At 37.6% G+C, this 288,358-nt stretch overlaps 3 protein-coding genes across 7 annotated transcripts in view; all 3 read left to right on the top strand.

Annotated features, from left to right (window-relative positions):
- Window positions 1-47,531: 47,531 nt before the first annotated feature.
- On the top strand, window positions 47,532-67,856 carry SCCRO3 (defective in cullin neddylation 1 domain containing SCCRO3). 2 transcript variants are annotated; one of them, XM_083125386.1, is made up of 3 exons: window positions 47,532-47,728; window positions 54,310-54,491; window positions 65,273-67,855. In XM_083125386.1, the coding sequence occupies exons 2-3, from the start codon at window positions 54,401-54,403 to the stop codon at window positions 66,115-66,117; spliced, it is 936 nt and encodes a 311-aa protein (XP_082981512.1). In that variant the 5' UTR covers window positions 47,532-47,728; window positions 54,310-54,400; the 3' UTR covers window positions 66,118-67,855. The 2 variants fall into 2 exon arrangements, with proteins under 2 accessions (XP_082981512.1, XP_082981513.1); XM_083125387.1 differs by lacking the exon at window positions 47,532-47,728 and adding an exon at window positions 47,737-48,035 and having other exon boundaries at window positions 65,273-67,856.
- An 8,306-nt stretch (window positions 67,857-76,162) lies between these two features.
- On the top strand, window positions 76,163-260,430 carry snama (something that sticks like glue). Of its 4 annotated transcripts, XM_083125381.1 has the most exons (22): window positions 76,163-76,294; window positions 83,184-83,450; window positions 128,110-128,200; window positions 138,493-138,538; window positions 139,968-140,021; window positions 141,132-141,220; window positions 143,019-143,127; window positions 144,810-144,934; window positions 147,915-148,081; window positions 153,351-154,283; window positions 160,716-160,944; window positions 162,198-162,400; window positions 165,325-165,385; window positions 173,438-173,566; window positions 180,456-180,562; window positions 181,628-181,696; window positions 182,247-182,334; window positions 195,454-195,723; window positions 197,240-197,314; window positions 198,285-198,386; window positions 200,491-200,631; window positions 256,570-260,430. In XM_083125381.1, exons 2-22 carry the CDS (start codon window positions 83,285-83,287, stop codon window positions 259,757-259,759), a joined length of 6,444 nt encoding a protein of 2,147 aa, XP_082981507.1. In that variant the 5' UTR covers window positions 76,163-76,294; window positions 83,184-83,284; the 3' UTR covers window positions 259,760-260,430. The 4 variants fall into 4 exon arrangements, with proteins under 4 accessions (XP_082981507.1, XP_082981509.1, XP_082981508.1 ...); XM_083125383.1 differs by lacking the exon at window positions 173,438-173,566; XM_083125382.1 differs by lacking the exon at window positions 197,240-197,314.
- A 12,860-nt stretch (window positions 260,431-273,290) lies between these two features.
- The window catches only part of LOC145989895 (uncharacterized), a 198,026-nt gene continuing 182,958 nt past the window's right edge, over window positions 273,291-288,358 (top strand). Inside the window, exon 1 of the mRNA XM_083125380.1 lies at window positions 273,291-273,472. Coding sequence (XP_082981506.1) covers window positions 273,424-273,472 — 49 coding nt within the window. The 5' untranslated portion in view covers window positions 273,291-273,423. The remainder of the gene's footprint in view (window positions 273,473-288,358) is intronic.

Below are 288,358 nucleotides of genomic sequence, written 5' to 3'. Positions count from 1 at the left end.
TCAGAAGCAAAAAAAGCGAAATCTTATATTTGTTCTTTTTATATCTCTGAAACCACCTATAGCTACTATAGAACTACATTTAATTAATTTTGCAGTCTTCCTGTTCGATCTGTTAAATAATCCAGTCAATAAAAATATACTTACATAGAAAAATCTGTTTTTCAGATACTTTAATCGGGTAATCTGCTCTTGCGTACTTCCTCAGAAATATACACAATCATAGTTCTTTATAAATTTAGCACCTGATATAGAATAAATCGAAGTCTAGTTAGATTTGGCCTGTAAGTGCTTCTGGTACATGTAGTTACTTGAAAAAGCAAATATTTGGTGCATAAAAAGTAGCATTCTTGTGAAACAGTAAAAAATCAACCTCATTTCCTCGTAGCATTAGCTGTAAATGATTCTTGCAGGTTAACAAAGCTCTGGCGTCTGGTACTACGTCACCTACAATCCTTTGTAAGGTTCGTGTTGTCCTATAAATTGTCGATATACATACTAAATCCCTAGTTACAGCCTAAGCTTTAAGTTTCAATCAGAGGATTTCAGTGTCCAGATAGTGATTGTAGCCTCGTATAATAAACCAAATAGAAATAACCCAAGTGTTGATGCACCCAAAAAACCAGTAATACTTCAAAAATACCTTGAAAAAGGCTATAAGGCTAAATTATTCTTCTAGCATAGAAAAAAGTTTAGCAAGTGGGCCTATGGTCCATATAGTCAGTCGTCTGTGAACTTCGTCTTGTCCTGTGAATTGAGAATATATTGATAAATGGTTATATATATATTTTTTAAAAAAGGAACAATGTTGGTAAGCGTTCAGTTATGGACCCATCGGTAAAAAGATTTCAGTCTTTATAGACACACAATAATTTTCGTTACACTAAAAAATTGGCCTCGTATAAAAGTAAATAGTCGAAATGATAAACATTTCGTGTACTTTATCCAGTAAGCCTTAGCTAGAAATACAATAACAGCGTTACAGACATAAAAATTAAGCAAGCTTTGATATTCTAGTGGCACATAATAAATATAAAATATCCTTTAAAATACTCTGACAAATAGTTGTGGGTTATCTGAGATCAAAATTTTCAAGCCCCCTCTCCTGCATAAATAGGCTCTAGAATTCACTAAGCCTCAAAATAATATTGGGTACATAAAATAAAAAGCAGATGGAGAGTGATGCTGATCGCATCATCTCCAAACAGCAAAAACAAAAGTATATGGATGGAGCCCTACCTGATATATTTAGAAAACTTTACCTAGTATAAAAGTAACAAAATACTCAGCAAACTCTAAAATAAACAAACTTTCCTACGTAGCACGCGTAACCTGACCTAAATAAATACATATAGAAATACAGAACCAAAAATAGCATAGTGGAAATCAGTAAACCTTAATAATAATAATAATAATAATAATAATATATTCTGTGGCTTACATTTTAGCTAAAAGTACTTTTTCTTTAGTGTTTTTGAAAAGATTTAAATAAATACTAAACTCTAAGTTAAAAATTTGTAAATGTATATATGATACAAAACAAAATAAATACAAATTAATACATACCCTGCAAAAAATCAGTAAAAAAGTTGAAAACATCTCTTTGTGCATCCAAAATATAATAACAAATCCTTCCTGACTGGATTAAATTGTGTTATTTGAGTAATATTAAGCCTAAACTTGTAAAATAAAAGGGTAAAACTTGACGAAACACACTTCATGTGTACAAAATTTAATTCAAAACACATCTAAATTGTGTTATTTGAGAAAACTAGAGAATAATCCTGTAAACTTGGAAAATATATCTGTGTGTGTGTGGATGTGTGTGTGTGAGTGCGTGTGTGTCCAAAATGTAATAAAAAAACACGTTCAAATCGTGTTATTTGAGTAAATATTAGGCTAAACTTGTGAAATAAACAAATAAAAGTTGAGAACACACACTTTGTGTGTCGAAAATATAACTAAAAATCTTTCCTGAACAGATTGAATTGTGTTATTTTGGTAATAATAAGCCTAAACTTGTGAAATAAACAGATAGAAGTTGAGAACACACACTTTGTGTGTCGAAAATATAATAAAAAATGTTGCCTGAATAGTATAAATAGTGTTATTTTGGTAAAAATTAACATAAAGTTGTAAAATAATTAGTTAAAAGTTGAAAAAATACCTTTGTGAGTCCAAAATTTAATAAAAAATGTTGCCTGAATAGTATAAATAGTGTTATTTTGATAAAAAATTAACATAAAATTGTAAAATAATAAGTTAAATTTGAAAAAAAATGTCTTTGTGAATCCAAAATTTAATGAAAAAATGTTGCCTGAATAGTATAAATAGTGTTATTTTGGTAAAAATTAACATAAAAATTGTAAAATAATAAGTTAAAAGTTGAAAAAAATGTATTTGTGAATCCAAAATTAAATGAAAAAATGTTGCCTGAATAGTATAAATAGTGTTATTTTGGTAAAAATTAACATAAAATTGTAAAATAATAAGTTAAAAGTTGAAAAAAATGTCTTTGTGAATCCAAAATTAATAAAAAATGTTGCCTGAATAGTACAAATAGTGTTATTTTTGTAAAAAATTAATATCAAGTTGTAAAATAATAAGTTAAAAGTTGAAAAATTGTCTTTGTGAGTCCAAGATTTAATAAAAAATGTTGCCTGAATAGTATAAATAGTGTTATTTTGTAAAAATAAGGATAAGCTGTGAAAATGTTCGACATAAAGTCAAAGTTTGGTAAAAAATAAACTCAAAATTAAGTTAAATAGCACACAGTAACATACATTTACTACCTAAATCAATAATCAAAGGGTCCTAGGTTTGTTACCCCGTGATAAAAGCAAATGGTGAAAACTGTAGGCCCCGTCCCTGATAGCTCTCCCTTCTTCATAGTACAGATAAAAAAAAACCTGCGCTAAAGCGTCCTGTGCCTTGAAGGCAAACCTGAGCGGAATATTAATTGGCGGCGGAAACCAGTTCTACAAGCGACGCATAGCTTCAGAGATTTGACCCTTGCTGCGCATTCGCAGACATCCTTTGTTGTCTGGATCAATCCCTCCCCTGCCCTACAGTATTGCATATCTTTCCCCTGTTCTTGCGTACTGGTTAACCTTGAAAAAAAAACCGGTTCTGAAAACCTACCGACGCGTTCTCTGATTGGTCAATCGGGTTCCTTCTTTGTCCTGGCGTTGTGACGTCATTTGACCTTGAACGCACACTCCCCAAATTCCTTTCTCGTCTACCTGCGCTGAATATTAATTCTTTCTCTCTGTCTGGCATCAGAGCGGAGTTGAGATTCGGAGACCTTATTCTGTCTAGCGTGTGAAACCATCGTGTTTCATAACGTAATGCAATTATTACATAGTACTAATTAAATATTACATATCGCGGGTTCGAATACCGGGACCGTCCCCAATCGTAATTGGACCTGTACCTACACCCATTACCACCGTTCATAGCGGTTCATAAACCATAAACTCTTATTTTCAATATTATAAACATTAATATTAACATTTTATACATTACATACTTTGTAGTAATGAATATAAAACCATATGCATAGCGTTTAGTACCTCTAATTACCTTCTATATACATATTTTTCATAAAATAAATAATTATATATTCATAAAAAGTTATAAACATGCAAATACATAAATGTAAAGTACTCTAAGTACATGCAAATGAATTCTAAATACATGCGAATTAATTAAAACCCGTGCAAATTAGTTCTAAGTACGTGCAAATTAAAGACCACCCACGCAGCGACCGTCCTTGGCGCGTTCCTCTTCTACTGACACCTAATGAAAATATCTATTCTATGTCCATCTCAAATTTACCAGCAGTAATGTTGTCACCTTGTAATAAAAATGCCTGGCTGAATACCCGGTGGGAACACATATTGTCCGGACCCACAAGGTCTTTGGAGATGTGTGGGGAGAAAGTTCTCGGAATTGTAAGATTTGGGCGTAAAGTCTTGGAAGTTCACAACAGTCAAACTTGATAAATGTGTGTAAATTAAGAAGAGAGATTCCATAAATAATAGAAGTGGTTAACACATTTAATCTACGTGAATATGGAAAAGGTAAAATAATTGAGAGAATTATTTTTTTTGTTTTTCGCAAGTTGTAGTTGTAATGTTGTTAACATGCAATGATGCAAATAATATACTTATAATACCGTTTAACACAAATGTTCAAGGTTCCAAGGATGGAAACATGGTGGAGACACCAGTCTACGGTCGAACCAGGGACTCTTGAAGACAAATTTAAAAGGTTCAAAGGTTGCTGGTTAGATACCCGATGTAGGTACCATCACTCCAATTCACATTGTTGTAATGAGAGAAAAGTGGCAGGAATGCGACAGTAAAGAAATTAAGATAATCAAGCAGTGACATTATGATCAAGGGGTCCCAGAATCGATACCCGATGACGATACACCAATTTCAAAGTTGCATCTTATGCCTTGATATTTTAACAGAGCTGTGTTCGAGTTCGAGTTCTTGTGATAAATACGTCCAACAGATGTGTTATTTTATCGCGTTTTCTGCAAATGAACCGATTCGTACAACGGAACTAACATTTTCTGATTTTGCATATTAAGACAAAACCGGTGTCAAGCGGAATAATAGCATGCAGGGAGAAAAGAGAGATGAAGATAAAGAGAGGGAGAAGAAATAGAAAGAATAACTATTTTTCTCTTGTTTTTTCCATGTGCGGCTGTGAAAAAGGAAAGAAAGAAACAGAGAAAGAGTCAAAGAGATAGAGGAACAAAGCAGAAAATAAAAAGATATACAAATTCCCTCCTTTTGTTTTCTTTCTTTTTTATCGTAACTCGGAAGGAGAGAAAAATAAATAAAATACAAAGAGTGATAAAAACAAACCGAAAGAAACATGAGAGAAAAAAACACTCCCTCCCTTTTGTTTTCTCTCTCTTTAGATTCACACAGAGCTGCGACAAAGCAATAAAACACAATACCAATCATTTGTCGAGCAGATAACTGAACAGTAAACTGACTCTCGAAGACAAATTTGAAAAGTCAAAGTGTCCCTGGTTCGAGACTCGATGGAGCATTCGCCTACGAACATCTCAAATTCACCTCATATACCTATTTCATATTTTGATAAGAAAAACCGTTGGAACAATTTGTGGGTGGTTTTTTAAGTGTGGTAGGGGGAAAATGTTGAGAATGGAACAGAGTAAAGGAGTGGTGAGGGTTGGAATTGAACATTGAACAAACGTTTTACAAGGTTGAGAATTAAATAGTATCCAAGAATGTTCCAGGGTGTATTAGAATTTTGGAAATCTCTTAGATTATACCCTTCACTGCACTGTTGCTTTTTTCCCAATACATTCACACAGATCTGATATAAAGCAATTAAACACAACACAACACAAAACCTTTGACTAGCAGAAAACTGAACAGTAAACTGACTCTTGACGACAAGTTTGAAAATATTAAAGGGGGTTCCTGGTTCGATACTCGATGACATTCGTCTACGGACACCTTATATTCCTTTTATATGCTTTTTCTTGTATCTTGATAACAAAAACCGTTGGAACAATCTGAAGGATTTAATGGCGATAAGGAAAAACAGTTGGGAGTGAAGGGAAGTAAAAAATGGGCGTGTGTTGGATTTGATCAGAGAACAAACTTTTTTACAACATTGAGCATGAATTATTATCCGAAAATGTTCTAGGACGTATTATTTTTTTTAAAATTGAACAGTTTCTACACGTCATGCGATATATTACTTACTACAAATGGGATGATTTGTAATTGAAAAATGTGTCAAGACGGATTTGTTATCACCTAAGTAATATTTGGTGGAAGCAATACCCGGTGGAAGCACATAGTGGTTCGGATCCCACTTTAAACGGTAGGTCCAGTCTCGATTGGCCTTACTGTGCATAAAGTGGACTTAAACACCAACTCAATCAATCTTTACCACTATTCCTTTACCTTCACCATTATCAAAAGGTGGTAAAACATAGATCACATGACATCACAAAATATACCTTATCTAAAACTTCATATGCGCCCTTTTGCAATTTCTTTCCCAGTTTGGCATTCCAATACTCAATTTTGCACCAAATATTACTTAGGTGATAACAAATCCGTCTTGACACATTTTTCAATTACAAATCATCCCATTTGTAGTAAGTAATATATCGCATGACGTGTAGAAACTGTTCAATTTAAAAAAAAAATAATACGTCCTAGAACATTTTCGGATAATAATTCATGCTCAATGTTGTAAAAAAGTTTGTTCTCTGATCAAATCCAACACACGCCCATTTTTTACTTCCCTTCACTCCCAACTGTTTTTCCTTATCGCCATTAAATCCTTCAGATTGTTCCAACGGTTTTTGTTATCAAGATACAAGAAAAAGCATATAAAAGGAATATAAGGTGTCCGTAGACGAATGTCATCGAGTATCGAATCAGGAACCCCCTTTAATATTTTCAAACTTGTCGTCAAGAGTCAGTTTACTGTTCAGTTTTCTGCTAGTCAAAGGTTTTGTGTTGTGTTGTGTTTAATTGCTTTATATCAGATCTGTGTGAATGTATTGGGAAAAAAGCAACAGTGCAGTGAAGGGTATAATCTAAGAGATTTCCAAAATTCTAATACACCCTGGAACATTCTTGGATACTATTTAATTCTCAACCTTGTAAAACGTTTGTTCAATGTTCAATTCCAACCCTCACCACTCCTTTACTCTGTTCCATTCTCAACATTTTTCCCCTACCACACTTAAAAAACCACCCACAAATTGTTCCAACGGTTTTTCTTATCAAAATATGAAATAGGTATATGAGGTGAATTTGAGATGTTCGTAGGCGAATGCTCCATCGAGTCTCGAACCAGGGACACTTTGACTTTTCAAATTTGTCTTCGAGAGTCAGTTTACTGTTCAGTTATCTGCTCGACAAATGATTGGTATTGTGTTTTATTGCTTTGTCGCAGCTCTGTGTGAATCTAAAGAGAGAGAAAACAAAAGGGAGGGAGTGTTTTTTTCTCTCATGTTTCTTTCGGTTTGTTTTTATCACTCTTTGTATTTTATTTATTTTTCTCTCCTTCCGAGTTACGATAAAAAAGAAAGAAAACAAAAGGAGGGAATTTGTATATCTTTTTATTTTCTGCTTTGTTCCTCTATCTCTTTGACTCTTTCTCTGTTTCTTTCTTTCCTTTTTCACAGCCGCACATGGAAAAAACAAGAGAAAAATAGTTATTCTTTCTATTTCTTCTCCCTCTCTTTATCTTCATCTCTCTTTTCTCCCTGCATGCTATTATTCCGCTTGACACCGGTTTTGTCTTAATATGCAAAATCAGAAAATGTTAGTTCCGTTGTACGAATCGGTTCATTTGCAGAAAACGCGATAAAATAACACATCTGTTGGACGTATTTATCACAAGAACTCGAACTCGAACACAGCTCTGTTAAAATATCAAGGCATAAGATGCAACTTTGAAATTGGTGTATCGTCATCGGGTATCGATTCTGGGACCCCTTGATCATAATGTCACTGCTTGATTATCTTAATTTCTTTACTGTCGCATTCCTGCCACTTTTCTCTCATTACAACAATGTGAATTGGAGTGATGGTACCTACATCGGGTATCTAACCAGCAACCTTTGAACCTTTTAAATTTGTCTTCAAGAGTCCCTGGTTCGACCGTAGACTGGTGTCTCCACCATGTTTCCATCCTTGGAACCTTGAACATTTGTGTTAAACGGTATTATAAGTATATTATTTGCATCATTGCATGTTAACAACATTACAACTACAACTTGCGAAAAACAAAAAAAATAATTCTCTCAATTATTTTACCTTTTCCATATTCACGTAGATTAAATGTGTTAACCACTTCTATTATTTATGGAATCTCTCTTCTTAATTTACACACATTTATCAAGTTTGACTGTTGTGAACTTCCAAGACTTTACGCCCAAATCTTACAATTCCGAGAACTTTCTCCCCACACATCTCCAAAGACCTTGTGGGTCCGGACAATATGTGTTCCCACCGGGTATTCAGCCAGGCATTTTTATTACAAGGTGACAACATTACTGCTGGTAAATTTGAGATGGACATAGAATAGATATTTTCATTAGGTGTCAGTAGAAGAGGAACGCGCCAAGGACGGTCGCTGCGTGGGTGGTCTTTAATTTGCACGTACTTAGAACTAATTTGCACGGGTTTTAATTAATTCGCATGTATTTAGAATTCATTTGCATGTACTTAGAGTACTTTACATTTATGTATTTGCATGTTTATAACTTTTTATGAATATATAATTATTTATTTTATGAAAAATATGTATATAGAAGGTAATTAGAGGTACTAAACGCTATGCATATGGTTTTATATTCATTACTACAAAGTATGTAATGTATAAAATGTTAATATTAATGTTTATAATATTGAAAATAAGAGTTTATGGTTTATGAACCGCTATGAACGGTGGTAATGGGTGTAGGTACAGGTCCAATTACGATTGGGGACGGTCCCGGTATTCGAACCCGCGATATGTAATATTATTAATTAGTACTATGTAATAATTGCATTACGTTATGAAACACGATGGTTTCACACGCTAGACAGAATAAGGTCTCCGAATCTCAACTCCGCTCTGATGCCAGACAGAGAGAAAGAATTAATATTCAGCGCAGGTAGACGAGAAAGGAATTTGGGGAGTGTGCGTTCAAGGTCAAATGACGTCACAACGCCAGGACAAAGAAGGAACCCGATTGACCAATCAGAGAACGCGTCGGTAGGTTTTCAGAACCGGTTTTTTTTTCAAGGTTAACCAGTACCCAAGAACAGGGGAAAGATATGCAATACTGTAGGGCAGGGGAGGGATTGATCCAGACAACAAAGGATGTCTGCGAATGCGCAGCAAGGGTCAAATCTCTGAAGCTATGCGTCGCTTGTAGAACTGGTTTCCGCCGCCAATTAATATTCCGCTCAGGTTTGCCTTCAAGGCACAGGACGCTTTAGCGCAGGGTTTTTTTTATCTGTACTATGAAGAAGGGAGAGCTATCAGGGACGGGGCCTACAGTTTTCACCATTTGCTTTTATCACGGGGTAACAAACCTAGGACCCTTTGATTATTGATTTAGGTAGTAAATGTATGTTACTGTGTGCTATTTAACTTAATTTTGAGTTTATTTTTTACCAAACTTTGACTTTATGTCGAACATTTTCACAGCTTATCCTTATTTTTACAAAATAACACTATTTATACTATTCAGGCAACATTTTTTATTAAATCTTGGACTCACAAAGACAATTTTTCAACTTTTAACTTATTATTTTACAACTTGATATTAATTTTTTACAAAAATAACACTATTTGTACTATTCAGGCAACATTTTTTATTAATTTTGGATTCACAAAGACATTTTTTTCAACTTTTAACTTATTATTTTACAATTTTATGTTAATTTTTACCAAAATAACACTATTTATACTATTCAGGCAACATTTTTTCATTTAATTTTGGATTCACAAATACATTTTTTTCAACTTTTAACTTATTATTTTACAATTTTTATGTTAATTTTTACCAAAATAACACTATTTATACTATTCAGGCAACATTTTTTCATTAAATTTTGGATTCACAAAGACATTTTTTTCAAATTTAACTTATTATTTTACAATTTTATGTTAATTTTTTATCAAAATAACACTATTTATACTATTCAGGCAACATTTTTTATTAAATTTTGGACTCACAAAGATATTTTTTCAACTTTTAACTAATTATTTTACAACTTTATGTTAATTTTTACCAAAATAACACTATTTATACTATTCAGGCAACATTTTTTATTATATTTTCGACACACAAAGTGTGTGTTCTCAACTTCTATCTGTTTATTTCACAAGTTTAGGCTTATTATTACCAAAATAACACAATTCAATCTGTTCAGGAAAGATTTTTAGTTATATTTTCGACACACAAAGTGTGTGTTCTCAACTTTTATTTGTTTATTTCACAAGTTTAGCCTAATATTTACTCAAATAACACGATTTGAACGTGTTTTTTTATTACATTTTGGACACACACGCACTCACACACACACATCCACACACACACAGATATATTTTCCAAGTTTACAGGATTATTCTCTAGTTTACTCAAATAACACAATTTAGATGTGTTTTGAATTAAATTTTGTACACATGAAGTGTGTTTCGTCAAGTTTTACCCTTTTATTTTACAAGTTTAGGCTTAATATTACTCAAATAACACAATTTAATCCAGTCAGGAAGGATTTGTTATTATATTTTGGATGCACAAAGAGATGTTTTCAACTTTTTTACTGATTTTTTGCAGGGTATGTATTAATTTGTATTTATTTTGTTTTGTATCATATATACATTTACAAATTTTTAACTTAGAGTTTAGTATTTATTTAAATCTTTTCAAAAACACTAAAGAAAAAGTACTTTTAGCTAAAATGTAAGCCACAGAATATATTATTATTATTATTATTATTATTAAGGTTTACTGATTTCCACTATGCTATTTTTGGTTCTGTATTTCTATATGTATTTATTTAGGTCAGGTTACGCGTGCTACGTAGGAAAGTTTGTTTATTTTAGAGTTTGCTGAGTATTTTGTTACTTTTATACTAGGTAAAGTTTTCTAAATATATCAGGTAGGGCTCCATCCATATACTTTTGTTTTTGCTGTTTGGAGATGATGCGATCAGCATCACTCTCCATCTGCTTTTTATTTTATGTACCCAATATTATTTTGAGGCTTAGTGAATTCTAGAGCCTATTTATGCAGGAGAGGGGGCTTGAAAATTTTGATCTCAGATAACCCACAACTATTTGTCAGAGTATTTTAAAGGATATTTTATATTTATTATGTGCCACTAGAATATCAAAGCTTGCTTAATTTTTATGTCTGTAACGCTGTTATTGTATTTCTAGCTAAGGCTTACTGGATAAAGTACACGAAATGTTTATCATTTCGACTATTTACTTTTATACGAGGCCAATTTTTTAGTGTAACGAAAATTATTGTGTGTCTATAAAGACTGAAATCTTTTTACCGATGGGTCCATAACTGAACGCTTACCAACATTGTTCCTTTTTTAAAAAATATATATATAACCATTTATCAATATATTCTCAATTCACAGGACAAGACGAAGTTCACAGACGACTGACTATATGGACCATAGGCCCACTTGCTAAACTTTTTTCTATGCTAGAAGAATAATTTAGCCTTATAGCCTTTTTCAAGGTATTTTTGAAGTATTACTGGTTTTTTGGGTGCATCAACACTTGGGTTATTTCTATTTGGTTTATTATACGAGGCTACAATCACTATCTGGACACTGAAATCCTCTGATTGAAACTTAAAGCTTAGGCTGTAACTAGGGATTTAGTATGTATATCGACAATTTATAGGACAACACGAACCTTACAAAGGATTGTAGGTGACGTAGTACCAGACGCCAGAGCTTTGTTAACCTGCAAGAATCATTTACAGCTAATGCTACGAGGAAATGAGGTTGATTTTTTACTGTTTCACAAGAATGCTACTTTTTATGCACCAAATATTTGCTTTTTCAAGTAACTACATGTACCAGAAGCACTTACAGGCCAAATCTAACTAGACTTCGATTTATTCTATATCAGGTGCTAAATTTATAAAGAACTATGATTGTGTATATTTCTGAGGAAGTACGCAAGAGCAGATTACCCGATTAAAGTATCTGAAAAACAGATTTTTCTATGTAAGTATATTTTTATTGACTGGATTATTTAACAGATCGAACAGGAAGACTGCAAAATTAATTAAATGTAGTTCTATAGTAGCTATAGGTGGTTTCAGAGATATAAAAAGAACAAATATAAGATTTCGCTTTTTTTGCTTCTGAGGCTAATTGCGACGCTAAGGGTAAATGGCCAGGAAATGTAACGGAGGAGAAACAGTCCCAAAAGTTATGGGCTGCATGTAAGTTAATACCACAGAGATATTACAGTAGGTGTAGATTCTACCACTAGAACATTTCTATCATAATAATACTGGTTATGCTGTACTGTTAGCTAAAGATGCTGATATTTGAGAAACTTAAAAGCTTATTTGCAAAATTTTAGATAAATAATAATCTGTTAGACTGTAAACATATTTTATATCCATTCTGCAAAAGATCCGATGACAAAATTTAAAAATTGTTATCGCCCAGACAGAGACTCGAACCCTGGACAGATAGGTTAAAAGCCTAACGCTATACCAACTAAGCTATCTGGTCACAAGGTATTTTTTTCTTGAAAAGTTAGTTATGTTAAGAAATATATTGAAACACTTGAGAACACTGTTGGTCTGGTTCGACAGAGGAGACAACATTTCCAAATTTTTACAGACGGGGTGTATTTTTCCACTATAGAGGCCTTCACTAATTCGAAACGCTAAAGTTCAGCTAGCTTCCAAAATTGAGGTAAAGATTGTGTTTGGCGAGATTAACAAGTTACAATTATATCCAGATAAAACTCTCAGATTTACTGTACTAGCCAAGGTTTAGTAACATTTTCTTCACTTTAGTACAAATACCAAAGAAATAGGTATATTTTATTTATAATTTGACAAAATGTACTAGTATTTAATTCACAAAGTTAGGTAAAAAGCAGTATTTTTAAAAATATTGTTACTGCCTTCAAACTTTATGTTATTTAGCCACTAACAACTGGTTTACACTGTTTGGCATCCTTTAAATAGGAAAAGAAGGAATTATTTGTTTAGTATTTTTACTACTTTATATTTATTTAAGAAAACAATTCTACAGTTTAACTTAATTTTAACAAATTGTTACTAATTTATATATCAAAGTTATGTTATTTAGAGTGTATGAAGGCGTATAAAGTTAATATTTGTACTTATCAGTTCAACTAACAATTATATTTTACACACAAAAGATAATGTTTACAGTTAAATTACTTGAATCAGAGAATAATATTTTACAGTAATTGATTCATTCAGCACTAGTCAGTACTTTTATGCATCAGAAAGTTTTCTTAATTTTCTATTACGCATGCTATTTTGGGTTATTCTTAAAATGTATTTCTAGGGCAAACTGGTTTAATTTTCTGCTTATAATGCAAAGTTGACAGTTTTCGCACAATGCATTGCACATTTGTTATATTCTCTACTTACAATCCAAATATTATGCTTATTTAATGTATAACTAACTAACTCTCTAGCCTTCTTAAACCCGAATGTTCATGGCTGCAGCAACTCATGCCTTTCATCTGTCCCTGTCCTGAGCAAGATCTATATACTTCTTTCCTTCCCTACCAATTTCCTTTAGGTCCACCTCTACATTATCCCTTCATCTTTGTTTTGGTCTTCCTATTGGTCTTTTACCATCAGGTTTCCCAACAAGAATCCTGTATACTCTTCTTTCCTCTCCCATTCGTACCACATGATCTACACACCTAAGTCTTCTTGATTTAATCATTCTAATACTATCTGGACATGAATACAAATTATGTACTTCTAAATTATGTAACCTTCTCCACTCATCTGTCTCCTCATCTGTTTTAGGCCCAAGTATTTTCCTAAGGATTTTATTTTCAAATATTCTCAATTTATGTTCCTTTCTCAATGTAAGGGACCAAGTTTATTTACTGTATTTAACTTTTATTTTTTTGTAATTAACAAAAATTAAAAGCTTATACTGTAGTTATTATATCTTTTTCTATCAGCTTATTTTGAAATCAATATTATTAGATATAGTCTTTGATTTATAACTATATTGCTTTTTTTATCAATTTATCTAAGAGTACACACAGACAAACACATCTGTTCACACTTTTATGTACATAGATATGCCTTTTTTCAATATTTTAGTATCAAGATTGCACTTTAGCTATTTAAGCAAGTGTAGGAAAGGTAGGATTTCTGAGAATTTCTTGCAGGATTTTGTTGTCCAAGTATAGATGAGAACTGAGCTGGGAGACTGTTTTGAACCTTTTCATGAGAGTTTGCATGTGAACTGTATGCAAATTGAGCACTATTGACTGTGCATGCTTCTAAGTTTTGATGTTATTTCACATCAACCCTGTGAGACTGTAGAGAGTTTTCCCTTTTCAAGTAGTTTTTACTGATTGTATTTGTATATGTTTTGGGGAGTTAGCAGTTTTATGTTATGAGGCAGTTTATTGTAGAATATTTTTACCTGATGGTATGATATATTGAGTGTCTGCTGTTTTACTTGTAATTATTTTTCTTTTTGTGTTGTGTATTTGACTATATTTTGTCCAAGTTCGTAGTATTTAGAATAACTGTTATTGACTTGTAGATGTAGGGAGTAATAATCCTTTGCAAGATGCCCTATACTTTAGTCTGAACATTATTCTTACTGTTCACTTTTGAAGCCTTAGTATTCTGGGAGTATTATTAATGTAGAGGTAAATTAGGCTAAAATGTAGGCATTTTTCTGATAAATTATACTCACTTAGTTGTTTCAGCAGGTAGACGTTGCATGATGGTTTACTGCTGATGATGTTAATTTGCTCTTCTTATGTACTACGTATGACGTAGCTTACTTGAGTAATTGGAATTTTCTACTGAAAAAAAGGATTGCTTGTCTATTTTATTCCTATGTTGTTAAGTTCGTCCATAAGCAAGCCATGTTTTTACTCTATCCTATGCCTTGGAAGAATCTAGATATATTGTGTTTGCAGTTTTATGTTTCTCTAAGGTTTCAGCTATGTAGTTTTTTAAACTGTGCTAGGGGTGTGACTATTGATTTCTCTTTCTGGATGCCATGTTGGTTTCTGTGTATTCCTCTTGCTGCTTGAATTTGACAATTTTGATAAGTACAAATATTAACTTTATACGCCTTCATACACTCTAAATAACATAACTTTGATATATAAATTAGTAACAATTTGTTAAAATTAAGTTAAACTGTAGAATTGTTTTCTTAAATAAATATAAAGTAGTAAAAATACTAAACAAATAATTCCTTCTTTTCCTATTTAAAGGATGCCAAACAGTGTAAACCAGTTGTTAGTGGCTAAATAACATAAAGTTTGAAGGCAGTAACAATATTTTTAAAAATACTGCTTTTTACCTAACTTTGTGAATTAAATACTAGTACATTATGTCAAATTATAAATAAAATATACCTATTTCTTTGGTATTTGTACTAAAGTGAAGAAAATGTTACTAAACCTTGGCTAGTACAGTAAATCTGAGAGTTTTATCTGGATATAATTGTAACTTGTTAATCTCGCCAAACACAATCTTTACCTCAATTTTGGAAGCTAGCTGAACTTTAGCGTTTCGAATTAGTGAAGGCCTCTATAGTGGAAAAATACACCCCGTCTGTAAAAATTTGGAAATGTTGTCTCCTCTGTCGAACCAGACCAACAGTGTTCTCAAGTGTTTCAATATATTTCTTAACATAACTAACTTTTCAAGAAAAAAATACCTTGTGACCAGATAGCTTAGTTGGTATAGCGTTAGGCTTTTAACCTATCTGTCCAGGGTTCGAGTCTCTGTCTGGGCGATAACAATTTTTAAATTTTGTCATCGGATCTTTTGCAGAATGGATATAAAATATGTTTACAGTCTAACAGATTATTATTTATCTAAAATTTTGCAAATAAGCTTTTAAGTTTCTCAAATATCAGCATCTTTAGCTAACAGTACAGCATAACCAGTATTATTATGATAGAAATGTTCTAGTGGTAGAATCTACACCTACTGTAATATCTCTGTGGTATTAACTTACATGCAGCCCATAACTTTTGGGACTGTTTCTCCTCCGTTACATTTCCTGGCCATTTACCCTTAGCGTCGCAATTAGCCTCAGAAGCAAAAAAAGCGAAATCTTATATTTGTTCTTTTTATATCTCTGAAACCACCTATAGCTACTATAGAACTACATTTAATTAATTTTGCAGTCTTCCTGTTCGATCTGTTAAATAATCCAGTCAATAAAAATATACTTACATAGAAAAATCTGTTTTTCAGATACTTTAATCGGGTAATCTGCTCTTGCGTACTTCCTCAGAAATATACACAATCATAGTTCTTTATAAATTTAGCACCTGATATAGAATAAATCGAAGTCTAGTTAGATTTGGCCTGTAAGTGCTTCTGGTACATGTAGTTACTTGAAAAAGCAAATATTTGGTGCATAAAAAGTAGCATTCTTGTGAAACAGTAAAAAATCAACCTCATTTCCTCGTAGCATTAGCTGTAAATGATTCTTGCAGGTTAACAAAGCTCTGGCGTCTGGTACTACGTCACCTACAATCCTTTGTAAGGTTCGTGTTGTCCTATAAATTGTCGATATACATACTAAATCCCTAGTTACAGCCTAAGCTTTAAGTTTCAATCAGAGGATTTCAGTGTCCAGATAGTGATTGTAGCCTCGTATAATAAACCAAATAGAAATAACCCAAGTGTTGATGCACCCAAAAAACCAGTAATACTTCAAAAATACCTTGAAAAAGGCTATAAGGCTAAATTATTCTTCTAGCATAGAAAAAAGTTTAGCAAGTGGGCCTATGGTCCATATAGTCAGTCGTCTGTGAACTTCGTCTTGTCCTGTGAATTGAGAATATATTGATAAATGGTTATATATATATTTTTTAAAAAAGGAACAATGTTGGTAAGCGTTCAGTTATGGACCCATCGGTAAAAAGATTTCAGTCTTTATAGACACACAATAATTTTCGTTACACTAAAAAATTGGCCTCGTATAAAAGTAAATAGTCGAAATGATAAACATTTCGTGTACTTTATCCAGTAAGCCTTAGCTAGAAATACAATAACAGCGTTACAGACATAAAAATTAAGCAAGCTTTGATATTCTAGTGGCACATAATAAATATAAAATATCCTTTAAAATACTCTGACAAATAGTTGTGGGTTATCTGAGATCAAAATTTTCAAGCCCCCTCTCCTGCATAAATAGGCTCTAGAATTCACTAAGCCTCAAAATAATATTGGGTACATAAAATAAAAAGCAGATGGAGAGTGATGCTGATCGCATCATCTCCAAACAGCAAAAACAAAAGTATATGGATGGAGCCCTACCTGATATATTTAGAAAACTTTACCTAGTATAAAAGTAACAAAATACTCAGCAAACTCTAAAATAAACAAACTTTCCTACGTAGCACGCGTAACCTGACCTAAATAAATACATATAGAAATACAGAACCAAAAATAGCATAGTGGAAATCAGTAAACCTTAATAATAATAATAATAATAATAATAATATATTCTGTGGCTTACATTTTAGCTAAAAGTACTTTTTCTTTAGTGTTTTTGAAAAGATTTAAATAAATACTAAACTCTAAGTTAAAAATTTGTAAATGTATATATGATACAAAACAAAATAAATACAAATTAATACATACCCTGCAAAAAATCAGTAAAAAAGTTGAAAACATCTCTTTGTGCATCCAAAATATAATAACAAATCCTTCCTGACTGGATTAAATTGTGTTATTTGAGTAATATTAAGCCTAAACTTGTAAAATAAAAGGGTAAAACTTGACGAAACACACTTCATGTGTACAAAATTTAATTCAAAACACATCTAAATTGTGTTATTTGAGTAAACTAGAGAATAATCCTGTAAACTTGGAAAATATATCTGTGTGTGTGTGGATGTGTGTGTGTGAGTGCGTGTGTGTCCAAAATGTAATAAAAAAACACGTTCAAATCGTGTTATTTGAGTAAATATTAGGCTAAACTTGTGAAATAAACAAATAAAAGTTGAGAACACACACTTTGTGTGTCGAAAATATAACTAAAAATCTTTCCTGAACAGATTGAATTGTGTTATTTTGGTAATAATAAGCCTAAACTTGTGAAATAAACAGATAGAAGTTGAGAACACACACTTTGTGTGTCGAAAATATAATAAAAAATGTTGCCTGAATAGTATAAATAGTGTTATTTTGGTAAAAATTAACATAAAGTTGTAAAATAATTAGTTAAAAGTTGAAAAAATATCTTTGTGAGTCCAAAATTTAATAAAAAATGTTGCCTGAATAGTATAAATAGTGTTATTTTGATAAAAAATTAACATAAAATTGTAAAATAATAAGTTAAATTTGAAAAAAAATGTCTTTGTGAATCCAAAATTTAATGAAAAAATGTTGCCTGAATAGTATAAATAGTGTTATTTTGGTAAAAATTAACATAAAAATTGTAAAATAATAAGTTAAAAGTTGAAAAAAATGTATTTGTGAATCCAAAATTAAATGAAAAAATGTTGCCTGAATAGTATAAATAGTGTTATTTTGGTAAAAATTAACATAAAATTGTAAAATAATAAGTTAAAAGTTGAAAAAAATGTCTTTGTGAATCCAAAATTAATAAAAAATGTTGCCTGAATAGTACAAATAGTGTTATTTTTGTAAAAAATTAATATCAAGTTGTAAAATAATAAGTTAAAAGTTGAAAAATTGTCTTTGTGAGTCCAAGATTTAATAAAAAATGTTGCCTGAATAGTATAAATAGTGTTATTTTGTAAAAATAAGGATAAGCTGTGAAAATGTTTGACATAAAGTCAAAGTTTGGTAAAAAAAAAACTCAAAATTAAGTTAAATAGCACACAGTAACATACATTTACTACCTAAATCAATAATCAAAGGGTCCTAGGTTTGTTACCCCGTGATAAAAGCAAATGGTGAAAACTGTAGGCCCCGTCCCTGATAGCTCTCCCTTCTTCATAGTACAGATAAAAAAAAACCTGCGCTAAAGCGTCCTGTGCCTTGAAGGCAAACCTGAGCGGAATATTAATTGGCGGCGGAAACCAGTTCTACAAGCGACGCATAGCTTCAGAGATTTGACCCTTGCTGCGCATTCGCAGACATCCTTTGTTGTCTGGATCAATCCCTCCCCTGCCCTACAGTATTGCATATCTTTCCCCTGTTCTTGCGTACTGGTTAACCTTGAAAAAAAAACCGGTTCTGAAAACCTACCGACGCGTTCTCTGATTGGTCAATCGGGTTCCTTCTTTGTCCTGGCGTTGTGACGTCATTTGACCTTGAACGCACACTCCCCAAATTCCTTTCTCGTCTACCTGCGCTGAATATTAATTCTTTCTCTCTGTCTGGCATCAGAGCGGAGTTGAGATTCGGAGACCTTATTCTGTCTAGCGTGTGAAACCATCGTGTTTCATAACGTAATGCAATTATTACATAGTACTAATTAATAATATTACATATCGCGGGTTCGAATACCGGGACCGTCCCCAATCGTAATTGGACCTGTACCTACACCCATTACCACCGTTCATAGCGGTTCATAAACCATAAACTCTTATTTTCAATATTATAAACATTAATATTAACATTTTATACATTACATACTTTGTAGTAATGAATATAAAACCATATGCATAGCGTTTAGTACCTCTAATTACCTTCTATATACATATTTTTCATAAAATAAATAATTATATATTCATAAAAAGTTATAAACATGCAAATACATAAATGTAAAGTACTCTAAGTACATGCAAATGAATTCTAAATACATGCGAATTAATTAAAACCCGTGCAAATTAGTTCTAAGTACGTGCAAATTAAAGACCACCCACGCAGCGACCGTCCTTGGCGCGTTCCTCTTCTACTGACACCTAATGAAAATATCTATTCTATGTCCATCTCAAATTTACCAGCAGTAATGTTGTCACCTTGTAATAAAAATGCCTGGCTGAATACCCGGTGGGAACACATATTGTCCGGACCCACAAGGTCTTTGGAGATGTGTGGGGAGAAAGTTCTCGGAATTGTAAGATTTGGGCGTAAAGTCTTGGAAGTTCACAACAGTCAAACTTGATAAATGTGTGTAAATTAAGAAGAGAGATTCCATAAATAATAGAAGTGGTTAACACATTTAATCTACGTGAATATGGAAAAGGTAAAATAATTGAGAGAATTATTTTTTTTGTTTTTCGCAAGTTGTAGTTGTAATGTTGTTAACATGCAATGATGCAAATAATATACTTATAATACCGTTTAACACAAATGTTCAAGGTTCCAAGGATGGAAACATGGTGGAGACACCAGTCTACGGTCGAACCAGGGACTCTTGAAGACAAATTTAAAAGGTTCAAAGGTTGCTGGTTAGATACCCGATGTAGGTACCATCACTCCAATTCACATTGTTGTAATGAGAGAAAAGTGGCAGGAATGCGACAGTAAAGAAATTAAGATAATCAAGCAGTGACATTATGATCAAGGGGTCCCAGAATCGATACCCGATGACGATACACCAATTTCAAAGTTGCATCTTATGCCTTGATATTTTAACAGAGCTGTGTTCGAGTTCGAGTTCTTGTGATAAATACGTCCAACAGATGTGTTATTTTATCGCGTTTTCTGCAAATGAACCGATTCGTACAACGGAACTAACATTTTCTGATTTTGCATATTAAGACAAAACCGGTGTCAAGCGGAATAATAGCATGCAGGGAGAAAAGAGAGATGAAGATAAAGAGAGGGAGAAGAAATAGAAAGAATAACTATTTTTCTCTTGTTTTTTCCATGTGCGGCTGTGAAAAAGGAAAGAAAGAAACAGAGAAAGAGTCAAAGAGATAGAGGAACAAAGCAGAAAATAAAAAGATATACAAATTCCCTCCTTTTGTTTTCTTTCTTTTTTATCGTAACTCGGAAGGAGAGAAAAATAAATAAAATACAAAGAGTGATAAAAACAAACCGAAAGAAACATGAGAGAAAAAAACACTCCCTCCCTTTTGTTTTCTCTCTCTTTAGATTCACACAGAGCTGCGACAAAGCAATAAAACACAATACCAATCATTTGTCGAGCAGATAACTGAACAGTAAACTGACTCTCGAAGACAAATTTGAAAAGTCAAAGTGTCCCTGGTTCGAGACTCGATGGAGCATTCGCCTACGAACATCTCAAATTCACCTCATATACCTATTTCATATTTTGATAAGAAAAACCGTTGGAACAATTTGTGGGTGGTTTTTTAAGTGTGGTAGGGGGAAAATGTTGAGAATGGAACAGAGTAAAGGAGTGGTGAGGGTTGGAATTGAACATTGAACAAACGTTTTACAAGGTTGAGAATTAAATAGTATCCAAGAATGTTCCAGGGTGTATTAGAATTTTGGAAATCTCTTAGATTATACCCTTCACTGCACTGTTGCTTTTTTCCCAATACATTCACACAGATCTGATATAAAGCAATTAAACACAACACAACACAAAACCTTTGACTAGCAGAAAACTGAACAGTAAACTGACTCTTGACGACAAGTTTGAAAATATTAAAGGGGGTTCCTGGTTCGATACTCGATGACATTCGTCTACGGACACCTTATATTCCTTTTATATGCTTTTTCTTGTATCTTGATAACAAAAACCGTTGGAACAATCTGAAGGATTTAATGGCGATAAGGAAAAACAGTTGGGAGTGAAGGGAAGTAAAAAATGGGCGTGTGTTGGATTTGATCAGAGAACAAACTTTTTTACAACATTGAGCATGAATTATTATCCGAAAATGTTCTAGGACGTATTATTTTTTTTTTAAATTGAACAGTTTCTACACGTCATGCGATATATTACTTACTACAAATGGGATGATTTGTAATTGAAAAATGTGTCAAGACGGATTTGTTATCACCTAAGTAATATTTGGTGCAAAATTGAGTATTGGAATGCCAAACTGGGAAAGAAATTGCAAAAGGGCGCATATGAAGTTTTAGATAAGGTATATTTTGTGATGTCATGTGATCTATGTTTTACCACCTTTTGATAATGGTGAAGGTAAAGGAATAGTGGTAAAGATTGATTGAGTTGGTGTTTAAGTCCACTTTATGCACAGTAAGGCCAATCGAGACTGGACCTACCGTTTAAAGTGGGATCCGAACCACTATGTGCTTCCACCGGGTATTGCTTCCACCAAATATTACTTAGGTGATAACAAATCCGTCTTGACACATTTTTCAATTACAAATCATCCCATTTGTAGTAAGTAATATATCGCATGACGTGTAGAAACTGTTCAATTTAAAAAAAAAATAATACGTCCTAGAACATTTTCGGATAATAATTCATGCTCAATGTTGTAAAAAAGTTTGTTCTCTGATCAAATCCAACACACGCCCATTTTTTACTTCCCTTCACTCCCAACTGTTTTTCCTTATCGCCATTAAATCCTTCAGATTGTTCCAACGGTTTTTGTTATCAAGATACAAGAAAAAGCGTATAAAAGGAATATAAGGTGTCCGTAGACGAATGTCATCGAGTATCGAACCAGGAACCCCCTTTAATATTTTCAAACTTGTCGTCAAGAGTCAGTTTACTGTTCAGTTTTCTGCTAGTCAAAGGTTTTGTGTTGTGTTGTGTTTAATTGCTTTATATCAGATCTGTGTGAATGTATTGGGAAAAAAGCAACAGTGCAGTGAAGGGTATAATCTAAGAGATTTCCAAAATTCTAATACACCCTGGAACATTCTTGGATACTATTTAATTCTCAACCTTGTAAAACGTTTGTTCAATGTTCAATTCCAACCCTCACCACTCCTTTACTCTGTTCCATTCTCAACATTTTCCCCCTACCACACTTAAAAAACCACCCACAAATTGTTCCAACGGTTTTTCTTATCAAAATATGAAATAGGTATATGAGGTGAATTTGAGATGTTCGTAGGCGAATGCTCCATCGAGTCTCGAACCAGGGACACTTTGACTTTTCAAATTTGTCTTCGAGAGTCAGTTTACTGTTCAGTTATCTGCTCGACAAATGATTGGTATTGTGTTTTATTGCTTTGTCGCAGCTCTGTGTGAATCTAAAGAGAGAGAAAACAAAAGGGAGGGAGTGTTTTTTTCTCTCATGTTTCTTTCGGTTTGTTTTTATCACTCTTTGTATTTTATTTATTTTTCTCTCCTTCCGAGTTACGATAAAAAAGAAAGAAAACAAAAGGAGGGAATTTGTATATCTTTTTATTTTCTGCTTTGTTCCTCTATCTCTTTGACTCTTTCTCTGTTTCTTTCTTTCCTTTTTCACAGCCGCACATGGAAAAAACAAGAGAAAAATAGTTATTCTTTCTATTTCTTCTCCCTCTCTTTATCTTCATCTCTCTTTTCTCCCTGCATGCTATTATTCCGCTTGACACCGGTTTTGTCTTAATATGCAAAATCAGAAAATGTTAGTTCCGTTGTACGAATCGGTTCATTTGCAGAAAACGCGATAAAATAACACATCTGTTGGACGTATTTATCACAAGAACTCGAACTCGAACACAGCTCTGTTAAAATATCAAGGCATAAGATGCAACTTTGAAATTGGTGTATCGTCATCGGGTATCGATTCTGGGACCCCTTGATCATAATGTCACTGCTTGATTATCTTAATTTCTTTACTGTCGCATTCCTGCCACTTTTCTCTCATTACAACAATGTGAATTGGAGTGATGGTACCTACATCGGGTATCTAACCAGCAACCTTTGAACCTTTTAAATTTGTCTTCAAGAGTCCCTGGTTCGACCGTAGACTGGTGTCTCCACCATGTTTCCATCCTTGGAACCTTGAACATTTGTGTTAAACGGTATTATAAGTATATTATTTGCATCATTGCATGTTAACAACATTACAACTACAACTTGCGAAAAACAAAAAAAATAATTCTCTCAATTATTTTACCTTTTCCATATTCACGTAGATTAAATGTGTTAACCACTTCTATTATTTATGGAATCTCTCTTCTTAATTTACACACATTTATCAAGTTTGACTGTTGTGAACTTCCAAGACTTTACGCCCAAATCTTACAATTCCGAGAACTTTCTCCCCACACATCTCCAAAGACCTTGTGGGTCCGGACAATATGTGTTCCCACCGGGTATTCAGCCAGGCATTTTTATTACAAGGTGACAACATTACTGCTGGTAAATTTGAGATGGACATAGAATAGATATTTTCATTAGGTGTCAAACTCAGAACAGTTAAATACAAGACAATAAAATAGGTTACCATTACATCATTAGTTCATTAAGTTAATTAATTTAAAGTCGAATTCCAACCACTCTGAGTTAATAGTTTCAGTATGTTTTTACATCCATTTCATTCACAAAGTGACTAATCAGGATAGGACCTACAGTTTGAAAAGTGAAATCCAAACCACCATGCACTCTATCTTATTACATATTGCATACATTTATATACATCACCATTCATTTCATTGTAAATAATTTATATATGCACCAATTATGTACTTCAAAAATTGTAACTAAACATTCATAAACTTTAAACATATTTCATTTCTTGTAATCATTACAATAAAAAACAGTATAATTTCCAAACATTTAATTGCATGAGCGTTTACATTTTCACATTTGGCATGTTCTCTATACTTAACACATTTTTACTTTTCATAATACCACGGTATTTTTCAACAGCGTGAAAGAACGCTTCACACTATCCACTTGTGGACATTCAAGTTCATATGACAAACATTTTCTCTAACAATAACTTGTCCACCCATTTTTACTTTTTTTGGAGGGGGGGGTAGAAAGAGCAGTGGACCAACAGTTTTAAACAAAACCTATACTTCACTCACATTAACGGTAGAAAAGGCGACATTAAATTACAAAAGTTACATTTTAAGAATGCTGGCGCGCCAAAAAGGTCCCTTGTTCGAATCCCGAATTAGGTCAAAATGTTATTTGTAAGTATCCCTTCATCACATCGTCACTCATCGTCGCGTTTAGCCAAAAATGGTAGAAAAAAATAGCATAAAATAAAAAAAAATCTTGGCGCACATCAAAATCAAAAGTCTTAGGTTCGAATCGTAAATGCGCCAGCACCATTTTCTTCAAATTTCTCTGTTTTGCTAAATACAAACATCTATCTCTTTCAAGTAACGCTAGGTTCTTGGGTAGTAAAGAAAAATCCTCACGGTAATACAAACTATTCTATTGTGAATATAATTAACACATTTCATCTTCCACCGCCCCTCAATACGCTTAGTAGTAAACTCCGAAGCAACATCACTAGTTTTCATAGTAATAAAATAATTATTTGCGCTACACTGTAACTGAAACTATTAAAAATAAAACAAAAAAATATTGTTCTTGTTTAAAAATTATCACTTATCTATACAAAACATCCTATCTCGCCATCTGGTCGCACCATATGTCCGCTCATTCTCTGCAATGCATAGCACCAGTTCTTTCAACAGTGAAGACATCTCACAAAGAGTGCAAAGGGTATTGTAGAATACCTGCTCATCTCCTAGCGGATCTCCCTTGAATTCAGGGTGGCTCCGTTGATAGAACTGAAATACATGTAACGTATTCTCTGGTTCCTGGAAATACTGCCTCACACTTCTTATCTTGCTCCATATGCACCGATGACATTCAGATTCTACACCTTTGCCGCCGCATTTCAAGAAATGGTACATCTCACAAAAATGTCCATCCTGATTATCCAAACATTAGTAACATCCATTGCAAATCACAGCGTAATCTGGAGTGTAACGCTTCAATGAGTTCCAGAGACAGTACACGTCGACATAATCGTGCGAACATGTACAGAACGTTAAAATTTCCGTAACAATATCATTGTCTACTTCGATGGTGTTCTTCCCTGCCATCATGAATACTCGACTGTGAAAACATGGGTAATATCCTCGGTCGTTTCATACACACACTACGTCCACTTCCATGGGGTTCACAATTACCATGTTTGCGTCGATGGTCATTTCGCTGAAAAATAAAATCTGGATAAGTCTCAAGGTAGTTATTTTTTAATTTTATAAATTTATTACATATAATACAATTGCTATCAATCATTTCCTCTTCGATATTTCCGTGAAAGTACATACTTTTACATAGTTGACACAATATTATATTCCAATACACATAACTTTATGTCAGAAGACCAGATTCCCAAATATCATACCGTTTGGTTGTTGGCTGATTGATTGATTTGGTATTTTAGGTCCATTTTATGCACAGTAAGGTTAATTGGGACTGGACCTACAATTTAAAATGGGATAAAAAATTGAAACCACATCGCCACACACGCTTAGAAAAAACTCACAAAAATTTCCGCAGAGGGGCGCCCTTTTCGAAATTACCGTGAAGATACATACATTTACATGGTTGACACAATATTATATTCCGATGCACATAACTTTATGCCAAAAAAAAAAACATATTCCGAAATATCCTACCGCTTGGTGAAGTGGTTAGCACAGCACCAGAGATCCTAGGTTCGATTCCTGTTTGTTTTTTTGTTTTTTTTGCATTGGTGTTTTTTCTTTGTGTTCTTTCATCAATTTCATCATATCATCACTTATCCTCACCGTCGCGGTTACGGATCGGTAGAAAAGGCTACATTAAATTACAAAAGTTATATTTTAAGAATGCTGGCGCGCCAAAGGGGTCCCTTGTTCAAATCCCGAATTAGACAAAGATGTTATTTGTAAGTATCCCTTCATCACATGATCACTCATCGTCGCGTTTAGCCAAAAGTGGTAGAAAAAAATAACATAAAATAAAAATAGAAAATCTTGGTGCACATCAAAATCAAAAGTCTTAGGTTCGAATCGTAAATGCGCCAGCACCATTTTCTTCAAATTTCTCTGTTTTTCTAAATACAAATATCTATCTCTTTCAAATACTTCTTGGGTAGTAAAAAAAAATCCTTTTTCAAATAACGCTAGCTTCTTGGGTAGTTAAAAAAATCCTCACTGTAATACAAACTGTTCTATTGTGAATGTAATTAACACACTTCATCTTCCACCGCCCCCTCAATAGTTAACTCCGAAGCAACATCACTCGTTTTCATAGTAATGAAATAATTATATGCACTACACTGTAACCCCCTCAATAGTAAACTCCGAAGCAACATCACTCGTTTTCATAGTAATGAAATAATTATATGCACTACACTGTAACTGAATCTATTAAAAATAAAACAAAAAATATTGTTCTTGTTTAAAAATTACTTACCGCTTCGTATTATCAAATACACTTCAAACAAAATAGAAAAAATGATCCGCACGAATAACCTGAAAAGAAAAAAAAATGATATTAGTGTTTTCCGTACATTGTTCAATTAATTAAAATTCTAATAAATTTAAACAGATTATCGTATGCAACAAATTTTATTTGAAAATTATTTGCATGCATTGCTACCATTCTTCCAGTCGGTGAATTTAGCTAGAATTCAAGATCGTTAAATGTCGGACCCCGTGGCCGAGTGGTTAGCATCGCGCTCCGACGCAAGACGTCCCGTCCCGCTTGGGCATAAATGTTTGTGAGTGTCCATTCATCAATTTCCATCCCCATCATCGCAAATTAGCCAAAAAGCACAAAATAAAATAAAGCAAATCAATCAATCAATGAAAATCAAAATCGTTAAAAATTGTTTGCATCCTATAATGCCAAAAAAACCTAAGTTCGAATCCTATTTTATGTTTGACTCTTGATACTCGATGATACAGTAATAGTTGTGATGTGTCTTGGCGTAGAAACATTGCACACTAGTTATAATCTGCATTTAAAATATATAGATCCAGTCATCCAGTCAAAATTAACCTATGCGAGCATAAAATAACCTTAATAAAACAGTTTTCATCTTCTCAACATTCAGTCTCATCGTCGCGATGTATTCAAGGAAATCTTGGCCTAGAAAGATATTGCACACTGACTCGTTTTTTCAAGTTAGCAATAACCAATGCATAGAAATAATATCAATATATTCACTGCAATATTCACTGAATCGTTAATTTAAAAAATAATGTTCTTTTAAAATTTACTTACCGATTTTTTTATTTTCAAATATGCTTCACACAAAGTAGAAGGGCGATTCTGCAGTGTTAATCTGAAAAGAAAAAAGTAATATTAGTGTTTTCGGCAGATTTTTCAATTCATCTTTGCTCTAAACTAAAATCACAACAAATTTTATTTTGAAAGACATTCAGATGTCTTACTACCATTCTCCGAGACAGTAGCTACAAAGCAAAAAGTTAAGAATCGTAGCGGTTGGTTAACATCCTAGAGTGCCAAAAAATTTTCTAAGTTCGCATCTTTGTGGCGTTTCCCACTCGTGAACCCTCACTGCGACTGATGTATTAAAATATCGGTCTAGAAACACCGAGCACTGGTTCGGATCTTAATTTAAAATATATACCCAGTCCTGATTAACCTATCCGAGCATAAAATAAACTCTAGAAGCCATTTTTAATTTTGTCATCATCATCATCGCAATTAGTCTAATAAAAAGTTAACAAAATGCACAAAATTCGCATTAAACTTTTATCTCAAATTCACAATGCAATATTAATCAGTAAAATTATAACAACTTACTACAGTCTTACCTGGTATTAATTTACAGATACAAGTCGGCAAATACAGCTAGCGTCTTCTTGAGCTTCTTTCGGAAATGTGACAGCTGGCGACAATCATCTAATTTTATACTGTTGTCGATACAGTAACTACTTCAACGTCATCGGTGCACAAAATTTTCCGCAAACACATTGTGCTTGTTTGTCTCCATTTTTAATGCGACGACACCAAATCGGAGGAAGTCAATCTTCCGAAATAGTGCGTCTCCCGTTAACACTTCAGGGTATTAACAGACAATCGACATCAAAATAGAAAATACACTTCCTGCCGATGAACGGTCATAGATCCAAGAAAGTGTGCCATTACAGTACCTTTGAAACACCTTCCTGTTGGAAATCAGTACATGTGCTGGAGAAAGGGTGTCACAGTTCCATTCTAGGATTTTCAAAACAACTTCGGAAATTTCATTACTTTCAAAAATTCAGCACAAGACAACAGTTCCACGGATGATCAGCAATGCCATTCTTCCTATATTCTCAATCAGCTCAGATTTCGTTCTCGCCTTCAAACTCACCACTGGGTTCGACTCCCAAAGAAAGCATGACTGTTTTGTGTGAGTATTCTTCCATCAATTAGGCTACTATTTTATTCATTTCTCCCTCTCTCTCTCTCTCTCTCCCTCTTTCTCATTTTCATTTTCTCTTTCTCCCTCTTATCCTTTCTCTTTCCATTTCTATCTCTGTGTATTTCGGTTTCTCTCTCTCTCTCTCTCTCTCTCTCTGTCTCTCTCTCTCTCATCTTTATCCCTTTTTTCTTATGTTCTTATTCTTTGAGTGGTAACAGGCAATCAGAATAAATACCAAAGAACACCTTTCTATCCCCTTTTTTCAACTCTCTCCCTTTCTCAGGTTCGCCACCTATAATCTTTCGCCTCTTTATTCCCTCTTTCTCTCTTTAACCACTTTCTATCGTCTCTTTTATTCTTTGAGGGTTAAATCTCAAAACAAACGCCTAAAAACACTTTTCTACCCTTTTTTCAACCCTTTCTCTCTCCATCTCTCTCTGTATCTCGGTTTATCTCTCACTCTCTCTCTCTCTCTCTCTGTCTCTGTCTTTCTCTGTGTGTGTGTGTGTGTGTTCTATCTTTCTCATTTCCTCTTTCTCTCTCTCTCTCTCTCTCTCTCTCTCTCTCAGTGTGTGTGTGTGTGTGTGTGTATGTGTGCTCTTTCTGTATCTCGGTTTCTCTCTCTCTCTCTCTCTCTCTCTCTCTCTCTCTCTCTCTTGTGTCTCCCTTTCTCTCTCTCTCTCTCTCTTCCATCTTTATCACTTCTTCTCTGTGCTTTGAGTGTTAAAGGGCAATTCTTTGAGTGTTAACGCTTTGAGTGTTAAATGACAATTTTTTGAGTGCTAATGTAAAATTTACGTGCTATTTCTCCCTCTCTCTCTCTCTCTCTCTCTCTTCCTCTCTCTCTCTCTCTCTCTCTGTGTGTTTTCTCTTTCTCATGTCCTCTTTCTCTCTCTCTCTCTCTGTCTCTCTCTCTCTCTCTCTCCCTATCTCTGTCTATCTCCGTCTATTTCGCTCTCTTCCTCTTTCTCTCTCTGTGTGTGTGTGTTTTCTCTTTCTCATATCCTCTTTATATATATATATATATATATATCCACTTCTTTTTTTCTCCTGTTAATCATCTATGATCTCTCACTGTCTTTATCCTCTCTATCTCTCTATATTCCCCCCTCTTTTATCGCTCTCTCTCTCTCTCTCTCTCTGTGTGTTCTCTCTTTCTTATGTCCTCTTTCTCCCTCTCTCTCTCTCTCTCTTCCTATCTCTGTCTATCTCCGTCTATTTCTCTCTCTCTCTCTCTCCCTCTTCCTCTTTCTCTCTCTCTCTCCCTCTTTCCCTCTCTCTCTCTCTCTCTCTCTGTGTGTGTGTGTGTGTGTGTTCTCTCTTTCTCATATCCTCTTTCTCTCTCTCTCTCTCTCTCTCTCTCTCTCTCTCTTCCCATCTCTATCTCCGTCTATTTCTCTCTCTTCCTCTTTCTTATTTTTCTCTTTCTCTCTCTCTCTCTCTCTCTCTCTCTCTCTCTCTCTCTCTCTCTCTTTTCTTTCTTTGAGTGGCTGGTGTCAAATCTCTACTAATGGGGTGTCAATATTTCCTTAAGATCCCGAGATATTTTGTCTTTTCCAGCTTCTCTTTTGGCACGTTTGGGGTCGAAAACGTGTACTACATACAATATCGCTAAATACAGTCTCCAAAATTTAATGTTCGAACTCTCTCTCCACTACAGAAATCTCTCGACAATCTAAGGTTTAACACTTTATCAAGAGCTTCCTATTTCCTCCTTTAAATTTAATACAATACACCAAAATTTCCATGCTAGTTTTAGACAGCATTGCTTCCTCCAAAAAATTAATTCTCAGTCTCCACACCAGAATTTCCGCAACAGTCTAAGACAATAGTAATACACAAGAATTGGGTACCCCCTCAATTTAATGTTCAATCCCTCTCTAACTAAAATACCAGCTATAATGTAAGACCTAGAGTTGGATACTGCCCCCCACGTTTAAATCAGAATCCCCCCCAGAACCCCGGTGTCAATTAAGGCCTAATATGTAAGAGTTGGATATTTCTCCCCCCCCCCTTTCGATAATACCCTTAAACACTTCCTTTCTAATCTTTATCTGTATTTATTTTCTCTTTCCATATTCTTTAATTTTGTTTCCCTTTCTTTTTATTTTTTCCTTACAATTTCCTACTGCAAAGAGCACCGCTCCCTTTGTTAACCGCTGGGGATATAATGAGCGCGCGGACTTTAACCTCAGGGCGATAACATAACAGGGTTCCTCTTTCAAAGAACTCACCCCCACCCCTCGTTTTCCTGGGGTTAATATAATTATTTTAGTAACAAACCATAATCCATAAGTAGTAGTCAATATGTACCTTCTAGGCCAACCCTGATTTTTTGACCTCTAAGAAAATCGCACCAAAACCTCAAAAACTCACTTTCTCTCCACGTTCCGCGCCTCATTTATTGCGCTGACGATGTTTCACAGCGAAGAAAAGCAGGTACGAAAAAATACACTTCTCGTACTTCAAGTACGAATGCACCTTATCGTAATTTTCTAAGTCCGGCCATGTTTATATATCGTGACCTTTGTAAACCTCGGAACGATGTGATATTTCTGCCACACACGTGCGCGCGCCTCTCATTATTTCCGTATTGTGACGTGTTTTTTTTTTCAAGCAAACAAACAAATAACAATTGCTTTTTTTAGGATTCCTGGCCCCTAACCCCGCCAGGGTGCGTGGTGCCCAACCAAAAAAAAGGTTCTAACGGCTGCGATTAGATAACCACACCTCTGTAGAGTTTCACGTTTTTTTTTTCTCAAAAACTTCCATGAAACTCTACAGAGGACCTCCGTAATGCATGCAACGTGTACTAACGACTCTAGTGTTATTTGATGTTGTATTTTGATATAGAGTTTATTATGAGATAGATAAAAATTATGTTTATTATAATATTTTCTTGATGAAGATGGAGAATGTGTTACAAACAAAAAAATTGCATGCTTTTTTTTCTAGTGTGTATGTGCATGTGTTTTGATGTTCGACAGCATCTGAAACGATAAAGTAAAAAAAAGAATTTCATTGTTAATTTTCTCATGTAAAAAAAAACAACAAATTTTGTGCAAATTCTGATTGTAACTGATAGTGCAAAACCTGGTAAAAAAATGCTCATTGTAACTGATAGGATGAAAAAGATATTGTAACTGATAGTGCAAACTGGTGAAATTTGTATTGTGCATATTATCATTGTAACTGATTGTGCTAGTACAAATTCTTATTGTAACTGATTGTGCAAGTGCAAGAAAAAATGTTAAACTTGTTAAAACTGCTCTGTGACCCTCTCGTTCTTCACGTCATGGATGAAGGACTTCTCTGCGACCACGATGACGCTGCACACGGTGTCCTCGGGCAGCGCGTCGTGGAACTCGCAGACGACCTTGATGTTGGTGCGATCGTTGACCACCACATGCTTCCGCTTCGTCGTGTTCATGACGAACATCGGCCTGTGGGTTTTGAATTCGCTGGGCGTGTAGTACATGTCCACGTTTCCCTCGGTCACGCGCTTGTAAGCAGAGTACGCTTCGTAAAGTTTTAGATAATCATCTTTGGTCATGTCGAGGTTGTAATTTTCGCGCGGGAACACTTCGTTCCTGCCATTCTTGAGATAAACGTGAGCATGGAGAGACAGAGATGACCGCAGTTCACGTCTCCGAAATTTTGAATGCGTTCGTCGTTGTAGTATAGGTTGTTCGTTTTCAGATAATGAACTAAATTTGTAGGTGGAACACCTCCGAAAGAATCGAAAACAAATGCTTTGTTGTTATTTGCATTTTTGTGGTAACATATCCAATGCGTGCCTGGATTTTCTTGACTGTCCAAGTTGACTACTCCACATTCTCTATTTTTAACGGTTGAAGGTAACGAATCGGACATGAAAACTCCTCTGAAGTGTTTGATTTGTAATGGTTTGATCAGAGATTCAATGTCTCGGTTGGTGATTGCTGTTTCTTTTTTAAACTTCCTCATGACCCCCTTCCCCTTCTTCTCCATGGCCAGATTGTGACGTTTCTGTTCTTCCAATTCCGCCTTGTTCTTCTTCGAGTCGATGACGGTTTTCTCGATGGCGGCGCTACCCCCAGCCAAACTTCCAACGGCCCCCAATGCTGCCAGGATGGCCGGGATGCTGAATATGAAACCTCCGATTTTTGCTGTTTCCGCGAACGCTGCAACCTTCTCAATTGAGGTGTGCTGAGAAGTAATTTCATTCCGTGACCTTTGGACAGGCAAGAACGTTTCTTCTCGCGTTGTTTCTTGGTAAGTAACCCATCCAGGGCACCTAGATTTTTAGATTGGAGTATGGTATTTGGTACACTTCGCCCTTGGGTTTCATTTTTTTTTGATGCTATGTTATCTGGGAAAGAGAACAACTTTTTTTTCCGCTAGGTTTACCGGTGTGTTATTTATATCGTCTCACTCAACACAACTGAGAATAGGTGGCGGTGTGTTATTTATATATATGTATTCTGGGAAAGAAAAAAGTTTTTGCTTCGCCTAATGCTATCATGTGGTTTACAAGATCGTCAGTTTCAATGTTCGACGCGTACCAGTCTTCGGTAAATATTCTTCTCCCCTGCCTCCACTCCTGCAGCTCGTCTAACCTATCGTCAATTTTTTTGTCTGCAGCTCGAAAGAGAGTCTCGGGATCGGAATATTGTTTCATTCCGCTTATTTTTCGGAGGTGATCCATTAAAATCATTTTGCACGGTGAACGAAACTCTGGCGTTACTTTACACAAGTCTATGAGTTTAGTTACATCCCCGTCGAACGTGAACGTAAATATTTTGTGCAACACTTCGGGAGGAAGTTGATTTATACAAGTTGTCATTTTTCATGGTATGTTATTTATATATATATTCCGGGGGTGGGTGTCTGTGATTAAACAAATTCTATTACGTGCTTCGTTTTCTTACCAAGAAGTTCCTTTGTCCCCTTGTACACGATTTGAGTTTTGTTCTCGATTAAAATAGCTAGCTTCTCGTCGGATAACATGATAGCGTATCGATCTGGTAAAAAAAAGACTGTATTGTCCGTTGAGCAACAGACGCACCTTGGGACCATACTGGGTAGAAACAATTGAACCGGAAGTTATCGTGTAAGGTTTGTCCACTTCCAATTCCTGAATTTTTACATATTCGACTGATGAATTTAGCATTTGTTTTAATGCTTGGGCGTCTAGTGATTGTTTACTCATTTTTTTTATAAGATGACAAACACAACTGGAGTTTTTTTCACGTAGTGTTATTTATATACCGAAGAAAATTTTTTTCACGGTTCGAGAATTTTTTTATTTCTACACTCCCCATCCAAATTTTTGTTTCGTGTTCATGGCGATGGTGGTGCCCAATGCTGCAACTTTTTCTCCCAAAGAAGCGTCTCTGCTGACGAATCTTTCGAAAGCGGCATGTTCCAATTTCTTGTCTGCTTCGTGACGTGCATCCAGATCGGTGCGAGTGTTGTAAGGGATGTCGTGATCTTTACATGCAGCGTCCAACGGATTCACACCCTTGTCTCCTCTCTCCAATCTTTTCTCGAGTTTGGTACCCGGTCCGCAGTACTGGTAGCCAGGTAAATGCATCTCGAAAGGTAACTTGTTGATGATGTCGTTCACGAGTCCCTTTCCTTCGGCCACGTTCCAGAATCTCGGAGGCAGCGTGTTGATAATTTTGATCAGGTAACCTATGCCCTTGTCGTCGTTCACGATGAAGTTGGAAAGTTTCATGCTGATCATGTCCACGATGCCAACCTTCTCGTTGCAGAAATTACGATTGCCTGTATTCTCTTCACCGGCTATCACTAACAATTTGTCGATGAGTTTTCTCACGTCGTCCACCCAAACGAATTCTTTGGGTAACGTGTTGTAGCGTTTGACGCCGCTTCCACTTTTCACCTCGTTCCAAATCGGTTTGATGAGATTCCTGTACTTCTCACCGCTGCTCGATTTCTCCCTATTCTGCGTGGTATCGTTGTTCTGGTACATGGCATCCGTCATGGTTAGAATTTCTCTGTAACTCTGGTAATCTTCGTCGGTGTAATGTTTCGGATATTTTTTGGCAACGAGTTCCCACAGTCCCACCGTACCTGGATACCTGGTCCAACTATTCTTATCGCCTAAATTAACTTTAATGTCGTTGCCTGCGAAGGTGACTTTCGATTTTCCAATCTTCCACACGACGCCTTCGTTGGTTTCCATGCTCGGATACAATCCAAACACTTCATCCTTGTCGAATTTCCCCGTGCTCAGGTAGTCTCGTGCCAAAGGTCCCAACTCGATCTTATCCGAAGACGACGTGCTACCTATGGCTTGACGTCGCGCCGGTACTTCCTTCAGTTCGAACGGCGTCGAAGGAATGCTTGAAATGGGCGTGGGTACAGTGTAACTTTTAGCTGCAAGTGGTACGAGTTCGTTGATCAAATTTTTATTTTGTTCCGTGACACTTTTAATTTCTTTACCTAGACCGCTGATGGCATCGATCACAGGTTGATCCTGACGTTTCTTCTCTTCGTACAAACCACGATTCTCGGATTTCCAACCTTTGAATCGCCTCACTAGATATTCACGAAACTTGAGATTGTCCTCTTCTTGAAATTGACGTTTTGACATTTTTCTATATACGTCGGAACGTTTCTGAAACGTCGAATTCTCAGCCTATACGTTCGGTTCTCGTAGTTTTCTTACCGTCGCCCGCTTGAGACTATCAACTTTTCTAACACTCACTTTTTGTTATAATGGTTATTTTATATATGCTTGAGACGTTTGAAAAAAAAATAACGTTTTTTTTTTCAAATTTTATTTTTTTGACTGTTTAGGTTCTCGACCGTTGATTTTTTTTGGATTTTTTTCTTCTAGTTGCAAATCTGAAATTGTCCTCTTGTTAGCCTCTGAGACGTCTAGATAAACGTTTATTTTATTCCTATACTTTCCATGGTTTGCTTTTCGAGTCATGTCAATGGTCACGAGTCCGAAATCACCTTGATTCCAACAGTGGGAGCAGAATTTAGAAAATAGATTGTAATTCATGTCAGCCCCTACGTAATCATCATGTGCGTGTTTTAAATTGGTGTGGTCTTGTCGAAACAAGCAAATAAAATTAGCATTATCACGTAGCAGTTGTTTCGGAACCTTGGAAAAATTTGTGCCAGGTAGAAACAATCTAATCCTTTGTGACGACCTCGAGTGAAAAAATTACGAATCTCGTTTTCATTTTCCAAGATCATTTCGTCGAACACCACAACGGAATTCTCGAGACAATCGTCCAGTGGAATGATTTCAGATGCGAAAGTTGCAATGTCCAGTTACTCGTACAGTTTCATAAGTTGCTGGTATTTTGCTTGTTCGAGACTTTTCGAAAATACGTAGAGGTGTCTGTTTTCCCAGTCTAACCAATTGGGTGCGAGGATAAAATTATCAATGAGCAGTGTCGTCTTTCCGCACCCTGAAGGTCCTACGATTAGACACCGTATGCTATCGGGGAGCAATTCGCCGTTCCTTTTTTTCGTTTGACTTTCCGAATCAGGTAAACGTTTCACAACATTCCACGTACTCATAGAATCACATCGTTCGAGTCGATCCAACTTGTCCCCGGAAGTCCCAGCCATTTCACCAAAAGTTTGTCACCTCTCTTACGCAAATCTTTTTCGATAAGGTACGTGTCGGGGTATTTAGTTTTAGAGAGTTCCTCCTCGTAGAAGCGCCCCAATAAAATTTCACCGCCACTGTCCTTTATTATATACGTGTGACGGTTCCCGGGTAAAACTCGAACTACGGTAAAATGTTCCGTGCTCCAGTTTCTGGTGAAACCCTTGTCGAACGTTCGCTTCAATTTACTGATCCTCACCTGGTCTCCAATTTTGTATTTAGGTCTTTTCGTCGTGGGTGTGTACTTTGGGCAGTAAACGGTATAAATTAAACGCTGCTCGTCGGACTTCGTAACGTCAGCTGGCTTCATGCCTATCGTTCTGTGCAATGTGTGATTATAGTCGTTAACGAGTTCCGGAAGAATGGTGACCCACTTGTAGCTTCCCTGAAGCGTAAAGCGTGACCACATGCGCGATTTCAGAGTCCGATTGAATCTTTCCACGATGCTGGCTTTGACGTCACTGAAGGTCGAGTAATGTTGAACGTCGTGTTTCCGAATAAACTGCCTGAACGTGGCATTGTAGAATTCCTTCCCGTTGTCCGTGTGCAGAAACCGAGGTCGTCTGCCGCTTTCGCGAAAAATTAATTTGAATGCTTCCGTGACGCATGTTCCCGTTTTGGCTTTCAAAGGTACTGCCCATGCGAATTTCGAAAATGTGTCTATGACGGTGAGGAGATACTTGTTGCCCTTGTTCAATTTATGTACATTTTTTAAATTGCCGCTGCTCATCTCCACGAGGTCACTTTCCCAGAGGTCATCGATGCCCTTGGCTACCACCGCCAAACGTTCTTAGTTGCGGCGTGCAGGTTTGTGCAATTCTTCGACGATGGCATGCCTAGACATTTTTAGAGATTACGTTTGAAGAGAAGCACGAGCGTGATGGGATTCAAAGAGGGTGACACCACACTTGTGTTTTGAATGATCAGCTTATCACCGGCACTCACGTCGAAAACAGTAAGATCTTCGTCTTCGTGTATTTCATATATGTTGTGCGTTTCGTTCCAACGTGCCAGAGGAATGTTTCCTGCTTTCTGGACACCACGATTCGATATCAAGGTCATGGTGGGAACGCTACCTTTTCTGCCGTGAGACCAGTACGAAAATTCGTTTATCTGAATCGTGCCATCGAGGAGAAACTTGTAATACGGATGATAAGGATGTAACATGTACAATCTGTTACCTTCGACGAACGTGGAGATTCTCTGTTGATTGGGTACGCTGTTGATTTCGATGGCTTGCAAGGTGAACAATTTGGCGATTTTAGTATCGACGCTGAGCAGATTACTGTGAACGTGTCCAAGTTTATTTTCAATGGGCAACAAATGCTCGACTATGGTATCAGTTATGGCAGAAAATGACGGTTTGATTTTCACTTCCATGTTCAACTGCTTGTAGTTTTCGTTCAGTTCTTGCAACTTGGCACCGAAAGAGGCCAGCGTCGATTCCTGCGTGAAGGTTCTCAACTTGGTTCAATTTCGAACTTTTCTCGGTAAGATCGTTCACGATGCTTCGCATCTCGGTAAACTGCGTGTGAAGATCCGTGACGCTCTGCGAAGTGGGCAACGTCGACACCAGCGAAGTAATTTCATCTCGAATCTGTTCCACGTTTGTCGTTTCCGTTTCTAGTCGTTTCAGCATTCGCGATATGTTCCTTTTCAAAGCGTGTAATTCTTTGGAGGTGGGGAGATTGGCCACCGTACTTTCGAGATCGCTCAATGAACTTTTGATGTCACTCGATTCGGATAATGCCGTCACTGCCGTTTTCAATTTTTCCAAATCTTCCTTCGAAGGCACACTCGTCTGTAACGATTCCAAGTCACCCTGTATGTTGTCCAGTACGTGATGAAAATGAGCAAGGTTCGATTCGACGTTCAAATTTTCTAAATATTCGATCTTCTGCTGAACCGTGTTTAACGTGTCTTGAATACTCGTCAACGCGCTTGCTTGAACGTGAATATTTTTAATTTCTTCGTTGATCAACTCCAAAGACGCCTGAAGCGTAGCGATGGTGGTTTGAATGTGTTCGAAATCTTGATAAGCCTCCAATTGAATTTTTATGTTCGCAACGCTTTTACTGATGACCTGCAGTTCGTCTGACGATGGTAGGTTTGTCATTCTATCTTCCAAATTCTGTAACTTGGATTTAATTTCTTCCAACGTGCTGGTGAATTCTTCTTGTAATTTAGAAACGACGACATGCAAGCGTTCTACATCGATATCATTCACAACGGTTAGAAGTTCAGAGAAATTCTTTTCTATTGCGGAAGTTCGTTCTTCGATTTCGAGTTTCAATTTTTCCAAATATTTCGATTGAAATTGCTGTAATTTGGTCAAATCATTTTGAAGCGAATCCACGCTCAACTGTATATTTTGAATGTTATCGTAAGAAGGTACATCAACATAATTTTTTATGAGTGTTTTCAGTTCGGAATCGATTTTCAGAATAGGATCGAGACATTGCGTTTGAAGCGTAGCGATTTCCGATTGTAAACTATTGTTTAAGGTCTGCAAAGCAATCAAATCGCTCCTCAACTTTTTAACTCGAACGTCGAGCATGAGAATCTCTTCTGCGTGGTCTACACGCTTGGTGTGGCTGAAAATGTCGTTAGGCATTATGGTTATTTATTATAGGATAGGTGACTCGTAATTCTACGAAGAGAGGCATGAGTTTGTCGTAATCTCCAAGGAGTTGAACGTAAAGATAATCGCCTGCTGAAACATCGTGTTAGAAAGCACGTTGTCGTGCTTCATTCGAAAAATGTTCTTGCCGGTAGAAATTTTGATTTAACCTGCGTTCTCCGGATTCACGGTGATCCGAAGTTTCCCGTCGATCGGAATCTCGTAGAAATTTAAATTGTTGTTAAAGACGTAAAAAATCTTGCCCACCTCGTCGTCCAATTTCGTCCAAATGCTGTTCAGGTGAACGATCAACAGGCCGTTGAGTTTGGATAACACGGAAGGTAGAAATTCATGATCTGTCGTGCGGTGTACAGTTTCCATTGTTTGCTTTCGGAAACCAAAGAGATTCATTGTCCTTGCTAGTTATTTAAATAAAATTTCTATGGTATGCCACATTTTTCCCCTTGTAGATCGAATAAAAAAAAAATATTTCATCAGAAGGTTTTCTCTGCAGCGATGCAATTCAAAAGACTCGAACATGTAATTATGTCATTAGATCATGTTGAAGAAAAAAAAGGTAAGAATTGAATTTAATGAGCCTCGTTAGAGCGAGCGTAACGACTTCCACTTTTCATCGCCTGAGGCTTTCCTCTTTTCCTCTCTATGTTTTTGGAGAAGGCAAGACGGAAAAGGACAGCGAACTTCATGGCTATGAGGTTAGAGTACACATACGTCACGTTTGTCGCTTCCATTGCAGTGGCCCCACTCTCTTGTGTGGATTTGACAATCAAGAACACGTAACTTGTTGTCTCTGGCATCCAATGCTACCTTGGTTACGCGCGTCATGTACAGTTCGTGTAATGTATTCGCAATGCGATGATCGGTGCTGAGTTTTCTTTTACCTTGAAACAGGAATTCTTTGTAGTCTTCCATGGTGAATTTACCAGTGCTTGTTTTTCCCACCCCCTTCGCTTTCCTGATCTCTTTCTTATCTGCAATCTTGACGCAGTACATTTTGGCACGAAGCCCCGCAAATTCGCTGATGTACTTCCCGCCAACTTCATCTTTGTATTTTCCAATCGTCATTTTATTTTCTGTCGAATGCAAGTGATGGCCTGATGGTAAATTACTAAAATCAAAAAGATGCTTCATCGAATTCAGATCATGTTGTAGGTTTGGTGATTGGATTAGAAAAACGAAGCTATCCGTGTCAATGTAACATATTTCAATGTTATCTCCATAAAAGGGTTGAAACTGATCGTAGTAGGATTGGTACATGTGCAATTTAGAGAGTTCAAGGACGGTGGCACCTATGGCAATCGGCTTGTTGAGCATCACTTGCTTCTTGTTCTTCTCGATGAATATCAGATTCTCGTCGAAAATGGTGAAGTTTTTGAAGTAGGGGGACGCGACAATCTTCTCGAATTTCTTTTCGTCTGTGACCAACGTTGCGTCGATGTAATTGCGCACGTTCTCCATCGTCTTGCCGTAGATGGCGTTGTTGAATAGTTTGTACAGATCCTTGTCTGCAGGGGATGTTGATTGCACTCTGCGTTGTGTGTTCTCGGCTATGTACGGTTCCAGCCACTTACTCTGTACAAACTTCAATCCTCTATGTATTTTCTTCAGCTGCAACCCGTGACTCATGTAGAATTGAAGGAGTCTATAGTGTAAAATATAATTCCGCTTGTTCTCCACGATTAGTATTAGTTTTGGCTCCGATCCTCCAGGTGGCTTCTCTTTGGTGGGGGCCAGGGCCAATCCGTGATGTTTCTCGTGAAGCGTTTCGGGATAATCGAGATCCAATTCCAAGAAACAGCCCCATTCGTTATTTTCGGTCCAGTTGAGAAAATCCTCGGAGGAGAGTTGCTCTTCGTTCATCCATTCGTAGCCGCCGATGGGAAGACACTGCGACATGGAATGACCATACAAGTTGTTGACATCCCAGTAGACAATGTAGGTGTTGGGCTTCGATGCATCGTAACCAGGCGTATGAGGATTGTTTGCGAGAGCATGGCGTCAGGGACATTGGACAATACCACCGCGTATCGCACTCTCCATGAAAGCATACTGTTCTTTCTCTGCGATGAGCCCCAGTTCTACGTTGGTGTATTTCATCATAGATTCCCAAGTCAATCCCGGCGTTGTGAAGAAATACTCAGGATCCAACTTGTAGATCGCGATGCATCTCTTGCGAAACGACTCGAAAATGTCCATGAGAAGGGTCACATCCAATTTCAGATACAGGTCGTGATAGTCGCGAAAAGTTTGGCAATTGAAGACCGTCCACACACTACGAGCGTGTTCGTAGTCCTCTTCGGAACAGACGTCCTCCGTGAGATGAGAATAAAATGCCTCCCGGGGTGGAAGTTCTGTCTCGTCAAATTTGTTGAAATCATTGACGTACTCGTAGGGGTAGACGCCCTTGCGACGCAACAGATTCAAATTCTCATCCCCGAAGCATTGCTTGGTGGCCACAAGATCTTCGTCGCCAAGTTGAGTTGCAAGGGTGGCGAGGCTGGAGGACAGGAAATTGTAAGAGTCCAGGATTCTAACATCCACACTTCCTCCTTCTTCAAGAGGGATCCACACTCTTACTGCAATATACTTCTCGCTCGTTCTAGGGATGATGCTGATTCGAGTCGTGATATTGTACAACTCTTTGATGAACAGATGCGTATCATATTTTTCTGTGTAATGCAGATACACGGCAACAAAATGCGACTCCTTAATTTTAAGATTACAGGAATTACAGATGGTGTTCAGGAAAAATCCATTCTGATGGTTATGGTGTACGACCTTGTGATTTTCGGGGGGTGAAAGCCTGGTTACACTCCGCACATCTTGTCGCCGTGTCATGTCTTCGTTGTTGTTCCGTTGTGAGAGGAGGTGGAGAAACGTAAGGGCCTTTCAGGCTGGGTGCAAGTTCTCTTGCACATTCTGCTATCTTCTTAACAAAATTTTTTGCCGCATCGGGTCCGCAATACAAGATGACATCATTTAATTTTTCTCCGTAAATGGAGAAACTGCAAGGTTCGTGGTGAAAATTTTGTATTGTGCTTGAGGTAGAGGGATCAGGGTTGCAAGACGTCATGGGAACTTGGAAGCTTTCAAAGTCGGCATAAAGGACAACGGGATGGTGGAGAAGAGCCTGGTGTTTCTGAAATTTCATCTTGGTTCTGGGTTCCGGCATAACATCTTCGGGTTCTGCATTCACGGAGCCAAAACACTTGTGCTGTTCTTTCATCTTCTTTCCCCGCGAAAAATTCTCAAACACCGATCGCAAATTTCAAACTTATCGTGATGCTTGCTGATCTGTCTTCCGACTAGGCGAGAAAAATTGCGAATCAAACTGTAACGGCCATCTACAAGCAAGAGTCGAATTACATTATTCTGGCTTCTCGCAGGTCTTAACACACAAATGTCGCCGCAATCGTCAACCCCGAAAACAGAAATATCGACATCTTCTCTTTTTTCCTCTCTATAGTTTTTTAAAAATTGATTGATCTTATTCAGGGGCACAGGATAGGAAATTCCTTTCATTACATTCTTGTATCTCCTCTCGTATCGGGTGTAATTGGACAGACGACGGGGTTTATCATTATTAGCGGGGTGAAATGAGGCGATGACAGACCATAAGAAACTCTTCGCATCATTACTTTCTATGTTTAACACGGCTTTTTTTTTAATGTCTGGTGCAACATTTTTTTATTTTTTTTGAGCGCTGCGTAACGGTTTGAAGTTGCACACTCGAAGCTGTAACATGTGGCTGCGACCGCAAAGACTCCATCCACTTCTGCGACCTTCAAACGCTTCTTGTTTTTGTCCCAGATGCTCAAATAGCCGTCTCACAATTTCGTCAAGATCGTCGTGATTGCCCTCATGTAAGCCTTCGCACCCTACGTAAAAGCTGAAAGTGCTTGTCTTGTCCGAGACAACTTTCTCATACAGCAGGGTCAAGACGAGATGAATTTTAACTGCAACATTAATGAGGCAATCCCGTAATTTATCAACTACCAGAGATTTCACATTGTCGAGGAACGTGGTCGAGTCACACTTTTCGTCACTTCCAGATTTATACGTCATGATGCGTGCACTTTTATTCAAAGCACCGCCTTCATGCGCATCAATGCGAGATTTCTTTGCCGGGGGGACATCATGTTCCGGTAGACGACATTTTTTCAAATGCTTCGAGATGTTCGCTTTAGAAATCAACTTCCCACAGTTGCGACATGCCATTTTCCCGCAAAAACCGCAGAGGCCTGGTTGGGGTTCCATTTCTCTGTGTATATATATACTCTGTTATTTATATACGCGAATTTTTTTTGGGGGGGTGGTAGGGGAAAGCGCACTGAAACAGAAGGTAAAAAAATAGAATCAAAAAAAGCTGAAAAGTGCTAGACATTTTTTTTCCTTCCACAAGTGTATATATATATATATATTAGACGCGAACAGTGTGTGTGTGTGTGCACTGTTGTAGGAGGTAAAAAAAAGAAAAAAAATGTGCGACATGTGTGTGTGTCAATTTTTTTATGACTCCTCTGAATATGTGTGTGTCAGACGCAAAACAAAATAAATATATCATGAAGAAATAAAACACACTTGAAAAGAGAACTTACCTTTTAAGAGAGAGAGACTTCAAAAAAAAAAACTTGTAGCTCACTGAACTTCCACGATGATATGTATGTATACTGCCAGACAAACAATTAAGGATACTGAACTGCCACGATTGACGTTCACTATGATAATGATGTACAAAAGGAGAAACTGGTGCGTTATATAGGAACCCCACCCACGCGACCACCTGGTTAAAACACAATGACCACTATAGTCAATGTCCTAGCAAATGAACCCCGTTGACCGATTCACTCATGCGTATGTGTGTGTGTTGCCCTGGTACAAACGAACAATGCTATACTTCCTATTTTTTTTTTCAGCAAGACCTTTTTGACGCGCATGTCCTGGGGGACAAATGGCAAAAATTGTTCGTTGACCGATCTACCCATTGGGGCGTTTTAAGGTCTGCTACAAAGGATAATGCTACTTCTTACCTTTTTTTTCAGCGGACCGGATGTTTTTCTGGACCAAAAAAAATGACAAATGATCGTTGACAGATCCACCACACCCATGAGTATTTTGGCTTGGTACAAAATAACAATGCTATACTTCCTACTTTTTCACCCGAGAGCAATTGACATGAGAGAGAGAGAGAGAGGGGGTGATCATTTTTTTCCAACATCCGACGAATCCGACCGAGCAGTAAATTAGTAGATTACGACGGCGATCACATAGATCAGAATGTCACCACGGACGTCGTGCCCGAAATTCACTCCGCTTACACGAATCACCTGATGTTTCAACGGGATGATCTACAGTTGCGGTATGTTCACCAATCAATTGGCTTCCGAGATTCTTTGGCGATTCTCACGAAGGAAGGCGAGAGTTTTTTTACTCTCGTTCCTACACGTGTTTCAAGTTGCTGAATTTTCTTACCAGAGCTACGCACTCGAAGAGGTTTTTTAGACCGGCTCAACAATTACTGCGCCGAATGTTTCACTCAAGGCCCAAAACACTTGTGTTCTTCCTTCGATGACCTTCTCGAATTATTAGATAGACACGAACCAGCAGCACCTGACGCGACGACTTCCCCCCCCCCAAATAAAAAAAAACTCTCTGCACTTCCTCGCGTCCGTCGGGTTCTCACGGTTCACACACCCAACCAATCTGGAGCAAAATTTTCTCTCTTCGATAAATTATCCTTTGCGAAAACGTGCAATTACTTCAATGGGTACGGCGCCTCGTGTCTGTGGGAACACGTTTTCTCAAGAGTAGAAGTGCCCAAGTGGATTCCCCGCTTGCTCGGCATCCCAAAGGCTACAAGATGCTGCAGCGGCTGTTCGGCACGCCCGGACGCTGATTTTTTGGAACGATCACATGCAGATGATCGAGATCACGTCCAAAAAAATCCAATAGGAAGAAACGCTCGTGTACCTGAGCAGGAACGTCCAAAATTTCACGAGAATGGACGATCGGATTTTATTCATGTGTCGCATGTACGATTATTTGAAATCTCGAGATTCTCTTGCCGATATACGCGCAGCGTTGCAGAAAGATGCCGTCACGACCGAACCGGTCCTCATCCGCTGTTTATTATACGTGTTGGATGTTGTAGACAGGATAGAACGGCATGGACGATGATGATGTAAATTATTTTGTCGCCTGCGCGACGAGCGATGTTGGATTTGAATTTCGGATGGTTGATTACCAGATCCTTCGTTTGGACGCGCGGGTGAAAGAAGCGAAGGTTATCTAACCGCAGCCGTTAGAACCTTTTTTTTTTTGGTTGGGCACCACGCACCCTGGCGGGGTTAGGGGCCAGGAATCCTAAAAAAAAACCAATTATTATTTGTTTGTTTGCTTGAAAAAAAAAACACGTCACAATACGGAAATAATGAGAGGCGCGCGCGCGTGTGTGGCAGAAATATCACATCGTTCCGAGGTTTACAAAGGTCACGATATATAAACATGGCCGGACTTAGAAAATTACGATAAGGTGCATTCGTACTTGAAGTACGAGAAGTGTATTTTCTCGTACCTGCTTTTCTTCGCTGTGAAACATCGTCAGCGCAATAAATGAGGCGCGGAACGTGGAGAGAAAGTGAGTTTTTGAGGTTTTGGTGCGATTTTCTTAGAGGTAAAAAAATCAGGGTTGGCCTAGAAGGTACATATTGACTACTACTTCCATAACAATAATTACTTGGATTTTATCTTCAGTGCAAATTTAAAATTTTCCTGTGACAAGTTAGAAATGCGGATTCGATATATGTTTGTCCCAAATGATGCACCTGCTTTGAATTAAGCAGTATACCAACACTAAGCATTATATTTTAATAAGTGATGTTATTAATGAATATCGAGAATATCGCTTATGTCTTGTAATGCAGCTATAGTATAACACTTCACATTCACCTCAGTAAAGCGCCAAACACGCATTCTCGCAACACATAACCTCTAACTAAAATACCAGCCATTATGTGGATACAGCCCCCCCCCCCCCACGTTTAATTCAGAATCCCCTCAGAACCCTCGTGTCTATTATGGCCTAATATGTAAGAATTGGATATTTCTCCCCCCCTTCGATAATACCCTTAATCACTTCCTTTTTAATCTTTATCTGTATTTCCTTTCTCTTTCCATATTCTTTAATTTTGTTTATCTTTCTTTTCCTTTTTTCTTTACCATTTCCTTCTGCTTTTCTTCTTTATATCTTCTTCAATTTGCCAACATCGCTTCCCTACTCCAGTTTGTTGCTTCTACTTCAAGAGAAAACCGCCCGCTTGGGTGTTTCTTTTAACAAAGAGTACCGCTCCCTTTGTTAACCGCTGGGGATATAATGAACGAGCTGCCAACATAAGAAATCACATCTAAAAGTTAATATGTTTTTTATTTATATATTTTCATGGTCGTCCGGAAGGGGAGGCAAGGGGGCCGTGCCCCCTGGAAAATGAAAGTAAACCAAAAATTATGTATTTCACACATATAATTTCATTTTAGCCACAACAATATATGTTAATTATTGCATTAACACCATAAATTCAAATTTAAGCAATGTTTTTTTAGGGAACTACACTCTTTTGGGGGAAAATATGACTTCTTTACCCCCCTTGAAAAAATACCTTCCTTGCCCCTTCCTGGAAAAATCCTGCGGACGTCCATGTATATTTTGCGGTAGCTAACGAAAAGCAATGAGAAGTGAAGAAGAAATAACAAATCGAACTAATTTCTGTGTTCTGGGATTGCTAGGTTGAGTGTCCTTAGAAGAGATTTGGCTCTGTTGTTCGTTTTTTGTGTGAGTTTTCGATAATATATATTCCCGTGAAGTATATTCGACTTCAAAACGAATTGTTTATCTTTTGTTGTTAGAGAAAACTCTGGAAAAGTTTGGTGGGGGCAAATTTTAGGACAAGATCGTTGGAAAGGGTTATTCCCCCTGTCTCCCCAGGATTTCGCACCCTGCTCGTTTTCCTTTTTTGATGAGCTCATTGGTTTTTGGGAGCATGCAGAGGTTGTCTAAAGTCTGGTTTGGGAGATTAGCCCCCTAGCCCCAACAAAACTACGCCAACTCTCAAGGATTCTGCGAGCTGAAAATTTCGGTGTATTTCTATATTTCAATGATATGGAAGGGACTTTAAGGAGAGGCTAAAATAAAAGCCAAACTATTTATACTAGTGACAGGCGGCGTCATCATTTGTGTATTTATGTAGCGCCATGTTGGTTTAGCCTTCTTCTTCACCGTTGTCAAGTCTATTGCATCGCGAGACCACCTCCCCCCATTCTGGGAGTCTGGATGGATACAGAATTTGGGTGTACGTGCGTTTTTCAGGACACCAAAATACCTGAGCGTAATGAAAAGACGTGTGCAATGTCTTCAGATTGTTTCTTCAGCCGTCCGCGCTCTTCCCTAAGGCTTATTTGTGAACATGAAGAAGTAGCAGAGGTTAATAACGTGGACATCTCAGGTAGGGGGAGGGGGTCGTGGAGTTGACATGGCCTCTGTTGAGAGTATTTGTTTACGCGAGTTCCATCCAACCTGAAAGGAAGGAGAAAATTTTAAAATGCACATGTATAAGCGCAAATGCATGTAGTATAGTATAAAATATTTATGGTATAATGTAGAAGATAAAAAGAGATATTTACTGTCCAGGTTGAACATTTCTGGTCCATTGTTTACGTGAAATGAGGAGAGAACAAAGGTGTGCCTGCGATGCAGCATTTCACGTAAAACCATATGCTACGTTCATTAACCTTCCCGAATTAAATGTAACGGTGAGTAGCCTTCCTAAAATGTCAGGGTGTCAGTAAACGTAAGTAGGATATTTCGTAGCAGCTGATAACAAAGCCTAGTTGTGATTGACGTTATATGATACAAATGTAACTTAGCTTTGCCTTTAGTAAACAAAATATTTATTAGTAAGTACAGAATTTATTTTACCATTATGGTAAAACCTCGATAGCGTCCCAACGGATTTCTGCATTTTTACACAAGAAGCTACTTACCGAAATGAGTTTCTGTAGCATTTAGAAGTTCTTGTTGATATTTTCTTTCATCGAGAAAAACCGATGTTGTTCGTATATGCTAAATTGAACGAAATGAGTTCTAATGGAACCTAACCTAACCTCGTAGTCATACCTCGTCTCCGTGATGGTTCGTGGGGCTATCGTGAATTTTTGGGTCTAACGTCAATGGTTCGTGGGGCTACCCGTGGATGGTTTTTGGGGCTAACGTCAATGATTTAATAATTACTGTTTGTCAAAAATTGAACTTTTTTCGTAAAAAAAGCAAAATAGTACCTTGAAGAATCTTTCACAATGCAGAATAGGTAAGTACGAATGTTAAAAATGACGAAATAAACAAGTGAGAGGTGTTGGGATGCTATCGAAGTTTTACCTTTATTATCTTGATAATGATGTTTGATTCCATTTGTTATATTTTGTATTTCTTTTGTGAAAATTTTCCTAATCCAGTTGACAAAGTCGGACAATAAAATAGTTTGTAATTGCCCTTCATTGTACATTAAGAATGTATACCTTAAAAGTATATCATAGTTCTGGGATCGGAAGTTTGTCCAGGATTTTCACTCGGGGGAGTCATGTATAAGTTGTTTCTAGGGAGAATGTAAGACTAAATTTTCCACCAAATAATTTTAGCATTTGGGAACGATGTTTTTGTGTTCAGGGTGTGTAGATATACCACTGCATGTAACTCCTGCTATCTGTGCTAAACTTGCACGTAATGTTAATTTGATATTTTACTTGTAGACAATGGACAATGTCCAATTATTGCATGCTAGTATTGTATCATTGTCACTCTCAAAGCACTGCACAAACTCACCTTGACACAGTGTATATTGCAGCTCTCCCTTTACAGTGTTACACCCTAAAGCAATTTATCACTGAGTGACTGCTTTGGATTGTTTGCATTCATGTTGATATAAATAATTATCAGATTAAGGAAAATGAAAGAACCAGCGAAGCAATTGACATAATCACTGCAAACACACACTTGGGATTTTCTGTGACCTGACAAAAGCCTTTGACTCAGTCAATCACGAAATGCTCCTAGACAAACTAGAAAATTATGGCTTACGAGGACTAGCACATAAATGGTTTAGATCATATCTTCATGAAAGGAAACAATTTGTAGAAATATGTTACTTAAATGCTGATGGAAATACAATATATAATCCAAACTTGAGTTCAAAAAATAAATTGTGGAGTTCCCCAAGGCAGTATACTTGGACCTTTCGTATTCCTGCTCTATGTAAACGAAATGCCAAAACCTTTGGATGAGGCACAGGCTGTATTGTATGCAGATGACACAAACATTATATTAACAGATCACTGTGAGCATGCCTTAAAAAATAAAGTAAACGATACATTGCTAAAGCTTGATAGCTGGTTTCAAGGAAATAATTTAATTCTAAATACAGGCAAAACAAATTACTTAAATTTCACAGCCTCTCAAACAAAAAAAAACACTTCAATATTAATGTTAAATCCCAAAATGCAGACTTAATGCACGCAAATAAAATCTATATTTCTGGGTATTGTTTTAGATGAACACTTGAAATTCTCAAACCACATCGACATGCTTCAACAAAAATTAAGTAAGGTCTGTTTTGCACTGCGTGTAATGGTAAACATTACCAGCTTTTGGCCTGTCAGAAGTGTCTATGTAGCAAACTTTGAATCAATAATAAGGTTTGGAATCATGAGCTGGGGAAACAAGGCACATAGCTCCATACTGTTTAAATTACACAAAAGAGCACTTCAAATTGCGGCAGGGGTCAATGGGAAATATTCGTGCAGAAATCTCTTCCGTAACTTCCGCTTGCTGACATTACCCTGTTTCTATATCTATGAATGTCTGGTATACATTAATCAAAATATTAGTAGTTTCGATACCAATGAAGATATCCATATCCTGAACACGAGAAATAAAGATAAAATTACTCTCTACTAGAAGGGACCTAAAAACTCAGCAGTTGACCTATATAACAAGTTGCCCAGAGAGTTAAGACACAAACCAAAAGTGGAAAGGTTTAATAATCAAATCAAAACCATGCTAATTAAACATTCATTTTACAGCATACAAGAATATACAGTCAACACTCATCTTTTGAATGCATACAGACATATCTATTGGACAGAGTGTGAAGGACTCCAGGTCTTGTGTATGTGTAACCAGAATAAATGTTAAAAGGTATGGTTACTTACCATACATGCAGAGCTTGCTGTTGCACATCAAACTAAAATTGTTAAGTATAATATCTTTATATGCAAGGCTTATTATACACCAATATATATGTGTGTATCTTATGATAAAATTACGAAACTTTATTATCATGTACTTCTATTTGACATGTCCTATACTACAGATGTACCTACTTGTACAAAATTGTAGTCCTTGGATACAAATAAATCATATCAACGACGGAAGTGCAATTATTCCATAGAAATATAGGATGGAAGAGAAAAATGAATGAAATAATTTTTCCAAGGCATATTTATCTATTCCACTTTATATATCCTTTTCTCTCTTAGTCATGTGATTGAAGGTTGAATCTGATTGGCTTTTGCCAGCATGAGTAGAGAAGCTAGTAGTAAAATGTGGCACTGTCTAGTTGACAGTGAAACAAGTGAAGGACAATCATTTCTAGTTTGGAACATAGGTAATCTGCCGTTAGGGTGTTTAAGTACTAGCAGGGTATCTACCAGTTATGAAAGTGAAGAGAAAGTAAAGAAATAGTCAGAGAGGCCAAGAAATACTTTGTCAAGCATTTTGTTTTAATTTGCTCTTCTGCCCCTTTTGGCTAATTGTGAAAGTGAGGATGAATGAAGGGACGACACAACAGGACCCCCATGGAGGGTTATACTGGCTAAGAGTCCAGGTGCCAGATTTTGTGTAAGTCTGCCAAATGCAGTCCAGGGTGTACTACATGACATTTAAGCATCTTCGAAAAGTGTCACCTCCTCACCTACTAATGACCATTGCTCTTGTATCTAAGTTATGATGATAATTTGAACAGTGGACTGAGTGATAGCTGCTTTGCTTTATTATTTTTCGTGACTACATCTATCCTATCGCATGCAAACTTTCCCTGACAGTTGTTTATGAATATATTGGAAATCTAAAATTGTATTGAGTTTTTGGTGAGATTTGTTCAGCTTTGTTTCTTAAGAATTACATTCTTGTAGGTGTGAAGTTTTTGTAAAAATATGAAATAAAGTAATGTAGCCATTACCCGTCCAGTATGAAGCATTAAGAGATAAAGCAAGTCTAATTCTGTTGTTGAAGTACAGCTTCAGTTTTCATTTTAACTAGCCTTTTTGTAGGAGCTTTTCATTAAATAAAAAATATTTGTTACCTAAGTAGGGGTCTATTAAAGGTTAAGAAAAGGGGGGGAAAATGTCGAAAGGGAAAGTTAGAATTTTGGATTTTTTATTTTGGTAGACACCCTAAGTAGTGAACTTGATTTTATGGACAATGTGCTTAATCTTTAAACATCATGGTGCTTCAGTGGTGTTCGAGAGGAGGAGGAGGAGTGCGAGAGTCTTTCTCTCTCCTTCTTTTTCTCCATTTCTCTCTCTCTCTTCTTCCTTCATTTCTCCATTTCTTTCTTTCTCTCTTTCTTCTTTTCTCCATTTCTTTCTCTCTTCTTCTTTTCCTCCATTTCTTTCTGTCTCTTACTTCCTTTTCTTCATTTTTCTTTCTCTCTCTTCTCTTAGCCTCAACACCCAGACTATATTCATAACGTAATGTGAATTGTGTTACTCTAAATGAAATTGTAAGTCTTGGAAACTAATAATTGTAAAATTACAAATTATGCATCTACGAGGGTCACTATTTATATTTTGAGCCTAACAATGAAAAAACAGGAATTTGGCATTGAAAACTGCTTTATTGTTTTTCGAAGTATTGTCCTTTATGGTCAATACACTTTTGCATTCGTTCGAACCATTTGTCAAAGCAGTTTTTCCAATCTTCTTGAGACACCTACATTGAACGCATCAACGGCATCTTCCGCCGACGAAAATCGTCCACGCAATTTATTCTTGACATTCGGGAACAAGAAGAAGTCATTGGGTGCCAAATCAGGACTGTATGGCGGATGACCCATCAATTCGATTTTTTGACTGTTCATAAAGTCGGTTGTTAGACGAGATGTGTGACAGCTGACATTGTCTTGATGAAGAATGATCCGACTGCATTTGTTTGTTTTCCGTATTGACCGAAGACCTCTGGCAAACAAATTGTTGTGTACCATTCAGAGTTGACCGTTCTACGTTCCTCTGAAGGCACAGTTGCCACATGACCAGTTTTCCCGAAAAAACAGGCGACCATTTGTTTCGATGTGCTTCGAGCGCGAAAAACTTTTGTTGGATTGGGTTCATCTTGAAACACCCATACAGTCAACTGCTGTTTACGTTCCAGCTCATATGCATATATCCATGATTCGTCACCTGTTACAATCTGATATACGTCTTTTGAAGCACCACGATTGTATTTATTGAGCATTTGTTTGCACCAATTGACGCGAGCGTCTTTTTGAGTTTTTGTCAAATTGTGTGGGATCGAACGAGAACATACCTTTCTCACAGCTAAATGATCATGTAATATTTTATATATGCTGGTGGAACCAATGCCTATGGTTGCCTCAATCTCACATTATGTCACATGACGATCTTGCAGTATTAGGTTTTGCACAGCATCAATGTTTTCTTGAACAACAACTGATTTTGAACGACCTTCGCGAATCTCGTCGGTGAGGGAATGGCGACTACGATTAAATTCGTTATACCAGCGTTTCACAGTGGCAAAGGATGGGGCTTCATCGCCAAATGTGGAAGTAAGTTGATCGATGCACTCTTGTCTTGATAATCCACGTCGAAAATCGTAAAAAATCATCGCACGAAAATGTTCACGAGTTAATTCCATTTTATTGTTGTCGCGCAATCTCTACAGCAACATAATAAACAACACAAATGAAGCTATTGACAAAACATTTGAAGTACGTTATTTTCAATAATGCCAGACGATTCCGTGGAAACGTCAAATCACGCCTAACTTCAATCAGTGTTGCCAAGGCTCAAAATATAAATAGTGACCCTCGTATTTTGTTCAATATAGATCATGATATAATTTTATGCTCATAAAAAGTACATGTGTACGGGTTGTGAGGGGAGCAGGGGATTGAGTAGTTTAACATTACATTGCAATAGAAAACTACTTGTCCTAACATTAAGAGGATCCTTGAAGTTTTAACTTTGAATTGTTTGAAATATGAAATCAGTTAGAATATGTGAATTTTATTATTGTACTATATGCCTTCATGGCGTGGTGCAAAGCACAGGGGAACACTTTACTTTGCTTTTTTAGGTATGATTTTACAATACCGAACACTTCCCCAATTTCTTTCATATTTCGCATACTCAATAATTTAGGCCTCGTATACACAAATCTGCAGTTAAAATTTGACACTCACGTGTAGAACTTGCAAAATAAGCAGGTCCATGATCACAACCGACACCCTCGATTTCTCAAGAAAACCAATGTTTATTGCAAAGTTTGTCGCTCCAGTGCTACATCAGTGGTCGCAATTAGCCTTACTCCCCTCGAACTATGCACGGGTAGCCCCACAAACCATTCATGGATAGCCCCACGAACCATGCATGGTTAGGTTAGGTTAGGCTAACATAGTTAAAATTTCTGGTTCGTAGTAATATCAGGAATATATATTTCATTCTTTAAGTATTCGAAACACAAAATCTTGCGATAGACATTGGTTTTCTTGAGAAATCGAGTGTGTCGGTTGAGATCACGGACCATCTTATTTTGCTAGTTCTACATGTGACCGCCAAATTTTAACTGCAGATTCGTGATTAAGAGGCCTAAATTATTGAGTATGCAAAATATGAAAGAAATTGGGAAGTGTCCGGTATTGTAAAATCCCTCCCCTTTTTATTATTTTACTGAACATTTCACTCTGTTTAATGAACATTCTAATCAGTTTGAGTTAATTAAATGTTTCTGTTTCAGTGGTGAAGACTGGCTTAATGGAGTGACACAGGTGTCTTCATGACTAGGGTGGGAGCTGCGACCGTGTCCAGTGAATCGAGTGAGTGGATCAATGGGAAAGTGTGTCTCGTGTTTCAAGGTCCCACCACCTTCTGATTCTGCCACAAACAGAACAGTGGAGAAGGATAAAGAAGGACAAACAGGTAATAATGAACCTTAACGTTATGTATTGGGGCATTTTCAGTTGCCACTGTTATGAGTAGAGGCATGCATATTCCATTTTTGACGAAAATATGAAATAACACATTGTACTGTTTGTTTTTTAAGTTTCTGAAAGGTGTGAGGTGCATTTTCCTACCATGTTTTGTCACGAAATGATGTAAAATGAACTGCAAAATGCGAAATAAATTCTTAAACATGAAATTTAGTTTATTTACCGACATAACACTATCTGAAGTTTGAATTATCCTGCGAGTTATGCAATTCACAGAAAATTGATTAATTCTGCTGTAAATATTTGAGAGGCATAAATAGACCCCTTTATACAGGAATTAGCTTAATACTCTGGTAACTACCTAAATGTGCTATTAGAAGGGACATGTTTAATAAGTGCAGGTTTTAAATCAAATTTGATATATATATACACCTAGTCATATCATAAATACTGTCATAACTCTGTATTCGTGTTTTCCTGGCCTGTTTTCTACCTGTCGGAGTACAGAAATTCAGCTCATCTTTCCCCAACGACTCTTTTCCTTCTTTTAAAACTTTGCCTCCCCGATGGCACAGTGGTAGCGCGGTCGCCTTGTAACCAAGGGCTCCCGGGTTCAATACCCGGTAGAGGCACAAGTGATTTGGATTCCACTTTAAACTGTAGGTCCAGTCCCGATTAAACTTACTGTGCATAAAGTGGATTTAACAACAAGAAATCCAAATATGCTTAAAGTAAATGACCATTTTTATGTAAACAGAAATAAGATATTGGTGATACTCAATGGTAGCACCTAGGTTTAGAAACACTAAGAGTGGCAACCAGGGCAGTCACCCGCCCCTTAACTCTTTGAAGGGTGGTGGTTTCCTGTGGTAACCACGTTTTTTTTACCCCTTTGAGGGGCACAAATAGAAATTGCACTTCAATTTTGAAAATAATGCTAATGGTAATTCTTATACTAATTGTAATATCATTTCTGTAAATAACATCAAACCGTGATCATTGTTTGTCTAGATATGACGTCATCAAATGTGGTTACTGATGCTAACCACTGCACACACACAATTGCAGAGATGCACAAAATGCAATCAAAACAGAGAGAGACAAGAAAATGTATTTTATTTGTAGCATTTAGTTAGTTCTCAAACAAATTATGGTAATTACTTCACAGGTGGAGATGAAAGTCTGAATTTTAATATTATTTCACTTAGTTCGAAGGTAATTTGCATGACACTTATGCACAAAATTGTATAGCAAAAGATGTAAGAACAATAAACTCTTGCATGTGAAAAGAAATGTTGACATAAATTTTTTTATGATGAAAAATGCTGATATTTGCTGATGAACTCACAAAAATCTCTTACTTGGAATGAAAATCTTGAAAGCAGGTCTTGCGGTTCATACATAAGGGTACTTGGTATGTACTACATGACCAGATGGTTTGCACAGTTTTTTTTCCTTGTGCTGCAGTAAGCACATCTTCTTGATGTTGACTTCTTTGGCTGATGAGCATTCTCCGTCAATCGGATTGCCGCATCCACCGATGGCTGTGTTTTTTGACTGCTACAATTCCTGTGTTCTGCGATCGTGGACTGTCAGATTTCCTTGACGACACTATCTGTTTACTCAGAAGTCCCTGATAAACTGCTCTTCGAAGTCTTTGTGACTGTACTGTTCCAATTCCAACTCCGTATGAATGATAAAAACATTCACAACACAGCAATCAACAAAGTGAAAAAACAGCCGGTGCTACCATTTTCTGCTCTTTCTGTCAGTCTCGTAGTCTCCTTTGAGACTAAGTTCCTTTTCAGGCTTATTGCCTACTTTTCCTGTATACACTTGGAAACGCATATTATAATAAGACTCATCGCACAGCATCCAAATTTTATAACCTCTTTTTGTGGGTTTATTACACATGTACTGTTTCATTATGCTCCTCCCTTTGAATTTCACCATTGACTCATCTACAGCAACTTTTTGATGAGGTTTGTATGACCTTGCAAATGATTCTTCTATCAAATTCAGCAAAGGTCTTACTTTGTACAGTTTATCAAAATTGTATCCCCCTTCTTGGGCATCAAATTGTTGTCATTTACATGTAAATGGCTCAATAAAAAACTGAAGCGTTTGACTGTCATTAGGGATGAATTGTAGGAATCATGCAAATCCGGAGCAGACGACCAATATTCTCAATAGCTGGGAAGAACCTTTCTACTCTAATTTCTTGTCCACTTGTTGGTACAAAATGTTTTCCTTGTTGGGTTGAATAAAGGTTTGTGTGAAAGCCATGTGATCTACCAAATCGTCCGTAAAGAGTTCCTAGAACAAAGAATATGGCGTAGGATTCTGCAGATCTTGTATATGTTGCGAAACTCCTCCATCTCCGATGAAGTTAGGAACGTGAGGCACGGAAGCAGTCTGAGTCCATGTCGGAGATTGTGGCACAACTACCGGCACTGAAATGTGGGATGAAGGAACGGTAACAGTTTGATTCCCAACAGGCTCGGACTCCTCACTCACACTATCACTGTCACTTTCTCCTGCTGTCATGCACGTAGTGTTATTTGGTTTATAGGTTAAATCGTCATCTGAATCGGTACAATCATCCAGGTCACTTTCAGGGTCCCAAGAAATGTCTTCAAATAGAATCTGTTCTATCGTAGTTTTATAAATATTATTGGACACCATTTCTGACTAACACAAAGCAATGTACTTGTATGTGCCGTGGTTATCGCTGCTAACCACATGCAAAATATAGCATTTCAACAAACAACACGCAACAAAGCATTATATACTTCTTGCCATCAACAATAATGTGTGCAGAGAGAAAAAACGGACACTAAATGTACAACAAAACTTTCCTTACAACTGATCCATTCATCAAAGTTAAAAAATGTCACAAACAAGCGAAAACAGCCAACCACGCCAAACACAAGACCGCTGTCTATTCACGGTAATCTTTTCAGAATGCAATAACTTTCTTGTGCTGCGATCTACCAGCAAGTATACGAAGTAAATCTGTGGCCAGCACAGCTAACCACATCTGCATGGAGCCCCACAAAAATCCAATATATGTGGTTACTGCAACTAACCACCGCCCCTCAACCGATGCAGTCGCGATCAAATCCTTGCCCCTGAAAGAGTTAAGCCCACTGGTATTCCTTCATCAATTTTTTTTTTATCAACAGTCATCCTCATGTTCGTGAAGAAATATTGAAATACAAAACACAAATGTGAATAACCCAACTTTTTCACAATTCCAATGCATATCTTAATTGCATTCTCCATATTCTCGCTCGCAATAGTTGGTATATATAAAAGCATTGCCCTAGTAACATTTCTAACTTCTTTACACATAATTAATTGCATAATTATAGATTCGATAATATCCTCCATTCTGAACAAAGAGCTTTACCACAATTCCCTTTTCTAAAAATGTATCCAAACATAACAAATAATTTCCACTTTTCAGCGTCAGAGAGGCACCGACACCAAAACCACACTAGTAATTTCAATCATGTATATCTCGTGCCATAAAAGTAATGAAATCGTAAGAACATGAGACTCCATGAATCATCGGGAATTTCCGAGCTATCGGGATTCCAGAACGGGCGAGAAATACTGAGGCTCGGGATTCCCGAATGGTCAGGAAAACTGAGGTTTGGGATTCCCGAATGGTCAGGAAAATTGAGGCTCGGGATTCCCAAATGGACGGGAAATTCCGATGCTTCAAAATGTTTCCAACACTCGGGATTTCTCGAAGAATCGGGATTCCCGAGTAGTCGGGATTTCCGAATCTATCGGGATTCCCGAAGCCTCAAGATTCATGAAGAGTCGTGATTCCCGCTAAATGTCTGGATTTCCTGACATTTTGGGATCCCAGAATGTCGGGAAGTCAGGATCGGGATGGAATTTTCTTTCCCCATCCTGACTTTTTAGGATCCCGCACACCCCTACAAAGAATGCACATTCTTGTTCCTATGTGTTGTACTCTGCAGTGAATAATGAAATAATTTGGAATGAAAAATGTATCCCAGAACTCAAAAAGCCAAATAATAAATATTATTGAAGAAACTACAAAAAAAGTGTGTCTTGTTACCCTCTAATATATTGATTCTTTGTCACCTCCCAACACTTTTTCTAGCGGAATAGATTTAATCGTCATAAGTAGCTAATGAGCTTATGGAAGTCATGAGGCATAATCATAAACAGAGAACTCTGGACTCCTGATTTCACAGTGCCCTGCAGATGCACTGGGAGGAAATTTTTTAGTGTTGCTCTTCCATCACTTTACCTAACTTTTGCCATGGCGATGAACGTTTGATTAAATTAAATGGGTGAAGGGTGGATATGAAGAAACACTCATGCACAGGCCAGGGCTCAAGCCCGAATCCTTCAGTAACGAGACCGTGAGATGGAGAAATTACGGATATCAAGCAATGCAAAGTTTTTTTGAAAAAACGTTCATCATATAGAAAGATGGTCTTTAAAAAATCCAGTTGAAAATTTCCAGTGAGGAAAAAGGCAATTTGCTTTACTGATACCCACATAACCGAATAGTTAAGAGCTTTCACTCATCTTTGTTGTCGGCCGACCTCCGTGAGGGAGTGCAAGTGGTCCTGGATAGGTACCCGGTGGAGGCACATAGTGGTTCGGACCCACTTTAAACTGTTGGTCCAGTCCCGATTGCCTTTCTGTGTATAAAGTGGACTTAAAACCCCAAATCAACCAACTGTGGGGGAGTAGTTTTTACAGCATACTACAACACCAAGAGTTCCGGGTTCGAACCCTGACCTAGGCATAGGTGTTCTTTGTGTTTGTCCCTTCATTAATTTTATCGTATCATCGCGATTAACCAAATGTGACAAATAAGCGACTCTAAGTAAGAAAAAACAAATCATTGATTGATCGTTTCATTTGGTTTATTTCACTTTGCTTTTCCACCACTTTTGGCTAATTGTGAAGATAATACGATAAAATTGATGAAGGGACACACACAAAGAACACCCATGGTCAAGCTGAGATTCGAACCTGGGATCTCTGGCTTAGTAGTCAAATCAAATAGTTTTTGATTTTCGAAAGGGTGTGGGAGTGTACTTTATTTAGTAGTCATTCCTCATTTTGCAGTCTTTTCCTGTCTTTGACTTTCTTTTTTTAGGAATACTGGGCCCTAAAGGGGGAGGGATTATGACCCACACCAAAAACCCTTGGGCAAGCCACTAATTGCTACCCCAAGTGTCGATGTCAACGCACGTCACTGCAATTGATATAGGCTAAGCAACCTGTGTTTGCCATTCCATGTTTTTCATGTCTCAGCATGTATGTACAGTCATGGGCAGTGCTGGGTTGTAACAAATCCATTAACTTTCAATGGAGTTGTTACAACCCAGAATTGTCTGTGACTGTACATTGTAAGTAGCAGACAGTGGCGTATGCTGGTTCTAAAGAGTGGGTAATCTCCGACCCTTGATCCTCAAACTCCAAAAGTTTCTGTGCAATTTATGTCAGGATCCATATTGGATTTAGGAATATTGTGTCGGAATGATTGTCTTATTGCTACGAACACAATAAATTTATTCTCGTTATTGCAGTTTAATATACGTGTAGAATTTCAAATAATAAAACAAGACAGTATTATAAAGCTATAAAAAAAACAACCTGTGAAATATAAAATGAAAGACGTGCACTAGTGAAATAAAAACCCGCAATATTAATTTAAGTGCAAAATTCAACTTACTCCAGGACCCGATTACTTGTGCTGTACCACATCCAAAGCACGCTGTTTGTCCAGTTGCACGTCAATACGTGTCTGTGCGAAAGATTGCAGCTTAACAAAGGAAGTTATGTGACTTTTGGATTTTTCATGTTTGACACAAGCGTTGCAAAGATTACAGTATCCGCCACGCGTCCATACATTCAGTCCATATATTTTCAGCCCCGAAAAGTAAGCACGGCCAACAAAAAAGTAAAGCTTATTAACACTTATACTTCCTGTCAACCATGGTGTTTTGTCATAATTTGCTTGCGAAAATGCCTCACATATTCCCGATTTTTGTCTTTGTGTGTAGAAATAAGTTCAAGCGATGACACTGGCCTACCTGTATTAACAAGTTGCAACTTCTCTTGAAAAGATCTTGTTCCAAAAGGTTTCACCAGCAATTCTTGTATCACATCCATTACCCTTTAACACAGCACTATCACGACAAACACTAACACCTAAATAAATAATAAACACGAAGCACAGCACGAAGCCAACGACTAAACGCATTCAGTTTCACGCGCCAAACTTCTGTTGTTGTGTTCCTGGCTGAGAATGAAATTCCCTATGAATGATAAAAAAAAATCCCTTTCCGAGCTCGAAATGACAGGTTTTAAAAGTTCGAATCATTGCAGGCCAGAGCCAGAATTTTATTTCGGGATGGGGATCATCCCTTATTAGCAGCCGCCAAATAAAGTTGAAACAGTGGGGTTAGAAGTCCTGAAGATGAATCTCAGATTATTGCAACGTATTATGCAAGGTGTGTAATCCTGCTAATGAAGTAAAATTAATTACCACTATACACTTTTTAAATTAGATATTTGTAGGATTTCGGGGCGGGGGGTTTCAGCCCCCCGAGTCCTCCACCTGGCTACGTGCCTGATGTTTTTTTTTTGTTTTATGTTTAATTCGTTCATCTTCATCACTATTAATCTAAAGAGGCGGAATATAGCAACTTAAATTAACTAATATATATATATATATATATATATATATATATATATATATATATATATATATATATATATATATATATATATTGGATAAAAGCAAGGAGGGCCAAAGGGCTAAGTAAAAATCAAATAAGGTAAAAGGAAACACTCACCGGACAGTAGGAAAATTCGAAATTTTCGCTAATTTATAGCATCATCAGTTTCTTCTCACACTGATGATGCTATAAATTAGCGAAAATTTTGAATTTTCCTACTGTCCGGTGAGTGTTTCCTTTTACCTTATTTGATTTTTATATATATATATATATATATATATATATATATATATATATAAAATTTATTTTTGATATCTTTCCCTTAAAAAAATATTCAGTTCTGTGAAAGAAGTATTCTCCCTGCTTTTGAAGATTAGAGAGGAGAAACAATCACTATTTTTTGTAAATACAAGGATGGGGGAGTCAGCATGTAGGTGCTTTAATTGCTTAAGCTTTGAATTTTAATTTAGTTTGCTTCATCTTCAATATTTAAGCTTTTTCCCTTAGATAAATTTATGTTCAAGTAACAGAAATCAGCAAGACAGAAGCAAATGTAAGCAAAGAAATGTATGCATCGAAATTGGTTTGGAAGAATATTGCGAAGAAATGTGTGTGTGTGTATATATATATATATATATATATATATATATATTTAGAAAAAGAAATACAGCCGGGTCATCTGCGATTACCTAGATGACCCAGAGTATACGCCGCTGGTAGCAGAGCACCCGGATGCATTAAGAGGTAAAATAGAGTACTGTGCGGAAAGGTGCCCTTATTTTCACGGAATCGCCTACTGTTTCTTCTGTCACGATCACAATTCCACACTGCATTCATAAAACAGATGATGAGAGGTTTCGCACAGCACAGGAGCAGATAATGCTCACTTGCCTTTCCAAACCCCTAACAACTCTACTGTACCACTGCTGCCTTTGCAGTCCACATGTGCATTGGGCGTGCTTTTCACAAATATGGCAGTTTGGCCATGCCTGAGGCACCAATAAACTGTTGATAACTTATTAACTGCCCCTCATAGTCACGAAACTGTTCCGCCATGAGCATATTTTTTCACTTTCTCCTCTATAAAATGTGAAAACTGAGGCATTTACCTTTTTATTTGATGAGAGGGTATACAACTTGGAGTTTACACATACCAGAAATTTCTTTACACTTCACTGTTTGTTATATTTGATACGGTTCTTGTCATTTATTGCAAGTTTCACAAAAATTGCAAAAGGAAAAAAAGCTTAATCATTGTTTTTATGGACTATGAGGGGCAGTTAATAAGTTATCAACAATTTATTGGGTTCCATACATTTATATTTTAATATAATATCTCTTCAGCTTGATACACTTTGACCAGTAGTTATGTAACTTTGGTACAACTTTCATATGCTCTTGAAAATAATCGTTTTTGACATCAATGACTTCTTTGTTGCCGAAAATGTCTTTCCACTGAATCATTTGTTCAGGTTTGTTAAAAAGTAATTAGAAATTGCAAGGAGGATCGTCTGGCACATAAGGTAGTAATTTGCATATGAACTTGTCAGTATGCATCTGGAAAACCTGGAAAATGGGGAATTTGGCTTGTTATGGAATTTTGTAGATCGTCTGGATTTTACGTGCATTTTGGAAAAAGTTGCAAAATGAACAAGCAATTCACTTCCACTTCTGGATTCGGTTCTTGTGATTCCACTCCCAAAAAAGATTCAGATTAGAAACTTGTTTCTTTCGTTCTTATGAATTCTCAGTCTTGTGCAAAATTATGGGCCCTTCGAATTTCTGTAATAAATTTTCACTTTTATAATACTAGATATTAGAATGAATGTCAAAGTAAAACTTGCAGTCCAGATATCTGATTGGTAACTAAACGACATTGACAATATGATCATAATTATTGGAAATGTTGGTGAAGATGAGGTGGTAGTTTCAATTTTATTATATAACCATAACCTAAACATTGCAAAATGAGCCTGTAATGTTCACCGGTGGCAATTTCTAGTCAATAAAAATCGACCTGTGGCAAATATGGTTCCTGTTTGCAGTTAAAACTCTTGTTTTGGTAAAAGGGAAATCACTAAGTTGGAATATCGACAGTGGTTGATCTTGTCACCAAAGGCCATTGGTTTGAGTCTCATTCGGGGTATGGGTGGTCTTTTACTATCCCTTCATCAATTGAATCTCTTCATAATTGTAATTAGCCAAAATTGGTAGATAATTCACGTAAATAATAAAAATGACTTAGTTCAAGTTACTTGTAGTCATTGAAGGAGATGAGGATCTAATAATATGGCAATACCCCTTTCTCCATTGTTGTTGTATTTTATATACACACATGTACATGTATATGTGTGTAAAATTTGATATATTATCAACTTTTGTTTCATGGTAATGTCATCATCATCATCCTTCACCGTTTCCTCTGTCTGGCTGGGTCGGCATAGAAGTCAAGCCTCTCCATTTTCTTCTGGCCTTCCACCATTTTTCTCTTTCCACAGTGTTCCAATCTTGTCCTCTTCTCCTAACACTTCACTATCTTCTCTTTCCATCGACATCTCGGTCTCCCCTTTGGCCTTATTCACACTCCTTGTGCATTGTAAGCTCTTACTGGCAGTCTTTCTGAACCCACCCTCTGCATGTGTCTGAACCATTTCATCTGTGCCTGATCTATTCAACCCTGAAGCTTCACTACCACCACTGTCTGTCGTATCTCCTCATTCCTTATTCTATTACTTCTAGTCTTTTCGAACATGACCCTTCGGAATTTCATCTCCACTGCCTGCATCTTTTATTTGTCTCTCTCTGTCATTGTCCAAGACTGCTCCGTATGTAATTATTGGCACATAGTATGTGTTATGTGTTATATATTATCTTCTTGCATTTCATAGGTACATCCCTGTTCCATATTAATCTTTGAACGCTTTGATATAGAGTCCACCACCCATTTGTCCTCTTCTGTTTACCTCCTTATCTATTCTTCCACTTATCTCAATTATGGTAATGTATAAGGATTATATATGTAACTTTTTTATATTTGAAAATTTGTGTATGCATATTTTTAATTAAATCTCAAAACGTAGCAGATTGCTTGTTAATATTTAGTGCTCGTGCAACTTACTCACGTTGAATAAGTTAGTATTCAATAAAATGTAGATACTTAAAGGTACTTACGATAGTGAGTATTGATTTTAACAAAAACTATGTTTCAGGATTTCGCTGATCCCTTCATCAGGTTACCAAACTAGGCCAGTGTAACTGCACCTTAGCCACATCTGATATGACAAGGACTTAGGAATTTATGGTGAGGCTGGGTATAAAATAATAAAAAGGAACATTTGGACATCTGACCCCACGTACGTAAAACTGCCATGTTCCCAACTGTAAAACACTGATCTAAAAAGCCATTTGAGCACAAGGCTTAAAACACAAACGCGTTAAAAGACTGATCTAAAAGGCCGTGTGGACACAGAGCTTGACACACAAACACGTTAAAAGTCCCACTTAGATGCGCACCAACATCCCACCAACGTGGGACTTTTAACTTTTTTGTGTGTTAAGTCTTGTGCTCAAATGGCTTTTTAGATCAGTGTTTTACAGTTGGGAATATGGCAGTTTTACGTACGTGGGGTCAGATGTCCAAATGTTCCTTTTTATTCTTTTCTACCCAGCCTCACCATAAATTCCTAAGTCCTTGTCATATCCGACGTGGCTAAGGTGTAGTTACACTGGCCTAGTTTGGTAACCTGATGAAGGAATCAGTGGAATCCTGAAATGTAGTTTTCGTTAAAATCTATACTCACTATCGTAATTACCTTTTAAGTATCTACATTTTATTGTATACTAACAGATTGCTTGTGCACTGTAAAAGGGCAGATGCCTGTTGTGCACAGCATAATAAATAAATAAATAGATAAATAAATAATAATACTGTATGGATATTTTTGTCACTAAATAATAATACTGTATGGATATTTTTGTCACATGCCTGTCTGTAAAACTGAATTATTAATTTCGTGTATTTTTTTAGGTATCATGGAAGCCACGGGCTTGCATTTTTCTCAAGATTCTAGAAGTTCCTTAACAGTAGTAGATGCACAGAGTAACGGCAACAGTAAAGGACCAGGAACCTTAATATCTAGTGAAAACAATCTTCGTAGTGAAAAACGAATGTTCTATTCACGAATACCACCTCTAGGACGATCAGCAAGTGGAGACGGGAAGAAGGGCACCGGAGGAAAGGAAATTTCAGAATCTAAAATTGTTGCCTTATTTGACCAGTACAAAGACGGGAAGGATGACGTGATCCTCGCTGAGGGAATAGAGAAGTTTTGTTCTGACTTGGATGTCACGCCAGACGAGTTCCGAGTATTGGCTCTGGCGTGGAAGTTGAACGCGGAACAGATGTGTAGGTTTACAAAGCATGAATTTGTGAACGGGTGCAAAGCAATGCGAGTAGACTCTATAAAGGGTATCCAGGCAAAATTCCCTGACCTGTTACTGGAGTTACAGGATCTGGAAAAATTCAAGGATCTTTATCGATTCACGTTCAAGTTTGGTTTGGATTCGGAATCCGGACAGCGCATTTTACCTGCCGACATGGCCATCTGTTTGTGGAAGTTAGTGTTCTCCCAAAAAGAGCTGCCTATCTTGCAACGTTGGATAGAGTTTTTAGAGAAGCATCCACATGTACGTGGTATTCCAAGAGACACGTGGAATATGTTTTTAAATTTTACGGAAGCTGTCGGGGATGATCTCAGTAATTACGACGACACAGAAGCATGGCCTAGCCTTTTTGACGATTTTGTAGAGTATGAAAACGACCAAGCGAACCAGAATATCACGAAAGATAAGGATAGTTATAAGGAGGAGTAAGAGCCTTTTGTAAAAGAAGTTATTTAAGACATGAAAATGAGGAACTGTAATATTTTAAGTTGTGTCACAATTAAGACTGATCATCAGGTGTGTAGTCATGTTTTATTGCTGTAAATTTAAAAGTATTTCTTTTGCCTTCTATTTATTTACACAATGTTTTGTTAAAACCCAGATACTGTGAGATGCTGAAATGCTTGTTGTTCTGCCATGGGATGTATATGCTTAAATATATTTAAAAAAAACATCCGAACTTTGCTGTGTCACTGGAATAGTACGGTTTCAATTAACTCTTAAAGTGGTTGGTAATATCAGAATTTGGACATATGTGATATACATGTATATAATAGATATTCATTTATAAATAATATGCCAAATAATAACTTCTATATATATGATGCAGTATTGGTCGATGACTTTGATGGATACTAGAATGACTCATACGTGTTTCTTTTTTTATATATTTTTATGTATATATAATTAAAGAAACTTACTGAGGTGTGTTTGAAATCTTTTGTGTGAAAAGATGTGATAAACTATTTAACTGTGTTCAGTTTTTATCAGGGCCTCATGTAAAGATTTGTGAAAGTAGTAATACTTTCTGACAGACTGTATATATACATACATAATTGCTGATCGTGTCTGAAAATTAGACAGATGTGACACCTCTAATGGATTGTGCTTCTAATGGATTGACTCCGTACTGCAATTAATTTATGTAATATTTTGCTGTTTAAAATTTTGTTCAAGTTGTTTTATTCTGGTTGATAAATGCCTACTAAATTGTTAATATTTATAAAGGCAGGCATATTGTAAATTGGGTGCAAAAAGTGTAGCTCCTCATTGCTTTCTAGAAAGTGACACGTTTTGGGCTGTTATCATCTGTCTAATGTCATCATAGTTTCATGTACAATCATCATGCCAAAATATACGCTCATATCTTGTTTAAGAGTTTAGTATATTTTCATTGGTTACAAAACTTTCCGCAAATCCATCTATGTTTATATTTAGAAAATCACACATTTCTGTTCCTTTAACAAGTTCCATATTTTTATTTTTGCATGAATATTGAACTCGTATTCAACATAAATGGTTATGCTTCCTGATCTAAACTGCGGGAAAAGACTACTTGATTTTCAGCACTCCGTTTTGGACTAATTTTCTTGAATAATTATTTTGCTCCATTATCCTATTCACAATCGTATATAATTTTTTTTCATCAGTTGACCTGTTTTTAAGAGAATTTTGGATGTGCACATGTCTTGTAACAAAAAATACATTTTGTCACCTGTTTGGTCTTGCTGTTTAAACCAAAGTAGACATGCTTTTCTTTACCTCATCAATTATGGAAATATATAGTGTGGTTAATGGTTTATGCATAACAGGAGGACAGCAATGTCAGAATTGTGATAGATTCAGAAATGAAAAAAGAAATTTGTAGGCTTAAAAAGATGCCATACTTCAAGGTGAAAATTACAAAGTGCAAAGAAATGTTGCTATCTCTATTTTGGTTTACCAGAACTTTCTCAAGCCAAGATAAACACACACACAACCTGAAGAACCTAGATATCTTATTTTACCCTGTTAAAGAAAAAAATCCTTAAATTCACTACACACGATTTTGAGAAACTGCAAAATAAATTTGTAAGGACAGATGGGAAATTAAAATGTTGAGACAGAGGTTCTTTTAATTCATGTTTTATTTTTTGCATAGAGTGAAATTTCTTTGATTTGGCACACATCTGTAAAACAACAGACACAGCCGAGTCTGTATTTTTGACTGTATAGTGAAGCTTCTCTAACAGATACCAATAGGGAATGTAAATACAGTGGAACCCCGATTTTACATTTTCCCACATTATACATTCAATATTCATGGCCACAATAGAACAAAATGCTACATTTTCCTGGATTTGAAGTTTTTTCAGATTGGTTCCCTGAAAAACGTAACATCGAGGTTTCACTGTATGCTAGCAATGGAAAAGTGCCCACTATTTTGGAGAAAAAAAGACTTAGGATTCTATAAAAATTCTATTTGCACAATAAAACGTTCTTACATCTTTAAAAGTGTCATTAAATATATATATGTGAATGATATGCAAACAAATGTATGAACATAAAAAGTTTTGAATTTTTTGTAAGTTTATGAACAAAATTTGTTAAGCATGTTAATTTTACATATTTCTTTCTAATGTGCATACAGTTTTACCATATATTTCCTTGTTTAACAAGTTTTTGGTATATCCAAATGGCTTGAAATAATGAAATTTGTATGAGCACGAAAAACGAAAAAACAACCATTCAACGATTAAATGGATGATATTCTACCAACAACTTCCCCCAAAATTCATTGCACCATATTTTGCGCAAACGCATCAGATCCTGCATTGAAACAGGATGCAAAATCCTGGGGGATGGGTATTTACCCCTACCAACAATCTTGGCCTCAGAATCCCTTTAACTGAAGAATGTAATGGGAAAATACTGAAAATATTGTGAGGTTCACTGCAATTATCTAAGTTTCACTTAACTATTATGTTAGATTTACACCTCTGTGGAAACTAAAGCATATTTGGCAGTTCGATATAAAAAGTGGGGTATTATTGTTCTGAAGTATAGTTGGCAAGACAAGACATCTGCACTTAATTTCTTTCTTCGTACTTTCCTTATCCTGCCATCGTTGCGCTAAAGGTGCAAAGAATAAATTATCAAATAACTGATTATCTGCAAGTCAATTACGAAATTGTACACAAATATGTCTTATTACCAGAAAATTGAAGAAATATGTTGTAAAAATAATAAATTTGTTTAAATATGTCAAACTTTGGCTTATCAAGTTCGTCTATTTCGGCTGATTTTCATCAGATATGTAAAGATCTCACCCCAGTATTCGATCTGATGACAAATAAAAAAATATGTTATAAAGTCCCGGGCCCTAATAATAAGGTAATATATTGTCAATTTTATTTTGAGGTTTAACATCCAATAACAGGTTTAAATACGCCACTGTTTATGATATGTAATTGATTTCTATAAACACAGAAGGTGGCATTTGAAGAGGCATGGAGGAATTCCATTTTCATGCTCCCCAAGTTCAGGAAGGAACCTGAAAATGTGATACGAGTTAGATAAAAGCATTGCATAAATTATAAAGATTTTTACTGAAAAGTACAGGAAAGATGCTCGAAAAGTGTTCAAAATGAGAAACATATTACGTAAACAAGTTTTATAGGTTCTGTATCACCTGGGGAGTTACGATAGTTTACCTAGGCTCTTTTGTTTTGCTTGTTTGAAAACTTTTTTTGGCAAGAGCTTGACTTCTCTTCAAGGCTATTTTGTTGGTAATTTTTGGTCTGAGAGCAAATATTTTCTCAGTACGTTTGCGATTTTGTTTAGCCGTTTCATTTCACATATATGTATTATAGCCTACACCCCCTCTAGGTGTATTACATATTTAATAGAAACAAAACACCAAATCATAGACAAATCACTGAAGACACTAATGCAGTTCAGGCCCATAGCTTGAGGGGTCAGAGGGGCAACTGCCGAGAGCCTGCTTTGCCCCCCCCCCCCCCCCCCCCGTGAAAAATACAGTACACATTCCTACCTGGAATTCTCGCTAATCTTTACAATTATATACTGTATTACTAACATAACAAAGACACTTATTGATTTTGTGATTTATGAAGGTGTGTGGGATTCCGTGTAATGTCGTATCAGGTTGGGGGGACAAAATTCTCTTCCAGATTCAGACTTCTGGAAATGATTTCACAGTTTTCAGTATCTAGAACAGTTGTGACATTTTGAGTAGTCTTGTATTAAGGTGCTAATGTGTTCGGGTCTTTTTCTTGAAACAGTGCTGCAACCATAGGGGGGCCAGGGGCGGAAGTCCAATCTAGGGGGGCAAACATTGAAGTAAAGAAACATGACTAGCAGAATCTAAGAATAGCAGGGCAAATGGATACTCAAGATGGAATTCGTTTCCAAGTGTTTCTTGAATTTTTCTTCCAGATGGCTAAGGGCACTTGCAGGGGGTACAGAGGGTCAATTGCCCCCTCATTTTCAAATTTTATACAAATAAAAGTACATTTCCTAAAATTTTCTTGCTCGGTTCGCTTGCAAGCACAATATCTGCTATTGTTGTAGTCCAAGTTCAGAGCCACAGCTAGGGGGCGGTGTTCGTCAGCCCTGGGAGCCAAAACGATCTAAATGGAAAAAAAAAATGTTAAAGAGAATGAAATGGCACCCCGTGAAATTATTTGTGCCCTATTAAATCAATATTGTTTTCAGTTCAGCTGCGTGTGTGTTCTCAGGCCATGCGAAAAATATTGCTTATAAAATTGGATGCTGACCAGACACTCAAAAATATTTTTTAAACTTATATTTATCGATATTTACTATAACCTATGTAGTGCAAAATAAGAATTTTCACATTCTTCACTTTATTTATAAAGCCTATTTAACTTTCTTTTTCCATAAAACAATTTCAGTTTGTGTTCCATTTCTGTTGCGCAAATTATGATCAAATATTTTTGTGCAGATAAGAGAAAATACACTGAGAAGATTACATTAGTTGCACAGTACATATCTATACTTAGTTTATGTATAATTATTACAAGGAAATAATGTGTATAACCATGGGCGTATTTAAGGGGGATTCAACGGGTCCACCCCTCCTCTTTTTTTGGTTCACTAAAATTACCAGTTTCCTTGTTTTATCTGCTTGTTCATAAAAATATTCCTTCGGACTTATTTCATTCTCTTAAATTAGAGACGTATAGAACGGTATACAGATGGGAAGGAAATTTCGTAATTCCACACACCAGACGGGACTGCAGACTAATATCTGCAATTTCCTGATAGTTTCGGAATTTCTGCGATAAGAAACTGCATTGAGACTGTCAAATCAGTTATTTCCCCCCCCCCCCCCTCGAATCATATTAAAGAAATTTGGTTCTTAAAAACATAGTGACACAAGATGAACAGAAAAGTATCAATACTAGTGTGACTTCGTGACTACATACACACAACTTTGTCAGGTCCAGCCCCCTTCCCCCCCCCCCCCCCCCGCTCCCCAACAAGCTTCTGGCCAGCAGTGTCCTGGATTTTCACTTACGAAATAAAGCAACCCTAATCATACCAAAAGTTGATCCATCCCTCCCCCCGTGAACTATATATACGCCCATGTGTATAACAATATCCCATACTGAAGTGGTACGATATAATTATTTTGAATTTTGTACTGCGAAAAAAGCCGCCTCATCTCGTTAACCCGAACGCATTAATTGGTTGGTTCACAACTTCACCACTAAGGATCCTATCAAGACGAGACATGGCAGCCTTGGTCTCGTTCTCGTTGAGAGTTGTAAATGTCTGTCTCGTGTTTATTTGTAAATGTCTCATTGACAGTCTCGTCTCAATTTATAAACATCCGTCTCGGTTTGGGAGGCCAATTCTTGTTCTCGTCTCAAGTCTCGAAAAATATAGAATTAACAACGCATGCAAAGGCTTATCATTATAAATACAAAAGAAAACCTTTCTTAATATATATATATATATTTTTTTTTTTTTGACTTCTCGTTTCGACGGTACAGCCCTCGAAAACTGAATATTATCCTGCTTATATATGCAAACCAAACTGCAGATTCAGAATTACCAGGAATGAACTGGCATTGTAATTATTATACACAAAATTCATGATTTATCTGAGGAAGTCGCATGTTCCAGGTTTGACTTTCGACCTGGGCATGACTGTTTCCTTGTGAGTGACATTTCATTGAACTGGAAATTGTTATATGGGAGGATGTTTGCACGAGACTTTGGGGACAGCTAGGGGATGCTTCTATTGTTAATGTTAGTGTTGCTCACGAGACGATGCATGTTCCATCTCGTCTCATAAAAGGAGATGGGATAGAAGAAAAAGTTAGTCTCTTATCGTGGCAGGTTGGGTGATACTTAGATTGTGCAGTTGGTGGTAGTGTGTGTGTGTGTGGCGGGGGGGTGTCCTCCTGCACTCCGACTTCGAATACTGTTTGTAGTTATTCATCTTCTTTGTAGCGATTAGCCAAAAGTGGGAAGAAATGTGATGTTAGAGATGATACATAATAAATTAACCATGCGTTCTCATCGTTGCAGTTAAACAAAGTGAACGGAAAAGCGACGTAAAAGTAGGCTAAATTCAAAAATTTGCAATATATATATTAACTGAAGAAAACTGTCATTTACTGCAGGAAATTTAAAAACTCACCGTACCTTTTTATACCGTATCACCTCTTATATTGCAGAAATTGGCGTGCAAACCAATGTGTTCTAATCGTATTATTTTAAAATTTGCGAAGAAAATATTATGACGAAAATAATTGTAATTCCAGAAAAGGCATTCCTATAACATTAAGTTCTTGCTTAAGTTCTTGCCAGTCAGAACTAACCTATGTATTCGCAATGAACAAGGCTGTTCACGTGTTCAGCCATTGACTGTTACAAGGTTTACTTTGTCACCCTAATGGGAAAACCCTCTACCGAGTGGCTGAATTATACTAAATATAGTATACTGCTAGGGCATAATTCATCTCCAAGAAATGGAGCACAGATTTTTGCACTGGAAGTTGTAAGATACTTGTTTTACAAAGTAACAAGTGAATTTGCTGTCGCTTCCGGGGCTCATGCTAAGTTGACGGGACGAGCAGAAGCCCCGCCTGCACGCATTTCTAAGTGATGACGTCAGAGGACCTCCTGTCTGTGGAGAGGACGTTTTCAGCGGTATTTGAAGGCGTGTTTCTCGAGAACCGAAACAAATATCGCCGAGATATTTTGCACATCTCATGTTTGTGTCATTATCTGTAAAATGAATGGATTTAAAACGTTTTTCATGTCAAAGTGGAAATGTCCATTCACCTTGCATACAAGTACAACAGAGCGAGGCGACACGATGTATAGTACTGATAAAACAACAGTCCAGTCCTATGGTCCAGTCCAAGCAACACGTTGCATTGTGTTGCCCCGGCCTAGTATTTGCACAAGCGTGACTGGTGAATGGTTTGCTTTAGATCGAATGCTTCTGTGCGAAATCCCGATATCGCTTGTCGCTTCAGTCTGAAAACTTCCTTGTTGCTTGAAGTAAATTCGTGCAGGTGAAAGTGGCATATCATAGGTTTTCCCTAAATCCCTCGGGCGGAAAGGCGACGTTGAAATCACATATACGAGGGTCACTATTTATATTTTGAGCCTAACAATGAAAAAACAGGAATTTGGCATGGAAAACTGCTTTATTGTTTTTCGAAGTATTCTCCTTTATGGTCAATACACTTTTGCATTCGTTCGAACCATTTGTCAAAGCAGTTTTTCCAATCTTCTTGAGACACCTCCATAATATGGTTTTTGAACGCATCAACGGCGTCTTCCGCCGACGAAAATCGTTGTCCACGCAATTTATTCTTGACATTCGGGAACAAGAAGAAGTCACTGGGTGCCAAATCAGGACTGTACGGCGGATGACCCATCAATTCGATTTTTTGACAGTTCATAAAGTCGGTTGTTAGACGAGATGTGTGACAGCTGGCATTGTCTTGATGAAGAATGATCCGACGGCGTTTGTTTATTTTCCGTATTTGACCGAAGACCTCTGGCAAACAAATTGTTGTGTACCATTCAAAATTGACCGTTCTACGTTCCTCTAAAGGCACAGTTGCCACATGACCAGTTTTCCCGAAAAAAAAAACAGGCGACCATTTGTTTAGATGTGCTTCGAGCGCGAACAACTTTTGTTGGATTGAGTTCATCTTGAAACACCCATACAGTCGACTGCTGTTTACGTTCCGGCTCATATGCATATATCCATGATTCGTCACCTGTTACAATCTTATATACGTCTTTTGAAGCACCACGATTGTATTTATTGAGCATTTGTTTGCACCAATTGACGCGAGCGTCTTTTTGAGTTTTTGTCAAATTGTGTGGGATCCAACGAGAACATACCTTTCTCACAGCTAAATGATCATGTAATATTTTATATATGCTGGTGGAACTAATGCCTATGGTTGCCTCAGTCTCACAGTATGTTACATGACGATCTTGCAGTATTAGGTTTTGCACAGCATCAATGTTTTCTTGAACAACAACTGATTTTGGACGACCTTCGCGAATCTCGTCGGTGAGGGAATGGCGGCTACGATTAAATTCGTTATACCAGCGTTTCACAGTGGCAAAGGATGGGGCTTCATCCCCAAATGTGGAAGTAAGTTGATCGATGCACTCTTGTCTTGATAATCCACGTCGAAAATCGTAAAAAATCATCGCACGAAAATGTTCACGAGTTAATTCCATTTTATTGTTGTCGCGCAATCTCCAAGGCAACATAAACAACACAAATGAAGCTATTGACAAAACATTTGAAGTACGTTATGGTCAATAATGCCAGACGATTCCGTGCAAACGTCAAATCGCGCCTAACTTCAATCAGTGTTGCCAAGGCTCAAAATATAAATAGTGACCCTCGTATTTACTAGCATTTGTTATGTGTAATTACTTCTGCAGATATGTTGTGAAAGATTCACTTATTGATAAAACGGCCCAGTCCGAGCGACAAGCGACACCTGCAATTTGTCGTTCGGAAGGTGTTGTTTATTTTTTAATTTTGTTTTCCAAGAGACGTATCGCTGCAGTCTGAAAATTTCCATTCGAACCAATTCACCACGAGGAAATGCACGTGTCGCTTGGACTGGACTGTTGTTTTCTCAGTACTATACATCGTGTCGCCTCGCTCTGTTGTACTCGTATGCAAGGTGAATTGTTTCCTTTAGAGTAAAGGGGCTGTTGCTTGTCGCTTCGGTGTGTAATCTCCGTGCCACTTAAAATAAAGTGAATCCTCAGTGATCAATGCATTTTTTCGAACCGAAGCGACACGACAAGCTGCACATGTCGCTCAGATTCCCAATGGCATGTATTGTGCCGCCTGGGACTTAATTTCTTATGAGCGGTAAATGCTTATTTATAGACTAAATGGGCCTGTGTCGCTTGTCACTTCGGTACGAACCTCTGCTATCGCGTGTCGCTTCGGAAACCTCACTAAGAGGCGTGCTTTTCACCACAACACAATACGCAGATAAACGATCAACATGATTGTAACAAAATGCAAGTCGTATCCAACAGGTTTCGTCTGTCTACCTTCGGAAACTTACGAAGTGATACTTGACTCGTTCAATTTGTTCCCGATCGAACTGTGCAACCATATGCTACACAGCTGACACCCTATTTCCTTGTAAAAGAATCTCCACTTTGCCCTTTCATATTAACGTCCATATCATTGTAAGCGTAACCGGATGTTCGAGGGGAACCAGACGAGTGCGCATGCTCCGCAGTAGCTCCGCCTTTAACACCGTCTATATATTAAAAATTTGCCCCCTCTAGGATTGACTTCGCCCCCCCAACTATGAATTTCTGGCTACGGGTCTGATGCAGTTATAAAAGTAAAACAAGCAAAAGTAAGTCCGATAACTTCAAATTGTCCAGCATATTCAGGCACGTCTATGCACGTAGTCATGAAGAGGGCTAAGGGGGCTTAAGACATCTCTGAAATCCTACAAAAATCTAATTTAAATATTATACAGTGGTAATTAATTTTACTTCCTTATCATGATTAAACACATTGTGTAACAGTTTGTAATATACTGAGAACTTTGCTTCAGGGCTTCTACCCCCTCCCAATTTTTCGCCCCTCCCGAAATAAAAGGTGTCAATGAAAACAAACAGTGGCGTACACAAAGCAATTTTTGTTCTTTAAATAATTTACTTTAATTCTGGCTTAGAACCTTGTTTTAGTATATTGCATGACGAGCATAAAAAGTATGAAGAAAGTTTGTTTACCCACCGGACTTGATTTGATGCCGTTCTCGCTGTCCTCCAGTGATGCGCCTGCTAGTCTGTCGTTATGCAGTCAAGTTGAACAGAACAAATTAATATGGTATAACGTAAAAATATGTAGAACTAAACATTTGTGTTTTGCATTCTTGTAAAAGTGATTATTTGTGGCTATTTGTGTATAGCGGAAATATTTACTTGGCAACACTGAAGTGACGTAAAACTACTGAGTGGAATGAGACGATGTGTTGTGTGATGAAAGATATTTGGCATTTATTTTGTGATTTCTATCGTTTATAAATCGATACCCTTAATTGGAATTAAGGTAAGGAATAGATTATTATCACGCATTTCTTGACAAAACATTTATGAGAGAATATTATAATATTGGTTAGATTAAATGAAACTGTAACAGGCATTGCAGCATTGCATGCTCAAATGATGATGATCGCAGTTAACATTTGCTACCCTATATAACAGGAAATAGCTAGTATACGTATATACTAACCCACTATACGTAACTATATTTGTACAATGAATTTGCATATCTCTTTGAAGACGCTAGTACCTATTCTGTTTGGTTAAACTCTATATCCACTTGTGCCCGAGAACACAAAAATGGCGTCTTGTTTGTGTCTCTTGCAGCTTGATGTTTAGCCATGGAGGTAACGTCTCTATTATTTTGTGCAATGCGTATGTAGAATTTGTGTGACCGGAAGAAAGACAAATATGTTAATAAACCCAAAAACTATAGCGCATTGACTATCTCGCTCCTAATAATGAATACGGCAGTGCTATATCTGATTACTTCCTCGAATTCCCAGAGAAGAAATGACCTGCTTAGATGAACAATTTATAAGACTAGTTCATAAGCTTTTGGAGCGTAGAAATGTAACAGAGTTGTTGGGAGTTGGAATGTATTCTCTTTTTGGGTACCAGTTTCATACATCGGAGAGACATTAAAAACGGATATTATGTGTTTCGCATGGTTCGTACTTACCAATTGTGTATTGCGGAACATAGTTCAAGGTGCCGTTATGGTTTTTACACGAAAACAAACACAATATTTCACATATAGAGTAATTTTGGTAACACTTTACTATACCGGAGACTGATTTCTTCAAATTTACAGGAGAAAGTACTTACGCAAATCATTTTCTGTAGCGTTGTTGATGTTCGGGAATGTAGTTTTGATCCATTTTAATACGAATGCATGTGGTTTTCTACGAAAATCTATTTCCGACGCACTATTGCTGCTGCTACAAGCCGATGTTGTCCGTATATGGTAAATTGCTAGAGTGCTAATGGAACCTAACCTAACCTGGTAGGCATACCTCGTCCCCGTGATGGTTCTTGGGGCTATCGTGAATTTTTGGGCTAATATCAATGGTTTTTGGGGCTACCCGTGGATGGTTTGTGGGAATTAAGGAACAACAGTAAGTACTCGTTAATGTATGAAATAGACATTATTTTCGTTAGAAATTCATTATTTCACCTAAAGAAATGTTCCGCAATCCAGAATAATACGTTAGCAATGTAAAAAATTGGGAAATAAAACATTGATAGGTGTCTCCGGTATAGTAAAGTAGTACCAAAAATTTTTAAAAATTAAAAACACTAGGAATTTTAAATTTACTTTTTTACTTACTTACGGGGACGATTTATGCCTACTAGGTTAGGTTAGGCCTGTTAGGTTAGGTTGCATTAGCACTCCTTTCGTTCAATTTAGCATATACGGACATCAGCAGCTTGTAGCAGCAGCAATATCACGTATTGTGCTCTCGTGTAGAAAGCAAATGGCGGCAGCAGCAATAGCGCGTCGGAAATAATTTTTTAAAAATTGAAAACACTTTAGGAATTTTAAATTTACTTTTTTTCTTACTTACGGGGACGAGGTATGCCTACTAAGCACCGCGACAGATTAAGTTTGCAGCAGGTTTTATGTATCAATCCACTCTAAAACGGCACTCAGCATCCCTGTGCCTGTCTCGCCTTAACCGCCAAGCTGTTCATGTCGCAGACAGTGAGAAAATCTGCAGTATTGAAGCGGAACTATTTTCTGCACGTACGCTTGGGTCTATATATGCGAAAAGTTGCTGCAAGGTTAACCTGTCGCGAGGCTTAGGTTAGGTCAGGCCTGTTAGGTTAGGTTCCATTAGCACTCCCTTCGTTCAATTTAGCATATACGGACAACATCGGCTTGTAGCAGCAGCAATAGCGCGTCGGAAATAGATTTTCGTAGAAAACCACATGCATTCGCATTAAAATGGATCAAAACTACATTCCCGAACATTAACAACGCTACAGAAAATTATTTGCGTAAGTACTGGTATAAGTACTTTCTCCTGTAAATTTGAAGAAATCCGGGTTTACGCATACCACGCATTGTACTCTCGTCCACAACGCAAATGACCACGCAGCAATAGCGCGTATAGTGCTCTCGTAAAAATTCAACCGCATCTTCAACACCTGGCAACAACGTCACTTTGCATCCTGGACACGTCATCTTCTGGAGATAATACCGCGTGGCTTGAAACACTGACTACGGGGCCGTGCTACGCGTACTACGCATTGTCCACAAAGCAAATGGCCACGCAGCATGTATACTGCTCTCGTGTAAAAAGCAAATGGCAGGAGCAGAAATAGCACGTTGGAGAGAGATTGTCGTATAAAACCACATGGATTCGCATTAAAATGGACCAAAACTACATTCCGGAACATCAACAACACTCCAGAAAATGAATTCTGTAAGTTTGAAGGAATCCGTCTCAGGTATAGTAAAGTGTTAGCGATTTCATCAAATTTACAGGAGAAATTACTTACCGAATGCAGTTTCTTTAGACTTGTGGAAGTTCGGGGAAGTGTTTTCTCGCATCGTTCGAAAGCTCTTGCATCCACTTACTTCCAGGTGGATGTAGCCTGTGTGTGATGATGTAATCCTGGTCAGTGTTTCCAAACATGTGTTTGTGTAACTGAAGAAGGTACATTTCCGCAAGTGGTTTGTGAGGCTATGTTTCAATGGTTCGTGGGGCTATGCAAGAATGGTGTGTGGGGCTACGCATATTTTTTCAAAATTTTACAATTTTTAACTATTGTAACCTATACGTGGCCCTACCTAACCTCACCAGAAATGGTACGTGGGGCTATGCGTCAATGGTCTGTGGGGCTACGTAGGTATTTTTTGGTGTAGTGGGGTGGAAACACTACATGCCGAGTATGGTAGTGAAACTGTGACCGCAAGAAGGCAAAAAGAAACTAAGAAAACTTACTCGATATGTTGCAAGTAGAGCTTATTTCCGTGAAATAAGCGAAATGCCACCTTCAGCAATGTTTCTCAATGCAGAATACGTAAGTACGAATATTCAAATTAAATGAACTAGCAAATTTCAGCTGTCTGTCCCTTACGAGAAATTTACCGTTTTCTCCCTTCGTTCAACTTATTTGCGTGTCTGATGCACAAAAGCTCTTGCCTCCATTACGTTTGACTACATGAACCAAATGTTCCGTGTGTTCAATGACATGACCCCCGGTCAGTGTTTCCAAACTCGCCATTTTTTTGCCAGAACATGACAATTTTAACTATGTTTGCCTAACCTTGCATGCATGGTTTGTGGGGCTATTTATGAAAGGTGTGTGGGACTACGCGTGCATGGTTCATGGGGCTATTTATGAATGGTTTGTTCGGCTATCCATGCATCGTTCATGGGGCTATTAGAATGGTGTGTGGGGCTACACGTGCATGGTTCGTGTGGCTATCCGTATTCGAACCCGTAAAAAAAATACAAAATGAGTAACACGACAGTAGGTATTTTTCGGTGAAGAAGGTTGCAACACTGCAAACCCACTGATCATCGACAATGCTAGTCAAGATTTCTCCGCCATGTTGTGTGTGAGAGGAACGAACAATAATTACTCGATATGTGGAAAATTGAAGCTATTTTCGTAAAAAAAAAGTGAAATTCCACCTTAAACAATGTTTTGCAATGCATAATAGGTAAGTACGAATGTAAAAAATGACTAAATGAACGAGTGAAATGTGTTTTCCCTATACCATACTGTTACCAAAAAAGGGGTTGGAAACACTGACAGGGCGTTACGTCATCAAACGTATGCAGCATCCGGTTCACATAAGGGAAAGCAATGGCAATTGTGCACCGGTGAGATATTTCTCTTGAAAAAAACATGATTTCCCGGTCAAATAGATTCCACGATGAAAGAAAATACCTCAACGAACGTTGGAATCCTTAGAGAAACGTAGTTCCGTAAGTAGTTTCTTCTGTAAAAATGAAGAAATGTGTCTGCAATATATGAAACTGTTACTTTTTAATTACTTCTTCCTTATGGTCCAAACACCTCTCAGTCGTTTATTTTGTCGTTTTTAACATTCATACTTACATATTTTGCATTGCGAAAGAGTCTTGAAGGTGGGATTTGGCTTCTTTCACGAAAATAATTTCAATTTTTCACATTACGAGTAATTATTGCTCTTCCTTTTTTCACTTCCGTAACACACAATATGGCGGGCGCAGTTTGACTAGCGTGGTGGATCATCAGTGGTTATGCAGCGTTTCCAACCTTCTTAACCGAAAAATGCCCACAAACCATTTCACGCATAGCCCCAAAAACCATTCACTGTAAGGTTAGGCAAACATAGTTAAAATAAGAGCAACAGCAATTGTGCTTCGGAGAGATATTTTTCTTAAAAAACACATGTATTCCCGGTTAAATACATTCCACAACGAAAAAAATACCTACACAAACTTTCGAAATGCTACAGAAACTCATTCACGTAAGGAATTTCGGTAACGGTTCAGAGTATAAGAAATGTGGAAGAAACCGGAGATGCTTCCGGTAATGTAAATGTAAGCCGAATTTTATTATTACAGAAATGTAAGTTTCATAGCATGTAGATCTCTAAAAATTTCCTTCCGTGCTATGGTGCGCGTCAAATCTCCTGCATATGGCGATAGCCAATAGCAGCGCACTGCAGCTGTGCCATGTCGAAATCTCACACGGAAAAGAGACAGCGTGGTCGAGCGAAACGCCTTGTCGCGGAGAGCACGGAACATTAGATAATATAACATATAATAAACTTAATCTGAGAAAAGAACATACCTGATTAGGGACTGCATAATTCTTTCAATATTCTCAAGTTGGAAGTTAAGTTGTAGAGCCTTTGTAAGATATTTTGTCCCGTAAAGAGTAAGTTATCTTTTTGGCAGTAGAAAATTCGCCACGATCTTAAATTTCAAAGACTGTTCTACGAACTACGTCTTTTTTCAAAGTCATCTAAATTTGTCGTTCTTTTCGGTATGTTAATGTGCTTTCTAGTCTAGGTTATTGAAACATTGGAGCAGGCCCCGATCCACATTGTTTTGCCCCCGAACATATCCGAGAAACGGTAGCTTGATTCACACCACACGCTTGAGCTGTTAGATCCTGACACTTTGTTCGTCACTCGAACACTTTTTTTTTTTAAAAAAAATGTACACCTGAAAAATCACCTGTCGTGCCTGGCTTCGTACAACACTGTATTTTTTCTCTCTTCTCTCGCCATCACTGCCACTTGGTTTACTCAACAACATGCTGCACACACCCACTAAACACATGAAAAGAAACGAACAGTGACGGTATCCTCTTCATCAACTTCTTCTACCATCGCTGGTAACGAACGTGCCCTGTTCCCTTAGCTAATCGGAAAGTTTCAGAATGCATCAGGAACGAAGGGAGAGCAAAAACGATACAATGCAAATACGTTTATAATAACATTGCTTCTACAGAGGGAACAGTAGAAGCTACAATCACGCTTGTTTTTCGTACATACTCGCAAATTCATTATCTTTCCATCTATTGAACTACTGACACTTGAAATAATCTATTTATATCCGAGCGCCAGGTACACGATTTAGTAGCTTCTGAACTAGGCAACGCCGCACGTCCGTGATTCGCTGGTGCTGTTCAGTCGTTCAAGGCCATATGCAGGAGATTTGACGCGCACTCTAGTTGAAAACACCCTTTCTTAGAAGAAACTGGAAATATTTCTGTAGCCCCCACCTGGATGTTTCCTTTGACATGCAAATTTTCCAAATCTTCGATCCCATGTGGGACTGAATCCGTGAACCGATGCCGAAAACCCCTTTATACCTTATGGATGTGACCCACACAGGAGCGGAGGTTCGTCCGACTTAATACATACGATCATGTAAGTCCAGGGGGAAGGCAAAGGGGGCACACCCTGCCTGGAAAATGAGTGTCAGTCTAAAGTTGTTATATTTTACAATTTCATTTCAGTCAGGAATTTTTGTTAATCAGTAGTGACGATTAGGGGTGCAGTTACCCCCGCTTTTTGCTACTTTTGCCCTCACTATGCTAAACTGTTCTTGCCCCCCCCCCCCCTCCCGTTTGGTCACCATGCTCCCCAGTTTTGAAAGGTTTCATTCGTGTTTCATGGTTTTCCTTATTTTCAGCATCACACCCCTAAATTTCATTCCGCACCCCCTCAGCACCCCTTGATGGTTAATCTTGGCACCGTCGCTGTTGTCTGGTAATTTAAAATCTTACTTTTTTAATTTTATTTTGTGGAGATCTGTTATGGTGAAATAATGTACCTCTGTTACCTTAGCCTGAAGACTAGATGCGTGTGTTTGAAGCACCCAATACATTTCATGCCGATTGTAATTTTACTTTTCGAATTTTCACGTGTTCTTGTGTGTGTAGAACGAAATTTGCTAAAGAAAGAAGTTGTGCAATTGAATATTATAGTAATTAATTAACGGATTATATATTTAATTGAAAAACACAAGGTTCAAAACCAAAAATCATGATTTCAAACATGTTTGAAAAATTTCATTTTTGGACTGGAAAACGTGGGAATGTCAGGGAATTTCATAATCAAAAAGTCGTAGCAACCCTGAGAATCTCTTAAAAATGGTTTCCTAAATCTAAGTAGAACTTACAGTGATTGCTACTCATTGTGTCCATCTTTAGGGAATATACAAATGGAGTAATTTCTCAGCATTTTTTTAGTGTTTTGAGCAAGGAATGGCCCTTTCAAATTACCAGCAAGAAAACTTTTTTTTGCTTAACATTTTATTTCTTTTTCTTTGGGGCATATTCTTTTTCACAAGATTTATTATGTAAAAGTATTTTTAATCTTGAGTTTTGTTTTGATAAATTTCTTCTCCTGTTTTTCTAAGTTTTTATTTTTTTTCCAGGTATTTCTGTATTGTGATAAAAGAGAAAATTCGGCTAGTGCTTAGACACTTTGTGACTTCTCAATACCAATGATTTTTAATCAGTGTATGTGACAGTGACAATGTCAGTCCATTATAAGTTTAAATCATCCCTGGAATTTCACACAGTGACATTTGATGGGCTTCATATATCTGTTGGTGATTTGAAGAAGGCCATTCTCCATCAGAATAAGATTACCAAGAGCACAGATTTTGATTTGCAGATCACAAATGCTCAGACAAAAGAAGGTAAGTTGCTGATTTTTTTTATGTATCCTTCAGTGTAAACATCATGGTGAGGAACCTCATCTCTGTTTTTCATGGTCACCATGATTAAACCATTCAGGAAATTGTCATGAACTTCATCTGGGAAGATGAATTATCCCCTCTTTATCACATTGAATCATGATAAATTTCTATTATTATCTGTTGTGAGTATTCTATTATTGTCCATAAGTAAATTGACATCTCTCCAGTCCATGCCGATGCTCGCTCTGTGGCAGAGTAGTTGGCACATCACAGTACTTGCAGTTCGCTGCACTTTTTGACTCTCTTTGCACTGAAGTGGCTAGTTGGTTACATGGTGCTCACAGACTCCCCTACTACTTCAATTTGGTGTCAAGTAGTATATTTGGTGTCTGCTGCACCAATTGCACTACGTTCTGGAGCGGTGTAGCATGTGGTGTACGGTCACATGTGTGCATGTTAACTAATCAAATGAACGTTTAAAGCAGTAGACAGTCATTTGTTGAATATTCTGAACCTGAACACTGCTTAATATCTACTTGGTCGAACATCATTTTCTTGCACCAGCCTGACACCAGTGTACGCCTGCACTACACAAAGTGTCAAAAAGTGCAGCAAATTAGACTTGGCTAGTATGATGCCAGAGATCATGTGTTTGAATCCCAAAGCATTGGTGTTCTTTATGAGTGTCCTTCATCAGTATCATCACTCATCGTGATTAGCCAAAAATGGCAGAAAAGCAAAGCTAAGTTAAAAAAAAAAAATGAGATTCCATTGCATCCAAGTGTAAAGTTCTTCCATGCCAAAAGCCCATTACACCACAACAAAGATACCTTACATGTTCCAGCGTGAATGAAGAAGTCATAACAGGCAGGGGGGCCAAGCTTTGGCAATGTCAGTGGCCAATGATGTGGGTTGGGTTTCACAGACAAAGCTCTGTACTGTCATCTGTTTTTTTGGCAGAAATCTGTAGCTGTGCCTGCTTCCTAATAAGATGGAAATTATTTTACGTGCATTTTGCTTCCTTCCAATGAAAATTTTTATTCGCTACAATGAAACCGTGTGGTAAGTAGAGAAAGGACAGTACATTATTGCTGTATTTCCTTGTAACATTGTCACGTGGGAACTATTAATGCAAATTTTTGCTATTGTTGGTGCTCTAGCAGATAACAATTGTTGGTGTAGTTACGCAAAAGAATCATGAAACTTTACATCAAAGTTAATGCTCTTTTTTGTAACAGTTTATATATCACAGTTTTTTATTGCAGTTTCAGCTAGGGTGGGGATGAGGTGCTGAAAAAAATCAGCTGAATTTATTGAACATTAATGCTTCTCTGTGAGACATTTACTAATGGTGGTTTTGGTTTCTTTCCCTCCATAAACTGTTGGATTTTGTTTGAGAAAACGCTTTTATGCACCACATTGGTGGCTGTTTATGTTGAGTGGTTGATGCAACTTTTTGCCACCAAAGATTTAAAGTTTGAGTACCAGCCACATTCGTCATCATCGTGATAGGGTAAAGAAACCGAAAAATGATGTAAAATGATAATATAAATAAAATGTAACAGTATTGAGGTGTCTGCTGTTGCTTCTCACAGCTAAGATGGATCGATTGATCAAGTTTGTTGTGTGAATTATTTGGTAGATCTGCCAGTTCACCAAATTTGTTTTTATAGGACTTGTAGGTCCTGAAATATATATAGTTGGCACAGATGGACAGATAGACTATCACACAAAGCACTTGAGTCAGCTTTTGCTGATTAATACTCTAATAATGTGTATTTACATGCCTTGGAACTGTGTACAATTCCTGTTGACACATTAAGTCCAGCAACGGTTGGTACCTCTTTTACATTGAATATATTGTAATTAGAGCTCCCTCATGTCATATTGCTTATGAATATATTGTAATCAGAGCTCCCTCGTGTCATATCGCTTAGCATTCTTGCTTTTGGTGTGAGGTGTCCTGGATTCAATTCCCGGTTGAAACTGTAAGGACAATTGTGAAACTATTGAAAGCCATATTAATCATCCCCGCTATATTTGTATCTCTAACAGTGGCGCTTGTGTCACATAATTAAATGGAAGCCACATGTTCAGAGGGCACACTCATTGAGACTTACTTGAATTCCAGAAAGAAACTGTTTATTTCCTCACAGCCTTGATAACCAGTGGCATGAATGAATCAACTCAAATATCTTCATTATAGCTGTTTAGCAAAGGATTATGATACCAGCTGTAAAAATTGTATGTATGCACAGAAGCCTACTTAGCAATAACATTACCTTTGGTAAGAGTGAAAACTTTTTTTTTTATGTAGTACTTTGTTAAATATGGAGGAACTAGTACTCACTTTATCCACGAAGCTGTTTTTTCTTCTTTGTTCTGTTAATTTCAGTGGCTACTGTCACCATTCACTGACAAAATAGCTGATTTACTAAACAAACACAAATGGTAGTTACTCTCCTCCCTTGATAACTCGGGTGTATATGACACAGAGTGCAAGTGCAAGGCACATTACATCGGCAGGGGGATAGTTGACCGTTAGGGTGGAGTGAAAATGAGCTAAAAAAATATTTTTTTGAATTTCAATTAGCTAGATATGTCAGAAGGTGCCAATAGAACACTGTAAAAATTTCAAGACTTTTGAACAATATTTTGATCGCCCTTCGCAACCTTTTATTTTACAATACTAAGCGACATTACAACGATATAACGATATAGTCAGTCAATAGTGACTATTAGTCAGTTTAGTCACCTTAAAACTTAGTTAATGCAATCAAGTGCCTGGAATAGATGGCACAGGTGGAGCTCATTAGCATGGAGCAGACATACCAGCCACTGCAGAGGACGCTCGAAGGTGTCTTCCAGTCGGCGAATAACGCCCGCTGTGTGTCCCGTGTTCACATTTGTGTGTTCTCTGTCTGCGCATTCCGCTCTTTGAAACTAGCGACTATTGACTCAGCTATGTCTTTGCTGGAGCCTGATGGCGGAGTCGTGTGGCTGAAGTACGAAGAACCCGGCTCTACGATGATGCTTATGTGTTCTTCCGTGAGGGTTTTTCTGTGGTACTTGTTGTCGTCGCCGAAAACTTGTGTCAAAGTTTGATCCTTGCGGCCATCAAAGAATAGTCCCTCTATGCCAGTGTGTGTGTGGTCAAACTCATCATCATTCTGCTGGAGTTCCTTACGAGTTTTGCTGCGTTCTCGGCGGGTCTTGCTTCGATCGATTACTTTAGACCGGTCGATTGGCGACACGAGACCAAGATCATGCAGAACTGATGTTGCTAAAACAGCAGCTGATCTATCGGAGACTCTGATCCGATCGCAAGCTTTAGCGAGTGAAGGTAGAGAGATTGTCATTTTCTTACATTGGCTATTCTGCTTTGGCTTAGTCTTGACTGATTCTGTATCTGGAATGTACTCATCGTCAGTGGCACTGACCGACGGGTACGTGTCATCTTCGGCACTGTCGGCAGAATCGGCTTTACCTTTGCTCTCGACGGTCCTCTGCTTCTTCATTCGTTCGAGATTGGCTTCCTCGCTTTCAGCTTTCTTCTTCAATTTTGACGTCTCCTCTTCATCTATACCACCGATTATCATCTTTTTTGGTCCTCTCTGGTCTTCAAGGAAATGGAGTCCCTTTGCCGGAACTTTGAATTCTTTCGCGCATTTGCAGTTGGAAACAATGTCGAAGCACTTGCATTTTCTGAGATCAAACAGACTGTTACCTCTGTCACGAAAGTCCGAGAGTCTCTGTTGGTAGTTGGGTTGATCCTTTTTCCCTTTGTAGACCTTTAGGATTGTTTTGTATTTGTCGTGGAACGATCTGAGTTTTTCAATCGCTTGTGCATGAGTTACTGTTGGAAGTGAGACCCTTTCTCAGGTCTCTTCGACTTCATAGCACAGTTTGTGAGATATGTCCAAAAATGATGGGTATTTTCCATTGTCCGTCCTCAGGTCTTGTCGCAGTTGAATATATTTCTTCATGAGATCAGTGTAGGTCGGCAGAGTATTTGGTCGTTAGGTTTCGTGGAGTGCCAAATATCACGTACGATAAGGTTTCGTGGAGCGCCAAGTATCACGCACGATACTTCGTCTCTTGTAAATGTCATCTCTCTGAAAACGGAAGTTCTGGGGATGGGGATATCCTGAGGATAACATGATGTCCCCAGGATATCCCAAGGACATCCTGGGGATAACGTATGTTGTATAGGTAAGCTATAGGGCAAATGGCACATTTTTCATAGTCTAGCTTCTTTGTGGTTTTAAGTCTACTTTAAGCACAGAAAGGCTAATTGGGACATCTTTTTTTTTAATTTTCTTTATTTCTCTATTCTGTTTACATCTATGGAGGACTGGACCTACAGTTTAAAGTGGGATCCGAACTACTGTGCCATGTGCCTCCACTGGGTATCGAACCCAAGACCCCTTGATCACAAGGCGAGGATGTTACACTACACCATCGGGGAGGCATAAAAGTTGTAAAAGAGAGAATGCATTTGCATCCTGTGAAATTATTTGCACCCTATTAAATCAATATTGATTTCAGCCTGCAAAAAATTAGATCCAAAAATTTTCATGCTCTGTTCTCCGTAATGCATTGTATTGTAAATTATCAGACAGAGAAATGCACGAACAATTGTTTTGAGGAAAGGGTGGGTGCACATTTGAGAGACAATTTATGTAATTTTTGCTGTTGGTTTATTGTGAGATGAATGAATTGGTATGTATTTAAATAAATAATATAAGTTGTATATAATATGTATTAAAGAAACTTTGAATATGTACACAACTTAGTGTCCACGTCACTCTTTTGCGTATATGTGAAACATATATTGTGCATGAAAGTTATACATGTAAATGCAAAAAAGAATTATATTTGGAATGCATTTATCAAGCATTTTCTGTCTCAAATATAGATTGTGTGCTTGTTTCGCATTATGAAATTGAATGTGTTGAAAAATTAATTGAAATTGTTTGTTCGAACACAAATGCTTGAGCACCAACTTCTACCCTCTTTTTGCATAATTTACGAGGATAATAACGTATTTGATACTAATAATAATAATAACAACAATGATGTTGGTCCCGGCTTGGGCATGGATGTTTGTTACTGTCCATTCATCAGTTTCATCATATCACTCATCCCCATCTTCGCAAATTAGCCAAACTTGGCACAACAATCAAAGTAAAATAAAACAAATCAATAATAATAATAAAAATATTATTAACACTATTGTTATTAGTAGTAGTATTAGTACTTTTATTGCATTTTCTCCCCACCTGCCCAGACAAAAATTCGTGGTTGCTCCTCTGATTGTAAATAGAAACTCAGCACTTCAAATTAAATATTTTAATTACGTATACAGTTTAATTGAATTATAATTAGACATAGACCCTTTATATTATTACGATATTTGTGTGTGGATGTTGAGAGGCGGCAATACATAAGGTTGAAATAGGGAAAACATCTGCTTAAATTTTTGGAAAGTTCTCCTTGAAAACCGGGAATTATACTTGAATTTTATCATGGTCCTAGAGTAGCCACCCTGTGTTGACAATGGAAATGAACGTGGAACAGTTGAGTGGATATCAAGTTTTGTGTTAACATGTGAAAGGCAGGCTGTGAAACCTTGAAGCTTTTACATCTTCCCTACGATGACCAGGTTTTATCACAAGCCCACGTTTTTGAATGTCTCATAAGGTTTTTCTAATCAGGGTATCAATGGATGGCTTTGAACCTATTGTACTCACAACAGTGTGGCTTTCACCAGGAAGAGGTTACTAGAAGACTATAATGTTGTTTGATAAAGAGTTAATTACTTTTATTGTGCACCAGATTTTACAAGATGATCGGTGATAGATGGATGATTGATGTATGGTCTCTAACCTTTAGACCATGGAACTCGCATGAGGGTAAACGCATGAAGGCTAGAATCTAGTTGCAGTCGTTTTTTTTCTTTCGGTGGTAAGCGATGGGGGGTTAACAACACTGCGGGCTCGTGTTTGCGTCCGCGTTGTGAATGTGTGTGCTTCGCTCGTTTGCGTTCGGGGTGGTGATCGGTTGTTTTGCGTTCGTTGTGCGTGTGTATTATAAGAATGGCGTACGTCTGGTTGGATGGCTTCTGGAACAGGAAGTGCTTGGCAATTACTTTCCGGACCAGAGACAAGTGTTTGACATGGTGCGAGGAAAATGGATTGTTGAAGAAAGACAAGATTTAAGACAGTAAATCATAGAGATCCGGAGAACCATTTTGGTGCACATGAACCATTCACGTTAACCCCAAAAAACGTGCACTGGTAGCCCCACGAACCATTCACGGGGACGAGGTATGCCTACGAGGTTAGGTTCCATTAGCACTCTATTCATCGAAAAATTTCCTCCGTATGTTCAAGTCCACATATCCGGAAAACAACAGTTTTTCTCGATTTCGTCCTACACGTTGTTTTTCCTCGCATCAGGATTGACTTTTTTTTTCCTTATACAATAAGCTTTCCAACGATATATGACACATATTCCTTAGGAAAAGCATCTAATATAGACTCTTACCTGCATGAATGACTGGACCTTTTCAAGCTTGAGTGAAGTACAAAAAAAATCATAGCCCGAGAACTAATTGTCATAGAGATATTAAAATTTTTGTTTTCTTTCTTAAAAATTGGGCTTTCAGCGGAGGTAAAAATTTATGCATTGTGCTTCTCAAATAATATTTGTTAAAGGAAGAAAAAGAAAATTGAATTTTTTAAAAAGAAATTGGTGTACTGTGCCCCCTCCCCCCAATACACTAAAGTGAATGGAAATATTGTAGTATATTCCTACTCTTTGAAAGTTTAGTTGAAAACAGACTGTGAGTTCTTGGCTAAAGAAATATTAACACTGTATAAGAGTGACAGTGCTGCCAGCATACAGAATAATATTCAGAATTTCGCGTATAGTGTGTGTGATGGATGAACCAAATTTGGAGGGAAATAAGACAAAATACCACTCTTTGAAGATATGTAATGCTTGTGTCCCAATTTTGCAGAAATTTTGCGTAAATTTGCAAAATTTTTAACTTTGGGCCTTTACTCATGGGCCTCCTGCCCCTGGATCCTTAATTGTTGCACATTGGATAAGGTGTTGCTTCTTACTCATTGTTACATGTAGAATTTAATTTTTAAAATGCAGTGGTTTATGAGTTGTAGCAATTTTTATAATTCTATTCCATTATTTATGGGAAAAAAATGGGACTTTTACACCTTCGCTTGTTAATAATGGATATATTGCTTTGTAATTTGAGTATGTCATACCTTCATGTGTATACTAATGAACAAAAAGACAGAACTGGAATATTGTGTGTAGTTACAAGGAATGACATGATAATTGCTGCTGCTCAATGGTGCTGGTTGAAATATCGACCATCCGTTCCATAGAGATTATTCCTGTTGCGTGGTTAATCCAGACCACACACTGCTGTAGATAAACTAAACAGTTTTTATCACTGTACATTCTTAAGACTATTATTCATTAATTGTTTAAACCATTAATTACAATCTTCGCAAGTCATGTCAAAACTTGGATTTTCTGCAGGCAGTAACACACTAAGGCATGTTGTACATTATAAATGATTAATGAATGTGGTAGCACCATGCTAATTGCTAACTCAGACATTTGTGAAGAATTTCACCTCTCAGACTATGTAAACAACAGAGAATTCAACATACAATTAATTTTGTTTTGGAATAATTAAAATTATGGGTATTGAGATAGCCTAGAACTACAAGGTGCACCAAAAGTTCTTATACAGACAGTAGCAACCACCACAACAGTTAAACAATTTCACCAAATTCTAATCCTAATTTATATATTCAAGTTACCTGATCTGGACATGTTCATTGTTACTCTTCTGACCACAGATATTGTTTTTGGTCATATCGTAACATTTACTATTCCATTATTCTTCTGACTAAAGAATTTATTTCAGTTTTCTCACATGAGTAATATTGGACATGCTACTTTCGAAAAGACTGAGGCTTTGATGCAAGCAGTAAATCCTAAGAGAAGACGTGATTGGGCTGCACATAAGTTGTCGAACTCCCAATGAACCCCATTCCTTCAATTGTGCATAACCAAATGACTTGAGAAACTTTTGAGGAGTAGATTCAGAACATTTTGAGAAAGAGAAATTTGGCATGCAATACAACCTTAATCATTGGTTACTTGGACACCTAAGCCCTATGGTTGTTACTGTGTTTGTACAGTTGAGACTGCTTTATATGTAAATCAGTTCTGCGTAAGTCTGTTCTATACGTAAATTACTCTAGGTGCCGGCAAAGTATACCGTATTGACCCAAATATAAGCCGCACCCTAAAATTTGAAGGAGCAAAAATAAAAAGAAAGATGATACCTGAATATAAGCCGAGGGAAGAAAAGAAAATACCGGTAATGATTTACCGGCAGATTCAGAGAAATATAATTAAGTAGGTACATATTTTATTTTATCATAAATACAATACATACACAATACAGTATCAGAGAAGAACGAACACAATCTTAAGAAAATCAGAGAGTATGTTATCAAGAATGCCTACAGTTTTTACAATGCCCATTTAGAAACAACAATGCTATTGTTGGATAACATTATGGTATCTACAATGCGGCCAGTTTCTACAATGCTATTGTTGCATTATTCTTATTTCAAATGAGAAATCAGCACATTTTTAATAGCTTATGATTTAACGAAATGTCATAATTTTTTTAGGTCGCCAATATAAGACATCCTAATTTTTCACAATTGAAATTTGGATAAAATGTGCACCCTATATTCGGGCCAATACGGTAATTTAAGAACATGTTAATTAAATCTTATTTGTACGTAAGGCAATTATCGGTAATTTGGTGTTATACGTACTAATTTTCATGAAATACAGTTGATTTGTTCATAACCAAGCTACAACAATGCTACAGAAGTGACAGTTTCCAGTTGCTACTGGTTGGCCATAGACAACAGAAAGAGGAAAAGTTACACCCTTGACCAGAAAGTAAAATTTATACGGGAAGTGTACGCCAATCCACAAAAAACTAAAACTGAAATAGCTGGAGATTCAGACATCGCATATACCACACTTTCCACAGCCATTAGTAAAAGAAATGCTATTTTACACGATTTCTTCAAATTGGATAGTAAAACTATAAAACTATAGTGCCTACTGTAGTACTTCAGTATCAAAGTGTTCACTAATAAAGTGGCAAATGTATTTAAGAATCAAACTTTTAGATCCGTTAGTTTACCACTTTATGACAGAAATAACCTCTATTACATGTATCTTTTCCTCGAAATATATACAATTACTGTATTTTAATAATGATATGACATGGTATCTGAATCTGATTTGTAAGTAATCCTCAGTTATATGTATTATTTTCTCTTCACTTTGACATACGTATATCTCAGGTTCAACTGTATTTTCGCCATAATGTAACAATGTGAACCTCGAATGCTTCAGTTATCAGCATACGACCAACACCATAATGCACGTGGATTACCCTGAATTTCACATTACAGTGGTATGTTACTTATCTTTGGAATTTTGAGTTCATTTACTTATTTTGTCAACTATTTTAGTGTGTCACAGACAACCAGTATCAGAAGGACAAGTGGATAAACTAACCTCGGATGCGCTTAAGCCGGAGGCTAATTTATTTTACTTCTACCTCAGTTCTCACCACTTCCTTTTCAATAAATTTTTTTCATGTCATCTGCTTACTGGATGTGTTCATTGCTACATTTTATAACACACAATGTGGTTGGTAGTATGTTATTTTTCGCAAAATGTGTGTGTTCCTTGCAACACTGGCAGGCGCTGTTTCACGACAGGAAGATACGTCATAGATGTGACCAATGGTTATGTTGGGTTTGCCAGAATCCAGGCAGCAAAACTTGCTTTTTCAAATGTTTGTACAGTCACGGACACTGCCAGCTTGTAACGATTCCATTGAAAGTCAATGTATTCATTACAAGCCGGCAGTGTCCGTGGCTGTACACGGTGTACGGTTTTAGAAGCGATATCGGGCAGGATCATGCAGAGCCTGTCCGTGGTTTTCAGCCAATGACAGGAGTGCAATGTTGTACAGGTAGGAAACTGCGGTGCGCAAGTTCTGTATTTTTCTTGCGCGCAAGAAGTTTTCATAAAACTCATAAGATGGGCAAGACATTTTGATCCTGGCTGTCCAAATCCCATAAATTCCCTTTGCCTATAGCCGGAGTTATAGTTTCTTGAATAAACACTGGGAAGCAACATGTCTCAACACAAACTCAATGACCCTTTCATTCTCCTTCCATCTGTTTTTTTCATTGCCACCATGTTGACAGCTGAGTTGTTGTGTCTTGGAAAAACAATGGGTGTTAAATTCATCTCAATATACAAATGACCCTTCATTGTCGTGGGCGTTCTCGAACATTGCGAGTCTGAGTCTTTTTGAGTTCTTATATACTGCACTGATATTATGATATAATCTTATTCACTACTTTATTTCACTGTACTCATACATACTGTGTGTGTGTTATATAAAAAATTCTTCAATATTGGCCACAGCAAATTTTCTCTATTTGCCTTCTGCTAACAGTTAATTTGGCAACAGCATAGTAGCAATGGCTACGTATTGCTGAACTCTGTGGCGGCTTGTGGGGTCTGCAAGGGGTAGGCCACATTTAAAATATAAGCTATATCTTAGAACTAATGGGAAGTCATACCAGCAGCATTTAATGTACATCAAATTAATAATATGTATTACTTTAGAAAAGTTTACCTTGTTATTTCATTTCTTGTATATCAGTTCTATTCTCTTATTTTTGGCTGTAGCAAAATTTTTCAATCATTGTGTCTTGTCTGTTGAGTAAAATGCACGGTAAAGAGAGAGCGAAAAAAAAAAGTGGAATTACCTACAGAACACCTGCACATCCATTCCCACTTTTCGTATATATATTTTTATTAATTTTATTGTTGTATGTTCTGTTCTTATCTTTGAAAACTTGATTTTGGCAAAGCTGTGGTTTTGGCGTGTCTAATTCTTTGCCCAACAATTTGACTTTGCAATATCTCACCTGATTCATTTTTCTTTACTTTCACGTGCACAGTAACACTTACTAAATAACAGCAATTTATGAAAACTTTTCAAAGCACATCGAACCTCGACAAGACTTCCCCACCTCTTCCCCCTTCCTTTTGTTCGGTAAGGTACAGCTATTGAACCCAGTCACCATATAGCGGGAATCCGAAAAACCACAGCAAGTGTTGAGTCTCATCAATATTGTGACCATTCGCAATGAAAACACCCATAACCATGCAGACCTCTCCCGCAGCTGAGAAGGTAGGGATGATGATAAAGCAGCGAGGCAGGAAGTCCGCAGCTAGAATGTGACCATTACTATGTTGCCAAGTTTCGTCCAACCCACTGTAGCCAATCTTCGCTCCGATGAAGATTGCTTGCGGCACAGCAAATAAAAGTGTTGCAAACAAGCATAAACTGTTAAAATGGTAGTTCTTTTTAGATACGTAATGGATAGAGGGGCCTATGACCTAAGGGTAGAACCGCACATAGCTGAACTCATGTTCCTTCTAAAAGTGCATGCTTGTTTTGATGTTCTCTGTACATTTCTGTTGTCCGTAGGTGCAATTTTAATGACACACCGCATGATTGAGGTGATCCATCTACTGCTGGATATAATTTTCATTTTATCTCTCAATAAGTGCAGTAATGAAACTGAACCAGGAAGGTTACTGGTGCCACCAAATTATGCATCAAGTCATAATTTATTGTAATCAGTGTGAAAAGTTGTAACAACAACAAACTTATTATAAGAATATGTGCGTGTACTGCTACTATGTCCAGAAAGACTTTTTAACTTTCAATAAGTAACGGAGTCCACACTAGAGTCCTGCATGGTACTTCTTTTGTTCGCTCGTTCTTGTTCGAGTCTCCCACCCTTGAGCATGCTTTTCTCGAACATACCACCGTGTAGAATGATTGGCAGATGTTATCGTCTCTTATCTTATCACAGAGTCTAATAAGCAGCTCTGTCAACCTAAAACAAACACATTATACAGGGTAATTCAAAGGGAATGGTGCAACTTTACACAGTTATTATGAGGTTATTATTTATGATAGAAAATCATACAAGGCATCAATATAATGAAGAATTCTGGAAGTTTTACTCACATTATAAAGATTCAACCACATATAACGCGGGAAAGGTCCAAACGGTAATCAAGTACAGTATGGCCGTAAAAGAAGTATACTGAAAGTTGGCAACATTGTACACAGTCAGTAACAGCAGAGACGCAGAAAAGCAAAGCCTCAGGTCAAGCCTGTTGCTCATAGAGAACAGGTGTAGTGGCCTTGAGTATTCGAGAGAAGGCCTTTGTTGTTGAGCATTATTTCCGCTCGTACAGAAGTGGCCGTAGTGAAGGGCCTAGTGTGAAACAGGTGCTGATCTTATTCGAGCAAGAGTTCCTTCCGGAAACCTCCTCCATCAAAGTGCACCGTTTTGTTGCTAGTGGCAAAATTTCGTCAAAGGGGTTGGTGCTGTGTCAGTGTCGAACGCGATCTGGGAGAAAATGATCAGCCACAGATAAGGAGCATGCGGGGTTAGTGCTGGAGAAGATTCTGCGATCTCCGAAGAAAAGTTCAACGACATATTGCAAAACAACTGGGTATGAACAGAACATCCGTGCAGACACTTGCCCATGAACTGGGAGCTTTTTCATATCGTATGCAGGTGTGTCAAATGTTAAGAGATGTGGACAAGAATGCATGGCATCTATTCTGTGTCCGTACATCTGCCAACTTTCTGTATACTTCTTTTCCGACTATACTGTACTTGCAATGCACGAGGCAGCAAGTCGTCGTCAACGGTTTGGAAGGCACTAACAATTCACAGTTGTAAGTTTGGCATCTCTTTCGGAAGGGTGAAACATATGCATTACTTCCGAAAAGCATGCAAAAATGTCTTTGCACCATTGTGATTGAATCAGTTCTCAACAGCTCCAATACGCCTTCTACTGGTCATTAGCCATTTTGGGACACTAGCGATCCTGGTGGAGCATCGGCTAAGCAGAATAAGCTCGCTAAGTGGGAATAAAACTCCCAGAGTTCTTCTTTATATTGATGCCTTGTCTAATATTCTATCATACATAGTAATGTCATAATAACTGTGTAAAGTTGCACCATCCATTTTGAATTACCCTGTATAAATAATATATTATATAATAAAAGTCCACCTGAGCAGTTTCAGCCCAGAATCATCTATTTCATTCTCATATATCACTGTATTGGTAAGATAGACTAAACTACATTTTAACATGGAGATGATTACTATGTTCACCTAGTTTCAATTTCAGTGCATTGTTCACTTCGTGATACATATTTGAGGTCCCACTACCACAGAAACATTAGTTATATGTGTACTATTGGGCTTACTGCTCGTTTTGCCTTGTCAAACATTTTTCATTCCCTCTAGTATCATTCGTGAGAACTATTTGGAACTCGAGCGAAATCCCCTCCCTTCAGCACTCTAGTGCACACAAGTGTCTGAAAAGCTATTTTCACAATACATATAACTGAGTACATTTGATATAACCATATTTAAACAAAGATTCTGAGCGTGGTGTACCTTTATTATTATTATTATTATTATTATTATTATTATTATTATTATTATTATTATTGGGTTCACCACTAGTGACATTCACCACTAGTACTAAACTGATCTGCACACATCACTGGCCTGCCGAATTGCCACATGTGATGTCAAATGCTCAGTTTGCACGTTGCATGTGTTCAGTTCATTTCAAGTGTGCTGATACACTGTGTAAGGCTTATTTGGTTTGTATTATTATGAGTGGTTTTGAGGAGCAGCATCCATCTTGTAGTACATTACCAGACGGAAGTAATGGCCATTAATGTACATGCTGAATGGACATTAGAAAGCAAAGTAAAGATCATCATAGAAAGCCTTACCAATTTTTCAGGCGTAGAGCGTAATAACTTGCAAGTACAAAAATTGGCTGAAGCTTGTGCAATTTCTGAGAAGTCACTGCAACATATCAGCGTAACTTATGCAGCTCGAAGTGTTGTTGTCTTTGAGTCACCAAGGGAGGCATATAAACTGGAACATAAAAGCACTGAATTTACTCTTCGTACTTGTTACTTCTTAACATATCTGCACTGTAGGGTATTGTGCATAATATTTGGCCAGTGCTTCCCTCACTGAGCGCATTGTCGTGATGCAGCAGCCAGGAATCGGCGATCTCCCTTTGGACGTAAATCATCGGTCAGAATTGAATGCACAGTGGATTTCAATAAATTTAACTCCTGTGCTATCAAACTAACACATAACCGGCGATTACTGTTCAGAAGTTCTCGCACTTTGGCCACATTTTCAGCGTTTTAGATCTATGTCGGATGTCCAGCATGTTGATCATCTTCGGCATCTTCTCGGCCATCTTTAAATTTTTTATGCCACTCAAAAACACGCGTTCTGGACATGGCTACATGGCTTCGTCCTTGTAAGCCTCACGGATCATATCAAAAGTCTCTGTAGCAGATTTGTTCAGTTTAACACAAAATTTGATGACACAATGCTGCTCGATGGTTCACTGCATCTCGACTCTTGACGCGAGCACTAAGCACACTTTCACTTCAGGCACGACCTACACTCCAAATGCTCGGAGTCAACTGAGATGGGTCTCCTTGCTCATGTGACATCCCGCAACACCGATCCCACCCACAGAGACCGCCCTCCACCCCTTCCCATTGGCCGGATAAAATCAATCCCGATACTTATTGGACAAACCTTGTATATAGTAACCTGCCCATTTATGGCCCAGGCCTACCTACCGACTACCAACCTCACTCCCACCTGATTCTAATCACTCTCGCCCAAGGTGTGAGATCATCGAACTAGATATGGGTTTACGTTGTCAGTACGACGAACTCTAAGTCGTTGTTGTATGTTTCCATGAGCAGGGTACGCTACTCATTCGTAGCTCCCCAATTTGATCACGATGGTGGGTGGCCACCGGTCCCATACACAGGCCGAAATCTCAATATAAACGTTGTTATGCTTCCCCCTGTAGATTCGAGCCTGCACTCGTCCTATAGCCAGAGCCCAAAGCATTACACCTTAGACTGCATGGTGGCCGTGCGGGACATTTGCATATATAGAGCATGTATGTATATGCACAATACACACATGGCTTAGTCACAAACATAGTGATTGTCTCATTCTTGGCAGAGAAGATGAACAAAGCATGGAGGTCTCTAGTTTTTTTTTTTTTTTATCACAAGAAGTACAAACAATAGCTGTATTCAACTGTAGCAGCTTGTACACCATCCTGAGGGTGACCCTCGTGAAGACAGAATTCACTCTCACTCTCCAGAAGACTTACGAGGGTTAGTTTAGGTTGAATCGCAAGGGTGACGAATGTTGATTTAAAATGAATATCTGTGGTTGTAACATCCTAGTGAAAGCGGAGAGACCCTTACTTAGTAATGTAGTGGCTGGAAATAACCAGAATCCTAAAAATTGGATGTCCATGTCATCTTGTGGATGAATTCTTTGTAATTTTGAGTAACCTGTGCTTACTGAATTTATAATTTGCTCCATGTTTCAATGCATTTTATGCATATTTCTGCAATGAAAAATAATTCTGGTTATAAAAGATAATTTAACACAAACATGAATGTATGAATTAATGTACAACTTTTGTTAATGTTGTGCAACTAAGATATGACTACGTAGACAAACTGAAAATCTATTCATATTGAATTTCCATGTAAAATCATCCATTTATTGTTATTTATTACTAATCCAGGATATTCTGGGATGAACAATATAGTGTTTGTGATATTTATATTCTGCATTTGTTGATAAATTTTGTTTGAAGATAACTTATTTTCTGTGTGTAATTGAGATGTTTACGAATACGGCTAATTTATATGTGATGATGGATATTGGAAGAAAGAAGAAATATTTGAAAAAAGATTTATATAAAAATATTCAGTTTAGAGACATGAAACCTATATATATATATAAAGTATAGGGTGTTACATATTTTACTTCCCTCTCATATTATTGTTCAAATAGGCTTAAATGGGATGTGACAACTATCTGAGTTAGTTGGCAAATTTAGTCTCCCTCTTAAAATATATTTTAGTTACACTGTAACTTTCCCATTTTTCAGTTGCAATACAATAATTCTGTGTGAAATAGGCCAGGGAATTTTTTAGTCCATTCACCAGTATGTTTAGGACATTGTAAAATGTTCATATTCTGATATACACAAATTACAAACCATGATACCACATTTATGAAAGTGCAAGTTGTAATCAGCTGTACTGTTGGAAGAAATTTATATATATATATATATATATATATATATATATATATATATATATATATATATATATATATATATATATATATATATATATATATATATATATATATATATATGTATGTTCTGTTTTTGGTATGACTTGAGATGACCGGACCCGGACCCCTCTCCGATTTTCTTCACATTTGACATAGTCAGTAATTGAAGCCTCCTAATCACGAATCTGAAGTTAAAATTTGTCGGAAACATCTAGAAATTGCGAACCATTGATGCTAACCTCACGAACCATTGGCACTAGCCTCACAAACCATTGGTGCTAGCCCCACGAACCATTGGCACGTGGTTAGGTTAGGCAAACATAGTTAAAATTTCGTACCGTGGTAGTATCAGGATCTGGAAATTGCAAATAATTGTGAACCATTGATGCTAGCCCCACGAACCATTGTCACGTGGTTAGGTTAGTTTTGGTTAGGTTAGGCAAACGTAGTTAAAATTTGGTGTCGTGGTAGTATCAGGAATATATATATATATATTTGCTTGTGAAACAAAAAAATTCGCGAAAATCGACTGTTTCCATTCCGAAAACTAACACCTTATTTTCAGTTATTTTGCAATTTCTAGACGTTTCTGACAAATTTTAACTTCAGATTCGTGATTAGGAGGCCTCAATCAGTGAGTATGGCAAATATGAAGAAAATCTGAGAGGGGTCTGGTCATCTCAAGTCATTCCCTGATTTCTGTATTAAATAGTGAACCGTTAAACTCTGGGTTTTTAAAGCCACAAATAATGTGTTTAAAGACTTTATACTGTTTAGAATAGTGATAGAGAGAAATTCCTACCATCAAACTTCCCATCAGTATAGTTAACTTACTATCTTGTGTAGAATAGGTTAGTGCAGAGATTCCCAAACTCTTTTGTTTCATGGTGCCCTTAATGTTTCAAGATCTTTTCGTGGTGCCGAAGTCAGAATGTAGGCCTATCTAACACTTGCAACACTCAGTGTTGTTAGGTTGCTTGCCTTCAGTTAAAAAATAAATACATATTTCAAATTCAGGAACATTTTATGTGTAAAAAGAGAAAGAACATTTTGCAACACACCTGTAATCCACACTTTGGGAACCACTGGGTTAGTGGAATCAAAATTAGGATTACTTCCACAAATCAGCAAAACATGTTTTTTCAGTAAAAAAAAATAATGGGCTTGTAATATTGTTATTGTGCAAAAGAAATTTAAAAATACCAAGCAAAATCTGTCTGCTCAATGCTAATTTATTAATCACATATGTAGAAGTATCAGGATACAATTTCACTCCAGAATTCGCCCCATGGTGTGCATTTACTGTACAACATATTATATTGGTATTATGGTCTCTTCCGCATATTTTTATGTACATCTTTTTCGATCGAATATTTGCTGTTTCAAGAAAGGATCTTTTTTAAAAGGTAGGTAATTTTTTGTTTTTTATTTTCTAATTTCTGTTGGAAATTATATTTATAATTTTTTAATGCAATAAACTATTTTTATTATTGTCTGATGGTATGTTGCCTAAGGTATGAGAAAAATTAAATGATGAATAACAAGTATGTTTTGTTGCTGAATTGTATTATTAATATAGTAATATCTTGTCATTTATTGAATTGTAGTTATTAGTTTAACTGACCAATTTTCATTCATATTTATTGCCTATACATTTGTGAGCTCTTGTTATTATTAGACATAGAATTTGTGAGGAAAATGTTAGAATAGTAAAATGTTCACATGAATTTGAATTCAGAATCAAGTTGTATGGATACAGTTGTAAGGACTTTTCAAAAATTACGTTTCATGTAAAATTACAGGAAAATATTTTTTTTTCAGGTGAAGAAATGCCTTTGAAAGAAGTATTCTAAGAGAGCATTCAGTCCTTTCAATGCTTCGTTGTATTTTTTTTAAAAAGTTCAGTGTACTTTCTAAAATGTATCATGGGTAATATTTATAGGAAACTTAGTTTTAGTATACACCATATCCTGGCAGATAGGGGATATAACACTTTGGCTGCCACATGCACTGCCTGTACAAGTGTTCATATTATTGACAACCTAGGAACAACTTTTGGTTTCCTGTTCAGGAGACCAAATATTCATATGAAGTATTTCTTTACAAATTGATTTTTAAACCATATATAAGAGTGTAATGACTAGGGCTCAGAAGTTTATAACCTAAAAATCTCGAAAAACCACTTACAGAATGACTTCAAAATTATTTAAAAATGGCTTAAAATTGGTAAAAGAATGACCTAAAAATATTTTTTTCTCTTAGAATAAAAAGCTTGATTTATTTTTACATATTACAATTGAAAAATTTGATATACCTGAAGTTTGGTGGTTTTAAGCTACTAAAGCAAATGGGGGGAAAAGTAATGAAGTGCTAATGTAGTTGTCATTTTCACTTCAAAGTTACATAAGACACCCTGCAAAGTTTTCTGTATTTCATTCACCTTTCAGACTGGGCCTTGCATGATACAGTAGTAAAGCGATTATAGTGGCTGGTAAGGGAACCTCAAAGTAGGCTTCATACAAAATATTTAAAGTATGCGGGAGGAAAAATAAATTTACCACAATTATTATTTAATCTATTGCCAGACATTTCAGTTAAAAGTAATATTGTGCTTTTCCATAATGCATATTTTCAATTAATGGCGAACTTGCTAAAAAAAATGTCAGGAAATTTGTATATATAAGTTATGCTAATGCAGAAAAGCAGAGGAGGAAGAAAAATAAACCTCAAAACTGGCAAAAAATACTGAAAAATGGCATAAAAGCCAAAATAGGTGAAAAAATTGAAAATAAGAACAATATTTTCTGATTCTAACTGAAGGGAAACAGACTGATACCAGGTTTAGCATTGTTTTCAAGGCTCAGAAAAAAAGGTGACTTTTCATCAACTGCGGAGCCTTCCTATGGGATTAATAGTTACAGATACTTGAGTTTGGACTCCAATTAAAAATCAACCAGTAGACCTACATAAGAACGAGTTACATCAAAATTTTTGTTATTCAATTCTGCATCAAATTATGCTAACCACATTTGTTTTGAGTATGCTTTCAATTTTTAATCATTATGAGAACAAAAAAGTTTCTTTTTTAGTTTTGCAAACGATCACTCTCTTTGAAATTGTATAAATAAGAAACTGATGGTCCAATCGTGATGAAATTTTAGTATGTTGCAAACATAAGGTTTTATACACAATTCTTAATTTTCAGATTTTTAAAACCGTTCTTATCAATTTTGTTAAATAACTATTTCTTAGTATTGAATAGTCCTACAAATGCAATATTGGTCTTGTTTTAAAGCTCTTTGCATCTGTTTTTAAAATCCATTATCATTATCAATTCACAGTGCAAAACAGATTTTATACAGATATTTATTCAGCAGAATAGCGATGTATGTTGAACATGGCAACATTGCTTGCACTGACAGCCTGCAGTTTCTACTTTTCAATGTACATCACTGCATGCCGATATTGTATTTGTAGGACTACCCAATACTAAAAAAAAAAGTTGTTTTACAAAATTGATAAGAACGGTTCTTTAACAAATTGAAAGATCTGAAATTTAATAATTGTCATGAACCATCCGTTTTTTATTTATGGAATTTCTAAGAGAGCAATCATTTGCAAAGATTTAGAAGAAAAAAAACATTTTTTTTTGTTCTCATGAAGATTAAAAATAGAAGGCATGCTCGAAAAAATAATTGGTTAGCATAGATTAACACAGAATTAAAGAAACTAAATTTTGATGTAACTTGTTTTTATGTAGGTCTACTGGTTAATTTTTAATTGGAGTCCAAACTGGAGTATCTATCATTTTTGATCCGACAGTAGTAATGACACTTGAATGATTGTTATACAGTTTGCAGCAATTATTGGTTGATTTTGCGACACTGGATATGTCATATGTAACACATCACTATCACTGCCTTGAAGCCCCTGCTTTACCATTCAGTTATGAATGAGTCTTGAAATCAATTACAGCTCACATTCGCTGTAAAAGCATATTATAGAAACAGTGATAGGTAAGTGTCCACGCAGCATGCATTCGGGAAACATTTTAATGTTCCATGTCATGATCCGGTGCTTTCTGCCCTTGTCATTAAAACATTGATTATAAACTTTGACGATATGGGTCCTAAAGATCGGATCCAAAAAGAGGTGGCTCAAATTCCTGTGGCCATGTGACGTGTAACGTACCCAAGATACTGGGCAGACACTTAACTATTGTTTTTGTAATACACTTTTACAGCGAATACGAGCTGTGCGCCATGCCATGACTCCTCCATACCTGAATGGTAAAACAGGGGCTTTAAGATAGTATTAGTCACCTGTTACCTCTGATTAGCGATATTCAGTGTTGCAAAATTGACTTGATTCTTTGCCAAACCCTGCATATTGAATTGGTTTTTTTCAGCATGCAAATTCGTCATGATTTGTTGAGAGTTGATACAAATGGGGCTCTTATAAGAATCAGCACCACAAGGAATCATGTTTTGAGGACCGGGGTTTATAGGCACATGCTTTTCAAATGTTCTACAATCTACACAAAAATTATACCAGGATAACTAATTGCTGTAGAGAGTATTAGTTGGTTTTCCTGAAAATTTGTCTTTTTTTATGGACCTTTTTTATCCATAATTTGAGGACGCTAATCATTTGTTCTTGAACAGTGGGCTTTCATGGTGATTACCTGATAAGTTTCAAGGGGATTCTATCCATGGGGTCAATACCAGAGGCAGATTTCAATAACAACACAGATATTTCCTTGAAAAAATGTAACTTTCTTTAAAAAAAAACCTATTCATGATGGATGCGGTAAACACGGTTTAAAATTACTTATTTTCTACATTTCAGTTGTCTTCTTTGTTTATTAATATGCATATGATTTTATGGCATACTTGAATAACAAAACAATAGTTATTTACTTACGTGAAATTTTGAAATTTCGTATTTCCGCATTGTACAATTTAATGGTTATGTCCTGTTAATTTTGAAGACTCTCTGTCTTTATTCGCTAAGGGTACGACGTCTGGAGCGGAGATGGTACCGTGTCACTGCTTTTTTTTGTTCCCGGGCACTGGTAGTTGCAATTTCTCCCATTCGGTGGTGCTGGCTTGCATAGTCTGCTGTGCGTTCTGCTTTCTGTTGTCAGGTGGTGCTGCTGGATAACTATTATTTGTTATTCAAGTATGCCATAAAATCATATGTATATTAATAAACAAAGATAACTGAAATGTAGTTTGGTAGCCCCCCAAAAAAATTATGAAGGAAGAAAATCATCCTGAATAAGTAATAATAAAAGTAACATTAATAATATTAATGATAAAATGTTGCCTTAGGGAAACCATATTTCATCCCCACAATTACAGAATAGAACTATCGTTGCATCTGGACAAATTGGACACCCAGCCAAAGTGTTAAAGAATAATTTTTATTTGTTACAAGTTCAGAAATTTATTTTTGAGTGCAGCCTTGTCTGAAAGATAGTGGTATTTACTTTGAATTTTGTATTCATTGCATGTGGACCTTTCAGTTTCAAATGAACTAAATTTGAATTTCATTTGGACCTCATTGTTTCAGAAAATTAAAATTCTTCGAACATTAAACATTGTCATATGTTCAGTGCTATTGGATAGAGTTGAAACTGTTGCCATTCTTAGAAATCTTGTTCTAGTTTTATTTTGATGGGATCAAGAATAAAGTTTGGACACATTTTTTATCTTAAAAATTAGAAAGCATTTCAATTTTGATAATTTGGAAACACCTCTATTAAATCTGGGTACCTGGGGGAAACCCTGGGGGGTAAAGGCGGTCAGGGGCGTGATGCTGATCACATCACCCCCACTCACGACCGGATCAAGAAAGTGTCGGGCGTTACCCCCACACCCCCTATATGCCTTCATGGCGTGGTGCTATGCACAGGGGAACACTTTACCTTTACCTTTACCTCTATTAAATCTGAATTTCTTGCATTGGTTTTCTAAGTGTGTTAAATTTGAACAAAAATTGGGTAAGCAAAATGTTTTATTGTACCAATAAAGAACAAGAATGACATCGCAGAAGTGGAATGTTGAACAAGTTGCATCACAGGTGATGTGGATCCCAACTGCATGCAAGATCCAAATCCCACATGTCCTATATGTCAATGATACGTTTGGTAGTATAATAATAGCAGGTAGCACTATGAGAAGTATAAGTATCTTTGCCTTGCACACACTATCTTAGTGTCGTTTCTTGCATTATACTTGGACATTCATGTCAGATTTTTCACCAGGCTATTTTGTTTGAATTTCCTGTAACCATGACCTCATTGGAAAATGAATTCCCAAAATAAAGGAGGGACACTAAACAAGCAAGTAAATTGTACTTAGCTATCAACTGAATTAGCATACCAGTTAGTAATTTTGTGAATGTTTTTAACCCACAAAGCAAATTGTTTCATTTTGTAACGTGCCAAGTCTTTGTTGCAGGTATAATTTTAGTGTGCCTCTTTGATGAAAAGGAAATAATTCCCTATGTGAAAGGAACATGCTTGTATTTTTGGATTATGTATAGAAGTGATTGATGGTGATATTAATGTTGTTTGATGCACACGGAAGCAATGTGCTTCATGATTCGAAGGCTACTAATCAGACTTGAAGGAATGTTCTAACATTGTAGCAGAAATGAGAATGTTTAGTCAAATTTATGAAAACTTGGTTGGTGGGTAATAATAGTTCTAACTGTATATGAATAATTTTACACAATGAATACTTGAAAAATATAATGAAAGGTGTCTGTATTCTGTGTAATTACGAAATGTCCAGCAATGGCTTGTGGTTGGTTGTTAACTGTACATTGAGAGTTATTAGTGCGGTACTACATAAAGATATTAGCATTAACTCGGTTATTCTCCCTGGGACACCATATGTTGCATTAAGTGATTTAATTTTGAGGGTGACTTTGGGAACATGCTGTAGCTCAGATTATGTTCTGGAAACTCATATTTATTGATACCCTATACACCTGCTGGGTTCAAAGAACTATTTTTGTAGATGTTGTGTTACATTCCAATATAAGCACATACCAGCCAGTATTAAAGATACATTACCAGCCCTTAAGTCCTGGCAATGTGTCCAGGCAGCTTAGGCAAGTTCAGATGTATTTTTAAACTTTCTGGTAATTACTAAAAGTATATAGGCTCTCTTTATGAACAAAACCATATAGTCTAAAACCAACTCTTTACGATTTTTACTGAAAAAAAATTATCTTTTTACGTGTAGCAGGACCAGGGAAAGCAGCCTGGGTGGAATAGACCAAGGAAAGTAATTGTTATTTGAATTGTACAAGAAACTTAACTTGTTTTTCCTTGTTGCTTACTACTTATCATGTGCATAAATTATATAATCACCAATGATGAGCATTCTAAGTGTTTGGATAAGCAATGATTACCCATTTTGTGATAGTACAACATTTAAATGCACATGGTATTTCTTGATAGAATTCTTGAAATTTTTTTTTGCATAAAATATGCTTGCACTTAAAAATACTGTATAATCTAACAATATACACAGCATCCAGTATATGTTGGTTGAAGTATGTTTGAGAGTAACTTGCAGACTATATTTGCTGTCTTTTGGATAAATAAGGGAAATAAATTTATGTCCTCCTTTGTATAATAGTAAAAGTGTACATCCATCGTCCATTCTTGTCATGTCAGTGTGAAATATGATTTCCAAGTGTCTACTGACTGGGAATTCCTTGAATTCTTTGAATCCTGCGAGATTGTTAAGAGTCGGTGGTGTTTCCGGAGTCTGCGGTGTTTCCGGCAGAAAACAACACCATATAACATAGAACATATACATATTCAGACAGAAAAGTCACAAGTCTCGTGAAAGAAGTTTGACTGAGCTTGTCAATCTCCCTGACATTGTAATGATGTCTCAAATCATAATTTAAGCACAAGAGTTTTCTTCATTTCCAATTTTGCAAGATACTTGACCCTGTTGCCCAATAATGCAAATACCTCTTGCAAATCAGTACAAAAATTTTTAACCTTCCGTGACATTCATTAATGCAATTTTCTCATACCTTCTTTATTCATAATTATTTAGTCTAAATAATAATAATAATAATAAATGTAAGCATCACTATTATGATCGGACTTGAATTCCTGGAAATTCCATTTTGAAAACATAGAATTATACTTTAATTTTATCTAGTAAAAAAGTAAAGTGCTCCCCTGTGCTTAGCACAATGTCATGAAGGCGTATAGGGGGTGTGTGGGTAACGCCCCACACTTTCTTGATCCGGTCATGAGTGGGGGGTGATGTGATCAGCATCATGCCCCTGACCAACTTTACCCCCCAGGTTTCCCCCAGGCACCCATGTCATTCGATGCTGGGTGGGCGCCGGGGCCGCTTCTTTTATCTAGATCCTGTGGATTTGTTTTCTACAATTTCAGCGCAATAGTTTATATTTTCATTTTTCAATAATCTAGAACAACTTCCTAGACATGATTTTATTTGAGATGGGAAGCAATTTTTGTTTCAAAAACTTGTGGATGAACAAAAACCTCCACCACCTTTTCAATAATCTTTAAGTAAATCAAAAATTGTTACTTGATGACTGGGAACAGTCGTTATGGTGCCATATTACTTGCTACCATATTTTGTTGTGAAGTTAAGCACATTCATTGTGAAAGATGAAAGTTATTTGAAATTTGATCACCTAATTGGCAGGTTGTACATTATTTTGCCATGGTGTGGTAATGGGTTTAAAGAAAATGGGATTATAGCGAGCAGCTGTATGACCCATGATCTCATTACTGAAGTTAAAGTTAGATCCTCAAGTATATCACTTGCAGTGAATGTGCTGGTGGTGTTGAGTGAAATTTGTTTTTAATTTGTAATTTGTATACACCTCTCTGAATAATTTGGTGAGGTGAGGGTGACTTTGGGAACATGCTGTAGCTCAGATTATGTTCTGGAAACTCATATTTATTGATACCCTATACACCTGCTGGGTTCAAAGAACTATTTTTGTAGATGTTGTGTTACATTCCAATATAAGCACATACCAGCCAGTATTAAAGATACATTACCAGCCCTTAAGTCCTGGCAATGTGTCCAGGCAGCTTAGGCAAGTTCAGATGTATTTTTAAACTTTCTGGTAATTACTAAAAGTATATAGGCTCTCTTTATGAACAAAACCATATAGTCTAAAACCAACTCTTTACGATTTTTACTGAAAAAAAATTATCTTTTTACGTGTAGCAGGACCAGGGAAAGCAGCCTGGGTGGAATAGACCAAGGAAAGTAATTGTTATTTGAATTGTACAAGAAACTTAACTTGTTTTTCCTTGTTGCTTACTACTTATCATGTGCATAAATTATATAATCACCAATGATGAGCATTCTAAGTGTTTGGATAAGCAATGATTACCCATTTTGTGATAGTACAACATTTAAATGCACATGGTATTTCTTGATAGAATTCTTGAAATTTTTTTTTGCATAAAATATGCTTGCACTTAAAAATACTGTATAATCTAACAATATACACAGCATCCAGTATATGTTGGTTGAAGTATGTTTGAGAGTAACTTGCAGACTATATTTGCTGTCTTTTGGATAAATAAGGGAAATAAATTTATGTCCTCCTTTGTATAATAGTAAAAGTGTACATCCATCGTCCATTCTTGTCATGTCAGTGTGAAATATGATTTCCAAGTGTCTACTGACTGGGAATTCCTTGAATTCTTTGAATCCTGCGAGATTGTTAAGAGTCGGTGGTGTTTCCGGAGTCTGCGGTGTTTCCGGCAGAAAACAACACCATATAACATAGAACATATACATATTCAGACAGAAAAGTCACAAGTCTCGTGAAAGAAGTTTGACTGAGCTTGTCAATCTCCCTGACATTGTAATGATGTCTCAAATCATAATTTAAGCACAAGAGTTTTCTTCATTTCCAATTTTGCAAGATACTTGACCCTGTTGCCCAATAATGCAAATACCTCTTGCAAATCAGTACAAAAATTTTTAACCTTCCGTGACATTCATTAATGCAATTTTCTCATACCTTCTTTATTCATAATTATTTAGTCTAAATAATAATAATAATAATAAATGTAAGCATCACTATTATGATCGGACTTGAATTCCTGGAAATTCCATTTTGAAAACATAGAATTATACTTTAATTTTATCTAGTAAAAAAGTAAAGTGCTCCCCTGTGCTTAGCACAATGTCATGAAGGCGTATAGGGGGTGTGTGGGTAACGCCCCACACTTTCTTGATCCGGTCATGAGTGGGGGGTGATGTGATCAGCATCATGCCCCTGACCAACTTTACCCCCCAGGTTTCCCCCAGGCACCCATGTCATTCGATGCTGGGTGGGCGCCGGGGCCGCTTCTTTTATCTAGATCCTGTGGATTTGTTTTCTACAATTTCAGCGCAATAGTTTATATTTTCATTTTTCAATAATCTAGAACAACTTCCTAGACATGATTTTATTTGAGATGGGAAGCAATTTTTGTTTCAAAAACTTGTGGATGAACAAAAACCTCCACCACCTTTTCAATAATCTTTAAGTAAATCAAAAATTGTTACTTGATGACTGGGAACAGTCGTTATGGTGCCATATTACTTGCTACCATATTTTGTTGTGAAGTTAAGCACATTCATTGTGAAAGATGAAAGTTATTTGAAATTTGATCACCTAATTGGCAGGTTGTACATTATTTTGCCATGGTGTGGTAATGGGTTTAAAGAAAATGGGATTATAGCGAGCAGCTGTATGACCCATGATCTCATTACTGAAGTTAAAGTTAGATCCTCAAGTATATCACTTGCAGTGAATGTGCTGGTGGTGTTGAGTGAAATTTGTTTTTAATTTGTAATTTGTATACACCTCTCTGAATAATTTTGTTTCTACAGATGGTGGCCAGGATGCTCGCCAGTCCATTGCTTGTGAAGAAATGTGAGGAAGCAATCCAAGCTGTAGACAGTGGACATCACCCTTTGTATCCACTAAAGAGAAGGACATTTCAGTTAGTTATCTCAAGCAGTGCAACTCCTGCAGAGAGCGATAAGATTTCGGAACACTGCCCTCAAACAGCCAGGGCAAAACAAAATAGTAGCAAGACAGTCAAGGAAACTTTTCACTTCAGAGCTAATACGAAATCTGCCACAAGAGCAGGATCTTTGCTCTCGCCAACAGTAGCATCTTCGGTTTCGCCTTTGAAAACGTTCAGTTTCTCGCTGAAAAAGAAAGAGAGTGAGCGCAACACTTCTGTACCGAAACCTGCAATCAAATCCGATCCGATGAAACAATTTAAGTTTACTTTGCGAGAGCCATCTTCGGCATCTCCTTTTAAAAATACTGGAAGTTCTTTTGGGCTGACGAAAAGCTCTTTTTCTTCGAAATATCCAGAACCACCCCCGCCTCCTAAAATTGAGCAGCCAATTCCACCTCCACCTCCTAAATTTGAACTGTGCACATCGTGTGTAAAGAAAAAGAACAGTATGATACATGCAGCTACTCAAGTCGAACCCAGAAGGACAAGTACGAAAGCAGTGCAAGTTGACATGTCGGGTGATACCTTAGCTGTTGCTCTAAGTTTAGACCAAGAAAGAAATAGGCTACAGAGAGAAGACGAGATGAAAAGAAGGAAAGAAGACGAGGAGCGAAAACTGAAAGAGCAGGAAATCGAACGTAGAATGAAGGAGCTTGATATGGAAAGGAAGAAATTAGAACTAGAAACCGAAAGAAGGCGAAAAGAATTTGAGGAGGAGAGAAATAGGTTGGAAACCGAGAAAGAGATGAGGAAGATTGATCTTGAAATCGACAGGAGGAAGGAACCGGAAGATGACAGGAAGAGAAAGAGTATAGAGGAGGAGGAAAGAAGGCCACAAGAACTTATTGGAAAACGTAAGTTACCAAACGAAACTCATGATGTTGACGATCGGCCAACATACAGGCCTCTCCCTAGGCCTCCGGATTTTCCAACCAGTGATTCATTATCTCAGATTCTGGAGATGACGTTACATGGTAAAACAAACTCACCACCAGCAAAGGTCCCAAAACCCATGCCTGCCCCATTTCCCCCCAGTAGTTCTAAGCCTACGATGCAGCCCATTCATGCACAACTTCAAGCTATTTATGCACATGCTTTTCAGGGAATGGGTAGTACTTCAAATACATCTCCGGGGATGTCGTCGAGTCACAACCTCCTCTCTAGTCGTGAAAAATTAAGACAGCTTCAGTTCAATAGAAAGTTCTAATAAATCGAAAACCACGTAAGACATCCTGTGACTGGAGAGATGAAACAACTAAACATTGTGTAGCTTTTAAGTGGAGTTCAGTTGTGTGCACAGGATACATAATTTTTTAAGTACACAAATAATGATGTCAGAAAGCACAATTAATGTCAATGTATTGATTATTGTTTGCACTATTTACAATTTTTACACATTACTACTACTACACCCTATAGTAATGCCAATTTCCAGCACCATTGTTATGTCTAAACACATTTTCTCTCATAATGGAATATAGAATATCAAGGATGATGCTTTATAATATGCAGATATTTATAGTCTTAGTAATACATGTCTTATTTAGTTAAAAATTAACTGCATTTTAACAGCAAAAAAGATGAAATAAATAAAAATACTCCCCAGTATTCATATTATTTTGAAAAGTTTATCTTTGTGTTTTGTATGATCTTGGGGCTGCTACATCTTAGGTAGCCATTTAATGATGCTGTACGTACCTATTCCTACATTAATTCCCCCCTCTTTTTTTGCAACATCTAATTGTGTCAAAAATTGTACTAAAACTTCATGTAGATGGAGAGAAAATCTTGTTTGGAGCTGTAAGGAAAAATAGGCATTTACATTAATACAATAGAGGGAATTAAAATATTAGCTTACCAGGTAAATTCCTGGTTTTTGCAATAGAAGATATTGATGTAAATATTTTGATATTATTGCATGTTCAATCATAAGTCATCTGGTACATTATTATTTGTTCAAAGTATACTTACTGACTGTTGATGATGATAAAGATGAACTAACCAGTGTCTTTTATTTTGTAATTCATAGATCTAAGGACTGAAATAAGTTGCATGCAAATACTGTTGGTATTTTTTAAAAAAATATTTTCACAAGGAAACACTAGCAACTTTGAGAGAAGATGCAAGGAAGACTGCATATATAAAATAAAAATTATGTCTCTCGAACATAATATTGTAACATTCCATGTATTTCTATACATTGTATTTATCTGAAAATATTGTTGGATTCACTCAAGCAACTGTTGAAGAACTTATGTAAAGATGTCAAACAGTAGTGTAAAATTATAAACATGATTATGAATAAATAAGTGACTTTTACACTAGTATTTGTGGTAGTTTGGTTTTAACACAATATTTCAACTGTTTGTCCTTGGCAGATGAGAATGAGGAGGCCAAGTTACTTCACCTGATGAAGACTCAACAATTTAAATATTGTGTTAAAACCAAATATATGTGCAAAAAATACTAATAAAAGTAAGGTAATAATCACTTGTATTATTTGTTAATAATGGTGTAAATTCATTTCTCAAGGTGTTTTCATGATCTAACATGTTTATCCACTTGTTTGTTTTTGAGAAGGTTCGCTCTCTCATTAGTACTGTACACACACACACAAAATTGTGGAATGTATATACTTTTTTGTATTACACAAATTTGTCTTAATCATTTCTGTATATAATGTGTACATACGGATTTTTTGTTCTGTAAGAAGTCAATTTTTTATATGATTCTTCATTGATAACACTATGTAAGCACTTTATAATGTTAAAAGATGTGAACAACTGATTTGTGTCAACACATGGTATGTATATTTTCAGTTAATGCTGTAAAATTATGTATCGTGACTGATGCAATAAAGTTAAGGTGGAAATGAATAATGTGTGTTACTTATTTTTTTTAATCTGTGGCAGTATTTCCATTACTTACTATTGAGCACTGAACAATTACCTGTGTGATAATTACTTTGAACCTGCTTCTGTAATTTAGTTGTTAGTGGAACATTCTGCCAAAGTGATTTTGAATCTTTGGAAAGCCATGGATATTCCTTGTCTTCCATGTATTTCATTCATTTTTCCTCATTTGTCAAAAATCAACCATGAAAGGTTTTCCATCTTGGTGGACAAGTAGATTGAGATATTAATTTACAATCTCACCACTGAATATTCTGCTTTGAATCCCAGCCTGGACGTGGGTGCATGTTATTCTATTCACTCATCTTCATCATTACAGGAAGACTCAAGAGACAGAGAAGAAGAAAATAAAAATGTTACAAAAAAAATGTAAGATAAGTATTTATCATGAATTTTTTTTTGGGGGGGGGGAATGGGGATGAGGGTGTTAAATTGAAATCCTGACACATACTCCCTACAATTGCATTCAGAAGTAGAGGAAAGAATTATTAGGCATCCAAGAAAGTTCTGTAGGTTTCTCATGATGTCGAACTTCACACACTCTGCATACTGCAAGTTTCAAGGCTAGACAGACAAGATGATATTTGTTGGTGGGCCCATACAAGTTCCACCAGCAGGATAGGGTCAGTGCAGTTCAACGGACCATCAGTGAGGACAGGTGAGGCATGGGTACTCCATACCGCATGTTAAGAGCCTGTATGAGTTTAAACTTGGAACAAATGTGGCAACAGGGGGAAAGAAGATATGTCAGGCATTCGACTGATGTAGTGAATGAACGGACAGTGCAACGGTGGTTTCTCAAATTCAATGGTGGTGATGAATTCCTGGAAAATGCACCACATGCTGGAAGATGCTGTAGATGACGGCACTCTGCAGATGGCTAATGGGGAGAACAATAGTCTAACATGTGGCGACTTCCAAAAAAATCCATGCCAGTGCAGAAACCATGCAATAACACCTCCATCAATCTGGAAAACAGAATAAGGGGGGGATTGATGGGTCCAGTATGCCTTGGCTGCGAGGCCACATGTGGTGTTGATTGGGGGAACAGTGATGCACCCACCTTATTTCCCAGACATTGACCCACCTGATTACCTTCCATTCCATGTACAACCACCTTAGAAGACGATTGGTTCCGAAACCCAGACAAGGTGCACACAGCACTTGATAACTGATTTGGTTCACGTTCTGCAGTTCTACCACAGTGGGTTCTATGGTCTTCCAGAATGTTGGGAGACAGATCATTTATGCTGTTGGGTACAATGTTTGACCTGCCAGGTCCGCTACACTTCCCTTTTTGGCATTTGAATGTGTCGGGTGAAAAATCTGACAGAACTTTCTTGGTTCCCTAATACACAAAACTTCTCTTCCAGTTAGTTGCTATGACTTCCTCACCCCCACCTCTGTTGAATCCAAAGTGGAGATTGATTTGGTTTATTTTACTTTGCTTTCCTGCCACTTTTGGCTAATTGCGAATGTGAGTGATGATAACGATGAAATTGGCTAATTGCAAATATGAGTGATGATAACACAAGTCTTAAGGTGTATTACTGTTATATGCTTGCAATCATGCAAAGTTTAAAGTTATTCGGTAGTTCATGAAGAAAAAAAGAAAAACCCTCTGTGTAGCCATGGACAAAAATCATCCCCCAATGTTTGTTGCAGCATCAGGCCTATGTAAACTAGGTATTTGAGTTTACGAGAAATGTACCTCAGCAGACTTTCAACATGACTTTGCACAATTTTAGTTACATCTGTTCGTTTGTGGGGCCCATAGTGATTTGTGCACAAAATTTTGAATTATAACACATACTAATGTGTCAAATAGTTGCTTCGGAAATATGTTAATCACGTGACAAAGGGTGTCCCAATAAAAGCAGCAGATTTAATATGCTTAAGAAAATACTGTATATGTACAAAATGGCAAATATTTTTACATTATTGCAATGGGTAAATGTTCCGATTTAAGAATGAAATATTTTTTTTACTCGTAACAACACTGTCATGCACAATAACAATGTTCTCAACAGACCGGCTAGATTGAAAATGTGGTGTTTTAATGCCTGCTGTCATTTCTTGATCAACTTGCAAACTTACTCTCACTATGTGCACATTCACGTCCAAGGATTGCACAAAAGCTTCCTTACAGTCTCTGCATAAGATTCACCATTCTTGTAATGAGTTTTCACTATTAAAAGTCGATGTTCCTTTGTGTAACCCTCCATGTCAACTGAGCTTCAACAATCACTGATAACGGTACTTTTTAGAACATGTTGCGTAAATCAAACTTGGTATCCTTAAATCGGACCATTTACCCGTTGTAATAATGTAAAAATATTTGTCATTCTTCTTTAAAAAAGTGTTCTATTAAGCATATTAAATGTCGCTTTTGTTGGGATACCCTTTATTAGGACAAGTCTTGCCCCATCCATCTGAAGTGTCTTGTACCTTTCACTCCAAGGAGTAAACAACTATTTAAAGAACCAAAAGCATATTTTATAATATTTGCCTATGCTTATCTTTGATTCCACCATATTTGTTGAACTACTTGTTGAGTTTAACATTAAAGAAATGTATTTTTAGTTAATTCAAATTGCTTTTCTACTATGTTCATTGATTTGTGATGATAAGGATGAAAGATGATTAGCAGAAAGAATGCAATGGTGCACCCCTGGCTGGGCTCAATAAATAAATCCAACAACTTTCAAGGAATTAAAAGTTGATCATTGAATTTCATGACCATTTGAACAGAACTGAAGTAGAATAATACTACATAAATCAGAAGTGTAGTTATTCTCTGTAAACTTCCCAGTTATCTAATTTTTAGCACGATTGGATCAAGGTTTGAAGTGTGACAAGGATACGCAAGAACTGTTGCCCTTGGTATAAGTGTCATGTGTGTCTATGTAGAAAAATAGTTCAAGGTATGTACTTCCAGAGTTAAAAAAGTTTTGTTAAGCTAACTGCTTTCATTCTTTTTTTTTAAAACTACCAAATGGGTACTACTTCTTGGATGTGCTTATTTTGAACATTTCATATCTCAGAATTGATTGTGAATTCAAATATTTAAATTTGTACCGATAGGCAGAGCCAGACTGGGACTGCCAAGAGGGTCGTGGCAAATTTCCTCAACAGGGCACCCAATTGTAGCAGCTGGGGGAAAAGTGTGCCAAATGGGCATTTTTGGAAGGGCACTGGGAGGGCAGGGTGCACAGGGATTTTGCCTGGTGTCCCGGGTGTCCAGTCCGGACATACCCATAGGTAATTTGGCCAATATTCTATACACAGAAACAAAGATAAAATTTTGTGAACTTATGGCAGTACCAATTTGTAGTGCAGTGAATTATTTAATATATTGATCAGCCTGTCAAAGAGAGGTGACAGTTGGTATTACAGTGATTTCTTGCTAAGTAACAAATATAGAAAGTTATTTGGTGGAGTGAAATGCTGATAATTGATGTCTCACACAAGAAACACAAATGTTAAATTTTGTGTAATGAAATTGATTCAAGTGCTAAACTATTAAGACACATTTTGTAATTTCGAACAGGATTAAATACTTTCTACATTTATCAAAGTTACATAGTATAACTTAGAAATGAGAGTCCCGAATTGCACAATGGTAATACCATTGCCTTGTAATTGAGGGGCCCTGTGTCCAATACCTGGTGGAGGCGCATAGTGGTTTGGATCTGAGTTTAAACTGTAGGTCCACTTCCTCAATAACCTATCTATGCATAAGTGCACATAAACAGATTGTGACATCTTGAAAGACATGAACTCTTTGTTATGCTATTTGAGCATTTTCTCATGGTGTTCAAAATCCTAGTGTCTATGTTGTTTGTAAGTGACTACAAGTTGTTAAATGAAGAGTTTATCATTAACCTGGTGGGCAAGCCAGAATCATAGGTATCACATTGCTAACTTCGTCTTTGGGGAATTTTTTTTGTCTTGCAAGTTGGATGTTCCCCACAAATATGCTTCAGCATATTTTGAGAAATTAATAGCATATGTAGTCTTATGTATGTCATGTTCTGATTTGTACGTATGAAGCACATCACATTTACACATTCTTGGGAAGACTTCCACACTAATCTTGTAGAGTTCACAGTATTACACAAACTCCCAATAAACATTTTTAATTCAAGGTAGATCAGAAACAGTTATGAGATGGTTGACAATGGAGTAGTGTCAAGCTGTAAATGACGTAACAGTTCAACTTGAAAATAAGCTAAACAGCATGCATTAAATATTTCCTGTGCATCCCCAGATTGGTACCGGGACTGTCAACCATGCTCCAGGAGTGTATAACTGAAGAGGCAAAGGAAATTCTTCCATACAAACAAATGCTTGTTTTACATTGTGAAGTGTAAAGCAGCTCTCTAAAAATTTGCTTTGCCTGTAAACATTTTGTAAATAATGAAGTTCAATGCAATTTGATTATTCACATGATATAGAGCGACCACAAGGAAAAGTCTCCTTGATCCTTCCCCTCCATCGGTTCAACTTGGACCATAAGGAAGCATCCTTCACTCTGCCCCTCCTCTCCGACAGGAGTAAGTACTATATGCCCAGAAAGTAAATGCTTGGTGGCTGTGGCCAAATCTGGAACCAACGTCTGTATGAGAAATTAATTGCAACATGTAAGAATCCACTTCGCATTTACAATACATGAGATTTGTGGCATTAGAACAGACTGGAGAGAATAATTTACCACAGATGTCTAGTTCTGAGTTGCAGACTTTGTCTATTACAGCTTGTAAAAATAAACTAGTGTATGTTAACAAAGTTTGCAAGATAGCTGACGACTCTTAAGACAAAATTTCAAGTTAGTTTGTTGGAGTGATAAAGTGGGAAAGTCATAAAGACTTGGCTCAGTTGTCTGAAGATTGCAGGTTCGAATCTCTTTTAGAGCCGATTATTTTTTATTAAGTAGAATTAGTGTATTGTCAACATTTATAAGAAGCAAAATACGATAAATCTAATTCCTCGTTGATGCCACTTAGGATGTGTTTTTCATGTAGTTCTCCAATGCTAAATTACTTCTTACAGGAGGCAATAGGGTGGACAGAGATACGAGGTTTGGCTAGAAAAAAACCGGACTGATGCTATGAAATCTTTTATTCGGCATTTTGTACAACAGGAACTTTATCTCCTTGAAAGTACTCCCCTGCACGATCTGTACACTGCTCCATACGAATTTTCCATTGCTGGAAGCAGTGTAATGACTATTTTCGGAGATCATGTTCATTACATCCGTCGCTTTTCTTTGCACAGCTTCTACTGTCTCAAATCTGGTTCCTTTTAGGGCGGACTTCACTCTGGGGAATAAAAAGAAGTCACAGGGAGCAAGGTCCGGCGAATACGGCGGATGTTCTAACACTGGGATGCCATATTTAGCCAAAAATGTCTTCACTGACAGGGCCGTATGGACAGTAGCATTGTCTTGGTGCAGAATCCATGACTTCCGTTGCCACAAATCAGGTCGTCGTCTTCTTACTCGCTCATGAAGGGTTTTCAGCACATTAATGTAATGATGTTTTTTTACAGTTTGACCCTCGGGTACCCAATGAACATACACAATGCCTCGAATGTCGAAAAAGACAATCATCATGGCTTTGAATTTGGACTTGCTCATGCGAGCTTTCTTGTGACGTGGCGAACTCGGGGTCTTCCAATGCATTGATTGGCGCTTTGTGGCAGGGTCGTACGTGAAAAACCACGATTCATCACAGGTTATCACTCTCTCTAAGAATGTAGGGTCTGTTTCAATGTTCTTCAAAGTGTCCGCTCAAATGTTCACTCAAGCTTCCTTCTGTTCCAATGTCAGGTTCCTTGGCACGAGTTTTGAACACACTTTACTCATGTTCAAATTCTCGTGTAAAATTTGTCGAACACTTTCTTTGTCTATTCCTGTGATTTCAGCAACTGCTCTAATGGTCAATCGACGATCTTTTCGAATCACATCACTCACTTTTTGAATGTTTGTTTTCCATTTTCGACGTGCATGGTCATCCTGAACGTGGGTTGTCTTGGATCATTTCCTGTCCTTCTTTAAACCGTTTAAACCACTCAAACACTTGTGTGCGTGATAAACACTCATCCCCGTACACAGATTTTAACATGTCGTACGCTTCTGTTACAGATTTCCCCAGTTTGTAAAGGAACTTCATATTGACACGCTGTTCCATTTTAATACTCAGCATTTTTCCGACGGAGCACAGACACACGTTCCGCTTTGTCCAAGTGCCACAGCGAAACTGAGAGGCCTGCACCCAGGGCAATTAGTCATTCTGTAGGCAGGGTATGGTAGTATAGAATCATGCATTGCTCAACCTTCGCGCATTCGTTGTTTGCCAATAGCAACATCAATCCGGTTTTTTTCTAGCCAAACCTCGTATGTTGGTGAAAATCTTAACCCGTTGTGGCCCAACTGTGAGGTAAAATATGAGTTGATTGTCTTTAAATAAAAAAGAAGCACAATGACAACCCATATACCCAGTGGCATAGCAACATATCGTGAGGTCCTGGGAGAGATGAGAATATGAGTCCCCAACCTGTTTTTAAATTTGAAATCTCAATGTGACTTGATACAAAATCTTCAGAAATACATCAGCAAATTATCATATTTATATAATAAATTATTGAAGAAAATTATTTTTAATAATTTCACACTCTCTAATAATGTATTTCTTTGTTTTCCGGGAGCTGAAATATGAAGTTGTAGGAAGGAAGTAAGAACTGCTTATATTATCCATTGCCTTCGTGAGTTGCAAACAACCCAAGCAAATTGCTTTTTATTTGAGAAATGAATAAATGGGTAAAAATGTCCATGCAAGCTATCGTGAATTTTTGTGAAAATGTTACACATGAGAAATGACAATAATTTTTAATTTTTCCATGCCTCCTTAGGCTTAGAGCCTGTATGTTATGCCCCTGATTTGACGTATTAAGATGCTTAACTAGAATTTAAAGCCAGATAAAAACAGAATGTTCTAATTTTATTGCCTACAAAAATTAGCCTTTTCCATCTTTTTTCCCCTTACTTCTATATAATACATTTTTTGTATGAACCCCATGAGACGTGAGGCCCTGGGCGGTTGCCCACTTCGCCCACCCCTTTATACGCCAATGCATATACCTCCTTTACAAATTCTTGTGCACCCCTCTACAAAACAACCAAGGATGACGTCATACTGCTGAGAAAACTTTCTCTTTCAATGTGTGAATTGTGGGCTCATAAAGGTGATCGTGAAGCTTGCCAATCATAGAACTGCGCATGCTCAGCTAACAGTCTTCTTAGGCAGACTGTTGAATCATACACGACATGGGCTATCCTATCTGTGACTGAATTCTAAATGTCCTCGTTCACAATGTAGAATTAACAGGAAAACATTATATTTCATAGTTTCGAGGAACACTAATTTAAGTGTAATATACTTTTTAGGAATAGCAGATAGAATAGTGCAATATGGTTTCAACTCATGGGTAGGAGTATCTAAGCGATAAATCAAGAAGGACGGTGTGGTCGAGTCACTATGATACCTGCTCACCACACGAAGAGTCCCTGGTTCGATTCTCCCCATAGCACTGTTCTTTTTTTAAGGATAGAATGCCAACTAATGCAAGCCTGTGAAAATATTTATTGCATATTTGATGATAAATGTATTTATTTTTAATAGAAATTGCAAATAGTTTTGAAACTGCTCAATACAAAACTACTTTAATAAAGTTGAAACTATAAAATGAAACACGAATAAAGTAAATGTAATAATAAAAAATTGTAAATAGTGTATTATTTAAATCTAGTGTTTGCATAGAATTGATGTAACTATATTTTTTCCTTTTGCATCATGGGTTTACTGATGAAGCTATGCTATTAAATCTTGCCTCTAAAGCCATAAACAGATGCAAACATTAATGTTGTAATTGTTAGTAGCCTCATGGCAAGCTGTCATTTCATAAGTGATGTTTCGTGCAGTTTTCCATTTATATTTGTTCAGTTTCTATTAAAATAATAAATGATTTATGTTGTTTCATACCTTGCAAAATTATGTAGTTTTAGGCATTGTATGCATGCAGTGAGCGAATAAGATATCGACTTTGTATCACTGCACTCATCATTCCCTATCCACATACAAACTGTTCCTTAAAAATTGAAAAAATATCATCCCATCCATCTGCCCGACAACCACATTCCCTGCTTACAAAATTACTTGTCTCCACTGCATGGAGGTTTTGATTGTGGATCCACGTGATTAAACCAAGGTGTGATGTCATATAGTCATATATCGTATCGTGGATGCTACACGTTGAATCAGATACCACACTTCCGCGACCCTTTGCGTAATGTCCTATTGCAGAGCGAGGAACTAACTTCCTGTTTGTGAATTCTATCCCAGGCAAAACAGGCTTTTCTGTGGATGATTCCTACTTCCCTACACTTCCCTTAAATACCCGAACTTGCATTTATTGTTGAATAACATATAAAGTTGTACAATAGTATTTTTTTTTTTTTACAGAAGCCTAAGCGAACAAATCAAATACTTTGTGAACGTGACATTGTGGTCAAGCCGGTATGATAACTTCCGAACATACCAATGGTCCTGGGTTCGCCTCTCATCAAAAGCAGATTTTTTTTACAGTGCATTGCCAACTAGTGTTTTACCTACGATGGAATTAATGACACATATCGGCACGACTGTTATTTTTTTTAATAAAAATGCAATGGGTTTCAGAGTAACTACTTGATATTAAACTTCTTACAAAATGTATGTGAACGAGACATACAGTTCTTGCTTTGCCTATCACGCAAGATCAAGAAACAGTGGAACATTAATGTGGAAATTCTTTGCAGCCACATCGAAAATTCGAGCTTTTATTTTTTTTTTAAAAAAAAGAAAAAAATATTTTGATTGAGTTATGAATAGAATTTCAATTTTTAAAACTAAAAGTAGCTAAGAACATATTAGGTTATATGAGTCGACAGAATTAGTTCAGATCTTAACATTATAATTGTGTTGTAAAATCTGTAGCTGTATATAAGATCCGACAGGGACAGCATGGATTTGAGTCTGCTTGGATTCAATATCTTCTCAGCCTGTGTATAGGACTGGTAGCAACCCACCATCGTGAGGAAATTGGGGGATCTATGAGTGAGTAGCGTAAACCAGTTTCGGAAATCTATAACAGCTGAGGGTTCGACATGCTGACCCCATGTCACCCCAATACCGGTTGAAGTTCTCCACACCTCTATGTAGGATTGTGGGAGGGAGACTGGCAGTCGGAAGATAGGCCAAGGCCCTTCGAGGGCTGTCGTGCCATGGATAATTTATTATTTATATATTTAAGAAGGAAAAAATCTAAGTTGCTTTTCGAAATTAACAGGTGAAATCATGGATTAAAAATGCATGTGGAATGCACTTCCCACATCCCATCATCCCATCTATTTGAGAATCTGTGGTTACAAATTAAAATAAATAAATCAGTCTAAATGCGGATTCAAACACACACATGTTGATGCCTCATTGGCAACTTAAAGAAAATAATCTGTAACCACACTCGAAGAGGCATCCTTCCGAGCATGAAGCCATAACACTAACTACTCACCTGCACCTTCTATTGGTAGGCATTTATTTATTTATCATGTAAGTTTTCGAATTATTTCACTACTGGCGACGCAAATTTTGTCTCGCTTATTTTCTTTCAGATGTAGTTGTTTTTCCAGATCGATACATTTTTTTTTCTTTTTTTTTGCCTTTTTCCACCCATGGAGATCCTTATGAATACATTATTTGGACGTAACTCCCAGAAAAGAGAATATCTTAGTTTCAAAAACTTGAAATGGGAATGGTGTGTTCAGTCACACATTTGACCTTAAAAATTTTCATATTTGAAGTTTTGCTTGCAATGCCATCAACCGAGCATTTTCTTTCGTGACATATAGTACAATGCACTGTAGTTGCAGGTCTGCACAGGCTCTTTTGTCTGTGCTTTCACTATAATAACTAATTATTAACATGAAAAGTGCACCAGACTAAGCAAGAAGCTGTGTGACAGTTATGTTTACCATAAGTTTGTTAATTATTTCCTGTTTTCTTGTACTTACTACTGTATGAATAGATGGCAGCATATGTTAAGTTGTGGTGTGACTGATAGAAAAATAATTTCCTGTATCCGTATTTCCAGAAAGCGTGGAGATTTTGGGTTGGTAATATGTTGTGGTTATACGGACATCATTCTTCTTTTGTTGCCCGATGCACGACTTTAACTTTGCAGAGGGTGCCAGCATACTGCTGTGTTGAAGATAGGAAGAGTTGAGAAGTGTGTGTCTGCTGGGCCTCCCCATTGGCATAGTACTAACTTCATCGCCTTGTAATCTAGGAGTCCCTGGTTTGATACCCTGTGGAGGCTCATGGTGGTTCAGATCCCACTTGAAACTCTAGGTCCAGTCCCAATTAGCCTTACTTTGCACAAAGTGGACTTAAAACACAAAATCAATACATCAATCATCATGGTACATAATTTTCCTGATTGATTTGAAGAATTTTGGAATCGTACAAAGACTACACTACAGGCATACACATTTATTTTTTGACGGAAACATGAGATGTAAATTAAATCTGTATAATGTTCATTCTCCATGTTTTTGGAAGGTGTGAGGTGCATTTACCTACAATATGTTGTCACGAAATGATGCAAAATAAACTGCAAAATGTGAAAACAAAAACAAAAAAACCCTCTTAAACACATAATTTAGAGTTTATTTACGGAACTCTCACTTTCTGAAGTCCGAATTATCCTGTGAGTTATGCAAATTATGAAAAAATTGATTAATTCTGCTATAAATACTTGAGGAGCAATAATACACTCTTTTACACTGGAATAAACTTCCTGTGATAACTACAAAATTTACTATTAAAAGATAAATCTTTAGTTTGTATTAAGAGTAGTTTTTAAAATCAAATTTATGGTTATATTCAACATTTTAACACCAAAATACCATTTTATATATTGCTTTTGATCCATAAATGTGCCCAGCTTTTACACCAAAATCTTGATATTTTATTCACCATAAATATGTGACTGCTAATCACTGTGCAGCATTTGCAGTAAATCCATGTAGTTTACACCATTGACTGATATATTGTTTAGTCACTTTCCTCTGTGTTTGCACCATTTGCAAATGTATGTTCAAAGACCCTCAATGCGGTAGCCTGAGCAACCATTGATTCATGCAATGGTTTGCATTTTTCTTTTCTAAACATTTAAATTGTGTAAATTTTTGTCCTCTGTTCCGAACGTAACATGCTACAATCTCTACAAATGCCAGCAAAACAAGTCTATACCACAGGGATGTCAACACATTCTATTTTCAACAAGCAGCTTCCATTGAAGAACAAGCAGTGACTCTGTCAAGGGATGGTTTGGCAAACTGTAGCAACTGTAGTAACTAATTTGCTGACCTCCTTGTGTTTTGTGGACATGTCCTTGTAAAGATGTTTGAAGTCATTGTGCAAAGAACAGTGTTAGGCTGCGAATTCTAGCACTTGCAACCACCTTGAGTGACGGAGCTACAACATTGATGTTTCTGTACCTTTCTATCTTTGGTTTTGATGAAAATAGATTATATCATAAGGCTTTCTTCAATGAATTTTTTTACTTCAATATAGTGTAGCGTGACGTCGGGTAAGGTACGGGATCGAGTCACGCCGGGACGTAGCTCAGATAAATACAGTAGGTCTTAAGTTTGACTTGGCTAACCACCTCTACCCTTAAGGAGGCTGATGAAGGATTGTTGGGAGCCTGTGTTGTTGAACGCTACTCACCCCTTGCTGTTGGTCTGGCCCTCGGCTTCTGGCGTCGGCGACGGTGACAGGTGTCCGCTGGAGAGATCGAAGATGACGATAAGAGACGGCAGGCAATTCGGCGACTTGTTTTATTCTTGCAGATTCTTCGGTTGGCTTAATCCGGACTGCTATGGACTTCTCGCTTGTTGCCGCCTCGTACTGTCGCGATCTCTCAGCAGGCCGTCGTCCTCTTCTCGTCGATCAGTTTGGTGGTGATATTGGAGCGAAGTAAGAGATCGATTTACTGTCTCCAGCGGTTTTATACATTGGATTTGAGTCATAGGTTGTTGGACTTTGCACCTCCACTGTGCACCTGGGGTATCCCTGGATGCAGATGGAAATTTACAGTGGAGGTGCACTCACCGCCGGCGAGGGCCGTTGCCTTGCTGACTGTGCAGAGCCGAGTGGAAAATTCTAGTTGCTCGGCTCTGCATCCGGTGGAATGTGGGGTGAATGAGCGTTCAACTTGCGAGCTTCTGAGCGATGTTTGAGGCAAATTAATGTTTCGACTTTTATGCTCCCAATTCCTTCATCAATAGTTACATCTTGGTGAAAGGCAGTATGAGGTTCATTTATCACATACTAATAATAATAACCCATGATGTAACAGCCTGCGAGGACCAGTGCTTACCTAACGACTGCCGGTCTCACTCCCACCAGAGGTGGACAATTATCCAACCAGTTACTGGGTGATGCCTAGTCAGCATGATGAACCCCCAGCCATTGTTGTAGGTTTTCTATGACCAGGCTACGCTACTCATTCGTAGCTCCCCATTGTCTTCACGACGGTGGGTGGCCATCTGTCCCATACACAGGCCAAAATCTTGGAAGGAAAGTTGTTTTCTTGCTCAGGGAGACTCGAACCTGTGTGTATGGCACTCAGCTTACAGAGCAGCCAGTGCCCCAACCTTTGTCACCTCCATTCCCTGTGGAAATTTTCTGTGCTAGTCGGTGCTTTCCAGGAGATTGAGGCAACCAGATGTGGTGTACATTAAGGAGTAGAAGTTTTGCATCCTTATCCCTAGACATTTATATTATGGATGTACGAGGGGCATTCAGGTCAAACCAGGACTTTTGATTTTTCAAATAATGGAACACATTCGGAAATATAGAAAACATTTTTATTTCTCAATGTAACACCCTCAACACTATTGCACTCATTACACTGGACCCATGATCAGACTGCTTGCTTGACCTCTTTATCACTCCAGCAAACTCCTATCTATCTAAACGCGTGGCCATGAAAATTGGCGGTGGGTCAGAATTGTGCTGGTGCCACATGTGGGAAAAGCAAAGCGAAGGCCAGACAAAAGTTGCTGGTTTCGCGCACTGTGTGGCAACGTCTACTGGGCTGCGTTGCCTAGTTCAAGCTTCAGACCGACCTCTCTCTCTCTCCAGGGCACTTTTGTGTCATTTCTGACCTTTCGAGTAAATACTGTCACTTTGTATCACATCGATTACAAAAACCAGCTCTACTACTTTACAGCGAGATCTTTCATTCTCTTAAACCTTTGAACGGAGGGAGTTTTGCTCCGACATGTCAACAGCGTGAACTTCTACCACCCGTCTAATTTCATGGCCATGCATTTAGGTGAATATTTCCACATCAGATTTTAAGGGGGGTGTGGCAGTAATTCCCTACTGAGCTCGTGTTCATGTAGTATGCAAATCTTGTAGGCAGTATGTGGGCATGCTTTATCTTGCAGAAACAGAATGTGTTTAGTGATGAAACCAGCCAATTTTTTTTTGTGAGCATTACTTTTTCACAGAAACATACATATGTACTGCAAGTTGGTGCCATGTTACCCGTTGATCGGATGTTCCACTCACTGAATGTTCTCAGGAGCGAGCCACCTCAACTAGAATCATTTTGCACCGATATGAGGATGTCTTTAAACATTTGCATTATTCATATACTTTACTGTGACTAAGAGTTCCGTCACCATACTATGCTTGAATTTCACTTGGTTTAACTCCTTTATGCAAAAGTAATTTCATCACAACATACTGTTTCATGTTTACAATCACAGGCTTGTCTGCCATCTTGTTAAACATGTGATTAAAGTTGCCTGTGATGTTAGCGCTCCTTGCGGTGATAGTAGACCGGTCTGACTTGAACGATCCTCATATTTTGTAAACAGAACAAGACAGCACAGCATTAAAGGGTGAATAAATGTGAAAGCTATAAGACAAAGTTTAGTGTTGATTTTAACAAATTGCCGTTATTTTGTAACAATTACTTAACAGCATAAGAAAGTGTTAATGGCTTTGACTGGCTTATGATTGTGTCTTTCTGTATTTTATTGAGTATGAAGTGTTTCTCAATATATCATTATTTATGCCATAATTGCTTAACAAAAGTTTTAATTGTCATTTGTGTTAATTTTTATATTTGAGTTTAACTCATCATATTTTTCTTTTTTCTTTTAGTGTATAATGATGATGCTGACCTCATCCCCAAAAACACATCACTTGTTGTGGTTAGGATTCCAGTGTCATCAACCCAACCCAAGAAAACATGGTAAGATGTTATTAGTTTTGCAGTTGGTTTCATCAGTTCTCACTTATAATTTAGAAAAAATCTGAATCTAATTATTTTAGTATCTATCTTATATCTCTTTGAACCAGTATCAAAAGCTGAGCTTTGTTCCAATTTAAAACTGTTTGGAATAGTTGCGCAAGCTCGTATATATTTTAATACCAATCCATGAGAGTTTTGCATTAAAATATTTTAGCAGTCACTTGTGATTGAATCAGAACATTAAATTAACTGTTTTTTAATAAAGAATAATTTTGCCATAGAATAATGATTTTGCAATTTGCATTCTCTTCAGATTTCAGAAATTTGTGGCTTGTTTACAACCATTTTTAGCAATTTTTATCAAGAATTTAATAATTTCTTAGATAGGTTTTATAACTATCCTACATACTCAGCTATGAAGATAAGCATCCAATCAAACATCACAATCTCACCAGCAGAGGTTTTGGATATGAATCCCACATGAATGTTTCTTTGCGAGTGTTCTTTTATCAATTTCATATAATGATTGTACGTCTTCAGGGTTGCTACGTGTTTGGAAAAACAGAGGAACGTCATGGAATTTTGCTTGTCAGAGAAATGTCAGAGAGTTTTGCATATTGTCTGGAATTTATATGCATTTTGGATTCTGCAAGAGAGAAAGTTGCAAAATGAACAAGCAGTTCACTTCCACTTCTGGATTTGGTTCTTCTGATTCCACTTCCAAAAAAGATTCAGTTTAGAAACTTGTTTCTTTCATTCTTATGTTTCTCAGTCTTCTGCAAAATTATCGTTCCTTTCAGTGCTGATTTGACCTTTGGTAATAAAAAAAGTAGCATGGAGCGAGATCCGGCAAATAGGGTGGATGTTCTAACACTGCGATCCCATACTTGGTCAATAAAGCCTTGACTGACAATGCCGTGTGGGCAGAAACATTGTCCTGATGAAGAATCCATGACTTGCTTTTCCACAAATCAGGTCATCGTGTTCTTACTCGCCCACGAAGGGTCGTCACCATCGTAATGAAATATTGTTGGTTGACTGTTTGACCTTCGGGTACACAATTCAAATCAATTCACCGACATTTGCAATGTTTGATTCCATTTTTGACGTGCAAGACCATCCAGGATGCGTGTCGTTCGCAATCACTTCTCGTCCCTATCTAAACCTTTGAAACCACTCAAATACTCGAGTGCATGATAAACACATATCTCCATACACTTCTATCAACAAACCATAAGTTTCTGTGGTGGATTTTCCGAGTTTGATAAGAAACTTCAGATTGATACTCTGTTCCACTTTCACACTTAATTTCTTTTCCGATGGAGCACAGATGTATGGTTCACTTCATCCACAAACTACAGAAGAACTGAGTGCCATACACCTTGGGCAGTCACACTTCCGATAATCAAGATATCACGTTATACACCCATGCACCACTTATCCTTGACACGCTTGCTGTTTGTCGACAGCAACATCAATCCGTTTTTTTTCTAGCCACACCTCGTATTTTAACAAATTTTGAAAATTTTTATAAGATTATTGCTATTAGTTTATAATTATTAGGATGAGAACAGACATACTTGCAATGAGCCATGGTGGTCTAGTCGGTATGGTATCTTGTCTGTCATGCGGGAAACCTGTGTTTGATTCTAGGGGTGGGTGAATTAAGGTGAGAATTTTTCTGGCCTTGTCCCCGCATAAAGTGGCTCTGGGGCTCACTCAGCCTCAAATCAATGTGTACCTGAGGGAAACCCTGGGTGGTAAAGCTGGCTGGAGCATGGTGCTGATCACATCACCTCCAAAAGGCCCAAAATTGAGAATATGTGGTGCCCTACCTTCACATCCCCTAAATGTGCCTTCATGGCATGGTGCCATATGCATGGGGAACTTTACTTTATCTTACAGACAGACCTGAAAAAAGATTCAAACGCACCAGCTCACTGCAGCTCAACCAAGATGAGCAACCCTTCTGGCACTGTTGTTGATTTTCAACCATAAACAAGTGGAAGGAACGTGGCTGATGCAAACAGCAGTTTACCGTGTAATCCTTCCCTTGCATTGCCAAAATGTGTGGCATTCTTCAACACATAATCATCACCTTTATTCAGTGCCACGTTTCTCCATCATCATCTTGAAGGAGAAACTGTACACAGTGAAAACAGAAAAGTGAAAGTTTAGAAGTTTTTAAAAATAAAAATAATGGAGGGACACTTGGGTACAAGCAATGGGAAAACGAGAGGTGAAAACAAATGACTGTCCATTTTAGTTTGCCAGATTCTTCTCATCTTGGTTGAGCTGTAAAATCAGGGTGGCGACAGACCTGGAAAACCTGGAAAACCGGGAAAAGTCAGGGAATTTGAGGTGTCAAAAAAAGTCAGGGAAATGTCAGGGAATTTCGTCTTCATTGACATTTTTAATTTTTTATTTATTTATTTATTTAAAGATATTGTTATGGAACTCTGCACAGGAACAGGAAATCTCGTTCGTAAGTTTCGGCCTCAACTTTTAGGTCCCTTTCATGCGCAACACAACCACGGCACGGCGCCAGAAACCAGTGATGGCAGGAGGAGAGAGAGAGAGAGAGAGAGAGAGAGAGAGAGAGAGAGAGAGAGAGAGAGAGAGAGAGAGAGAGAGAGAGAGAGAAAAATTTCTCTCGCCCTGGCTTCTTGGCGGGAATTTTAGATTCGAACACTCTTTGGAGGAAAATTGTTAGAACTCGGGCACTATGGGATCAATCTACTTCAGATAACTTTTGTTTTACAGCTAAAACATCAGCGCATGCAGCCGTGGTGTACAATTCAGACCGCCGATCCGAGGAAGGGGGTTTGGGGGCACAACCCCCGAATTTCAATGCAAGAAACATAAAAATCTGTAGTTTACCCCTTCTTCCCCCGCTATTTTAGGGAGAGGGCGCGAAGTTTAGTACTCTTTTCAAAGAATGGACATTTTTCAAGAGAACTTAACATGTTTCATGTTCTTGGCTTCCATACAAGTTGAATAATAAACCAAAATGTGACATTTTTTTACGAAAAATAGGTCATTTGCATTTTTGGAGGAAAACTGTTATAACTCTGGTACTATGGGAGCAATCTACTTCGGATAATTTTTTGTTTTGCATCTAGAACATCAGAGCATACAACAGTGTACAATTCAGAACGCTGGATCGAGGAAGAGGTGCTTGGGGGGCGCGACCCCCGAATTTAAAAACAAAAAATCTGGAGTTTGCTCCCTGTTCTCCCGCTATATTGCCGAGAGAGCGCAAACCTTAGTATTCTCTTCAAAGAATGGTCATTTCCAAACAGAAGGAAACATATTTCATGTTCTTGGGTGCCATACAAGTTGAATAATAAGCTAAAATGTGAAACTCTGTTTTTTTACAAAAAATAGGTAATTTGCACATTGCTCAGAAAATTGTTATAACTCTGGCACTATGGGAGCAATCTACTTCGGATAAGTTTTGTTTTGCAGTTAAAACATGAGAGCATGCAACCGTGTACAATTCAGAACGCCGAACCGAGGAAGGGTGGTTTGAGGGGCGCGACCCCCGAATTTCAATGAAAAAACATAAAAATGTGGAGTTTGCCCCCTCTTCTCCCGCTATTTTTGGGAGAAGTCGCAAACCTTAGTATTCTCTTCAAAGAATGGACGTTTTCAAAGAGATCGAAACATGTTTCATGTTCCTGGGTGCCATACAAGTTGAATAATGAGCCAAAATGTGAGACTCTGTTCGGAAATGTGGCATGGATATGTTGCGGAGAGGGGAAGGTTGGTCATCAATATGAATTTCCCAGGCTTGCTCCAGACCTGTGTCAGAGTTTCCACCAAACATAAGAGTATGAAGGTCCAAAAAGCACATTCATTTCATAATCAGCACCATGATACCATATGGTATCATCGGGCCAGTACGACCTTACTCTAATGATACCATATGGTTGGTATCATCGGGGGAGTAAAGGGTAAGCCTCTAAATATTACGTGGAATTATCATTTTTTCTTCTCCCTATGGGAGTAGTAAGGGGACTTGTCAACAGATGGAGGGGTTAAGAGCGGGTGGCGCCGTCCGATAGTTGTCGGACGTCATAGTAAGGCATTTTGTTGGGCAAATTGAAGGAACATGGAAACAAATATTAATAGGTTCCATTGATACATATGATTTTTGTCGAATAGCTGCCCGACAAAGTACCTCACTACAACACGAGACAGAAATTGCATGGACTGCAACATCCAACAAAAATCACATGCATAAACAAGAAGAGCTTTAGATTGCAAATATACTCCCCGAATTTTGTTACTCTTCTGGCTTACTTCACCTTATTTAATGTAGCGGTGCTTACGAAGGTTTTCTTTCATCATCCTGAAGTATTACTGGTTTCGCACAAGTTAACATACGTTTACAATGACATTGCACAATTCTTAGATATCAAGAAGAATCCAACCAAATGGGATATATATTGAATACTATCACGAAAAAGTTAAACATAAACCTGCATTGGTGAACGTTATAAAAATTGGCAAGTGCATGCTCCCAACCTCAAATTTACTGCAACATTAGTATTGCAATGAAATTAACGCCAGTCTCTGTCCTGTCTGTTTAAACTCATGAGAGATGGTCATTAATCTCTCACTGAGTAAGGTTAATGTCCAATATTATGAAATAAAATACTAATAGTGAATACGTAAATATTTTAATATAATATTTACTCAAATCATTCAATCATAAAAGCAAATCACTTTATTCAAGAATTGACTTTTCTCTGCCAGCTCTGCTAAATTTTCACTTTCCATCTACTGATTTATACGAGGGGTGGCCAGAAAGTAATTTCCAATTAGTAGGGACATTGATTTTTCGCAAACGCCAAAACCGTGAAAAACTGTAATTGTTGCGAAGTTATGTTTAGGAATGTGCAGTGATGTCTGGACACATTTTTCGCCCGTTCGAAATATCGAAATAATGTGAATTTGACATAAAATGCTAATTGTTGGCGTTTTTAGCGATTTTTTTTAAAGAGATGTCCTAAAAGAACGAAAAATTCCATGAAATCCAACATTCTTGTCTTCTCTAGGCCAGGTTTGTGTACATAGAACATGGAAGTTTTCTAACATTTTACTCAAGAGTAAACTATAGAGTTATACGTACATGGAATAATTCTGACAGCCACATTAAATCATGTATTTCCCAAGATTTTTTCAACTTCTATCAAAACCATTTGCATCACAGAGCAAAGTAGCAGGGTTCTAACAGGAGATCGAGTGCTTATCAATAGTCACACAGGAGCCACATCTTCGTATTTGTCGCACGATATATGTTTTGAATTACCAAGCTAAGTGCGCACCATCGGCATTTGTCGAGCTAGTAATAATGGAACTCAGTCATTAGTGCGTCTGACTACTATGCGCGAGACTCGGGATCGATCCCCGGCGGGGTAGAACCGGTATGTTTTCCACCTATTCAAACTGCTCCGGCGCCCACCCAGCATCATATGAAGCTGGTACCTTGAGGAAACTTGGAGGGATAAAGGTAGTCAGGAGCATGGTGCTGATCACATCACCCCTACCTTCAGCCATGATCAAGAAAGTGTGGGGCCCTAACTCCACACCCCTATTATACACCTTCATGGAAAGTGCAGGGGAGCACTTTACTTTTACTTCCTCAAAAATCTGTTCCAACATATCAAACAGTCACGAAAATACGTAGACCATGTGACCTACGATTTAAAATAATAGTTTAAAAGCACAATGGAGTATTACGTTTCGGTATATTTCGCAGATTAATGTTCTAAAACAAAAACGCGAATTTTGGGAAACGTAACACTAACAAGTCAAAGAGAAGATAATGCCAATTTTTGGTGCCATAATATATCGGTATCTGTCACGTGAGATTGATTGATTTTAATTTTTTGGGTGCGTCGCCACTTATGGTCATTATGCACCCTTCAGAATATACGGGGAAAATTCCATTATCTAAAATCCTTAATCCTTACTTTAAGATTAAAAAGGGGGTATGCAAAATTACTTTCCCAAAATAACTTTCAAGATATCAAACTCTTGCGAAGAGGCATAAGCCATGTTACTTACAATTTGAAACAGTAGTTTAAACACACCATGAAGTTATAATTTCATATATTTTCCAGAAAATGCGCTAAAAAGAAAATGTGAATTTTGGGAAAAATAACACCGTATAGTAAAAAGTAAAAAAATAAGAAAATACACCAATTTTAAAAAAATAAAATATCAAGGTCCCTACCGATTAGGCATAAATAAAACAAGAATATCAGTTGTAATTTATTGCATTAGTAACAACGAGTCCTAACCTAATTTTCGGCATAATCACCACCGTTGTTCTGCCATTTGTCGTAGCATGGCACATGGCACTAAATTTTGTATGCCCATGTGGTATATGTGTCTGACAGCAAAGACTGGAACTCTGCCGCAGTGTAGCTGTCAAATCCTTGCCCTGCCAGAAACCTCTTCAGGTAAACAAAGAGATGAAAGTCTGTACATTCAAGGCCAGGGCTGTACAGGGAGTGGACCAAGATCTCTCACCTGAAGTGATGCAAAGGGCCCGTGTGTACTCAGCTGTATGGGGTTGTGCACATTCGATTGGCCTTCCGTGAATTGTCTGCACCATCGTCTGACCATACTATCACTCATGACGTCCGGTCTGCACACCTCACACGATTGCTGGTGGCTCTGTGCCAAATTCTGAGCGTGCAATGTAGGCTACATCGCAGTCGGTGGGAGACTGTATGAGAGCTGCAATCTTTAACCAAGAACTGTCCTAAAACGGCTGCATTGCGACTGTACCAGATTACAGCTACATGCCACTTCTTCCTGCTCGCATGTGTGTGTCGCTCTCCGACCACTAGTGCTGCATACAGGCACCATTGGAGCTTTTTCAGGATGCCCCTCGTATATGAACTTTCAGAAACTTTTATTATTAGAGTGTTCCTGTTTTAATGTGTGGTTAGCTAAATCGGGTACCTATACAGTGCAATTCTATAAATGCCTTGCGTTAAATTTCTAATCCCTACATATCCTTTTCGTCAGCAATAATGGTATAACTGCATGTTGTCAGTTTCACAGTACTTCACTTGGATATACTGTACTGAAGCAGAAATCCCATCGATAATGTAAGGAAATATGACACTTTCTTTTGTACAATTCAGTTGTTTCACTTATATGCAAGAGTTGAGTTATTTGCTTTACAGAGAAGAGAGAAGTAGCTTTATGCATTAAAAAATGAGTCCGCACTCATGGTTCTTGCAAGCAGAGGGTTCCAAACCTCAGTGGAAATATCAACATATAATACCGAGAATGTATAAGAAGACTGATAAATTACAAATTGTATTTCTTAATCATTCACTCATCACTCTTATCTCATTTAGTTGTAACTTTAAAAATAATCAAGTATTTTTTTTAAACTTACTGCGTATGACAAAATTCCGTAATCCTTCCCTAGCTTGTGAATTGTAATAATTTTCCAGATTCACTATTTTGCAGTTTGAATTCAAATCATAGGGAATAGAGAAATTAAGTCAATTTCATAGAAGATAATATTGGTACTTAACAAAACCATACGCGGATCTGTGCGAGTTTATTATTTCTATTTGCAAAAACATCGATTTAGTTTAGTTTGTAATTGTCAGGGAAAAATGTTAATTTTTGTCCTGGAAAACCTGGAAAAGTCAGGGAATTTCATTTCTGCTTGTTTGTAGCCACCCTGAAAATTGATGTACATGTGCATTCAAAAGAGTAGGAAATCTTAATGTAACCAGAATGTATAGATATTCAACTGATGTTTTTATCATTTTCCATTTTAGCCACTCAGAGGATCATTATCTTTAACATAGGCATTTCTGATGGGAAGAAATAAATACAGGGACTATAAATTTTGTGTATTTCTTTCAGAAATGTCCTGCAATGGATATTAAGTTGACAAGACTTAATTTTGTGTCTATACAGCAAGAGGGAAGGGAGTTATTTTAGGGCAAATCCTCAGCCTGATAATTATATGAAATTTTAACATTGCAAATATAACACCTTGTGCTGTCAATAATTGTATGGAAATAGTAGTTATATAAAATACATATAGCTCCTGTGCAGGTACGGTCCATGATATTAAACTCTGTTGGCGCACCAGTCCTCCCAGTAATTCTTCTGCGTATTCTAAGACAATCGTACTATAGCTGCCCGAGATCTTTTCACATGATCTATTTAAGCGAGATTCAAATTTCCGAACGTTAGCCGGCTGTGCATGTTCTATCCTGCACCCAACCATTCTCCGAGTTAATGCTGACATTCGTTTTATTTCCTACTATTTCCTGTTTAAACTCTCGTGCCTGCTGATTCCTCATCTTTTGAAGGTCGGCGGCGTTATATGTACTTGACATTGGAAAAGTTCAAAGTTTTGAAGCAGGGAGGTTGCATTGTCAGGCATAAGATAAAAATATTGCATGTTGAAGGAAATGGTGAACCTTGCAATGTTGCCAGGTTAAGAAGGAAAATAAAGTTTGAACAATGTGAAACTTGTTGAAGTGGTTTTGGGGGGGGGGGGGAGGTTGAAGTGCAGGTGGGATGCTGAGGACATGTTTGGTTCAGGTTGCGAAAGTTACTGAGTAATTTTATTCAGGCCAGGAAGTATGGTTGCACTCATGGCTGATGTATGTATTCTCTACTTGCATTTTCATACTAGGATGGTGGTTTGAGGTAAAGGTTCAGGGATCAACTTTTACCTGAGGGAAACATTCACAGCTATCAACTTCAGGATCAACAACCATCACTCTCTACCCAAAATTTGAATTTGTTACCATTCACACCAACAGTCATAACACCACCTTCAAGGTAGTTATCATCCTCTCTTTATAGCAACTCTCCAACATCTCGGTACAAAAGTACTGGTAGAGGGCCTATATATCAGTCATGAGTGCAACCATACCCCCTTCCATCTTTTCCAAAGCAAACTTCTGTTCTGATCATTCACACCGCCAGGGGTCCCAGAATCGAAACCTGGCCTGGGCATTGATATTTGTGAGTGTCCATTCATCAATTTCATTATATCATCACTCATCCCTATCTTTGTAAATTAGCCAAAAGTGGCACAAAAAGCGAAGTAAAATAAATCAAATCAAATCTTCATTCACGCCCCATTGCACCTACACTTTACCTTGCCAAATCACACCTTTCAACAAGCCTAATTATGGGACTGTGTTATTTTGTTCCAAATTTTTATCTTCATTCTTGACCTGGCAACCTTGCAGTTTTACTTCTATGTGCACCATCTTTTACCTATGCTTCACAATGCAGCCTGTGACTGCAAAAATGTTGAACTTTCCTAGTGTTTCAGAAGCCCTTGTTCTTGTCGGCTCAGTGGCCGAGCGTGTTAAGTGGTCGACGTTCAAGCTCACTACTGAAGTTCTTGGGTTTGAATCCCAGCCTGGGCATGTGTGTTCTGTGTAAGTGTCCTGTCATCAATCTCGTTATATCATCATTCATCCTCATTGTTGCGATTAACCATAAGTGGCAGAAAAGCAACACTAGATAACAAACATACAAGAACAAGAAGCCTTTCTTTAATGCAAAAACATGAACTAGAATGCTAGGATGTAATATATGCATGATTTAACAGAGTGATATCAAATTTTTAATATGTTTTGAGACCAAAAAAACTACATGAAAGTGTCAACCATGCATTGCTGCATTTATACAGGACAGAAAATGCTGATTTTTTGAGTGCTCGTATCATCAAAATGAGCATCTGTATACAGAATATTGAGAGATATTATTTGTCATTGTGCCCTCTGCACATTGTGAACATTGTGCGTGGTGTGTGGCAATGCCCTGTATATACTTTCAGCACATATTTATTTTTACACATTGTTTCAGTGTTTCAACTGTTGCTAACAGTTATCATTATCTTATTAGTTATCACAAGCTGTTAATGTTTTTATCAACCATATTTAGTGGTTGCTAAAATTCACACAACTTGCTGATTTCCTCTGATAATATTAATTTGGGAATTTTTCTAATATTTCCCTTTTCTGTGCAGTTTTAATATTCTTCACAGTTTTGTAATGATTCCCACATAAAAGAAAATTGCACATATTAGATTTGAGGAGGGCGACAGAAACTTGAATTTAACTTAATATTTTCCTAGTATCTACTCTTTTGATATCTGTACTTGTTAGTGTTCGTTTATTTCTCCATTGCCTTTCTTGAACCACAATTAGCTATGTGTTTTCATACTACAGTTGAAATAATAACAGCTCGTAATGTTGTTTCTCCTTTATTTGCAGGGAACGTTCTGATACAAACCAGCTGGCATCTGTAATGGCAAAATCGGTAAGTTGGCATTTTAACATAAATTCATTTTTTCATACGGTTTTAAAGGGATGGGATGGTCCTGATTTATCAGTAGAAAGGGAATGTCAGCTGACAAGGTCACACTAGAATATCAATTTATTAATATTTATTTCCAAATAATTGTTCACTCAGGAAAGAATTACCATTTTTAGGAACTCATTGATAAAGTTGCTGAAATTTGTACCACTTAGTCTCATGAAAAACAATCTTGCATCATGTATTGCCTCTTGATTTTATATTTTTTTGACTTTGTCTAAGATAAAGTTTCTCATTCACATGAAAGTGGAGCTCCACACATTCTTGATCTGCTCAGATCACTCTGGCTGCTTTTAAAGCTTGTGGAAACGGAGACATGTAGAAAAATTTCAAAACATTTTTGGGCGAAGTCAAGCACCTCAGTTCTGAATGTCTGCTCCAGATTTACAAAGGTTGATTGACCAAGACTCTTGTGAGTAAAAATGTTATGAATGAATGTAGCACGATAGAAATGTGTGGATAATGTAAGGTAATTCTTCGTGAGCATCCAGCACCTGACATGACAAACAAAGTGGCAGGCGATGTGTCTGTAGCTGTGGAGCAGTGGTGGATAATCAAATTTATTGTGATGGAAAATGTTAAATCTGCCAAGATTTTGAGAAGAGACACAAGTACAGAATGGGGGAAGAAACTATGTCACAGGCAAGAATGTCAGTTGTTTAGTGATAACGAACTGCTTGGACACATTTGCCCAACTGTGTTATGTTATTTATGTGAATGTTTTGGAGAAAAGGGGGTCACAATGCCCGGTATTACTGCATGCTGAAGTAGGATTCTGTATGAAATATCATTTGCAACAAAAGGTTTAGGTTGCTGTCTGCAAATGTAATTCTTCTCCAAGACAATGCCCAGCCCCACATTGCCAATTTGACATCTCTGGCAAAAGGAGGTATTGCCCCATGCCCCTTACAGTGGTTATAATTTGTTTGGACACCTTAAGGAAATCTGGGTGGGAATAAATTCAACACATGTGAAGCAGTGAAAAAATACACTTTTCAGTGGGTATGACAGCAGTCAGTTCTTCATACATCAAAGGAATCCGGGAGCTTCTGCTATGATGCCAATGGTGAATATACTGTTGATGGCCATTCTTTTTGAAAAATTCAAAATTGAAAAATCCTTTTTTTGCAAACTAAAAAGTACGAACAAATTTTCACAAAATGATGTTGTTTTTTTTTTGAAAAGACTAAAAATTGAAAAATGTACTTTCGAAAATCGAAAAACAATTTTTTCGAAAATGGCCATCTCTAGCCTATACACAGACAGCTAAAAACTTACATAGTTCGGTACGTATGGGAAAAATTTTGGTCAACCTTGAACAATCCCTGTAACAGTAAGAAGCCTTAATACAGGGTAATTATTTATTTTTCAGGCTGAGTCTAATCCTGATGGACTTCAAGATCTAGGTTTAAACAAACTTGCTCAGGTGAGAATTCAGCATCAGTTACTAGAAATTAGGCTGATTCATACTAACATTGGTCAAGAATGGCATATTGTTGAAGTAGATCATCATTTTATTGACCTGATATTTCTAGTCTTCTTTTGAGTATGTGCAAAACTGCAATTTTGTTGTTGCAATTTTTATTTATGTAAATGTAGAACTCATATAGCCTGTTTGCAAAATATATTTCCAAATATATGCAGGCATATTAAAACCCATTAGTGTTTTACATTACGATGGGATCTTAATAATCATTCAGATTCTCCATGATATGTTTGCTATTTTATATCATATTTGTACAATAGCAGTGAGTGTTATACAGGGTGTTCGTAAAGTCCCAGTATCATAAAAAAAAAAAAGGTAAAGTGTTCCCCTGTGCATAGCACCACGCCATGAAGGCGTATAGGGGGTGTGGGGGTAACGCCCCACACTTCATTACAAATGTAATGTACATTGTAATGATACCAGGACTTTATGAACACCTTGTATTTTATATTGCCATTGTGTCTATATTTGTAATAAATTCATGTCAGTATATTCTTATCATAAATTCCAGGCATATCATAAATAATTGAGGTGTTACAAAAAATTATTGCAAGTAAACTATTGAACTTATGTTAATGAAACCAGTCCAGAAGGAATGAAGAACTCAACAGTTTGTGCATGTATGTTTTGTTAAGCTGATAGTTCGCATTACTGCTGCTAGGCGACACTCACAATGATTTGTTCAGTGTTTTGGTCCCCAGGATCACCGGACCTTACGCCTGTGACTTCTTTTTGTGGGGTTTCATCAAAGACTGGGTATTCGTCACACCAATGCCGTGTGATATCGCAGACCTAAGGGAGAGTATCATCGCAGCAATAGACACTATCGAGAGGCCTATTATGTGGCAAGAGCTAGGCTTTATTGTTGATGTGTGCCATGTCACCCGTGGTGCACACATTGAACATTTGTAGGTGTCAAAAAAAGCAAAAACAAAAAAAAAACGTAAGTTCAATATTTTATTAGCAATAATATTTTGTAACCAATTTGGTTCGTTCATTTAGAGTTTCGTGAGTTGAAATCCATGTTGATTAATTATGCAAATATTTTAGACTGTTGATTTGTCAAGCATGGATGCCAGCGAAGAAGACAAAATAAAAGCTATGATGACACAGTCCACATTGGATTATGATCCAGTCCAGTAAGTATTGTATATGTTTTTCTATTAGTTCTAGTGATTTCATTAATAAAGTTTCATATTTTTGTGGTATAGCTATTGTAAGTGTGATGTAGTGAAACTGAAATAATAACCCGTGCCGCAACAGCCCATTGAGGGCTCGGGCCTACCTACCGACTGCTGGCCTCACTCCCACCTGATCCTACTCACTCGAGGTGGGAGATCATGGAACCAGTTACGGCGTGACGTGTGGTCAGCACGACGAACCCCCAATCGTCGTCGTAGATTTTCACGACAGGGTTATGCTACTCATTCGTAGTTCCTCAATTTCCTCACGATGGTGGGTGGCCAACACGATGGTGTTCCGACCAAATTGGAACATTTAGTAGTTTCGCATAAATGGTTATAAAACTAAAATTACTAAATATAGTAGACTACAGACTTCAGAAGTCTGCCTCTCTCCAGAGACAACCCATTCATTTATACAAGAAGAAAATCTAAATTCTTGCAAAATCTTAAAAATTACTCATGTTATTCTTGTAGGTTTGAATCAAAATATTTCATGGCTCGAGAGGGGGTGGGATGGCCCCCTTGCCCCCCCACTGCCTGGGTACGAGCCTGCACTCAATATTTTTTCTGTTCCACAAAGCACATATCATCTTGTAGCAGTATTTAATACACAAACAATATTTGAGGGGATTTTAAGTATATAGAATTTGAGAAACAGCCTGCAAAATTTTTGTCAGAACCAGTTACACTGAATATGTTTCTTAATGCTCTTAACAATCTTGCCGCAGAAGTTCCTGTACTCCATTGCTGGTAGAGATGGTGCTGTAATGTACTGAACGTTATTTTTACTTTTGTCTGATAGTGGTGAGAAGCGAAAAAAGGTAAAAAAATGAATAAGAACAATTGAAACTTGTTTACTTCCTGTCCGGTGGTTCTGGTGCCTGCACAACAATGACGGAGATAATTTTTCCTCACTAATGTTCACATGGCTATCAATTGTCGGTGGTAAAAAAGAGAAAGGGGGTTGTTATTGTTCTGTACTAGTTGGTAAGATAATACGGCATCTGCTTTTAATTTCTTCCTCCTTAATTTCTGTGTTATCAATAATATAAACTATCCATTGCATATATATAATTTACAACATTATACAGAAAAATGTCTTATTACCAGAAAATTAAAGAAATATGTTGTAAAAATGCTAAATTGGTAAAATATGTCAAAATATGCCTTATACGTAAAATTTTCACCCCAGCATTCAATCCGATGCCAAATAAAAAAAATATGTTATAACATAAAGTCCCGAGCTCTAGCAATCACTTTTGTCATAGTGGAACAGAGACCTTAGAAATGCCTACACTCATCAATTTAGTCGCGATGGTCTGTTTATGCCTGGAAATGGTCAAATTCTGACCTTCAGTATCTCAGGACCCACTAGAGAAAAGTAACCTGCCAATATGGATTTTAGTTACCATTGGTCAGTAAACAAGTGGTCAATTTTTATCAAGATCAAAAAGCAAGGGTTACATGGCCTGGATGAAATGACATGGAATAACCTCAGGGCATCTATAATTACAATATTGCTGCTGCTGATAATATGAAAACAATAACATGCATGTGGTTTAATAATAGTTATCTCTGCACTTTGTATCATTTAATTGTGTTTCACAAGCATTCTCTGACATAGTTAGGTAACCTTAGTGCAATGACTTCAAGTGTATATTTTAGAAATTTTTAAGTTCACCCTTGCGTTTTTGTGTAAATGTAAATAGTATTGTATTTTAATTCTGGGTTTGCTCCTCTTCTTTTTTTCTAGTTATGTGAAATTTAAAGGAGGGAATCAAGTGGGAGAAGTTCCTGCAAATTACCGATGCTACAAGTGCTTTCAAACAGGCCATTGGATCAGAAACTGCCCATTAGGACAGGTAAGCAGCATCAAATATTTGGAGATATGAATGCTTTATAAATAAAAGCTTTTGTTCTCGCTGTCATCATCAGGGATGAGAACATGCACGTTCGGAGAGGAAGGAAGGAACTGTAGATGTTTTGAACTGAATTCTTAATTTGTTTCATGTTGTGTCTTTTCATTGTTGACTACGGAGCAAGTCACATTTCCCCATGATAAGTAGTCCTTGTGTGGTACGTAGGTTCTCCAGTCTTGAGCATTGTTCCTACAAAAAATATATGATTTTGTGGGTGTGTGTGTGTACAGATAATCTGTATATCAGAATATCCAATATCCAGATATTTGAAATTGGATAGAAAATTATCCGATATCGGGATTGGGCCATCCCTAGTTGCTACTTATATTTTGATTGTTTATTTGTTTTGTTTTTTTTGTTTGATTTGGTGTTTTAAGCCCACTTTATACACAGTAAGGCTAATCGGGACTGGACCTACAGTTTAAAGTGGGATCCGAACCACTGTGCAATGTGCCTACACCGGGAATCAAACCCGGGACCCCTTGATTACAAGGCGAACTTACTTATATTTTGAGTTGCCACTTTTCGGCCTCTTTAGAGCAGTTGTGAAGAGGACTATGTACGAAGATTAGATGAAATTGATAAAAGGACACCCGCAAAGAAACATTCATGCTGGGATTCAAATCCAAAACCTCTGCTGGTGAGATTGTGGTGTTTGATTGGATGTTTAGCATCTTCATAGCTAAGTAGGATTGTTGTGTAAGAAATTATTAAATTCTTGTTAAAAATTGCTAAAAATGGTTGTAAACAAGCCACAAATTTCTGAAATCTGAAGAGAATGCAAATTGCAAAATCACTATTCTATGGCAAAATTATTCTTTATTAAAAAACAGTTAATTTAATGTCCTGATTCTCTCACAAGTGACTGCTGGAATAATTTAACGCAAAACTGCCATGGATTGGTATTAAAATATATACAAGCTTGAGCAACTATTCCAAAACATGATTTCTGTGAACAACTATCCTGAAAAGCTTGGATTGTATTTTGAATTTCATACTGATGTCAGAAAAGCCAGCCTTGTTACAAATATGTAATTGCAATTTTAAATTTGAATATTCTCCATAATTTACTACTGGTTCCGATTTGTTCATATATTTTTTTGCATGTAGGTTTAATATATGGGTCCTGCTCATTACATATTCTGCAAACTATTAAAACAAGCTTCCTGCTTTCTGTGCTGCACTTGGCAGAAGCAGTGTTGCTTTATAAAGGGAAAGTTTCCTTATTGCAAGGAAATCTATGTCCATTTTTTGGTAAAATATTTTAAAATTTTAAAGTTGTTGGACTTTTGTTTTCATTTTACTTGCATGCCTTCACTTCTTTACATCTAATTAATCTAGGTGGGGTGTATGGTAAATATATACAACAAATTAGAATTGTTGCAGCAAATGTGTTGTAATAAATTAGTATACAAAATCATATATTTACTGTATCCATAAACCTACTTATTGTTTTATCTGCAAACCATCAGTAAATAGTTTTGCAGATAGAGTAAGTACTTGATTCCAGTGACTACCTCACTTGTTAACATCTATTTGAATAATTGTACGTAATGTTTTACACATGATTTGTATTTTCATGTAATCACTTTAGATCATTTTTCATAATTTTTATTCTGTTGAAGGATCCTATTGATATAAAGAAGAGCACAGGCATTCCCAGAAGTTTCATGGTTCCTGTAGATGGTCCGTTGGTTCCTGGTGCAATGATGACTCCCACAGGTCACTATGCTGTACCTGCAATTGATCAGTAAGTTTCACAGCATTGTTGCTTTACTTTCAGTAGAAACAATCAAAGTCTGCCAAGCAGCTTTTCATTTGAGTCCCATTGTTGCTATGTTTGACCTTTTCGAGATTGGAGTCCTCAAGTAATGCTTTCAAGTAGCTCCCCAATTGTCCTCATGACGCTGGGGCAACGCCATATTTTGGGGGCTCCAACCGGGAATCAAACTTCGGAACGCTTTCACCAAAGGCAAGAGCACTAACCATTTGGCTACCGGCACCGACACTCTTGGCAATTCCCACCAGTACCAATACCAGTGTTTGAAAATTGTAACAATTAAAAGTTATTCAAAATATTAGTTGGTAAGTGTTCCACTCAGTTATAAGCTTCAATTTATCACAGTGTTGCTTTAAAATATTCAAGAATTACATCAGGATATTGAAACACCTGTTGTGCAATCACAAAGTACAGATTTTTTCCCCACACAATATTGGCGCAAAAGAAATGAATGCTTCCAATTTTGCATGGCTTCCAGGATAATTAGAACCTGAGAATATTGCGTGGAATTTTTGCAGACCCTACAAAAGACCAAAACACCAGAAAAGTATTGACCACTATCGGTAAATAAAATTCAATTGATATTCTCCAATACCACCACAATGATGACTGATACCTATACTTCGGCATTGGCTCAGCCCAACTACTAACTACACTAGACTCTCGCTAATCCGGCCCTCAATAGTCCGCCCTCTCAGTAGTCCGACCCACATCCAGCCTGTAGTCACTCAAGCAGAAATGACGTGCACAACAATGAATTATCGTGTTCAACAATGTTGTTAGTTAAAAATGTTATACAATGCTATACATACGTACAGTATTTGAAATTGTGACTTTCTTACAGTAAAGTTCAGTACATACTATGGCTTCTAAAAGGAAGCACGTAAAGTACAGCCTGTATAGTCCCTATGTGTTTAAACTACATAGTAGTACGTAATTTCCGGCCCTCTCAATAATCCGGCACTTCCGCGAATCCGGCACCCATATGTGCAAGGAATGGCCGGATTAGCGAGAGTCTAGTGTATTTGGTTGCATTGGAGCCCAAGTCATCAATTAACATAATATTAAATGACGATTGCTCCTACCCCCTCCACTTGCCATCCAAAACCAACCATAAAAAATAAAATTACCATAGAGTACAAGTAGAACCTGCTCATCTACAACCAACCATAAACTTTCAGTGAACTTAAGTGAGAACTAAACAAAGAAACTCAAGAAAGTAATCTGCTTCCAAGAGAAAAGGTTATTAATCAACCACTGACTGTATCGGCTTACTAGCATGCTTGTAGTTATCTTGGTATTATGTGATCATTTCAGTTGATAATTTTCGGGTCTCCCCGATGGCGCATTGGTAGCATCGTCACCTTGTAATGATGGGGTCCCAGGCACACAGTGGTTCAGATCCCACTTTAAACTATAGGTCCAGTCCCGATTAGCCTTACTGTGCATAATGTGGAATTTAAACACCAACTCAATCAATAAGTCAGTTGATAATTTTCAAAGTACCATCACAGCTTTAGAAATAAATGTGTAAATTCTTCCATATGAGGGAGAGTCGAAAAAAAGCCTTAAACACTGGATAAAAAATGACAGCCTGTATCTGCTCAAATGAACATGAGGTATCAGTCTTCTAGGCCATAATACTGATTGAGCAAACTGCATTACACCACTGAAAATTCAGTATGCTCCTTTACCAATGGAGGACAAAGTTTGACTTCGTGAGACGATTGTCAGAAAGAGATGCTGCATAAGTGACTGTACACACAACCAAAAGTTTATTTTTCTAGACGTGTCTAAGTCCTTAGCACTGTTTTTTTTTATGATGAACAAAGAATAACTTCAAAAATATAAAAATTTGCAACCCTACATACAAAAATTACAAAAATGAAGAAAAATAAGTTTTGTTTGACTCCCCCTCATATATTACTATCTGTGGAGTTGTAGGTCTTCATGAAATGAGTCATTGATGATTCACCACTTCATAACTGATTTCCTTAGGAAGCACCTTCCTTAGATGTGTTAATTTTTTTTTGTTCACATACTGTACAACACATTTCATGAAGAAATGAAAAACATATTTATGCCACATGCCGGCAAATACATTTTAGTCCATAATATGAAGAACATAAAGAGCATGACAAAACCCAATTCAAAAATACAGTAAAACCTTGTTAATCTGGACTAATCGGGGGGGTAAGTTGACCGGTGTAATGAAAGTCCGGATTAACTGAAATAACCTAAAAGAACAGTAGAAATTGCATTAAAAACTCCGTTTATAGCAACAAAACACATTATTATGGTGTATTTAAAGGGCATAGGCCTAAATACACTATACTGTACAGTACAAAGTCTGCGGGAAACAGAATTTCATCTGTGGTTCACTGCCTTTTCTTTGGGAAGTTCTCTTGTTGACACATTTAAAACCTTGCATTCTGTTTTTTTCTTTCTTTTTATCTTTGTTTGCCTTTTGCCTGTCCGGATTAAGTGAAGTCCAGCTTATCGGGGTCCGGATTAATGAGGTTTTACTGTATGCTCAAGCTTTCCACTCCCACTCACTCTCTCTCTCTTCGACCAGCCCTGATTATGACTCTGAAATAGAGGTTTTTCTGATTTGCGTTTTATCATGTTGTTTTTGTATTAACTAACTAGCCTTTGAAGATTTTTGGCTGCAGCAACACGAAGCCTTCCATCTGTCCATATCCTGGGCAAGATCCATCCTTACAGATTTCCTTTAGGTCCATCTCAAATTTATCCCTCCATCTTGATCTTGGTCTTCCTACAGGTCTCTTACCATCAGTTTTCCCAACAAGGATCCTGTAAACTCTTCTTTCCTCTCCCATTCGTGCCATATGGCCTGGCCACCTAAGTCATCTTGTGTTTTTGTGTTGTGGACTAAAATATATTTCCTGAAGTTAGCTGTCAAGTTCTAATTGTATGTCCCCATTTCCAGTGAAGCATACAAGGAACAGAAGAAGGAGAAGCCTCCCTTCCAGCAGGAGCCTCCAGTAAAGGAAGAGAAACCAGAAATTCCAGAGGACCTTGTGTGTGATGTCTGCAAGGATCTTCTTACTGATGCAGTCATGGTTCCTTGCTGTGGGAATTCCTATTGTGATGAATGTAAGTGTACTTTACTGATCACGTTCTCTTCACATGTCAAGCATTGTTAATTTTTTCACTTATGCACTTCTGATTATGATGTGTGATCAGACAACCTTGTTTATTTGTTTCTCAAGCGTGTATTTGCTGGAGAATTTGAGATAAATTCTCCAATCTGAAACTATTAGCCTCTTGAAGTCGTTTGAAATTAAGAGACGTGTCAGTGAGATGATGTTTGACCCCTGTACCATTAGCAGTGTTTGAGGTTCCATCCGCATCTTTTGGCACCCGAGGTCACAGATGCTAAGCATAGGCTCACCAGGCCCAAAATTTTGCCACGTTATCTAGAAATATTGATCGGTGCATTGGTTTTTGCACAAGTATCTATGACTCATACAGTGCAGATCGTAAAATATTCCACTTGAAAGGGACCAATAATTGGAAAAGCATCACATTGGGAGCAACCAACAAATATTTATATGATGCAAACTCTTGTTCAGTGCAAGAAAGATCTGCAAACCCGTGTAACTCTTCTTCCTGCACCTTCTATCGACTTGTCTCGTACTGCCCTCCCAAAGGCAGAAACATCAATGGTAGAATATCAGCAGAAGTTTTCAGAGCTCAACACACCAATTTTAATGTGTTTTACATGGATGTCCAAATATGCAGAATCAGTGGGATGTGCCTTTGTTGTGGACTCTCAAAGCTACAGTTTCGTCCTATACCCAGCCTGTTCAATCTACACTGCAGAACTGTATACATCCTCAAGGCATTGGACTTTGCTGATATTCACTTCCTGCAGAAAGTCCTTGTATGCACAGATTCCACCAGTGTGCTTCAGTGTCTGGAATTACCTAATTCCAGACATTCTGTAGTGAAGCGTATCTTCCAACGGCTATTGTCCTTGTGTGCTAGAGCCAAAGTTTACTTCTGTTGGGTCCCTAGTCACATGGTCATCAAGGGGAACGAAGCAGCCGATGCTGCTGCTAAGTTTGCTGATGCAGACTGCGACGTTCTCATCCACCTTCTGCCAGCTAGGGACCTTCAGAATGTTTCATCGTTGCATTCTTGAAACATGGTAAGTCGAGTGGGATGAGACAAGGGGGAACAAGCTTCCTACTATCAAGCCCGTCACTGGTGCTTGGCCCGAGCTTGTGCCGAGAAGAAGTGACCCTAACGTGGCTCCGAATTGGACATAGCCGTCTAACGCATTGCCATTTGCTGCAAGGACTGGATCCTCCATTGTGCCTTAGTTGTGATGTTGTTTTAAGTGTTTGACACATTCTTCTTGAATGTGCCGGTTTTAACCTCAGACAGAGTTTTAACCTTCCCAAGGACTTGTCATCCATGTTGGGTAACAATGTCAGTGTTTTGACGAATGTTTTTAGGTTTTTGAGAAGAGCAGGTCTCTTCCACTGTTTCTGAGGTAGTTTTAAGCTTTTCTTACCTTTTTAATGTGTTGTGTTTGTCCAATGCAGGTCTGTTTACAACCTGCATTTTTAACCTTTCTTGAGGGGCTTTTTACACCCCTTTTCTATCTTTTTAAATTTAAGGTAAGGGATTTAGATAAGGGGACCTTCTCCGCATTCATTGAAGAGTGCAAAATGGCCTGAATGTGCCGATGCATCCAAAATTTTTAATTTAATCAATCAATCAACCATGTAACTCTTTGTATCATCACTCGGAGAGATTGTTCTCCACCCTTTGTTCTTTACCCAAGGGCTGGGCCCCACCTGGAAAAGATCCTGGCTTTGCCCCAGGTTGCAGTACATATAACTTGCAAACTGTAAAAACTATTAATAAAAACAATGTTGATTTTGTGCTCAATTGCAGTTCATGGCATTGTGTGACCATATCCTTATTAGTAGAGCTAGGAAACGGTTATTTCAAGTGAATCAGTGCTCCATTTTAAGATAGATAGCAGTATTGTGCATATTTGTCTATGTAACAAATGACAGTAATGTTGTAGTACACAGTGGAAAGCAAACAGTTAGGTTGGTAGTTTTATTAGATAAAGCACAAACCTGGAATTCCAGAATTAAGTTTGCCACAAATCTTTTAGTAAATTTTTGTGCATTCTTCACAAAAATGGTAAAAAGGTTCCGAGATCCTCATGTCAAGTTTTCAGTAACCATTGTAGGCATGTAACATGTGTGATAATGGTTACCTCTAACACTATACCCTGACCCATTTGTGAATATTTACTGCATTTTTACTTAGAAGATGAGTTCATGAAATTTACTGATTTGGATGCAGTCTCAAGAATACTTTTAGAATTTTGTTTTGATTTGATTGTATTTATTTTACTTCACTTTTGACTAAACATGAAAGTGAGGATGAGTGATGATATGATGAAATTGATCAAGGGACAATCACAAAGAACACCCATGCCAAGAGTGGGATTCAAACTTGGGACTTCTGGCATTGTAGCATGCTGTGCTAACCACTCTGCCACAGAACTGATCCCAATGCTAATACAGTGAAATTGCAATTATACACCCTCCGCAAAATGACTTCGGACCTCATAACAAAAGCACAAAAAAAAATTACATCTTTATCACAGGCCGGAGGCTAAGTCCCCAATCATTGACTTGTTGATAAAAGCAAGAGACTTGGTAGGATTAATTGTTCTATCATTATTAAAGATATTTTCAGTCGAGTAGCCAATCGATATCTGCGCTCCGACGGCTGCCATCTTGAAAATAATCTGCCATATTTGATATATTTTGATTTGATATATCTCGGGAACGGTGTCTTCTATCAACGTCTGGTTTTCTCAGAAATGTTCCAAATAGTGTAAACTTTCATAACAAATCAATAAATCTATTTTTGAAAAATAAGAAATAGAAGTGTTCCAGAAAAGTTACAAAACATTTTATGAAAATAACTGAAAGTTGGAAGTCTTCTAACAAACACTAAGTAATCTTACAAAATAGAAAATGCCATTCTTTGGTTCTAGAATTATTAATTAAGACTTTCTGAAAAACTTCTATTTCTTATTTTTCAAAAATTGATTGGTCTTTTGTTGTGTTTCCCTCAAAATCTGGTGATGCTAAAAGCAAAATTCCGTAATTAAATAAAATTTCCGAATGCCGTGATTTCCGTTTTATTATATATATATATATTTTTTTTTTCAAAATTGTGACACGAGCATTACATATCCTCATAGAGTGGTTCTTTGTTGTGATTCCCTCAAAATTGTTTAACCCAAATTATTGTGAGGCACAATGTATAAATTTTACCTCTCGTAAAAGCCATGTGTTTAAGAAGGAAACAAAGCCAATTTCCTTCTCTCTACGACAATTAGTTCTCGAGCTACGATTTTTTTGTACTAGCTGCTAGTTTGAAAAGTGCATGCTTGCAAAGGTGCAGGCTACAACAGGAATACAGGCATGCAAGGCTCTGTCCGCTAAAATTTTCACTTTATGCACAGAAAGCTAATCGGGACTGGACCTACAGTTTAAAGTGGGATCCAAACCACTATCTGCCTCCACCGGGTATCTAACCCGGAACTCCTTGATTACTATACGACGACATCACCACGTCGCCATCGGGGAGGCAAAAATGAAGTGTATACATCCCCCCCCCCCCCCCCTTGGAAATCCTGGGCACGCCACTGACTGTAGTGTTCAAAAGGATTAATCTTGTGTTATCCACAAGATAAGAGTCACAGTTTTGTTTTATCAGAAAAGACAAGAACGAAAAATTGCATCCTTTATGTTGGATGAGTCATTGCTAGAGGCATGGATATTTGTTTTTTTACGAAAACACGAAATGTGAAATAACACATTCTAATGTTAATTTTTCATGTTTCTGAAAGGTGTGAGGTGCATTTTCCTACCCTGTTTTGTCCGAAATGAACTGCAAAATGCGAAATAGACTCTTAAACAAAATTTACCATTTATATACCGACGCGACACTTTCTGAAGTCTGAAGTATCCTGTGAGTTATGCAATTCACGGAATATTGATTAATTCTGCTGTAAATATTTGAGAAGCAAAAATGGACTCCTTCATACAGGAATATACTTAATATTCTGGTAATGATTTAATGTGCTATTGGAAGGGGTATGTTTATTTTGTGTAATAGTGCAGTTTTTAAATCAAATCTAGGATTATATTCACATTTTTAGAACGAAAATGTCATTTTATATATCACACTTTTTCACCGCTATAACAGCGAAATTTCATTTCATTAACTACTTTTGAACCCGAAATTGACTCCGTCTTTGTACCGAAATTTTGCTTTTTTATTTACCAAAAATATGTGCCTCTAGTCATTGCTGTCAGAAGCAATATAGGCAAGGGACTGCTTTGCAAGAGCTAGACATAACGCTGTTGCCGGTAGCAGCCTCTCTCCAGACAGACTGGCACCAACGCACAGATGGCAGAATAGAATGTTCTACGAGTTTTAGAGATAAAGCACTTGTTGAAGACAAGAAGAGCTGGAGTACAGCATTCATGTTTTTTTTTAAGTCAGCAGCTTGCTTATTCCTGAACCAAGTTGCAGAAAGAAAGGGGGAAGGATTATTGTATTGTAAGGTACACACAAGCAATATTTCATATGCAGATAGCTGCATTAAAAGGAAGGCTGCTTCGTGAAATTATTGCATAGCCCAGCACAGTGGCGTGCCGAAGGGGAGGTGTTGGTGGTGGTCATACCCTCCCCCCTCCTTGGCCCAGTATTGCTAAAAAAAAAAGAACGTCGTAGATGTTTTGTAAATTTTGTGATTTTGTGAATTTACAATAATGATTTAGAACAGATAAGTGCAATACAGCAAACTTTTGTGTATTATGTAATACTCATTTTCTTTCTTTGTGTACTTAATTTTACCATGTTAATTATATTTCAATAATACGTTTTTACCCTTCTGTCCTCCATAAAACGTATAACTGAGATTTCATTGCATTTAAATGATTCTAATATATGTTGTTTAATAGAAATGCAGTGCTCTACTGGTACCGAAGCAGCACTTCATATATACAAGAAAGGATTAAAGTGAATACGATTTGAAAGCATTACAGACAAAAGACACTTCAAAATCATGTTCATAGAACTGCATTGTATGAAATAAGCGAAAGTTAAAACAATATGTCCTCTATAATCAAGCTTTTGAAAGAAAGAAATATAGTATTGGAATTTTTACCAATTTTGGTACCAACTCTAATGTTTCATTTTCAGCTGATATTCAAATATTGGAAGTTAGCATTGTCACATTGCTAGTTTTGAGTGTATCTGTACACCGTGACAAGATACGAGAAATAATTCCACTCTTTCAATTTACTTGCAGGTATACGAACTGTTTTATTGGAGTCTGAAGACCACGAGTGTCCAGATTGCAAAGAGAAGAATGTATCTCCAGATACATTGATTCCAAACAGATTTCTTCGAAATGCTGTCTTGAAATTCAAAAACGAAACTGGCTACAGGAAACCAAAAGCATTTGTACCTTTGGTAAAACCAGTGGTGCAGAAGCAGTCCATTCCTGTTGTTCAGGGTCACTCTATTCCAGTGATCCAGAGACACTCTGTTCCGATGCATCAGAAGTATCCCACAGTCCAAAAGCCGTCTCTTCAGGTGGTCCAGAAAGAGGCTGCTGTAACGAAGAAGGACCCTTACTCCGAGTTCCAAGAGGCTCTTGCAGCTGTGATACAAAAGGATCCAGTATCTGCACCAATGAAGGAACAAAAGGATCCAGTTTCTGCACCAATGAAGGAACAAAAGGATCCAGTTTCTGCACCAATGAAGGAACCGGTTTGCGAGGTCAAGAAGGTGGAACCGAAGGTGGAACCGGTTCCAGTGGAATCGGAACCAGCTCAGAAAGAACAACCTGCAACGGAAAAGGTGCAGTCTACACCACCGGAACAAAAGACAGGAGATAATAAGACTAAGGAAGAACCATCATCTGTAACTGAGAGCCAGGCATCTCTGCCAATAGGATCTCCTAAGAAGCAGGATGCAGAATCGAAAACTGAATCTCAGTCTTCAGAGACATCTGTGGTACAGGCTGAAACGGCATCAGAAACTCCATTGCAATCTTCTCAGAGTTCGCTGCCGTCAGATGCATCTGAAGGTCAGGAAGAGGAGAAGGGAAGCAAGCCAAAAGCTGTGGAAAAGGTTAGGAAAGCATCGACTGATGAAGTTGAGAAGCTACACCCTCCTGGTGTAGAGGAAGATGTAGAGATTACTACAGTACTAGTGCCACCCTTGCTGAAAACAAGAGGTAGGTTCATATATCTTTTCCCCATGAGCCCTTAGTGACAAGGATTTTGGGGATGCCACATTTTACTTATGTTTCAAACCATGAAAATCAAGGCTCTGTGTTCTCTAAGTTTTTCACTAGTGCCATATTTCTTAAATAACTCTTTTTGATTCTGATAATTCAGTGGAACCTTTTACGTTTTTGAGGGAACCAAACTTAAAAAAAATTAAAATGTAAAGAAATGTAAAATTAAGGACAATTTTATAACATTTTGCTATGTTGGAACCATCAAGATTAAATGTATAACGCGAGATAATGTAAAATCCAGGTTCCACTGTAGTGACTGCCGGTCAGCAGTTTGGATGGTGACCCTAAGGGAATTTCCAAGAAATTAGAGTTGGAAGTGGTCGGAAAAAAAGTGGAATTTTTCTCCTCGGCTTTTTTCACAAAAGGATCTCAAATCAATGAAAATACAGAAGTTGGCAGTATTTTTCCTGTTCCATTGTTTGCATTTATCTCGCTACTGTAAAATAGACACCCGTTTCTAAATATAAAATACAATTTATAATATGATATTCGTAGCTAGACATAAACAGTGTTTTCAAAAGAGCTGCCTTTTTTTTTGATTGGGCAGTTCTTTCCGAGTGTTATCTTCCTATTTCGGTAGGCTTATTAAGTATATCTATCAATCTAGTATAAACATATTCACATAGCTAATTCGTTTTCACGTTCAGAAGACACAACGACGCTTATGGAGAAACCGCAGTGTGTTGCCAATACAGCGCTAGCTCATGTCGCCGGGAAATGATGACCTTCCTTCACAATGAAGGTGTTACATATTTTGTATATATAATGATAATTATATGTAATTATTAATATTAATATTATACTGTGAACGTTACAGTTACCCTTTTTACTATGATCCATTGCGATCACTACATGCGCGAGTGTAATGCACGAATATGACACTTCAGAAATCACTTAAAAAAGTAAAAATCACTGAGCGCTCACACAACTGAAAACACTTTTTCGAGAGAGGGAAAAAGTCTAAACAGACGAAAGCAGATCTCTCACTCAAGTAAGGGGAACCTGCACATGGGTTAGATTCAAGTTGCAACCCAAACAAACAAATGAGTTATGGCCCACTTGAACTGATAAGATGTCAATGACTCAAGCAAGGCATGTCATATTTCTACCTTGAAGCCCCATATTTTGTCACGTGTTGGAAAGCCTTTCAAAGGTTAATATGGTGTCTATGAATTTATGTGTACATTGGAAACTAAAAGGTGATCTTCATTTCAGTATTAATGTCGACAGTAATGTAAACAACGTGAATTTGCTCACAACAGCAGCATTGGAAATAATTGTCAATTATTAAATTTAAGTAATTTCAATTCTGTTATAACAAACTGCATGAAGTTAATATTTTTACTGAATGGAAATAAAATAACAACTCGAAAACTTGGTTGGTGATTAGCCGGAATGCTGCAGTGAGTCAGCTCAAGATGGCCAGACAACGTCTCCTTACTTTGCGCGCGGTTCGGGTTAAAAAGAAACTCCAAATGCATGGAAGTAATATTTCTGGGAACCTTTGAGTGGTTATAAAAAATAATTTCATTATTTTCTCCACAACTTTGTCGCTGGAAGTTTTTACTTGGAATTACAGAACAAAAAATGGCCAGCGACGGCATTTTCTACTGCACGAATATAAAAAATCTCCACATACTTTATTTGAATATTTTTTAATGCAAATATGCTTTAAAGTATTGATAAATTCTGAGCACCACCATCACCTATGACAATTAAAAAATAGTGTCAATTTTTTTAATAATGAATGCTTCAATTTTACGACATGTTTCAACATTAGGAATGAAAACAATGTAAAAATTTTGTTTTCACAGAAAATTTGCATTTTTAATTTATCTAAAATTATGTAGCAAGTTACCAGTTTTTTGTGTTCACCATCGTATGCATCATATTCTCTACAAAATTTCCTGCAAAACTGCAGGTACCAATTTTACTTAAGCTAAATTTGTAAATCCAGAAATTTCACAACAGCACACTCGTATTTTCCCATAAGAAAAGCATTGTCCATAAGAGCCCATTGTGTCTTCTGAACATGAAAACAACTTTAGAGTAGTTTTGTATGTGTTTTTAATAGAACCTTATATTTTGTAGTACAAGGCACGTCCAGAAAGTAAGTTCCGTTTGGTAATAAAATTAAATTGTGTACAGATACAGAAAAATTATTTATTGCACAAAATTCTACAACTCTTAAACTACTTTTCCACATAACTGCCGAAATTTTGCAGGCATTTGTCATAGCGTGGCACAAGTTTTTGTATAGCTTCTTCATAGAAATTTGCCGCCTCTGTCTTCAACCAGTTGGGAACAGTTTCTTTCAGCTCGTCGTCATTGTTGAAGTGTTGACCGCCAAGGAAAGACTTGAGATGTAAGAACAGATGAAATTCGCTAGGAGTGAGGTCAGGGCTGTACGGAGGATGGTCAAACACATCCCAGCCAAATCCCTGTAGGAGGTTTTTCGTCACATTTGCAGTGTGTGGTCGTGCGTTGTCGTGAAGAAAAACAATACCTTTTCACAGCAATCCTCGACGCTTATTCTGTATTATTATTATTGCGCAATACAGAATAAGCGTCGAGGATTGCTGTCAAAAGGTGTTGTTTTTCTTCACGACAACGCACGACCACACACTGCAAATGTGACGAAAAACCTCCTACAGGGATTTGGCTGGGATGTGTTTGACCATCCTCCGTACAGCCCTGACCTCACTCCTAGCGAATTTTATCTGTTCTTACATCTGAAGTCTTTCCTTGGCGGTCAACACTTCAACAATGACGACGAGCTGAAAGAAACTGTTTCCAACTGGTTGAAGACACAGGCGGCAAATTTCTATGAAGAAGGTATACAAAAACTTGTGCCACGCTATGACAAATGCCTGCAAAATTTCGGCAGTTATGTGGAAAAGTAGTTTAAGAGTTGTAGAATTTTGTGCAATAAATAACTTTTCTGTATCTGTACACAATTTAATTTTATTACCAAACGGAACTTACTTTCTGGACGTGCCTTGTATGATATGATTTTCAATGTTTGGATTTGTTATACGAACACGTACATGAAGCAAAAAAAAAAAAAAAAGAAAATACAGCTCTACATTTTGAAAATCTAGTATCAAATCTCTTTACATTAAATTTTGTGTTCAGAAAAATATATTTGTATTCTGGCTATCCAGTACATCATGTATAATTTGGTAAAATGGTCGCTAAACCTGGTCATGCAGCAACTTGGGTAGGCTACGCAAGGTCACGAGACAGAAGAAAAGTCAAGACAAAGCACTTCTTATTCAAGAAAATAATAAATGGATAAAAATGTCCAAGCAATTTTGCATTTTGTTTCACATGAGAAATTAGAATTATTTTGACTTATTAGGGGCCCCTTAGGCTTAGAGCTCCCACCTGCCTCTGATTTGATGTATTCATTCAAATTATAACGTCAAACTAGAATATAAAGCCAGATAAAAAAAGAATGTTTTAATTTCATTGCCCACATAAATTAGCCTTTCTATCTTTCTCACTTTCATTTATTACGTTTTCGTATCAACCTCATGGGACACGAGGCCCAGGGTGGTCGCCAACTTCACCCGCCGCTTGCTATGCCAATGGTTACACAACCCCAAGGCACCTGCACCTAGCAGAAATTCAAATATTTCCATGCGTAGTGAAATATAATGGCCGTTGGCAACACTGACAGTAGTGCTCGCGTCTACCTGCAAGAACTACATCGAGTCTCACGAGTCTTCTTAAGACCCGGGTAATAGAGAAACCTGGCAGGCATCGATGCCTGTGCTCAACTGTGACGTGAAGCTCGCTTGCACGATGTCAAACACCTGGGCTTGATTGTAGGCACTCTTCCTCGCAGACGTGTTTTTTCTGGGTCTTGTGCAGGTCTCTGGGTGCAATGGTTCTCAACCCAGTAAATTTATTTCTTACAAGTCGATGCCCTGATCCCAACAATTTCACTCATAAATCCATTTCTGATCTTTAAAGTTTATATGCAAATTAATATGCACCCTTAATTAATATATCAACTATGGCATAATCATAGTTCAATTATTTATAGACTTGCTGTCAAATATAAAATTAGTCGTCAACCCCTGGGTGCAACGAACCTTTTGCAGGCTGGCGGTTGAAAATCACTGGCACTAAAACTAAAGAAGAAGCATATGACACTGGCCGCAAATGGCAAAAAAAAATCTATTTAAGAAATCTTGACTGGACCTACAGTTTGAAATGAGATCCGAAGCACTCTGCCTCCACTGGGGATTCAACCTCAGACCCCTTGATTATTACAAGGCAACAGCATTACTTTATTCCATTCCAGGGGCTCATTCATAATTATAAATGGAACCTTCTATCAAAAAGCAAGCCTTTTTCCAACAGCAGTACTTGCAATTTGTTCTCTGTGATTTACAGGATAAATTAAATCTTAATCTCTGATGAAGTAGCTAACAATCTTGTTAAGTATAGAGAACATTCAGACCGAAGCAACACATGACAGTGGGGGGTTTCACATTGAAGTGACAAGTGACATGGGTCTCTTCAGTCTGTAAGCAAGCATCCCCACGTATGCACAAACAAGACCGAGGCGACATGATGTGCACCATTGAAGGAGCTTTCAGACTGAAGTCGGGGACGACAAGCGACACAGTCTCCTTCAGTATAAAGCAAAACATTCACCATGCATTCAACAACAGACCAAAGCGGCATGTTGCACGTCATTGAGAAAACAGTATAGTCCGAGAAATATGCAAGTGACATGTTTTTGTTGTCTAACTTTGGTTCAAAAGGTTGAATGAATTACATAGGCTCTGCTTCCAAGTAACACATGTCACTTGTTGCTTCGGTCTGAAAGTTCCCTGAGAAAACGGTACAGGCCAAGTGACAAGCGACACTTGTAGCTTATGGTGCTTCGGTTTGACGAACTTCTGGGACTCCCTGATGGCATAGTGGTAACATCACAGCCTTGTAATCAAGGGGTCCCGGCTTCGATTCCTGGTGGAGGCACATGGCACAGTGGTTTGGATCACACTTTAAACTGTAGGTCCAGTCCCGATTAGCCTTCCTATGCATAAAGTGGACTTAAAACAACAGTTGTAATATAATTAAGCCTTGTTTCCATATTAAAAACACTAAGTTGCTGACCAAGGCAGTTTATTAAGATAAAAAACACTTAACAGGTAACGTTTCAACCCTGTATCAGGGTCTTCCTCAGATGAAGAACTAAACTAAAATTATGAAATATACTACACACAGAAATATTACATACACATAGCAGGGTCACTAGCCACACAACAAATCAAGTTGACAGTCCTTATCTAGGAAGATTTCTCCAAAGGAATTAAACATATCACCTCCTGACAGTTGTTGACTAATATGTCTACTACACTGACAGTTGATTGACAGGTCAAGATTAGCAAGGTGGTTCTAGTCCCATTTCATGGTGATTGTGCTCATCAGGTGTACACATTAAGTTTTAACCCTAGCTTACCCGTGCTGTACAAGGAAGTTAAACACTTGGGGGAGGGGGCAGCTCACAGAAGTGCAGTTGTTTATTGAATATAATATTTACAATAATTACCAACCAATTGTACACTGTCACTGGCACAAGTGTCTCGCAAGAGATGCATTGAAAGATGGTGCCTGGTATGTCCACCAAGTACATTTTGCCTCCTAATTACATTACATTTATGTTTTTATGAACAAAAGTAATACAGAAATATTGGGAACATCCTTGGAAACAATGTAATTTATTTTCAAACAGTTGAAATATCTAAAAAATAGAGGCAGTGGGCTTGCAAGCTTCCACCCCAGTAAGCTAGGTTTAAAATTGTATCTGAACCACTATGCAATATTTGTTCACTGGGATTGGCCAATATCTGTCTTAGCTGCTACATCATGTACATTTTTATAGCTAGTTGTAAAATATGTCATTACAAACTTGTAAACTTATAACAGTAAGTTCAAGTGAAATAGGTTAGTTGTAATTGGTAAAAAGCCAAAATTTCATTTTTCCCCCCAAAAAGCCGGCTTTTTGTTGGAAAAAGAACGGTCCGTTCAAAAAAGCTGGCTTTTTTGCAACTCTACAAGAAATACAGCCAAACTTGAAAATAATAGCACAAGAATATAGGAAATGGCCCAAGGTTATGAAAAATATTGTCACGTTTCAGTGATTTCAAGTGTTTTGCTACATAAAAATCCAGGTCTTGGTAATCGTAAAGATGTAGAAGGTACATGAGTAATGAAAATGAAAATACAAACATACAATTGCTTGGGAAAGGGCAGTTTCATATTGTGTATTTGAAATAAAATATCTAGTAATGGCAGTTAAACTAGATATTTGGAAAATATATTATTTGCTATTATTTCATATTTCAGAGAGGAAAGCTACTAAAGGTGCTTCAGATATAACAACTGCAACATCAACAATACCAGTCTTGGGAGCAGCGAAAGTTTCGTCAACAAATGTGCACTCGCATTACTCTGTTCCACAAGTGACAAGTCATGCGGCGTACAATGTGTCCTCTAAAGTACAGGACCCATCCATAACCCCAATGCATGACATTGCTGCCATCAGCCATGGCGTAACTACTGTGTACCCTACTAGGTAAGTTTTCGTACAGGTGGGAGAAGGATCACATTCTTAACAGTTTCCGTATGACTATCTTACAATTCAGCTGTCTGTAATTTTGTTTTTAAGAATGTAGTCGTATAACATTCTTTGTATGGACGGTTGGTGAAAAATGAATCTATTGCGATTTAAATCAAGATATTTGCTTCCTGTCTCAAATTCTTGATTAATTACCTGATTCTCATATCCTTGATTTATCATCCAATTCTGAATCCTTGGTTTGTTACCTAATTCTTGAATCCTCAGTTTCTTACCCAATCCTTGAATCATTGAGTTGTTACCAATTCTTGAATCATTGAGTTGTTACCAATTCTTGAATCATTGAGTTGTTACTTGATTCTTGAATCCTCAAGTTGTTACTTGATTCTTGAATCCTTGATTTAACACATGATTATTGAATCCTTGATTGTTACCTGATTCTTGAAGCCTTGATTTATCATGTGATTCTTGAATCCTTGACTTGTCACCTTATTGAATCCCTGAGTTCAAGTTGTTACTTGATTCTTGAATCCTTGATTGTTACCTGATTCAAGAATCCTTGATTTACAGGACCCATCAAGGATTCTTGAATCCTTGAGTTGTTACCCAATTCTTGAATCATTCAGTTGATACTTCATTCTTGAATCCTTGATTTATCATGTGATTTTTGTATCCTCAAGTTGTTACTTGATTCTTGAATCCTTGATTTATCAAGTTATTCTTGAATCTTTGATTTATCAAGTGATTCTTGAATCCTCAATTTGTTACCCCATTCTTGAATGCTATAGTTATTGTTACTTAATTCTTGATTTATCAAGTGATTCTTGATTTATCAATTGATTCCTGAACCTGTGATTTGTCACCTGATCCTTAAATCCTTGATTTGTTAGCCAATTCTTGAATTCTCGAGTTGTTACTTTATTCTTGAATCCTTGATTTATCGCATGATTCTTGAATCCTTGAGTTGTTGTTACCTGATTCTTGAATCCTTGATTTGTTACCCAATTCTTGAATACTTGATTTGTCATTCAATTTGGGAATCCAATTTGTTATGCAATTCTCTAATCCTAGCTGTATTATGCAAAATCATTTAGGATTTGATACCTGATTTCTCAAAGATTTTCCTATCCAACAGTAATTCCCAGACAGTTGTTAAACACAAATATTTACGGTATTCATCAGTTCAATACATTCTTATTGATATGATATGGCATCAAGTGATATAACCTAAATACATCATTACATTGCAGTCATACGGCAGAAGAACGGCCAGGAACACCAACAGTGGATGAGCAGAATACAGATATTCCCCAACTTCCAGATATCCATGTGCCACCTCCCCAGCTGGGAGAAGACCTCAGTACATATCATTCTGCCCAAAGAAGTGAAGGCGTTCAGCAAATACAGACTATTGATAGCTTGCGGAGCAAAAGGGGTCAGCAAGCTTTGTATGGTGAGTGCTTTTTTATTTTGTTTTTTTGTAAATAATATCACACATTGGTATTGGTCAGTATTGTTGGTACTAGAAATTGTCACTTTAGATTTAATCACTTTCACGTAGCGCAGGAGTTTGCAAAATTCAAGTTGACACCTTTGTGGAATTAATGCAAAGTAAATGTAAATCTCCAGATATTAAAGCTGAAATCAAGGCAAGGAGGTTCAGCTGGCAGGAGATCTTATTAGAATAAATGATGACAGAGTAGTAAAGAAAGTATTCTCCGTAAAACCTGAAGGAAGATGAAGAAGAGAGGGGACCCAGGATACGATGGATGGATAGATGATGTGGAGAGAGACATCAGAACACTGGGGTTAAAAAGATGGAGACAGAAAGCAGGAATGGACCGATATTGTTGAGAAGGCTAAGGTTATACTATAGTGGCAAAAAAGCCTGCTCAGATCCGCAACTCCTGTGCACCATACTCCCACGAGGCAGGGAGGGGCAGGGTGAACCATGCTTCCTAATGGCCCGAGCTGAACGGATCAAGGGGAAGGTGCACGAATGATTTTAGCCGAAGATTCCTTTGTTTCTAGTCGCTCTATACAAGGGTCGTAACACCAAAGGAAAAAAGAACGAAGCTTTCATTATTTCAGCTCTAACCATTTTGTGTCAAATCGATTCTGTTTTTAACCTTTTGGAGCCCAAGGCCATTTTCACATGTAACCCCCTTGATGCCCAAGCCGATTTTGAGCAAAATGCAGAGTTTCAATTAAATGAGTGTAGATCGGAGGCTAATTGCCCTAGAGAGATGAGTGATATACCGTTGTACGCGGAATGAACCAGAGATTCAGACTATATAAAATTTAAGCAAATTCGGCGTATATGTGACGGTGGGGAGGGGTCTAACTCAAAATTCCAAAATTTCGGGGAAAAAAATGGAGTTCCCCTCCCCCCACCCCAAGAAAAAAATACATGACAGTGTCAACATGCACATGGAAATGATCGCTGACATGTAAGGAACACACAAATATTTGCATTATTATCATCATGTGACCAAAGTAACGTGAGTTATACCCCCAAAAAGGAATGGTCGGCATGCCACTGATTCAAGCTTCAAAATGCAGTGCTACCTTGAAATGACTTTAGCTCGGAGACTATTTGCCCTGGAGATATGAACGATATACCGTTGTACGCAGAATGAATCACAGATTCAGACGATATATAATTTATGCATATTCGGCATACATGTGGAGTGGGAAAGGGGGTAAATCCCCTGAAAAAATATTTTTTTAAAGAAAATAAGGGGTTTCTCCCCCTCCCCCCCCCCCCGAAAAAAAGGATATGAAAAGTTCAAAATGCACATAGAAATTATTGCTGGCATGTAAGAAACAGAAAAATATTTTCATTTTTGTCATATGACCAATATTACGCGAGTTGTACCCCTGAAACGCAAGGCTTGTACGCCACTGTCTCAAGCTTCGGAATTGAGCGAACTGCAGAGTTACATTGAAATGACTATAGCTCAGAAACTAAATGCCCTAGAGATATGAAAGATATACCGTTGTACGCAGAGTGAATCACAGATTCAGACGATATATAATTTATGCACATATGGAGGTGGAAAGGGGGAAATCCCCTCAAGAATACTTTTCTTTAAAAAATGGTGTTCCCCCCCCCCCCGAAAAAAATGTCAAAATGCAAAATTTATGCAAATTTGGTGTATATATGGAGGGGGAAGGGAGAAAACCCCCAAAAATTATCTTCACCCAAAAAATGTCCTCGCACTTGGGCACAAAACGACACCTACGCACAACATTCACGGACGAAAAGCTAGAACGCAGTGAAAAATGAGCGCCGATTCTTGCAGCTGCTTGAAATTCTATTTTTAGACAATGCAGGGTAACCCCTGTTGCAACTTGTGGACACTTGTGCTAAAAAAACAAAGGTTTCCTTCAGCGTGCTTCGAAATTCCATTCTCACAATGCAGATTCAACAACCAGTCTTCCCCCTCCCCCACCCCCCACCCCCTGCTTGCGCCCTCACGGAAAACTTTCATTTTGACATTGGATACTGATAAACAAGTTTCCTTCGAATGCAGTTAACAGGCGGGAGTGAAATGCATTGCTTTAGAACAACAAAGCCCGTCTTCCTTTGTCGGCAAAAATTTTCCCTTGAAAAGAGACGCAAAAGAGTAGTCCCTTTTCCCACCTTTTCACCTCCATTTTCATGAAGGAAAAAAAAGGTGCAAGAAAAATTTCTGTTAAATACATGTGTTAGGAACAATATAAAAAAAAATCGAAATTCTAGCCAAAAATAGAAAAGTTATAACGTAAAAACTACGACCTTGACACAGCATCTCGATTGAGAAGCTTGGGACCGTGAGGGTTACATTTGGGTATCTCGATCGAGATGCTTGGGCAACAATAGGTTAATGTTCTTTCACATTTCAGGAAACAAAATTCTTCATACGCATCTTATGTGTGAATCTTTGAGTATATTAAAGTAGGGATAAACAGATATGAAAATTTTTCAAATGGCAATACATAACTTACTGATACCAAAAACTGATATTTTGCCTTTTAAAAGGAACTGCATATTGAGACATTTACTTTCTAAAACCATGAATTACAGCAGCCACCTTCCAATTTCCCTTCTTTGATTATTGTATAAGTGTTTTTACGCTTTTTTGCTCAATGAAAGAATCCCTTAAAAATTGTTTAGTATACCTGCATTTGTTTATATTTCCATGTGAGTTTATCGTATGTTTTTATATTTTTGGAGAGGAAATGTTTTGTTAAATGCCAAAAATAGCTAAATATTAAGAAGAAAAGCTTGTAGGATTATGAAAATTGGTAGTAAGTGTTAAACAATTATGCATATATTAACACATGTAACTTGGTATATTATTGTATACTTAATTACACTGTCTTGTTTTACAGGATCACGAGGTCCTGGGGACAGAATCAATGACCACCATTATTCGAGTCATCATGGGCACAGGTAAGTTGTTTGTTTATAGTCCTTTCATAATTAGAGTGGGACATTGTGATTCAGATTTTTGTAGTTTATATATACACAAAGAATTTAAAGAGAACTAAATATAAGTTATGTCATTTGAAATCACCACCTTCCTTACAATTAGGGACATTTAATTGAGCCAAAAAATGTAATGTTTAGGATTGTGCAAATTATGACATCCCAGAATATGACCCGATTTTTATTTGTGAAGTAACAGAAAATGCATTCAATGAGAAATATGCAAAACAACCATGGTAGTGCAAACTGGCAATCTCAGCAGAAGATGAGGTGCAAGAATTGAAACCAACCGTCTAGTATTTTTGTTTATTTTGGTTTACCGAGAATTTCAACTTTTCACTTTTTCTCACCCTGCGAATTTGCCAGGTTTTGATCCGTCGTAGCATAGCGGCTGTGTTCATTATGTAGTCCTTTCCAAAATCAGAAGTATATACGTATATGTAATATGTGCACATAACTATGGGGTGTCTACTGACCTGGGAAACCTGGAATTAGCCTGGAATCTACTTTTGTACCTGGAAAAAGCCTGGAATTTAACCAGAAACCTGGATTTTTTCTCAAAATTACCATTTTCACTACAAATGTTCACTTCACTTAGGGGCTTATGTTTTGTGAGTACGTGGATGACGACCACGGGGATACCTGAGCAGAGCCTGTCACTGCCTCCACTTGAATTTTGGGGGGAATGCTTCGATTCAAGGGATTTATTTGTTAATTTTGGGAAAGTAAGTGAAAGCTTGGTCCTGGGTATGACCAAGTATGTATGAGTATGAGTAAATTTTGTAAAAATAAAGTAACTGGCCTTTCCCCATCCAAGAAGAATATGCAGTAACATGTAATTATACCGGGTGTTCCAAAAGTCCCGGAATGGCCACATATCGTGAGAAATACACATCGAATCGGAAAACGAAAAAATACATGTTTATTAAGTGAAAGAAAGCTATTCAATGATATCACACTTGATTCCCCACCCCCACTCCATGGTGGTGGAGCAGGGGCAACTGTGAAATTTTAAATGGAAACCCCCATTTTGTATTGTAGAATCGGAAAGAGGACTTCATTCCAAGTCCAACGAGCTATCAAACATCCTCCTAGCTCAATTAGAAACTGAGATATGGCAATTTTAAATTTTCGGGGGACGCTCTGCCCCTAATTGAGCTAGAGTGAAAGCGATTGCAGATTCGGAATCTGCACGTCAAGACGTTTCAATAGAGTATATGGTAGACACCCCCTTCCATATACTCTATTGAAAGGTCTTGACGTGCAGATTCTGAATCTGCAATCGCTTTCACTCTAGCTCAATTAGGGGCAGAGCAGAGCATTCCTTTTTATTATTATTATTTAATCGCCATATCTCCGTTCCTAATTGAGCTAGGAGGATGTTTGATGGCTCGTTGGACTCGGAATGAAGTCCTCTTTCTGATTCTACAATACAAAATGGGGGTTTCCATTTAAAATTTCACAGTTGCCCCTGCCCCACCACCACGGGGTGGGGGTGGGGAATCAAGTGTGATATCATTGAATACCTTTCTTTCACTTAATAAACACGTATTTTTTCGTTGTACGATTCGATGTATATTCTCACAATATGTGACCATTCCGGGACTTTTGGACCACCCGGTATAAATTAACATACGCTTAGAATTTAAATTAATAATTTTTAGGACTTTTGTAGTAAAAACAAAATGTAAAAAATATACTACTACCAAGGGATATGAATTGCAAGGCAGTTAAATTTGAGAACTCAGCTTGCTTTTTTTAGTTACTGCAAATTTTTCTCAACTGGCCTTCTGGTAGGGGTTATTAACAATAACAACTTTTCTTTGTTTAAAAAAAAATATAGACCTGGAACATAATATAAATAGACCTGGACAAACCTGGAAAAAACCTGGAATTTAAAAACAGACATTTAGTAGACACCCTGTATGTTGAATGATCTTGTGTAAATTAATTTAGTCGACACTGATTTAATAGCACTTATATGATGTAAATATATCATGTTGCATATCCGGACAATAGCACTTAGTTGTGCTGATAGAGATTAGTGGAGGGAGGTATGTTGGTAGCTTGTGGTTGGTAAGGGAAGAATTGTATTTCCGTGGGGCATGTGTTGGAATCTGGTGATGGTAGGTGCTTCATATGCAAATTGAATGCTTGGTTGAAGGTTGTGGTAGGTAATTGCATATTAAAAGTCACCAGAGCCAAATATTTATTCTATTCATACACATATATGAGCATACAACTGTGATTTTATCTGAATTTTGTTTCCTTGCATCACATTTGCTTCTTTTTCATTTTTCTTGTATGTATGCATTATTTGCATTGTATAATTATTTCTCTTGTAGTTTACTGTTATTACAAGTATATAAACATAATTTTTCATTGTGACATTTCAGGAGAACACACGCTGCCTTCACGAGACATTTATTCTTAGTTTGATTAAAGATACAGTTGTAACAATGGTTAAACATTTTCAACCAAAAGGAATCAGTTATACAATGGATTTTGTGAATGTTACATTGTTGTAATAGCAACTTAACTGTGAAAAAAGCAGTCATAGTTTGATCACATTTTTTAAAAAAATCGTGAATCCCAAATATCATCAGGCAATTCAAAATCATTATTGCTTTCACAGAAGTTCTTGATGTTTTCCATTATATTTAATTTTAAAGATGGTGGCCTACTCCACTTGTGGAAAAGAAAACTCCATAGTGGGTACATGTTACCATTTTCATTATTTAATTTATTCCAGTATTCTGCAATGAATGAAGCTTCCCAGACATTCAAATCTATGTTTCCTGTCACTCTTTTTTTAAAAAAACTGAAGGGAGCGTATGTTCTCCAGAAACATCACTAAGAAAAACTTTGTTTTTATGCTTGTAATTACCATGTGTTTTTATGCCTGTAATTACCATGGACTACAAGAGAAATAATTAATTTTCAATGTTGAAGGAAATGAACACATCATTGATAAATATCCATTTTCACAGAAACAATGGTCTGAGGTGGTTAAGATACAGCATTGACCATAAGATTATTGTTATTGAGCATTCACCTGTGGATACTCTTTTCAATATTATGAAACCTTGGGATTTTCAAATATTTATCCATCTTTTGTTACTTATTTCCTGCTTCATATTCAATTCTCTTGCATTGTACATTAGGTGTTCTGGTTCCTATCTAGTGCTACTATTAAAACCTTCATGCACGATGCTGAAATTCATATGTACAGGGTGGGTGAGAAGTAACTCCCTATTTTCAAACATACATGTCTCGTAAAATATTCAAAGAAACAACATTATTTGCCATTTGTTGTAATATTACAACTGAGTGTGTACTTCAGTATTCTCCATGTGATATTTTCTTAAGCAGATAGGTAAATTTTCTACATTCCTCCTTAAGTTCGTGCGTGACAGCCTCCGACCGGCTTTTCCCTGCGAGTCAGTGTTGCCAACTTAGCTCTCTTGGTGCCAGATCTGGCTCTTTCGTGCACTCGTTTGCCTGTGAACTGGGGCACCCGTCCCCGTGCCTCACTATGATATCATCACTGGTTCCGGCCCACATAGACCAACTTTTGCTATGATTATACATTTTGCACGTGACGTGATATTGTTATATTGGCTACATCGCCCCATCCCCTCTTATATCTCCAGCTACTTTTTTTATAGTGCTGTGTTGACGTGAAATTGGCATAAAATTGTTATCATCCTTATTTTCGATTTCATACGACCGTGAGATGGGTGATGCCGTCGGATCTAGATGGTGGAAATAAGAATACATTTTCATCAATTTAGAGTTAACGGTAATAACAGGGCCCCACCCCTTTGACAACTAATATTACTCTAGGAAGCACTTCGTAAATCTAGTTCCTTGAAAGTCAGTTTTAACTCCCATTTAAGGTAAAATTTAGTTCTTTTATGTACACCAGGTTTGGCAACACTGTCAGGAGGCAAGTAAGAATGCATTGGGTATATGGGAGTATTTTTTGATTTGTTACCTTGGGAATATCAAACTTCCGATGGAATAGAAAATGATATCAACAGGAGGAGAGCAGTTTGAAGAAGTGATTGCCCAGCTGAAAAGTTGAAACTCCCATTTGATTAGCAGTAACTTGATTTTGAAGTTGATTCTCCAATAAATGCACACATGGTGCGTAACTGTATCTCCTCGCCTTAAGAATATTGGATGTGACTTCATGGGGTTCTTGTTTTCAAGATCAGTACTTTCCTGTTAGAGTTTTTTTTTATTGTTTTTGCATCCAAAACAACATGTTTACCATGTTTACGCTTTCACCACCATTGCAACTGAATGCCACATGGCAAAGTCTCATATTTTGTTGCAATTTTAGCTCATTGCTAATTACTCAATCGACCAGTCATCTCTTATGAGCTTACAAAAGGGATTTGAAACTTCCTAAGCATAAGTATGAGTAAAACAACATAAGATCTTTGCCAGATATAAAAAGAATAAAAAGTAGGGACTGAATTTTCATACACCCTGTATGGTTAGTGGTAATTTAATAGAAGAAGTTTCCTCTGCATTTTATTAAGAATTATCCAAAAGAAAATTCCCAGACTGTGTGTTACGAGTGAACACCTGCACATATTGTAATGTCCTCTAGCATGGTACAGTAATTATTAAAACTAGAATCAAAGAACCCACATTCTCGCAGACTTAATATTCTGAATTTAAGTTCATAGTACAAAAAGGTGAAGTTTACTTTTTACAGAGATATACTTGTCCCTGACTTTTGCAGGTGGAAAACTTCAGTGATTTTAGTGACTCACCGTCACCATTCATAGAAGGATGTTGATTTCATTCTAGTGTATTAAGTTTTGCAACATTATTTGATGAAAAAATACAATGGTCTGAATAAGATGGAGATGCTTTTCTTACATGCATAAATGAAAAATACTGATGTAATTCATGATAGGATGTTTTTCCAGGTCTCTTGAATAACAATGTATTCAGTCTGTGTAGCTACCATACTGCCTCGATTATTTTTTAAATATCACCACATGTTAACTTATGTCTGGAAACCATATTTAAATTACAAAGGTGAATATTATCAACAAAAATGGGGTTTTGAACTTGTTAGTGTGTACTGTGTGTAGTCTGTATTAGTGTAGGGTTATATATGATCCAGACGATTTAATGTGATATTGAAGAAATATCGTCCAGGTGATATCAACTAGACAATATATTGTCATGATATTTTGGAGATATATGTCATGCCTGCGATATATTGTCACAATATTTTGGTGACATATATCATGTCAGTGATATATTGTCACAATATTGGGTGATATATATTGTATTGGCGATATATTGTCATATTTTAGCAATATATATTGTGTCAGCGATATATCGTCCCAATATTCGGTGATATATATCGTGAAGATGGCATATCACCGATATCACAATACAGAAAAAAATATATTGTATTGTGACGATATTTTCTTGACGATATATCACAATATCAAATTTCTGATATTCTCCATCTCTAGTCTGTATCCACATATTTTGCAGAGTTCTAAACTGTGCATGAAATATCAGTTTTCAATTTTATGTGTAATTTTCAACATTGTGGTTGTCAATAATGTAGTGTAGATTATTTTGTGTGTGTGTGTGTGCGTGCACACACACACACACACATGTGCCATCATGTGCATATTTGTTTTCTACTCATCTAATTTGTAAGAGAGAAATAAAAATTACATACATGTATAGCAGTAGCTACTAGAATTGAGAGCATCTGGGAAGGCGGGTGGAAAGTGGGTGCGCAGTAGCAAGGAAAGGCAGCGTTGCCAACCCTAGCTATAAGTACTGAAACCATCCGTAAAATGTAACCACCACAACTAGGGACAGCATTCCAAGCATTATGCACCTATTCCCTTGAAACTCATTCCAAACTAATAAATAGTGCAAATTCAAAGTCTACATTGTCGGTGAGGCAAGGGACAGCTGTTTGTATCGAAATAGGAAAAGGTGTGGGTAATTGGGAAAGCGTGAAAACCTGCAGAGATAATTGCAGAGAACGTTTTGCCTTTTATCTGGTCCGTGAGGCAAACACGATATCTAAAGGGCCTCCCCCATGGCGGAGTAGTAGCGTCGTTGCCTTGCAATCAAGTGGTCCCGGGTTCGATACCTGGTTGAGGTTCATGACACAGTGGTTCGGAATCCACTTTAAACTGTAGGTCCAGTCCCGATTATCCTTACTGTGCATAAAGTGGACTAAAAACATAAAATCAAAAAACAAAATATTTAAAGTTGATACTGAATAGATTGGGTTCAAGCCACCACGATCTTATGCAATGTTTTATAACGGCAACCATCATGTCATACAGTTATGTTTGAGTTATTGTTGTACGTATTATTATATATGTAAAATTACTATATCAATACGGGTAACAATAACAATGTATCTGTATTATATTAGTGTTATTGCCATACCTATTGCCATAGTCATCCATACGCGTAATAAGAACGCTAACCAAAGAAATCGTTCCCAGTAATTCTGTAATGTATTGAATTAAAAGTGGAAAGTACAACCGTACAACGAAGAACTGGAAAGTTACAGCACTTATTAGAAAATAATATACGTGTAACAGTCCAAGAATTCATTTCGATCTAAATATTTTCTGGTAAACAGAACCATAACAGCGAAATAAGTGTTTGGTGTTATTATTCCTTATTTTGTTATTATTATTATTATTACAAACGCAAATAATAAAATGTCTGATAAGCGTGAAATTCTACTACCCTTTCCAGTAGCCTACAGAATAAATTCAGTGAGCAGCGTTTGTTTCCCGTGCGAGGCTGGCAACGCTGACTTGGAGCAAGTACGGTAGAATCTGCAACTGTCTTTCCGCACGCGGAGTTTTGCACCGGCTTCCTTCCCGATTGCAAATTGATTTTCAGAGCAAAATCGAAAAGCACATCTACCGATTACCACAACGAAATGACTGGTGCTGTTTTTAAGCAGTGGTTTGAAGAAAAATTAATTCCGAACCTTCCTCCAAATTCCACTATAGTTATGGATAATGCCAGCGTACACTCTGTAGAGTTAAATAAGGCCCCAACAACAAATACCAGGAAAGCAGAAATAATATCGTGGCTGGAAAAAACACAATATTCCCCACGCATCTTCGCAAACCAGGGCAGAGATTTTACTTTTGGTCAGGAACCACAAGCCGACGTCTAAATCATACGAAGTGGATAGACTTGCAAGAGGATTCGGCCACCAAGTTGTGCGTCTGCCCCCGTACCATTGCCAATACAACCCCATCGAATTAATCTGGGCGCAAGTGAAATCTTACGTTGCAGAAAAGAACAGCACTTTTAAATGGCTGATGTCGAAAAGTTGACGCACGAGGCTGTAGCGAACGTGTCGGTTTCTGCGTGGGATAAATGTGTGCAACATGCAGAACGTCTGCAAGAAGAGGATTATCACCGTGAAATCTCTCGAGACAGCATCATGGAGCCCTTCGTTATCAACCTCCAGGACTCCGACTCCGAAGACACTGAGGGTGAAAATGAATCTTCTGAATCTGAGTAAAATTGCAGGTATGTATGTTCAGTTGCCACATTCTTATCCTATTCATTTCTGTTTTGCGATTTCATTTGTATGTTTATAATTGTAGTATCTATGGAGACAAAAATGCTTCGATTTGTTCGCTTAATGTCAAATGAAATTTCTTTTTTTTTTATTTTGGCTCAAAGATCTTGTTCATCGTTTCATTGCGGTGCGTGCGAAATACATCGCATATCCACGGGGCCGCGGATGTGGCAACACTCTGCGCGAAGGTAGCAGACGACCGCCTTCCCAGTTGCTCTCTAGTCTAAGAATAAAGAAAAGTATATACCTTACAGTTAAAAAAAAAAACTAATAAACATTACAGATACACTTTTATGTTCACGGTATTCAATTTTTGTGGTATTGCATTGAAGATGCAATTATTAAGATATTTTAGATTTTTTTAGAATGTAATAATAATAGATTGTTATGGTGGGCAGGCTGGGTGTGTCATCACAAGACATTCATCATCCCGCCCAAGCAGTAGCTATGTCTGGGCCACCTGTTAGCGATCAGCCTCACATGATACTACCTCTCTCAACAATAGTCACTCAAGCACCACCACCAGGGTAAGTTCATTTTGAGTGGTGTGGGAAAATACTCAATGGCATTTTTAGTTTTCTCCCCTTGAGTAATTTTGTTATTCCAAGCATGCAGTTTCTAATTAGTAGAACTGTTTTGCATGAAGTGAAAGGTTTTGTTTGGCATGAAGTTTTTCCTTGTTCTTTCCTCGTTTTAAGATTTTTGGTTCAGTTGTTTGACAGAGCTGATGTTGGTACTGGTTTCAGTGGTGACAGTCCAGGAAATGTTTGGTTTGAATTGAACTATCGAATTATATATCAAATTCTAGATATGGCTCAATCAGGATAATCCGTGTGTTGGATAATATTTATCCAAATTTCATTAATCCTGAAATTTGATATTTCTTGTATGCATTCTGAATATCTGCATAATGCATACATATTCAACAGCTGAACTATCTGGATTATGGTGTACTTTTCATGTTTAGTAGATGTTTTTCCAACCCTATAATCTTTTCATGCTGATGCAATATTTATTAATAGAGCCTCTGTGGTCTAGTTGGTAGGGCATCTGACTTCCACACAGGAGACCTGGGTTCGATTCCTGGGGTGGTTGATCCTTGTCCTTGCATAAAGTGGCTCTGCAGCCCACCCAACCTGAAATCAGTGGTTAGCCGGGGGAGGCTAAAGGTGGCTGGAGCATGGTGCTGATCACATCACCTCCAAAATGACCGAGGGCCCTACCCCCACACCCCCTAAATGTGCCTTCATGGCAAGGTGCCATACACTCGAGGAGCTTTGCCTTTTTACCTTTGCACCAAAAATTGTGATAAAAATGGATTTCTGAAAAAAAAAAAAAAAAAAAAAAAAAAAAAAAAAAAAAAAAGAAGATTATTTATCATCATTTTTATAAATTAATTGGCGTGGCCTATATTGGTGCACCACCATGTTTGCCAGTGATTTTACTGCGCAAATGTTAATATAGAGCCTGTGATTTATTTCTAGTACCCTGTCAAAAGCCAAAGTAATGTATAATATATGTTTCTAAGGCCAAATCCATCAGGTACATTAGTCTCCCCAATGGCATAGTAGTAACGTCGCCACCTTGTAATCAAGGGATCCTGGCAGAAGCACAATGGTTCAGATCTCACTTTAAACTGTAGATCCAGTCCCGGTTAACCTATCTGTGCATAAAGTGGACTTAAAACAACAATTCAATTAATCAATCAGGTACATTTAATGAGATGAATATATCTGTTCAATTCTTATGTTGGGATATTCTTAATTATTGTTACTGTATCTCATAGATTAATTTACTGAAATGAAAAGATTGCTGTCTGATATACAGACCAATATCAAATTACAAAATTATGCAAGTCTCGTTCTCGGTATTGGGAAAAAAGCAGTATCAACTCAGTTCTAAAGAAAGCTTAAGTTGTAAATTTTCTTTTAATATGTGTATTGCATGATGAGATGTGATTTAACACACATTTCAGTAGACTTGTAGCATATTGCTTTGTGTAGTTAGAGAATTAACATTGAACATGATCCTTTGGAAATGCAAGGTCGCTTCAAAGAAAGGGAAAGCCAGCAACTGAAAAAGTGTGCAAATAAACAAGTGAATGGCTCAGTAGCAATAAATGTAGCGAAAATCCTTTGATCATTCAATTTTCCTTGTCGGTGACACAAAGATAGCCAATAGAATTGTCAAATAAGGACAAATACAGGATTGGTTTAGTGGTGGAGCATTGTCCCTCTCCTTGCTCTACGAATGTTCCTCCAAGGAAAGTGTTCAATTCATAATTCATGGTGTATAAGTGTTCGAATATCACATAGTGGGAACAAGAATGTTGTACTTCAGTGGTTTCTGATCACAGTAAACCAGATGTGTGTTTCTACATATGGAAAAAAATGCTATAAAGACTTTCTTTTCTGGGTGGAAAGGGTGGAGGATGCCACATTGTAATGCTATTTGATGTTGGTACTTTTTGGTCCAGTTGGCAGGGTGTTGGGACTGCCACGTAGGAGATCTGTGGGTGTTAATGTCCCTGCATAGTGGCTCCGTGGTTCGCACAACCTCTCATCAGTGGGAGTCTGGGGACGGGGAGGTCAACAATGTGGCTGGAGCTCACCTCCACTATCACCAAGATCAAGAATGTGCAGAGCCCTACCTCCACTGCCCAAGTATACCTTTATGTCATGGTGCAATGCATAGGGAGAGTTTTACCTGTACTAGCACTAGTAACAAAAAAAAATCTGACCCTATGAAAATTTAACCACAAAATTTAGATTTTAGCTAATTTTTTCGTGAAAAATACATGTTCAGAAGTGCTGAAAATTTCAATTGAAAATCCATATTGAAGATCAAGCCACACATTCCATACCTGTTCGGGAACTTAAATGTGTGTTTACTTTCCAAAAACTGGTGATACATTGATTTTATGTAAACAAATAAGTAAATAATATTAATGCAGTGAGTAGGTTATGTTGAACCTACTTTTCTTTTCACTTTTCTTCTACTTTTGACTAATCACAGTAAAGAGGATGAATGATGATTAGATGAAATTGATGAAGGACACTCACAAATAACAGCCTGTGCCGAACCCTGGTGGCAAGATTGAAAGTTAACCAATTATTGCACTCGGCCACCAACCTGGTACCCGAAAATAATGTAGCATCCTTTACACTCAACTCTGGTTCCAAGTTCTCCAGGTTGGGGGACAAGTCTGTTAAAAGTAGGCTGATCACCATTCCTGATGAAAATTTCTGGACCCACTCCTGACATGGGACAAATATATGAAAATATACACATTCATTTCTGCTGTCCATAAGTCCAATGACTTGTGTTCCTGGACCATCCTTGAAATGTGTGGTTCAACTCTGGTTCATCCTAAATTGCTTGCGGATTTCTGTTTATGAGGCATAGGGTAATGTAATTCTAACAGTGGATGTGGTCGAACCAAATCTTGTCTCTTGGCATACTTGAAAATCATACCAGCTTATTCTGAAACCTTTTTGAAGCTGCTTTATACTAACACAAATTGGATTTAGTATTATTATTATTATTATTATTATTATTATTTGAAAAAAGCTAGCAAACAGTAAGCATAACGTTGACAGGTATTGCTGAATATTTTTGTTTTGCTGTTGTGGGTATGCTGATACTTCTGTATACAAAAGTAGATAATCATAAATATTCCTTTTCCTTTGCATGATGCAGTCACCAATATCTTTTTGTGTGATGTATTGTTAGTGCAAGGCATGTTGTGCACTTAGTTTTGAACTTTTAACCTTTATTATATGTCAGTATGTGTTCTTGCTGTATAATAACAGTACCTATGTCATAATAACTTGTACATGCAAAGTTTTTGCAACAAAATCCATTTATGGGTAAAATTAATATTAGATGCTGAAGAGAATTCTTATAGTAGATGTAGAGATGTGTGATACCTGCAGAGGAAATCTAGACGAACAAAATTATTTAGTGCAGATTTGCCTTTGTTGCTTCATGTGAATGCTACAATGTTACATGGTTTAAATCATTGTTTGCTCCTGAAGGGGACACTTTTGTTTGTCTTGAAATGAACAAATAAAAAGTACAACCACGATTTTTTTCCCCACAAGTGTTTAAGATAAATTGGCTGTAATTACATGGACAGTCTGTAAAGATCTAAAATTTGTGATATGTGGGTATTTGAAATTGGATACATCAATTTGAAATACCCTGTATAATATAATGCCATGTTCTCTTCAGAAGATGCTCTTTTATTACACGACCTGGAATATTGACAATAAGAAGAATAGATACACATAATGAAGTTTTCATTAATTAGTAGTTTAATTGGTTAATGAGCATAGATATTAAAAGTTCCAAAATTCAGATTTTGATTTAACCAGAATTTTTACGAGACCATTTCAAACTGTTATTGTGTACAAAGGCTGTCTCAGAGAAGGTGAGACTAATTCCTGTACAGGAAAACAGCGACCTCCATTGGCTAGCAAATGTACTAGGGTGAAAATTTGGTTCATTAGCTGCCGATTGAGACCAAAATGAGCGCAATAGGTCAAAATGTCGTGACTGCGTAGCAGTTAAAAGACAAACATGTACATGGACCCCTCCAAGGATCATTAAAATGAAACAAAAAATTACAAACCACAAAATTTTTATTTAGAATCAGCCATATCGAGTAGACGTACATCTTTTTCAAAATAGGCACCATTGCCAGCTAAGCAAGCATCCGTACGCTCCTGCCACTTTGAGAATGTCTTTGAAAATTCGTCGTCAGGTAGCAAACTAAAGAAAACTTGCGCTGCGGTTATCACTTCTTTGTTCGTCATGAAATGACAACCACGTAAAGCAGCCTTTAAAAGTGGAAATAGCCAAATGTCTCAGGCTGCAAGGTCCGGACTGTATGCTGGAAAATTTCTATTTCTCTCTTCGTCGTGTAATCCTGAAAAGCTCGCGTGGTATGCGGGCATGCCTTATCGTGATGCAATATGAAGGTGTTCTTCAAATGCGGCCTCTTTTTTGCTCAGTGACTCCTTGGTAATACTGTGGCTCTACTCAGTCTGTCTTAATCGGCATATGCCTGTTGAAACATTGCATATGTTTCCGCAGCACTTTTCCCTAAACGCCAACAAAATTTTATGGCATGTCGCTCTTCATCTTGAATATTCATCACAAAAAGCAATGTTATACACTGAAACCTAGAGGGGTACACAAAACACGTTCCACGTAAATCAACACAGCTGCTCACTAACGTGGTTTCGCAACATGTGACAACTTGCTACGGAAACAGAATGAGTCATCCTACACGACGCGACTAGTGACGAAACCATAGGCAGTGTTGCCAAGCCAGGAAAAAATCCGTCTCACCTTCTCTCTGACAGCCTTTGTATTAAAGCTGAGATGATACTGATGCCAATTTATCAGTACTGGGTGATACCAATGGTACCAGTATAAAAAAAAACAAAAAAAACTTCGGTTTAGATTTAATCACCTATATTTTCCTGCAGTCTGGGAATATTGTAGGGTCTACAAAAATGTTGGCAAGCACTTTTCTAGTATAAATATCCTGTAAGTTATGGTTTTGCTTTATTGATTGATTGATTTGCTTTATTTTACTTCACTCTCTGTGCCACTTGTGGCTAATTTGCGAAGATGGGGATGATTGATGATATAATGACATTGATGAATGAACACTCACAAACATCAAACCCGGGTCCCCTGGTGTTGTAGTGCGATGTACTAACCACTCTGCCACAGAGGTCGGCAGAAAGTTACGGAAAATGCATAATTTTCATTATTTTGACAACAGCATTCTGGGTAGAAATGGATTTTGGGGGAAATTATGAGTATGTTAAAGCAAGACTTTCGTACATTCATATTGTATATTTCTTATTTAAAAATACGAGGTTACGGTATAATTCATGGCAACTTTTTTTTTTTTTTTTTGTGAGAATGCAGGTGGTGAACAAAAATTCTAAATATACAAATGGAAGAGAACACTTTATAGAATTGAACAATATATGAACAAAGGCAGGTCATGTGTACCAGGAGTTGGTAGGGAAGTGAAAAAAATAAAAAATTAAAAAGTTTCATTCTATGTGCATCTATTAGTCATAAAGCTACAGTATCAGTACCAAAAACAAGAGAGGCACAAACCAAGCACCCTGAGAAACTTCAAAGTACTTCCCGAGAGCATCCACAACAGGCTGCCAATGATATGGGGAAACTGTTTCCCACATGTAGAAGGTGTCTGAATATCATCTGCCTCAGCAAGTGTGAGTCAGGACATGTCTCGTGTCACAGCAATGGCAATTTCCTCTCAGTCCGAAACCATCTCCCACATCGTTGGCAGCATGTTGTGGATGCTCCGTGGGACTACTTTGAGAGTTCACAGGGTTCTTGGTTTGCACCCCTCTTGTTTTTGTACTGAAAATGTAGCTTTGTGACTAATACACGCATGTAGAACAAATTTTTTCCCTTGTTCATACATTGTACAATTCTATAAAGTATCCTCTTCCATTTTTATATTTCGAATTTTTGTTCTGATCTTGCATTCTTGGAAAAAAAAATTGCCATGAATTATCCCCAGGCCCTCGTATATTTTAAAATTTATAACTATTGTGAACTACTTGAAATTGTTTCAATTTCACGGAATCGGCATTGGTATCACAGGATATTGGTAAGGGTATCTGTATTGGTTGAAAGCAGTATCAGCTCACCCCTAGTTATATGCTAGTTTTGTTGGTATGGCGTGTCATCTCCCTCCATTATCTCAGATATCCTGTTCTCAGTACATGAAAAGAAGAGAGTACAATTGAGTACTGAAACCAATCACGCTCTTTCTCGTGAAATCCCATACATAAAGTTTATTATTGCTGTTCATCATCCAACAGGAGATCAAATGTGATCAAATGTGAAATTCCAATAATATGCGGGCCTCCCCAATGGTGCAGTGGTAGCATCGCAACCTTGTAATCAAGGGGTCCCGGTGGAGGCACATAGTGGTTTGGATTCCACTTTAAACTGTAGATCCAGTCCCGATTACTGTGCATAAAGTGGACTTAAAACACCAAATCAACGAATCAATCAAATCAAGTAATATGCATGAAAGTTAGTATAGGGGAATGAGTTCAAGGGAACAATGTTAGGTTGGAAAGCTTTTTTAAATGCTTCCCTATGATGTAGCAGCAAACCACAGCAAAGATATTGTGATTGTTTTGTGATATATTCTTGTTATGAAGGTAAGACTATGTTGTTTATGTTCAATTGCCCATCTTCTAATCAAGCATATTATAAAGGATATAATTTACTTTAAAAGCTTGGCCATATATAGGTGAATGTTTATTAATTTTGGAAACTTATTTTAAGTTAAAACTAGAAAATTGTGATTCAGATGAATATCAATTTCTTTTGTTTTTTTTTCTGCAGAAATATTCCTCTGCGGGACCAGATGGGACATGATCAACGAGATCACTCACAAAGAGGAGGGTCATGGTACGATCGACCACCTATGTACCATCAGGATCGTCATATGGGTATGTGCAATTAATATTTCTCTAGTGTCAGAAAATATAAGCTTAAGGTACTGCTTTTGTATTACTAAGAATCATTATTTAAGTATGCGTATGGGACAGTTGCAAGTGGCCATGTTGGGTTTTGAAGACTGCCTAAATTTCTTCAGGGTGGCTACTCACCGGGAAGTCCTTGAATTATTGTCCCCGGGAATTATATCTGATTTCTACCTGAATTTTTCTCCGCAGACATGAAAAATTGAAACTTTTATTAATCCAAATCCCATTGAATTTGTACATATTTATTAATGCCCTGAGGCAACTTTTTCACAGTTTAGGTTTTATTTTTATTGAGGAAGGAAAATGAAAGAAAGCTGTGTGGAAAATTAAACAGAATTCTCTCAATCCGTTTGCTTTGTTAGTGTCATTTGCAGAGCAATCTATCTGACAGACGGAAGATTATTGCAAGATATCTTGAAGTTGATTAGGGAAATTTGAATTTGAAATTCTTACAATTAACAATTTTTCGTAGTCACATTTGTGACTTGTTTTTTGTAGATGTATTTCGAGTCCTGTGGAATGGCAAATGTAAACTCAGCAATTTAAATTAAATATTATATACACTCTGTTTAATTGAATTGAATTAGAATTTTTGGATAAATTGGAATCTCACATACCCTTTATATTGTTAATATATTTGTGTGTGTGTATGGGGGAGGGTGGGTGAGAGATGTAAAACGAAAGGTTGAAATAGAATAAAACATCTTCTTGTACCCTTGAATTTTTGGAAAGTTTGCTTTGAAAACGGGAAATTATATTTGAATTTTATCAAGTGGCCACCCTGTTCTTGTTTTCCTACCAGAACTATGCATAAAATAAAGACACTAAAAAGTTCTCAACAGTTGATATCACAGTCAAAACATTGTGCAGAATGTGATAATATGTGCCGGAACTAAAGTAAAAATAAGGCATTATCTGCTTTCAATGTTTATTGTATTTTTATTTCTTTCTGTCATGGGAAGAATATGCATGCTTGTTAGTGTGTAGGTAGGTTGTTTTTTTATACTAACTTCCATTTATATTTATTAGGCCAGCCTTTACGAGGAGGAAACCAATATCGTGGACATCATCGCGGAGGCAGAAATAGAATGATGCATGGTAAGTTACATAAGAAGTTAGGTTATTGAACCAAAATTAGCACTAATAAAATACTCTGTGTATGATTTAGAAATATTATGGATGGGCTGATTTGAAATTATTTCTGATTCCAGTAAAGTACTGATATATAATTTACCAATACCAATAACTGATATGGTACTGCTTCAATATAAAATTGAAATGTTCTGCAAAGAAACCTGTGTACTTCATTAACTCTCTATATGAATGTATGTTTCCAGGTGACCCCAGTGCGCTTGGCTTTGAAAAATAAAATCTGCCAGTGCCATGGTTACATACGTTAATTAAGAATGGGAATGAATCTTGATGGTTCATAAATGTTATATCTACACTTTTTAATATCAATAAAAAATTCATATTGCATCATCCCTAATGTAAATGATGCTTTCTTTTCAATTTATGATTCTTGTTTTGGTTGTTTCATAAGATTGTTTATTCAGAACCATTTTTGGGTTTCATCACTTATTTACCTAAGATCAGTTCTTTTTATCGGGTGTAAGTTCTAATTTTTTTTGCTATTTTGTATTGGCAGGCTCCAGTTATAGAGGCCATATGGTAGGGCGGCAACCTCCACCTCCAGGAATGAGTGGGTCTGGAATACACAATGGTGATAGTGGAGGGTACGTTTGAATTTATTCTAAGTTACTAAAGATATTTTCCAGTCTTAAGGCGGGTGCCCTAGAAGCTGGCAAGGGAAGTGGGGATCGGGGAAGCGACCAATCCAGCATGCAGCAGCCAGTCGAAGCGACCAATCCAGCATGCAGCAGCCAGTAGAACGAGGTTCATGTAGTACTTTTTCCCGCCACGTCGTGTCTCTCTCTGCGCCACTGCTATTGTCTGGTTGGTCTAGGGCGTAATCCCCGCTCCACTTCCCTTGCCAGAACTATGACCGCCCGTCATAAGAGTGGAAAAGATCTTTAGAGTGACTTCACATGAGTTAAACTTCCCTGATGGCACAGTGGTAACATCGTTGCTTTGCCGTACTCTGTGGCAAAGTGGTTATTATCCCACTTTAAACTGTAGATCCAACCTCGATTAGCCGATCTGTGCATAAAATGGACTTCAAGAAACAAAACTCATCTGCACCTGAGTTATTTTGATTTCTTACCTACTTTTAAGTTCCAGCCATAGCATGATGATATAATACAGGATCGTAATCTCTTCTCCAGTATCCTTGCTGACAAAATAATAAAATAGTTAACACCCACACCCATACTGTCCTTTATCTTAACATAATGTAATTATATATCATAGGGATGGGCCGATATGAAATGTTAACCGATATGAATAAACTACCAATATAAAATTTGCCGATACCAATAACCGATATTCTACCAACCTGATATAAAATTAGAAATGGTCCTTGAAGAATCTGAATGTTCATTGATCTCCTTAATAAATGTGTGTTTCGAAGTGACTGCAGTGCAAAAGAAGTTGAATATTTAGACATTTACTGTTTTAGAAAGTACGGCATGGAGATTAATCATAAAAATTACAAAGAAATGGCAGAATTTACACTAAAATATAAGATATTTATCGATATATCAGATCAGTCAATTAATCGGTAATTTTACCGATAAACTGATACACCGATATGCCTATATCGGCTGATACCGATAGAGTACCGATTAATTGGCCCCATCCCTAATATATCATGACCAAGATGTGATTAAAAGGGTTTGCTTGGTTTGGACTAGTCTGATGATCAGAGATTAGTTCACTTATCTCAAAATCTATCTAATTCTTATCACTTGTCAGGATTCCCACTGGAGTTCCCCAGTGAGTGGAAACATTCTGCGATTATTTAAAATGACTCCAAAACCTGGAAAAATCATGGAAATTGAGTGTTTTTTCTTAAAATGCTCTACAGAGTTTGTGATTGAAAATTAGAAAATAATATCCACTTTTTTTCTTGAACCAGCAAGTTAAGTGTAGGACTTCTAACTTGATTATTAGAACATTAAGGCACAAACCTCTATATAATCTGGAAACAGGGCAGCACCAACAGAAGCCCACACTGTAAAAATGTAATTGGCCAATTTTTCAATAAAATTAAAATGAAAGTGTAAAGGTAATGATGAATATAATAATAAACTGTATACAGTTTGAATCAATGATCTCTGGTTCCAAGGCACACACTAATCCCTGAGTCATGATCATCTTAACCTAAGTTTAACACATTTTCAATGCAACATTCAAATTTGAATAATTTGTTTTAACTGCAACATTTAAAAATTCCTGTTATTGGTTTTAATGAATTGTTTGGATCCGGTACTAAGAATAGTCATATCAAAATGTAATTTTATTTGAAGATGTGACCCACTCAAATCTTACACCAAGTCTGGCACTACCACTATCTGGAAATTTATTTTAAAAGTGCGTGAGAAACCTTTAAAAGTCAGGAAATTTACTTACGTGAAATTTAGAAGATTTCGTACTTCCGCGTTGCACAATTTAATGGTTCAATCCTATTAATTTCGAAGATCCACTGTCTTCATTCACAAAAGGGTACGGCGTTTGAAGCGGAGATGGTACCGCGTCACTACTTTGTTTGTTCCCGGGCGGTGGTGGTTGCGATTTTTCCCGTTCGGCAGCACTGGCGCGCGCATCTTGGTTTGTGTCGTCTGCTTCCTGTTGTCCGGTGGCGTTGTCAGTTGGGGGGCTGGGCAGAATTGCTCGGTAATGTGCCGTTCCTGTTCCCCGCGTGACTGGAGGGGGGTCGGGTAGGTGCATAGCATCTTTTCTTTTTCGGGTCGGGGATCTTTCTGAGGACAGGGTGCCAAGTTGGGTGTGCTTGCCCATTGTCCAGGTTTAGTGCTGGTTTCTGCTGGATGATGGCATGGGTTTCTTTGATGGTGTTTTCTATGACAGAGCCGGTTGGGTGAAGTATGGATATGGAGGAGATGGTGTGGTTCGTGGAGTGGAGGTGTTGGGAGAGGCCTGATTTAGGTGTGTCGTTTTTGGCATCTTTTACATGTTCGTTAATCCGTTCTTGGACGGTGCGGATGGTTCTGCCAATGTAGGTGTTGTGGCATTGGCATGTGGTCTTGTAGACACCGGGGGATGCAAGTTTGGGTAGGTAGTATCTCTTGAAGTTGGGTAGTGCCCTTCCGATTTGGGATATGGGTTTGTGCGCTACTCGGATGTTGAAGGGTTTGAGGGCTTTGGCAAATTTTCCAGATGTGGTGGGGTGGTATGGAAAGGCGATCCATTTGGGTTTAGGATTTTGGTTCGGGTTATCTCTGTTTCTTGGGTGTCTGAACTGGGCTTCTGTTTTTGCGCACCACATGGATAGTTGGCGCTCGGTGTAACCGTTGTTTAAGCCTATTTCCGTTACGCACGCTATTTCATCTTGCAGGTCATCTTCTGTGCTGCTGTGTGTGAATGCTCTTCTGTAAAGGTTCATCCATACTCCAGCTTTCTGTTTTGGTGGGTGGTTGGATTTTGCATGGATATACTGGGTGCCCGAACCTGGTTTCCTGTATACGGATGTGACGAACTTGTCTTGGAGTCGTCGGATGCTGAGGTCGAGAAAGTTGAGGTGGCCATTTTGTTCCTTTTCAACGGTGAAGTTTATGTTGGGATGTATGTTATTGAGGGCAGTTAGGAGATGGGTTAGGTCCTCTTCCTGCTTGTAAATGACTATGGTGTCATCGGCATATCTTTTGTATCTTATATGAGCAAACTCTGGTTGGGTGAGAATTGACTTCTCGGCCACATGCAGCACTATGTTGGATAGGGGTGCGGAAAGGGGGTTGCCCATCGCTAGTCCCCCTGTCTGGTGGAAGAAACTGTCCTCGAACTGGAAATAGTTGTGGGTGAGGCAGGCTTGTAGAAGGTTGCAGATTTCATCAGTTACAAATGGAGGCATGCTATTGCTGAGTAGCCATGTTCTGGTGGAGTCAAGTGCAAGGCTGATCGGGATGGAGGAGTACATGTCCACTACGTCTATGCTGGCTAGTTTGCAGCTGTCGGCTTTGACAAAAGAGGTGACAAATTCTTTTGCTTCGAGGCTGTTTTTTAGGCAGTAGGTGAGTTTGTCATTGTGGGCGGTCAGTTTCTGGAGGAGCCATTTGGTCAGGTGGACACTTGGTTGATTGAAGCCGGCCACTATGATTCTCAAGGGGGTTCCTGGTTTGTGAGTTTTTGGTATGCCATATGGCCGGCTTCAATCAACCAAGTGTCCACCTGACCAAATGGCTCCTCCAGAAACTGACCGCCCACAATGACAAACTCACCTACTGCCTAAAAAACAGCCTCGAAGCAAAAGAATTTGTCACCTCTTTTGTCAAAGCCGACAGCTGCAAACTAGCCAGCATAGACGTAGTGGACATGTACTCCTCCATCCCGATCAGCCTTGCACTTGACTCCACCAGAACATGGCTACTCAGCAATAGCATGCCTCCATTTGTAACTGATGAAATCTGCAACCTTCTACAAGCCTGCCTCACCCACAACTATTTCCAGTTCGAGGACAGTTTCTTCCACCAGACAGGGGGACTAGCGATGGGCAACCCCCTTTCCGCACCCCTATCCAACATAGTGCTGCATGTGGCCGAGAAGTCAATTCTCACCCAACCAGAGTTTGCTCATATAAGATACAAAAGATATGCCGATGACACCATAGTCATTTACAAGCAGGAAGAGGACCTAACCCATCTCCTAACTGCCCTCAATAACATACATCCCAACATAAACTTCACCGTTGAAAAGGAACAAAATGGCCACCTCAACTTTCTCGACCTCAGCATCCGACGACTCCAAGACAAGTTCGTCACATCCGTATACAGGAAACCAGGTTCGGGCACCCAGTATATCCATGCAAAATCCAACCACCCACCAAAACAGAAAGCTGGAGTATGGATGAACCTTTACAGAAGAGCATTCACACACAGCTGCACAGAAGATGACCTGCAAGATGAAATAGCGTGCGTAACGGAAATAGGCTTAAACAACGGTTACACCGAGCGCCAACTATCCATGTGGTGCGCAAAAACAGAAGCCCAGTTCAGACACCCAAGAAACAGAGATAACCCGAACCAAAATCCTAAACCCAAATGGATCGCCTTTCCATACCACCCCACCACATCTGGAAAATTTGCCAAAGCCCTCAAACCCTTCAACATCCGAGTAGCGCACAAACCCATATCCCAAATCGGAAGGGCACTACCCAACTTCAAGAGATACTACCTACCCAAACTTGCATCCCCCGGTGTCTACAAGACCACATGCCAATGCCACAACACCTACATTGGCAGAACCATCCGCACCGTCCAAGAACGGATTAACGAACATGTAAAAGATGCCAAAAACGACACACCTAAATCAGGCCTCTCCCAACACCTCCACTCCACTCCACGAACCACACCATCTCCTCCATATCCATACTTCACCCAACCGGCTCTGTCATAGAAAACACCATCAAAGAAACCCATGCCATCATCCAGCAGAAACCAGCACTAAACCTGGACAATGGGCAAGCACACCCAACTTGGCACCCTGTCCTCAGAAAGATCCCCGACCCGAAAAAGAAAAGATGCTATGCACCTACCCGACCCCCCTCCAGTCACGCGGGGAACAGGAACGGCACATTACCGAGCAATTCTGCCCAGCCCCCCAACCCCCAACTGACAACGCCACCCGACAACAGGAAGCAGACGACACAAACCAAGATGCGCGCGCCAGTGCTGCCGAACGGGAAAAATCGCAACCACCGCCGCCCGGGAACAAACAAAGTAGTGACGCGGTACCATCTCCGCTTCAAACGCCGTACCCTTTTGTGAATGAAGACAGTGGATCTTCGAAATTAATAGGATTGAACCATTAAATTGTGCAACGCGGAAGTACGAAATCTTCTAAATTTCACGTAAGTAATTTTAAACCGCGTTTACCGCAACCACCATGAAGTCAGGAAATTTGTTTTTTCAAAATCAGTCTGAACACTGCTTGTGATGTTTGCACAAGGTAGTATTTTAATATCCCGGATGTTTCAGAAATAATTGATGGGTTACAAAAATTTATTGCATCCAGAACGAACAAGAGAAACTCAGTTTTTTTTACACCTACAAATGTTCAATGTGGACACCATGGGTGACACAGCACGCATTAACATGATTATCTACTTCTTGCCACACTCGGATCAACATGGGTCTGTTGATAGAGTATATTGCTGTGATGATACACTCCCTTAGGGCTGCGATATCACATGGCATCTGTGAGACAAATACCCCACAAAATGAATGATGAAACCCCACAAAAAGAAGTCGCACGGTGTAAGGTCCAGTGATCTTGGGGATGAAAACATTGCATAAAACACTGTGAGTGATGTGGCTGATTTGAGTGTCGACTAGCGGCAGGGATGTTAACTCTCAGCTTAACAAAACATTCATGCACAAACTGTTTGCATTCCTCGATTCTTCAGGACTGTTTTCATTAACGTAAGTTCAATAGTTTACTTGTAATAAAATTTTGTAACCCCTCAAATATTTATGAAACACCTGGTATTTTGTAAGGTACACATTTTTTTTTTCTTTTTGCTTGAAACATTTTGATATATATTTATTTTGTCAGTTCATTAGCATGCATTATCCATTGCCTTGTGCAATTAACTTCTGGGTGTTGCAGAAATAATTGAGCGGATACAAAATTTATTGCAAGTAAAGTATTGAACTTACATAAACCAGTCCACAACAATCTTTTTTTTTTTTAAATACACCTACAAATGTTCAATGTGGGCACCATGGGTGACACAGTCCTCATTGACACGATAGTCTAGTTCTTGCCACACTCACATCAACATGGGACTGTCGATAGTGTGTATTGCTGTGATGATACACGCGCTTCCTTAGGTAGGAATGTGAACTCCCTGCTTAACAAAGCAAACAGGCACAAAATGTTTGCTTTCCTCGATCTTTCTGGACTGGTTTCATTAACACAAGTTCAATAGTTTACTTGCAATAAATTTTTGTAACAGCTTAATTATTTCTGAATTGCCTGATATACAGAGTGAACCAAGAGTAGGTGTACAATCAATGATAAGCTTTCAACCCAATAGATTTCAGGATTCATATAATGGAGGTTTATGAAATGCTCAACTGCAGAGGCTCTTCTTGTAGACTTTTGGGGACTGTGAACATATACACCATACTTATCATGAACACCATTGTTATAGTATAACCCTAGCACAAACCTATTCCACCTATTGTCACGTAACTTTGAAATTCAAAAAAAGCCAAATTGAAAATGGTGCTGCTCTGTTACTATTGGCCATATAAGTACCACATGGTAGCCCAAAACTCCTCTTTCTAAAATCGGAAAGTGGATTTGCTCCATCTGTCACAGTTCTCGCGCCAAAAATTCCCAAGGCAACCCATGTTTTCGGCACCGGTGGCCACATAAAAACTGCATTTTTTGGACTTTTTGGGGACCCTGTAGCCAGGCCCCGGGGCTGATTCGGTTCGTACTCGACTTTTCGTACTTGTATGGGATACCCTTTAAATCGCTGCCATTTTCGAAATAATTCCCCACTGGGTTTCCAAAATCCACTCCCAAAGGGTCACTTTTTGGGTGGCCACACCAAAATCCTTATCCTGATGTTTTAGGCCAAGGTCCAGGGTACCTGAAAATGTACCCGGTTTTCATTTTATGCACCCAGCCTAGGAGTGAAAAATCCCACAAAATGGCCAAATTTTGGGGCCAAGGGGGGCACGGATGGGTCCATCGTTGAAAAAAACCCTATGGTTTCTATAAAAGCCCACCCTTTGGCTATGTCAGTTTTTTTTTGCTAGACCCACTGTTTCTTCTACTCTTGTATGCATTAGCTATTTTTGGTTCGCTCTGTACTTATTCATTCTAACTCTACATTTCGAGAAAGCACCTCTTCTCTTGTCTTCAGGTGAACAAATTATTTTGTCAGGCTGATGATGGAATCAACTAGAGACCTATGTTTTTACAAATCCCTTGCACTAACCAATCACCCCCACTGTGCCCTCCAAAATTCTGTATTCATTTTTGCTCAACGTATGTTACCATTTCTAATTTTTTAGTACAGTTTTCTAATTTACAGTACAGAATTCGTTGGCCACAGTTGAGTAATCGGTTAAAGCACCAGATTTGTAGTAAAAAATCACTCTCTCATAATTTGATTCCCACCAGCGGCAAAAATAAATGTATCATGTAAAGGTAACATTTCATGCTAATGTAGAACCATTGTTACTAACATTTAGATAATTATTTGTTGGTTCATTGCTGCATATTAATAGACCAGTGGAAATATATTCTTGAAGCAATTTCAAGTTCTAATGTATCAGTACGTCCTAGTACACTTCTGTTCACAAAAAGTGGCACACTCGTTTGAGTTGAAGTCCAGCTTCGTGGCCGGAAGTGCAGCTGAAGTAAGTGTTCGGAAAGCAGCAGTCTTGCTTACTATCAATCAATTTAACCATATGAAGGGAATTTTGTCTCTCTCAGACTCAATGAAAAGGCCTAACGGAAAGATTGAAGCGTAAATATTTATTAACTGGAATTTCCACGTATTCAATCAAAGTAATGTAAATGTGAAATATTCCTGAAATTTATTTTAAAAAGAAACACATTTTTGACGTTTGTGACTAAGTAGTTATCACAATTTGTTAGAATGCGAGGGCCCCGGTTTCAAATTTGGCCTGAGCTTGGGTGTTCTTCATCGTCATGAGTAACCGAAAATGGAAGAAAAGCAACACTAAATAACGAAAAGGAAAAACCGCAATAAGAATAAGCGAGACAGAAATAGTGCTGTTGCAATTCCTGAAAATGAATGCAAAAAAATCTTTCGGAAATAGTGTTATCCTAGTCCAGGAGAAGGCTTGAAGAATAAATAAACCCCTTTCCCATACACTTTGCAAACAGAATCGCAAAGTTGGCATTGAATATGCGATGGGAAAAATAATAGAAATCTAAAGGAAGAAGAGTTTATGTCACAGCCATTGGGGGACATGAAAGGAGGTACCCCCCCCCCCCCCTCACATCAGTCATCCAGGCTATTAAAAATAAGTCAATGGTTGTCCTCTATTTAACTTTAACAGTATATGGAATTTTTGTAAAATAAAAATTGTCGGGCTTTACTTGTTTTACACATGCACGTTGGTTTCGTAATGGAGCACAAAAATAGAATTGTGACTCTCGTAAAATTCTTACCGAATGAATGAATGTCTCCGTAGATTCCAGAATAATGACTCTTCATTTTGAAATAAATAGTTTAAAATAAAAAAAAATAAAAAAAATTCCGTTGGTTAACAAGATTCATCGTCACATAGCAGAATCCGCTATATTGACGGAAACTAGAGAATGGTTATCATTTAGGGTTGCGAACACTAACCTTCCACAAAAGCACGATTTCCCAAAGTCTTCATTAAATTTCATGCACAAGTTTCACTTGTATTTTGTCAGCAATGTGTACAGCATATGAACCCTATCTGATGAAGCGTATTGCTTTCAAATTAATGTAATTAGCGAGAAGGGACATCAAAAGTTTCGAGCTGAACAGGAAAAGCTGCAATCTTATCAATAAATAGCTTGGTTTCTTCACCGTGGCTTGTGGCCATGTCGGTTAAAGGCTAGCTTTGTAAGCTGAAATCCTAGGTTCGAATCCCCATGTCTCCAAAATATTTTTTCTTACCAAATGGGTGCTACATAATGCATTTTATTCTCGTCACACCAATTGCACCCTGAAACTTTGTTATTGTTTGCGTGCCAATAAGAAAATATGTATTGAAACTATTACTCGTTCAGAGAACGTGACTGTTACTCGGGACTACTTGAAATTGAGATTTTTTAGTTGCTGCTAAGCCTCGATATTTAAAACAAGTGCTAAAATTGAAAATTGTTGTATGGTAAAGCACACCGTTAATATTCTTAAAAGAAAACCACTGAAATTAAGTGAGTGACGTGTGTGGAACATCAGCAGATGTATTTTAAGATGTTCCGTCATTCACGTGTCACTCTCCTATTTTCATACATAGATAGATACTTACAAGTGACCCACTCGAGGAATGCTCGCACCTTAAGAATAATTTTCAGACTGGAAAGAAAGAAAGCCTGGTCCAAATTGTAATGTCAAGACATGCGCAGATTGTAGATGATCAGAAACAAACAGAATTAATCAGTAACTGCAATTACCTAAACATCACTCATATGGCACTTAGAATAGAACTGTAAAATATATATTTTGTAATTAGCTGGTTGAATTAATATCCTTATATTATACTTATTATACTTCTGCATACTTCTGCTTTCGAGATGCAATTTGAAACAGCTGAATCCGGACTGCAATCTAATATTAATAGCAGTACAACGATTGCAGTATAGAGAAATGAAAGGGACAAATATGTCTGTCGTTTCCATTCACATTATACTACGCAGGTAACGTCTGGGGTAACTTATCGTATGAATTGGTTTTAAGTGAATTCGACGTTACATTCCATGGAATGTTTGTTTCCTTGTTATGAACTATCTGAATAAAAGCTTCCTCTTGTCTGTTGACTTTCGCGGGAGCTGCTTTAAACTGCCAAAGTCAAGTGTTCGCCGTGTTCGATTAAGGTAAACACCAGTGACGTAGTCACGTGAACCTGTCAATCCAGCTGTTTCTTCTCTGCGACCGAGAAGCAGAAACAATTCATTTTGCTGTGGTTTAAATGAACAAACTACAAGGGTCGCGAGTTCGAACCCTGTCAGGATCAGAATTTTTTTCTTCTCTTTATTTACGCGGTAAACAGTGAAGTGTAGCAAGATTCGAAAGTAGATTTTGATATTTCGATTTATTTTGGCCATTAATGTATAATATGTAATTTCGAAAACCACCAACGTTCAATTCAATAGCAAACATTCAGATGTAAAAACATCTGGTGCTAACTGGAAACCTATATTTCTGGGCTTTTAGAGGTTACATAGAGAAGGAAAAATTATACATTTATTTCAAATATATCTCGATTTTTACAGGGGCACGTGGCAAAGTGATTTTTTTTTTTCAAAACGTGTCAAAAGTCTGTGGATACGTCACACTCACACTTCAATTATACTCGGGACAGGACTCACAGTTGCAAGTGAGAACTGAACCACTATGTGACTGCCACCTGCTATCGAACCCAGAGCCACTCTATTACAAGGAGACTAATTTACAACACAACATACGAAAGTCTCTCTCTCATGTCACGAAATTTATCAATTTCTAATTTAGCTCACGCTTAAGCTGGAGAACTATAAAATTAACTCTCCAAACAAAAATAAATTAAATTAATAATTTTCCAACAACATAAAAATCAAATAATTCACATTTCTAGATAAAAAAAGAGACAGGTAAACTTTCCATCATGTTTATGAATTATATAGTCGCCGAAAATAATGCTTTCTTTTTAAACAAACCATACTAGAAAGCAATTTTGGTCGATAATTTTAGTTAAAAGTAGTTTTTTTTAATAATTAGTAATAACTCCTGCAACCGGATCAAATAATATTCCTTGACGTTTACAAAATTACAGAGTTAGAAGAGAGGGTTGATCCAAACACTTACTCGTGCACTATGACAATCTGCGCACGTCTTGACTTTACAATTTGGACCAGGCTTTCTTTCTTTTCCATCTGAAAATTACTCTTAAGGTGCGAGCATTCCTCGAGTGGGTCACTTGTAAATATCTATCTATGTATAAAAACGAGGAGAGTGACACGTGAATGACAGAACATCTTAAAATACATCTGCTGATGTTCCTCACAAATTACTCATTTCATTTCTGTTGTTTTCTTCTTAAGAATATTAATGGTGTGTTTTATCACACAACAATTTTCAATTTTAGCACTTGTTTTAAATATCGAGGCTTAGTAGTAACTAAAAAATCTCAATTTCAAGTAGTCTCGAGTAACAGTCACATTCTCTGAACGAGTAATAGTTTCAATACATATTTTCTTATTGGCACGCAAACAATAACAAAGTTTCAGGGTGCAATTGGTGTGACGAGAATAAAATGCATTATGTAGCACCCATTTGGTAAGAAAAAATATTTTGGAGACACGGGGACTCGAACCTAGGATTTCAGCTTACAAATCTGGCCTTTAACCGACATGGCCACAAGCCACGGTGAAGAAATCAAGCTATTTATCCATAAGATTGCAGCTTTTCCTGTTCAGCTCGAAAATTTTGATGTTGCTTCTCACTATTTACAATAATTTGAAAGCAATACGCTTCATCAGATAGGATACATATGCTGTACACATTGCTGACAAAATACAAGTGAAGCTTGTGCATGAAAATTAATGAAGACTTTGGGAAATCGTGCTTTTGTGGAAGGTTAGTGTATGCAGGCTCAGTTGGTAACGCATCTGACTAACATGTTCAAGGTCCCAGGTTCGATCCCCAGCCAGTTGAAATCCGGGAACTTTTCTAACCTCGGCGCCCACCCAACGTCGAATGACATGGGTACCTGGGGTAAACCCTGGGAGGTATATGCGGTCAGGGGCGTGATGCTGATCACATCACCCCCACTCATGACCGGATCAAGAAAGTGTGGGGCGTTACCCCCACACCCCCTATACGCTTTCATGGCATGGTGCTAAGCACAGGGGAGCACTTTATCTTTTTTAGTGTTAGCAACCCTAAATGATAACCATTCTCTAGTTTCCGTCAATATAGCGGATTCTGCTATGTGACGATGAATCTTGTTAACCAACGGAATTTTTTTATTTTTTTTTATTTTAAACTATTTATTTCAAAATGAAGAGTCATTATTCTGGAATCTACGGAGACATTCATTCATTCGGTAAGAATTTTACGAGAGTCACAATTCTATTTTTGTGCTCCATTATGAAACCAATGTGCATGTGTAAAACAAGTAAAGCCCGACAATTTTTATTTTACAAAAATTCCATTTACTGTTAAAGTTAAATGAGAGGACAACCATTGACTTATTTTTAATAGCCTGATGACTGATGTGTGTGTGTGTTGGGGCGGGGGGGGGGGGGGTACCTCCTCTCATGTGCCCCCCTTAGCTGTGACATAAACTCTTCTTCCTTTAGATTTTCTATTATTTTTCCCATCGCATATTCAGTGCCAACTTTGCGATTCTGTTTGCCAAGGCGAATGGGGGAGGAGTTTATTTATTCTTCAAGCCTTCTCCTGGACTAGGATAACACTTTTTCCGATTTTTTTTTTTCAGGAATTTCAACAGCACTATTTCTGTCTCGCTTATTCTTATTGCATTTTTTTTCCTTTTCGTTATTTAGTGTTGCTTTTCATCCATTTTCGGCTACAATGAAGAGACACTCAAAAAGAACACCCATGCTCAGGCCAAATTCGAACCCGGGGCCCTTGCATTCTAACAAATTGTGATAACTACTTTGTCACAAACATCAAAAATGCATTTCTTTTTAAAATAAATTTCAGGAATATTTCACATTTACATTACTTTGATTGTAGACGTGGAAATTCCAGTTAGTTAATATTTACGCTGCAATCTTCCCGTTAGGCCTTTTCTTTGAGTCTGAGAGACACAAAGTTCCCTGCATATGGTTACATTGATTGATAGTAAGCAAGACTACTGCTTTCCGAACACTTACTTCAGTTGTACTTGTGGCCACAAAGCTGGACTTCAACTCAAACGAGTGTGCCACTTTTTGTGAACAGAAGTGTACAATCATCAGATTTATCCATGAAATTTGATAGCTCCTGGTTACAGAGTCTTCTAATTTCTCCATTTCTTTTTCTTTTTTTACAGAGACATAGATCCACTTGAAGCTTTCCAGAGAATGCTCAAAGAGAAGAGTGAAAGGGAAGCTCATAGGCATCGAAGTAGGAGATCTCGATCGTACAGTCGCTCGCCTAGTAGAAGCACAGCACGGAGCGCTAGATCATTCACCCCTTCGCGATCAAGATCACGTTCACGTTCAGTAACTCGTTCGCGAACTCGATCAAGGACCCGGACTAGGACGAGGTCAAAGACAAGATCAAGGTCACGGACTAGGTCAAGATCTTTCACTTTGAGCAGGTAAGAAGTGAGCCTTTTATCCCTTTTGAATAAGAATTTTTGCATAAGTTCCATGTATAAAAATCAAACAAATAGTTTATTGCCTTCCTATTAGTTTCATTATGATTTGTAATTCAAGTAGATTATTATTCTTACTTTATTATTATTTGTGTTTGTTTGTTTATGTGTATGTGTGTAGTCTTATTAAACATCTCTGCAGCTGGCTTAGTGGCCAATCTTGTTAGGTGATAGACCTTTGATCACACCACCGAAGTTCCTGTGTTTGATTGATTTAATTTACTTCACTTTGCTTTTCTGCCACTTTTGGCTAACCAAGGTGAGGATGACTTGTGGTAAGATGAGCTTGAAGAAGGGACAATCACAAACATATAGGGACAACACATTACAAACCCCACAGGGGATTTTACTGGCTGTGAATTCAGACACCAGAGCCTTGCTAGTCTGCCAAATGCAGTCCAGGGTATACTATGTGAAAGGGAGATTGACATTTGGGTGTCTTCGGAAAGGGCCACCTCTTTCAACCCTCTCAGGTTAGAAGTAGAGGCATGCATATTTTGTAGGGATGGGCTGATATGAAATTTTGGCTGATACCGATAAAGTACCGATATAAAATTTACCGATACCGATAACCGATATTCTACCGATCCGATATAAAATTAGAAATGGTCCTTGATGAACATGAAATGTTAATTGATCTCCTTAATAAATGTGTGTTTCGAGGTGACTGCAGTGCAAAAGAAGTTGAATATTTAGACATTTACTTTTTTAGAAAGAAGGGCATGGAGATTATCCATAAAAATTACAACAAAATGGCAGAATTTTACACTAAATTATAAGATATTTATTGATATATCGGATCGGTAAAATAATCGGTAATTTTACCGATAAACCGATACACCGATATGCCTATATCGGCCAATACCGATAGTATACCGATTAATCGGTCCCATCCCTAATATTTTGTTTTTGACGAAAACATGAAATGTGAAATACCACATTGTAATGTTAATTTTTCATCTTTCTGAAAGGTGCACTTTCCTGCCCTGTTTTGTCACAAAGTAATGCGAAATGAACTGCAAAATGCGAAATTTGGGGTTTATTTAGCGTTGTGACACTTTCTGAAGTTTGATTTATCCTGAGAGTTATGCAATATGCTGTTAAAACAGAAATGTTTATTTTGTGTAAGAAGTATAGTTTTTAAATCAAGTTTAGGGTTATATTCACAATTTCAAAACCAAAATATAATTTTATATACTGCTTTTGATCCGATTTTTCACCGCTATAACACCAAAATTTTATTTTATTTACCGCTTTTGAACCCGAAATTGACTGTTTTTGAACCAATATTTTGCTTCTTTATTTTCAAAAAATATGTGCCTCAAATTACTAGCCTTGGCATGGGTGTTCCTTGTGATTGTCAGATCATCACATCCATGTTGTTGCAATTGGCCAAAAGTGGCTGAACAGCAATGCCACGTGACAAAAATACAAATACATCTCTTATCTATGCTATTAGGTTAATCACAGCTACGGAGATGAAAGGGCAAGGGACGAAAGCAAGGATACACGGAGATGGAATAAGGCAATCAAGGTACTGTTCAGTCATCCACTAGGAGAGAGAGTGAGTGATTCTGTGTATATATGTGTGGGAGGGGCTAGCCGTGGTGGCAGGTCTGACTTTACAGTGATAATACGTAGAGTCCTCCTTTGTCACCTTATCAGTTAGTTGTCATTGTCACAAAAAATTGTGCTCTAGTGGGTGCTACAGCATGCAGCTTCTTGCTGGATTACTCATGATTAGGATATAGAGTCTCATTGCCACTTCATCATCAGCTGATAGTAATCGATAGACACATGCACATTTCGTCTTGGACGGAAACATGAAGTTTGAAATAACGCACTGCAATGTCAAATTTTAATGGTTTTCAAAGGTGTAAGGTGCATTTTACTACCATATTTTGTCATGAAATAATGTAAAATAAAGTCTTAAAAACTAAATTTAGTTTATGTAATGATAAAACGCTTTTTGAAGTCTGAATTATCCTGTGAGTTATGCAAATCATGGAGAATTAATTATCTGCTGTAAATATTTGAGAAGCATGGACTTATTTACACAGGAATAAACATAATACTTGATAACTATATAAATGTACTATTAGAAGGGAAATGTTTATTTTGTGTAATAAGTTTTTAAGTCAAATTTAGGGTTATATTCACCTTTAAACACTGAAATTCCATTTTATATACCTCTTTTGATTTCAAAATGTACCCAGTTTATGTACCGAAATGTTAATCTTTCATTCTCATAAATATTTTGTCTAGTACTTGAGTACGTATTAAACTGTCCCATTTTAATCCTATATAATGTAGTATATTTTCTCAAGTATTTGCAAGATATTCTGACTGAATTGTATGTTGTAAATATTGCTTTTTTATGAGAGTATTGGCAGTTTTAGGTAAAGGACAGTTTGTTCCTTTGTTCAGTTAGTTTATGCCAGTTAACCCATCCCATCCCAGCAGTGGTTGCATTTACAACCTGTCGTTTTATCCATTCATTACAGATCTCCTACACCACGAAAGCAGTCTCCTCAGGAAATTTCTCCAAGGCGAAATCCTCCTCCAGGCCCCCCTCCTCGTTATGCAGGGTCCCGAACACCACCCAGGTAATTCTTGTGAAATATATCCAGTAATAATTGGATCTTAATCATATGAAATAAATAATAGTAAATTTAACTGAAAAAAAAACAGCATAGTCATTTAATTTGCAATATTTATTGCATGAATAGAATTTATAGGCGAGGCTGCATCCCTAAATTTTTACAATAGGTAATTGCTAATATAATGGCTGTTTTAGTTTATTGACAAATTTGGAAAAATAAACATCATGGTATTTCCAAGGTTAACTTTGCCTTATGTGGTCCTTGAAGGCCAAAACCTGCCATGCGGCATTGCGCTGGTTTCCATCCCTGCTGTTTTCTCAGTTCCTAGACTGTTGGTTGACGAGGGTAAAGACAGGCCAGATTTGTTTGGATTAGCTGATACTTAACAGCTTACAGATTATACTAATCCTAAGGCCAGCTGCACACCAGATCCGACATGATAGGACACGAAGTGTCATTTTTGTTGAAAACCATCTCTGGGAAGGTTTAACATGAGTCTCTTACGGACAGACGCACACCGGACAAAACATTTGACCTGAGTCACCTTGTAACAGGTGGCGCTGGTTTGTGACTAAACAATGAAGGCCCATGCAATTTGGTCTCATGTGAAGCAGCTTGCGACAAAATGATCTCCGCATGCCCAAATCCATTCACTTCAGCCACAGACCAGAAACTGGGGAGGCAATAATAATCTTATCTGAATAGCCCGTGACCCACCACAGTGCAAGGGCAGTTGCAGTATATACATACATACATAGATTCAATTCAAAATATATAAATTGATACATTAATTCTACATGCACATTGATACATTGAATCTGCTGTAATCTGTTACAATGCATTGTTACCCACTTCCCAAATTATAAAGGATAGACCTAGACCTACAGTGAACATGGAAAAATCTTCATTCATATTTTGGCTAACAAACAGAATTGACTTGTCGTGTTGTGTTGCATTCCATCGTGTCATGTCTGATCCTATGTGCAACTGGCCTAATGGCTGTAGTCTGGAAAATGTTGGTTCTTTGTCTGAAAAATCTGAAGTTGTTTTTACAAAAATTGTTGACACCTTGTTGCTACTGCATAAACAGTTCTTTCCGTATGCTATTTGCAGTATCAAAAATGTCTGTCACACTTTTTCAACATTTAATACAAAATTTGTTTGCAGCTCTTTGTTCCATCTTGATGGTTGCAACAGTGAAAGAAAAGGTGCTCACTTTTAGCTGCTGCTCACTAGTGAATGAGCCCTATGCAGTAAAATTTTCATAAGTGGAGGAACATTTATTTTGAGTAGTTCTAGCATTGACAGAGTTGGTATCACTTGTATGTCTATAGCAACAATATCCTGAAACTTTTTCATACAGTATCTGGATGAAGTAGCTTATTGTACAGGGTGATCTGTTCGAGATGTCATAAAAGTAGTGTATGCATCTCTGAGCAGTATGTTGTAATCTAAGCAGAAAGGATGTAAGTTTTTTTACAGACTTTAATCACATGGTGCTAGCTTGCATGTAGCCAAGGATGGTGCTCATGCTGCAACAGCACACACAATGTGTCTTATAATAATCCCTGGTGCAACATCCCGTGAAGGCCAGGGGCTACCTACTGACTGCAGGCCTCGTTCCCACCTGCCGAGGTGGGTGATCATCACCAGTTACAGGGTGACGTGTGGTCAGCATGACAAACCCCCAGTTATTGTTGTAAGTTTCCATGACCAGCGTACACTACTCATTCATAGCTCCACAGTTTCCTCATGATGATGGGTGGCCACCGGTTTCATACACAGGCCAAAATCTCAGAAGAGAAGTTTTTATGCTTCCCCCAGGAGACTCGAACCTGCACGCATCCTGTAGCCGGAGCCCAAAGCCTGACTCCTTAGACTGAACAGCCACGTACTGACATCTCAAATGGATCACCCTGTATAGGAATAGAGAAATAATAATTCTGTCCCATCCTAGTAAGTACTGTACGTAAGAAAGAAAGGTCAAAATTATTATAAGTTGTATAAAGTTGATAGAATTAGCATGTTGAAATATGGAGATGAAATGTGTTATCTGATTAAAACTTGCTACTTATATTCACAGTTACAAAAAAACATTATCTTTCAGGTATGAGAGAAACTACAAAGACACCAGACAAGAGTTTGAACCTTCGCAGTATTATGATATGGAAAACCAGTATACAGGTGGAAGAAGAAGATACAATCAGAGGAAAGAATTTGGAAAAGAATATTATGGTGAAAACTACAGGTACCGAAAAATTTGTACATGGAATTGTTTGTTTTATTGTTCTATAGTTGTACTTGTTGCTGCATTTTCCTTGCATAAATTGTTTTTATACATTCTGAACACAGTGAAATGTGTTCTACGCAACTTGTTTTCTACTTTCGTTGAGTTGCATCGTACTTGTGTCAGAGAGAACTATATTTTGTTAGAGAAAATGAATCTGAAATCGATAATTTGATACTTGCAATATTAATTGTCTGTTGTAGTTTCTTATTTATGTCTTGTTGTTATATTTGCAAATATATATCCATATTTTTATATGCATATATTTCTACATTTTTGGTAAGTACAAATTTTTTAATTATTCTTATTTTGGTAGGAATTTTTCTAATGTATAAATGCTGTGATAATTTTTATTATTAATTTTTGAATGCGAAAGACTGATATGTGAATCGAAAGCAGTTCCATTGAGAACAAAATTTGATAACTGAGATGCTGTTTGACGACTTTTTTATCTTACAAGACTGTGATATGTATATGCTGTGATACATATGTACCTGCTGTGATAAATATATAATGTGCTTTGTGACGAAGTTGCTATGCTGAATATACGGAAAATACAGAACACTATATGAAATATGAACTACAGTTGGTTGACAGTATCCGTTGCTACACTGTTGAACGCTATTTAACTATGCAGTCTTCATATATTCCAATTACATAGAATCAATTGTCTACGCTCTATGAGACATCTTGGAGAGAATAGTTGACGATCTCTTGCATGCTTTTATTTATTAAAATATGTATTAGTGCTACCATACGATGTACTCAAGCATAGTTATTTCTGTTGGAGAACAATTGAACCAATTGACTGATAATGAACTAGATGTTGCATGTAACATGTACTTGAAATAACATTCTAGTGAAACTCATGGTTAAATACAACAGAAACTTGTATGAACCTTTTTTTTAGGGAACTGTCGCTGTAAAGAATATAGTGCACTTAAATTTATAATGATTTGCTCACTTGGAACGGGAGTGATAAAATGTAAAATCGGTTTTCAACTGCATGGCAAAACTTTAAATTTCTAAAATTATTGATAAAAGTATGATAATACTTTGGTTACAGTTATTGACGGGTTGAGCCCGTACTGATGTATTGATATTGCAATGTTTTCTCGGAGTCCACAAAAATCCTGCATGTTGCTTTTGTGGAGTGTTAACTCAATTTTCATCATTTTGCCAGCAGTTGTTCTCTCATGTGAAATTATGAACATTTTAAATAAAAACTATAGTAGATAGGTGCGAACAGATTTATGTAATACAATTTGTACATATTCTGAACTACTGTGAATTGCCGCAATTTTCAAGTATCTGTGTCTGAGAATTGGTAAGAATATCTGCAGCAGAAATTTTGGTTGAATGCTGTATCAGTTCAGCCCTGGTATTGACTTCAACATTATTTGAATTTGTCACTTACGAATAATAGAATGATAAAACATGACATGGATCAAAGTGGATTCTGTTACATAAAGGTACATGCTTTGACGTTCCACCAGCATAGATTTTTCCTGAAGTCCCTACATATTTTGACTTGTGCAAAATATCTCAAAAACTGTATTAAGAGTCTTGTTGATAAGTATTCTCCATTTAAGATATGAGAATTTTTATGTTGTTCATTTTTTCTTTCTTTTGAATGCATGGTAATAATATTCAATAACATTATCATTGGTTGTGATGGTGTTATACTTCTTTGCATATGTCACATACACACTTATGTATATTTAAAATAATCTGTTGTGATGCTGTGAAATCCATGTGTCAGTACTAAATCAAGACTAGATGTACTGTGATTTTAGAAGACTTCACACGTGCAGATTTTATTTATTCTGAAAGAAGTATGTATATACTATATGTAAAGATAAAAGAAATGTGAGCTCATTTCAAAGATGGAAGCTACATGCGGAATAAAAATGAGAAATGAATCCAGGACTGAAAGTGCTATGTGATTTTAATATTGGAAATCAATTTGTACATTCTATGTGTTGGTCGTGCAATCTGTGGCGAAAAGGGAATGGACAGAACTACAAAAAAATTAGAATTTTTTTGAAAATTCTACTTCGACTGCTTTGTTATTTATTTTTCTCAGAACACAGTATTGAATAAATTATATTTTAAGACTGAGCAAATCCTCATATAATTTTTTTATCATCTGAATTTGTTAGATCTGTTGTTCTTTGCTTGTGCATAAAGATATCTCAGACAGCAAGAGCAATTTATATGTATTAAAGAGAAAATATGTCAGCTAATGTTTTCATCATATAACTAAATTATATTTTATACAGTGTTACTAGATGTCTTCATTTTTTTTTCATTTTTTACCCCCCCGTTTGTTAAATAAAGCCAAGCTATAAACTTCTAAGGCTCTTAATGTTGCTTGTTGTATGGAACTTTATTGCAGAGGAAAAAGATGCAACTGCATTCACAAAATTAGCATGTTCATATCTGACATGTAATATACTGTTGCAAAGCAAATGAAACCTGCTTTAGGCTTAGATTTTTTTTAATAGATGAAAATAGTACCATGTACACTGGCTGCAGGAATCAATGTATGGGCCTTCTTACTGTAAAAACTGTTTTTTTTTTCATTACACATGTTTTATCCTCAGCATTATTTAAAGAAGAACTTGTATTTTTAAAAACATTATCACAATAATGTTGGATAAATTTGGAAGAATGTAATTTATTAAATATAATGTTCTATTTTTTTGCATGAATGATAGCATACCTTGGGAATGGAGAAGAATATCTACATTGTATTATATTTGTTACTGTTTGTATGTTTTTATACATAAAATATATGAGAAATAGGCAAATATGTAACTTACAGTATAGTCTTGTCAGCAAACTGATTATATAATTTTTCTTTGTCAACAATTTTGATGTATTCATCACATATCACACTTGTTATATGGTATCATTAATGTTATTTCATGTTACTGATTTTTAGGTTTATTAGTGTGTATTCTTTTCAGTAGCATTCTTATATTTATTGAATTTATGCAGTTGCCAAGTTAACTGTTTGACCAGGGATGAAAAAAATTGTTGATTGTAGTTTCTGATTGCATTTTAGGCAAAATAATGTTTAGCCACTATTATATAGCCATTTAATGTCAATTATATGTAAGTAATAGCTCTTCAATGTGAACTAATACATTTTTACTTTGTGCACATGTAAAGAGAGAGAGTGAGTGAGTGAGTGAGTGCATGTGCATTTGTTTAATTGTGAAATGTATTTGATTGAGTTCAATTACATAGCTAGAAAGTATGTATGTTAACTAATGCTGTACTTGTATGAAATCAATGCTGTACTTGTATGCTATGAAATCATCTGCTATTAACTAGTGATTGTCTAGAACTCGGCTTAAGCAATGCTATTGTCTAGTAGAGAGAAAGTTTAAAACTAAATTTCACACATGGCATAACAGCCAAGGCCTGCCCATGTAGTTTTATTTATTTTATTGGAATCACGTTGAGTGGCGTTAACGTTGACTTCCAAGACCAGTTTTCATCTTAAGTCTCTGTTGGAAATAAGCACTAAAGGCTATAGATTTGTAAATTTTTAGTGTATATTTTAATATGGACAAATTAAAGTATACGAAGCTAATGTTTACTCAACAACTGTTCCACTAAAACAGCCATATCAAACTCAATTTGCAGGTAGACCCCATGCATTGATCATGCCAAAATTCTCTGCGCCAAACACCTTGAACTTCTTGATGCTTGAAATTAACAGGTTACCCAACACCTCCCTCCCCCAAGAGGGTATTAATTGTCAGCTGACATATGCTGTCTCCCAAGATATGTAAAAATACTGATTAACAAACAAGGAATTGTGAGTGATAGGTTCAAAATTATAGTCCATCTGAGAAAATATACCCTTTGTCTGTAAGCACCATTATAAATCATGAGAAGGAAATAGGAAACTCACCAGAACTGTAAATATTTAAAAATTTTCACTATAAAATACAGAGGAAACGGAAGTGTTGGACCTGCAAGATTACCAGGTACTTTCTTCTCATTATATACGAGGGTTGTTCAAGCTAAACCGGGACTTTTGATTTTCAGAGCAACGGAACACAATTTAACGTTTAGAAAATACTTATATTTCTCGATGTAATCCCCCTTTATCCTAATGCACTTTTTCTAGAGTTTCACTAGTGCTTGGATATCAGCAGCGTAGAAAGATTTCTCAGTATGCTGGAGCCATGATCGGGCTGCATGCTTCACCTATTCATGACTCGTGAAATACTGGCCTCTGAGGAACTCCTTTAAGGGTCCAAACAGGTTAAAGCTGCTTGTAGCAAGGTCAGGACTGTAAAGGGAGTGTTTGACACTAACTCCCAGCTGAGTTCCTGTAGTATGCAAATCATGTGGTGAGCAGTATGTGCTCGCACGTCTTGCAGCAACAGAATGTCTTGAGTGATCAAACAGGGCAGTTTTCGTATTTGTGCTGCAGTTGGCAATATCAGGCACTCACTGAATGTTAAGGGGAATACCTGGAGTGGAATCTGAGCCACATCACCCAGGATAATCTTGTATTGATGTACAACCATCTTTATATCATTTACTGCAGCTAAGAGTCCCATCACCGTACTGTGCTTGAAGGCTTCTGTGAATTTCACTAAGTTTTTTATGCCTCCATTCACAAGAAATGTCATCACGACATGCTGTTCCATGTTTGCACTTACAGGCTTGTCTACCATCTTGTTTAACAAGTGTGTGTGTGTGTGGGTGGGGGGGGGGGGGGGCGGTGGGTGTGTGTGCATGCGTGCGCGTGCAAGCAAGCAAGCAGTAAACACTTACCACACACAATAAAAATTGCTACATTTCATGAAATGGGTGCCTGTTCACAGAGAAGAAGATGGCAGTGTAGCCAGATACTAAACAGGAGTTTCACAAAATGGCAATTTGACCAGTGTTTGAGAGTTTGCAGGTGGGTGGGTAAGTAGGATGTCTGAAATATATTGCTGGGATCAAAGGGGTGGGTACGAGTTACCGGTCATTTCTGGGTAGATAGGTTGATTGTGGTGGTGGTGCTGCTATGCGTAACTGATACGTTGGATCTTTCCTGGTGTCATTGAAGTTAGTGTGATGTTGTTTGTGTGGGTGGCAATTGTGATAGATGAGCAGTGAACGTTGATTCTCAGTTCAGTTGGGGGGGGGGGGGGGGGTTTGCTCGTTGCCCTGGTGAAAGCCTGTACAGATAAGGATGTATATCAAATTCTAGGAGTGGTATGTGCCTTTGTGGTAGAAAGTGAAGTTGCCTGTGGCACACTCTGTATGTAGTAATGGTGATATCCAAGATAAGTTAAAGTATGCACTGAAGAATCACTGCATTAGGAACACCTAGCAGGAACATTTTGCGAATGATGCAATACCGTGTGGTGACGTCACGAACAGCTGGCAGAAAACCTATTAGCCTCTTCTCTGCACCAGAAAGCAACAGGTGTCTATTATGGGTAATTGTGGAGACAAACAAAATTTGGGCACAGGAGAAGGCGGTGTGTAAGTATCTTTGAAACAGCTGCACTTATTTTTCCTTTACAATGTTATCAAGGGTGTGCCAATACTGATTGGACAGACATCCAGCAAAACATCGCATTTTGGCTTGCCATGTGTCGTTGGTCTGAAAGGCAAGTGTCATGTGTCATGTTTGATATCTCTGAGATAAGTACCTTGCATCAACTGGGGTTCCGCAGCTGTAGACCAACAATTCCCCCTGCTGATTTAACGTCATCGCAAACTGCACCTGTCATGGGTCAAGGGAAGACATCAATGAACCATGGGCACATGAAGAAGGTCGTCTGGAGTGATGAGTCCTGTTTCCTGTTGAACCATGAAGATGACCGGGACAACATGAAGCCACATCCTCTCATTGCACCATTGCAGTTCAACATGCCTGTGGTGGTGGTGATATGGTCCGGAAATCGTTCTTCTGTCATGCCTAGGATCATTGGACTTCATACCACAACGATTGAATGGTGAATGCTACAGGAACCTGTGAGCTGACCATGTCCACCCACATCTCCAGGAGGTATTTTCTGACCAAAGTGTCGCGTTTCAACAGGACAACACACTGCCATCGGACTCGGATCAACATGGAGTGGTTGGAGGAACTCTACAATGAATTCTCCACACTACCTTAGTCTCCTACCTCACCCAACTGTAAACCCATTGAGCAAGTCTTGTATATGCTGGAATCAACTAAGAGTTATCAGGAAGAATTACAGAAAGTGGTCCAGGAACTGAATGAACAGTGTATTCTCCATAATCAGCAGGAATTGCACATGCTGGGGTATCTGTACTTGTCACACACATGGCATAATGCACATGTTCCCAATCCTCTGCAAAATGTGCACCAACTGACTTGAGCTACTGGAGTGGGTATGGGTCGAGTTGAATATGGAGGATGTTCGCCACTTTGTGGCATCTGTTCCCCAATGTCTGCAAACCGTGCTTGCCCAGAAAGATGGACAAACTTGTTACCAGGTAGATGTTTCTCATGCAGTGATCATTCAATGTACATTTCAGTCCTTATTTTGAATGCAAATATTGATTTATTGCACAAAATTCAACTTGTTTACAGTATTTTTATCAGTTACAGAAATATTCTCCATAGATCCAATTTTGTCAAAAACCGATATAATTTTTATTTTCAAATTGATATTCAAAAGAATATTTTACTTTCGCAAAATCTTGTTAATTTTTGCTACATCAATTTTATCAATCAATTGTCAATTTAAAGCATCATCAAAGAGGAACATCCCATGTTAAAACAGAAACCAGAATTAAATCTAGGTAACGTAAATGATCATGGCATCCATGAATATAGGGAAGAACCATGGATCGTCACACACAACCTCCGTTTGTACTTTCCTTTCTTTCCCATAGAATCAGCAACCAGATCATGCACAACTATGTAACACACAATGAGGCACATCTAGTGCCATCAAGTGCTAGGAAAACTTCAATTCTACCACCTGATAGATGCAACGACAATGTCATCAACCTGAAGACAATTAAAGTCACCACATCTTCCGAATTAATAGATTTTTGCATAAAAGTGTATTGATAAAGAGTCTGTCTTTGAAGGATACACTTTCTCCACAGATTGTTAGATGTTGATTCTTTATAACTAAAAAGCATGAATACTTACATAGCATGGATGAAAAAACATTGCACAGTACAACACTGGTGCTGCCTCTCTTTCTTGCAAGGGGAACATTTAGATTCCCTCTCTTCAAATTGCATGTAAAAACCCAGATAGACGTATGAGGAGCCCCTCCCCGTCATTAGACACTTGCATGCTATTATCAACTTTCCACACAATCGGTGCCTGGATCCAATCAACTTCCAGTTTAAATGAAGAAATTAAAAGCTTTGGTCATCTTTTGTGTTACTGTCAGGAAGGAGGGGTCATCATGTTACATTGTTAATGAGTTCCATGATTACTGCTACTCAGAAGTATTTCAGCACAATGTACAGTGGGTCCACAGATATTCTTCTGATTATAAAAAGGCATGGCATCACTGTTGATGCTCGTTTACACATGAAATTCCTATCTCTGGAAAAAGTAATTCAAATATATTAATGCTTACTTGCATACACTTGATGTGAACCCCTTGTATCATGCAGCAGACATCAGAACAATATTCTCATTCATGATACAAACGCAGATGCATAAATATATCTACCAGAACAGAATTGATGGCAGCAGATGCAAAGCAGATTCTCAAGCAATGATGGACTGTATGTTTTATGTAACCCATAATATGTTCTTCAGTTAGTGGCTACATGCAGGAGATGCCATCTTTGTGCATTCAAATCTTCCTTCACGTAGCAAAGCCTGTGGGGTGGTGCTCTGTCATGCTGAAAGATGTATCTGTTGCCCTCCTCGATCTCTTCCAGTTGTGGAAACTGCAGCTGAGTCAGCATAACCTGATAGTAATTGGAATGAAAATCAGTGTTTTCTAATAAGATAAAGAATGGATCGCACGCTTTGTTTTGATTGAGCTTCAGGGGGAGAAATTCAACTTTCACAGTGATGTTTGGATTGCCACTTCTGTACATCCTGATATGTGTGTGTTCACTACTGCACTGGTATGGAAGGTTGTATTTTCACTAAAGAAATTCAGGACAGCAGATCATCCTCCATTAACCCTTAAATGCTGGGGCAAGTTTTACGTAATAAGCCCTGAACACAGAGTGTTTTTTCATTAAAATTCGGTTTTCAATATAAATTTATATCTCTGTAACTACGAACGAAAGCGTTAATTATACCTTGTTTTCTGACAAGGCTATAAACCTATGGTCGAAGAAGAATCATTTACCAAGTAGAAGAAAGGTTTTTTTATTATGAAATTTGAACTTTGTTGGGCTCCCACATGGGCAATGCCAGGATGCAAGGTTTAGTCAAAACTTTGCCTGCATATTGCGTGATATGTGTTCCATTCTTGAGGCAAGAATTATGCACTTGCTGCTGATACTTCCGGAGAAAAAAAAATTAATGTAAAAGCCATGATTTTTTTAAAGCGGAAATTTGTTCATTCCTCCGTAGAGCGCCTCTGATGGCACAGTGATCCTTGCTTGTAATCAAGCGGTCCTGGGCTCGATACCTGGTGGAGGAACGTAGTGGTTCAGATCCCACTTTAAACTGTAGGTCCAGTCCCGATTAGCCTTTTTGTGCATAAAGTGGACTTAAATCAACAATTCAATATTCAATGTCCCCTCCTCCCCCAAATATAAGCCAGAATCAAATTAAACATTTCTAATAGGATCCCTCAAGCCCCGTGTAGCACTCAAAATATGTATCTCCAATTATTACCCGAGTCTCGGTATGTTCCAAATGTGACATATGTGTGACATCTCGGCATTTAAAGGTTAATGCCAGTAAATGTTACAAAGCAAGTCTGTTTGGAGATTGAACTTGTGCACCGATTGCAGTTTGCAAGGGTGAGGCCTCTGATGAATATGTAAGATTTTAGATGTGTTGAATCTAGCTATCTTTAACTCTTGGGTAGTTCTGCACATGGACTTCTTAGAGCTTCTCATCTGCAACTAGCCAAAAGTGGCAGAAAAATACGCTAAATAACAAAAACACAAAAACGTACCCATTTATAATCATGGATAGTATTTGTGGACGTACTGAGTGTATATGAGATTGAAAGTAACCATACGAATAAAGGCAAGTATAAAATGTTGATAAATGTTGAGAGAGAGAGAGAGAGAGAGAGAGAGAGAGAGAGAGAGAGAGAGAGAGAGAGAGAGAGAGAGAGAGAGAGAGAGAGAGAGAGAGAGAGAGAGAGAGAGAGAGAGAGAGAGAGAGAGAGAGAGAGAGAGAGAGAGAGAGAGAGAGAGAGAGAGAGAGAGAGAGAGAGTGAGTGAGTGAGTGAGTGAGTGAGTTAGTTAGTTCATTCTTATCTACGGACAAGTAGAATTAGGTACCCCATTTCTAAAAATCCACTTTCAAGCTATGTTCAGGGTACATATAATATGTAGTGTCTTCCAAAAGTGCAGTTTCGAAAACTGATCGAAAGTCTGCTACAAAACAAAGGACCAATTTTTAAGAAAAATATTTCATCAGACCACATCCATTTATGTGGCGACGTGAAGATTTGTTGGGGAAAGATAATGATTGAAGAAAGGACCCCTTTTCATGAAAGTTAAACCACTGGATCAGTGAAAAACTGGGAACTACAATAAGCAGTAGGCCAGAAATTCAAAGTAGATATTTTGATCTATTACAGACAATTCATGTCAACCAATCAATCCTTTGTTCTATAGCACATTTTTCATCAGCCATTTTAGCATATAATATGATTTGGTGAGAGAATTCTGTGTGTTGACTGTCAACTATTCTGCTGGTTTTGAAACTTTTTCCATTAACAATGAATGTTCCCCCTAATGTTAACATGTAAAATTGCAACAAAATCAACTCTTGTGTAAATTTAGTTCAGGTAGCTTTTAATGTAAGAACTGTCAATATTTATATCTGGCAACTGTGAAAATGACTTATATTCAGTGATAAGTGGTTCTCTGCGGTGCGGCTTGAGACCTATTATAGAAACAACACTGTTGCATCCCAAAAACATTTCAAGTATCTATAAAATGGTATCCACCCAAAGGATTGATCACTGGTTAGAGTCAGATCAACAGTAAGTGCCTTGGGAGGAAAATAACACTGGCAGACAATCCATTCTGGATAAAACCCATGATTTTTCACTTTGTAACGGAACATTTTGCGACTCCAAGAAAGCAGCGCCATTCTGGGTATTTGTTGGGCAAGATATAATAGAAAACTTCCTGAGCACTGCAAATCCATAACATAATTTTGATCTCACTTTCGTCTACTATGGAATAAAGAAGCCGATTACAGAAATGAAAGATTTGGGATACTAAACACAGTGGAGGGAGAGGGGAGAGGTGGTGTGGGTTGGTGACTCATTGTATACACAAGACGATATTCTCCTCTTGGTCCACATACAACAGGTAGCTCATTGAATAGATATGATGTCCTTCGCTCTTGATCAGCATAGCAACAGCTTTACGACCTACAACTTAGAAAGCCATTTCTTGAACCAGTATTGTACTGTGCATTATATACAAGATATAATTGTTTGTTGCATTTACCATCAAATACCAGGGTGTGCATTGTACACCCAACGGCAAAAGAAATAGTAGGCGAATTATCCATCACCGTTTTCATTCCGTCTGAATTACACAGTGTGATGACAATGAATTGAAATAAATACATCACTTAGCAGAGAACAATGCCTGCTTCAAACCAACATAGCTTCATTGCTTAAAACAACAGGATGTAGAATAAAAAAGTAATGAAAATAGTGGTGGACAATTTGCTTAGCATTATCTTTGCCGTTGACTGTACATATGCATGAATACGGTACATTCACTTCTCTGCCTATATATGAAACAAATCCAGGTGGTGGCAAAATGTAATTGCATTGTCATACTATGTCTAACAGCATCTGCCATGGACTCTCTTTCTTGCACTGACCCTGGTTCTGCATTCCGGTGTGTGTGTGAGCCTGCCGTGGTTCGGCGAAATCTCCACGTGATCAGTAAACATAATTGATTTACACTGAAACCTGAATGGCAATAAGTGGGGGCATTTGTCTATGCTGGACCAGCCATTATGAACACTGCATACCTGGAATGTTACTAAAACATATTTCAGACCTTTTCCAGCAAGATTGAGCTTGCTACATTGGTCCTTGTTAAGTTTTTAGACCATTTCCTGAGGCAGTGGATTGAATATGGGGTCTCATAAATGCTAACATTCTGCGGCATACACGAGTGGAGTTAGACTTTCATACAGATCAGTGCTTCTCAACCTTTGTGAGCCCGCAACCCCATAAATTTTTTTTTTTTTTTTTTAAGTCGATGCCCCAGGTTTCAACAATTTTTAATTGATGTTAATTAATTGAGTGCACATTAATTAATATGTACTCTTGAATTTAATATTAATAAATTAATTATGGCATAATCATAGAGAATATTACTTCGATTATATCTAGTCTTGATAGTAAAGGGTGTTCCGTATAGGATGCCGAATTTGAATCGAGGGCTATTGTTTTGTTTCGAGGTTGGCAGACCTTTTTTTTTTACCAATGTTGGCATGCCGATTAATGTAGCCTCAATTGTTTTGGCTCGTTTGTGGTGGTTTCCTTCCAAGAATCCTTGAATAATCCAATCCAGGAGCGTGAAATCCATCCATACTCTTGAGAACGACTGTGTGGTGTGGGTTTTGGCAGGTGGAGTGTGATCTTACACTCTGTGATTTATTCTTATGGGGGGTTGTGAAATCACAGGTGTACATCAACAAACCACAAACCCTTTTGGAACTGAAGGTGGAAATCATACGGGTGATTGGAGGCATCGGGACAGACACATGCGAGAGGATTATCAATAATTTTGTGGAGCATATAAATGCATGCAGACTCAGTAGGGGTGGACATATGCCTAACATTGTCTTTCATACATAAATGGTAGATGTTGCTGCTTACATATATGTGAAAAGTAACTATTTTCATGATATTTTCCCTATTTTTATTTAATTTTCTAATTCGGCGTCCTATACGGAACACCCTATACTATAAAAATTTGGTCTAAATTATCTGACGACTGAATGTAATGGAATCTTTTAGTTTCCTTTAGCCAGTATCGTTAAATTAATTGCCAAGTGCTGATTTTCATTGGATGGTTCCATTTCGGACAGAGACAGTTTCAGTTAATCAGAATATTTCCATTTCAATATATTTGTTAATGAAAATTTCTGCTCAAACTAAATTGACAGTGATGTCGATCCGTAAGTCCAAATTTGGAGGCAGGAAGCAACCCCCCTCTCCCCCATGGTTAGATGATCATTTGCTTGCTCACGATCACAGTGGAACCCCAAACGAAAGGCCAGGTTAGGCTGCAAGTTCCTTCACCCTTCCCATGCTTATAATTTAAATTTGGAGGCTGTATGAGTGACAATCCCCCCTCGGTGGCTTTGATTCCTTACCAGCACTGGCAAGAAAGAATTTCACCTTTCCAGTTGGTGATCAACAAACGAGAGGCCATCTTTCCAGCTGGTTGCCAGCTCTGGGTGCAAGTCACAAACTGTAGGAGAATCTCTCGTGGTCTGGTACTGCGCGGTTGAGAAACACTGGTCTAGATTTTGTCTAAGCAATCAACGCATACATGTGAAGGTGGAGTGTCCATGTGAACATGACTTTTCACAGTTGCCACACATTGTAAACATCATTGGGAGTTCTTACTTTTGTACTTTTTAATACATAAAACATGGAGTTGTGTTTGTAATGTATGAACAGAGTGAATGAAAGATATGAGTGAAATTGTTCCGAGATAATGATTTTGTTTTTATGTATGGAATTTTTATGTCAAAGATGTAAAATTAGATTTGTACTTGAAGTTTATTCTAGGGCCAAGTCTATACCAATTGTGATGTATCTGCCGATACCATCAGATACTTTTTGCTGAATCCGGGAATATCTTGGGTTTCACAAAATACCATGTGACACATTCGCAGTCTAAATATTCCGCAAATTGTGCATCATTTTGTTGAGAGCATTGTGGGGAGAAATGGATTTTATCGCTATATGTGAAATTATGAATATTTTAAAGCAAAACTGCCAAGTTGTTATGGGATAGTTGTAATTAAAACCTGTATTTAATTACAAATATTCTGAAATATTTTAAATTCTTTGATTTTTCAAGTACAGTAAAATTTCTCAATAACAAACAGGCCTGGGGGAAAAATAAATGGCCGTTATTATGAAGTGTCTGCTATTCAGAAAAAAGTGTAGTATGTTACACAATAGGATAAGCATATTGCAGTACGTACTTTACGAACATTTAACGATGTCACTTTTGTTTCTCAAAATGTCACTGATATGTGTTTTCTAACAGCCAACCACACGGCTATGTCTCGAACAATAAGTTTATCTTTCTCGTAGTCAGTCGTTTCCATTTTTGCGACATCATAGCAGAAGTAACACACACTTCTCAAGATAACCACAAAGAATACTGTCTACTGTCTGCAATTTTAAAAAAAAAATACATTTGGTGTAACATGAAACAATGCATGCTAGTTCGAAATACTGGCCATTGTTGTGCTGAATTCCAGGAATTGTGACCATTTTCTTTCAGGCTGTCCATTATTATGAAGTTTTCTTTGCATTTGGGAGGTAGTTTTCAGTGTCCACATCCGTTATTGAAAAGTAATATTTCCATTAAACCCTATGTATTTCTGGCGGGGAATTTAAAAATGTCTGTAATTTAGAGGTGTCCATTAGGAGAAGTTTTACTGTTTGTGGGAATCAGTATTGGGTCAAAAACACACCGGTTCAGCTCTAGATTATTCTATGTCAAATATTTTTCATTCTTCATTGTAATGGACTGTATAAACACACTTGTATAAACAATGAGAACAGAAAGTTGCAGTTTGATTTTAAGTTGAATCTGTGATCTTCAGTATTGTATGTTAATGCTCTACAATGTAACTATCAGTATTTTAGTCTTCCATCTTCCCCATCAGTTAGCGTCTGCTAAGAGATGAGACAATGCTTTGGTGTTGGATGCTGTAGCTGTTTTTGATGTATCTTTGGAAGAATAGAGACCAAACTGAGATAGAATTGTAATCCAGAAATCGCAACTGAAACATGATCCATAATGCACAACGGATGCAGAAGAATTTGTACATTGATCAGAAAGATGGTAGGTTAGGGTTTTGAATGATAAATTTCAAACCTTTTATTTCATCTGGATATTTATTGAATAACCTAGCCAGATGTCGACACACCTGGTACTGTCCTCTGAAATGACCAATGCCAGTACACCTCATAATTTAGAAAAGTATACTTTTCTTGTAAATATGCCAAAATTAACCCCATAAAATCATGTGTAATGCATAAAATTGTATCGTTCTTTTATCATTTCGATAAATACCCACAGAGACCATCGATGCACATCAAAAATTTTTGCAAGCAGCTCCACAGCTGTTTTTATCCATGTTTGTTTTTACTTTGTCCAAAAACCTTGTTTTTTTTACACCTTAGTAACTTTTCCCCATACTGTGAATATTCATGTAGAGAATGATTTTCTTGTTTATTGTTTGAAAAATATCCAAATAGACCAAATACCCAGTGTAAGTTTCATGTCTCTATCGCTTTTTATACAATAGTTACATAGATTAAATACCTTGGGCCAGCCTCTGTGGCAGAGTGGTTAGCACAGTGTGCTATGATGCCAGGGGTCCTGGGTTCGAATCCTGGCCTGGTCATGGATATTTGTGAGTGTCACTTCGTCAATTTCATCACATAATCACTCATCCTCATCTTCGTGATTAGCCAGAAAGTGGGAGAAAAGCAAAGTAAAATAAACCAAATGAATCAATCAAAATCACGGTTGCTTGGCTTTTCAAACACCCATTAGATTGAAGAGGTTTTCTCGGGCAATCAGCCAGGTGATTTCCGGATAGACTTCTAAGCTTTCGAGAGCTGTCACACTCATCTTCAGGAAGCTCGGAAGTCTATCCGGAAATCACCTGGTTGATTGGCCGAGAAAACCTCTTCAGTATTCGCTGCCAGGAAAGCTTCAAGAACCCATTAGATTGTTCCCCAGGGGCACCAAATGAAGCCATTTTCAGCCCAACAGTTACTACTAAGTTCCATTGACGTGCTTGCTGTGCATAGGAGCAGAAAAGACCTCCAAGTAGTTCCTCCTAAAAGTTTATACGTGGGTTAAGTCATAAGTCATGGCAACTATTTTTTTTATGGCAAACGGGACAACACGAAAAATCTAACACATGCGTTTGAATGTGTATGGAATGAACCTTCAAATGAAGCTATCAGATGAAGTCTGAATTCAGGAGACTCTTGTAGGGAAGAGGCAGAACACAGGACATTGGACAACAGTGTTTTATAAAAAACTGTAAAATAATGGCAGAATTTTGCCCTAAATTATAAGATATTTATAGATATATCTGATCGTTAAAATAATTCATTTTTCTGATACACTGATATGCCTATATCGGCCAAAACTGATAAGTACCAATTAATCTGTTCCATCCCTACTTTTAAGGTAATGCTAAGGAAGGTTAACAGGTTGGTATTAAAAATACAGGGTCTGCATCAGGCTTCATTTCAAACCCTTTGATTTCTAACATCAGCCAATGAAAGATTACGAGTGCTTAACGCTTTAACCCCAGTGTAAACTGTAGACAAACTATAAATGTAAACTGTATGAACATCAGAAATGATTTCCCATTTTATGAGTAGGCAATACGTTGTTATCAGTTCAGCCATAATTTTGAGGAGAAAACCCACTAAAATCTGCAAAAGTACCCTTGATACCCATTTTAGCCAATGCCACAGATTGAGATTTTAAACTAAATCAAACTGCAAAAGTCTCTCTACTACTTTTGTTAAAGGGGAAAGAGGGAAAGATATCAGATTTGTTACAATTTTACACATCATGCTATGGTACACTTGAAGACTTACCTTATCATTAGAACAAAATAATATTGTAAAACATAGTGTCTTTCATGTAAAAACATATAGCTGTAATGTAATATAGTTTGTCATAATTTGCATTTGTACTTTCGAGAGAGAATACTAATTAATGCTTTTGTAGGATACCTCGTGTACTGAATACTTTTGTAATATTTAACACATTGTATATTGCATTGTCAGTCATATTGTATGTGAGTACATGTTAATAACATTTTTGTTATCCATTGAACATGTAAAATATTGTATTTTACAAAGATAAGTGAAAATTTTATTTTGATATTACTTTATTCGCTTTTTATCAAGCTATAGAAGATTCTCGTGCATGAATATTTCTGCTGTCATTAGTTATTAAGGCTTGTTTGTTGTCATACTTCAAATCATGGTTTTTACTGAAGTGGAATATTTGCTAAAGTATTGTACATGTGTTTTTTTTATAATTGTGTACTAGAAATTTTGTAACAGAAAAAATTATGATATATACACTTGGAAGCCACATGTGATAATAATGCTAAGCAGTATTTTTTATTGGACATATATAACACAAATGGCATGTTATAATATGTGCACTGTATTTATTTGACGTTAAAATGCATGTATGCACAGAAGAGGAATTTACCTTAGCGTCAATAGCAGTTGTGAAAGAAGAACATCAGACATTGCATTCAAATTTCATGGGACTCGTATTATAACATTAGCAATGAAGGCATAATATTTGTACATACATAAGTGAAAGTGTTGAACTGGACAAACAGCATGCTAATAAACTTGAATGTTAATACATACTATTAAAAAGATAATAAAAAACAACAAAAGAATGTAAAATGGCATTTGTTATGTCAATAGTGATCATGCGAGCTGTAAGAGAGAGTTTGGAATTGCCTGTATGTAAGAGAAATTCTTACAAATTATGTATTGCTATTGCCTGTATTTACCCATGTATGTGCATAATTCAGTTATATTTTCATCATACAGTCAATCTGAAAACTTGAAAATGATGTCGTTGCTTTTTTAATTTTTAAAATTGAAATCTTCACTGCATAGTGATAGCAAGAATTCAAATATTATGTATGTATATTATTAATGCTTGGTGGTGTGGTTTTGCACCATTTGTTTTCGTAATTTTTTCATAAATTTGAACTGTAATAATATTTTTAGGATGTGTTTCTAATTATCAATTATAACATTTATAATTTTATATTTGTATAACTAGCATTTGTATGCTATAGATGCACTGGCAGCTGAAATCTGATTTGAGATTCGGCTTCTAAGATGGGCCTATCTGGCAGTATGATTGTGCAAGTTTCAAAATATAGCCTCTATGCTTTACTGATTCACTTCAAACAAGAAACTTTTGTTTTAGGAGGGGAACTTCGGAAATGTAGGTACATGCAGGTATATTTTTAACAATAAAACTATTATCTAACTGCTAGATTCAAAGTAGGACATTCCAGTAAAAAAAGCAATGAAGTACAGGTGTGATTTAAAGTATAGTTATTAAAATCCTCAGATGTTTATTTAAAAAAATACAGTTTTGCAAATGTAAAATTTACAGCCACAGATCCCCCCCCCCCCTTTTTTTTTTCCTCCAAGATTTGTAAGTTTGGTGCCCAATGTTAAGTGACGACTTTCAATCTTGCCAGTGAAGTTTCCTGGTTCGAGACCTGACCTGAAAATGGGTGTTAGTTGTGAGTGTCCCTTCATCATTTTATTACTCGTACTCATCACCACGATTAGCTAAAAGAGGCTGAAAAGCAACATGATTCAACAAAAATACAAATTGTAACAAAGATTTAAATTGTCAGTAGCACAGTTATTTTCTTGTCTTTAAAATTAAGATCGATACTGAAAAATGTTCATGAACAATAAACAAAATTGCTATCATGGTACATATATTTTTCGAGTGAAGGAATCTTTCTTCTCCCATTCGGCGAAAATTGTGAACACGGAATTCCCTTACTCCTCCCTGCAATGTAACATTGTGTAATGTTATTTGACATGTACAAGATAATAACACAGTACTAAATTTTATACTAAAACTTGGAGGAGAAATTTCAAATGTTCAGGGAATTTTTTTCTGGATTCATGTTTAAGACACACGGGAGTTAAAAAAAATGTTAGTACATATATTGACTGTGGTACAACATTTTTTTTTACATAAAATTTTCAAAGTGGCAAATGTGCGCATTTTTACTGAAATACTTGATATTTAGAGTGAAATTTGGTTTTTGTGCTTGAAAAATAAAATAATGTCATTCAGGTTTGATTCAGAATAGTCAATCTGCCATTTTGGAAATGGTTGATTTGTATGATTACAAATTTTGATCTAGTACCACTGTTAATTTAGAGTCAGAATATAATTTTTGCACCTGACCAGAACCGTAGCTATGAGAGGACTATCCCTCCAGACAGCAAAGCAAAGGGGTTGCTGAAGGAGCAAGATGAGAAAAAGATGGAAAGGAGTAAGCAGCATGGGGCCCATGGGTGTCGGGAAGGGGGAGTCAAACCGATACGTCGACCCACACTGGTAATCTGCATCGATCATTTCAAGTTACAAGAAATCAGAAAGTTATTATTTTCATTGTTAACAGATAGAAGTTTAGAGAAAAGTTAGAAACAATATGCATTTCAGTACACTCCCCGATGGTGCAGTGGTAGCATCGTCGCCTTGTAATCAAGGGGTCCCAGGTTCGATACCTGGTGGAGGCACATAGTGGTTCGGATTCCACATTAAACTGTAGGTTTAATCCCGATTAGCCTTACTGTGTATAAAGTGGACTTAAAACACCAAATCAATCAATCAATCAATACACTAACTGTATAAAATGTAAAAATATAATGAAAAACAGTTGTACTGGATTCATCTGGTGAAGAAATCTCTATCTACGGCTCTGCTTGCGACTAAGGTATTACTGATAGTAGTTATCAGGCTAATATTGTATAACTGCCAACATAGGGTTACCAGACATGCTCTTTTACCTGGACAACTTCAAGATTCGTAACAAAATTTTATATTTGTGTATACCGTAATTGTTAATGTTGTTTCCGTGTTCAATTTCAAAGTAAGAAAATACAACACTCAGTTGCAAGCACAAAAACAAGAAACATTTCTTCCAACAAAGAATGAATATAGTTTATACAGTTCAATATTACGTAATATTCTCTATTCCCATGTTCCTTCATCTCTTTTAGGTCCTAATATTCTCCTAGGTTCTTTATTTTCAAAAAACTCAATTTATGATCTTCTTTTAAACTTAGAGACAAAGTTTCACAACCGTATAATACGTACTACCGGCATAGTAAATAAATATTAGAATATTCAGATATTTGCCTGTAATGAGGCCTCTTATTAGTTATACTGAAATGGTATAAAATTATTTTACAGGTGTGTGTGATCTACAAGCTCATCAAACTTGTGTTCAAAGTGCTGCATCTAAAAATGTCCTCTTTTTTAGATTATGAAATCAAAAATTGCCCTCTGGTAACCCTATGCCAACAGCGTGCCATTATAAAATAATAAGTTTAGTCTGGATAATTCCTTTTGTGTGTAATTAGATATAACAAAATTTAACATTAAGAAATATGCAACACCATTGTCATGTAAGTATAAGTTCTTCAATAAACCTTTTGTAACTCATTGAAATAAACCCCTTGTGAGGTTTTCAGGCATGTGCTTTTCAAATGTGCAGTGATGTATGAAAAAGGAAAATTCCTGGAAGAATTACTATTTATCATAGACTTTTTTAAGAAAAGGAATTGGACCCCTTTGAGATTTGAAATTTTGCAACACTGTTCTCACAATAATCTGAAGTGTACACAAAAATCCTACAGGTAATATGTGTATACATCTGCATGCACACAGATGCCCTACAATAGGAAAAAAAAAATTCGGGCCATGTGCTGAGTATGAGTGAAAGAGGGCCAAACTAAACTTTAAAAAAGTACATTTTGTAGAAATTTTAGTTGTTTTTGTATTTTTTTCTAAACAAAAACTGACAAAGGTACTATTTTCTCAATGAATAGAGTCTCTTGAACTTAACTACCTAGGCTAAGTAGCTTAAAAGTCTCCTTACTTACATTAAAAGCTGTGGCTGTAAAGGGGCATTTAATGCAAATAAGGAGTAAACATAGAACAACACAACCTCACAGAGGCAGTGGCAATGATACAATGCTTGCATTATTATCATTCTAATGCATTTAATGTTTTTACCTAATATCTTATCCATTGCAATAGAGTTTTCAAAAATGTATGACCACGAACTCCCTCAGCAACTCTGTTGCAACCACTAGGTGTTCCCTTTTCAACAGCTATAGGAGAAACCAATGCACCCAAACCATAGCTAAGCTTGAGATGGATGGAAGTATGACCACCAATGGAGCACCAAACACATTTTATTTGTTCCATATGGATTAAATTGAAATAAATTGTAAAATGCCTCAATGATAACGGCATTCTGGGGTTAGGACAAAGATCCTCTTCTCAGTATCTGCAAGTGTCAGAATTTCCAGTTAAAAAAAAAAAAAGGTTTCCAGCCTACCTCCTCCATCTCAAATTATGTTAGCAATGTTGTAAAAATGAATGAACTTCACTCCAGGTTTTGTCAACATCGTAAATAGTAAAATGATTAATGTCTGGACATGTACCTTAACTTGGATCTGAATTTTTGATCCCATCTCTGTTCTTCATTAGGGAACAAGAAAGGAATAGGCATTACATGTGGGTTAAAATAGGTTAATGTTTAACTCTTGTTTTCCCAACTGGAATTACAGGTATTACAAAACGGTTCCTTCCCTAAGTGGGATCAAACAGTTTCAGACAGTGACGTTATGCAATAAGTAAGTTTGGGGACTTCCCACAGTTCCAATAATGTTCTTGAGTGCGTATTGTTATTGCTACATGATTGTACTGCACATTATCCTTGAAGTGTGTAAAAGTTTTTATATTGGCTCTGCCAGGAAGAGGGGTAGATCCCATTAAAATACCATTTTGTTGATTGGCCTTGAAAAACGTTCATCCCATCCTGTGCTTTCTCTGTGGAAACAAGCATCACGCAATCCCTCTGTATCTAGTGACGGTACATTGCACAGTGCTTTGGATCACACTTTAAACTGTAGCTCCAGTCTCGATTAGCCTATTTGTGCAGGTGGACTTAAAACAACAATTAAATTCAACAATCCCCTTTTTGCCTCTATGTGCATAGTGCCTGCAAGTGCGTTGTTTCCATTTCCTTTTCACAGCTAGGCTTGTTTTTCATGACGAGTAAAAGTCTTGGATTGGGGTGGGGGAGTGTGGCATTGCCAGGATTAGCTTTCTGTTTAGCAGCCTGTCAACATTGAGGTTGTCAATAATCACAGTGGGCTGATGGATAATTTTGTCAGAAAGTAAACAAAGGTGAATTTGTCTATCTTAGAGGTCAAGAACAAAGAAGGGCTAAGGCATGGCTGGTATAAACAACACAAAGGATGGATTTAGCTATTTCTGGTGAAGAGGTGAACCAGCATTTTGAGCTGTCACTTGCAAAGTGAGAAAGGTAATGGAAAGACATTCTTGGCAAGACAGTTGTCTTGTTTTGCTGTCCAGTGATATGCTTTGTTGGCGAGCAATATGTTGTCACTATTTTCAATCCTCCTGTATTGGTGTCTTTCAGTGGCACAGGGAGGCTGGCAAAGTTCAAATTTCTGAAGAAAATCTTCTAATGTATAATGCACAAATATATATTTTTTTTACATACTTATAGCCTTATCTATAATGAACAAAACGAGGTATGATACACAGTTACCTATTAACCTATTTTAACCCACATGTAATGCCTATTTGTAATTTCCAATAATGTTTATTTGCAGCAGTGCAGAATTTCAAAATTTTCATTGAAAACATGCTGGGAAGGAATCCTGATACCATGAAAACAGGCTTTGGAAGACAAGGGTTAAAAACTTGATGAAAATATCATAAACTGAAACCTACATGTAACACTTATTTCTTCCTCTCCCCTGAAGATGAACCCAGGTGCATTTGAAAATTTGCATCGAAGTTGAAGCTAATGTCTAGACATTACTCATATTGACAATTTCTTGATTATTTACATGGTACTTAGAGTGCAAAAAATATTTTTGGATATAACGTGTGAAAGAAAAGTAAAAGAAAATTGTCTTGAGAGAGATATACGGACAGCACAATAGTAAAGTTATCAAGCATGGAATGCTATTATATTAATGTAACACTATATTGTGCATACACTGTGTACTCTGGAAGTACTAGAAAACGAACAGGTGTATTTTCTTGTTGGAATGATTCCCTCCAGATTACACAGATTTTTTTTTATTTATTTATCTCAAAAGTTCAGCAAAGTTAATTCTAAGCTCCGATTTGCACACAGGTAAGGTTGGCACTGGACCCACAATTTAAAGTGGTATCCAAGTCACTGTGTTCCCATAAGGAATCAAACCTGTGACCCATTTGAATAAAATATATCGAACTTTCACTGCTACGCTACAGAGAAGGCTTGTTGCTCTCTCAGTGAGTGATTCTGGTTGTTTTGGAGCGAGTTCTACTAGTGTGTTTTGTTTGTATGCCTTGGTTTGCAGTTGTAGAGTTGTAGAAAGAGCATATGGCGAAGTGAGTTTTACTTCTTGCTTTTGCTGTGGATTTACCAAAAAAGATATATTTTACAATTGTATAGAGAAAGTTATAACTAGGTCCTGAGAGATAATGTCCTATAAAACTGTAAAATATGTATAGCCAAATATACACAACTGAACTTTCGAATTTCTCATTATATGGGAAGTCAGTATCTTCTGGGGAAGATCGACTAGGAGGGGGTTGGAGTTTAAAATGAAGTCAAAATTCCTTTAACCGAAGAATGTGGGAAAATACTAAAAAATATTGTGAGGTTCACTGCAATTATCTTATGTTCAGTTTACTATTATGTCAGATTTACACCTTCGTGGAAACTAAAGCATAATTGGCAGCTCGCTACAGCTCTGTGGTGAATCTAAGCAATCAGTTCATAAACACAACATTTTTAGGCAGGTTTTAACTATATAGAATTTGAAAACAGCCTACAACATTTTTGTCGGAACAAGTTACACTAAAGAAGTTTCCGTTCCACAATGCACTTACAATCTTACAGATGAAGTTCCTGCTTGTGGCATCTATTCACTCTCACTGTTACACACTGATACGTGCCTGGCTCAAGCGACAATTGATCTTGAAACTCCCATTCCTCGATTGCCGATAGAGTAGGGGCTGTAATGCACCGAATGTTGTTTTTACTTTTGACTGATTGTTGTGAGAAGCAAAAATAAAGGTAAATAAATTAGAGCAATTGAAACTTGTTTACTTCCTGTCTGGTGGTTCTTGTTTTGGTTTTGTTTTGATTTGGTGTTTTAAGTCCACTTTGTGCACAGTAAGGCTAATCGGGACTGGACCTACTACAGTTTAAAGTGGAATCTGAACCACTATGTGCCTCCACTGGGTATCGAACCTGGGACCCCTTGATTACAAGGCAATGACGCTACCACTGCACCATCGGGGAGGCCAGATTGGTGGTGGTTCTTGTGCTCGCACAACAATGACAGAGCATTTTTCCTCAATAGGGTTCATATGGCTATCAATTGTCGACAAGATAATGAAAAGGGGGTGTTATTGTTCTGTACTACATAGTTGGTAAGAAAGTACTGCGTCTGCTTTTAAATTCTTTGTTCGTAATTTCCTTATCCTGCCATCAATAATATAAACTATCCGTTGCGCTAAAGGCAAGGTGGATTGATATAAATTGGTTTGATTTAAAAGTCAGTAATTTTTATAGGCAAAAATAGCAAACATTTTGTATAGAAAAATGTACAAAATACTAATCATGTTCAACTGTAAATAGTGTCATTATCATTAAGCTGCAAATAAACATAGTAGCTGATATTTTGCAAACTATCATTAAAAAGTTGCCAAAATTCAGCAACAAAGACTATAAAAAGTTACAATTATAGGGTACAACCAGAATGTTTTATTTTCACAAAGAAAATTTACTGAAATTATTATAATTTCATTAACACAACTCAACAAACATTTCCATAGTAGGTTCATATGTACAGTATCAGAAACAGAAAAATGTATTTTACATATTTTTTTTTTATTTGTTTTAATCAAACTGTTCAAATATTTTGCAGGACCGTTTACTAGAAAAAGCCTTTATATAAAAAACATATATCTATATGTATGGTGCGAAAACCATACAAGCAATTTGAAGCATATTTTAAAAAAAAAAATCATCATACATTTTTTTTTTCCACCCTGGCTGAAGGTACCAAGAATAAATTATAAAATAACCGATTATATGCAAGACAATTACGAAATTATACAGAAATATGTCTTATAATGAGAAAGTTGAAGATATATGTTGTAAAAACGTGAAATTTGTGAATGTCAAAATATACCTTATCAAGTTCGTCTGATTTTCATCAGTTACGTAAAGATCTCTCCCCCCCCAGTATTCGAACCGATGCCAAACAAAACATGTTATAACCTAAAGTCCCAGGTCCTAGTTATAACTTATACTAATTGTTGCACTATAGAAATACAGGAGTCTTGGCCTGTTTTACTCTTATGTTTTATTACCTTCTGATGAATAGACATATTTTTTCTTTTAAAAAACTATGTCAGTTAAGTGGCATAACTATTTTATCCCCCTTCACCCTCCTTGAGCATTCCAAACAACTCATAAAAGAATCTTGAAATAATTTTGCAAGGATCAAGTTTAAGTTGCATGAGTCTAACTTACGTTCTTGTGACCTCTTCAATGTAGAAGAAATCAAGAGGTGTCAAACTGGGTGACCTCGGTGGCCACTCTATGGTGCCCCTTCTACCAATCCACCTGTCAGGGAAAAAGTTGTTCTGCACATTGCAAACAATTAAAGCAAAATGAACTTGAGCTCCATCTTGTTGATACCAAACATTCGTGAATGCATCCCCAACGATAGTTTGTATTTCAGGTATTATCTCATTGGTCAACAAATTTACATACTTTTGAGATGTCAAATTGTCATCAATGAAGTATGGCCAAATGATACAATTACACAATATTCCAGCCCAAATGTTAACTTTTTGCTCAGGGGTACTGTGTACGATGATGCTCTCTCATCCAGTGGGGATTTTCTGTGGCCTAATACCTTATGTAATGCCGGTTAACAGATCCGCTCAACTCAAAGGAGCTTCATCGGAGAAACAAGTCCACCACAGAAATCGATTATTTCTGTCGAATCGTAGCATCATTTCCTTGCAGTATACAAGTCTACGATCATAGTCGTCTTCGATGAGTTCTTGCACTAGTTTTATTTTGTACGGATGATACCGATGCGACTTCACAATTCTAATGATAGATGTTTTACTTACTTCGGTTTGTTGAGCTACTTTTTGACTCAAACTATGGGCATTTTATTGCATTAGAACTTCCAAAGATTTCTCATTGTTTGTAGCAGTTTTAGGTCTTCCACATCGATCGCCTTAAGCACGCGACCTTCACCGTGGTAGATTACAGGCAGCTTCTCACGCCGAATCGACCTGGTGGCACGATGAGTAAGCCCACTGTGTGTGTATCGTTCTTGGTTGGGAACTGCTCACGGAGCGAACTGCCGACGCATATCAAGGTAATCGCATGCTCGCATAGAATCGCCAGATGGCAGACCAGTTACCTTCGATCGGCCCTATGGGAGCGCGGAAGAAAAACAAATCACGCCGTGACGTAAACTATGAACTTTTCGACGTTGGGAACAAAGAAAAGGCGGTGCTGAGCGGGAAATGAATTTCGGGTCACCACAGAGGCGAGGGGACTAACCTAAAACAACCACCCCAATGGGAACAAAATACTACTACGTCTATGTCGTTGTTCCTGGGTTACGCGAAATGTGGTACAGAAACCCGGTTATTTTCTTACGTAGAATCCGATTCTACAATACAAAATGGGGTTTCCATTTCAAATTTCACAGCTGCCCCCTGCCCCACCCCCAGGGGGCAGGGGTGGGGAATCAAGTGTGATATCATTGAATAGCTTTCTTTCACTTATTAAACACATATTTTTTCGTTTTCCGATTCGATGTGTATTTCTCACGATATTTGACCGTTCCGGGACTTTTGGACCACCCGGTATGTAAGTGTAATGTACTAAAAGAACATTTAACAATCTGAAACCATATTCAATTTTTTCACACAATAGAGTGTAACAGTATTTATGGCCAGACTAGGTAATATCAAGTCCTTAAGAAGACTTGACCAGAAGCAGATGCTTCATCCTCCCATTCGTCTTCTGAAAGTCCTTGCTCATCAAAGCATGTTTACAAACCCTTGAAACGGGCACTCACAGATGAACACATCATATACATACATCAAGAATTGTGTTTCGTGTGACAAACAAGCAGCATTCATGTATCTGACAATGTACACCATACAGAGGAAACATTAAGTGAGGCTGGCACTTCCTATCGTGTCAATATAATTATTGCCAAAAAAATGTTGTTTACTTGCCACAAAGGTCTAATACTACAGTTATCTGGAGAAAGTATTGCAATATCAGTTTCGTGTATGCAAGATGACATACTTTGAAAAAATTGTGGGCAATTGTTCTATACACAATGCTGTATCTATTTCTGAAACTTTAGTGTAGTTACATTTCTAGCTTAGGTGATTTAAAATTGCAACTATCTAAAAGGTTCCAGGCAATCTTGCTAGGAAGTATGACTACGTAATTAATGTAAAGCTCGTAAGATGATGATGATGGGGTTTTTCTACACCGTCCACATCTTCCTGTATGTTTTAGCAGCTCCATGAATAGGGTTCCCCCCTACCTTAGCCAAAATGTTCTCTTCTAATCAGTGCTCAAAGTTAGGGGGGATGCTTGGGAATGGTATCCCCAAAGCCAGCGAAATTTTCGCAAATCATCTCCCCAGTTACCTCATTCTATAGGAGCATCCCCTCAGCTAACGCCAAGTCTTGCCCAAACACTCCCTCAGCTAACATTTTTCCTTTTTAAGAGCTGCTTCTAATATGATTTACATACTCACATAGTTTACAAGTAGCAAATCCTAATTCAGATTACCTATAATACCGTCAATGCTGGAATACATTAGGATGAACCAAATTCTTGGTACAAGCTATAACAGAAACTTTTCTCGGCAGACTCTTACATTTGATTATCATCATCCTTAATTGTTTTGAAAGGAAGTAACTTTGAGGTTCAGCTCTCGAATTTCTCAGACAAAAAAAAAGCATTGCTTTTTACATGCCGATTTTCTGGCTTAACTACTTTCACCAATATTTCCAGGTTTATCTGATGTGAATTTGGTGCAGGCAAAGTAATAAGATTCATGATAACATGTATCTGCAGCTAAGATCTCCCGTGATTTGATTGTGATGATTTTCCTCTCTCCTCTCAATTGCAACCCCACGCAATTTCTTATCAATTCGAAGCTCAGGAACTTGAGTGTTTCCTGTGAGTGTCCATTTCAAGCATTTCTCAGCATGCTTTGATGAGCAAGGACGACTTCCAGAAAACAAATGGGAGGATGAAGCATTTGCTTCTAGTCTTAAGGACTTGATATTGGTAAAATTGGCTCGACACATGAGATGAAATTTTTCAGCCGATAAATCATGCATCTTTATTCTCAATCAAAATTTCTGCTCACGGCAGCACTGTACAAAACTGTCATAACTTCTCGGGTCCGTCTTCGGTTTTTACAGATTTTTACTTTCTTGAAAGCAGACATTTTGGCTGTAATAACTAATAACGAGTATACAGTATGTTATGATGTTATTCTGAACACTCCCAAATGCTAACCTCATTTCTACGTACTTTACCTCAGCAACTGCAGTCTTTGAGACCAACAAGGATCTGGCGTCTGAACCTACGGCCAGCACAATCCTTTGTAGTGTTGTTTGATTTGAGATTATCTTTTTAAGTACACTTTATGTACAGATAGGACAATCCGGAGTGGACCTACAGTTTAAAGTGGGATCCGAACCACTTTGTGCCTCCACAGGGTATCAAACCCAGGCCCCCTTGATCACAAGGCGATGACGTTACAGTAAGCCATCGGGGAGGCTACCTTTGTATGATCTTCTGTGTATTGCTCATAGGAATATAAGTGCTGAGTGCTCCAGTACCACCCCGGTTTTTACCGTGGGTAAGGAGATTTTAGACACATGCATGATGATTTTTTTATACATTGTAAGGGGCTTGGCCTCATATAATATGACAGGTGAAAATAGCCTAAGTGCTGACACATACAAAATTTTAATTTCAATCAATCAGTAACATTCTTCCATGAACATCGGTAACAATTAAACAAAATTAATGGTTACTTAATACTACAACAACAAAAACAACTATTATTATTTCGGCCTCAACTTTTAGGCCCCTTTTATGCACAACACAAACACGGTGCAAGAAACCAGTGATGGCAGGAGGAGGGAGGGGGGGAGAGAGAGAGAGAGAGAGAGAGAGAGAGAGAGAGAGAGAGAGAGAGAGAGAGAGAGAAAAATTTCCGGAGGGGCAGAAAAATGTGTTAAGCCTCTAAATATTATGTGGAAAATGCATTGAATGATCATTTTTTCTTGTCCGTATGGGAGTAGTAAGGGGACAGAACTGTCAACACATGGAGGGGATGGGAGCGATATAGTTGTTGTAGTAAGGCATTTTGTTGGACAAACTGAAGGAACATGGACACAAATAGGTTCTATTGATACATACGATTTTTGTCGAATATCGCCACCACAACATCCAACAAAAATCACATGCATAAACAATAAGAGATTTAGACTGCAAATATGCAGCTGGAATTTTATTACTCTTCTGGCTCACTTCACCTTATTTAATGTAGCAGTGCTTACGAAGGTTTTCTTTTATCATCCTGACATATTACTGGTTTCGCACAAGTTAACATACATTTCAAATGACATTGCACTATTCTTAGATATCAAGAAGAATCCAACAAAATGGGATATATGTTGAATACTATCACGAAGAAGTGAAACATAAATCTGCATTGGTGAACGTTATAAAAATTGGCAAGTGCTTGCTCCCAACCTCAAATTTACTGCAACAACAACAGTATTGCAATGACATTAACGCCACTCTCTGTCCTGTCTGTTTAAACTCATGAGAGATGGTCATTAATCTCTCACTGAGTGAAGTTAATGTCCAATATTATGAAATAAAATACTAATAATAAATATGTAAATATTTTATTATATTTACTCGAAACATAAAAGCAAATCACTTTCTTCAAGAATTGACCTTTCTCTGCCAGCCCTGCTAAATTTTCACTTTCCATCTACTGATTTATACGAGGGGTGGCCAGAAAGTAATTTCCAATTAGTAGAGACATTGATTTTTCGCAAATGTAAAAACCATGAAAAAATGCTAATTGCTGCGAAGTTATGTTTATGAATGTGCAGTGATGTCTGGACACATTTTTCGCCCGTTTGAAATATTGAAATAATGCAAATTTGGCATAAAATGAGAATTGGCATTTTTAGCGATTTTTTTTATAAAATGACCTAAAACAACGAAAAATTCCATGAAATCCAACATTCTTGTCTTTTCTAGGCCATGTTCTTGTACATACAACGTGCAAGTTTTCCAACAATTTATTCAAGAGTTAACTATAATGGAATAATTCTGACAGCCACATTAGGTCATGTATTTCCCACGATCAATTTTTTCAACTTCTATCAGAACCATTTGCATCACAGAGCAAGGTGGCAGGGTTCTAACAGGAGATCGAGTGCTTATCTACCATCACATGGGAGCCACATCTTCAGTATTTCTCGCGCAAGATGTGTTTTGAATTACCAAGCTAAGTGCATCGGCATTTGTCAAGCGAGAAATAATGGAGCTCAATCGTTAGGGTGTCTGATTACCATGCGAGAGACCCAGGGTCGATTTCCTGCGGGGGAGAACCGGGATCTTTTCCACCTGTTCAAACTGCTACGGCACCCACCCAGCATCATATCAAGCGGGTACCTGGAGGAAACTTTGAGGGATAAAGGTAGCCAGGAGCATGGTGGTGATCACATCACCCCACCTTCAGCCGTGATCAAGAAAGTGTGGGGCCCTAACTCCACACCCCTATACACCTTCATGGCAAAGTGCAGGAAGCACACTTTACTTTTACTTCCTCAAAAATCTGTTCTAACATATCAAACTGTCACAAAAATATGTAGACCATGTGACCTACAATTTAAAATATAGTTTAAAAGCACAATGGAGTATTAAGTTTTGGTATATTTGGCAGAAAAATGTTCTAAAACAAAAACGCGAATTTTGGGAAACGTAACACTAACAAGTCAAAAAAGATCATGCAAATTTTTGGTGCCATAATATATCTGTATCTGTCACGTGACATTGATTGATTTAAATTTTCTGGGTACATCACCACTTATGGTCATTATGCACCCTTCAGTATACAGGGAAAATTCCATTATCTAAAACCCTTCCTTAAAATTAAAAAAGGCGTATGGAAAATAACTTTCAAGATATCAAACTCTCACGAAGAGGCGTAGGCCATGTGACTTACAATTTGAAACAGTAGTTTAAAAACACCATGAAGGTATAATTTCAGATATTTGCCAGAAAATGAGCTAAAATGAAATGTGAATTTTGGGAAAAATAGTATAGTATAGTATAGTATAGTAAAAAAAATACACCAATTTGAAAAAAAAAAAGAAAAAAATAAAGTTCCCTACTGATTAGGCATAAATACAACGAGAATGTCAGTTGTAATTTATTGCATTAGTAACAGTGAGTCCTAACCTAACTTTCGGCATAATCACCACCGTTGTTGTGGCATTTGACGTAGCATAGCACTAAATTTTGTATACTCGTGGCATATGTGTCTGGCAGCAAAGACAAACTATATCTACCGCAGTGTAGCTGTCAAATCTTTGTCCTGCCAGAAACCTCTTCAGTTAATCAAAGAAATGTAAATCGGTACATGCAAGGCCAGGGCTGTATAGGGAGTGGTCCAAGATATCTCACCTGAAGTTATGCAAAGGGCCCAGCATGTACTCAGCTGTATGAGGTTGTGCTCATTCGATTGGCCTTCCGTGAATTGTCTGCACCATACTATCACTCATGACATCCGGTCTGCACACCTCGCAGCTGGTGGCTCTGTGCCAAATTCTGAGCATGCAAAAATCTAATTACTACATGTAGGCTACATCACAGTTGGTGGGAGACTGTATGAGAGCTGCAATCCTTAACCTAGAACTGTCATAAAATGGCTGTATTGCAACTGTACCAGATTACAGCTACTTGCCACTTCTTCCTGCCTGCATGTGTGTGTGTCGCTCTCCGACCACTAGTGCTGCGTATAGGCACCATTGGTTTTTTTTTCAGGATGCCCCTTGTATATGAACTTTCAGAAACTGTTGTTAACAGAGTGTTCCTGTTTTAATGCGTGGTTAGCTAAATCATGTGCCTATGCAATGCAGTTCTATAAATTCCTTGCGTTAAATTTTTAATACCTACATACCCTTTTCATCAGCATTAATGGTATAACTGCATGTTGTCAGTTTCACAGTACTTCACTTGGATATACTGTACTGAAGCAGAAATCCCATTGATAATGTAAGGAAATATGACACTTTATTTTGTTCGATTCAATTGTTTCACTTATATGCAAGAGTTAAGTTGTTTGCTTTACAGAGAAAAATGAGTCTGCACTCATGGTTCTTGCAAGCAGAGGGTTCCAAACCTCAACATATAATACTGAGAATGTATAAGGAGACTGATAAATTACAAATGGTATTTCTTAATCAGTCACTCTTCACTCTTATCTCATTTAGTCGTAACTTTAAAAATAATCAAGTATTTTATTTTAAACTTACTGCGTATGATAAAATTCCGTAATTCTTTCCTAACTTGTGAATTGTAAGAATTTTCCAAATTCACTATTGTGCTGTTTGAATTCAAATCATAGATAATGGAGCAATTAAGTCAATTTCATAGAAGATAATATTGGTACTTAACAAATCCATACCTGGATCTGTATGGGTTTATTATTTCCATTTGCAAAAACATCAATTTAGTTTAGTTTGTAATTGTCAGGGAAAAATGTAAATTTTGTCGTGGAAAACCTGGAAAAGTCTGGGAATTTCATTTCTGCTTGCTTGTAGCCACCCTGTAATAACAATAATATAGTATTCAATAGTCAATACCAGTTACAATACGTGTAATTAAATGGGACTAAGGAAACATGCTGCTAGAAGAATTCGATGAATTCTAAGGTGAAAACCAACAAGTGTAATATATCAATAACTACTTAATGGTTGCTCCTATCGAAAAACTAAAGATAACATTAAATATAGAACATATATTAAGCTTTCATTTAAAAAAATGTTCGTTGAGATCGGGCCCGTTGGTTTCAGAGATATAGTCATTTTTTTAAAAGTCAACATCTGCCATCTTGGATTGGCCGTCAAAGCTACCACTTTGAGATGGCAAGCATGTTTTTTTGGTATCCTTACACTGTGGCATAAAGGAAAATTAGTACCCCCAAATTATACCGAATTCTTGATTTTGGCCACTTGGCCCATAGACTATATAGCATCATGTCAGTTCAGCTGAACACTTTGTTGTTTTTATGCGTGAATATTGAACACTAATATATCACAGCCGTAGTAGTCCAGTCTGGAGTGCATGTGAGTAGCATACAGGAAACCCAGTTCGATTCCTGGGGTAGGAATTTTTCCCTCTGAAGTCCCTGCATAGAGCAGCTCTTGAGTTTCACCTAGCCTCTAATAAAAGGTTCCGGAGGGGTAAAGCTAATCACATTGCCTCCACAAATTGCCAAGATTGTGTGGTGCCGTACTTCAAGTCATGTTGCAATTTGTGCAGAGGGTAGTATATAAATATATTGGGGGTGAGTCAATACTGCAAAGTGTCCGAAAGGTCACACAACTGAGTTTTTGAACGTACATAACTTTTGTACAAAAAGCGTTAGAAACATGAAACTTACACTGTCTTTGTCTTACTTTGTCTATGTGGATATTTTTAAAGCATTAAACAAGAAAAATCATGCTCTACATGAACGTTCAGTATGCAGAATAAGTTAGTAAGGTGTAAAGGAGTTTTTGTACAAAGTAAAAACAAACATGGATAAAACACAGCTGTGTATTCACAAAAAATTGCAATGCGTATAGATGGTCTGTGTGAGTATTTATCGTACTGATGAAAGATTGATAAATTCTTATGCCTTTTATGTATTACAGATGATTTTATAGGATTAATTATAAGATATTCGTAAAATGGTATGTTGTTTTCAAAATTACAAGGTGTACTGTCAACATTGGTCATGTCAGAGGGCACTACCAGGTGTGTTATTCAATCAATGCCCAGATGAAAGAAAAAATTTGAAATTTATCATATGAAGAGATAGTTTAGTTTTTTGTCTGTGGCCACTCATCAATTGCATTACCCAGTATATCGAAAGGGAAATTTGCCACTGTCTTCACAAGAGAGCACTTCAGACTGGCAATACGGGATTGCCTATTCTTCCAAGCAGTGTCTTGAAGCACAGACCACAGTTTGTAGTCCAGTTTTTGACTTTCAACACAAACTTTCAAAGTTGTGACAGAATGCGATTGGTTCAGGGTCCCAACTTCCGAGTGCTTGGTTACCTGTGATTCTCCGCCTAGGTTCCCAAAGACCTGGATCAGTGGGCAAGGCAGGCGGAGTCTTGTCTCAATGGCACTGTCACGGGGAGCCTGGCGAACTTGCATCCACCACGTCGGCTCCAGTGGGAGTCCAGAGTTGGATTGGATCTGCCTTTCAGGGTCACGCAGCTTTGGCCTTTGAGGCATTCAGGCTTCAGCTGTTGGACATAGCTTCGAACCAAGACTCGATCGACCTGACACGGTACCAGGGGTATATGGAGCAAGTATTTAATTGTTAAATACATTGAAACTGCACCAAGCTCCATGGTGTAAGAGCAGTTTGAGAGCCAAGGCCTGTCAAGCAGCTTGTTATGTGATGCATGGTCAGTGCAGAGTCCCATTGCCGCTGTTTTCTGGCTTTTAAGAACTGGAGCCCGCTATTTCTTTTAAAGTAGCTCCCCAATTGTCCTCACGATGCTGGGTCAATGCAGAAATATTTTGAGCTTCCACCAGGAATGAAACCTGGGATCATTCGCACGAAAGGCAAGAGCGCTAATCTTTTGGCTATACAGGAGGTCTCTTGCTAAATATTGCTTTAAATAAAAGTATGAAGGGGTACTGTGTGTATGTTAATTAGGCTAGAATCCACACTGTAAGTATGCATTTAACTTTTTTATACAGAGCTAAAAATTATTTACCCAAGGAAAATATTTTAATAATGTTGATAGCATGTAACTCCATTTTTTTGATAGGTGATTTTCATTTGTGATATGATCAGCACCACACTTCCGGTTTCTTTGCAAGTCTTCCATCATTCGTTATTTTGCTTAACTTTATTACAAAGTGTGTGTGCGTGGGGAGGAGACTACATCTTTAGTTAGGCTTATATTGCCATCTTTTCATGCATTTTACAATTATTTTAGGCAAGGCCAAAAGAGGGGTTATGATCCCCACTAAGACCCCCCCTGGTCATTCCACTGCATTTTTATACTGACAGAATATCAACATAAAATGTACCATGGCATTCGTGAAAATATTGTTGCACTATTTGTTACTATCCAAAAAATAGAATTAGTATAGTTTAGTAATTCACTCCACTTGTATTGCAATAATTACATCCAAGTTTTTCTTATTACTTAAGTATTACTTAATGACTATGTGATTCAGAAACTTTCAAGTAATGACCAAGAGTATGTGAAGGACTATTTTGAAAATTTGAAATATGTATTCTGCATTATGATGAAATGGTGTATGAGAGAATATGCTACAGAAGCTTTAGAAGAAAAGAAAAATCTCAGGTCACGTGATTGTAATGTGCATCTGATTACCACATGGGAGATCAGGGTTTGATTCCTGGGATGGGTGATTTCAGATGAAAGTGTTCCCAACAATGTTCCTGAATGAAGCGGCTCTGCAGTTTCACCAGCTGTAATAAATGGGTAACTGGCAGGTAAGGGTGGCTGGAGCACAGTGCACCTGCACAAAAAATGGCTGATATTGTGAATCTGTGGGACCGTACCTCTGCATCCCCTCATCCCCAAACATGCAGGGGCTTGCTTTACCTTCTTATCTTTGGTAAAAGTTCTGTATCTGTCATAGTAATTGTACTCGTTATACTTCAAAGTAAATTACCCAGTTGAACACAGACAAGTATGCACTTTGATGTTTTTGTAACTGGACAGTTTTGTCTTACATGAGCTTTGCTACAGTTTGTTTTAGAAGAATGTTGCAGTTGAGATAAAGTTGACAATTTTTTCCATGGATTCCTTATGTAATCAGGGCCTTACCTTGTACACATAAATATTAATAGCATTTGTGTTTATCAAGCATGGAGATGAGTCTGAATTTGCAGGAACAGCCAAATTCTCATCATGGTAGTTTAAATCTGTAATGACTGCTCTGGAAGCAAGTGTCTCAGGAATAATAATAATTATTATCATAATAATAATAATGTTTAAATTAAAACAATTATATTAAATCAAATTAATACTAATTACAATACATAAATTAATATTATATTATTATTACACGATTAGGTAAAAAGACTGTAGCTATAAAAATAGAGGTATATAACAGCACAAATTCATTACGTAGCTTACCTTTAGTTAAGATCGGAATAATTTACATAAAAACAAATGCTCTGGCAATGAAATTAATGTCAAGTAGATGAATAATTGAATATTTATCAAATATCAAAAATGATGCCAACTGAAAATCAAGAAATAGATTATCAAAAATATTCAAATCTATCTCCAGTGTGTGACACTGCTTAGTTTCAATTAATTAAATTAAAAATACATGTAGTTGGAGAAAACTAAGTTTCTGATTTAAAAAAGTTCAGAGGAAATTAATAACCATCGATTATGCAACAAATGCTAATATTTTCATTACTTAATTTTAGTACTTGGTAAGTCTTTCTGGACCCCTGGACCCCACCTAAATACGTCCTTCCTGTCCCTCAAAACTGTATGATCCCAATATAATCCTTGTCTTCCAATAAGTTCAGAGGAAATTATACAACAAATGCTAAACGAGTATATTTTCATAATTTAATTTTTGTACTTAAGTCTTTCTGGTGTGTGGCAGAGGGGGGGGGGGGGTCCGGACCCGCTAAATATACGTTCTTCGTGTCCCATAAAGCCCTATGATCCCAATATAATCCTTGTCTTCCAATAATTTAAGGAGGAAATTATACAACAAATGCTAAACGAGTATATTTTCATTATTCAATTCTTGTATTTAATAGGTCTTTTGGGTGTGTGTGTGGGGGGGGGGGGGTGGTCGAGATCCCCTAAATACATCCTTCCTATCCTTTCAAGCCCTATGATCCCAATATAATCCTTGTCTTCCAATAAGTTCAGAGGAAATTGTACAACAGCTAAACGATAATATATTTTTCATTATTTAATTTTAGTACTTGATAAGTCTTTCGGGGGGAGTCTGGACCCCCTGGACTCCCTCACCTAAATACGTCCTTGGTTGGGCAGAATTGCGCTGGTGCCAAATGTGGGGAAATCAAAGTGAGATCGAGACAAAAGTCGCTGGTTCCCGCGCACTGTGTGGCAATGTCAACTGGGCTGCGTTGCCTAGTTCGAGCGTCAGACCAACCTCTCCCTGGGGCATGCAGTTGTCATCTCTAACCATTCGAGCGAAAACTGTCAGTTTGTATCACATGGATTACAAAGACCAACTCTACAACATGATCTTTCATTCTCTTAAACCTCCGAACACATGTGCTTGTGCTCCGACATGGCAACATTTCAAACTTCTGCCACCTACCTAATTTCATGGCTGTGCATTTAGACATCTTGGTATATTTTCATTTGTATTTTCATTTGAGCATCTGCCATTTCAATTATCCATATACCATCACTATGGATATCCATCATCAGATTATCTGGGTGTCTGTGAACTGTAAATCTGGATATATCTCATCCAAGTATTTGGATATCCACTCTGTGTTTTTAGTTGTATCAAACAATAGATCCAGATACTATTGAACTAAATTACGCAGATATTTATAATGTGGGATAAAAGGGCCCGGATCATTTGGACTGCCATTATCTTGTAATGGACTTGCTCCTGCTCCTGCATAGCTAAGTGTTTATTGTTGACAATTTTGGACAATGTTGCTACATACAGAATTTTGGGACAAAGCAACAGTTACAGCTAAAATTTTTAAAATGTACCACTGCTACATGTTACAAATTTTGTAGATAGCTACAGAGACATCACTCCATGTAGTATGCTACTTCTCATGACTGCATAGTCCAATTCAAACTTAACCAGCATGGTAAACTTGGCATTTATTTCCAACATTACAAGTGCATACATTGCTCTCAAATTTCATTTCAAATTCAAGGCATTTAAAATTCCAGAATATAGTGACCGTTCTTTCTCTTATTGAGTTTTGTATAACCAACTTCAGAAGGTGCTATTTCTGGATACTACCATTTGCGAGTAGTTCCAATAAACCCAAGTTTCATCCAGAGTTATTAGGTTGACAACCAAGGAATTCTGTACATATTCAAAATTACAAATTTTTAAGCTCAGTCAAAATCTGTGGTACCCACTTTGCATTTGAATTTCTTGTGCTCAAGGTGTGTATAAATGAGATTTGAAACATATAATTGTGTTTCCCCACCAAAGCCAGCTAGTATTATTGGTAGCGAGTTTTTGGATTCTTGTTCCAGCTCGTGTACAGTTTGATCCAGTAACCTTGGATTAACATTTAGAAGACCGGCGGTCTAAATGTAGACCATCAGTTTGCTGTAGCTCTCCAATCACTGATTTTTGCTGATATGTTTTACTTTTATGAAAACTAAAAACTTGTTCACAACTTGTGGCAAGTAGAGGTCCAGTGGAAGACTACAATTTTCAAAATTATCTGAAAATTACAATTTTTTAAAATTTTGCATATTTTCCTTTTTTCCTAACAAATTGAACAATTGATTTTTCATTGGCGATGTGGTCTTCCTAAATTATTTTTCCTTTTCGCCTGTATTTTAATAATTTTCGTGGCAAAGGCCTATTATCTGTCATCCTCAGAACATGTTGATTCCACTTTAACTGATATTTTTTTAAGTTCTTCCACCATTGCTTCGACCTTTCATTTATTTCGGATTTCTTCACTTCTAATTTTGTCTTGTAAGGTTACTCCTCTTAGAGATCGCAAAAATCTAATTTGTGAACAATTTTGTCTAGTTTTATCGTGTTGACGAAGAGTCCAACATTTACTACCATGTAGAAAATCCATTTTTGGCAATACTGTTTTCCTCATACAGTCGGCGCCCTCTAGTTCGGCTTCGGTTGGTTCGGCCTGCCCCCGTCGTATCAACAGTTGCATTTGTGAGTGAAGGTAAAGAAAGTAGACAACACCTGACAACGAGAAAAACATCACGTTGTTGGTAAGTACTAAGTAGCCCAGATATAGTTTGTTTTTTGTACAGTAAAATACACTTAAACATAGTTTAAACTACCATTTAAGGCCTCCCTGATGGTGCAGTGTTAGCGTCGTTGCCTTGCAATCAAGGGGTCCCGGGTTTGATACCCGGTGGCGGCACATAGTGGTTCTGATCCCACTTTAAACTGTAGGTCCAGTCCCTATTAGCCTTACTGTGCATAAAGTGGACTTAAAACACCAAATCAATCAATAAACTACCATATAACTAATTTTAATGTAATTCAATCATGATCCAAAATTACTGTTGATATCTCATTTTCTGAAATGTAGAAAAAGAGTGAGGCATCCTTAGCACCAGTTATTACTCCTATAGGATTTATTGGTCTTTTTTGCATTACTTTGGTTAGTTCGGTCCCGAGGTGCCCGAACTTGAAGGTGCCTACTGTACATTGTTATTACTTTCCCCCCCTAGAAGTATATGCCTGTTTTCAATGCGACTTTTGCATGGTTGTAGGAATATACCGTTGCTTCATTCAAAATTTTTCATTCACTTTGGGCTTCTCTGGGGTCACAGCACCATGCTGAAAATGAATTCTTGCATAAAATTTAGGTTTTCTTCCCTTTTTTGATCTTCCGTTATTGAGAGGTAAAATATGTAAATTTTACCTCTGGTAATAGTCCTGTCATTCCAAAAAGAAAGAAAAAAGGATGTGTGTGAAACGTTCCTGTCCCGAGAAGCTCCCGTTCAGTTCAGGTCATCCACTTCTTGTTGCATCTTCTGCATTTTCTTCACTGCACTTGAAGTGGTGAAACCAACTAGATATCATAGAATGATGATGACATTCATCTTTGAAATTAGAGATAGTTCCAGGCAGATGATTTTCAAGTCTTGCACAAAATTCAATCATGATCCAAAATTACTGTTGATATCTCATTTTCTGAAATGTAGAAAAAGAGTGAGGCATCCTTAGCCCCAGTTATTAGTATTATTTATTAGGGCAAATGGAAAGTTTGTTCCATATGATCTATGCCAAGGATGCTGTGCAAAACTTCTCAATGCATGCTCTTCCTCTTCCAAAACAAAATAATAGGTGTCGTAACTAGTGTTGGGTGATATATCGTCCAGATGATACATCGCAATATTGAAAAAAATATCGTCAAGTTGATATCAACTAGACAATATATCATCACAATATTTTGGTGATATATCATCATGATTTTTGCCAATATATATCATGTTGGTAATATATCATTATATATCATGTTGGTGATATATCGTCATGATATTTTTAGCGATATATATCGTGTCAGCGATATATCATCATGATATTTGGCAATATATATCGTGGAGACAATATATCACCAATATTACGATACAGAAAAAAATATTGTATCACCTGTGACGATATATTCTTCATGATATATCACAATATCAAATTTCCGATATTGCCCATCCCTAGTCGTAATCTCCCTCTTTGGCCCAGTATTCCTAGAAAAATAATGTTAAAGTGAGGGGTATACCACCCACCCCCTTTTTGAAAATCATAGACACACTACCAATTCTAGGCTAACTAGACTATCTGTGAAGCATGAAGCCCAGAAGGAAAATAGATTATAATCTGAATAAAATTGTTGATTTCAAAAACAAGATGATGGTGATTCTTGAGTTATCAACCTGATTTCGAATTTACGACTTTTCTTCTGTTGGCATGGCAATGTGACTTACTTGAATATGACGAGAATAAGCCAAGTTGGTGGTGTAATCACTTATACACATGCAAGCCCCGTGGTGGGAGTGGTTAGCACATCGCACTACGATGCCAGGGGTCTTGGGTTCAAATCCCAGCCTGGGCATGGATGTTTGTGAGTGTCCATTCATAAATTTCATCATATCATCACTCATCCCCATCTTTGTAAATTAGTCAAAAGTGGCACAAAAAGCGAAGTAAAATAAAGCAAATCTATCAACTTATAAACATCATTTAAACAAGATTTGTCACCACTTGTTTGTAATGAGGTAGTCCAGATCTTGAACTTGCTATACACTACTGAATTAGCTTAGAAACAGTATAATGTAAATTTTGGAAAAATTGTTTGATGCAGGCCTGTGGATTACTTCAAGGTAGAAAATCCATTATGAACAGTCAGTACAGTGGGATGCACAAGTATTGCTCAGCAAATCGTTCATGGCAATTTTCATTAAATTTTCTATTGTGTCCTACGTGGATTTATGGAGTGATTTTTTGTGTATTCTTGTGCATAGGTTGTCAGCATCTAGTTTGGCATTTTATTTCAATTTGTGAAGATTTCATTGCATAAAACAAAGAGAATAAACACACTCATGGATAATTTGCTTTATAATACTTAAATGCATTCCACTGTGCAGCATGGCAAACAAAGTAATCCATGAGCATCCAGTTTAGATCTCTTCAGCTCAGTACGTGAGAGCAACACCAGGAATAACTAACTGAGAATTAAAACTGGTCGTGGGTGTTCATCCTGAACCATTAACCCTCACTGGCACAGATATTTTTTTAATGCATGCACTCTTGTGTTTTCTGAGGAAATGAATAGGAAAAGAGAAAATGAACTTTTCATAGACACCCTCATTCCAAGTTTTTCTATTTTCTCTCCTCTTCACAAATATATCATGCACAAAATATTGATATTTCTGCTCATCTTGTTCACACCCTTTGTCCTCCACACAAGCTTCATTCATTGCAACTTTTGGTTGCTTCAGTGCCTTTGAGCCACTCCTAATGTTGTTATGATTATTAATTTTGTAAGATTGCACTATTTTGTTTAGTGGACATATAAACAGTAAATCTATAAGAGCAGGTCACAACTGAGATTCCATTCAAATATATGAAAGTTACAAAATGTCTCAAATGTATGCGTAATTGAATATCAGCGTTATTAGAATGTATATAATAAATCTTGGCAGTTCAGCAAATAATGTTTCAGCATTATATGTTACCGATAATTCGTTAAAATGCATAACTTTATCTTAATCAATTTTAATCTTGAATATCCGTGAAGATGCACTTGTCTTTGTGTTTAAAATGGTGGAAAGCTTCATAAAGCACACAAAGATGTCAGCCTCTGTAATTTGATATTTAGCATAATGTGCTCCAAATTCAGACTTTCAAGTTTTTATTATCAGCATTCTGTAATCTATATCATTTCCATCATCCATCCTAATCATGATAAAACAATATCTACACTATGTGGAAGAAAGTCATTGGACACCACATGTCAGCAGATACCATCAGTTTTCTTGCAATCAATAGGAGGTCGGTCCGCCTTTGGCAGCAATAACAGCAGCCACTCGTCGTGGTAAACTGTCCACAAGGTCGTGTAGTACACCGAGTGAGGTATGCCGCCATTCCTCCTGCAGTACAGTCACCAACTCTGGAAGTGTAGAAGTGCGAGGCGATCGCGACCTCAATCAGCGCTCCAGTTCGTCCCATCCATGTTCCATAGGGTTGAGGTCAGGGCTCTGAGCAGGCCAATCCTGCCGGGTGACATTATTTTCTGCATACAAATCCATGGTAGCACTGGAAACATGACAAGTCGCATTATCGTCCTGGAACACACATTCTTCATTTCCATAGAAACGCCACAACGTGGGGAGCATGGAGTTGTCGGGATTAAATCGGTAGAATGCAGACATCATGTGACAATACACCGGTAATAGTGGACCCATGCCTTGCCAGCTGAAACAACCCCAGAACATGGTGCCGCCACCACCATACTTCACTGTGGACACTACACACTCGGGTAACAGACGTTCTCCGGGTAATCGCCATACTCACATTCTCCCATCTGATTGAAACAGTATGAAGCGTGATTCATCGCTCCATAGGACCTTCCGCCATTGCTCCACCATCCAGTTTCTCCGTTCTTTACACAAGCATAGTCTCTGCCGTTTATTGTTTTTTGATATCAGGGTTTTTTGGGCAGGGGCTCAACCATGATAACCAAGTGCATGGGCCTCCTTGCGAAGTGTCTTAGTCGAAACAGTCAAATTGGTCGCACTTTGAAACACTTCTGTAATCGAATGCATCGGACGGTCCTGTTTTTCCGAATCTCCCTCTCAGCACTCTCCTGTCCCAGTCGTCCAATTTCGTGGGTCTTCCACTTCGTGGTGCATAGCTGCAGTGTCCCTTTTCCTTCCACTTCTTGATTACAAAGGCTACAGTTGATTTAGGGACCTGTCGGGCATCAGCTATGCTACGTATACTCATGCCTCCTATGGAGCAGCCTACTATGATCCCTCTTCCAAACTTGCTGAGCTCTTTCCTGTCCGTCATTTTATCAGCGAATGATCTGAGAAGCCTCCTGCTGCAGTATATATACCCGTCTGTACTCTCTTTTCCACGAGGAGTTCGTTTCAGAGTTGAAACCGGGGTGTCCAATGACTTTCTTCCACATAGTGTAGTAAACATATGTTTCACACCTTATATCTCATTGATATGATAAAAAAAATCTTGAATGAAATGGACACAACATAGCAGTTTGGATTCTCAGATTTTGAAAACTGCTAGTTTTGTATATCAAAAAAAAGAATAGAAGTTACATTTTAAGGAGCATATAGCTTCTGTCACTCTAAATTCTACGTATGAGAGTGTTTTATTCAAGATGTTTTTTATTACATAGACATAGAGTAAACACACTGTGCAATAAAGAAAATACAAGTATAAATACATATGAGTGATAGAAGAGATAATATTTGTGTGTTTCTTTGTATTGATTGTATTAATTTATGGGTTTTCAAAATTAATGCATTTGAAAAAGGGTGAAAACAAATGGGGAAATACCTCCCATCATTATACGTATATCAGTGGTGTTATGTCATGGTACATCATGAATTCATGATGAATAAAGCTTATAGAATTACAAAATATGCATTTTTATTTTGTGCAACAAAATACATGTCAATTGATTTTTTAATATGTTAGTTGACATAAATTTTAGAAAACATATAGAAAGTATTCACAATCTTTCAGGGGCGGCGCCACAAATTTTTGACCGGGTGGGCAGAAGCTGTATATTGATAGATTAGGGTGGGCAGGCATAAATGTAACGCCATATATATAGGTATATATCTATGCATGAAAGAGATATATATGTACGACACACATGCATATGTATCCCCTTCTCTCTTTCACTTCTTTTCCCTTTCCTTATCATCTTTTCTGTTTTACTCCCTAATGCCTTCTTATATCTTTCTTTCTCCGCAAGGTTGTTACCTCTTTCTCCTTTTCACTTTCTCTCCTTCCATTCTTCATGCACACACACACACATCACATGTATGTGTGTGTCTGTTCGGTGCCTTCCCTCTTTCTATTCTAATCTATTCTCGCATCTTGATCCACTTCTTTGTCTCCGATGGACACAATTATTTCAAAAAGTGTTTGTGTGCATGCAGCCATACATTCTAGTCACATTCTTTCCTTCATGTCAATGTAGTGAAATAAATGTTAATTGGTAGCATCACATTTTGTCCTTCAAGTGCAAAAATACAAGGTACATACCTACTCCACTTTATATATTAGACGACAGTGATAGAAATTGTGATGGTAGACAATGGTGAAGAATGAAATTAATTTTTCGTAATTTAAATGCATGTTTCCTGATCATATTATTTTCATCATATGAGTTTTTGACTGAAACTGGGGGGTCACTTTTCTTGGCTTACAAGGTTATTACAACTGACAAATGTATCTGAATGTTTGCAGTAACGGCTATTGGGTGCCAAAACTTGTGGGCTAGGACAGTTTACTTTTTTGCTAGAAAAGTCTTAGCATTAAGAGGCCATAGTGCAGGTGCGACAAGTGGCAAAATGTGGCGGGGGTGGGGGGGACTCCCCCCTCGCTTCTCCTAATGGCCGCCACTGGATATTTGGATTAAAATTAATATCTTATTGGGAATGTAAACACACACACACACACACACACACACACGGAAAAACCAATTCTTTGTTCATTCTGCATAGAGTATACCCAGGCTTATGAAAGGCTATTTTGACAAAATATCGCCCAAAAGTAATAATCAAGTAACATTGAAAAATCTGTTAACTAAGTTGTTATTCATTTTCTGAAGTAAGTCTTTGTTACTCGTGCGGGAGAAGTGATACACATATGGTTAGGTAAACACATGCACTGAGGTAACAAATAGTTTAAATTTTGTAGAATGTGATTTTGGACACAAGGAATTCATCGAAATTGATCGGTATACCCGGTAATTCATTTCTTTTTTATGGACGACATGGGTTGTATGAAATGACCTTTTTGAAAGCACTCAAATGTCAACCTCTCTCCTGTTCAGTATACCCTGAAAACTTTAATTTTGCAGGCGAACGAGTCTCTGGTGCCTGGAACCACAGTCAAAATAATAATTTGTGGGGGGGATGTATTTTCAGTGTCTGCGTGTATTTGATTTCGCCCTTAGTCACTTTCATCTAATCACCATTGAACCTCATCGTCGCCATTAGCCAAATTAGCAGAAAAGTGACTTCACATAGAACAAATTAGTTGAATCAGCAACAACTTACTCTTCCAAAAGTGGAGTCAGCAACATCTTACTCTTCCAAAAGTGGAGTTTCATTAGTTCATACCACTTTGAAAATTGAGGTGGTAGTTTCAAGTTCACAGTGTTTCATTGTTGGGTCAAGGCAGCTAACTCTGTGAACAATAACGTTGTTCTCCGAAAGTCTCAAATATTTGTCTCTGGTAATACACCCTCTTACATGAACGCATCTTTTATGGTGGTGATATAACACGTTCCCTGTGAGTTCTGTATATTTTTTTCTCCAATGGCATAACGTTGTCGCCTTATAATGAAGAGGTTCTTCACAATGCACAGTGGTTCGGACTCCATTTTAAACTGTAGATTTAGTCCCGATTAGTCTAAACTTAAAAACAAATAAACAAAATTTTCTTATGGATACTTCGTGACATACCTTTTCTTCTTTACTTCATCTGCATCTACAGATTCTGTTGAACTTTTCGGCTAAACCTCTGATGCTTCTAAAGTTTAAACCATTCTCATCGTGATTGATTAGTTCTCCGACACCCTCAAAACAAAGCTTTCCTTTCTTTAATTCTACATAAGTTAATCACAAGAAAAATTTCATGGTTATGTAACTGATAGGCAAAATTTATGTGTGGAATTAGGATTTCTAAATAGAATTAGCCACCCATTATCAATTCAATAATTCTGTTGCTTTATCCAAACCCAAATAATTGTTTCATCAAAATTAATATACCTCAGTATTGTAGTAGTTATTGTGATTGCTTCTTATTAGTATTTATTAGTAGAACAAATACAAAGTTGTTATTTTGAATACCATGTAGATATTTCGAAATGAAATATAAAAATTGTAATAAAATAAAGAAAGAGTTACTTCCGGAATTTCAATGTAGACCTAATTAAAAGTCGAAATAATTTATTGAGTTGCTGGAGGAAGCAACACTGAGGTTTTTATTTGTTTATTTAGAGATTATTTTAATCATACGCAGGCCGGATTTATACAGGGTGTCGCAAAACTCTTTCAACAACGCTTGGGTGCTGGTAGATATCATAAAAACAAGTAACCTTTCCCTATAAAGTTTACCTCGAAAGCACTTTAAACCTATCCTGTACGTATGCAACCCAACACAGCAAACGCTTGCTCTGACATAACTACCAGGGACGCGTGGCAGGGTTGCCACTAGCGTTCTTCGTTAAGAGGGACAACTTCAAGACAACAACTTGGGAGTCTTGCCTGAGCAAAATCCAAATCATTGATGATACTTGCGATGTTGTAAGAAGCAGTGACAGCATTTATAAACTGAACAAGACAAATAATGGGCAAACTGAAATTCAAGATTACTCATTCCAAAATATCTCCATAATTGATTGATTGATTGATTTGCTTTATTTTAATTCACTTTTCTGCCACCTTTGACTAATCGCAAAGATGAGGATGATATGGTGAAATAACAAATGACACCAATGTCTAGGCCAGGATTTAAACCCGAGATACCGGCGCCGTAGCGAGCTGTGCTAACCACATCACCACGGAGTGTTTCTTCGTGTATCATGCGATATCAATAATTGCAAGGGACACGTGAGAGAGGGGAAATCCACGAACGAACAAATGTAAACATGATGTGCTTTCTGCCTCGTTTCGAACATTTGACATTCGAACAAAAGCTGCTGGCTGCTAGTGCATTACACAATGACTCTACCATCGTGGTTGCAATCACACTCACAGCAAAACATGTCTTTACTGCAGAAATGAACTTTCCTTGACAGTATATTCGTACTTGATTTTTCTAACGCTACTATTATTCCAAGAGTCAAAGTAATTCGTTAAGAGCAGAGAACTAACAGACGTTATAAATTCAGTTTTCTTACAGCGTTCTTTTTACGTTAAGTTCAATGCACTAATAGATGTAGTGGTGCAGTACCTGCTCCCTTTTCAGAAAAATTGGAACTACGAAGACGAATGATCCCGTGACATATTTCTCAAGGCCGGAGCTCTTATCAGGATCCTTCGTTGGAGATCATGTGTAGATCACTAAACGTACTCGATCACCAAGGCGACTCAATAGACTTTTGCTGTTCACAAAATTGTTTTTTTGTCATTGTGCAATACGAGTGACCTTTACAGTTCAGCGCTTGATATAAGTATGCATTTCTTGACTTTGGCTTTTAATAAGCACTGATTTTAATGTGTGAATTTATTCATTTCTAAACGACGTGTTTCATTAAATTAAAAGCAGACCCACGTTTCGGAGTGGTTAGAACATTGCACTACGATGCCAGTGGTCTTGGGTTTTTATTCCTGGCTTGGACATAGATTTTTTTGAGTGTCCGTTCATCAATTTCATCATATCATCACCCATCCCCATGTTCGCAAATTAGCCAAAAGTGGCACAAAAAGTGAAGTAAAATAAATCAAAACAATCAATCAAACATTAAATTAAAATAACCTTGCAATTACTTCCTTATGAGACGAACACGATTAGCAATAACGTTAGCACTGATAGGAATAATTTTCAAGTAAATTGTAATAACATTACAGTGTGCGTGTTCGAAACGAGGCAGCAAACACATCATGTTTACATTTGTTCGTTCGTGGATTTCCCCTATCTCACGTGTCCCTTGCAATTGTTGATATTGCATGATACACGAAGAAACACTCCGTGGTGATGTGGTTAGCACAGCTCGCTACGGAGCCGGTATCTCGGGTTTAAATCCTGGCTTAGACATTGGTGTCATTTGTTATTTCATCATATTATCCTGATCTTCGCGATTAGCCAAAGGTGGCAGAAAAGTGAATTAAAATAAACCAAATCAATCAATTATGGAGATATTTTGGAATGATTAATCTTGAATTTCAGTCTGCCCATTATTTGTCTTGTTCAGTTTATAAATACTGTCACTGCTTCTTACAACATCGTAAGTATCATTAATGTTTTGGATTTTGCTCAGGCAAGACTCCCAAGTTGTTGCTTTGAAGTCGTCTCTCTTAAAGAGGAACGCTAGTGGCAACCCTGCCACGTGCCCCTGGTAGTTATGTCAGAGCAAGTGTTTGCTGTGTTGGGTTGCATACGTACAGGATGGGTTTTAAGCGCATATAGCTCAGAAACTAAGCGCTTTCGAGGTAAACTTTATAGGGAAATGTTACTTGTTTTTATGATATCTACCAGCACCCAAGCATTGTTGAAAGAGTTTTGCGACACTTTGTATATGTGAAGACTCGGAGCTTACAACACCAAGACCCCACCCCAATCCCCTCCACAGTTTCAGTTATAACTTTTCGCCAAGCTACATGAGGTGGTTAATTATACGTATTTCGACATCTTTTCATCACATCTGAAGTACCTAATTTTTTTCTTTATGTGGTACTTTTTAAAGCAGTTTTTTCCCCAGTGAAGGCCTGGAGCTGCAGCCCTTAAGTTCACCCTAAATCCTGATCTCATTTTGACCATACCCTGCATAATTTTGCGCCTCCTAAACCTACTAGCTGCTTCTAATCATAGAAGTATTCAATTGGTCACAGTTTTGTTGTTTCAAGATCTCTAGTAATTCCTTTTGCTTTCTAATGACAAAGTTAAATCAGCTATTTATGGGATGATGATATGTGAACATTTCTAGTATAGATAATATTTATGAGTAAAATATACATGTAATGAACTCCAGAATACACTAATTTATTACAACATTCACATATCTCTAAGTATATGTACTTAGTGATTTTGATTGGGTGGGCAATCAGGTGGGCACAAGAATTTTTGGGTGGGTGCTTGCCCACGTACTTAGTGAATTTGATTGGGTGGGCACAGGAATTTTTGGATGGGCACTTGCCCACCCATGCCCACCCCTGTTGCCATCCCTGCAATCTTTACATAGAAAATTATACTTTTTGATACTCAGGTGCTTTGAGAGAAGTTTATTCTTTTGCACCAGGCTGTCTGAAGAAATATTTGTTTTCTCAAAAGTGCTGTTTGAACAAAATATATTTACCTGTATTGATTGATTTATAATTATTGGAGTCAATTTAGTTAAATCATCAGTCAGATCACCTTTATATATTGTCATAGAATATCCTCAAAATATTCAATAGAAAACAACTCTTAAAAAATTATTACTTATTCACAAAACATGTTGAAAGATTTACAAGCGAAAAATGCATCAGCACACTTGTCAGTTTGCCAGCAGACCAGTGGTTTGTAACCGTGCCAACTGATCATGTGATGCTGGCTCAGTTTTTCCCTACCTTCTCTTTATAATACAATTGCCTGAACATTGAACCTTCTTATCAGTGTTTTTTTGTAGGTAGGTATCCAATAATGAAATGAGCCACAATAGTAACAAGAACTTTAAGGTCACGTGGGATGTTTGTCCTCAGCCAGTGAAGTTATTTTCAGAAATTTCACTTGTGTTGAAAAACTACTACAATATTTCAAATTCTGCAAAATTATGTCTGGTTAGAATTCCAGTGAATCTTCTTGTGGTTTGCTTTCACTTTTGCCTAGATATCTTTATTAGCAGGGAACAATTTTATATGTAAATACATATTTATGTATGAAGCTGAAATCAGTTATATTTTGTATTATCTTTGCGCATCATGGCATGTAGACTCGAAAAATTCATTTTTATTTTCCATATTTTTACATATATTAGGTTTTGGCTAATATTTTAGTTATTTTTACATATTATTTCCATATTTCAGAATATTTCTCAACATATACTCCATATTCATGCAATAACTTCATGCCGCTGCGTGACCGAAAGAATTAGGTGAATTTCTTGCAAATAACTGATAAATTTGAATTACACTCCCATTACGTCTTGTGATATTGAAAGCAGTTTTAGTCAATATAAATCCATGTAAAGAGACAACAGAAGGAAATTCATGTTCGAACACTTAAAACAAAATTTTGTTATTCGTTATTTTGGAAGCAGAAAACGAAAAAGTGTTGTTTTACAATTAATGACAATGTAAACTTACTGTATTTTATGTAGCTCGTGTAGTGTCTTGCATTATTAAAGAGGCAATTTTTTTCAATTTTAAGCTCATATTTAACTCCCATATTTTGGTGAAAATAACTAAATATGTATTTACATATTTAGCACATTTTTACTGCACATAAATCCATTCCCTTTTTATTAGTTTTGTGATACAATAAGCTTATTGTCTGTTCGTCTTGAAAGTCTGCATAACCACTTTTTTTTAGATGCAAAATAAATAATATGGTTACTTTAAGTGTTTTTTTATTTTTCCTGCGACATTTCATCCTTGTTTCCCAGAACTTTCTCAAGTGTACGGTAAGATAAACACACGCACAACATAATATGGCTAGTCACTGAACACTTCTGTATTGAAGTGTAGAGTGACTAACCATGTAAGGCTGTGTGTTGTGTGTATGTTTATCTTGTACTACGAGGCATATTCGGAAAGTAAGTACTGAAAGGGTGTAAAGAAAAAAGTAAAATAGTTTCGTACCTCTTTTATTTTCATTACATTCTACAGACCTTAAAGTACTTTTCTACGTAGTTTCCACCGTTGTCCAAGCATTTGTCATAGCGTGGCACAAGTTTTTGTATCCCATCTTCATAGAATGTTCCCGCCTGTAATGAAAGCCATCCATGCACTGCTGATTCGACGTCGTCATCCTCATCGAAACTCTGACCAGCAAGAAACTTCTCCAGTTGAAGAAAGAGATGAAAGTCACTTTTTGTTAAGTCAGGGCTGTAGGGCAGATGATCAAATTGTTCCCAGCCGATGTGGACGAGCATTGTCGTGAAGCAACACAATGCCTTTGCTAAGCATTCCGCATATTTTGTTTTGAATTGCATGATGCAGCTGGATTAATGTGTCACAGTAGGCATCTTGATTTTCTTGAACATTTCAAACCTTGAGAAAACTACAAGAAAAAAGCATGACCTGCTCCCACGAGTGCCTGTGGCTTACTAACAGATGAAGGACGTCAGCGAGAACCCGCACGGTCACGAGTGCAGCATTACAGCGGCAATATTTGCAAATGGTACATACTTTACGAATATGGCTCGTATCTCAGTTTCTTGAGAAATTTCTGGGAAACCAGGATGAAACATTGCAGGAAAAATAAATAAAAAAACACTTAAAATAACCATATCATGTGATTTTGCAGATATCTAGACAGCAGTGAAAGCAAACCACACAGAGATAATATTTTAGTTGTTTTTCAAATGAGACGAGTTTTTGAAAACAACTTTGCTACTGCAGACCAAAAGTCTAGCAGGACATGTGCAGTGAACAGCATAGAGGAAAAGAATATTCATAGTAGCTTATGCTTGGTATTCTTTGTACTCTTCTTACATCTGATAAGACTTTCTTCTACTCTCCTTTGTCAAGATTAGTAGCTGAACCACTGAAAATTGTCTTGTAAGGAACTTTCCTATACTTTGCTGGTTATAACTTCACTGTACCCTCCTGAGACCTGTGCAGATCTGGCAGACATGAAAGCGAGGCAACAAAATGATGGCTCCACATGTACTATGCATAGACCTTAGGGAGTTTTTGTTTTTAGATTCAGAAAACATTATTCCCTAACATACACGACATCATACCAACGATTTTGATGCAATGTTGTTCAGTTTGGTACAGTCATGGACACTTTTAGGTTGTAACAATTCCATTGAAAGTTAATGGGATTGTTGCAACCCAGAAGTGTCCATGACTGTACAAACTGCACCCCTGAATGTTGGTAGTAAGCAGTCCAATAGCATTTGTGCTCGTGATGGCAATTGAAGGCACAGGGGAAAACAATCGAAGTCCACTTTTGGAGGAAATGGAGATTTTGATGCAATGCTATTACAGGGGATTGCCATGGTGGTCTGGTCAGTAGGACATCTAACTGCCGCATGGGAGACCTGGGTTCGATTCCCAGGGTTGGTGATCTAAGCTCGGAATTTCTCTGTCCTTGTCTTTGTGTAAAGTGGCTCTGGGGCTCACTCAGCCTCAAATTAATTTGTACCCGGGGGCAACCCTAGGGGGTAAAGGCAGCCGGAGCATGGTGCTCATTGCATCACCTCCAAAATGCCCAAGATCGAGAATGTGTGGGGTCTACTCCCACATCCCTTAAATATGCCTTCATGGCAGAGTGCTATATGCATGGGAACATCACCTACCTATTGTAGGGGTGGAGTACTACATTCCCACATGCCTAATTCTTTAAAAAACACTACGCTCACAATCCCACAGAAATTAGCATCAAAAAATTCATTCAGGGGAAAACAATCAAAGTCTTCTGTAAAATGTCAAAACCCTAGCAATGTATATTTTAGTGTCTCTCACAATAACTTTTCTAGGAGCAGCGGACATAGATTGTTTTCCTGTAAAATTATACACTTTGCTATGTTATGTTGTAGAACTCGGGAATGTGTGTTGTTAATGTAACAATACCTACCTGAAGATTTTCAGACTTCAAATTGCATTCCTGTAAAAAGTTAAAAAGAGGACTTTGGACGGGAAGCCTTCAATTATTTCTGATTTAGTAGGACAATTAACTCCTTTAACATGAGTACCTGTTAATCCACATGGCATTCATCATTGTGCTACTTAAATTTATACCAACACAGCTGTCTCACACATCGTCATTTGATGCAAGGACTGGACCTCTGCTGTGCCGTGCTTGCAATGTTGTTTTTTAAGTGTTCGGCACATGCCGATTTAAATTACTTCAGACAGGGTTTTAACCTTCTCATCGAATTGTCAGCTATGTTGGGAGACGATGACAGTGTTTTAGCCAATGCTTTTAGCTTTTTGAGAAGAGCAGGCCTTTTCCACTGTTTCTGAGGTAATTTTTAAACTATCCTTACTTTTTAATACATAAATACTTTTTTAATGTGTTGTGTTTGTCCTATGCTTGTCCTTTTAGAATTTGCATATGTAACCTTTTTTTAATTTTAAGGAAAGGGTTTTAGATAGGATTTTTCTCTGTATATACTGAAGGGTGCAAAATGGCGATATGTGCCAACACATCCAAAAATTTGAAATTAATCAGTCATAAATGAGTGTGTGTGCACATGTGTTTATGCATTAAACTAGTCTTTCAATATCACTGGTTTTGAATGTATCGGTATAGGCTCAGCTGTAATAGCTACACAGTGAACTGCAAAAATTAAACCATACACTGTAATCCACAGAACTTCTAGCTATAACATTATCATCGTGACTTCATTTGTTCCACATGTAACGTGGTGCAGTTGTCCATCAGATGTCAATACGTAATTACTGTGATTCTGGTAGGTAAGAACAAAAATTTGGAAAGTAATGTACCATGGTCATACAAACAGCATCTCAGTATCAATTTCATGAATTTAATGCTAATATTTTATTTTTCAGGTTTCAGAATGAAAATAGTGGGACCATATTTTTTTCTCTTATGTGTAATTCATTTTCACATGTTTAGGAGAGGGAACCTGTTTGTTTTTACAATTATTTTTTTAAATCTTCAGATTCTTGTCAAAGTATTGGTTCTTTTATGTTTTCAAGGGCTGCACAAAACTGGAAGATTTCTTCAAAAGGCTGCATGTGCACTTATTTTTCTGCTTATAAAATACTGTGCAAATAAAAACTGATAAGGCTATATCTGTGATTGATGATGTTGCACCTTTCAGCTTGAAAAACATTTAGAAAGGCACTACATGCAATCATTTTTTAGCTACATGTTACCATCTGCAGAGTCAGCAATGAAATTAGCTAGGAAAGCAGAATTGAAGTGTTAATCATGCTTAGTGGGTCTAACTCAAGCCATTGTCATTTAAGCAGTTGGATCTGTTGAGATACAGAGAGTATGTCCTTCCATAGATTTCTGTGCTCAAGTAATGGTTAGCCGACTTCTGTGGTGGAGTGGTTACAACAGCATCCTATGGTGCCATGGGTTCTGAGTTCATATCCCAAACTAAGTGTTCTTCCCCTGCTGAAAATGTTGTCTGCTGTTTTCAGTAGACCTATAGGTGTTTTGAAACATCTACTGTGTTCAGATTTTCAAACAGATATAAATAAAAATTCTTAATAAGGATGAATGAAATGTAATACTTACAACCACCATTTTAAGCTAAAAACACTACATTCATATTAAATATAATACTGAAGAAATTTTTCCCTTTAATTTCTCTACTGTACTGTTTTCAGTAAATCTATAAGTGTTTTGAAACATTTACTGTGTTTAGATTTTCAAATAGATATAAAAACAAATTGTAAATCAGGAGGAATGAAAAGTTAAGTTTACAGCCAACAAGTTGAGTTACATACACTGTATACAATATTACATGTAATACTGATGAGAATATTTCACTTGTATGTATTTCTTCTACTGTACACGTACAGTAGGCCTACTGAAAAAGTTCAGTAGAAGTTCAGTAGGAAGCCATTGAGTTTCAGTAGATTTCCGAGAGACACAGTAGAGTTCAGTTAATAACAGTAGATTCTGTCTACTGAAAACAGTAGAAATTTCCAGCAAGGTTGTGTGTGTTCATTCATCGTATCGCTCATGCTCATCTTCATGATTTGTCAAAAGTGGCAGAAAGGCAAAGTAAAATAAACCAATTGATTGATTGCCTCTGATCCATAATTGGAACCTGCACCTTTATTGTTCACTTTTCAGAGGACAATTGGGAGATGTACTTGAAAACAAAGAAATGGGTTGTTATCTAAAAAGCGCATGCACAAAAATTGATTGCATGGATAGTTTGATCTTATAGTGCTGTTGCTGTTAGTGTGAGTTGTGTGATATTCAACCTCTGGTGAGGATCCAAATTTCACTGTTGATGTATCCCGAGGACAATTAAGTCATACTTGAAAAAGAAGTAGAGGACTTTGGTCTAGGAAGCCAGATAACAGGGACGGTGGGATTTGATGCACTGGTCATGTATCACCCAATTAAATGCTGCTTGGCAGACTTTGAAGCCTGTTGGGTATTTCTGCAACCATCTCTACAGAATTTGTAGAGGTGTCTGAGTTGAGGGTGCTACTGCGGAGAAATTCTGTAACAATTGCAGATTCACTTACAAGCTGTCCCTAGTCTTAATGACATTCTGCTTTTGCTTAAATTTTAACCCAGTAGACCCCCAAATGGGCTCCTGCATAGCTAAATGGTTAGCACTCTAGCCTTTAGTGCAAGTGGTCCTGAGTTCAGTTTCTGATGGGAGCCACCAAAATTTTTGTGTTGACCCAGCATCATCATAGCAACTGGGGACCTGCTCAGCCAGAAAAAAACAACAATGGTACTCAATGCACTGACCATGCATCAACCAATGAAAAATCTACTTGGCAGGCTCTGGCCCTTAAAGGGCTGTTCCACCATGGAGTTTTAGATCTTGAAATGAAACACAGATAATTTATGCTCTCTTCAGCAGACAAAAAATTAATTCACCAATTATCTTTTCACCATTACTCATGACATTAAAGGGGTCATGAAGCAGACAATTTCTGGATACATTTCCGAATTTTTGAGAGTTAGTGTCACCCACAGAAAATGAGAATGATGTTTGTATAGCAAGCTTATACATGCTTCCAGAAACCAAGTATATAATAACCTGAGGGAACTAGTTCATTATATTCCGCTGTGAAAGTTTCAACTACTTTGTTAGAAAATAAGTTAAAATGTCTGCATTATTCATTATTAAAATAGCTTCGAAAATATCTCCATTAAATATGTTGAGAACACCTAACCTAACCAATACATTGAGAAGGATTTTGAAGATTGTAATTATACCCATCATTTTTTCTCATGTTTGTGTAAGGTAATATTAAGATCACATTTCCATTTTGTATATTTCAGATATGCTGACCGATATGCAGGAAGAGAAACAGAACCACAGCCAGCCACAACTCGTTCAACCCGTTACGAAAATAACTACCGGAGATATGACCAATACGAAGCTCATACTTCCACTCCCAGGGAATATCCAGAGTATCGTGAGAAGGAATATGAGAAACCTGCTTACGACAAAGCTGAATACCAGGATCATCGCCACGACACACACAGCAAAGACTATGATCGTGGCAGGGATTATTACGAGAATGACCAGCACGAGAAGGCATCATCATATTCCTACAGCTCACCACCAAGGAAGAAGCAATCCGTGTCACCACAAAGAAGTCGGGATAGATACTCAAGCAGTGAACGTCATGATTATTCTTCGAAAGATGATCGAAGAAGAAAGAAGAGGAAGGGATATGAAAAGGAAGCAAGAAGATCAGAGCCGCCAGAACCAGAGCCTCCGGTAAGTTCCTCGAGTGCTTCCAGAAGAGAAAGAGAGAGAGACCGGGAGAGGGACAGGGAGAGGGAAAGGGAAAGAGAGAGAGTGGTGATAAGGAAAGAATCGTCAGATGAGGAGAAAGGAAAGGACAGGAGAAGCAGAGAAAAGAAGTTACGAGAGGCAAAAACGAAGGAAATGAAGAAAAAGAAGAAAGAAAAAAGAAAATTATCAGCTGAAGACACCGAGAGATCTGAAGTTGGCGAGTCTGAAAATGAGAAGATGAGGAAGAAAAAGAAGAAAGAAAAGAGAGAGGAAAAAGTGCACAGGAAAGAAGACGAGCAAATCGAAGTTGCTAATTCAGTCAAGAACAAGGCTTCAGCATCAAAATCTACAGTGGATGTAAGTAAGAGTCACAAACCAATTCCAGCGCACACCACAGAGAAAATAGTAAAACAAGCAGCAGAGCCCATAGTGAAAAGGTCAATAACGATCAAGCCCATCACCAATAGAAACTTGATTGAAGTTCCTAAACGAGAGAGTAATTTGATAGAGGTTAAGTATGTGGAGGACACGCAGTTTGAAGATAAGCCTCCTGCTTCATCGGAAAATGCAGCCATGCCTATCCCAGTTACTGTTGGTAACCGTGGTGGAAAATCAAATGACCGAGGTGGGAAGTCAAACGAGAGGTTCATTCCAAGCTGCAATAAAGTGTTGCCTCGTATGGCTGCGGAGAAGGCTAAAAATGATAAGGAGCCAGAACCTGTCAAAGCTTCAGAAATAAATAAGGAAGAACCAAAAGTAGAAAAGGAGGAGAAGGAAGACAGAAAGGTGGTGGCTCCAGCTGAAGAAAAGCCTGTAGCTCCAGCTGAAGAAAAAGTTTCAGCACCTTCAGACATGAAAGAGATCAACATGGCCGAAGAAAAAGGTAAAACCCCGGAAACCACAGAAGGTTTGGAGGAAGGTGAAGTCCAAGATGCAGAAGATGAACCTCCGGAAAAAGTTACAAAGAGCGGAGCTAAAGAGAGCTCTGTGATGACAGCGCCGCTTCCCGAAATCTCAAGATGGGAACGTGATGACTATCACATGCAGCCTGTAAGAATGGATAACAGCAGCTCTGGCGACAAATCTGATAAATCAAATAAAGTAGTTACTACGGAGGTTCTTAAAAGAGCTGAGAATGCAATATTCCAGAAAGCTATCACCGGCATCCGACCTATTGAACCTAAGAAAGTTGAGCGGAAAGTCTACTGTCCTGAGAAGGAGGAATTGCCGAGAGAGAAACGAAGGGAAGAAAAGAAGATTGAGTCTGTCTTGGAGAAGCGAGTGATTGAACGGAAAGTGGAGAAGGAGAACAAGCCTGAAAAAGTCGAAAGAGAAGCACGCACAGCGGGTAATTCCCTCCAGATTACAATTCCAACAGGGAGATCGGAGAGATCCATTGAAATCGCTCACGAATCTCGGGGAGCAAAAGTGAAAATTGATCGTGGCCGATTTGCACCGCCCCCTGCTGAAACTTTTGAAAACGCTCCTCCGCCACGGTTACCTGCAAAAGAAAGGTTAGGCATTCGTGTAAATATCGATGTGGAACCAACTGCTAGGAGAAGGGAGAGAGAATCCCGGCACATCAGAAGAGGTTTGAAGAGTGCTGTTGAGAAAAAGACATCAATTTCTAAGTCAAGATCTCGTTCACCAATTCACTCAACCATAAGAAGGTACAGCAGGGAAAGAGAGCGAGTAAGAAGCATAAGTCAGGAGAGAAGTAAAGAAAGGGTAAGGCATAGGAGTAAGGAAAAGGAGAAGGAGAAGGTAAAAGAAAAGGATAAAGAAATTGAGAAAGAAAAGGAAAAACCAAAGCACAAAAGTAAGGAACTGAAGAAGAAAAAGGAAGAGAAGAAGAAGATCAAACACAAGAGATCCAGAAGTTCAGAAAGGGAATCAAAACGGAAGAAGAAAGAGAAGAAGCACCGTAAAGAAAAAATAAAGAAGCATAAACAGGATGCTAAACGTAAGAAAGCAACTAAACGGAAAGAATCTCAGAAAGATGGAGAGAGCAAAGATGAGGGGAAGGATCCTGAGAAAAACGAAAACGTTGGACAACCAGAAGCGGAGACTAAAGGCAGTGCAGCAGCCGAGGGCGCTGCTGGCCAGGAGCAGGATGCAGGAGATCCTGCATCCAAAAAGTCAAAGAAGGAACGGAAAAATCCACGTTTGGCAACCGACCGGAAGAGATCCACTTTGGATGAGGCTCAGTTCGAACCTGATTACGATGCTTCATCCGGAAGCGAATCGGAATCTGAAGAAGATCCAGAGGATGGAGGTGATGCAAAGAAGAATGAAAGTGGTGCAGCACAACAGAAGAAAGAAGATGCTTCTGCAAGCACCGAGGCTAATGCTGGAGAGAAGAAGGAGCAGAAATCAGCAAATCAGAAGGAAGATTCCCCTAAGAAGAAGAGTAGGAAAAAGAGGCCGAGATCAATAAGCTTGAGTAGCTCAGAATCATCCGACAGCAGTGAAGAGGAAGAGGAAGATGATGATGATGAGGAAGAAAGCAGTTCCGAAGAATCGGACAGTGAGTCAGAGTCATCTCACTCTACTCGCAGGAAGAAGAAGCGGAAATCACGCAAGAAGAAGAAGTCACGCCATGTTTCCTCGAGCAGCGAATCAGAAACAGAATCCAGTTCAGAATCAGAAGAAGAGCGAAGGAGTAAGAAGAAGCACAGGCGGAAGGGGGGCAAAACCAAGAAGAAGAAGAAGTCAAAGCATAGGTGAAATGTGTAACAGTGTTCTTATTGCAGAAGACTGATTACCGATGAAGTGTCAAAACCATCTTCAGTGACTACATTGAAAAGTACAGCAGAAAGGAAAGCAATGATTTGCTACAAGACAGTGGTACCTGAATTCTGAATAGCGGCCGTGCTCTTCACTTCATTACATCATGTAGTACACTTACAGCAATTAAATTGTGTCTGCAAAAGATGTATTTATGCAGTAACCCTGTTGTGTGAATGGAATTCTTGCAAACATCTAAGCGTTTACGATATGTCCAATTACTGCAAATTGCATAGAAACTGACGCAATATTGTTGGCTTCATGGAAAAAAAATTGCATTTTAATTGTCTTCAGATTATTTTGAATATTTCCGTTCTGTTTAAATGACTATTGTCATGAAATTCATAAGATGTAATAAGCTTGAAGCAATATGCTTCATATGAAAGATATTTGGTAGATTATCTGATGAGTGCGATAGTAATAGTTGAGTATGGTTGTATGTATTGTAAATAGTTAATTTTTTGGTCTCATAAAAGGATGAGTAGTGTGTGAGAAAAATGTTGAAATATTTGACCAGTGTCTGCTCCTGTTTCATTGTCATAAGTGGCAGCACAGTGTGTGTCTGAAAAAAAATGTTCTTGTTATAAAGAAGTATAATAAAACGGGAGTCACTCTAATGTGGTTTGTTGTCATTAAGTGTTTCTAAAAATTCATAGTAAATTCACAGTAATCTGTAGCTATGATGTTTTATTTACTTACTCTTGTAATTTTCTTCTTTTATCATTACTTCCGGGCAGTGGTAAGCACTAAATTTCAGGGAGGGGTAGTAAGCCAGATGCTCACTCATCAAGTAGTTTTCTGTATACACTAGACCAGTGGTGGCGATTGGTTCCCAAAACTGGGGGGGGGGGGGGCAAGGTGCAAAAACTAGGGGGCAAAGATAGTATATTTCCCTTTGTAGATAAGATTTAGCATAGAGCGGGGGCAAAAGTGGCAAAAATTGGGGGGGGGGCAACTGCTCCTCTCGACGCCCCCCCCCCCAATTGCTCTTACTGCGCTGGACTCTTTTTAATTTGCACTTGAATTTTTATTCCCTTTGAAATTCCTATCGAAGCCAATGTTAAGAATGCATATGTACCGTATATCTCTGAATGCAAGACGACTCCAAATTCAAGACAACCTCCCATTTTTCAACAAGGGATTACAGAAGAACTATTTTCAAAACTTACAAATGGTTACCTTATTACAAGTAACTGAAGGAGACAATAAAAGTACTGGTACACAAAAAATAAAATCAGATACAGATCCCACTTAGTCCTCCTCACTGGAATGGTCAAACGTGGCAGAGGGTAAAGTTAGAGCTTAATGGAAGCTCATGGTTCTGTTCAGTAAAGAAAAGAAAAACTCCACATCGTATGCCGCAGAAGCAAGATGACCCCATACTTCTGGGCACGAAATTGCAGCAAAAAACCTCGTCTTGGATTCAGGCATATATGGTAATTCAAATTTTGGAACCTTTTGTTTGGATAATTCGAAGGCAGCCAAAGACAGCCCTAGGGAAGAGAAAGTTTCTATTTACTGGTAAGCAACTTCCACCCTGTCCTCAATAGCATGGGATTGCCCACCCCCTTTTGTGTGCTGATGTAAAAATAAGCAAACAAAAATCACAAATTTCTTTAAATGAGAGCAGGCAACTAATGTTGTTACAGGTGTATGTGATTTTGTGTTTTAATACAATGTACTTACTTAAATGTGTATCCCTTTACTGTTAGCTTAATTACTATTGTGACAGTAATTGTTTTTGGCTTGCACTGTAGGACCATGCACAAAATATGGCAATTGTTATGGTACGGTCGCAAGGTGCAAAAACTAGGGGGCAAAGATAGTATAGTAGTTTTGTTTTCATTGGCTTTCTTCAATAATGCATGGTTTTGTTAATTCATTTTTTTTTTTTGGTGTTCTCTTGCAGTTCAAATTAAAAAGAGTCCACTGTGTATATGTAACAACTTTTATGTAATATTTGCTACTTTTCACTCTCACCTAGGTGGTGAGTGTGTTGGGTGCTTGACACTAGCTAACCACCCACCCACTAGACAGGGATATCGTATGCTACCCCTGGGTTTATGGAGTGTTCACCCAGGACACTTCAATGGCAAAGTATGTTGAGTGGTTGACTTGCAAGAAGCCAAATAGGTCATATACGGCATATTTTCTAGATCTCTGCCATGATATGTGAGCAGCAGCTGGTCATCTCTAACCCTAGTGTTGCCCTAAGGTTCCATCTAATAAAATGCTGGGTGAACCACAGAGCCTCTTAGGCTCGGCTGGACCTTTCACCGATGCCAGCCAAACTGTTATTGGAAAATTTCTCTTTGCTATGCTTCTTCGCTTCATGGTGCCCTTAGTGTTTCAAGATTTTTCTGCCATGCCCAAGTCAGGATGTAGGTGTATTTAAAACTTGCAATGCTCAGTTACTTGTAAGGTTGCTTGCCTTAAGTTAAAAAATAAACACATACTTCAAATTCAGAAACATTTTATATGTAAAAAGTACTAAATAAGCACATATTTGAAACATTCATATCACTGACTAACAATTGAGTGAAAATATTGGAACATTTCACGGTGCCCCTGTAAGCCTGCCATGGTGCCCCACGGCTAGGGTTACCAGATCGCTGTAAGTGAAATGTAGGACGCAACACATTCTCAGTAAATAATACATATTTCTCTAGAACACGTTCTAGAAAATGACACTTTTCAGTTTTTTTAAAAATTATTTCCCAACGAATGTTTAAATGCAAAATTTCAAAACTTGCAATCATACTAATCAATGCACCTCTTACTACTTGATTTAAGTGGTACTTCTCAGAGGAGACAATTTTTATCAAAATTTCAGGTTTAGTCAAACTATAGTATATTGATGTTATAGTGGACAGTCAAACTCGTTGAAATTATAGGGACCAATACCAAACATTTTACAGACTTTATGAAAAAAATAATTCTCTCGTGAGTCTGTTGTGCTGATGGTAATGAAAGTACTCTCTCAACATTTGAATTATGACCTGTAATGGCAAATAAATGTTCAGCAATTACTGTAATTTAAAATGGTTTCATCTTGGGTAGTTTTTAGTTCAATAACAGGATGTCTACCAAAATAATACATCCATAAATCTTGACTTTTTCTGGACTTTTCTAGATCCTACTTAGGTAAAGTTGGAAATTAGTAATTAAGAAAATAAATATTTATTTAATGAAAATCCCTACCAAAGGGCCAGTTAAGATGAAAACTGAAGCTGAATTTAAGAAGAGAATTAGATCTGCTATTTCGTATTACTGCATCCTGAACTGTGTTTGGCAGACAAGCGAAGCTTATACAGCCAGTATAATCTTATGTGGGGTTTGTGTCGGTTGTCCCTATATGTTTATGACTATCCATTCATCCATCTTATCTTACCATCATTCATCCTCATCTTCGCGATTAGCCAATGGGACAGAAAAAAGTGAAGTAAAATAAACTAAATCAACCAATCATTAGCAAAAATTCTTGACCTACTTGTTGAGTTTTTACTTTTTCTTGACTTCCATGACTATCTTGACTGGCAGACACCCTGAATAACTCTGTTCTCTATGCCCCTGCTTTACAATCAAATTGTATTGAATATTGAATAAGAATGGGCAACACCTTGTTCCATCAGTATAAACCCTAAGGCAAGAAATTCTGCTCAGGCATTGAACAGTGACGTTATCAGAAAGTGGTCCCAAGACTTTGTTCATTAATTGCTTCCGTTTTCCCGTTTGTTTAAAAGCAGGACAAACTTTGACTGAATCAAAATAAATTTCACTATTGAGTTTGGAAGCGCAGTCCATAGACTTGTAATTTGCATGACTTTTTTTCTGTTACGTATTTTCTTAATTCATATTATGTGATGCTCAAAATGTAGGACATTTATGATATTTTTCAAATTCCTCCCGGACGCCGGACATAAGGCTAAAATGTAGGATATGTCCGGGAAAATCCGGATGTCTGGTAACCCTACGCTCGGCACCATGGTGCACACTTTGGGAACCACTTCGCTATGGTATTCCAAAATCTGAAAAAAATACATCTGCTTAGAATTTCTTCTAGAGCATATCCATGAATCTTCTAGAACCGGAATATCTAGACAACAGCGAAAGCAAACCACACAGAGATTCACTTAAATGCTCTAGAAGGAATTCTAAGCAAATGCAATTTTTCAGATTTTGGAATATGATAGCGGTTTTTCCAAAGAAGAGGAATTTCCACAGTGCATCTACCATATACCATAATGACATGCCCATTAATATTTTGCTAGTCATGCTATGTCATTACTGTCTAAGCAAAAATGTCTCAATTTTAACAAACAATACTAAACAGAATTTCGGAAAATTCCATTTAGAATTTCTCTTGGACAATTCAGAGTAGTGTTTGTGTAGATTACATTCATTGTTGCTTAAATATTTGTAATAGTTGCTGTAGGCTTATTTTCTGTTACAGACATGTAAATGTAATCACATGAAGTTCTCCTTAGTGCCCTGGTCAGCTTTAATCTAGCAGACAGTGATGAATTCAGGGGGTGGCCCGGGAGGAAATCTCCGGAAATGGATAAGCCCCCCTCGAAAATTTCAATAACCTGGCAGAGCATTCCGAATATAGCTAAGAAATTTGGCAACTATATTCACTTTGGCGTTCTTTCATTCACTTTCATTAATGTAGAACGAACTTTTCTGGCTTTTTCGTAATAATAAGCACTGATTCAGTCTTCTTTATGATTAAAAGTCAAAATAATGAACGAATTTAAATATCATCCATATTGATAACTGCTAGCTAGTAATATATAATAAAATTCCATTTCAATGAAACTCTACGATGGACATGTGTAGAGCTTAATTTAATTACATATCAGCAGGGTTGTTCAAGATCCAGGAACACATAAATTCCAATGGTTCTGCTGTAGGACCAGAACATTTTTTCTCGCACAATTTAAATTCGATACAAGTTGCGTATTGTTTCATTGAAAAAGGTCCCTGGTGCATATTTAAATTGACCCTGAAATAAGGTTCCTGGACCGAATTTAAATTCAGCCGGAAAAAATGTTCCTGGGCCGAATTTAAATTCACCCGAAAAAAAAGTTCCTGAACCGTACTCAGGGATGTCGGAACCGGGGGGGGGGGGAGGGGATTGCCCCCTACTCATCATCGAGGGGGGCAAGATAGTATTTTTGCCCTCCCCCCCCCCCCGGTCGCATGCTAAAAATGAGACTATATATTTTTTCCAACTTATCTCTGGTTTTGAAAAAAAATATTGCACTAGTTGGATCAACGTAGCCTCAAGTTTTCGCTACCAGCAAGAAGTACGTGACACAAAGATTGACGTGCAGATTAGAATTGCAGCGACGTCTCCACAAATTAAGTGTAACGTGGAATTATCCCGAATTCGCTTCTTCCGTTACCAGGCTTCCATTGAATCTACCAGGTTTTGTACGTACAGGAGAGGTCGGTATGAAACAATTAACCCAGTGTACCCCGGTGGGAAAGGAGTGGAAGACGAGGGGCCAGAGGACAACTTAATTTTAAATCTCTTCTTTTCCATCTACGATAAGACGAGACTAGATCCTCCAAGACTTGTCGAAACGAGACCAAGAACGAGACACGGACCTCTGTAAAATCTAGAAGGAGAAGCAAACAGAATGGGTATTTACACTTCAAGATGAGACCCAGTACAAGATAGGTATTTATTTACAAGTGGACACACCTACAGACCTACCATGCGTGTCGTAAAATGTCACAGTATTTGCTATTATTCAATCTACCTGTGCAAATTATTTATCAATATCAGAGAAATTTGAATTAGCCGCACCCTCTGAATGAGATCGACGCAAACACACACGTACATAAGATCCTCAGATGAAAGATGACCCCCACAGCCTGCCCCAATCTGCGCTCTAGCAGCAATTTTGGCAATAACATCTCTCGAAATTACTTATGTTTCAGCGCCCGGGGCCACGGTCGTAGTCAAACCAGGGTTCCTTGGTGTATGTGTCTTAAAAGGTTATAACGTTGCATTTCATTCCCCGTGCGTATGGCACGTGCCATGTAGACACATTTAGAGGATCTCTGTCATGTTGGAGGTGTTGTGATCAGCACCACGTTCCGGTCGGCTTTACCCCCCGCAGGGTTGTCCCTAGGTACCCGTTGATTTGAGGTCGGGTGAGCCCCGGAGCCGCTTTATGCGGAAACAAAGCCGGAAAAATTCCCACCCTAGGAATCGAACTCGGGTCTCCTGCGTGGCAGTCAGACTAGAGCACCGCGGCTCCGGGAAGTTGGGCATTTCATTCCAACTGTGCAAATTATTTTTCGAAATGTGAGAAAGCTAAAATTAGGCTCTCGGCGGAAGACGCTCACGACGCCTGCTCAACTAGCTTCAGAGGGAAGGGGTTAGTTTATTTTGAAACATATAGCAATGAGAAAGTGAATATCCCAACTTTTTTATTATTATTATTTTTAATCGTGTTCAGTTTCTTGACCTAAACCAACATTCCAAGCTGAAGCAAGAGACGACGTAGGTCAGGAAGCCGCATTCACTTTGCCAACACCGTAGCCAACGAGTCGTTCAGGAACAGAGCGGTTTGGGATCAAGATTCATTTGCAAATATCCTGACCGCTACTTCGGTCTTTGTGGAAATAATCCCTCGTTAGGAACCCCGGCAGTCAAGAAGGTCATTGGCCGTGCAAAAAAGAGTACCCGCCTCAGATATAGTACCTAGTTTATTCTTGGAAATTCCAGTCCCTTCCCTTCTTCCATTTTGGTCAGCTGGTACACTTATTGTCCAGAGAACGGCTTCATTTTGAATGGCCGAAAGTACATGAAAAGTCACGTCGGAAGATCACTGTACTCAAAGCCCATTCTCTTTGACTGCACTGAAGTCAGTCCCCTGATATAGTAGAAGCAATAGACTGGTAAGTTGTACTTCTCTCCTTGCATTTTATTGATGTTTTCTGTGTTGAAGGACAGATAAGGACGAGACGAAGTATCGTCTCAATATATCATTCCTTCTTCACGCTCTGTTTTTAGTGCTGCAAACTTAAGTGTATATTTTGTTGTTTATATTCCAACCTATAGTAATGAGAAATAGAAAATTCAGATATGAAAAAATCTTATCATTATTTTTTTTTAATACAAAAGACAACATATAAAGCACTTGTGACGTGAGAAGAGAAGAGCGGATGACCTTTTTTTTTAAATTCTCCTGTTAGTTTAGAACGTCGTGTCTAAACGTGGTTCACTGATCGCTTAGTTTTAGAAGTATCGTAATTTATGTTCACCGGTCATTTAATTTTACTTCGAGAGACTGATTTTGTTTTAGATGTCGACAAGGCATGATCTCCTTCTTTAACATCCCAGTTGAAGGGGGTGGGGTAATCGCTCCCTCCGCCTTCAAGAGTTATTGATTTGTGAAGTTGAGAGGGATGAAAAACAACACCTTCTGGTGCACTTTATTTTTTCACACTAAGCAATGTGTTTGATATCTAAAATATTAACAATATTATATATTATTTTGTGAGGATAAATTGGATATGACCTATGAAAGCGAAATGTGACTGGGAATAATGTATACTACAGAGGAAGTTCTGCCAGAGATAGTTCAAAATACACGGAGTTTGAAGTGATTAATTTCATATTTTTAGATCGTTTTTATGGCACATTCACGACGACGACGGATTTTTGAGTGCATATATTTTCATCAATTTACGCATATAGTATTAAAATCTTTATATGCTCAGCATTTCGATTTGTGGAGAAATACCACAGTGTTACTCCTGTAACTTGTTACAAAAATCTACCACATAGATAAAGCTTCATTGAGACGCTGTGTATAATGTTGACTTCGAATGTAATTTTTGTCACTTTATTAATTTTTTATAACACCAGCACACACAATATTTACCTACGTATGTTTTTCGTTTTTTTAATAGGACAGTTGAGGTCTTCACACACTTCGCGATAAAAATAATTGATTTATTGATTGATTTCGTTCATTTTACTTCGCTTTTCTGCCACTTTTGGCTAATCGCCAAGATGAGACTGAGTGATGGCACTATGAAAAATGATGAAAGAACATTCACAAATAACACCTATGCCGAGGCCGGGATTCGAACGCGGGACCTCAGGCTTCGTAATGCGCTGCGATAACCACTACGCCACGGAGGGCGGGTCGGCATGATGAAAAGAAGGATGTCTTAGGAACGGATTAAATTTCTTTATGGACACTTTCTTGACACAGTTATAGTACCTGTGCAAGGAGAGATTTATTTATCCTCCTCATATCTCCGTTTATATATATATATATATATATATATATATATATATATATATATATATATATTGATGAAGGAATTGGGAGCATAAAGGTAGAAACATCAATTTTCCTAAAACATCGCTCTGAAGCTCGCAAGTTGAACGCTCATTCACCCCACATTCCACCGGATGCAGAGCCGAGCAACAAGAATTTTCCACTCGGCTCTGCACAGTCAGCAAGGCAACGGCCCTCGCCAGCGGTGAGTGCACCTCCACTGTAAATTTCCATCTGCATCCAGGGATACCCCAGGTGCACAGCTGGAGGTGCAAAGTCCACCAAGTCATGACTCAATTCCAAAGTATAAAACCCCTGGAGACGGTAAATCGATCTCTCACTTCGCTCCAATATTACCAACAAACTGATCAACGAGAAGACGACGACGGCCTGTTGAGAGATCGCGACGCTACGAGGCGGCAACAAGCAAGAAGCCCTGGAAGCAGTCCGGACTACGGAGGAACATTAGCCAAAGCCAGCCGGAGAATCTGCACTCCATAGAATGAAGTCGTCGAATTTGCCTGCCTTCTCTTCTCGCCACCTTCGATCTCTCTAGCGGGAACCCATCACCATACAACCGTCGCCGACGCCAGAAGCCGAGGGCCAGACCTACAGCAAAGGGTGAGTAGCGTTCAACATCGCAGGCTCCCAACGATCCTTCATCAGCTTCCTTAAGGGTAAAGGTGGTTAGCTAAATCAAACTTAAAGACCTATCTTATTTATCTGAGCTACGTCCCCGCGTGACTCGACCCCGTTCCATACCCGACGTCATATAGAAAATAGATTGTAAGAATCGGTTGGTAAATTGGAAAACCTGCCCCCTTCCCCTCTTGAATAAGTTCCGACGTCCCTTCCTCGTACTTAAATTGATGCGGAATATACAGTCATGGACATAAGTATTCATACAAAGGCATTGTCTGAATGAAACATGTTATTATACAAAGAAGACCGTAAAGGCAAGTCAAGTCTGTAGCACATATGCTCCATTGGAATGGCAAGAATAGAAACGCAAAGCAATTGTGTGCATACAATTGAAATTGTCATGAGAAATGTGGGTAATCCTTAGATAAACTGCTTTCTGGATGGTCATAAGTATTCATACGCCAGGTTATAAACCCCCAAAAAAGTTCGTGAAACAACCGTTTCCATCATTGAGTGCCAGATATGTGTTTACTGCACTTGCACCTGTGTAAGGAAGTGGTTGGTTTGGTGTTGGCGTGCTGCTGGAAGTCAAATGGGCCGCAAAGGGAAGGAAACCACGATCGAAGAGAGGAGAATTATGATATCATTATACCACAATAAGAGATCATATTCTGAAATCGCAGACATAGTTGGGAGAAGTCGTGCGACTGTGCAAAGTGTCATCAAACGATATAAAGACACAAAAGTGCTGATAAATAGGGAAAGGGTTGGGCATCCTCAGAAACTTACTTCGAGAGAGAAACAAGGACTGTTGAGAATGATCAAGAAAAACCGAAAATTAACATCATCAGCAGTGTCGGCACATGTTCACGAACATCTGGGAAAACAAGTGTCCTCAAAAAGTATTAGAAGGCTTTTCAACCGAGCAGGGTACAGAGCTAGGGTACCTAGAAGGAAGCCATACATCAGTAAGAAGAACAAGAAGGCCAGATTAACATTTGCAAAGGAGTATGTGAGTAAAAGTTTGGACTTCTGGGATAAAGTGTTGTTTACGGACGAGAGTATATTCAATATTATCCATAGTGATGGTAGAATTTTGGTGTGGAGAAAGCCCAATACTGAGCTTGAGCCTCGAAATCTCTTGGCCACAGTTAAACATGGAGGTGGTGGCGTTATGGTCTGGGGCTGTATGTCAGCCTCAGGTGTTGGAGAACGTCTTTATTGAGGAAACTATGGATATATTTGGATATTCTGAAGAATAATTTGCAGCAGAGTATCAATCATTTGGGTCTTGGGAATGATTTTTACTTCCAGCAGGACAACGACCCTAAACATACAGCTGAGATTGTCCGCCTTTGGTTGTTATATTATACTCCCCACACACTCAAAATTCCACCTCAGTCCCCAGACCTTAACCCCATGGAACATCTTTGGAGCCATTTGGAAACCAGACTCCGAAAACATGACATAACTAGCAAGAATAGACTGAAAGAGGTCATTTTGCATGAGTGGCACAATATTACATCTGAAATAACCACGCCTCTTGTTCATTCTATGCAAAAGAGACTGACAGCTGTTCTCCAGAACAGAGGTATGCATACTAAATTCTGACGACATGGTATTTGTTTCTTTCTTTTCTTCAAAGTGAACTTTTATGTTGGTGTATGAATACTTTTGTCCAGCCAAAGAAGCGGGTATTGAGAATGTTTTGTATTTTATTTTTCTACAAGCAGCATCTGATATTTATTTTTGTTGTCAATATATCGTTTGGTGCATACATGGTAAAGCATTAACAGTTTTGACTTCCTTATTGCATTCCTAGCTGCTGCAATTCGTCCTTTCTTCCTTTCAGTTCCACTGTATGATTACTTTTGTCCATCACTGTAGGTTCCTGGACCAAATTGAAATACTTTACAGATAAAAAGGTTCTTTACGGTCCAGAACCCATTTATGCTTGGTGAATTTCTCTCCTGGACCGGAATTAAATTTAAAATTCCTGGACCTTTAACAACCCTGCATATCAGAGGTAATTAAAAATATTAGTGTTTTTATTAATACGAGTATTATAATTCGATGTATAAGAATCCCCTCCCCCCGTGGAGTTTTATATCGCCCGGAAGAAAGTGGCGGGATTCAATACTGCTGGCAGATCAACGTTTCTTTGAAACAAGGCTCATTTTCAGAATTGTCCTGTATTTTCAATTCGGCAACAGTCGCTCAAGTAAATCTCAGTGACCGAATGCTTTACGTTCCCGATTTTCGATCTCGACGCAGTTCCCCGGGTTCAAATCCCGACCTTGGCATCATGTTCTGTGTGAGCTTAATTTCATCTGACCATCCTCATCGTCGCTAACACAAACACTAAAGGCGACATCTTTGGCAGAGTGGTTAGCACAGCGCGCTAAGACGCCAGCGGTTCCGTGTTTCAATCTCGAAGTGGTCATGGGTGTTCTTTGTGAGTGTCCCTTCATTAATTTAATAATCGCTCATTCTCATTGTCGCGATTAGCCAAAAGTGGCAGAAAAGCGAAGTAAAATAAACCAACCAATCAACAAAAGAAAGTCGCTTAAGCACATGTTTGGATAAGATCGGAACAAGAGTCTCCTCTGGATGTCTGGACAAACACGGAAATGTAGAATTTCTAAGAGCGACAAATGGAGCAAAGTGATCGTTTGGATGTCCAACCAATTCCTGTCAAGACGAACAAATTGTGCAAACTGCCCACACCTCGCGGAAAGTTGTCCAAGTCATCTAACTTAGCAGATTTTTTTTTCACTTTTCTCGCCGCCACGACACACGAGAGCTATGGTGTTAGTTCTGCATCGAGATTGCCCAATTCACTAATCAATCTAGGCGCCGCCCTATCCAACAACCTGCCACATGCTGCACACAGCCGTTACGGCAAGAGTTGGATCAACTGCAAACGTTGTTGCCAACTCTGCTACTTTATCACTATCTCCAGTGAATTATTTTAGGTTACGAACTTGTATCGTACTATCTATCCATTCCTCCACACAGATTGGTACGACTTTGCAACTAGACAATGAGCGATAACTGCGGGTGGTCATTAGTAGATATTTTTCCTTTCTATTTTGGCCATCTTAACGTCACTTTTCTGCCTCTCCAGGGTAATCGTGACGATGAGGATGAATGATGATTTGATCTTGATGAAACAGTTGTTGCGACGAACACAAAGGCATAGTCGTGTATTGCCTGAGATTCAAACCTAGAACCCTTGACTTGGTAGCGCTAATATGATTAAAATTTGCTGCACTATCTGAGCATGTGCCTTGTCCTTTTCTTTTTAAAGATAATTAATTTTTAATATGTTCAATTAAAATATGTTTTAATTACTAGATCTGGGTTGCCAATACATTCAAAGGACGCCGCTGCGTTTACTGTATTCCAAATTTTTATCTTTTTTGCTCGTTCGGCGCTCTCTTTGATTCTGCAATAGTCCTGTGGATAATTTATCCTTTGGATAAACTGTGAATTCAATTTCATTTGGTTCTAGCGTATGTGCTATACTTAATCTAATTCTGATACAAAACGGAACACAAATAACACCATTCTGAGTTAAATTCTGAAACCAAAAGAAACTTATGATATTTGACTTACATAAATATTCGAGAAAAAGTACAAATTTTGTTATTGTTAGCGTGCACTTGATTAGAGTATTTGACAGACTATTTAACACTAATATCATGTTTAACTGGGTTTATTTTGAGTATTTCTTGTTTCACCAGTAAAGAATAACAAACTTAAGATCTTAAATATCCAAATTTCGTTGATCCTGTATTTCTTTAAGTCCTGCCTAGTTGATAACTCAGCAATGTATTAATTAGTCTTGGCAACGTTTAATGAGCAGCATTGTATTTAAGAAATATGCTTAACGACATAATGTGTACTTTTATATGTAGCCATGGGACTCTAGAATTAACTGAATTTAACTAGTAGTACTCCATAAGTATGATGTATACTAAATAATGTACTTTATAGGTATATCTATGGGAAATAATTATCCCTGGTTGGGATATGCATGTCATTCATAACCAGAGTTGTTTTTCAAGCTCCCCTTTATGCACAGATAGGCTAATCGGGACTAGACCTGCAGTTTAAAGCTGGATCCGAACCACTGTGCAATGTGCCTCCATATCGAACCCGAAACCTCTTGATTACAAGGCGACGAAGTTACCACTACTCCAGCTTAGAGGCTAATACATAACCAGAGGGTGGAATGATTCGCGGCAGAGTGTGAGTGTGTGTGGGGGGGAGAGAATCCTCCTGATCCCCTCTTCAAATCGCACCCTGATAAATACGTAATGCATTTCCTGGATTATTGGGGGTGAGGTCTATGCTAGGTGGGAGACACCTAGAAACATTTTTGGGGTGAAACATTCCGCAAGACTTGGCAACACTGCGACGGCGAGCAAGCTTCGAGCGCATGCCCTTCCGTTATCTCCTTTGGATCTCGATCACTTTCGCGCCGGAGCAAATTGCCGTTCCTCTAGTCACCTGTAGAGCGTGCAAGAAGGTGGGTGCAGAATGAACTAAGATCTGACACAGGAGAAGTGTTTTTAGTGAGACGAAAGGACTGAAGTGGACTGTGCACTACTGTCTATTCGATTTGCTTCGTATATCATTTCAACAACCATGTACTTGGCTTTAATCATCGGTTGCATTGTGAACAGTGCTCTAACAGGTAAGACACAACGACATCCCATATTATCTTTGAATTTTAATTGATACTGTTTCATATTTTTGTGCTGATATTGTCATACTTGTGCACGAAGTCGTAGAAATTGTGGAACTTCGTTATAAATTGATTGTATATACGCATTTTATGTAGATTCCGATTGAGTTTAAAGTCAAGATAAAGGAGTTACAACCAGCAACGATTGTAATAGGCAAATTGTGCTCTGCTATTACCATTCTCCTTAATTTTACGTGCTGTGTGTTCATAACATGTAACTGTGGAGTTGGATGCAAAAATATTACCAGGTAAATTGTCCCATCCTCATTAATATTCAATTTTTAGCACGCAATTAGATTCAAGAAATGAAACAAAATGCGAAGGCAGCAGTTGACTGCCTGTTCACCAACAAGAATCCATGGTTTGTGTGACGGTCACGCCTTGTAATCAAAGGGACCCGAGTCCCTTTGGAGGTACACTTTTGTTCACAGAAAGTGGCACACTCGTTTGAGTTGAAGTCCAGCTTCGGGTCTCGCAGTACAGCCGAATCAAGTGTTCGGAAAGCAGCAGTGTTGCTTAACCATATGCAGGGAATTTTGTGTCTAAGACTCAAAGAAATAATGTAACTGAAAGATTGCAGCGTAAATATTAACTAACTGGATTTTCCGCGTTCACAATCAAAGTAATGTAAATGTGAAATATTCCTGAAATTTATTTAAAAAAGAAACTAGTTTTTTATGTTCGTGACGAAGTAGTTATCACAATTCGTTAGAATGCGAGGGCCCCGGGTTCGATTGTGGCCTGAGCTTGGATGTTCTTCATCGTCGCGAGTAACCGAAAATGGAAGGAAAGCAACACTAAATAACGGAAAGGAAAAAACGCAATAAGAATAAGCGAGACAGAATTAGCGCTGTTACAATTCCTGAAAATAATTAAAGAAAAAGTATTTCAAAATAGTGTTATCCTAGTCCAGGAGAAGGCTTGAAGAATAAATCAACTCCTTCCCCATACACTTTGCCAAACAGAATCGCAAAGTTGGCACTGAATATGCGATGGGAAAAATAATAGACATCCTAAAGGAAGAAGAGTTTGTCACAGCGGGGGGGGGGGGGGGGGGGCGTTCATTTTCAGGAATTGCAACAGCACTATTTCTGTCTCGCTTATTCTTATTATTTTTCCTTTTCGTTATTTAGTGTTGCTTTTCTTCCATTTTCGGTTACTAGCGACGATGAAGAACACCCAAGTTCAGGCCAAATTCGAACCCGGGGCTCTCACATTCTAACGAATTGTGATAACTACTTCGTCACGAACATAAAAAACGAGTTTCTTTTTTAAATAAATTTCAGGAATATTTTACATTTACATTACTTTGATTGTGAACGCGGAAAATCCAGTTAATATTTACGCTGCAATCTTTCAGTTACATTATTTCTTTGAGTCTGAGACATAAAATTCCCTGCATATGGTTAAGCAACACTGCTGCTTTCCGAACACTTACTTCGGTTGTACTGCCAGACCCGAAGCTGGACTTCAACTCAAATGAGTGTGCCATTTTCTGTGAACAGAAGTGTACATTGCACTGTGGCTTGGATCCCACTTTAACCTGACGACCCAAGTCTATTAGCCTATCTTAGCGTACTTCAGTGGCGTGCATTCAAGGTAAGCTACCGAAGCATTTCTTCGGTAAAAATTCGAATTTTGCATAACTCCCAGGATAATTAGACTCCCCGAAAGTGTCGAGAGGCATTTTTGCGGAGACCGTGAAAGACTAAAATGCCGCAAAGCAGTGGTGAGCTGTGTCTTTATTAAGGCACGCCTGCTCCTTAATGGACTATTGTTTATTTCAAAATTATATATTCATTGCTTCGGTTATGCAAATGGTCACCGCACGCCACTGGCGTACTTGAAACAAACACACCATCCAATTCATTTCTCCTTAAAAATACGTATGAAAATGTGAACAAACCAGGCTATATTAATGCATGTCGCTATACTCGTGCTGGATGAGTAGGTCCTTCAATTTGTTGCGTAAAATAAAGATAATGAGCACGGACATGGACAATTTGCCTTCTGGTAAATTTGCCATAGTCTGTAACAGGCACGAAAATTGCAATCTACATTGCCAATTTCGTCCACCTTCGCAGAGCCTAACTGAAGAGAAATATAAACAAATTTTAAAATATTCTCTGCACTGGCAATATAAGTCGATCCAGTTCAAATACTTGTAGTAATGGTGTCACCTTTGCAGTTGGCAGTACGGTCGGCTGCAAAGATAGTAGTGAAATTTTCAATCGTTATTTTCATGCGCGTTTCTTTTCTGTAATTAGCGTAACTAGGAGTTTATTTTCGGGGCCCAAATTGATAGATTAAGCACAAATGATATATGTATGTGTAAATGAGAAATTCAAATGACCAGTGAGAATTTCCGTCCAGAACCCCCCGCCGCTATTTACGCGTAAACGTTCTATGTGAATTTAAGGAGCGGATTTACACTGATCCTGGAGCCTTCTAATCATGAATCTGTTGTTAAAATGCGGGGGTCACGTCGGAAATCGTGAAAAAAAACTGATGTAAGTTGAGATTTTTTTCTTTTTAAAGCTGTATTGCATTGTTTTACAAACAAAATTTTAACTAAACTTGCCTAACCTAACCTTACCGGAAATGGTTCGTGGGGCTATCCGTCAATGTTTTGTGGGGTTACCCGTGCATGGTTCGTGCGGCTACCCGTTCATAATGTACTAATCAGAAAGCCAAAATTAATCTACCAAATATTAACGCAATTCAAGATATTTTCTTACCCTAACCTTACCGGAAAAAGTTTCGTGGCGATATCAGTTTCCCAATGAGCACGTAATGTAACAAAATATAAGTTTTGTAGCACTAGCTTCCTCACTGCCCAAGACGCCATTTTTCTTCTAGAAGAACGCTCGAACACCGTTGCCAAACCTACCTCTGATCAAAGTCCGCATTCCACAAGCTCTTCTACCTCGTCGTTCTCACTGTCCAAGCAACAACTAATGCTCTGCAAGTAACGAAGGAAGTGTGGCAATGCTGTAGATAGCTGAACGCATGCCGAACGTCACTTGTTCATATCATCAAACATGGTTGTTATGTTTATGTATGGGGAATGATCGCGGTAATTAAGAACGTAATTTTACAACATATATAGACGTAAGTGCACAATTTTTACACGTCACCCCTAAATCTTAACTTCAGATACGTTACCAGGACTTCATATTTAGTGAGTGTAAGAAGTAGGAAAGGAATTGGAGACATTCTCTATATTGTGCATTCATACCCGATAATTGCGTACCCTTGGCATTTAATATTAATAAACAAATTATGGGATAATCATAGAGAGTATTAGTTCAATTATGTCTAGGCTTTCAAACATAAAAATTGGTTTAAATTAGTTGACAAAGACTAATCTAATGGCAATATTTTAGTTTCCTTTGACCAATATAGTTAAATTAGTTTGGTAAGTGCTGATTTTCATTGGTATGTTCCATTTCGGACACCGAAAAATTGCAATTAATCGCAATTTCGACTTCAATATATTTGTTAATGAAAATTGCTGCGCAAACTAAGTTGATCGTGGTGCCTGTCAGTCAGCCTCCAAATTTGAATGCAGGAAGCACCCCCCCCCCCCCTCGGTTAGTTTGATCGCTCACCGCCACTGGCGAGAAAGTATTTTCTCATATCTCTGGTAACCTCGAACGGAAGGTCATTTTTCCAGATTGCCAACTCGGGCTGCAAGTCGCTTCACCCTTCCGGCCCTAACTCGAGAAAGGTCCAACCGTTAAAATTCAAATGTGAAGGCTGCACGGGAGACAGTCCCCTCTCAGCGGCTTTGACTTCTCACCAGCACTTGCAAAACAAATTATTTCCTCTTATCGCTGGTGAACCCCGAACTAAATACCATATTTCCAGGTGGTTGCCACTTAGTAATGCCATAACTGTTTCTTCATATAGGATATTTGAAAATTAGTAAAAAAAAAAAAGAAGGGGGGGGGGCACGAAAATATGCCCTCCTCCACCAACATACTTTTGGATGTATGCTCTTATGCCCTGAAAAATACTTTGATGACTTTTACCGATTCTTGCCTTTTGCCCCATAAATATTTACAAATAATGAGATATCTAAGCCGCATCCTGTGATTTAAACGTCGTGGTTCCTAAGGTGCAATTGCGTTGGTGAAAAAACCGGCCCCCACCATATCTGATTAACCCCCCTCCGTATCCTTTCAACTTCCTAAACTTTACGGTCTAAAGTCTAAATTTTTTGATTTGTAGGGGATTCTTCTTGTGCCTCCCGACAAGCAACGACAAACATTTGTCACGGGTCGTGTGTACTGTCACCCTCAGCGTGCAGAATAAGTTTTATAGAGTCAACGATCCAAGTTACAAACTGTACTAATGAGAGTTCCTTCTCCCAAACGAAATAAAAAATACATTTCGAAGAAGTCAGCAAGTTGACTCTGGACTCGGACTTGCAGGGAACTTTTAAAATCGATCACGTTAATTAAAGATTAAAAGAACTGGAATAATTCACTTCTTTTTTTTTACACTAAAACCAACCTAGTTAGTTTTAGAGGTCCGGTGTATCCGTTTCATCTTCGTTGGTGTATTAACTGTATTCTCTAGTAGGGGATTTGTAGATGCTTACTATGTTCATTGGAAATTTACTGTTGATTTTAGACGCCAAACATAGATGTCGCCAGAGAGGTGCGAGAGAGTGCTTGAGAGTCTTTTCTAGTGAGATTCAAATCAACATTTTTCAACTCAATACTAAAAAACAAGAACAATGAATAAAACAGTCAAAGCAAGTTTGTTATTATATGTATTTGAACAAAGTGTAACACAGTCTCGATTAGTACGCACAGAACCAGGAACCTTTTTTTCCGAATCAATTAAAATTTTGTCCAGAAACCTTTTTTCCGAAAAAGTTTAAATAGGGTCCAAATTCCGTATTGAAATGAAGCAATACTCAACTTGGATCGAATTTTAAATTGTGCGAGAAAAAAAAGGTTCCGGTCCTATGGAAGAACCGAATAGAATATATTACGAACCTGACGAAAATAAATATCCACTTGCGAGCATAAAAGACTAATCCAGGTGCTGGCTGTCTCGTGAATCTAAGGAACAAGGCCGTGCATAACGGTAGAAATGGGCGAAACGCAAAACGCTGCAGTCACGTTACCCCTCTCCATGGAGCCCCATTCTCTTGCGCGTGTTCCTTGCCTTGGTTGATACCTCTTGAGTCGCTCCTTGCGCAGAGACTTGTTTTCGTTCGCTTACTTGTTACCTTCGTTGAAAAGATCGTTTAAATCAGGTGCCTGCAGTCTCGTATCACTCCTTGCTTTCGTTTTGAAGCCAGTGGGCGGAGCTTAAGTTTGTCTGCGTAAGATGGCCTCATCGATAGAAAAACATCGCATCGGCTGCTGCAACCTACGCGGCTGAAAGGAGCATGGAAGTAGGCTCGAACTACAAACGCAAACTCGAGGTTTACTTTATTTAAATACTACAAAACAAACTATGACTGGCGTTATTTTCTTATGGAATATTATTCCTTCAGGTTTCCTGTTGCTTCTGTTAGTACAGCCGTGTGTTGAGCAGGCAGCATTGCATCCTAAATCTTATTCAAAAGTACACAAAATTACATGCTTTCTTACGGCGTCTTCGAATGTTTTGGTCTGACTTCTCCGGTTCTGTCACGTGACCGGGCTTCAGAAACAGCGCGCAGGGCTTACTCCTCCCTTTCTTACATCCATGGTTTAAATAGCCATCCCATCGCGCAGCAATGTACATTTTAGGGCAACCAAGTGACGAACGAAATCCTTTAGGGACACGACAGGGGTGGCGTCGGTACCGAACAAGTTTGGCAATGAACAGCCCCATTTGCTCCCAATTTCCTTGCATAAAGGACAATTTCCCTTGATGTAGCAACACTGCCCGTCCCTGTTGTGATAGCTGCTTCATTCATTTATAAATATCATATACTACACAAATACTACATTTTTCTACATCTTTTAAAACATCTCTTAGTGTTAATTGACTGATACTGAAATTATCCCGTACACACCCCATAATATTTTTAGATGGTACAGATATATACCGTATATCACACACAAAAAACACACAATATTTAATCACAGTGCCTACAGTATATTCCACCCCTGACCGAAGCAATTAAACTCCCCATCCTTCCCAAAACTTGGGAGCTGTTGTTGATCTTTGACGCAGATGCGGAGGGAACTTGCATGATGACATGAAAGTCTCAGATTTCTGTCTAAACGGGAGGTTGCAACAGGGACAGTGAATGTAAAGATAAAGAAGCTCCCCTATGAAAGAACTTTCTGAAGTCTAGAGAATATTCTAAATACTTGCAGCATACTTCTGCTCATAAACAAAATGAGCGAATGTAATAGATACTGTTCATATTCTGTGGATTTATCCTTAAAGTTGTGAGTTGTCTACATTTTCACTCTTCACTGCAAACAAATTATGCAAAATAGTTTACCTAATGTAAAGGGGGCTGATGGAGGTGCCAGGGGGGCTGAGCCCCCCCTGGCCCCTGCCTGGCTACGGGCTTGCACGTGACGGGTTTGTTTGAACTCAATCTGACGTCACACTAATATGGTCCATTGCGTTATATAACACTTCGACAAGGGAGGTTTTTGAATGTGGCCCACGTTATGATTTTTTTTCCTGAACTACGTTTTCTACAACCGCAGTGTGACATTCCAATGTAAAACGTACTCGCGGACATATTTAGAAGGCAATTTTTAATCGGTCAACCCTGGTCCAGGAATTGTAAATAAATTCAATCCCGGACTGGGAGAGAAAATCAGCAAACCTAAATGAGTTCTAGACGGTGTAGAACCTTTTCATATTTAAAGCATTTCAATTCGGTCCAGGGATCTTTTTACCGGATCAATTTAAATACGGTCCAAGGATCTTTTTACCGGATCAATTTAAATACGGTCCAGGGACCTTTTTTCCAGGTAAAAAAAGGTAAAGTGTTCCCCTGTGCATAGCACCACGCCATGAAGGCGTATAGGGGGTGTGAGGGTAACGCCCCACACTTTCTTGATCCGGTCGTGAGTGGGGTTGATGTGATCAGCATCACGCCCCTGACCGCCTTTACCCCCCAGGGTTTCCCCTAGGTACCCATGTTATTCGACGCTGGGTGGGCGCCGGGGCCGCTTCCACCGTTAGAAAAGTTCCCGGATTTGAACCGGCCGGGGATCAAACCCGGGACCTTTAGTATGGTAGTCAGACGCGTTACCGACTGAACCACCGCGGCCACCCCTTTTTTCCAGGATCAATTTAAATTCTGCCCAGGGACCTTTTTTCCAGGATCAATTTAAATTCTGACCAGGGACCTTTTTTCCAGGATCAATTTAAATTCGGTCCAGGAACATTTTTCCCCGCATCAATTCAAATACGGTCCAGGAACCTTTTTTCAATGAGACAATACACAACTTGGACCGAATTTAAATTGTACAAGAAGAAAGGTTCCGGTCCTGCAGAGGAACCCAATAGAACCCATTAGAATTTATGGGATCCTGGACCTTAAACAACCCTGCTCCTAACTAGATACTGGAAATGCCTGGTTTACGAATTGCAGGCTCTTTCAGGCCACACAGACAGTTTCTGTTTCGCTGCTTGCTTCTGTGCTGGATGCAGTTGAAGCACAATAAAACTTCAAGGCCACGTGACCTCTATATATTTGCCATCTTTTCCAGCACATGCCTTTTTAAAAATTTCAAGTCTTAAGAAAATTATCGAGGAAGCATTGAACAGCATGTAGAGCATTACAATGACGTCTTCTGAAAATCTGACCTGGTTTACCGCAGCAATTCTTATTTATTGTACAAGGCGTGACAAACTTCGGTGAATGATCCTGAATATCGAAAGTAGACGAATACTTAATGAAACCTACCTTACTGTCCTTCGAAGTAGTCCCCTCCCATGGCTATGCACCGTTGAGATCGGCTGTATATGTCCTGGAAACTTTTAGAAAAGTCTTCTTTCCGGATGGTGTTCAAGACCCTCGTCACGTTCCGTTGGATGTCCGGAATATCCTCAAATCTCTGACCTTTCAAAGCGATTTTGAGGCGTGGAAGAGAAAGAAATCTGGAGGATTCAGATCCAAATGTCTTGCAATGCATTGCTACAGAGGATGAGAGCTGGTGTGTGAGGTACGACCCTGAAACGAAACGCCAAAGCATGGAATGGCGTTCTCCTGCATCACCCCGTCGGAAGAAGGCCAAGGCAGAAAAATTGTTGTTCCCTCCGGCAGGAATTGCTTGTGGATCATGCCATCACTGTCAAAGAAAGTGATAAGCATCGTCTTGATGCGTGATTTTTATGCATCTAGACTAATTGGATGCAATAGAAATAAAACTCCAATGCAGGCAATTTCTATATTTTTCATAAAATCTCCCTTTATACCTAAAATTGGACCTAGATTTCCCTGCACCAAGCAACAAGGATGTCGAATCGACCCTTCGTAGTAGAAATATGTATGATACATCATTGGAAAGGACATGAATCAAGGATTCCAGAAATGTAGGATTTATGGTGAGGAAACAATTGGAAATGGAAAATAAAACGTAGTATTAAGTTTGAGAAAGCTCCATTATAAATGAAACATAATGAGCCTAATTTACGGGCAGATGTAAGACTAAATGCCTAATTTGTTATTTTAACATAAATAATACATTTACAGGATAAGAGAACCAAATTTAATTAACCTAACCTAACAACGGAGTCACTCGAGTGACGTCACAAAGCAAGGTTGCCTTAGCGTTGTGCGATAAGGGAGACCTGTGAAGTCAAACTCGCCAAGAAACAAAAGAACACCAAAAGTATAATTACCAGACACACAACAGAAGCGGCAATATGACAATGAAATAACGAGAGCCCATATATTCCCCCTACAAATTGAAGTGTTCCGTCAATCGCAAACCAGTATGTAAAAAGCCGACGAGCGTTAAGAATTACTGAAAACAATATAGCATCGTCGAGCGTACATCAGACACACCTGCACGCGAAAGGATCGCTTTTCGCAAGGCTACGTACTTTCATGTATTTTTTATGTATATTTATATACAATAAAGCAACATATAATCAGTACGCGAGTGTTTATCATAATCTCAGCGGTGAAGGATGCACAACAGTCCGGAGCCGCAACATGAAGAAAAACAAAAATTAACGAAAATAAATTGTAGTTATAAAGAAATGGAAACCTCAATATTCAAAAAATAAAATGAAAATCAAATACCCTTGAAAACACGAAATAAAGAAAGTTTAATCCTAGTGGAAATCGACGTTGAAAACCAAAGTTCGACCTGGCAATACTGTATGTTACCAACATGGATTTCGATAAAAGAAAGCAGCTATGGGTCGTTATGTAGTAAAGTTTTTATTATTTCATAGAACTGGAACTTCTAATTGAAAAATGCACAGTGCCAAGTCGAAGTGTGAATTACGTACTATTTGTGAACATTTATATATATATATATATATATATATATATATATATATATATATATATATATATATATATTCGGAACGGTAAAATACAAGTCGTTTGTGCAGTATATCCGAAATTTCCCTTCATGTAACAACACTGCCTCTGCCAAGCGCGGAACGAAAGCTTTAAGGAACAAATAGTTTTCTCCTGCCAACGCTGTTTGTAGTGGTGGAATTGACCCCACAGGCCGTGTGCTTCGACTCCCTCGCCCTCCCCGTGTATAATTGTGGAGGAAACCCTGTCGTCAGAAGGGTGCGATGGAAAACGATCAGTAGCGTACATGAACCAGTCTTTAAATTCTTTAAATAATTTACTCAAATTCTGGTTTAGAAGCTTGTTTTAATTGTTTACATAATATATAATGATCAATTAGCCATATATTAAAGCTAAATGTATAAAAATATATGCCAAAGTTGGTTTACCGGTGGTAAACGCGGTAACATGGGAGATTATGCCACTGGAGCATTGCCAGGGACGGCGACAGGGGTGGGCACGGGTGGGCAAGCGCCCACCCAAAAAATCGTGTGCCCACCCGATTGCCCACCCAATCAAATTCACTAAGTACATACACTTGGGGATATGTGAATGTTTCAATAAATAAGTATATTCTGGTATTCATTACTTGTATATTTTACTCATGAATATTATGTATACTAGAAATGTTCACATATCATCATCCCATAAAAAGCTGTCTTAACTTTGTCATTAGAATGCAAAACGAATTACTAGAGAACTTGAAACAAAATAAACTGTCATCAATTGAATACTTCTATGATTACAAGCAGCTAGTAGGCGTAGGAGGCGCAAAATTATGCAGGGTATGGTCAAGATGAGATCAGGATTTAGGGTGACCTTGAGGGCTGCAGCTCTGGGCCTTCTCTGGGGAAACTGCTTGGAAAAGTACTGCATAAAGAAAAAATGAGGTACTTAGGATGTGATGAAAAAATGTAGAAATACGTTTAACTAACTACCTCATGTAGCTTAGCGAAAAGTTATATCTGAAACTGTGGAGGGGATTAGGGTGCGGTCTTGGTGTTGTAAGCTCCGGGTCATCACATATATGAATCCCGGCCTGCGCATGATTACGATAATCTCTAAATGAACAAATAAAAACCCCATCTTAGCGTTGCTTCCTCCAACAACACAATAAATTATTTCGACTTTTTAATTACTTATGTGAGTTTGGAAAAAAGCTACAGAATTATTGAATTGATAATAGCCTATCAGTTACGTAATGATGCGATATTTCTTGTGATTAACATACGTAGAATTAAAAGAAGAAAGGAGTTGGTAGGAAAGCTTTGTTTTGAGGGCGTCAGAGAACTAATCAATCACGATGAGAATGGTTTAAACTTTAGAAGCATCAGAGGTTCAGCCGAAAAGGTCGACAGAAACTGTAGATGCAGATGAAGTAAAGAAAAAAGGTGTCACGAAGTATCCATTAGAAAATTTTGTTTCTTTGTTTTTATATCCACTTTTATGCTCAGATAGGCTAATCGGGACTAAACCTACAGTTTAAAGTGGAGTCCGAACCAGTGTGCATTGTGCTTCCACCAGGGGAGGTGGCAGTAGAAGCCAGAACCTTTTCATTATAAGGCGACAACGTTATGCCATTGGAGGAAAAAAATATACAGCAAGAACTTACAGGAAACGTGTCATTTTATCACCACATTTAAGAGGGTGTATTGCCGAGACAAATATTTGAGACTTTCGGAAAACAATGTTATTGTTCACGGAGTTAGCTGCCTTGATCCAAGAGTGAAACAATGTAAAATTGAAACTACCACCTCAACTTTCGAAGCGGTATGAACTAATGAAACTCCACTTTTGAAAAAGTAAGTTGTTGCTGATTCGACTGATTTGTTCTATGTGAAGTAACTTTTCTGCTAATTTTGCTAATGGCGACGATGAGGTTCAATGGTGATTAGGTGAAAGTGACGAAGGACGAAAACAAATGCACGCAGACACTGAAAATACAACCCACCACAAATGATTATTTTGAGTGTGGTTCCAGGCGCCAGAGATTCGTTCACCTGGAAGATTAAAGTTTCCAGGGTATGCTGGGCAGGATAGAGGTTGACATTTCAGCGCTTTCGAAAAGGTCGCGCCATACAACCCAAGTCATCTGTGAAAAATAGATGAATTACCGGGTATGGTGATCAATTTCAATGAATTCCTTGTGTTCAAAATCGCATTCTACAAAATGTAAACTATTTGTTACCTCAGTGCATGTGTTTATCTAACCACACGTGCATCACTTCTCCCGCATGAGTAACGAAGACTAACTTCAGAAAACGAATAGCAACTTAGCAAGCAAATAATCTCTTCAATTCTTAACAGATTTTTCATGTTACTTGATTATTACTTTTGGGCGATGTCTTGTCAAAATAGCCTTTCATAAGCCTTGGGATACTTTATGCAGAATGAAGAAAGAATTGTTGTTTTTTTCGCGTTTGTGTGTGCACATTTCCAATAAGACATTAATTTTAATCCAAATATCCAGTGGCGGGGATTAGGAGGAACAAGGGGGGAAAGTTCCCCCCCCCACATTATGCCACTTGTTGCATTCTTTTCTACCAAAAAAGCAAACTGTCATTGCCCCCAAGTTTTGGCACCCGATCGCCGTTACTGCAAACATACTTCAGACATTTGTCAGTTGCAATAACCTTGTAAGCCAAGAAAGGTGATCATTAACCCCCAAGTTTGTCAAAAACTCATATAATGAGAGAAAGTAATTTAATTCTTCACCATTGTCTACAATCACACTTTCCATCACTGTCGCCGGATAGCTATATAAAATTGAGTATGTGCCTTGTATATTTTGCAATTTAAGGACAAAATGTGATGAAACCGATTCACATTTATTTCACTACATTGACATGAAATAAATAATGTGATTAGAACGTATGTCTGCGCACTCACAAACACTTCCTTGAAATAATTGTGTCCATCGGAGACAAAGAAGTGGAACAAGATGCGAGAATAGATTAGAAAAGAAAGATGAAAGACACCAAACATACACGTGTGTGTGTGAGCAAGTTAAGAGATACATTGGAAGAATGGAACGAGAGAAGGTGAAAGGGAGAAAGAGTTAACAAGCTGAGAAAGATATAAGAAGTTATTAAAGAGTAAGAAAGAAAAGGGAAATCGGGAGTGTAAGAGAGGAGGGGATACATATACATGTATGTCATACATATATGTACATGGCCTTACATTTATACCTGCCCACCATAATCTATCAATATACAGCTTCTGCCCACCCGGTGAAAAATTTCTGGCGCCGCCCCTGAGCATTGCCAAACAAAATGTCCATTAACATTTTTATCCTTTTTGCTTGACGCAACAAGGGTTTCAAAACTTGAAACAAAACACCAGACAAACTGCTGACAACCTCTACAACAGTATACTTAAAAATGTATTCCTTAAAAAGAGTCGTGCAAGTAGGATGCAATATAAATATTAATTAAAATACCCGTGGACAATTTGCATCCCAATGTACGTTATATTAGTGTTTAAATCCCTATATAGATGCATAAAAACCTGCCCGGGGCTCAGACTCCACCACAAGGTTTACTTTTGGAAAATGCGTTGATAAAAGTTGTCGAGACCGTGCTTGAAGTTTTTGCCCTTGCACCTTTCAGACACTGTCACAGGGAACCTAAAATGTGGCATTTTAAACCACTTCTACAAAGAGTTGAAGCATGACGTTTTTCTGTGTTGTAGCATGTTGAATGGAAACTATTACAGCAGTCTAACACCAGAAAGCTTCCAAAGCAATGGACTAACAAGTTATGAATTCTGAACGCGTTACAGCTTTGTTACCCATTAACACCCTTGTCTGTTGGCTTTTAGAATCGATACAGTGGCCACCTAGTGAACAGAGTGGGCCCTGACCGGGGCATCAGAGATACTACATATATACGGGCCTCACACCCTCTTCCGTGACGTCACGTGATTAGTCCAGTATAATTCATTTACAACTTTTAACATATCACGCTATAAAAATGTAATATTTAGTTTTCTGGCTGAATCGTACTTTATTTGTTTAGAACATTAATTTCACCTCAAGAACATTACAAATGTTATATAGCATTAGGAAATGCGTATAGTAATATCGATAGAAGTAAAATCCAATCTTTACCGGAGTATACGCATCTCCGAGGCCCCCACTCTTAACCCACCCTCCTTGATGTCCTTCCCACTCAAATAGCCTACATAAGTAATTTTCAAACAGGCGCGGTTGGCTGTATAGCGCAAATGTGCAGTGAACCCACAGTAATATACAAAATAAACAATAACTGAGAAGTTCATAAGCGTAGAGTGGCAAATTCTCTTACTGAGAAGGAGAAACAGCGGGCCAGAGCCACTCAGCTCCCCTCTAGTTCCGTTTCGTGCAAAGTCTCCGCTGAACCTCCGCAAGCCAACCCCTACCATGCTAAAAGCTCAGGACGGCTAGCAGAAGCTCGACGCGTACATATGGCAAAAATACATGCAGTCTGAGACTGGAGGAAGGCCGTCTCGTCAAAACGGACATGCGCAGTTCGTAGGATCAGCAGCGAGCTGGAGTGAATCACGCTCTTCTCTCTTCCAGTGTTGCACTATGTGTTTCAATTTGAATTCATTTGGCATTCTCTTTGTATTTTTATATTTTACAAGACTTATTAGATTAATGAAGAGGGTGTAATATAAATGTAGAGGTAACACCGAACGAAAGCTAGAAGTAAAGATGATGGGACAAATAAGATAAATATGATAGAAAACAACTTGCCTACACATTCAGAGTTTTCATCTTTAAGATGGAAACACTTCGGGTGGAAGGAGCCGAAAAGTCAAAAATAGCGCGAGGGCGAGGGGTCGCTTATCGGACAAGACTTAAACAACCTTTTGGTCTTCTTACGTCAGACTAAATTGTCTTAGAATATATACACTCAATTTTCGGGGCTTACCGTGCTTGACCAAAAATGTAATATTTGCTATTTATTCAAGCCTAACCTAACAATGAAGGCATTTCGCACTTACGTCAGAAGGCGACCAAAAAGTTGTTTGGGTTTCGTGCGATCAGTTATACTCTAGCGCGAGAGGGTGTTCGAAGGGACGCGCGCATTTAACTTTGTTACGTGTCATTGTCTCCATACTTGTTAGTTTGTTTTGAAGTGCATGGCTGGTGATTGAAATATATATGGCATAGTGATACGTTGAGTGAAGTGAGGTGGATTGTGTATTGGAAGGAGTGTAGTTGTTGCTGTGCGAGAAGTTAACATATTGCATAGAATAGAATCTAATCGCTTTGATTTAGCGATATACTTTCGAATAGTTATATAATTGATTGATTGATTGATTTAGTTTATTTTACT

Source organism: Lepisma saccharinum, chromosome 7, assembly GCF_977018435.1.
Source record: "Lepisma saccharinum chromosome 7, izLepSacc3.1, whole genome shotgun sequence".
NCBI classification, from domain to species: Eukaryota; Metazoa; Arthropoda; class Insecta; order Zygentoma; family Lepismatidae; genus Lepisma; species Lepisma saccharinum.
This window is presented reverse-complemented; position numbering and strand designations above follow the sequence as displayed.

What these genes read in the sequence shown, in the direction of transcription:
- SCCRO3 (XM_083125387.1), top strand. Translation starts at nt 54,401, where the DNA reads ATGGGAAAGTGTGTCTCGTGTTTCAAGGTCCCACCACCTTCTGATTCT. An exon ending in GGATAAAGAAGGACAAACAG is followed by an intron (nt 54,492 to 65,272) that starts GTAATAATGAAC and finishes GTATTTTTTTAG; the next exon opens with GTATCATGGAAGCCACGGGC.
- snama (XM_083125381.1), top strand. Translation starts at nt 83,285, where the DNA reads ATGTCAGTCCATTATAAGTTTAAATCATCCCTGGAATTTCACACAGTG. An exon ending in GCTGTACCTGCAATTGATCA is followed by an intron (nt 144,935 to 147,914) that starts GTAAGTTTCACA and finishes CCCCATTTCCAG; the next exon opens with TGAAGCATACAAGGAACAGA. An exon ending in ACTCAAGCACCACCACCAGG is followed by an intron (nt 173,567 to 180,455) that starts GTAAGTTCATTT and finishes TTTTTTCTGCAG; the next exon opens with AAATATTCCTCTGCGGGACC.